A 225447-nucleotide genomic window follows, 5' to 3' on the forward strand; every position below is an offset into this window, starting at 1 on the left:
CTAATAATTTACGCCTTGATCCAAATATGATAAATTCACATTTCTTAGGGTTCAGTAATAATTCATTACATTTCAACCAGTCTGAAATCCGTGCCAAATCTTCATTTAGACAGGAACATAAATCAGAAACATTATCTGAGGAATAGTATATACAGGTATCATCAGCGTACATTGAAATACTGCTAAACTTTACAACAGTAGAAATATCATTTATGAAAATTATAAACATCAATGGACCAATTATACTCCCTTGCGGAATTCCACAGGTAATTGTATTATAAGAAGAAAATGTATTATTGATAACTGTTACATGTTTTCTTAAAGTTAAATAGCTTTGGAACCATCGTAAGCTTGACTCATCGAACCCCAGAAGATCAAGTTTTGTTAACAGAATATCGTGGGAAACCATATCAAATGCTTTCCGAAGGTCAAGCGATACTAAGCCAACAGCGTGCCCAATATCCAATTCTTTACGAATATTTTCTGTAATTGTAAAGAGGGCTGTATTTGTTGAATAATTGGGGCGAAATCCAAACTGATTATTTGAAAGTATATCATTATCAGAAACATATTTATAAACTTGTTTAAAAACAACCTTTTCCATTATTTTTGACAGTACAGGCAATACGGAAATTGGCCTATAATTAGTAGGATCCTTTAAGTTACCACCTTTAAATAATGGCGTGAGCTTAGCCATTTTCCAGTCTAATGGAACTATTCCCTGTTTAAGAGAAAGATTTATTATGTGTAACAATGGTACAATAATATGTGAAACTGAGTCTTTTAAGATACAGGTAGGTATACCATCTAATCCTGAAGACTTATTTTTTGGAATCTCATTAAAACACTTTACTATATCGTTCTGTGTAACTTCATTAAAAGAAAACACAGTCGAGCATTTGATTGTTGGTTCAAACGTTTTCTGAGTAAACTGGGCACCATCTTTAAGTTCTTTAGTTATATTAGCAAAATAATTATTCATATAATTTGCGATGTCTTCAGGATCAGACAATATACCACCACCAATATCAAGAGATTTCAAAGTTTGACTTTTACGTTTGTTTGGAAGGATTTTACCTAGCAGTTTCCATATCCCAGCACTATTGCCAGAGTTCTCAAGAATGTTCTTTGTTATATATTCCCTTTTGGATTTACGTCGCTTTGCCGTGACTTGATTGCGTAACAGTCTATATTCACGCCAGACATCTGGGTCACCAGATAAGCGAGCCCTTTCTTTACACTGATCACGAAGCTTCATCATCGTTAAAATCTGTTCATTGATCCATGGAACACTTTTCTTACGTATTCGTTTACGTTTCACAGGTGCAAACCTATTTAGGATATCATTATACATATTTAGAAAATTATCGTAGGCTGTGTTTACATCATTTTCAGAAAGGATCTGAGACCATGAACATTTATGCAGTTCCTTACAGAATGAGGAAAAATTCATTTTTTTCAAATCACGATAGGTGACATAATTGTGCTTAGAAAATGTCATTTTAGTTTTTCCTAAACGTGCAACAATCATGTAATGATCACTAATGGAAACTGTTACAACATCACAGAATTGAATTATGTCATCATTAGAAGAAAATAGTAAATCTATAGTTGAGGAAGACGTGTCAGTTACCCTGGTAGCTTTTGAAATATATTGTTTCATATTATAATCACTGGCAAGCGATAATAATTTTTTAGTATGAAAGTTTTGAGGTTTTTTTGATACATCACAATTCATATCACCAAGTATGATAAAATCAAGACACCAAGAATCCAGATATTGAAGTAACAAATTAAAATCTTTTAAATACATAACGACACCACCACCATGTCTATTTCGGTCCAGTCTGATAATATTATAGCCACATATGGAAACTTCAGAGTCAAATATATTGCTATCCAACTTTGTTTCACTGAGAGTTAAGATATCCAAATTGCTTTGTTCTAAAATATGATTAATTTCATCTACATTTTTTAACAAAGTACATACATTTAGATGTCCAATTTTCAATCCCTTGTTACAATTCAGTTTTTCAAAGACAAGTGGGATAGAGTCATAATGGTTGTCATTTGTAGTTGTATCAATTACACTTGGTCCTTCCGTCTCTCCATATTGATCAATTAGATGAAAAGGCAATTCTCTGTACAGGCATACATCGCAAATCCAATCAGTATCCGAATAGTCGATTTGACATTTTCCGAACCTAGAAATGTTCTTTCCGATGAAGTTTTTTTCTTGATTCGTGTTACTATGGGGTCCTAGAACAAATTCAGCTTGGTTGCCAAAAGTTGCCGTTTGGGCAATTTTGCTAATTAGCATAAATCCAAAATGGCCGCCAGATGCCATCTTGAAAACCTAACTTTTGAACCCCTGTCCACAAAATGATGAGTAATGACTCGTTTTAGGGGTTTAGAGATGTGTAGAACCGATTTCTGTAATCATTTTTGCAATGTAGGGTCATCTTCAGGTCAAATCCAAGATGGCCGCCATATGCCATCTTGAAAATTGACTTTTGTTCCCCTTGCTCCAGAATGACGAGTAATACCTCTATTTAGGGGTTTTGGGGTGTGCAGAATCCATTTCTGCTGTCTATTTTGCAATATAATCTCATCTTCAGGTCAAATCCAAGATGGCCGCCATATGACGCCATCTTGAAATATCAATTGTTGAACACTTTGCCCCAGAATTATGAATAATAACTCTATTCATGAGTCATTTGTTATGTTGATTCAATTCATGCAGTTATTTTGCACAAAGGATAATCTTCAGATCAAATCCAAGATGGCCGCCAACCGCCATCTTGAAAAATTACTGTCCGAGGCTTATACGTGTTAGAACTAATGTAAAGGGATTTCAGTAAGAATACTTATTTCTTTTATCAATTCTCAAGTTCAAAGTCAAGGTGAAGTTACATCTTAGATTTCAACATTAATTGCTCAACTTAGAATGAATCCTCTTCAGGTTTGGGCCATGATCCATTCCGAGTGTATTTTTATTTTTAAGGTCCATCCATACCTTTATACTGAAGAGGCTTTTAGGGTCTTATTTGAATTTGAAAGTGTTTTATCAATATTTTTTTCTAAATCAATGTGTCCAATGATTGGTAGGCATCAGTTCGCCTTAAAAGACGATGGTGTAGCGCTCGGCCTTACATTTTCGAGAGTGACTATAGAGCTCCACTCTAGAGTGGCAGTCTCTAGAGCAATTTTTTACAGATGAAGGAGGATGGCGCTGAGACACGTTTATATAGAGATGCTGCCCTAGCCTTCCTCCTAGGCCTTTGGCCTGCCAATTTAGCATTCCGATTATTTTCTGACATCTTGACCCCTGTACTTAGTAGCTCTCCATAGAATGGCGACTATCATCTACACCTTCATAAGTGTTAGTGTCTATTTTATGTCACGTTTGCAGGTGTCTTTATAACGGAGGTGTGATCTACCGATGGGGTGAGACCAATCACATAGCTCACCTTACCTTGGCGAATCCCTTCTTGGATTCGCCAAGGTTTCATGCGGCAAATATGCCCCAACCACCTGAGGTGCCTTTGACTAGCCTAGGTCACATAGCCCGGCCGGTGTCCGGCATCGGTGGAGCTCGGTGGATTTTTGAGGTTTCGCCGAGCTCCCCTCATCGGTGGCATAGCTCGGTGACGTGACCGGGCTCCGTCCGGAAATCTACAGGCGACCGACCAAACACCGGCCGATGACCGTCCGGAGTCTGTCTCAAAAGTGGAGATTTTTTTCGGCCGATGTGGCAGCAACTACCGGCCGATGTCCGGCCGATGGTCGGCCGGACATCGGGGGGTATACGGCCGGTACCCGAGCAGGTTAAAGGACACCGTGCGATCACCGGCCGGGTTGTTAACGGGCTTCGAACACTGCCCGGCCGATGTTCGGCCGGTGTACCTCGGACTTGGGGGGCCGATGGTCAGCTATTCCATACCTGTATATATATGTCCACCCTACCTGGAATGGTCAGTTCATCACTATGGCTGCACCGAGAAGACTACGAATGGCGTTGTTAGAACACGAGCTAGCTCAGGCGAGGTTCCAGTACAACTTGGTCCTGGCAGCACTGCTCGAAGAAGCCGAGAGGGAGCGACAGAGGGCCGGCAGAAGAATAAGACGTTGGTGGGTGCGCGAGTGGATCCTACGCAGACCTCGTTTCGGCCAGTATGAGACGCTCATGAGGGAACTCGAGGCCGAGCACGCTGCCGACTTCAAATCCTACCTCCGCATGGTGCCACAGATGTTCTATGAGTTGCTTGACCGAGTTGGCCCCCGCATTGCCAAGACCACAACGTAAGTTTACACTTTATGAACCTACTGTCAAATTGTGCTGAAATGTCTTCCATCCATATTTATTCTAGTTTGATTTTATTCATATTTCACCCTCTTCTGTTGCAGGCATCGAACCCCCTTGGATCCTGGGCTGAAGCTGGCGATCACCTTGAGGTTCTTGGCGACCGGAAGCAGCTATCATGATCTGGCGTTCGCGTTTCGTGTCCCACACAACACCATCTCTCTGTTCGTCCCCGAGGTCTGTCAGGCCATCTACGACGAATACGAGGACGAGATGTGGGCCACTCCCCAGACAGAAGATGAGTGGCGCCCGGTAGCCGAGGGATTCGGAGACAGATGGAACTTTCCCCACTGTTGTGGCGCGATCGATGGGAAACATGTCGCCATCAAGAAGCCCCCCAAGAGCGGCTCACTTTACTACAACTACAAAGGCTTCTTTTCCATCGTCATGCTTGCAGTGGTAAACTCTGACTACAAGTTCATCTGGGCGGATGTGGGGTCACCAGGGTCGTATTCCGACGCCGGCATCTTTAACCGGTCGCGACTGGAGCCAGGTCTGCGTGAGGGAACGATCGGACTACCCCAGCCGGATCCCCTACCAAATGACGACCAGGACACACCCTACTACATGGTCGGAGACGACGCCTTCCCCCTACGGCCATACATGATGAAGCCTTACCCTCATCGGCACCTGAAACGGGACGAGCGGATCTACAACTACCGGTGTTCCAGGGCACGCCGTGTGGTTGAAAACGCGTTTGGTATATTCGCCAATCGCTTCAGATGTCTGCTAACAACCCTGGGATTGAGACCGTCGAAAGTTACCAAGATCGTCAAGGCCTGCATGACCCTTCACAACCTCATGAGGACTCGTTACCCCAACCTTCAGAATGCTGACCTCGACCGGGAAGATGAGCAGGGTCAGATCATCGCGGGTGCATGGCGAGACCAAGCCGTGCTCGAAGATGTGCAAGCAGCAGGGCACGGGCCAAGATTGACCCGACCAGGCAAAGAACTGCGCGCATACCTCAAGAATTACTTTTGCAGTCCTGCCGGGAGTGTGCCATGGCAAGATGTGGCAATAAACCAGCAGTAACTTGTGTCTAATATTGTTACAGTATACCGGATGCAGCCACAGACATTCCATTATTCTTCTCAGGACTTAACGCATTTTTGATGTGTTATACTTTCCATTATTCAGTATGTTGTTTGCAAATAAATCTGTTATTGGGTAATCTTAAAACATTGCCTTTGCTCTTTTTAATTTGAACACTAGTAATAAATGCCAAAAGAAATCAAACCTGTTTGAAAGAATAAATCAATATTAAAATACACCAGTATGAATAAGATGAGATGTGTGTAAATAATACAACAGCAACACATTCATTGTGATTGAATTATTTTTAATCAAAGAATAATCGTCATTGTATCTTTTCTTTCACCTTTAAAAACTAACCTTTCATAAAGAAAAACACTTGTATCAACCAATATGATTAGCTTTGTAATTTTGTAATAGGCTTCAAATGATTGCCCATTAATATGTTTTCACCTTTTAAAAAGTATGTGTTTTTTCATAATGAGGAAGGATCTCCATTGTTTACATATCAGATAAAGTCTTACGAAATATTAATTTTTACTTGAGTACTGTTTAACTTTTGATCTATGCAACTTTGTTAAAATTAACCAATTTTTATGGTGTGTTCTATAAAACCTTCTAAATGACATTTTCTTTCCTTCTAAATTAACTTTGTTTTACCTTTTGAGTTCTCAGTTTATTGCTCTAAGATGTTAAAAAGATAAAAACAATAAAGACAACGACAGAACTTTAGTTTTCATACCTTGGATGTTACCACATACACAATAAATATGGCAATAAACATAAACTGGCACGGGACACCGGCCGATACTCGGTCGTACACCGGCCGATGCGTATTCCGATGTGGTAAGGATGGGGCTGCGATGAGGGAGCTCGGTGAGAGCCCGTCGAATTTTTAACTCCGAAGTTAAATTTCACCGAGCTGCCACCGATGCGGTTTTTAGCCCCAAACGCCGGCCGGTGACCACGGGAGTCCGGCCGGTGTCCGGCTAAAATCGCATCGCTGGCTCATCGGAACCTCATCGGCCGGGCTATGTGACCTAGGCATAAGGAGCGAGAATAAGCTTTTGATGCCAGCACGTACGCTAAAGGGCCTCTGCATTTTTCACTTTGTCCTGCCATTTGACGTGCATGATACGTCCGAGGCAGCTGACATGGAAGGTTTTTCGCCACTTTTCTTGGTCTGCGTACGTTTTCCAGGACTTATTTCCGTGCAGGAGCTTGGCCATGACTGACAGATTTTACAATCCCTATGCTTGTCCTGTGAAAGGGGGCAAGAGACATATAGTCGGTCCAAGGTAGGTGAGGGGTCCACCACAACCAGACGAGTGTGTATTTGGAGGACAGTCGGTGTCTTGAGTCTATCAGGATTTCTGACTGTCTCAAAGGCTGATGGATGATCCAAACCCTTAACATGCACAGGACAGGCAGCTGTTATGTATGACTAGGTCTTGTACTCCCACTTCTTGAGAGGCAGGGCGACATCGTTTCCGTAAAACATTTCACGAATGAGAACAATCCTGACCGTGGAACAGTTTTGGGGAGCCTATCTTCTGCAGGAGGCTAAAGAGTGCACTCCTGCTGACCAAGTCAATGGCTCTTGTCAGGAGGAAAAGTCCAATAATAATTATAAAGGAAGTTAATAAGTTAACTATTTTTTTTAAATATTACCGAGAAATCACTTTTTATTCAAATAATACTTTAAAGTCATTTCACTGGAAAAGTATGATTGCACAGAAATAAAAAAGGATCAAAACTCCCGAAATCATAGCCCAAACCTTGAATGGTTTCATTCTAAAGTAAGCGGTTAATGACGAAATCTATCAACCATCTGACCATATTAGACATGACTTGACCTCGAACTAAAAATGGAGTGATTAAAAGAAATGAATCATTCTCACTGAAATCTCCTTACATGAGCTCCAATACATATAACAACAACCTTATTAGGGAGAGCACTTCTTCAATGTTCAATAATCTCAGAAGTAGTTTTTTTTTCTTAATATGGCGTTTAGTGGTCCTGTTGGATTATTTTGACCTGGAGATGATCCTATATTGCAAAATTATTAACAGAAATGGAATCAGCATACCAAATAACTCACGAAAAGAGGGATTATTCATCATTCTTTGACAAAAACTTAGTATTAATGAAAGAAATGAGTATTCTTACTGAAATTAGATCTAACACGTATAAGCCTCGGAAAGTAATTTTTCAAGATGGCGGTTGGCGGCCATCTTGGATTTGACCTGAAGATGACCTTATATTGCAAAAATGATTACAGAAATCGGTTCTACACATCTCTAAACCCCTAAAACGAGTCATTACTCATCATTTTGTGGACAGGGGTTCAAAAGTTAGGTTTTCAAGATGGCATCTGGCGGCCATTTTGGATTTATGCTAATTAGCAAAATTGCCCAAACGGCAACTTTTGGCAACCAAGCTGAATTTGTTCTAGGACCCCATAGGAACACGAATCAAGAAAAAAACTTCATCGGAAAGAACATTTCTAGGTTGGTGTATTGAGCCTATGAGACTGTCAAATCGACTAGAATGAAAAACTCAGAACTCAGAGATGAACTTTTAAGATGAATCCATCGAAGGCATTTTACACATAAGACAGCATTTTGATTATTAGTAACTGACTGTTTACATCTAATACATGGAAAGAGTTTGACCATAAGACAATTCAAGCTTTTATAGATATCGAGATAAATGATAAACTAACTGTCAAGATTTTCAAGATCGCGTTCACAAGTAATACGTACTTTCCTTCCATTGTTGGTGAAGGCAGTTATCTTGCCGTCTGATGTCCAAGTCTTCTTCACGTTGACACTGGTTCTTGCCTTGAAAAGAAGAGATGATCTGTAGCTTGTAAGATCCTCGTGAATGTAGACCTTGGAGCCCCGAAGTTTCATACGATTGCGGTAGATAGCGTCCCTTACATTGTATCTGCTGAATTTAGCGATGATAATTCTAGGCTTACTGCTTGACTCTGTGGATTCCGATCCTTCGTCGACACTTGATGCTGCTAGCCTAGATGAAGATAGTCTATGCGAGCGGTCGATGTCGGTCGGTGCTAGAGTGATACCCATCTTATCCTTCGCTAGATTGATGATTGCCTGATCCGTTGTTTCATTCGGTTTTTCTTTCACTCCATGAAACCTCAAACAGCTCCTTCTACTATACTGTTCTTGCTCTTCAACACTTGACTCTATCTTTGACAGACATTTTGAAACTTTATTCAGTTTTACTTCCAGTGACTGTAGTTCTCGCATTTTATTTTGAAGTTCTAGCTGGAGACCATCATGCAAATCACTAGCAATTTTCTCATAAATCTCGGAGTAGATTGCGTCAACAATGGCCCGAATCACCGGCGGCGATTGCAGTGCGAGCATTATCTGTTCCTTAATCGTGGCGGGAGAATTTGAATACAGATCCGCTTTGGTATGTGTATTTCGATCATCAACATCTTTTGAAAGAGATGACGAGATGACATGATCCCGGATCTCGTCCTGTACACATCTTTTAGAAGAGATGATGAGATGACAAGATCCCGGATCTCATCATGTCAACATCTTTTAGAAGAGATGATGAGATGACAAGATCCCGGATCTCATCATGTCAACATCTTTTAGATGAGATGATCTGACAAGATGCTTGCACCTGCACGCATTAACACCGGCACGAAGTTGGTTGGATATTGGATATTCGATATTCAAACTGTGAAGTTGGTTCGATATTCAGGTTCGATATTCAAACGCGTGGAATTTGGTTAATTTTCGATATTAAAAAATTAGGGGCTTTCAAAGTTAAATAGGGGGTTTAACAGGTGCAGCACATCTGGGGCAACCATAAATACACTGGCTTGCCCTATTACGAGGACATTTAGGGGACAAGGTCAGTGAATAAAGGGGCATGAATTTAAAAAAAAAAAATTCGAGGGACCCCTAGGGATATCCCAACGGCTTAACCAGGGTAACCACGTATCTTAACTTGTAGAACTTGACTCGGGCAACCAGATAAACACTAGCTTGACCCGGTGCATGCACATTTAAGGGGCTCAAATTAACAAAATTAAAGGGAATAAAGGGCTATTTAGAGCATTTTTAATGAAAAAATATTTATTTTCAAGGGGCCCCAAGGGATATCCCGACGGCATAGCCAGGGTAGCCACATATCCTAACTTGGAGAATTCGACTCGGGCAACCAGATAAACACTAGCTTGACCCGGTGCATGCACATTTAGGGGGCAACTCGGTAAAGCATCTCATGGGCAGATCTTATTCATCTATTATACTCAGTTCAAATTCCTCCACAAATAAAATATTCCGAAAGCTGAGTGATACATGTATTTGTCTTTCAATTGCCCAAAATGTGGTCAGTGGTTGCCCATTCTTTGTTTTTAGAATCAGTCTAATCATTACACATACTCTTGTTTGTAATCAGCCTACAAAATAAAAAAATGAGAATGGGTTGGGTCGAATGAATATATTTAACCTTCTGTTGTAGATCGTCATATCTTGGAGAAAAGATGTGGACGTATATCGATAGAAAACGTATTGTCAAAATATAAAATATGAGTATAAAGCTCCTCTAATCTTTGAATGATTGTCTTGAGACATTTTCTTTTGCATGTGTAGCTTTCAATTCAATTAATCAGCAAGGAGTTATACCCCTCCAATAAAACTTTCATGAACGAAAATATGTCTCTTTTAGACAATATCGCGTGACTAATTTCAAAGCTATTGATTGATTGATTGATCGACTAAATTTCCAAAGCGACTATCACATAATTATAATTTAATTTCAAAATCATTTTAAAAGGCCAAAATTTTGTGGCTCGCTTCGCTCGCTAGCGACTTTTTCAAATTATTCCACATTTGCTATGTTGTGGTGCTTTAACATATTTCGTTTATTATCCGCAACTGCGTTGAACTTAATTTAATTGTGGTGTATGTACCCGCGATTTGATAAAACAAAATTGGCCATCTGCAATATTAAAAATTATCACGAGGTTCCGGGGGCTCCGCCCCAGACCAGTGGGCGCCACCGAATGGGGAGGCCCCAGTGAGTTGCCCCCCCTCCCGAAATTTGAAGAAAAAAATGTGTTGTAAACGTCAAAATTCTCTAAAAATGTTTTTGTTCTTTAAATTTTAAAAATTTTATCATCCATTCACCGTTAACATTTAGCTCCCAACAATTTTGGTCACTATAAAATAAATCTTTTAGGCCATTTTATAATATTCAAAATGTTGCTCGCGCTACACGCTCGCAGTTATTTATGATTGAGATAAGTAAATTATCTGTTCACATGGGGCTTAAAAATCCTATGTTATTAGAGCTTTCATTATTCGTTTTAGCGAGATACATATCCTGCGTATTCATGATTTTCATAAATGAAATATTTTCAGCTAATTAGATAGCCATTCAGTTAATGATTAGTATTACAAAAAGTGCTTAGAACGTCCAGGTATCATCCCGGATATCAAAAATTTTCAGCTCGCGCTTCGCGCTCGCATTATTTATGTGGTGAGATATCATCTTCATGACCCAATTAATGCAAACAGCTAATCCTTAACAGGTCCCTTTTCAATTCAGTAGGGACTGCATTTTCGAGCTTCTCGCTCGATTTTTAAAAAATTGCGTGTCACCACCCCCGGCCCCAAAATGTTCTTTTTCCTCCTCCTAGGTTAAAAAACTTGGTGCCGTCATTGCCCCGGACCCGATCCGCATAGCACTACCCCCTCCCCCCCCAAAAAAAGTTCTACAACCGAAAACAAAAAAGAAATGATAAAAGAGAAGAAAGGAAAGGAAGAAATATGATGTCATTTTCTGCATACCATGTCAAAATCAAAGTTAAAGGTGATTTTTTTCTCGCTCACATCGCTCGCCTGAGATTTATTATTAAGCAAATTTTTGCTGCGTGCGCCATGGTGTGTTTGGTCTGTCCCCTCTTTTTTGTCCTTATCACGCACTGAGCTTCGCCCTAATGCTCGGGGCATGATTATAAAATATCCTGTTCATACAATGATACGACCCATCCGTTCTCCATTTTCTTTCTCTCCCTTTTCCCCTCCTTTTCTTTCCTATTTCCCCCTTTCGCTTCTTTCTCTTTTTTTTTGTTTTCTATCTTTCCTTGTTTTTTTTTACTGTACCCATTGGCGGCACCAAGGGATGGGGGAAAAAGTCAGGACTGTGGTTCCCCATGCTTGAAATAGCCCTATATTCCTTTAATTTTGTTAATTTGAGCCCCCAAAATTTACATGCGCCAGATGAAGCTAGTGCAAATCCGGTTGCCCGGGTCAAGTTCTACAAGTTAGGATGCCTGGTTGCCCCGGCTATAGGCCGTTGGGATATCTTTGGGGCAGCTAAAAAAATCACTTTATTAATATAAAAATTGCTTGATATAGCCCAATGTTCCTTTATCTTAGTTAATTTGAGCCCCCTAAATGTGCATGCACCGGGTCAAGCTAGTGTTTATCTGGTTGCCCGAGTCGAGTTCTACAAGTTAAGATACGTGGTTACCCTGGTTAAGCCGTTGGGATATCCCTAGGGGTCCCTCGAAAAAAATCAAAAATTAAAAATTTCATGCCCTTTTATTCACTGACCTTGTCCCCTAAATGTCCTCGTAATAGGGCAAGCCAGTGTATTATTTTATGGTTGCCCGAGATGTGCTGCACCTGTTAACCCCCCTATTTAGCTTTGAAAGTCCCTAATTTTGAATATCGAAAATTAACCGAATTCACACGCGTTAGAATATCGAACCTGAATATCGAACCAACATCACAGTTTGAATATCGAAAATCGAATATCCAATCAACTTCCTGCCGGTGTTAATACGTGCAGGTGCAAGCATCTTGTCAGATCATCTCATCTAAAAGATGTCGACATGATGAGATCCGAGATCTTGTCATCTAATCATCTCTTCTATAAGATGTCGACATGACGAGATCCGGGATCATGTCATCTCATCATCTCTTCTAAAAGATGTTGACATGAAGAGATCCGGGATCTTGTCATCTCATCATCTCTTCTAAAAGATGTCAACATGATGAGATCCGGATCTTGTCATCTCATCATCTCTTCTACAAGATGTCAACATGATGAGATCCGGGATCTTGTCATCTCATCATCTCTTCTACAAGATGTCAACATGATGAGATCCGGGATCTTGTCATCTTATCATCTCTTCTACAAGATGTTGACATGATGAGATCCGGGATCTTGTCATCTCATCATCTCTTCTAAAAGATGTTGACATGATGAGATCCGGGATCTTGTCATCTCGTCATCTCTTTCAAAAGATGTTGACATGATGAGTTCCGGGATCTTGTCATCTCATCATCTCTTCTAAAAGATGTTGACATGATGAGATCCGGGATCTTGTCATCTCATCATCTCTTCTGAAAAATGTTGACATGATGAGATCCGGGATCTTGTCATCTCATCATCTCTTCTAAAAGATGTTGACATGATGAGATCCGGGATCTTGTCATCTCATCATCTCTTCTGAAAAATGTTGACATGATGAGATCCGGGATCTTGTCATCTCATCATCTCTTCTAAAAGATGTTGACATGATGAGATCCGGGATCTTGTCATCTCATCATCTCTTCTAAAAGATGTTGACATGATGAGATTCGGGATCTTGTCATCTCATCATCTCTTCTAAAAGATGTCGACATGATGAGATCCGGGATCTCGTCATCTTATCTTTTGCTATCACGATGTCGACTTCCCGAGATAATTATCTCAACATCTCGGTGGCACTTTTAAGCTTCCATAGAAATCCGCTCCAAAGCTTCGCATATTTTTCGTTACGCCGCTCCGATCGCATTGAATGAGCCGCAATTTTGGTGAAAAGCGGCCGCAGAGCTCCCCCGGCGGAGGCCGCGCTAGCTGCATCATGCACACATGACCGTTCCATAGGGATGCATACGCACTCACACGCTGGCGATCCGTTCCAAGGACCCCCGTTTTCACAAACATCTGTCGTTCCGAAGCCCGTTCCGAGGACCCTCCTTTTTACAATAAGCCCGCTCCAAGGCCCCCGTTTTTTGTCTCGCCCGCGGCACACCCCCACCACTTTTTTGGTCGAGTGCCCCCCCCCCGGGCAGCAGGGACAGAAATCACCAGTTAATGTCTTTTTTTGTAATTTATCAAACGAATCGGAAATACTTGTCCCATTGTGTTCTTAAAAACGTGATCGCAAAATATTATGATGTGCTTCTAATACGTTCTTCGCACAGCCTTGTATGGAAATTTCTACACGTATGAGAAACTGAAATATTTATGATTTCATATTATGATAAAAAACGTTAGGACATGGCATAAGCATCAGCCCTCCCATAATACATTCATGACGACGTGTCTAAGTTGTTTTACGAAATGATGCACAAATTTAATAGTTAAGATTTAGTAGACTCTAACTGCTTTATTTCTATCCTATTTTGATGAAATTATATATCAACAGTTTTTTTTTCTTTTACTCTCTTTATTTGAATTACTTATTTTCAGCTTCGAGTACGACTTTAGGTATCGTTGTCGTTCACAAATCAAGTTGTTGTAATTATATTTTCATAACATATTTGGTTGTTAGTTCACAATTCATGTTGTTGTATATATTTATTCACAAATCATGTTGTCATAATTATATTTTTTATAACATATTTGTTTGTTAGTTAACAAATCATGTTGTGGTAATTACATCTTCATAACATGATTGTTATTCTTCTTCTCTTCATAATATACCAAGTAATGATGTCATGAAACCGCTTTTAGAAGAGCACTTAATTCTATTTGGTGCCAGCGTAAATAGGATTTACCATTTTAATGCTTTCAAAATATGTAATGTGCCTACACTACTATGATAATCCTTCCTGTCTGAATTTGTGTTATGAATATGATTAATTATACACTGAGCAGGAAACGGATGTTATCATGGCAAAGTATTGGTTATGATGATAACATCTCTTCTCCCAATATACATGGTATATATACCTGGAATACTGAAGCGATACTCGTCATCTTGTCATCATCATAATTGACAATATTTTGTCTTTTACGTTCTTCGTGTCACTCTCCTCTAAGTCACCACTCCCCCTCTCTCTCTCCCTCTCACTGTCTTCCTCTCTCTCTCCCTCACTCTCCCCCTCTCTCTCTCTCTTCCCTCGTGTTTATTTCTCTCTTCCACAATCTTCTATTCACGCTATTTACGAGATACAACTTTAAATTGGATTTAAGTTTTGACGGATAATGTTACGTTTTTATTCATTTGCTTTCTTATATTGTTCTTCATGAATCGTTCAGCGTGTGCTGCTGGTTAATTTTTTTATGTGCATAAAAATAAATAGATAGATAAATGAATAAACCAATAAATATACAAATAAATGAATAAATATACCAATAAATAATTAATAAATTGATAAATGAAATAAATCTATAAGAAAAGTCAGTGCACCCCATCACACAGGCACGACTGTGCACGCAGGATTCTCATCCTGTATTTTCTACCTTAATGATTTTTTTTGGCATGCATATACATACTTTTCAATACAAAAAATGACACGATAATAGGTGAGGATATACAGTCGTCCTCAAAATTATTCATACCCTTGTTGATATTTGTGATTTTTCATGTTTGTGATGAAATAAATGCATTTTATCAAGTTTCTCTATGATTTATGTGTGACCTACTAGTGAAAGAATAACAACAATGCACAATTCAAGAAATTTCTCTTTTCAGGGGTATTTTATTCATAGATATTCAAACAATGTCATGTTCAAAATTATTCATACCCTAGGTTTTCTGAGTCCAATGTCTTTCATTAATAGTCAATAGCATAGCCTTTGTTCTTTACGACTGCTTCTAGACGATTCCTGTAAGTGTCCACAAGCTTCCTGCACGTCTCCTGCGGGATGTTGGCCCATTCTTCCTTGGCGTAGGCCTCAAGCTGGGTCAGGTTGGTCGGGTTCCTAGCCATCACTCTGACTTTCAGGTCTCGTCACAAGTTCTCGATCGGATTCAGGTCAGGACTCTGACTTGGCCATTCTAGGACGTTGACATCATGGTCCTTGAACCATTTCTTCACCAGCTTGGCGGTATGCTTTGGGTCATTGTCTTGTTGGTACTTCCAGTTGGGGCCAAGCTGGAGTTTTCGGCAGATTCCTTCAAGTTCTCATCAAGGATCTGGATGTAATCCTCCTTTTTCATGATTCCTTTGACTCTAACGAGGTTCCCTTTGCCACTGGAAGAGAAACATCCCCATAGCATTATGTGCCCACCACCATGCTTGACGGTTGGCACAGTGTTCTTTGGATTGTATGCTTCCCCTTTCTTCCTCCAGACGTATTCAACATCCATATGGCCAAATAACTCCAACTTCGTCTCATCAGACCACAGGATGGTTGACCAAAAGCTTGGATTTTGCTTCAGATGACATCTAGCAAAGGCCAGTCGAGCCTTCAGGTGTTTCTTCCTGAGCAACGGTGTCTTCCGAGGCCTGCGTCCATGGAGACCTCCTTTGTGAAAGACTCGCTCGATGGTGGACCGGGACACCTTCGTCCCTGACCGGTCAAGCGTTTCAAGTAGGGCCTTGGTTGTGGTCCGGGGTTGTTGTTGACCTCTCTGCAGATTTTCCTGGCAAGTTTAGGGGACACCTTGCACTTCCTGCCACGCCCACTAAGGTTCTTCACAGTGCTGTACCTCTTGTGCTTCTTGATTACGCTCTGGACTGTTGCCACAGGGACGTCATACTGCTTTGAAATGGCCTTGTAACCTTTTCCCTCAATGTGGGCATTCACAAGACGTTGCCGTAGGTCCTCACTGAGCTCCTTCTAATTGGCCATGATTATCAGAGACTGAGAATAACCAGAATGCTTTCCTCTATTTATACCCTTTTAGAAAGATGCTATTTTCCATCATTGTTCAATGACTTGTTTAACAAAGAGGGTATTTAATTCATTGGACCATCTTGAAATAACTATAGAACAAAGAATAGCACATTCCCAGACAGTAAAAAATAATGCGCATTGTCATAAAAGGACATTTTTGTTGAGGTATTGGCAAGGGTATGAATAATTCTGAATAAGTGCAAAAAATAACTTTCGACCCTATCTTTTATTATGCTAATGAAGACTTGCCAGCTCATATGTCAAATCATGCATAGCAACAAGCAGACAAAAGATACAAAGAAAGTTACATCATAATAGCTTTTACAAGTAAAGAATCTACCGAAGAATGTTTTTCCACAAGGGGTATGAATAATTTTGAGGACAACTGTATGTGAGAGCGGTGTTGGCTCAGTCGGTAACGCGTCTGCCCGTCGAACCAAAGATCGTGGGTTTGAGTCCACCCCGGGCGGATGACTGAAGCCAGTGCGTTGTGTGTAAACGTCTCTCCCGTGTTTCATAGATGCAGGCTATGTTACAATGGAAAACACTCAGTCCCTCGGATAGGACGTTAAATGGAGGCCCCGTGTAGAGGAGAGTCACCACCTTTGCACGTTAAGAACCCACTGCACTATTCGTATAAGAGTAGGGGGAAACCCCGGTGTAGTGGTCCACCTGCATTCCTCAAATCAGTTATATCGGGAGGAGAGACTTGCGGGTCATAGTGATTCAGTTCGCTTTTCGCCTCCCAGGCACAGGTGACGCCAAACAAATAATAATAATAATAATAATGATAAACAATAATAACGCATAAAACGTCACATTATTTTGTTAAACGGATCATGCTTCAATTTAATCAAACCTCATCCTCAGTCCAAAAAAACGTATATATATACACATAGAGCTATTTGTATTGATGAATCATTTTTTTCAATAGGCTTTCATTTACATGGTATACTGTCACTCTCCATACACTCTTCAATTTACACAATTTATGGCATGTAAAAAGGCAGTTTTTATTGACTTTATGATTTATAATTTGAGATCTTTCATCACGTACATTTCATTAACGTATTACGAATATTTTTTTCTCATGGCGTACCTATACGATCGTATTTGAATGATTCGGAACGAAACGTCACAAATGACAAAGACAAAGAAAATTCATTTACCAAAAACCAACAATTCATGTAAATAAGACAATAGGGGGTTATCGCCACCTGTACATGTATAGACGCTTTCTGAAACGTTGTCAGAAAGACCTTCCTGACAAAGCAGCTTTTGTAGAAAATCGGTAAATCGAAACAGCAGTGTACTCCTGCAGATTCTAGATAAAAGACTTATTTGCAATTTTTCGTCGGCTCCAAACGTAAGGACGATCAGGCAGGGGCCCCCATAACACAAAGGTTATCAATTACTCGCCAAGATGAAAGAACAATTCTGATTGGTTCCTAGTCAGTCTACCGAGCAAAACGCTCATGCAACGATGATCTTGATTGGTCATTTCATTTTGCAATTTATCTCTAACCTTTGTGTTGCGGGACCCTGCTGTTCCCCGGTTCACAAATTTTCGACAATGACCTCTAACCTGTTTATTGTGATTTGACGAGTATTTTCAATAGATTATGGCGAGGGTTTGGATTTTAGCCTATATTCAAGTGTCGGATGTCAGTGATATATTATGATTAAGGTTGAAAATTGAAGAAAAGCTGACAAACAAACGAAGTCCTGACAATGGCCGTGACTGAGTGCTTATTTTTGGTAGTAAATGTTCCGAATTATAGTAACAGCGGAATCAAGATTTAATGTTTTACCATTCTTAGTTGATTTGACCACCAAAACTTCACACAAAAAATAGGCAATATTTTGTAAATTCGTCTGCTTAAAATTCCTGATTTGCGATTGTGAACGTTAATTACTTACCGAATTTGACTTTTTTATTTTTTCATTTCATTTTATTTCGTTTCTTTCCATCTCCAACATTTACAATTTGTTTCGTACGTTTTGATATTATGTATATACTTGTATGTATAGGCCCTACCAATATCGGTAAACTTGGAAATCATGATAGTTGTCAATTAAGATTTATCTATTAATCGGTATTATAAAATATGCAATAAATATTTAATGTCAAATCTGAATAAATCAAATCAAATAAAAATAATCAAATCAAATTTTATCATATCAAATCAAATCAAATCATATCAAATCAAATCAAAACAAATCATATCATATCATATCAAATCAAGTCAAGGAAAGTCTAATTAAATTAAATCATATCAAATTAAATCAGGTCAAATCAAATCAAAGTAAATCAAATCAAATCAATTCTAATCAAATCAAATCTAATCTAATCAAATCAAATCTGAACGTCACGACTCCCTCGATCCCTTCTAGGGGCCTAGGAATGATTTTTAAAGAGGGGGAGCTGGTGTGTTAAAAAATACAAAACTTTTTTCAGTAGGTGAAGGGGATTTTTGACAAATCTCTATAAGTGCCTAAATGCCAAGGGGTGTTGCATACGGTGTGTATCAGCACTCCCAGAAGAATCTTGAAGCAACCCATTGCAGAATCCCCGCTTCCTTACCAGGGCCATTACCCCTTCCTACACCATTTCCCGTAATTTAATGAGCCTTGGTAGAGTTATTGTCCTAGATTGTCATCAGAACTGAACAATGAAAAACTACCAAGGCTTCATGGATAGAGAGATAGAAATGCCTGGAATTCAATGGGCCTTTTCACGGACCACCGGACAATCTTACAATGTACGCACGCATACGACATGACAGTATAGGCCTATAACATAAAATAATAATAAAACAAAACTTACTGGATCAATGTCGTCTATAGTGTTGTCTTGTCATTCATTCATTGACGACAATGAACGATTTGATTTGCAATAAAGTCATACATGCTGGAACCTCGCGAGTAAGCTAGGTCGCTTATTTGATGGTTTCTTGCTTCTTAATGCACATGCACGTCTTCAAATGGCGCCGCTTTATTTTCACTCAGTTGGTGTTACCTGCGCCATTTTCATTGCTTTGACTATGTACGCTGTTTCAGGTAAGATTTCAATTTCTATTTTTCAGAATCTTGTTTTATCGGAGATTGTTTCTTCTGTAGTTTCGCATGATACCTCTTGAAATATTACTTTCTGATAACCTCGCACACAACCACCCATCCTTTCAACTGCACCCTCGCACACACACAATCACCCCCACACACTTTGTATATTTCAGACAGAGAAGAACTCGCGTGCACCTGGGATCCGTTTAATGACAATTGTCGGCATTTACATTTCGTCATTTTCTAACAGTTACCATGGTGACCGCTTGGACTTATTAGTGGTCCGTGGTAAAAGCCAGTCTCGTGTTTCTCGGCCACTGAGACCGCCCCATCCTGAAAAGATGCACTTGAAGTTAAGACTATGTTTATTTATTTACTCATTTATTTATTTATTATCTATATATTTATTCATTTACTTACTGAATTTTATTAGGGGGGGGGGGGATTGAGGAGGGGTGCGAAAAATCAAACCAACATTTCTCTGATGTATCCAACACTACATGATCAAGGCGACACACACCTGAAATAAAGCATGGCCCTGGGATAAGTATAGTATACTAACCTCGTACTAGTGTGAGTGGGCACCCCAAAGTTTCCTTGGGGTGCTGCGTGAACACTGTAAAAACACTGTTTAAAATTTTAAGCACGTTATCTAAGTCAATCACTCTGACAATAACATAGATAAAAAAATTAAACAGCAAAAAAGTTTAAACAACTTGTTGTTAGAGTGACAGTCTTAAACAATCTGCTATTTTTTACTGTGTATTTTTTCTCCATTGGCAGCACTCCAAGGTTTTCTGGAAGACGTGCAAACATTGAAAAAAAGATGTAACAAAAAAAACCTTGAGTTTATGGTGAAAGCCTTTTTTTTGGGGGGGGTTTGTCAAATTTACATCAGCACCCAGTGAAAAAAAATATGTTTACAGGACCCTGAATCGTCTCTTCTCTATCATTCTCACTTCTAACTACATGCAGTAAACGGGATCCCGCTTCTCAGCGATGGCGCCCTAACTGATGAAATTAACGTACAAAATCGCATTACTACTGCTATCGACAGCGTTCTAAGCCTTATCTCCAGAGTGGGGAATCATCCTCCGTTTCCATCCAACGGGTCATTCAATCGTCACATGGCGTGCCGGGGGTGCAAGCAGATTATTGCTGATGTTCGGTTTGCACTCCTTATAGAGCAGGGTTCGGTAAGTAGGACTTCACCCACGGGGGGGGGGGGTGTAGTATCCCCAGGGGCTGCGCTAATACGGATCGAGGGGGGAGTTCGGGGGCAAATCATCCCTGTTATATCCGAAGCACTGACATAAATCTACAAAATGGGAAGAAAGATGGGGAAAACCCATTGACAAGAAATGACTTGGTAGTATTTTTTCTACTTTATGTAATCCTAATTTAGGAAAGTATAGAAAATGGTTACCTTTGTATCGGCTTGCCCCCTTCTTATGTCATAATACCTTGGTGTCGTCCCGATGTAAATTATGTCTGGTGCTTGCATTCATAAATAAAATACAAGGTCAAACAGCAAAAGGTGACCCTTCCAGCACCAAAACGTGTACGCATGGGTAATTGGCGTGTCTTATGTCACGGCATGGAGGGGGGGGGGGGTGTACTGTTACGATACTGCAACAAATAACAATCAAAAAATTGATGCATAAAGTTTAATTTCCTTTTTTTTATTACAGGAAATAATTATACATAAATAAAACAAATAATGATCTTACATAAATCTCTTGAAGTGTCCGATGTACAATCCAGGGTTATAGTTCACTGTTATAGTCCAATATATATATTCCAGGTAGGCTGGGAAGATTCCTTATTGATGATGGCGATGATGAAACTGATGTTGAAGTCCGATGAATAATAAAAGTCACTGTAACGAGTTGAAATGTCCGTGAAGACGATGTTGATGATGATTAACAGTTAATTTCAGCAATCCATGGGTTGAAACGTGTTCATTGAACAGGTTGATGTTGTTGATGAGAACTGATAATTTCTCTCTCAAAATAACTGCAAATAGTTCATTGATGGTGGGCATAAACTGCTCTGATCTGATCTGGTGAAGTGATCTCATATGATGTGATGTGATCTCCTGCTCTCATATGATGTGATGATCATCTTGAAAAATCTGCAGCTTTTATACTAATTACAAGTGTTCTAGATCATTCTCAAATTTCGACTAATCTACAAGCTTCTAGAATTGTCTTCCAAAAGAACTTTCTCCTTTCAGGAGCAGTCAAAATCCAGAACACTCTTGAATGACCTCATTGAAATCAACAGTGTAAACAAAATACCTAAGCCTATTCATTTCCACTACCAATACAATTCTATTGTTTGGCTTTTCCTTATTCAACAATAAAACTCCTTGGCCTTTAAATAGGCAAGGCCTGCATAATAAAAAGACATCCTGGAATGTTCTTTACAATTCTTGGCTATCCTTAAAGGGAAATAACTAATAGATTAATGTAACTGCTTTCACAATTCTTCTTATATATAACACCTCCCCCACCGGGGAAAAGAAAGCTTTACCGTAGTAAAGGTTTCTTTAAGATTACTTTTTTTTCTTTAACTGCTCAAAGTCATCTTGATAAATCATTTACAGTTATCGTGTACAAAGATATAGTACTTAACGAACATGTTAAAATAAATGAACATCAAAGATGTTTTCTTCAAATGACACACTTGGTCAAAATCATGAATAATTTCACTTTTTATACTCTTGATAGAGCATCAGCAATTACATTATTCTTTCCCTTTATGTGTACAATTTTCAAAGGGAATGGTTGGAGCATTAGGCTCCATCTATACAGTCTTTGATTCTTTGTTTTAAATTTCTCCAAAAACACAAGAGGATTGTGATCTGTATAGACTGTAATCTCTCCATTGGTTAGATACACCTCAAACTGCTGAAGGGCTAGTACGAGACTCAGGGCCTCTTTTTCAATAGTTGAGTATTTCTTTTGAAACCGATTGAGTTTCTTAGAGAAGTAGCACACTGGTTTTTCGATGCCTTCTTCATCTTCTTGGAGCAATACTGCTCCTACTCCAACATCACATGCATCAATTGCTACTTTGAATGGCTTTGTGAAGTTTGGAGCTGCCAAAACAGGCTCATTCACCAAAATGGCCTTTAATTTCTCAAATGATCTTTGACATTCGTCAGACCAAACATACTTCACTTTTGCCTTCAGCAGGTTTGTCAGAGGACTAACCACTGTACTGAAATTTGGAACAAATTTCCTGTAGAAGCCACTCATACCTAAGAATCTGAGCAATTCTTTCTTAGTTGTGGGAATTGGGAAGTCTAAGATAGCTTGTATCTTGGCTTCTCTTGGTAGCACTTGCCCTTGACCAACCACATGACCAAGATATGTGACTTTTGCCTTGGCAAATTCACTCTTCATCAGATTCACTACTAGATTGGCTTTGTCCAGCCTGTCAAACAGTGCTCGCAAATGATTCAGATGATCATTCCAAGTATCACTGTATACTAGGATGTCGTCTATGTATACGACACAATTGTCAAGTCCGGCAATCACTTGATTTGTCAACCTTTGGAAGGTTGCTGGTGCATTTTTCATTCCAAAAGGCATGACTTTGCATTGAAATAAGCCTTCGGGTGTGACAAAGGCTGATATCTCTTTGGCTCGGTCAGTCAGTGGCACTTGCCAATATCCTTTAAGCAAGTCTATCTTTGTGATATAGGCAGAATTTCCAACCCTATCAATACAATCTTCTAACCTAGGAATTGGATACGAGTCAGTCTTAGTTACTGCATTTACCTTTCGGTAATCAATGCAAAATCTCTGAGAGCCGTCTGGCTTTGGAACCATTACAATGGGAGAACTCCAACTACTCTGACTCGGTTCGATTATGTCATTATCTAACATAAACTGTATTTCCTTATTCACCATTTCCAACTTGCTTGGATTGAGCCTATAAGGATTCTGTTTGATAGGTCTTACATCACCTACGTCTACATCATGTACAGTTAAAGGTGTACGACCTGGTTTGTCTTTACATACATTCTCATATTCTCTTAACAGGCCAGATATATCATTTCTCTGATCTTCAGGCAGGTGTTTTAATGCCTCATCCATGTTTCCTAACATCTCTGAGTTAGATAACTTTATACCACATGGTTCGTTCTTGGATACATCTGTATAAGACAATTCATTATCTGTCTTTCCATAACATTCTTCTTCATGTACATTTACATGTTTTTTCTTCTTCTTTGACCTGTGTTGTACCTATTGGCTGACTAGCCTCTCGCTCAAAGTATTCTTTCAACATGTTTACATGACAAACTCTTTGAGACTTTCTTCGATCAGGGGTACTGATCACATAGTTGACATCATTCAATTTCTTTTTGACTATGTAGGGACCACTAAACCTAGCTTTCAAGGGCTCACCTTGCAAAGGCAACAACACTAACACTTTGTCTCCAGGCTTGAAACTTCGCTCTTTTGCATTTTTGTCAGCTTGAGCTTTCATTTTTCCTGCGACTCTTTCAAGTGTTCCTTAGCCACATCACAAGCTTTTGAGAGCCTTTCTCTAAACTTTGACACATAGTCTAGAAGGTTTACATCATCATTCTGAACCATAAACCTCTCTTTGATAAGCTTTAGGGGACCCCTAACCTCATGACCATAGACCAATTCAAATGGACTGAAACCTGTGGACTCATTCGGGGAATCCCTGGTTGCAAACAGTAGGAATGAGATCCCTTTATCCCAGTCATCGGGATAGTCTTCACAATAAGCCCTAATCATGGTCTTCAAAGTCTGATGATAGCGTTCTAACGCTCCTTGGGACTGTGGGTGATAAGCAGAGGACTTGATCTGCTTTATTCCCAACTCCTTCATAACTTGCTGAAATATTCCTGACATGAAATTTGACCCTTGATCAGATTGAATTTCCTTCGGCAGACCGTACCTAGTGAAAAACTGCACTAACGCCTGCACCACTGTCTTTGCAGTGATACTCCTCAAAGGTATCGCCTCTGGAAACCGTGTAGACAAGTCCATAATCGTCAGGAGAAATCTGTGACCCGACCTCGTTCTGGGTAAGGGTCCGACACAATCAACAAGAACCCTAGTAAAAGGTTCATCAAATGCAGGAATGGGTATTAATGGAGCAGGCTTGATAGAAGGCTGTGCCTTACCAATAATCTGACATGTATGACATGTCTTACAGAAATGCACAACATCTTTGTGCATCTTAGGCCAATAGAAATGCCTCATAATTCTATCTTCTGTCTTCCGAATACCGACATGACCTGCCATAGGTAACTCATGAGCCATTTTCAGAATATCTGTGCGGTAACAAGGAGGAACTACAACCTGGTGAATTATACACCAATCTTCATCAGCTGGTCTCCGGGGAGGTCTCCATTTCCTCATCAAAATGTCATCTTTGACATAAAAGCACTCAGGAACCTTATCAGCCTCAGCCTCAGAACATGCTTTCTGTGACAAGCTTTTTAATTCTGGGTCTGCCTGTTGTGCCTGTACAAGGGAGGATTTACTAAACAAACTATCATTGTTAGCAACAGAGCCTTCAACACTATCCCCATTCAAATCCTTGAAAAAGGTTTCAGCTAACCAGACATCAGTACTCTCCTCTACATCAGCAGATTCCGCATCATCCTTTTCAGCTCTACGAGTCTGAGACCTAGTAACAACACAATCCGGGAAAATCCCTGGAAAATCTTCCTGCAACAATTCAGTTTCAGCTACCTCAACGGGCTTTTCCGAAACCACTGGAGATGCAACAACTTTATCTCCAGCCAAGTCGTTACCTAACAAGAAATCAACACCTTTCATGGGTAATTCTGGAACGACACCAACAGTCACAGGACCACTAACTAGGTCACACTTTAAGTCGACCTTATACAAAGGAACCGACATGAAATTTGGGCCAATACCTTGAACTAAGACGTTGGCATTCTCTGAACTCTCCGGAGGAAGAGCCGAATCACCTGGCACCATCAGGGACTGTGCAGCCCCTGTATCCCTAAGGATCACCACTGACCTACCAGCAGCACCAGTCGAACAAGGGGATACTTCACCATCATGCAAAAAACTTCTAAAAGTTTCATCAACCTGTTTGACTTTATCAGCAAATACCAGAGAAACACTCTCAACATCTTGATTGGGCTCTGATGGAACAAACTCCATCGAGGGAACACTTGTTTGCTTGACAAAACCCATGTCTTTCTTAGTTTTGGTTGGCATTCCAACCAATTTCCAACATGATTCTTTCAAATGTCCCGATTTATGACAATGAGTACAAATTTTGGAACTACGACTCTCAGACCTTTTGGTTGATTCTGTGCCCGCACTAGCCTGATTCTTGTTAGTGTCTTTATCCTTGCTTGCATATTTTCCCTCACTAGGTTTATTGTGGGATTCAAATGACCCTTTACCTTTCTTTTTCCAATAATTCTTGAAAGGAGGCCTATCTCCACTACCTTTATGTGTGACCTCAAATTCATCAGCTACTATGGCTGCTTTACTGACTTCAGTAACTCTATGGTCATCTAAGTGAGATTTAATGCCAAAAGGAAGACTCTTTTTGAATTCTTCTAGGAGGACAACTTCCCTAAGGTGAACAAAATCTTTGTCAACTTTCAGTGATCTGTACCACTTATCGAACATCATTTCTTGTTCCCTAGCAAATTCAACATACGTCTGGCCTGATTGTCTTTGCATGTTCCTAAATTTATGTCTGTACGCTTCTGGTACCAACTCATATGCATTGAGAATTGTTTCTTTTACTGTAGCATAGTCACATGATTGCGTTTCAGAGAGTGAAGAATAGACTTTTGCAGCCTTTCCAACGAAAACACTTTGGAGGAGAAGAGTCCAGTATTCCTCGGGCCAATTCAGTCTCTTGGCCACTTTTTCAAATGACACAAAATATGTATCAACTCCCTCTTCATCAAATTTTGGCACAAGGCGAATGTTTTTCGCCACATCAAAGCCTTGGGGAGATTTATCTTTAACAGAGTTAGTATTAGTATTTGCATGAGCTAACTCCATTTCTTTCAACTTTAACTGGTACTCCAATCTCATTTTCTCCATTTCAATGTTTTCTCTGATTCTTTCCTTCTCAAGGTTTTCTTTGATTTTCTCTTTCTCGACATTCTCTTTCATTTTCATTTCCATTTCAAACTTTGCAAGTTGAATCTGAGCATCATCTGAAACAGTAACAGAAATTTCAGACTCCTCTGTAAGCTTCATGTGACTAGCTAACAAGTCAATTATCTCTGCCTTCTTTAAACCTGGGGCTAGAGATACACCCAAATGATCACAAACTGTTATCAAATCATCTTTCTTCAGTGACTTCAAATGATCATATGACAATTCTGTCATTGCAAGAAATTCTTCAACATCAAATGTAGCCATAGTGAATATACACAAATACAAGCAAGTAATAACACAGTACAGTATATTCTAGAACTTTCCAAAAATTTCCGAAATGTTTCCAATTCAAATTGAGATTTGTTTCAAATTGACTTTCGTCTCAAATTTGTTTTCGTTTCCAGAAAAAACTGTTTTTAAATTTCAAATTGGCTTATACAAATTTGGTTTCCGTTTCCCGGACAAGCCCCCAAAAATTATTTGTTACGATACTGCAACAAATAACAATCAAAAAATTGATGCATAAAGTTTAATTTCCTTTTTTTTATTACAGGAAATAATTATACATAAATAAAACAAATATGATCTTACATAAATCTCTTGAAGTGTCCGATGTACAATCCAGGGTTATAGTTCACTGTTATAGTCCAATATATATATTCCAGGTAGGCTGGGAAGATTCCTTATTGATGATGGCGATGATGAAACTGATGTTGAAGTCCGATGAATAATAAAAAGTCACTGCAACGAGTTGAAATGTCCGTGAAGACGATGTTGATGATGATTAACAGTTAATTTCAGCAATCCATGGGTTGAAACGTGTTCATTGAACAGGTTGATGTTGTTGATGAGAACTGATAATTTCTCTCTCAAAATAACTGCAAATAGTTCATTGATGGTGGGCATAAACTGCTCTGATCTGATCTGGTGAAGTGATCTCATATGATGTGATGTGATCTCCTGCTCTCATATGATGTGATGATCATCTTGAAAAATCTGCAGCTTTTATACTAATTACAAGTGTTCTAGATCATTCTCAAATTTCGACTAATCTACAAGCTTCTAGAATTGTCTTCCAAAAGAACTTTCTCCTTTCAGGAGCAGTCAAAATCCAGAACACTCTTGAATGACCTCATTGAAATCAACAGTGTAAACAAAATACCTAAGCCTATTCATTTCCACTACCAATACAATTCTATTGTTTGGCTTTTCCTTATTCAACAATAAAACTCCTTGGCCTTTAAATAGGCAAGGCCTGCATAATAAAAAGACATCCTGGAATGTTCTTTACAATTCTTGGCTATCCTTAAAGGGAAATAACTAATAGATTAATGTAACTGCTTTCACAATTCTTCTTATATATAACAGTACGATGGAGAATGTGGGCTATTTATTGAGCACACGAAGCGAAGGCATATTCAATGGTTTCGGCTTCTGGCCTTCCATCAATTTTGAGATAGAATTTTTTTCAGGGCCCCCTGGAAAACAGTGCATGACTATTCGGGGCTACCCTGCCGTTATAATAATAAATAAATAAATACATAAATATAAAAATAGTTGTATCTTGACACTCTACCTGACTCCAATTCGATGCCAGCGTTTGAATAACGAGGGCATTTGATACACCCCCCCCCACAAAAGGCCATTTTAATTGAGGGGTATTTCATTAGGGTATGTGAGATCAAGATTTTGCCGACAAACTTTTCTCAACCTTTCTCTTCCCTTTCCTTCTTCTTTTTCTTTTTTTCTTCTTCATCTTATTTTTCTTCTTCTTTTCTTTTTTTCCCTTCTTCTTCTTCCCCCTTCTTCTCCTTCTCTTCTCTCTTTCTCTCTCTTCCTTTCTATATCAGTCTGTCACCAATACTTATTTCATTATCATTAATTATTCTTAATCCTAGATAGCATCGTATCTCACGGACCAATGCTTGTTATTATTCCCTAACAAGACACTGGACACCCATGACTGTACTCTTCTGATCGGGACTTATATCGGCGACATTTTTCAAATCGTCTACCAATCTCTGGTAAGTTTTTAAAAAGTTTTATGACCACTTATGATAAAGCATGATAAGGGTTTCGATGATCTATAACTATACAATGATTGCCAACAATCGGATGCGGATAAATTTTTATAAGAATATCGGTTACATTTGGTAATTCCGAAGGTTCGTTAGTCCGAAAACAAAATGAACAACGAACCTCATTTCGTTTTCGGATAAACGAACCTTCGGAACAACGAACCTTATTTTGTTTTCGGATTAACGAACCTTCGTAACAACGAACCTCATTTCGTTTTCGGATTGTCGAACCTTCGGAACAACGAACCTTATTTCGCTTTCGGATTGACGAACCTTCGGAATATCCGAACCTTCGGAATAACGAAGCTTCGGAATTACGAATGTATACGAGAATTTTAACCAGAAAGTTCAATTTTGTCATGATTTGTAAAGAATAGTGTGACAGGTGGGGGGGGGGTGCAGGGATGGGTGGAGGGCAGGTTTCGGCGAACGGTGAGGATGTCTTACGAAGAAGTATTCTTTTGCCATTGTTTATTTTTATATTATTTTGGTAAATGTGAAATATCTTGGATTTGTAATCATTTTTTTGTCATGTACATTATCTTTTGTTATATGAACAAAGCGGAATGGGCTTATCTAGCCATTTCATTATACCTTTGATTTTATTATGTACCTACCTTTACCTTGTATTGTTTTTTTTTCTTAATATAATGATATGGAAAATAAATACCAATACCAACACCCATTTAGTATACGCCACTGATCACACTTAAGCTCGGCACACACTACACGATCCGGACAGTCAAAAGACACGATTTTCGAACAAACCGCATATTCATTAAATATGAAAATTCCAAGAAGTAAAAATATTTCATTTAAAGTTCGGCATTATGTAACATCTCAGCCACATTTGCTCTACGGTGACCGTAAGGCGAGTCTAAAACAGCCGTTTATTTTTTTACCAGCTACATGGTGTGAATAAAAATTAATTAAAACGGATTTTCGATTCACCGTACGGCCGCCGTAGAGCAATGTGACTGAGGTATAAGGCATATTAAACTTGGGATTCTGCTTTGCTGTAAGCCTTGTAGTCGGAGTAAAGTCCAAATCGGTTTCAAAGCGCAGTCTCTATGACTTATTCCCACAATGAGGTTCGAAATAGACTAGAATTTCAATTTTTGTAAAAAAGAGTGTAATTCAAATTCAAATTTATTTATTTCACTTCCATCAAACAAAAACAAATTGTATACCATGATAAACATAAATATTTGTATCCGTTGCAAACAAATTAATGATACATATGTTGTGAAAAACACTTCGACAATTTGGGCAACATATTGTAGGTTTTAAATATGTATACTATTTTTTCAATAGAAATTAAATTAAGATGGAAATGGAGGGACCCACTAAAAAGCAATGCTTGTACAATGTGGGCCCCTCAAAATATAAATAACACAACAAATAACAAAATAACAAAGTATAAATACAGATAATCAAATGAGAAGCAAATAAATAAATGAGAGGGAAATACTCACAAAATAAACAAAGTTATCAAAAATATATAGTTTGATAAAGGACAAAACAACCCGTCCTAAAAATATCCACCCTTCCCCACCCCCAACAAAAAGAGAAGAAAAAAAGGGAGAATGCCCTGAAAAGATGGATGGGTGCTGCTGAACGTAGGTAGAACACATGCCGTCGTGAACTCAAGCAAACTGGTTTCAATGATGTGTATAAAAGGAGAAAATTTTGGAGAGTTCATATCATTACAATTTCTTTAAAATCCGGATAGTAACAATGCGCTTAATACATTCATTCACGGTTTTGAAAGAAGGGGGGGGGGGAGGCTGAGCATGCAAAAAATCACAATCCTATGGTAATTTTTACGTTTTTGTACACGGTTTTGGAAAAAAGTTGGGGGGGGGCTGAAGCTCCCCGCTTCCGCAGCCCCTCCCTGTATCGCACATAACATATGCACATCCTCCACTCCCTGTGGAGTGTAGGTATTTTCAGTCAGTGAGGCGCACACAATATACTAGCAAAGCTTCGATGACTTTCATATCCTATAAGGAACCCAATTAGCATCAGGATGGATAGTAGAAAAGTGTGACGTCATAATGCCAAAGGACGCTACAGAGTGCAGTGGGATTCGAACACACGACCCTCTGATTACAACCAAGTGCGATTCTGAATCACAACATCACACCCTTTTCCGTAGCTAAGCAACAGCCAAATAAACAATACAAAGATGTTGCTATGTTGCTATTTTCCTTATATATGATTTAATTTAAAGATAATTCGTTTTGTGATTTCAGGATCAGATTCGCATCTGTCAAAACTTCCTTCACTTGTGCCCTGCTAACGGAGAGGATAACTTTGATACAACAGAAAATGAAATACCGGGTAAGTTTCCAACCTGATATGTAATAATCTTGAATATATTTTTTGTACAGGGATATTTGAAATATGTTTTGTTATTTATATGTCAAAATGTACAAAACAAAACTGTCATTGTTGAAAATGGAAATAAACGAAATGAAATTAAATGAAAAGTACCGCAGCGTACGACACTATAGTTACCATGGTTACAGGGGACGGTAGCAAGTTAATGCGGATCCACGCTAGCAATCTCTGTATCCCGGCTCTGTACGCACCCATTTAGGAACATGCCATAATCTCCATGTTCATGTCTTTCATGAGATTAGTATTATAATACTTGCCTATATAACGTTTAAAACTTGCTTTTTTCCACAAGTCTCTATATGCGCTCCATAACATGACTAAAGCAGCATAATTACCCTGGCTTTTAGCAAAGCAGCTGCGGCGTTGAATTGAGAAAAGGGAACTGAACTGGAAGGCCATTCCACAGGCAATCATGTAACGAGGTAATGTCACGTGATGTGTGACGTCAATGGATCCACCTGAATGAATGATTGATGATGTTATCTAAAAAAATAATTAATAAAAAATATCACATCGCATATTTCTCAACGATAGCGAAGCGAAACAGAAACTGTCACAAAGTCATGAACGACGGCAATATTCGCTGTGTATTTTATCCACAGGAACATATACCGCTATGAATGTGAAAATTCTGGATTAGGAAAAAAAAAGATAAAGGTTTTTCAATTCAATTTTTCAAACAACAGCAATTTAATGGGAAATTACTACACCGTTAACGGCATAACATTGTTCTTACATAAAAATCTTGCAATCTCGGCTCGAAAGTCTTTTGAACGCGCCCAGAAAATGACGGGATTCGCAATTAGTTTGGCGTTTAAAGATAGAAAAGTGATCCTCTCAAGTACTGGGAGTCTTTGGTACGTGAAAAATCCAAGACAAAATCCCGGGATCCAGAAAGCAACAGATGTAATGAATATGGATACAAAGGTTATCAACAAGCGGCGATTCTCTTTCAAACGGCTGTCGTCCAGTTCCTTACCGCATCGCAACGGTCGTGACCGCGTCAGACCTCGGTAGATTAGCGCGTAGGAGAGCCCCGTCAGTGTAAAAACCACAAGAGCAGAGAGCATTACTAGCAGGGCACCTTTTTCCACCACGATGAAAATATGAGAGCAGAAGCCAGCCAACCAGGGCACTATACAGGCGAAGATACAGCGAGGTGTAGTCACAAGATTTCTGACTCCAAAGGGTCGATCTGAACGGTCACGAAGCGGTAGACTGCGACGAGCAGAATGTTGAGACACCCTGCAACTGTGCCTGCTGTCCAGGTCATGTAAATCTTACGAGGTATCTGTCATGAAAAGTACAAATTCGTGGAGATAAATCTACCAGTCCATTTTTTTTTTGGGGGGGGGGGAGGGAAGGGGTTCAATCTCTTATTACTCAATTGGAGAAACTTGTGTAGATTTACATATTTAGAATTGCAATAAGCTGATAAGTCTTTTAAAAGAATACTGTATGTCACAGCAATGTTGATGTTCTTTTCTAACGGAACTAGACATTATATTTGCCTGTATTCACGATATTTGTCTTTTGTCTTGATTCTTATTTTTGAGTCATACCAAGCCGAGACAAAGATTCCTGCCAATATGCAGACATATGACTGGTCAGTTACAAAAAGGAAGCATACTTTGGTAATGATCAGGCGCGGATCCAGGGGGGGGGGGGGCACAACGGGCATGTGCCCCCCTATGAGAAGCAAAATTAAAATTTGTAGTGTAAAAATGCCATTAAAACCGAGGTATGGCCCCTCTTTTGAAATTGAAGACCCGTTTTTTTTTTGGCTTGTCATTTATTTTCGGGTACGAGATATCCTTTATTTGTGGTTGAAATTTTTTTTTTCTTGTCATGTCAATTTTTTCGATACGAAATGTCCTTAAATTGTTGTTGAAAACCTTTTTTTTTTGGGGGGGGCTTGTCAAAATTTTGCTCCCCCTTTTGGAAAATCCTGGATCCGCCCCCGGTAATGACAATTACTTTTCGCTGCCTCTGGTCGGATAATAGGTGCAGACACATTGATCACTTTTACAACTGTGACACATCATAAATGATATGAATATTACAACCGATTTCAATTTTGCTATACTGATGTTGGAAGTTCGTGGTAATTTCTAAAATTTTTATTATTTTTTTTACCACATTTTGCAATCCATATTTTGTGATTAAATAAAAAAAAAGGGAAATATTCTCAAATATCTATTTTCAACACAAACACTTTTCAGTTTTCCAATGAAACTTGCGGCATCACATGTCGCCATAAAAAATTACAGAGCACCTCTGATTTTTCCAATACTTCTTTTTAGATAGGAAACTGCGTGAATTAATACAATACCGCTCGTTGTGACTCTATACACTGTAAAAACGTTTAAAATTTGAAGCATGTTGTTTAAGCCCGTCACTCTAACAACTTTTGTTTAAACTTTTTAAACAACTTGTTTAAAAAAGGTTTAAACAACTTGTTGTTAGATTGACAGGCTTAAACATCGTGCTATTTTATTTTCACTGTGTGCTTGGAAACTTCTTGGTCATGCCGGCATTCAATATCACTTTCATCCCAACCAATAAATATTCCACCCTTTTTTGAAAAACAACAACATGACAAATGCATCACGGTATTACTTACTACTACATCCTTCACGCCCGAAACAGACTCTACAGCGAGCACGAAAAAGGCAGTAAACATATCAATAATTGCCATATTGATTGTAAATATGTTATGCTGTTTTCTTAGTTTCGCTGAGCAGACAACGGCTAGAAGGATAGAGCTATTGAAAAACATCGAAATGGCGGCCAGTAACATATTGCATATAATGGTTGTATTAAGTTCCTTGGTAGAATCGTTCGACTGAGTGATATTAGCCATCATGATGATAAATGTAGTGAAAATGTAGTGAATGGAGTATCACAGATTCTTGCACGAATTCGGTTTGAATGCGATATAAAATCTTCTTTCTTTAACCATGAAGCCAGTGCTAGAATTTCGTTCCTTCTATTTTCAAATGCACACGGAGTCAGTCTTGCTTATAAAAGTTTCTGTCATGTATGTGTAATGCAGAAACAAGATTTCCAGACAGAATACGAAGTTTAACACAGCCGCCGCACAACCATCACAATAAAATGAATCCTTCATGCGGGAATTAAGTAATTATAATTATCTTACTTGGGAAGATTATACCTATACTATCCATCATGATTATAGATGAACAATAAAAGGGGAAAGGCACTGATAATGTATATAATAACGAGTTTAATAACTGCTTTAATTTACCCTGTCCATCATGTGTCCATTTCTCAATTTCGTTTTTGATATGATATAACACAAATTATTATGGCGTCAAATAAAAACATGATAATGATACGAAATTAGAAATGATATGATGTCAAATGAAAAATCAATTTGCTTTTGACATGTTAAAACAGTTGTTTACTCCCCCGTCTCGTGTCTTGCTTTATTGGACTAGCGACTTTTAATCAGAGCGTAGTGTTTGTCTTGGTGTTTAGTATTCCTTTTAATCGATGTCATTGATGACCTACACTGTTAAAAAAACTGATTTTACAGAAAAATAAGAGAAGATTTTGCAGAAAGCAATATCAGATTCATTCTGTAAATTAATAAAACATGAATTTTTCTGCAATTAACAGAACATGTCTGTTTAAAACGGGAAAAAGGTGTTTTATTTAGGGAAATGGTTCCATGCACCAAATACCAATTTCCTGCAAGATTACGAAATCTGGTAAGATTACAGGTGTTCTCGAGACTCTGCTGCAGGAACTTCTTTTATTTTAAGGATAAATTTTCTAAGTGTACCCGGCGTGCTAAAGTGGTCATGCTAAAATTAACCCCTCCCCCCAAAAAAGAAACATCGATGATTTATGTATACACTCTAAAAATGAAATGTTATATCAACATTTGAAAGGATGGAGGAGAAACAACCTTTTTATAAATGTTGCATTTACCACTTTACGTGGTTGGACCCAGCTCTTAAAATGTTGGATTCAGCTTCATGCGAAGTTGGAAATAACATTTTGAAAAGGTCGTTACTCCTTAATCTTTTAAAGATCAAAGTCCACCCAGCAAAAATGTTGATTTGAATAAATAACAGAAAAAGCAAACAAGCATAATGCTGCAAATTTCATCAAAATCGGATGTAAAATAAGAAAGTTATGACATTTTCAAGTTTTGCTTATTTTGCACAAAACAGTGATACGCACAACTTGATTGAGACAGTCGATGGTGTCCCTCACTATTTCTTTGTGTATTATTGTTTGAATTATACAATATTTCATATTTTTATAGATTTGACGATAATGACCAACTTAACTGAATCTTATGTTATTAAACTATGCCTTTTCCACATGTTCGGGAGGAATTATCGTTTTAGCTTGTCAATGAGGAGAAAAATAGAATATTCCGTAGTTCAATAAAATACAAAATAAATAGTGAATGGATGACGTCATCAGTCTTCTCATTTGCATACCAATCAGGATGTGTACATAACTGTTTTGGTAAATTAAGCAAAACTTTAAAATGTCATAAACTTTCTTATTTTACATTGGACATTGTGAAGAGTAAATAAAATAGATCATATGCTCTAATCACTTTGCATAATGTTTAGTTAATGTTAGGGCCCATGGACATATGGGTGGTATGAGGACGTTAGAACCCCCACTTTTTCATTAAGAGTAAATTGCTGAATACAATGTGCCGTCTTGTGCAAATATTGCTTTTAACATAAGTTTATTTCACTTACCCCCCAGTTCTTGTGAAATTTTTCTTTGCTACAGCCGTTCATTTTTTATCTAACTTTCTTTATACCTCGGTCACATTTTTCCACGGCGGCCGTACGGCGAGTCGAGAACAGCCGTCTTAACATTTCTTTGTACCAGCTAAATATTGGTGGTTTGAATAAAAATGAATAAAACGGCTGTTTTCGACTCGCCATACGGCCGCCGTACAGCAAATGTGACCGAGGTATTACATCTTACCATGACTTACATGCGAGAATGTATTCTTCATGCCATTTCATAAAGCTGTTCCTGCAGTTATAAACGACTTTACGCTCTACTGGATCAGTCATGCTCTCCGTTGCTAGGTCAGCTACATATAGGGATATAACAAAAGGTGCAGTCATGCGGAAAGTCATAATAACTAACACCTCAGTCATATTTCTTCTACATGTACACTCTAAAAAGTATTAGGTAAAATTGTCCATGAGGGTAAATATGTGTCCAACCCACATTGGGCATTTCTTTTGGGCATTTTTATTTATCCAGTGTGATAAAAATCTGGCCATTTTAAAGTAATTTCTGCTTATTTTTTAACCTTACTGGACAATATGCTTCCTGCATTAGGTACAATACTGCTCCAAATTAGTTGGACACATGATTAACCTCGTGCTGGTTAAAATTTTACCCAATATTTTACAGTGCAAAGGGCGGTCGTACGGCGAGTCGAAAACAGCCGTTATAACATTCTGTACCAGCTACAATGTATAAGTGGTTTGAATAAAAATGAATAAAAGGGCTGGATTCGACTCACCGTTCGGCCGCTGTAGGAGAAATGTGACTGAGGAATTACGAACCTACACCTGGTCATGTCACCACAAAGGATGTGACTGAGGTCAAAACATCCGGCGGAACTGGGTTGACCTTTTTATACAAGAGTTCGATATGTATCAATACTGTACATTTTATAGGCGAACTGGATTAAAATGGCGAGGTTTACCATTCTATTTGGTGTATCAACGGTTCTCTTGCTCTCTTTGGTGTTAGGTGAGATTTATAAAAGAGTCATATTAAAGCTGTTTATTATCCGCATTCATTTAATTCTATGAGATGGCTATGCCTATCAATGACACTGGTAGACTCCTTCATGCCGGGTTTTTTTCAATTTGTCTAATGTCAATTTCGTCCAATTGCCAACTCGTCTACTACGTATCATTTGGTCTATCATCAGTTCGTCCACTCACCACATGGTCTACTTTCATTTAGTCAATGATTCCATTCCGTCTAAAAATCAGTTGGTCCAATAGCCATTTGGTCCATATACCACTTGGTCTAATTATGCTAAAGTGTTAATTTTGCAAAATGAATGAAAAGAAAGTGAGTATTAGACCAACTGGTTATTAGACGAAATGGTAATAGACGAAATGGTGATTAGACAAAGTGATGATTAGACCAAATGGTTATTGGACTAAATGGTTGTTAGACGAAATGTCGATGGGCGGAATGGCATTAGACTAAATGAAGTTAGACCATGTGGTGAGTGGACGAGTTGGCAGTGGACGGATTGCTCCATTATACGAGAGTATGCTCAGTCACACTGGCTGATGACATCCTAACCGATAAAGGCGATTGTAGTTCAACCGATGCAATTACATTGCGATGCATCTGTGTATTGTAGTCTGCTTCTATTGGTGTTCCTGGGGCATTGACGTTGGTCGTAACTTTGCCATCAATGGAAGCAACTAATCAAGCTTTGCTTCTTAGTGGGATCCTCCATTTTCACAAATTATAAATCACTAATCCTTTACACATGATTATTTTGTATGTAACTTTCTTATAACATGTCTTTTTCAAGTTGATTTAATGACCTTGGTATATTATTTTATGATGTTGACTTGTTATGATTGTATTTATTTTAATTATATTTTGTTGAAAATGAAATAAATTATTTTTGTGTCCATGCGGTATAATTGTCAAAGATTGGAGAATTTATAGGCTACATTTACAACAGGACTATGGGAACATTTTTTTTTGTACTGGAGGTGCTGATGTAAGTTTGAAAACCAAAAAAAAAAGAGTTTTCACTACAAAATAATAATAATAAAATAGCCAGTTTTACATAGCGCTTTTCCCAGAACGGCTCAAAGCGTTTTACAGCATATTATTACCCCAGTCATTGGATTCATTTCACTCCCGCACGAAAAGTGCACAATTTCCACTCCCTGGGGAGCATTCCTTGCATTCATCGCAGCCTCATAATGGCGCTGGAAAATTCAAACATACCTATCGGGTACCCATTTAGCACCTGGGTCGAGAGTGGCAAAGTGTGGATAGAAGCCTTGCCAAAGGACGCGAGACCGCGGTGGAATTCGCACACACGACCCTCTGTTTTTACATGGCGAGAGTCAGAACCACTACACCACGGCTCTTCCACGGCTCATATCCAAAATGGATATGAAAATTTCCCCAAAAATATTTAAAGAAAAACAAAGGTTTTTAATACTAAATGGGGGTCGGATTGGTCCCGAAAAATTTGAAAGCAGAAAGGGGGGGGGGTGGTTCTACACAATATAGGTAATTTTGGTTACTTTTTTTAACTTCATTTTTACATATCTCCCAGAATAGTTAGGGGTGCTGCCTATGGAGAATGATACACGCATCACCCAAAGAAAGCACCTCGCTTCCCAGGGCCACGATGTACAATTTCGATATACATGGCCATTTCCTCACTTTTCGAGTTGTTGGCACGTTGGTTCATAATCTTAATCTGTAAAGTCAGTGGCATCGATCCATGTTTCGGATTGAGGGTTAGGGAATAACAGATTTGCCCCAACTCATCATCATCATCATCATCATCAACTTCATTATCAGTATTAGAATCAGGCGCGTACGCAAGGGGGGGGTTTCGGGGGTTCAAACCCCCCCCCCCTTTTCGTTTCCTTTTTTTTTTTTTTTTTTTTTTTTTTTTTTTTTTTTTTTTTTTTTTGCTTGTCTCCCTGGAGGTCGGTCTGGTCAAGGAGTTATCGGGTAAGAGCCTGATAACTCCTTGGTCTGGTTACGGACAGTTCCCCTACCCAATAATGTATATGACAGCAATAATGAACAGAATCTCATGTTTCCGACGAAAAACACAGAAAAAATTTCCGCTCGCTTCGCTCGCTCCATTTTATTATATCTTTTATTTCCGCACGTCGCCGACATGATCACGGTATCGCCATTAACAAGGCCATACATGATTATCATGATGTATATGAATACAAGTGAACCAAGACAAAGACATACGTTTTCTTACAAAATATGTTTTACCAATATGAAAACCAAAATGACGGAAAACGCTAAAATGTCGGTTAGCTCGCTCCGCTCGCTCGTAATAATTTATGAAATTCCATAAGTATCTAGTCTCCTGTTCAAGGCCGTATTATGAGTGTTACGAATAGAAGGACATGTAGCATCGACTAATACTTGATTTACTAACAAACTATTGACAAGAAATGTATGTTTTGACGGGAAAACGCGAAAATTTCGGCTCGCTCACTCCGCTCGCTCGTAATCATTTATGAAATTTCTTAAGTTTCTAGTCTCTTGATCAAGGCCATATCATGAGACTTACGAGCAGAAGGACATGTATCATCAACTAATATGTAATCATTACCAACAAGCTATTGAGAAGAATTGTATGTTTTGACGGAAAAACGCAAACATTTCGGCTCGCTTGCTCCGCTCGCTCGTAATTATTCATGACATTTCTCAAGTTTCTAGTGTTCTGATCAAGGCCATATCCAGGCGCGTAGCCAGGGGGGGGGCGGTCGCCCCCCAAAAAAAAAGTCCCCAAAAAGAAAAAAAAGAAGGGAAAAAAGGAGAGGAGAAAAGGAAAAGGGAAGGAAGGAAAGGGAAGAAAGGTAGCTTTGTGTTTTTTCTATTTATTCTTTATTTTTTTCTCAAAAGAGAAACTCCTTCACTCTTCTTGCTTTAAATTCATATATGAATTTTGCTTCCGCGCTGCGCGCGGTTAGATGACAATATTGAAGTTCTCCATTGTTCCCCCACCTTTTCTCTAACCCTGTTTTTCCACCTCAGCTATGTGCTTCTTGCCAGTTAAAGTTAAAATTGTATACATTAGGGCATGAATTTGAGTAAGGTTAGGCCGAAGTAAATGTATGAAGTTATCTTTTTTTTTTAATTGATCGCGCAACTTCTGGTCTGGTCGGCTCCGAGCGGGTAAAATCTTTATATCAGTTTCTGCCGTCACCTCCATAAAGTCAGCTTCTCCCGCTTTTCAGCTCATTACTATAAACAACCATAATTTGGGGGCAAACAGGTTCCTAATTTAAAAGAGGAAGGTATGGAATTCGTGTCGTATTAAATAAAAATTACAATATTTTTTTTTTATCAAATTGTATTAAACTTCATGTCATTTCCCTGTATACATTCATCTCCTGTCCTGTTTTGCGCCCTCAGTTTGAAATTTTGAATGACACTTAAGTTTCTTTATATTCAAAATGAAGCGCTTCAGGATAAGTCAAAAATATTAATCATCCTTTATTATATAGATAGATAATTTCAATAAATCACAGAAGTTTCAACTTTATGCGCACTATTTTCCTTGTAATGAAGTTCAATAATCTTAGAAAATCAATTGAATTAGAGACGATTGGGTATTAGAGATATCTACATTTGATGAAACGTCCGCCCTTTGAAATTTCAGAGTTTCATTGCTCATCGCGGGGAGGAATATCTTCCTCTACCAATCTTCTCCTTTGTTTTGCGAGTTAAAAATATGCACTGATGCTAAATTGTTTGTAATCAAATCTGATCTTTCCAAAGAAAGTTTCAATATATCTTTGAGAATACCCTTTTCTCGGGATCCTTTTTATGGCAAGAAAAATTGATAAATCACTTTAGCTTCCGCGCTTCGCGCGGAGTTATTATCATTTTAATTTCCTCCATTGTATACCTCTTTTGTGCGTTTACAATCACTTTTGAAAACAAGGTTCAAAATCGCAATATAGTCAACCGAATTGGAGGTACTAGAGACAAGAGAAACGGCTCCTTTTCATTTTAATTCATGAAACACTAAAAGCTTCGCGCTTCGCGCGGGAGGGGGAAACTCCCCCTCCCTGCACCCACCCCCTAGGGAGCGCGCTCTGTAAGTGTTGGCACGCTTCGCGTGCATTTACCGCCCCCTCCAAAATGAAATCCTGGCTACGCGGTTGGCCATATCATGAGTGCTACGATCCGAAGGACATGTAGCATCGACTATGATACCAACAAACTATTGACAAAAAGGTTATGTTTTCAACGAAAAAAACGAGAACATTTCTGCTCGCTCGCGGGTCAAGACCGCACTGTTACATACCCATCCCCACTTAAATGTTATTGTCTTATTTGCAGCGCTGAAAAAAAATGAAAATCATCACCTCCCCCCCCCCCGCTCATCACTTTTTAGAGACTGGGCGGGAGATTTTAAGAAAAATCAGCTCGAAACCCCCCCCCCCTTTCAAAAATCCTGCGTACGCGCCTGATTAGAATTATTGTATTATTTTCATTGTGATCATAATCATGATAATCGGTACATTGTATGTTCTTCTTTGAATTCAGTGGAGGGCTTTCCAGTTGGAGAAGATCGGAAATCAACCTTATTCGACGACACCATCAGTCGTATCTTCAATGAAACCAGGAACGAGGTAGGCCTATTCAATGGAATCATCGACTGGCAAGTAGCTTGTCGCGCATGTAAGCAGTTCATAATCGATGCCCGATTCGCAATGATCATCGAAAAAACTTCAGTAAGTAACTTCACTCTGCGTGTTAACAAAGACGGTGCCAGATTATTTTGATGGAGGGGGGGGGGTAACTAAATAAGTCGAACATCATACTTTTATCTATCGAATCTATGCTTAAATGAGAGTAACACGATATCCGTTTTATATACTATTTGTCCTTCTCTCCTGTTATCCCTCTGTTTATCTTTTCTCCTTTTTCAACTTCTTAAAATCATATTTGGAGCTCGCTCCCTGCCCCCCTGAGTTGCCAACCCTGATTGAAAAAAAAAATTGTCCGCATGTTGACTGACATAATGAAAATTTCGTTTGGTTATATGTGTTCAAGGGATGTAAGTTCAGCTCGATAATATCAGATTTCTCATGTTAAATATTCATGAAAGTTGGGTCCCTAATTAGGGTGCAGTCACCTTTCCACTACAGCGGCCATACGATGAGTCGAAAACAGCCGTTTTAACATTTTTTTGTACCAGCTACATATGTGGTTGAATAAAAATGAACAAAACGGCCGTTTCCGACTCGCCGTACGGCCGCCGTAGGAGAAATGTGACCGCATCATTATTATTGATACACCCCGGCCTGATTGATACAGAAATGATATATTTTCTATATCATTGGTTTTTTTCTCATAGATATCTACTTTTTTCACTGATAAGTGCAATGATGTGTTCTCTGACAAGACTGATATTCATGATTGCAACTTGGTGATTGAGCAAAAGGTGGATAAGATCTATTCGGACATCTTAGACAGGCTGGTAAGTCAATACCTTCACCTAATTCTATTTCTTTCCTTTTTTTCTCCCCTAAATACTTGGACTGACCCCTATCGGATTCGATTCAAAACAGGTTCTGCTATTACCAATTAGGTAAAGGGGTGTCACATCTGGAGGTACATTTAGAACGATGAGCAATAATAGTATTCACAATCGTCATTTTCATCTGACATTGGTATTTTTTAATTTCTCAAGAAAATACAAAAAAATAAAATAAATATTAAAATTACCCTCAAAAGAATTGTTATCTTTTTATTGTAATTTCGGGAAAAATATGTTAGTTTGCATTTTTCATTAAAACAAACGACGCCATTAATATCAAGATTGACGTGTACAAATTAAATCCACACTTTTAAATTCAAGAATGACGTACAAAAGGAAATCCAGGAATTAAATTCACACTTTCTTGCATGATTGTCCTTTCACCATGTTCACATTTGTATTTTTCATTTCCGTTTCCCTTCCCTTATCTCTTTTCGTGCAGAATGCCCAGAAGATATGCCGGGACACGATTCATTTGTGTCCTGCAATGGATGGAGATGATGATATAGTCAATGACATACCCAACGACATAATGGAATAGAATCGTTGATCAATTATAATTGCAAGTGACTTTGCCAACACATCCGGTTATGCAGGATGTATGCGTCTAATTTATGTACACACACTGTAAAAACTGTGGTGTTAAAACTGACACCAATTGGTGTTAATAGAGGACCACACCCTGAGGTGTTAAAATTACACCCTAGAGATTGAACATAACACCAAAGAGTGTAAATGTAACAACCATAGGTGTTGTAATAACACCTATAGGTGTAAAACTAACACCACCAATTTAACACCGGTGTAAAATAACTGGTGTGGTCCTCTATGTACACCGGTTAACACCACAGTTTTTGCTGTGAAGGGTCTGCTGCATTTTATATATTACAAAATAGTGACGTGGATAGCTAATCCAATGATTGGCCGAAGCTTATCACGTGACCAGTCAGATAACATTTACTAATGACTGATACTAATGACCAGGGTCCGGTAACACAAAGGTTTGCGATTAATCGTGCGCTTGATTTTTATGATTGATTGTACATTGTGGTCAATGGAATCAATCGTAGAAAATTGTTCTACGATCATTGCTAAGCTTTGTGTTACGGGCCCCAGATCTGGTTTCGGGAGATTATAATTTATCAATAAGAATCCGCATCACTATATAATCTTATAAATCATACAATCACATCATTTTTTTAGCCGGGATTAGAATAATTACAAACACTTTTTACCTTTTAAACAGGACAAAGGCGCTTTATAATTCTTTTAATAGTATCTCCTGCTGTTAGAAATTATTAGTTTTCTTCGATAAGGTATACCATTGATGACAAATTTAATAGCAATTGGTTCTACCATGGTAGTTTTTATTCATAATCATTCATTTATCAAGTATATGAAAGTTGCAATTGAAACTTAACCCTAACTAGACAGACGCCCTCCCTCAACATTTGAAATGCTTGGAATGGAATCCTCCTAGGTTTCAAAACATTATCTATGCAATTTTGTACATGCGCGCCAATTTTCAGGACGATCGCACGGTCAATGGCCAAGATCAGACACTCCTCGGCTTAATAAGCTATCGGAAAACCTCGGCCAACTTAGGATTAAAATTACAAGAAATGGTAAGTCTTGTGACTCCTTCCATTTTAGTTTTTGTTAGGGTCGTGTGTTTTTGTAAGTCACATTTTTCATACCTGGCGTTGCTGTCAGGCCTATATTCATATCAAACAAGTTCGATGGGGGGGGGGGGTGCGCCTAAAGTTGTGCCTAACAAAATATTTGTATCTATGTGATGATTATGATGATTGCATATCCCTTGCAGAATGAGTTATCAAAGTAACAACAAAAACCAAAATGCTGAGAAAAACAACGACCAAAAAAAAACCACGAAAAAGATCAGGTTTATTTACAATATTAGTATTTTTATTTTGTAAATAAACAATATACATGCATATAGGTAGAAATATATAAGTATACAGATTGAATCACAAGGAAAAGAAAAAATGCATGACGATCGATTAGCAAAGCATCCTCTGTTTTTTTTCTTATACATTCTCACCTTGTCTTTACATGAAAGAAGGTAGATCTTTTAAAAACAGTGCAAGTCTCCATACAGTATCATTTATCGTAAAAGTGAGAGGGAATGTCATTTTCGTTGCCATTTATCCAAAGCGGCACTAAAAACTCATGGGGTACATTACCATTATTTCTAAATCCTTGAATATATCTCTCAAAATCATGTTTTACAAAAGGAGTGGCTAAAATGATACGGGCATTTGGGAAATTGTGCCGTATAGTTTTTAGCCCAATTGTTTGAAGATTAGCTTTATCATAGCTTTATGATATATTTGTTTTATTCAAAAGAGTCCATCTGATTATTTAAGGAATATGGAATAGAATATAGTCATATAATAAGGTTCAGAATTTGGGTTAGAATAAACATGGGATTTAAATGAATAACTTGGCTTGTGATAGAATTAGACCTTTGGAAATCAGTATATCTAAATCATCCAAGTTTGAAATATGCAATTTCATCTGAAAGCCGATATTTCATCAAATACATGAAGGCATTTTCGTCTCCAATTTTTTTTTGCCTAATAATTTACTATTTTAATATGGCAATCACCAGTAAACATTACATTCCGTTAATCGTTTTATATCATGTTTATGTATTTTATTGAGTGTTCATATACAATTAAAATGGAAACAAAATACAGAAATTATTTTTTATTCTTGATTGTTTGCGTATGTCTGAGCAAAAGCGGAGAATATATATATTTTCAAGAACTGCACAGTATCACTTTGGGCAAATACTGAAAACAGAAAATACCAATAACAAATATTAAAAATACATATCACATGGGCCTACTGTTATCAACGTTACTGTTTGAGAAAAGAATATGTACGTTTATTCGACTATTTGTACTTCAGTTGTGTCGAAAGATGGCGATAGCCATTTAAAACTTTTAACCAAATTAAAGTTGAATTTAGATGGGTCAGACGATGGACGAAGATTTATTCAAACTGGACTGTTATGTAGGCATTTCTTGGGTTTATAGAATGAAATGATCGCCGTTGGGGATGCTTGCTGCCTTTCTCACAGTCTATGGAAGTTTCTCAGGCTTTTCGAGGCAGTAACCGAGACCCTGGCAGGCAACCGTCGGGTCTCCCAAGGTTGGATCGCTTCCATCTTGTCGCACAGGACGCAACTCTCTCTGGCACTGTAGGGGGGGGGGGGTAGAGAAAATGTGACATGTTAAACAAAATACCAACGTATTAAAAATTAGTAAAAGAAACGAAAACAAAAAGAAAGAAATTAAAGAAAGAACAAAGAAAAGAAAGAAAGAAAAAAAGAAAAAAGAGAAAGAAAGAAAGAAAGAAAGAAAAAAGAGAAAGAAAGAAAGAAAAAAAGAGAAAGAAAGAAAAAGCGAAAGAAAGGAAAGAAAGAAAAAGCGAAAGAAAGAAAGAACGAAAGAAAGAACGAAAGAAAGAACGAAAGAAAGAAAGAACGAAACAAAGAACGAAAGAAAGAAAGAAAGAAAGAAAGAAGAGAAAGAAGGAAGGTATGAAAGGGAAGGGAAATATGTAATTGGGGTGGAGTTTGATTAGAAAGTAAAATAATTCTTTAAAGCGAGATTGAGAAGATGTATATCAATCTTCTTGACCTATTCATCATTTCATAATCTGAATGTGACCGGGAGTGGCGATCTCTTTTTTTTTTTGGGGGGGGGGCTGGAACGTTTTCCCTAAAAAAATGGGTTTGTAAGCGATGGAGCGTATCGTCTGAGAGTAAAAAAAAATGTTTATTTTGAAGAATTATCATCATTTCCATCCCTAACACTGGTAGTTGCAGATAATTGGATATAAAACTGTGTTAGGGCCATTTAAAAAAGTCATATGATTATAGTACTTGCTAATTGGCAATTATCATGGAAACAAGGGGTTTTGATTGGCTTCCGAGCCATGTTACCATGGTAATTACCAATATGGCTTCCAAAGTTACCAAAACATTAAGTGTTCTATGACACCGTGCCATAAAACGGTGAAACCAGATTTAGGAGTTTGTCATGCCCTGGGACAATGATCCAGAATTATGGCATTGTTACTTTTCCCCTTAATTTTTTTTGGTTCAAAATGGATACCTACCATAGTTCGTAGATTGCCAGGGAGAAGACGACACATATGCTGGAGACCAGATGATTCATGGGACTGCAGGGAAAAAATCAAATATAACATTAAAAAAAATAGAACCTACGGCATTAAAAACCCGGGATTTTGTTCTGCAACCAGAGATAAACTAATATTTTACTTTCAACGATACCTGTTTTGGCAACACTGGTCATACATCATATTGTGCCATTGTGGAACCCAAGTTAGCTACTGTTAGCAGACCCATTATGAACCTTGAATTGTAATCATTTACATGTTTTTTGTCTCTTTCTTTAATGTACACTCTTTTCTTTATTGTACTCTCTATATGCCAACATTAATACACTGGCATTTCTTTTGTGTTAGTTTCATTTTATCGTCCTCCTACAAATTAAGACTTCATACTTTTTTGGATCCTGCAGACCTAACAAGCTTTGCTTTTTAATGCAGGTTCCCTCATATTTCACCATATTTTAATTGTCTCTGATTTTAAATTGCTGCATTATTTAATTTAGATGAATGCTGCCATGTCTTATTTTTTATACGATGTCATTTCTTCGAATGTTATATTGCTTTTGTATTGTGTTCATAATTATGTGAAATATGTAAAATATAGTTAATATCAAGTCAATATCAAAGATCTTAAGTCATTCTCAAATTAGAATACTTTGATATCAAAAAGTTAATCTTTAGAATAAAAAATAATCCAACATTAGGCTGGTCATTACTCACAACCTGTCTGGGTTTAATTTGATTCTTTGAAATTTAGAGAATACTCTTTATATAATAAAATGTTATAAATTAGATACATGAAAACAAAAAAAATATCTTACCATTTGGATATCAAGTATGTTAGACATAGCAGTCATGCCTCTCTTACATAACTGGCATTTCCACGTCACCTGATAGAGAAAGGAAATGTAGAATAATAAATGTTTAATCGCAATTACTTTAAGTCTCTTGACTTTTGGTAAACCGATGCTGTTATGATGCGGAGGTCAATAAAACGTGATGTAAGGTGTGCAAGAACTACGTTTTAAAAAAAAATATAAATAAATTATTTTCTCGGGTTGAACATTTCAGGGTATAATCTTGCTTGTAATATTCTGATAGGCACATACAGTACTTTTCAGATAACGATAGAGAAACAGTTATGGGAGTATGAATTTACAAAATATTTCTGCTAAATATACTACACATGTATTAAAAAGAAGAAAATGCACGTTTAAAGAAATCAAATTCAATTATTTAGGAAGATTGAGCCACTGGTAGTCATTTAAATTAATCTCTTATTCAAATCCCCAATCAAGGAAACTACCCATAATTCTACAATAAATAAATAAAGGAATAAAAAGGAATGAATAAACAAGAAACGATAAATAAAAAGATAAACAAATCAATAAAAAACAAATTGATGAAATATTCCTCTTACATTTGTCATAGCACTTCCGATGCACCTCGCCATGTCTTCACTCATAGGCTCTGGCTCAGCTAAAAATAAAATGAAATGATATCATTACGATAAATACCTATTTTTGGTAAATATTGGCAAATTCTTTACAATGTTTGGTCATCTCTCTTTTCACCATGCAAGAGGATAATGACATACGAAAAAATCTGTTCAGCAAGTATAGTTGTGTGTTTTTTAGATCCACATTATTAACAACATTACAGGAAATCACAACAAAATTAAAATTTTTGTGAATTTCAAAAGAGTTTCTCTATCTGAAATCTGCAATTTCTCTCTTGTAAATTGTCAAATCTTATTGATACCTGGTTTGTATTGTGTCTTAATATGCCCTGTGTTGTTTTGACAATATTATTTCTATGCCTTGTTGTTAAAGTTATGGGAAATGCACTTATGCTCTCGGCTTTATTGATTTTAGTTACCTATTTTACTTTCATTCTTACCTCTGTTTATAATTTTTTTTTTATTTGTATAATGCACTTTTTAAATGTAAGAATAAGTAAAATGCATATGATTGGATCGTACATAACTAAGTGATCTTTAAGCAATATTAGGCCTACTATTTTCCTCCAAGACCGAAGGTCGATGGGAAATACTTAAATAATCTCAAAATGATTTAGTGGTAACAGTTTTACTACTGCCCGCATGAAAGAGCAGTCAATATTTATTTTATACTCTCACTGGTCTTTGAGCAGGGCGATAGTGAAAATTATTGCTCTGCTAAAATCGTGCCGATCGGTATTTAATATTGAAGAATTAACAATGCTTACCTGTGAATTCCAGGGGTGTAGCTGCCCTCTTCTTACGGAGGAATCCGCCCATTCCTCCCATGCCGCCCATACCTCCCATTCCACCCATTCCGTTCATACCACTCATACCGTTCATACCTGAAATGAAATATATAATATCACCAAAATTAAATGACAAGGATGACATTGATGAGAAAGTCAAGTTACGATATTACATTATTACATCTCATTTTTTACCAATACAGTTAATGCCATGAAGAAACGAATTCAAGCCATTTTTTACGAGGCCGCCATAATTTTCAAGCTTAAATGCTTACGATGGCGGTCTCCTGCATTCTTTTAAATTATATTTTCTTTCAAATAATAATGCATTTTGTTGCTTTCATTGCTTAAAATTATTATGACTATTGTATTGTTGTTTTGTAAAATGTGTATTACCTTGTATAATTTATGTTCTGCTGCATATTCATCATGAATGCAGAAATAAAATATAAGAAAATAAAAATCAAATTACAGTGAATATTGAGTAGAAGAAATAACCAGTTGTCTCACGATGTATAACATAACGTACGACCGGTGTAGCGGAAGATCTGGTTCCATCGGCGGATACGGTATCAGCCGGCGGGTATCGTTCTTTACTCGGAACCATGTCTGCCCGGTTGCTGCGGTTTGATTTTCGTATTATACATTTTCCTATTAATATAGATGAATAAAAATGGTAGGTCCTGTCTAATTTCGAAGGAAATGGGTAACATGTGCATGCAGATAAAAAAAAAACGAGAGCAAGAACGAGATCTGCCGAAGAGAAATTAGTTCTGAATCCGCCGGATTTGGAACACGATTCGCCGGCAGATAGAGTTCCTCGAACCGTATCTGCCTATAGTACCGCATCCGCCGCTACACTGGGCCTTGGAAATAATTTTCAGAATACATCTTATTATAGCAGGACTTACCGGGGAATTGTGGTTGTGGCTTCTTTCCGGTCAAGAAAGTTTTGAGGCCAGGGATGTTGATTCCAAAACGCTCTGTAAAAGAACAAAAAAGGAAGAAATAAAATCTAAGCTGCAGAAATCTCTGTTATTTTAAAATGTTTCAATATATATTTTTGTAGACTGTTAAAAATGTTTCTCATGATATAAATCAAATTCATAATAGATTTGGTAGCTAAAAAATATGTTTAATTAAAAGGTCTGAAAGAAATGTCTCGAAAAAGATGGGGATCATTAGAAAGTTTGTAATCATGATAATAAAACTGTAACACTGAGTTGTAAATATAACTGTTTTGTGAAAAATAAGCAAAACTTTCAAATATAATTAACTTTCGTATTTTACATCCGATTTGATGATCTTTTTTAGCGTTATTCGAATTTGAATTTAGTCTATTAAATCAACCTTTTCTTGGATGGGCTTGACCTATAAAGTGAATTGAAAATAAACTTACTAAGGATGCTATCGAGCATGGCTGGTACGTTAAACCACGATGGTTTCTCTTGGGGTTGCTGGGGAAACGGCATGTATGGATTGAAATTATTCATCTGCCTCTTCCTCCTAAAATTCTCACCGCTGTCGAAGTCTAAACAAAACATTGACCGTTCATTGGTGTTAATAAAATTAATTCCAATTACGAATTTGTTAACTATTTTTTTCTTGTTATTCTCACACAAGGTTCCTTTATTGAAAGTCAACAGAATAACATGTCTACTTAGTAAATATTGAATGATCAACACAGTTTAAGTCATAAAATCTTTACATATACAGTAATCAATGAAATTGTCATTATTTATGAAGTAAACATAATTTCTTAGCGTAACATAATATCGTAACAATATAAATTACATTGATTCTTCTTCTTCTACTTCTTCAATCATGCCAATATCATCATCTCAACCACAATAACCATGCTCTATGAATTTTTATTATTTTTTTTTACAAATGGCTTGATTTATACTAGGCGAGGCCTCTAACGCTTGAAAGATTTCACCCTATGACTGAGTGAATTGATAAAGCTACTTCAAAGTGAATTCGGAGTATAATCGAGTGTTTTTCATTATTTCCACTGGGGTTGATTAGTCTAGTAATCAAGAAAAAATATTCTAATGTCAGCTGTTTTCAATTCCGTTTCTAAATCTTTTTTAAATTCAAATATTATCAATGTAACGCTCTTTGCATGTTAAACATTTTAAAGATTAAAAATGGCCCAAACCTTCAAGTTTCGGTAACATGAAAAAAGTTGATCCGTTATTAATGATAATAGATATAAAATTTCGTTCATTCGAAACGAATTTATATGAATATGGAAGACAAAATACATAAAAATTGATTTGATAAAAAAGTTATTACTCACCTCTTGTGTCTCTCTTCTTACGTCCGAATCCCTGCATGCCTCCCATATTACCTCTTTGCATGCCCATCATAGCTAAACAAGAAAGAAAATAATCAAAATAATTGCAAAAATACAGTGTGCATGTTACCTTCTACTGACTGTTAACATTTTCATTTCATTTATTTCCATATACACAGTTAGGATCCTTAAAATAAAAGAAGTTCCTGCAGCAGAGACTCGAGAACACCTGTAATCTTACCAGATTGCGTAATCTTACAGGAAAATGGTATTTGGTGTATGGAACCTTACAACTTTCCTTTAATAAAACACCCTTTTCCCTTTTTAAACAGGTCTGTTCTGTTAAATTGCTGAAAAATTCATGTTTGATGAATTTACAGAATGATTCTGTTAATGCTTTTTGCAAAATCTTCTTTCTTTTTTCTGTAAAATCAGGGTTTTTTAACAGTGTACAGCAAACATAATATATTTCAAGTAACAAAGTATGCACTGTAAAACAGTGCAAACATTAATTATTAATCAAACAATGAGTTAATAATGCTGAAGATTCCAGCGTTTCTCCTTCAAAAATATCATGGTATCTTGGAAGCTTCGTTTAGCAATCATGTAAAATCGTGGGTTAAATATCAAGTGACTTTGTATGTAATGCCAAACATGGGCGGGGCTCCAGGGGGAAGGAACAACGTCACCCACCCTTCGAACTTATGAATTTCATCTTGTGCCCCATAAAGGGCCGGAAATCTCACGAAATATCAGCTCACATGGGCCCAAGTAAATACATAACCTTATACGAACTCTTATTTTAGCATTTTCGGAACGCCGAAGTAATTTCAATGGCAAACGGGATCGATAACTAGTTCCCGAATCTATTTAGGCAAGTATTTCATTCAAACTGATGCATGGATCTGATAATGAACATTATCATTGATGGTGGTGATAGCATTTTTATAACAGAAATGAAGCTGTAAATTCAAGTTATTTGCAATTCATGTAGCTGTCTGGAAAAGGAATTTTAAGAATAAAATCGACAAAAGAGTCTGCGGTCCCTTGTCCCCGACATCTTCTGGGCTCAGTAACACAAATATTTGCGATGAATATTGCGAATATGAAAGAACAGCACTGATTGGTCCCTGGTCAGTATTTCAAACCAAATGCGTGTGTAACATTGATATTGATTGGTCAGTTCATTTAGCGATTGATCTCTAATTTTTGCTTTACAGAGCACTGGGCTCCGTATTACAAAGAGTTACGATTGATCCAATCAATCTCAACTGTATGGACATCCATCCATACCATATTTTTTTTACTGGAAATTTGCACAATCTCCTTAGTAAATGGAAAGAATCACACTGAATCTTCAAGAGAACGATGAATGTATGAATATACATCATATATCTGGAAAAATATTTCAAACATATTTGCATTTAAGATGTTGACGTTGCTGGCTGTCCATAGTTGTGATTGATTGGATCAATCGCAACTCTTTGTAAGATGAGGCCCTGGACTTCTTGTCCCTCTCCCTCATTAGATATACTACTACTTACCATATTTATACTGCAGCTGTCTCTTTCCCAACATATCCAAGCCGGGGATGCTGATACCGAAATTCCCTGTTGATAGTAAGTATGAAATAGGTAAATAAACAAATAAAACAAACAAATAGATATATAGATATGTAGATAGATAGATGGATGAACAGATAAATAAATAAAGGAATAAATAAGTGAATAAATAAATACATAAATGAATAAATAAATAAATGATGAGATGATAAAACGAATAAATGTGATTAGATGGGATGCTCCAAAAGTTCAACTGGACCATCATATTTCAGTATATAGTATTTGAATGTTATAGGAAGTTTAATTATGATGTCTTTGTAATGGAATAATAATAATAGCCAATTTTTATATAGCGCTTTTCCAAGAATGGCTCAAAGCGCTTTACAGCATATTATTACCCCGGTCATTGGATTCATTTCAATCCCGCACGAAAAGTGCACAATTTCCACTCCCTGGGGAGCATTCCTTGCATTCATCGCAGCCTCATAATGGCGCTGGCAAATTCAATCATACGATATCTTTGGAATGCGCAATGACACATCTATCAATCGCCTTGAATGCGTTTCATAAATTTCGAACATACTCCTAGTTTTAAGAAATATTTTCAAAATGTTTTGGGGATACAAGAAATCAAATTGTCCGAAAATAAAGTTACAAATTTCAAATCTGAATAAGAATGACAATTTTAAATTTTTAAATAACATAATTTGTGAAGAACAAGAACAACATTTCATGTCTAAAGTAATATTTTACTGACTATAGTTTAATTATACAACATCAGATGCATTAATAGTTCAAACAAATAGTTCGTGTGACGTGTAATAATTGACTATGGGTCTACTCTTACTAAAGGTATAAGAAATACTCCCCCGGCGTTAATTCTTTTTTGTCTGACCAATCTCCTATTTAGATTATTACTACGGCGGATATAATTACGACTGGATCATAATACTAATGTGGCTTGGTTCTAAACCAAGTCATATGACCAAAGATAGTTCCAACCAATTTCACAAAATTGGGAAAAATGTCACGAATCCCGACATCTGACGTCACAAACTATATATTAACGGCTTGATGGGCGTGGCTTAATAAGTCAATCGCATGAATATCTTCTAACAACAGTGCTGGTACAAGCACTGAGCAATCAACTTCATCAAATTTTATTGATTATTTCACACTTGAAGACCGGGATTCCTTATTATTATTACATTCAGTTACATTTCCTATCCGATGTCAGATATAAACTAGCTATGGCCTTCGAACGGAGGTTTGGTGAAACTATGGTCCCTCAGTGACGCGAATGCGACCATTTTCCTGAGGGGCGCAGAAGGCGTCACTTCAGATTCATAACTATGAATATGAAGTGAAGCCTTCTGCGCCCCTCAGAACTGCTCTTCTAACCACCTCCTCTAGGGTACTTACTGAGAAGTTTGTCCAACATGGGGATGAAGTCAAGTACAGTTCTTGGTCCCTGCATGCCTTGCATGCCCTGCATACCTTGCATCATTGGATTAAAGGGTGCCTGTCTGGTAAATCTTTCTCTATGTTCATCAACATGACCTGAGAAAAACAAAATTACAACAAAAAAGTTTCGTTAAAGTTGGATTCTCAGCGTGTGTGTTTGTTTGAGTCTTAACAGACGCGTATGAACCATATGTGATTATTTACGTTTGGACCGACGTTTAACGACACCATCCGAAAAACGTGACGAGGGCTCTAACCTCGAACCTCTCCATCAATTTGTAACTTCCTCAGTGTAGCTTGAATTACAGGTATGCGCGTGAGGGTTTGTATGTGGATGTTGCACGCCACATCAAAATGTTAAGTCTAGATTTCATTCCTAATATTTATAAGTTTTAATATAAATTCAATGGAACATGATTTATAACAATATTTTTCTATAAAAAGGATTAAGGAATGTTGTCTTTAATGATAAATCTCCTGCACGAATAAAAATTACTTTCATTTTTCTTCAAGAAATTGACATTTTTGAAATGTATAACACACGACATACTGGGAAGCTGCTCGTCTGTGACGTCACGAAATGAAAATTTAAACATTCATATCCTTTTAAAGATTATCATCAAACCCTCACCAATATCTTCTATATTTTTTTTCTTTTACTAAAGCTAACTTTTCGTCAGCGTGATGGACCTCGTAAACTAAGGTCGTCCCCACCCCATATTTTTTGTTATTATCGTATTATCAACATGAGTTTAGAATGCCATGATTGCAGAATGAGACCCAATCAACTTTTGAGTCTTACCCGAAGACCTTTCTGTTCCCCACTCCAACATTATTGCAAGAATAACTCAATTGTAGCATTACTATGACAGTACGTGAACTGAATGATGATCCTAAGCACTGTTTGAAGACATTGAAATTTGTAAGATATTTCCTATTTTTTAACAAGCGCCATGAGCGCCCAGCTGAGGCGGATACCGGCGCTATACAAGAACCCATCATCATCATCATCATGAAGAGTTCAGAAGACACATGGTAAGGACACAGTACAATTGGACTGCGATCTGATTTTTTGTCATAAAACAGTAAAATTTGATGTGCACATTGAGACATGAAACATCTTACTGTTTAAAGTTCTACAGCATCGTGCGAATACTTATTTCAGATTTGTGATTATGCTACAATCCTTATTAGAATAAAAGCGAATTGAATATCTAGTCGTAATGATGTCATAAAAATCTTACGATCTGTTACGATTTGAAACCAATTTGGGTTTACTCCGAAATAAATGCTTGCAATCATCCCAAAATGTCACCTTGGTATTCTCAAAGTTAATTTTAACCTCAAACAAAAAGAAACTTTTCATTCGCATTTTCAGAAAATAAGCAATGTGCGATTTATTCCAATATCGGATCGTGGACCAGTCGCAAGGTGTCTGGATGTCTTAAGATGTTTATGATCATGATGATCAACATCCGAACGAGGAGAATATATTCAAAGTTACTTACCTGAGTCTTCAGCGGCTCTCTTCTTCCGTCCGAAGCCCTGCATGCCGCCCATATTAGGGGGTTGCATTCCCTGGCCGCCGCCAAACATACCTCCCATTCCTTAAAAAAATGAATACCAACAAAACAACACTATGAAGTAAGGTGTGACGATTGAAACAAAAATGATTCAAGGCATTAGATATTCAAGAAATCGTTTTATCACTATAGTTGCCATGTGGAAATGGGTAAACACACTTGTCTGCCGGTGCAATTTCATCTGATTATAAATATTTAATGTTGATTTGTTTTTTCATCATTGTTTTTATATTGTACAAAGTGAGTTAACAGAATTTACTTGTATTTAACAATAACATTTCGGTAATATAAGTCAGGTATTACAAGTGTAATACTGAGTATTATGATTTGTAATTTCGACTTATAAAATCACTTATGCCTCTTCATTTTTTTGGGAAGCAACGTTTGTTGTTACTTTTACATTCTTCGGTGTAACGGTGTAATTCAAAGACGTTAAGTGATATTGGGGAGTTTTAACACCCTACCCTTTCGGTGTATAATTCTTACCTGCTTTCAGCATTTGCATCCTTCTGCCAAGCATATCAAGACCTGGGATCTGGATTCCAAAATTCGCTGTTGAGAGGAAAATAGTTGATTTCATATAAGAATAGTCCACAACCATGTTGTAGGTCCATGCTACAACCAATTTTATCCAACTGATAAAAGGTCGTTTGCGAAGCCCAGCTACTGACAATGTTGATTTCCAATATTGCTCGACGGATCAAAACACCAGTTTCATCCGTGACTCTGGACAAATTAACGACGTAAATTTTTCGTTAGCTCAGAAGTTTACGACGATCTGTTGTCCCGGTTCACCATCTTTCGACAAAGACCTCTCAGCCGTTCATTGTGATTCGACGGGTATTTGCAATAGATTTACTATGTTATGGAATCCGTCCACGTTGCAATAGCAAAAACTCCACAATCAAACAAGTGTCACTAGCCGAAAGACAGAACCAGGCATCAATTCTGTTACTAACTTCCCGCATCATGTCGATTAAGCTTGGATTTTAAGAGAAAGAAACAATACGCCAATGCTTCACCGCTCCCTAATCGATTTATAAAATATATAACTTTGATCAACGGGAATTATATTTCAAGAAAAGATTACAAAACTCACTGAGAAGTTGGTTCAGCATGGAGGCGAAATCCAAGAGGTTTATATTCGGTTGCATTCCTTGCTGCGGGAATTGAGGAAACTGTTGCTGCTGTTGAGGGTTCATTCCTCCTGGGGCCATACCGGGCACCTGTCTCTTGGTTCGTCCACCGTTATAGTTGAAAGGTACACTCTCCGCTTCGATGGTGACGTCTGGTTCTGGGTCGGTTGGCTCTGAGGGGTCCTGGGGTACCCTTGGGGGTAGGAAGGCGTCCAAGCCGAAGCCAGGGAAATCGAAACCACCTGCGCTACCAACACGGCTGTTCGTTCCACAGAGCTGGAAGGCTTCACATGTCTCCCTGGTGTTCTGAGGAAAATAACAGTTTTTTTCGTATTTAGGCTAGGAGCCCATTTATAAGAGAAGGCCCAGAAAACCCAATACAACCTTTTCGACCCAGGTGCAGAATTCCCACATTGCGTCCGAACCAAAGCATGCACAGAAGCTCTCTTGATAACAGACGAGGACAAGTTCAAAGATTATGCAAAGGGGCTAATAAGTCTTTTATGCTTTATGCCCAACATCGCATTTTTTGTATAGCACATACTTATTAAGAGCCAAAGTAGCATATGCTACAGATGTCAACAGATGGTTATGTTGATCCTGACATTACACGATTTAACCCTAAATCATTTTTGTTGTAGTCGGTGTATTTTCTGTTATTCTATTTTTCATGTGCGGCTTTTAAATCACATTCGACAGTAGGACCTACTTAGTTCTCAACTAAGTTTTTTTCTTGGCTCGTTTACTTTTATAAACAATGGAGGGAATTAGAAGATTATATATTTTTTTCATTTCAATTTCTCTATTGTCGCCAATTACGACATTCACTTTAGGCAGCCACCATTTTTAATTACACACCTAATCTCCTTCCTAATAGTTTTTTCTCTCCAAAAATAATCTATTTAAGGGTTACTTTGTTTTGTTTCGCCAATTTCACTTCCTTTTTCGTCAAGCAATCTAATATTATATAAGATAAAGAATCTCGAAGGATTTCAAATCGATTCCTTTGACATTTCGTACATGTGATCTTGATTTTTCAAAAGCTATACTGTGATTCATTAAAGTATAAATCCTGATTCATATAGCCCCACATACTTACAACCATGTTAGCTGCGAAGTCTCTGAGTGCGGCAGGGTAATGTTCGGCAACGACGTAGCATTCGGTTTTATCGATGCAAGGCATGACGTCACAAGACTCCTTCAGAAGGGTGCCAATTTGGAGCTAGGTGATTGAGGAAAAAAAGAATAAGGTGTGAATCATATAATCGATAATATTCACGAATTCAAAAACTGGCATATGGACCCAGTGAGATCAGTAAATTTATCGTAGTCGTCGGGGAAGGGTTTGTTTTCCCTGCAAGGGGGAGGGGACCATTATTTCTATCATAATTGGGTTCATATCTCAGACGGGTAAAGAAATAGAATTATATCACGTCGTTTTATTCTGAAGGCTGTACCACGGAATGAAAATAAAATTAGTTTTCTTATGCGTAAATAGATTTTGAGGATGCCAAAATTTAAACGACCACGCCCCCACCTCCGATACCTCCCCATTGACAATCTGCTTCTATCTTTGTTTCAATGAGTTTAGCAAGAGGAATAAAAGAAACGTACCAGTGTCCTGTCATTAAGTACATCTCCTCTCATCCTGTCCACCACATTCTCACAGCTTTGACAAATTGTGTTCTCCAAGTTGCTCATCAGTGAATCTGTAAAAGAAACAAAGGTTGTGTTCCTATAGTTGTTCTAAGGCAAGTACGATATACATATGATGTTGTTGCTCACTTTTCAATACGGTTCTGCCCCTAGAAAAATCTTTCTGCTATTCATATTTCAATCACCTTTGAATTCACTAAACTTGATAGGCCGGGGAATATTCTTTGCTGATGCTTCATACCCTAAATCACGTAAATAGTGGAACAATGGAATACCTATTCCAAGACAAGACATTGTCAAATGAATTAAAAATCCCAAACGTATAAACATGATAAAACAGGCAGTTGCTTAATCCGCAAGCATGCATCTTATGACGATGTCTTTGTACACATCATTACAAGACCAGCTAATCTGGATGAAATGGCGTCATTGTTGTGGGCGCGTCGTGGTCTAGGGGTTCTGACTCTCGCCTTTCAAACAGAGGGTCGTGGGGTTCGAATCCTTGCCGTAGCGTGTTTCTAATGATTATTACCCTTAAGACAATATCATACAGACTTACAATACTACAAGAACCCCTTTGGTTAAAGGACTTACCCATTTGCTTGACGAAGTGCGGGATGAGTTCTTGAAGGTTGATGGACCTCCTCCTTCGTCCGAACATACCTCCGAATCCTTGACCGAACCCTTGGTTAGGGGTCTGTGGTCTACCCTGGTTCATGTAGGGGTTGTATGGGTTCGGTTGAGGTCGTGGCTGGTTGTAGTTCATCCAAGGATTGGTGGGTGGCTGGGGTTGCTGGGGTTGGGGGCTGCAGAAGGTGAGTGCCTTGCAGATCTCCTGGGCGGGCTATTGATATCAACAAACCAAGCAACACTTTGGTCTAATTGCTATTTGGCCTTCGCTTCATTTGGTCTATCGCTCACCTATGCTAATACTAGGATATACAGTATATCCAATTTGTTTTCAAAATTAACATTCGAAATAACATCTTCATAACCAAGGCAATTATTTTTGTTCATTTTTTCAAGTTTCGTCAGTTTTGTATAGTATCAAGGATGATTACGTTCCCTTTCCAAATAGGTCTACCTTTCAAAAACTGAAGAAGACTTTTTACGAACGTATAGGGTACGTCCAAATTATAAAAAAAACATGATTGTTACTATAATAATATCTAATTTATTCTAGAAAATATTGACAATTATTTGAAGCTTGTTTCATCATTATACTTAAAAAAGCAAAACATTCAATCACTTCATAATAACTTACGGTAGTTTGGAGAAGCTGCATGGTTTGGTTGACAACAAATGACGTCAGCTGTTGACATTGGCCGTTTAACTGCCAGTTAGGCATTGGGAGACCGTTACATACTTGCTGCGACTGGTTAACTGCCTGTAAATCACAAAATATGATAAATTAAATGTGAGTGCCAGTGGCCAATGGTACCGATGAAGGGGGGGGGGGTGGAGGAAACATACTTCTGCGCGCTTCGAAATCAACCAAGTATGTACATTACGGCGCATACCTCTTGTTGATTTCAGGCTGGTGACTGGCCGGGTATACGCCTCATAAAAAAAACGTTTTCGTAGAGAAAAACGGAATAAAAGAACTTTATTTCTTTTTTTTGGACAGGTACGCAAAATGAAAATCAATACAAACCATAAATTATATATTACTCTTATATTTATTGGGGGCAGCGCCAGGTTATTTTAAAAGGGGGAAGAGAACATGCATGGAGACGACATCATTTTTTTTATATGAAAAAAAAAAGAAAAGTAGGCCTATTAGAGTTCTGTAGCCAAGCCATCTCTTTTCAAAACTCCTCTCTGTATTTTTGTTTGTTTTCTCATCTCTTCCCTTCCCCCATCTTGCTACATTTTATTTAGTCAATTATAAAATTATAAAATTATAGAGGGGCGGCCACCACCTGACCCCCCCCCCACTCGTGTTGCGGGCTCCGTCTATTCTTTCCCCTTTTCAGTATGCAGTGCACTTCGCACGACGTTCCACTCATATGACACATGTCATTTCATTTATTTTTTCATCTCCCAGTCACCATAATCATATTCCACATCATGTATTTGGATACAAATACAGGATGGGATGCACGCCACGAAAGTAACCACGATTTGTTATTAATCTCTTACACGTCCTTGTTCTGAGGACACCTCTTATGGAATGAATTACGTAACACCATCGAAGACGCATCAAACGTGTCAAAAGATGTGTATTATACATATATGTTCTCGGACATGTAAAATGGTGAAGACATCCATCCATCTTAATCACGCAACTAGTTTAACAACATAAACATCATGCCTGCATGCATAAGGACTACGCCACAACGACTACTCTAATTACTGACTTAATTCCTTAAATTCACGTATATGAGATGGGTGATAAGATTCTCTTTTGGATTAGAGGTAAGATATTATATTTGCTTACAATATTTTTCGCTTCCCATTCCTCTGGGCATATAGATGCTAATGTCAGCCCAGAATATGACATTCTTTTCAGAATTATCTTCTGTATTGTTTTTACAGGCAGAATAATGACAGTTGAGGATTTGTAAAATTTCGTTTCTTATCTATTCATTCATTTATTTATTATTTATTTATTTGTTTATGTTATTCTATAATCTATTTTGGGGCTGAATAGGTGGGGGATCATTGTTTTGACACGGAACTTACTGCAGACGTTTAAAATAAAAATCTTTTGCATGCTTAACTGCAATATTAATTAATAGCCCAAGGCCTATAGAACGAGGGTAGTGACGACATCACTCACGATTTTTTTTAAATATAACTGGCGACTCATCATCATTGCAAAATTAGACATTTCTTATTTCATATGTGATAAAATCATTCAAAAGTAGTGAACAGATCCATTAGAATCATCCGCTCTCCCATTAGCTTCACCTATGCTGTCCGTGATTATGGTAATTATAATTGTTTTCTGATACTTTGCGAAACTCTTATGTCATAACTTCCTTATATTACACCCAATGTTTCTTTTTTTCCATTTAATTCGAATTTGATGACCTTAGAAATTGATGAAATATGTTGTTGATATTAAAAACTAAATCATAATCATCATGATCGCAATAAGGATAAAGATATAAACCAGTAAACCATAATGCAATCACATAATGTAATGACATTATTTTACACAATTTGAGATTCAATTAAAAAAAATGTATATTTCGTTTGAATATATTGCCATCGGCACTCAACGAGTATACTATTAATACACTGTGAAAAAAAGAGTAAATTTACGTTGGTCATTTTTTTGTTGGGTAATATATACGTTGGTTATTGTTTTGTTGGGCATTATGTGCCCAATACTTAGGCAAATTTTTACTCTGCCGCTGCCAAAATACAGATGTCCAATTGTTGGGCTAGTAATTGCCCTGCTGAGTGGTAAATGTTGCGAAACTTTACGATCACGAGTTGCGCTTGCAGCATGCTACACACGGTCGATAAGATATGGAGGAGCTGGGGAGCCTCGCTGAATCTTTCATAGATGAGTTGCTTAAACGTTTTTTAATTTTTTTATTTTGGACTTTACGTTAAGCATAATTTGTAAGGAATTTGTCAGAATAGGCCTACATACATGACATATATCTGACGCTGTTTTGTTTTTGCTTCACTCACTTGAGATATGCACTTGCACTTGTATGCAGCGTTATTGTGCATGCAAAGCACTTTCGGATAAGGTCTCCGGATCGACACGGACCAGGTACACGAAGTGAGTGTAGGCCTTGCCCAGATGTTGGGTTAATAACTTTATTAAAAAGTTGGGCAAATTAATGTCCCCCAAAATGTAGTTCAAAATATTACCCAACAGTTGGGCACATTAATGCCCCAACAACGTTGGGTAAAATATTGCCCAGTAGTTGGTAGGGTTGACTATCGGCCCAACGTTGGGCAAAATATTGGGTAAAATATTGCCCAATTTTTTCACAGTGTAAGATGTGCATATGATTTCTTCATATTGAAGATGCTATATGCTCGAAACAGATTTACAACCAAAATTAATTGTTTTTCACACTGTCTTATGTGTATTTTCCCTAAATACAGCTGTTGTTTACACGTGGGGGGCGATCACCCCGCTGAAAATATTGGGGGCATATAGATTTGCTCCTCAAATAATTTGGACAACTTGAATATTTTATAATATGCAATGCAAATATTAAAAAGCATGGGAAAGCACCAAAAATCATCTTGTCATAAAAACACTTTTAATTATACAACGTTGTCTTACTATTTTTTCCTGCGGAGTGCGCCGAAAATTTCGAACATTTTTTTCACTTTTACCCCCTCCCATAAACCGAAAAATAACCATGTCAGGCCCCAAAAGGGGTTTTTGCTGTGCACCACACATTTTTTAGGCGGTCAATATAATCAAAGACCACAGATCGCGCTGTACAAAAACACTGAGGTGTTAAAACTGCCACAAGTTGGTGTCCTGAAGGCCACTCCTGAGGTGTTAAATTACACCCGAGAGATTGATCATAACACAAAGGAGTGCCAAAGTAACATCCGACGGAGTTGTAATAACACCCAAAGTGTGGAACTAACACCAAAAAAGAACATCGGAGTAAAATGATCGGTGTGGTTCTCTAGCACCGATGAACACCAAAGTTTTGCTATGTTTAGAAAGTGTTTTATGACTAGCTTACCGCGTTCTTGAGCTGGAGGATGGATTGTTGCGCACCGGTGAGGAATGAGACGCACAGGTTACACCCAACACCGAGGTTGAGACGCTTGAGGATGCTACCACCGGCTGAGGACATAAAGGAACCTAGCTGGTGCATCGGTGATTGTGGTGGACGGTTCTGCATAGGGTTCTGCATGGGGTTCTGCATAGGGTTCTGCATAGGGTTCATCCCGGGCATCTGCTGGCCCATCTGCTGGCCGCCCATGCCTGGTGGACGCATTCCTTGACCGCCCATGCCGCCCATACCGCCCATCCCACCATACTGGGCGTTGCCTGTAAGGAGTGGGGGGGGGGGTGTTGTGGACAGGAGGGAAGGAAGAGGGGGGGGGGGTAGAGGGTGAAGGCAGGGGAAAAGTGAGAGCGTGAAAGAAATAAGTGGAGAAAGCGTGTACATGTTTTAATGATATAGATTTCGTCGATTGTCAAATTTTTCATATTTTCAAAGCATGCTTCAACCACTCAATCAAGTTATCATAATCTTATTAAAATATTCATGCAAAACAAAATATTTCAATAAACTCGACCCAACCAAAAATGATTGCGTTGTGAGCAATATAAGCTTGAAAATTGATTAGGTTACTGGTGTGATCAATAAATAACGATCAGTTTGAAGTAACGTGCGACTTTTCAACAACCCACATACTTTATGAAGTACTGAATCGTTTTAACTTACACAATGATATTCAAAAGAGTGTATTTAAAATAATGACATTGTAAATGTATAGCCATCAACGACAGGAACAATTACACATTATTGTCAGTTATAGGTTTTTAAAAGCAAACTAGATAATTAGATATTGTTGGGAAACAAATTGGAAATGTTTGGAAACCCATAAACATGGAAACATGAACATGTTATTCAAGGCAAATAATAAAATTGTGTAGCACAATAGATATTTTTGTCACTAAATTTTATCCTGAATTAAACAAGATCAAAAAGACAAACATCAATGGGGTGTTTCAACTTGTCAGAAAAATAAAATAATAAAAATGAAATACCTAATTATTTCAATATCAAGCATATTTAACAACTTACTCGTAGCAAATAGGAGCAAGACGCTCAGAAACGCCCAAGTTAACCGCATATTGTCAGCCTGAAATCACCCTCTCCAAAATACTTAAAAATGAAGACAAGTTCTTGTTTAGAAATTCCCACAATTGAAACTCAACTCCTTCCAAGATCATGGAATGAAGTAATCACCTGAGGTGGGAAGAGGTTTTATACTTCTTTTTAGCTCAGGGTGGATGGGGATCTTGCCAGATCTTCAGCTTCAAGACCACGTTCATGGGCAAGAGTTTTTACCTACGTGTTAATTACTGGATGTTTATCAACGTCATAACGCAAGTCATATTGAAGTCTTTGCCAAAGAAATATCACCCCACATCATTCTCAGTCTGTGGGACTGTATCTATCGGTTCAATCGCATTAACCTGCTGTCAACGATTAGGGCAACAAAAACAAACAACCAATAAAAATAAAGTTGAATCCGGGAGTTGAATAAAGTAATATTTTGGGGGTTCGAGTATGAGAAAATATGGAGGTATTCGGTTACAAGTAATAAAATGTGTTACCACCATCCATCTTAAACATCCAGGCCCATATTCTGAAGTCGGGTTTAAGTTAAACTCGGGTTTAAAGTTGTTTAAGTATGGATGGCCAATTGTTACATAAATCACTAACAGTGTAGATACACTCTAAAAAATGAAGTGCTAATTCAGCTCTTAAAGAGCGTGTATAGTGACTGCACTTCGGAGTGCTGATTTTTCTCGTTCAAATTTGAACTAGACAAATCAGCACTCCGAAGTGCAGTCACTACACACGCTCTTTAAGAGCTGAATTAGCACTTCATTTTTTAGAGTGTATCATATTTCAGCTCATTTGGCTCTTAAATCATTCATAATTGTCTAGGAAGTATAAATAGATGACTGTCTTCACAATCGATGAATCAGGAAAGAGCACAGTAAACATAAGAAATATACAACTTAATAAAAATTTTGATACTTTGACCTCCCATACTTAAACCACAACTTTAAACCTAAGTTTAAGTTAAACCCGACTTCAGAATACGAGCCCCAGAGTTTTCGCATTTACTACGGGGAATCTCTCTACAACGCACGATTTTCTTTAAAAAAACTGATGAGGGGTTTTTGTCGAAAGTTAATGGACCGGGACAGCATCGGAATCTTCGGATGATCTGATCTCCCAGTCCAACTTTCGACAAAAGCCTCTCAACTCTCCATTGCAATTTTAATTGCATTTTTAAAGGATTCGATGCGTTGTAGAGAGTTTCCCCGTAGTAAATGCAAAAACTACCTATTATCGTTCGCATTGGGGAGGGAGGGGGTCAGGGATATACCCTCCAAAAAAAAATTAAAAAAAATTGTAAATGTATTTTTTTTTTTGAAAATTTTCAGCAAATTCGCCAAAAAATGTATATAAAATCTTTCAAATTTCACTAATAATGCAAAAGTGTCTTGATGACAGGGTCGGTTGCTTCACTCTCTCGCTTTTGAGCTTCTTAAAATAAAATAAAAACGCGTCTTGCACCCCGGAAAATATTTCTGCGTAAGGCCGTGATCTTAATAGAAATTTGTTCGCCCTTACTAGTCTCTTACTTAGTTGAATTGTGCTTGCATTCCTTCGAAATTTTTCTTTTACAATTCTTTGAAGCTTAAAACTTCTAAAAGGACTCTTCTTCAAAGATGTGTACTTCGCTTTAACCAATCTTACCTTTTTCGGAAAAGTCTTTTCCTATCACTTTTCCTTATTTAAAAGTCCTTTCAAAATTGTATTCATATATATGGCGCCTTTTGCACCCTTTTCACCATTTTCGTATCATTTCTCTACACAATCAATTATTGACAGTTGTGTTCATTTATATGATTACTGTATTATATTACCAAGTACTTATAAAAGAGCCTGTGTACACGGTTCTTTGTCTTTATAAAATCCCTTTATGTCCACACGTATGAAACCACCGACTTTCTTTGACTTTATAACATCGTCGTTCAAATTCTAGGGACCGGGGGGGGGGGGTGGAGTAGAGGGTGGGGTGGAGGGCTTTACAACATGGCTGCGTTTAATGTAAAAGAAAATGCAATTTTTTATTTAAAAAAATTAATGCTTCCCAAGCTAAGTGTGATAATTTGTAACTGGTTTTCACTGACTAATTTATTCTCATCCAATCGGATGCACGGATTTTCAGTAGCTTATAACATCTGTCGAAAAAAAAATCACCCATGACATGTTCCCTTCGTGTCACTGTCCTCTCCTTCATTTTATATTTCTCAAATTTCTCTTTTTTAAATTAAGAGTATTTTTTTAAATTCCACTGTAACACGTAACTAATCAATATCTTCAAAACATGTCATCTTTCAAGATTTGATTTAAATAGAAAGTTTGACGTCTGAAGCGCTGATATATACACGCCATTGCAATATCACTATGTCAACAAAATCGGACTCCTATATTTTCTTATTGACCAAAACTGGCGAAAGATAGGTTTGATGATCATAACATTTCATTTTCTCTCTTATTGCTCCCCTCCCCTCACTCCGTCTCCCCCCTCCTTTTCACACTCGCTACTATTCCCCCTCTCTCCACACTGTGGGCAGGTGAGTATGTAACGTGAGCGCGCGTCGTGGTATAGTGGTTCTGACTCTCTCGCCATTAAAATAGAGGGTCGTGGGTTCGAGTGTTAGCCATGGTGTGTTTTCCTTCAGCAAGAAATTTATCCAGGTGAGGTGAATGGGCACCCGGCAAGATTAATTCTTGAATGTGCGAGCGCTGAAAGGCAGCTTGAGCTAAAGCCGGGGTCACCATAATAACACTGCGCCTCGAAATAGATTGTTTCTAGGTAGATGGCGCTATACAAATGCCTATTATTATTATAATAAAACGCAAGGTTCTATATCAAGATTATTCTGTTGGAGGACTGAGAGCTCCAACGAATAATGTGGATTAAACGTTTGGCAGACGGAGGGAAAAGTTCGGGTTGGAAAGCAACCTTCGAATACTTCTAAGTTCTTTAGGTGGTCGAATCATATTTCTGTGTGATTATGATACGAGTAGAATGAATTTGAAAGGTATACCATTATTTTACATAGATATGCTGAAGGCATGGCACGAATTTGATAAATGTAGACATTTTAGAGGGATAAGTAATCCCATTATTTTTTTAAGAACAATCGTATATGCCTTCAATAATAAAACCTTTTTATATTGAATTATTTCAGAAAGGTATAGTTAAGGTCTCAGATATATAGTTGGCGGTCAATTAAGACCAGTTTCATACTGGTATAATTTGAAATTTTCACCTGAAAACTTGCTCAGAATTCAAAGGATATTTTCAGTATTAACAGAAGAGTGGATACAAGGTGATTTTATGGAAATGGATACAGACAACTTTGAAATTGAATTGATGATATTTTGGCGTGTTCAGAAACTATGTGTTATACAATCTTGACGAATATATGACCACTTCATTGAAAATTTTCATATTGATTATGTATTTCATGTTACAGATGGGCAATCCGAATATGATTTGGGAATGGGGGAAATCTATTTTTCACGGTACCTTGTACCATGACGTCCAATTGATTTTAATGTAAGAAGAAAATACATTCTGCCCATCCAAGCGAAAGTTTCAAAGATAATTATTAGGCTTAATCATATGATTTTTAACAGATAAGGAAAAAATCAAACATATCATTGAAAATTTGATCAAATTTGGACAAGGAATAACCAAGTTAATTCATTATTTCGGTCTGTATGAATATTCAATGAGCAAGTTAATGGTATCATATCCCAACCTGTTCTTTTTGGTTTTATTGTATGAAATTATGTTTATTCAAATTTTGTCCTTCAGGTCCTGGATTAACAACTTATTCAATCGATATTCTTTACTGCAACATGATACACACATTGTATGACAATATGAACTATTAATGATTCATGTAATAGCATAAGATAAATAGTGTGAATGTGAAATTAACAGCCCGCCTAATGAATATTCATGACGATGTGCATTTAGCTGTTTTACAATATATTTTTCAACTTTAAAATTCAATAGCTTCGGTACTTTTCAACATATTTTGATAAAAACTTTCTGCGTTTTACTCGATGAATTTTACTCTTTTTATTGAGATATAATTATTTCCGACCCGGATTACCCCTTTATGTTCCAAAACAGGTCTAAAGGACTTTGGAAATAAACCATAAATCGAATCGTTTCTACGATATAAGTATGATAGAAATGTAAATAAAATATTTTGATGTCTCGGCACTAATTCAACAGCCGAGCCTTTCAGTGACTAACCAAAGTGGAAGTATACGATTCGCTCTTTTTTAGTTTTCTGCACAAAGTCATCAATAAATTGAAAATAGTTTCACAAAAAAAGTACTCCACTCTATTATTTGTAATGCTAATTGCATGAATGCACGCACACCGTGAAGTTTGGAATGAATTTCTAGCTATAAAGACCTCTGATAATGTTTGATCTGACAAGTTGTTCAAAGCATGTGACCCCAGGATGCGACCGTATCATTCTGTGGAACTAAATACGGATATCATGTACGTATTTTTAATGATTTCGTTTTCATACATCATACAGTGCACAATTTCCCTGCCAGTGGTATACGCATGATACATGAAAACATGAATTTGCGAATGAGCTAAAATGGACCGCCAATTCCATTCAACTACAAAATTGCTGGTCGCTATAAAATACAAGGTCACGTAAGTAGAATTATATGTATTCATAAATTATGAAATATTTTTATTTGGATGTGTGATTATAAAATTGATTTAACCAGAAATCGTATCAACTGGCTACATGAGAGGATTCCATTTGACGATCGAAAGTTCTAATCGAGTTATCTGGGTAGGTGACCTGATATCCAATGTTACAAAAGACAAATCTCTAATCAGAATTTTGAATGATTTCTATTGACAACCACGATATGAAGGCAATTGAAAATTGTAATTCATGTTTCCATATAGGAGTGTTATTTTGATCAAGGTGTTATTGATATTTCCCTGGAGACGTTCGCAAAAAAGATTGCTCAGGAAGTGGGCAGTCGGTCATAATTTAGAGCAGCAATGTTTCACCATGTTAATTTCATATAGGAGATGCTGGTTCGGCAATACAAATATTTATTTCCGTGCATTGGCGGCGGAAGCCAAAAATTTTAGGAGGGGACAACCCACAAAAAAAATTTGACAAGCAAAAAAAAAAAAAAAAGGTTCTCAATCTAAAAATTTTAGGGGGGACGCGTAGGAAAATAAATTGATAAGCAAAAAAAAAAAAAAAAAAAAAAAGGTCATCAACTACAAATTTAGGGGGGACACGTCCCCCCCGCTTCCGCCGCCTATGTTTCCGTGTAATGAGTGAGAGAGGGTTAGGAATGTACCAACAGCAGCAATAGTAGAAAGTAGTAGTATAGTAGTAGTAGTAGTAGTAGTAGTAGTAGTAGTAGTAGTAGTAGTAGTAGTAGTAGTAGTAGTAGTAGTAGTAGTAATAGTAATAATAATAATAATAATATAGGATATTTATATTGCGCACATTTCCACCTTGTTAGGTGCTCAAGGCGCTCCTATATTACCCGGCTAAGCTAGGCGTTCATAGCGCACACAGCTTCTTAAGGAATTACTTCCTACCGGTACCCATTTACCTCACCTGGGTCGAGTGCAGCACATCGTGGATCAGTTTCTTGTAGTATTAATAGTAGTAGAGGTAGTAGTAATATTAGTAGTAGTAGTAGTAGTAGTAGTAGTAGTAGTAGTAGTAGTAGTAGTAGTAGTAGTAGTAGTAGTAGTAGTAGTAGTAGTAGTAGTAGTAGAAGTAGAAGTAGGAATGCCATTATTGTTATCATAATTAAGCCTAATGCTAAAGAAGACTTCATTCTTGTCTCACCTGCTTAGCAGAGTGAGACTATAGGCGCCGCTTTTCCGACGGCGGCGGCGGCGTCAACACCAAATTTTTTAAACTGAGGTTAAGTTTTTGAAATGACAGCATAACTTAAAAAGTATATGAACCTAGTTCATGAAACTTATACATAAGTTTAATAAAGTATCACTGAACATCCTGCATGAGTTTCAGGTCACATGATCAAGGTCAAATGTCATTTAGGGTCAATGAACTTTGGCCAAATTGGGGTATTTGTTGAATTACCATCATAACTTTGAAAGTGTGTTGGTCTAGTACATAAAACTTGGACATAAGAGTAATCAAGTATCACTGAACATCCTTTGCGCATTTTAGGTCACATGACCAAGGTCAAAGGTCAATGAACTTTGGCCACGTTGGGCGTATTTGTTGAAATACCATCATATCTCTGTAAGTGTATAGGTCTAGTTCATAAAAAGTGGACATAAGAGTAACCATGTATCACTGAACATCTTGTGCGAGTTATAGTAGTTTTCAAAATCAGCTCTGCTGCTGTATAGAATCGCGTGATGCAGGTAAGACCGCCAGAGGTATTCCACTTGTTTTTTTTTTTATCAGAGACACAATACAAAAAATATATATTTTCAGTACAAGAAGGAGTAGTAGATATTGCTGATCTTAAGATGTGATTATTTCCTTTTCGTTTTCCCATAAATGATCAAACACACTGTTCAAGAGTTTAAAAAAAGGAGAAAGGGGAATGCATGTCTATCTTTAAAACATTTCCCGTGATAGGAACTACAAATGCATTAAAGAAAAAAGTGTTATGACTCTCATTTTATGATCTATGGAACGTACTCAAGAAATTGGCCATGCTCTTATCAGGTGTAAATGAATGGTAGTTTTGGGTTGAATTCAAACTTTGTGGATACTACGCTTTTAAACTGAAGTTTTTTTTTACACGAACCGTCCAAGTGCAAGTCACGTAGTGCCTAATGACGTCAACTGCAAGACGTTTCCATAGTAACATAGGAATGAATTAATTTCATTGGAAATCGACTAACATTTTCTTTCCTATATATCGGATGCTAAATATGGATTTTTTTAGATACTAGTATATCAATTTATTTCATTCTAGTTTATTTATTTTATTTCATCATGGTAAAATAGGCCTTCATCAGCAAGTGCCTTTTTTGCAGTGATACCTTGCATAAGATGTGAAGACAATTGAAATTGTTTAGTTTTATATAATACTCCTGTCGGTAATAAATAATTATTTTCCAGAGGCCCCTGCAGAAGTAATGTCATTGTGATTTCACACCTGATTTTGATTACATTGATAGTGGTATTGTCTTTATAAGTCAAACCAACGTATTTTGGAGTAGGCTTGGCTGAAAATAAACTCGTACACTGTAAAACTGCGGTGTTAAAACTGACACCAATTGGTGTTAATAGAGGACCACACCCTGAGGTGTTAAAATTACGCCCTAGAGATTAGACATAACACCAAAGAGTGTATATGTAACAACAAAAGGTGTTGTAATAACACCTATATGTGTAAAACTATAACACCACCAATTTAACACCGGTGTAAAATAACTGGCGTGGTCCTCTCACACCGGTTAACACCACATTTTTTGCTGTGTATTCATGCATTTTATTATTTTTTTCCTTCCTTCTGGCTATCTGATAAATATGATCAATTTGCATGCTTTCTTGGAATTAAGGTTATGTGAAATGATAATTCTATGAAACTACAGAGTTGTGGAATTACCGTTTAACTCTACAGTTTCCACCATAAGTTATGTACTATTAGAGAGATTGCTTTTAAATAGATTGTATAAGGTGAAACTCGAACAAATTCATCTATGCTTTCTAAGATCATTATTTCCACTTTATTTCAAAACCTTCGTTTTGCGTTGCAAGAAAATATTTGTAATCGATTTCAAATTCAGTTGCAAATTAATTTTTTGTTTGTTGATGCAAGGATCACACAAGAAGTCATTATTGGAAATTTGCAATCCATGGAAAACGTTTGAGCCTTTACAAGGTTTTTCTTGCAGTGACCTTTTGGAATTACAAAATATAAATGGTTTCTAAATTTCATATTTTGTTGGCACTGTATTATTGCACCTTATTCAGCCAGGGCCCAGAGAACGATTTTTTTTATAATATTTATTTTCTTAAAGGGGTTGCTGATTAAATTTAAAGGAGAATGAAACCTTTGGAACAAGATAGCTTGTGTGAAAACAGAAAAATCAAAGAAACAGATCAATGAAAGTTTGAGAAAAATTGGACAAATAATGAGAAAGTTATGAGCATTAGAATATTGCAATCACTAAGGCTATGGAGATCCTCAAATTGGCAATGCAACAAAGATTTGTGATGTCAATTGTGAACAACTCACCCCATTATTTTAGTATATAATTCATTTAAATTGCCTCTTTTATCACATATATCATTGGATCATGTGGTCTTTCAATAATAGGGCATGTAATACAGATTTTTAAAGAATACATCATGGATATAGGGAAAGTTGTTCACATGTGACATCACACATCCTTGTTGCTTTGCCAATGGCAGGATCTCCATAGCATTAGTGATTGCAATATTCAACTGCTCATAACTTTCTCATTATTTGTCCGATTTTCTCAAACTTTCTTATTTCCTATTCTTTGATTTTTCTGTTTCGACACAAGCCTACTTGTTCCAAAGGTTTCATTCCCCTTTAACAAGCAAAAAAGGGGGAACGCTGAAAAAAATGAAGGAGGTTTTGTTCCAGAAAGAATTTGACAAACAGTTTTTATTAAAAATGTAGGTCATTTTTGTTACATTTCGGCCTTTTACCATGTAAAGAACATATTCACAGCACCCCCGCTCACCAGGACCATGAATTTAACGCCGAAGAAGTTATAGGCATATCGAATTGTTGTATGAAGTTGGCTCTCAGTTTCCTAATAACGACGATATGTTCATTATATTTCAACATGCTTAAAGTATGTTGTTTTAGAGATACATTTTTTCTAATCGACTTGTGAACCCTTATACCTCAGTCACATTTTCTCTTCGGCGGTCGTACGGCGAGTCGAAAACAGCCCATTTAACATTTTTTTTGTAATAGCTACATATAGGGGGTTTGAATAAAAATGAATAAACGGCTTCGACTCGCCGTACGGCCGTCCTAGAACAAATGTGACTGAGGTATGAATTATACTGAATTTCAACTCCCCCACCATTCTTCACTTCACCACGTCCCTATTTCAATGTAGCTTTCTCTCGACACCCTCCCTCCCCCTCTCTCTCTTGTTCTCCCCTTCATATCTATCCCTCTCCCTGCCCCTCCCCATCTCCGCCCCCTCCCTCCCTCTCCAGTTTTACCATTATATCTACATTTTCATCACATCTTTATCAATTGCCTTCTATGTGTTCTTGCATGTCTATGTGCAAAGTCTATTTTACTTTCATTATTTCAATATCCTATAGGTATTTCAGTAGATGATCAACGATTCGGAGTTGACTTCAAAGACCCACGACCGTTCAGATACGATCTCTGCAATTAGAAAGAAAAAAATGCCGATCATCCATTTTAATAATATCTGATTCTAAATCATCCGTCAAGCCTTCATAATTGTTCAAGTGTGAAAATATATCAAACTGAATCTAAAATGCCTTCATCCGAGAGAGAACCTTTATTTTCGAGCTCGTCGACCTCGATGGCACGTGGGTCAACGAGCATGAAGTACGATGCAGCATTGGAGCTCGCACCATCTCGGTCGCAATCCGTCGTCGACGAACCACCGCCCGAATCGATGAAGCAGCGAATGAGACGCTCGGTATGGTTCCCTATATCATTCGTCTTCGGGTTCGTGTTTTTCATTACCTTGGTCGAGCACGGTGTCCGCTTCAACGTCGTACTCTACACGGAGAAGGTGCTGGAATATACGAAAGGGCATTCCCCGATCCTCATCGCAGCCTTTGACGCCATCGCTCCATGCTTGCCGCTGCTTGGTGGATGGCTCGGAGATTCCTGGTTTACAAGGTCAAAGGTCACACTCACAGGAGCATTTGCAACACTTTTAGGTCAGTTCATGATTTAAAATAAAATCACAAAACATACTGTTTTCCTTTCTTGTATAATTTCTAATATATCCATTTTTATTGTTCATTATTATCATTTCATTTATAGAGTATCATGTGATTGAATTTCTTTGAATATTTGAATAGCTTTATTGGGTTCAAACTACTTTTTATGCATTGTAAATATAATGACGACGCCCTTGGTTCTATATTAAGTCTAACGAACTATGACTATTGAGTAAATATGGTGGGTAAATCACATTAAATTACATCTCATAACCGTAAAATTGTAATAGGATATTTTTAACTACTGTTTACCAGTCCCCATAACTCTAGAGAATTAGTGTGTGAATGGAATAAGTGTAGAATAGCATGGTTTCCCCCCACACCAACATAACTGTACACAAAGCCAGGCATAATTTACAATGTTACTTTTTACTGTTTCAAATGGACTCAACCTTTGGACCATGTGCTGTGTTTTGACAAGCACCCACCCCCCCCAAAAACATGAATAAATACATACATAAATAAAAAGCAAATAAATGAAATGTACGCGCTATGGTACTTTCTGTTTTAGCGCCTCTAAATATCCATTATTATTAATGAAATGAAATAACTAAAAATTTTGTCATTTCAAAATTGGTCACATATTCTCTCTTGGAAAAAGGATGAGGAGGGGGGGATCTCAAAGTAGAGTCTCAAAGAAGTACCCCCCCCCTTCTCCCTGGATCAGCACCAATTTAATTCAGTTGATAATTATGATAATTATAATTATGATTATTATTACTACGTTGTCTCGTCACATTCTGTCGCACATTCAGTGGATAGTTACGTGCCCCCTCGAATAAAATTGCACAAAAGGATATATTTATCGTAAATATGTTACTTTAGAATGTATTCCCTTTTTACATTCTGTTGGAAATGAAAAAAAGATAAAATAAACCTGAAACTGATTCGTAGACCACCCCCCTTTTATTTGACCACAAATGATCATTGGTTCAATACATAAGATAAAATTCATATTTTAGGGGATCGGTTGGGGGGGATTTTGAAAAAGAAAAAAATTGCTCACAACAAGGAATTTTACATTTTAATCCTTTTTTTTACTGTATATAAACCCCTGAAACAAGTTTGGAAATCTGTGTTTGGCCATTAATTTCTCCCAACTCCCAATTTTACACAATGCATATTTGATATTATTCAAAAGATCATTTAATTCTCTTTAAAATGATACCATGCTTGTTATGATCATGCCATTACGAAAGAACAGGATTCAAAAGTGTTGGATGAGGTCTGAATTGAAAAGCTGCAAAACGAGCAGAAATAGCATTGAAGGGTCAATACAGAACATGATTCTTTTGTCTGTGTCAATAGAGATGAAAATCCAATCAAATCAAGCCCCTGCTTCTGTAGTGATGGTTTTGTGAGTTTAATGGTATGAGCGATCGTGGTTTGAAATAATTATACCCATGCATGTTTGTTTGTTTGTTATGTGTTTGCTTGTGCAGAGGTGTGTTTGATTCCATGTTAATGGTGATGTTAAGGTGCATGAAAACAATTAAAAGAAACCTCTGAGAAACTCACTCATCACCACTTAAAAAAAGAACAGTGACTTTCAATATTGTGTCATTCTGCAGCTTTTGAATTTTGACCTCGCCCCACATTTCAAGGCACTGCACCTCCATGTGAACCATAATCATATCATGTAGGGCATCATTTTAAAGAGAATTAAATGTTCTATTCATTGATATTAATTACACATTGATATTTACTAAAACCGAGGAGGGATTATCGATCAAAGTCAGATTTCCAAACTTTTTGAGGAGCTTATATAAATACTGTTCTTTTGTGTAAAGTTGCCCCCACGCTATTCTTCACTCCACATTCCTATCTTTAATCAGGAATTCTGCTCTTGACCATAACCGTCGCACCATATTCTCCCGAGGCCGAGGAAAACTTCTCGATATCAGCTAAACGAGCCCTCTTCGTCTTAGGCTTTACATTGCTCTTCGTCGGGCTTGCTCTGTATGGCGCCAATGATTACGTCATCGCAGCGAGGGAGATCGAACGGGACAGAGGACTAAACAATAATGGAATCCGGAATATGTTTTGTGTGTACGTAAATTCAAACATCAATCATTTTCTTTCTTTAACCCCACCCCATTTCTTCTTTTTGTATTCTTTTCCGTCATCTATGTCCCACTCTCTCCTACTTTCCTCTCTCTCTCTCACCATGTGTCCATGCTCTCACATCGTCTCTTCGCTTGTCTTTAAATGGCGTGCAGATATCTGATTGGGGGAGATCCCCCTTCCCCCCAAAAAATAAAAAAGTAAGAAAAGATTCTAAAGGAAAGAGAAAAGGGTGAAATGTGATTTTATATTCTGTTTATTATGTCCAAATCTATCACACTTTTTTCTCGCTCGCTTCGCTCACTCGTATTTTTTGTTTCGAATTTGCCCTGTGCGCCATATCTGGTCTCCCCATTTTGTTTGCTCAATACGCCACTGTTTATTTTTCAGTTTTTTTCATACTCTCATCTATGCCTCTTATCGCCAGTCGCACCTGCGAAACCTACTCCGAACTTCCGATATCGGTGTTTTGCAGTGTGCATAATATCATTTTACTCCGACTAGTATCCCAAGTGTGAACGACGTACATGTCGAATCTGTCGATAAAGACTACCAGATCATTATAAGCCGATCGTGTTTCCTAATCACACCAATACAACAATGTATTTCTTTGGTAGGCTAAATTCATTTCAAGTTCTATCCAATCACAGTTACATTTGGAACATTTCAACAGTGTGAATTACATCGTCACCACGGGTCGTGTGGTCCAGTGGTTAGAGCATTAGACGCATAATCGAAAGGTTGTGAGTTCGAATCCCTGCTCTGCCATTGTCTCCTAGCTCTAGTAATACCTGTCGTATATAAGGTCAGCCGCAATGACTGATTAACTGGACTGAAAAACTTGTCATTTTTTAAATTCAATTAATTCATTTGTTTTCTTTTTAGTCTTTTCATATCTACAATGATAGTTCAATATACATATTTATAAAATTTAACATGTAAATGATTTTTTATAATACAGTAATACCATGAAATCGAAGGGTAAGGAAACCAACTAAATAGCAGAGCTTTATAGGGAGAAGGCCCCTTTTTGTAAGTACATTTACAGAAATATTAATTAAAAATAAGATAAAATAAAGAAATAAACAAACAAATAATGAATAAAAAAATAAATAAATAAAATAAATAAATAAATAATACTAAAAGTAACAGATTCAGTGTGCACTGTATACACAAATCATAAAACGATTAAACATATATAACGAAGAAAAATTAATAAACACGTTTATATATTAACTAAGCAAATAAGTATTCTAAAAATACCCTGCCCCTACCCATATGATTATGCATAGTGAATATATAATGAAAGAGAAGGGAGTCGTCACTGTTCCAGACGAAACCTGAACTATTCAGTAGTGCAAGTTGGCCTCACAGAGTGTGGAAATCAACGGTAACCATGACAACCATATTTCTATTGCTTCCTCTAACATACCCGGCTGTCACATTTCCGGAGACATATCAAGTTTTCATATGAAATTGAAACGAATGTATCTCCGGGTTGGCCTCATTTAAAAGGTCTTATCGGAATGCGGTGTTTGCGCAGGATATGGGTTAACGAACTATTGTGTCGCTTAACTTGGCATATTTACAGTTTCCTCATCACATCCAACATGTCATATTTCCCTCTTCACATACTAGAATGATCTTATCTATCATTCTTCAAGACATTGTAGACAAAATATGTTTGAGGAAATTGTCAATATTGTGTTGGTATGTGAAGGTCAATTTTTTTTGTCTCAATCTTAATTTCTTGTAGCAGGCGCGCCGGAACACTTTCAGTTTTTTTTTTTTTTTTTTTTTTTGGGGGGGGAAATCCCGAAGGGGGCACAATATTTTTGACAGCGTGAGATACCGAAGCGATCGAGCGGGAGAGGCTGTGGGACCCCCCCCCCGGTAAGGACTTTGTGTAAAAATGGAGTATAAAAGTTGCGTTTCTAAGAGCATTCAAAAATAAATTTCTTGAGAATTAAACAGTATTGGAGTTCTTTTTGCTCCTTCTGTTTCCTCCCTTCTGACCCAGACTGGTGTTTCTTCATGATCAGGGTCGCAGTTCCAGCAAATTACGAGCCTTATTGCAAACGAAATTGTTTCAAACCAATGTAATATAGGCCTTTTAAATACTTTAAGATGACAAACATGACCGTACGCAGCTGGGGGCCGCCGATCGAGAGGGCAAAATTCACAAAATTCACCAAAAGTGTGCACGAAATCCTTCAATTTTATTCTAGAAAATGCAAAAGCTCCCCCATCACAAACCCCCTCGCTCTTAAGTTTCTTCGTAGGTCTTGCAGCCCCACCCACTCCCGGATTGTTTTTTTTTTTTTTTGCAAACGTCCATGAATAACAAAAGCTGGGATGAACCAGAGAACATAGCTGCCATCTCGATCTCATTAGTAACAGGTAATGGGAAGAAGTTTTGGAATCTAAAATACATAAGTGCTATATCATACGAGCTGAAATAGTATCAGACAAAACGCCTTCCAATCATGCCAATGTAAAGGAATAGAGGAAAATACAGGGCTGTGAAAATATCTTAAGATTTTTTTTATAGTAGAGCATAACTGTAACGCTTATTTTTTTCTTTTATATTCTTTATTTACATTTTTATTCATATCTCGGATAATATGAGTCCGGTCAAGAAGACACTTTCACAGATGATTTTATTTTTTTCATGTCTAAACATTATCTCTAAGTTGCTTTCGAGTGGGATTCACCATTTTCACAAAATATTATTATCCTCTACACATGATTATTCTGTGTGTAATTTTCTGATAACATGTCTATATTGAGTTGAAATGACCTTGGTATTTTCTTTAGGGCACTGACTTGTTATCACTGTATTAACTCAATTTATATTTAGTTGAAAACGAAATAATTGAAACAAGTTTCTCGAGATGTTATGGTTTCTGGCCCAGTCATGCCCAGAAATTCTGGGCTTGACAGCTATGACATAGATTCCATAATATGTTGCTCGAGTAACTAGTGTTCACGCGCGTTAGTGATATCGGGTCCGGTCTGAGCGTTTCTGGGCGACCGCGCGTTTGTTAGACGACACAGCCAGCATCATAGAGTTATAAACCTAATCATTGGTGGACCACTATCAATTTGCCATTCGCTTTTAGTCTGAAATGTATTCATTAAAAGGTTAAACGTTATCACACTGTAATAAGATGGAAAAGGGGTTTATCAAAGGTATGTTTCACAGAGGAACTGTTCGTCAAAAGACGCGAGGCTTACTATGATAATGTATTTGCCTCGTCAGGGGCAATTTTTTTTCATTTTTGACCATGGAAATGACAATTTTCAGGCAAAAAAGTGCCTTCGTTTACTTTTGTCCTTAAATAATTTATAATTTTTCTACTTTCTGGGGGGCACATTGGGGGGGGGGGCAAAATCTCGTTTTGCCCCCCAAAAAAAAATTTATTTGCCCCCCAAAAAAAATTATTTTGGGGGAGGGGCAAGTGCCCCCCCTGCCCCCCCCCCCCGCTTCCGGCGCCCTTGTCTTGTAGAATTGAGTTATCCATCATAGAAATAAATGATCTGTCCGTTTTTCTTTTTTTTCACCCCATGCTTCATTGGACTCTCTCTCTCCCATTCCCTTCTCTCTTCCTTTTTCTTCCTTCCTTCCTGTTTTCATTCTTTCCCCTTTTCTTTCTTTCTTTCTTTTTTTCTTTCATTCTTTCTTTCTTTCTTTCTCTCTTTCATTCTTTCTTTCATTCTTTCTTTCATTCTTTCTTTCATTCTTTTTTTCATTCTTTCATTCCTTCCTTCCTTCCTTTCTTTCTTTCTTTCTTTCTTTCTTTCTTTCTTTCTTTCTTTCATTCTTTCTTTCTTTCTTTCTCTCTTTCATTCTTTCTTTCATTCTTTCTTTCATTCTTTCTTTCATTCTTTCTTTCTTTCATTCCTTCCTTCCTTCCTTCCTTCCTTCCTTTCTTTCTTTCTTTCTTTCATTTTTCTTTCTTTGTTACACACACATTCTCTCTCTCACACCCATCCCTTCTCTCTCTAGTTTTTATATAGTGTACTTTACTGCGATCTCCTGTTCAGAGCTTGTGTTCCGATTGGTCGACGCTACTTCGTTTTTCTTCGTCTACTTACTATTGGATGCTTCCGTAGTGCTTTCCATCACATCAATGGTGCTAGGCCAGAAGTTTTACGTCAAAGAGCAGCGAAAACGTAAGTGAAAACAAAACTTCAATGAAATCAATGACTAAGTAAAGAGAAAAATATATAAAACTAGATACAAAACAGGATGCGGTTTTAACGAGCATTAATATAAATAAAATTGCATTTGTATGAGATGGGTGAAATTGTGTGTTTTAATTGAATATTGGCATTTACATTGATATCAAGCATTGCATACAGTATCAAGTCTTAGCCTTTTAGTCAAGAGAGGGAGGGAGAGAGAGTGAAAGGAAGAGAGATAATGAGAAAGGAACATATAGACAGACTGACCGACGGACAAACAGACATAGACAGAGACCGTGGAAACAGGGCGAGTGAGAGGGCCCCGGGAGCATGGGGAGTGGGGTGTGAATTTGTCCTCTGCAAAAGTTATTCTCGCAATCTCGGGGATATACTTGGACGGTAACATTTTTTTTTTTTGGGGGGGGGAGGAGTGGTTATTTTCCTTAGATATGGCGTTCCTGTAGTATTTTGTATTGCTCGAGTACTGGAACGCAACATCCTTACGTGTAATTAAATGTATGTCGTATCACGATGTTAATACCCTCATCACTCTAAATATGTTAACTTTATTAACCCTTCACTGTAAAAACTGTGGTGTTAGAACTGACACCAATTGGTGTTCATAGAGGACCACACCCTGAGGTGTTAAAATAACACCCTAGAGATTGAACATAACACCAAAGAGTGTAAATGTAACAACCATAGGTGTTGTAATAACACCTATAGGTGTAAAACTAACACCACCAATTTAACACCGGTGTAAAATAACTGGTGTGGTCCTCTATGTACACCGGTTAACACCACAGTTTTTGCTGTGTTCAATGCTGTGATCAGCACTATAATTTTTGTCAATTTTCAAAAATGAGAAAAGCCTTCTATGGCTCGGTTGCATGGTTTGATTTTGATTAATTTTTTATTTTATTATTTTTTACATATGTTATTTCTATATTTTACCATGCACTAGGGTTTGTGTTGAGGAATCAGATTCGTATTATATGGGAGGGGATACGTCGGAGGAAGCACGCCCCCAACGTTCCAAAATGGATCCAGCGAGCCTCCACCCAATATGGCGGTTCTTTCAAACCGGAAGAAGTCTACGAAACGAGTCACCTTCTGAGGACTATTCCCATCTTCCACACCGTCACAATCTTCGTTATCGTCAATTACTTTGTGAGTATGTCGAGTACGAAAGCTTTAAGTGGCCATCGCCTTGACGAGATATTTTATCAAGCCATTTTGACGTGATACTATGATAGCCATTATGTCGACATGCTGAGATATGTTATCTTCCGCTGTCGATCTAAAAAGTACGTCATGTTGAGATAAGAACGGTATTGTCGATAAAGACATTTTAACCTTTTAAAATTTTAACTTGGCGTGATGATGTATGTCACCATATCGACATCATGATGTTTAGTCGACTTGGCGTGATAACGTATCTTAACATGTCGACATTAGTCGACACGACAAGATAAAAAATATATGGCTATCTCGCCGAGTAGTTGGCACTTTAAAAATTCCTCTTTCGTGGCTTAGATTTAGATTTATTTATTTCCGTTCAACATTTTTTTCAAAATACAATCAAAGTAACAATACATATTCAATATAATAGATATCAAGAAGCCCAACCAAATATATTACTAGCGATCTGAAAAAGGGCAATCATGTCATTTTTCGTGAATGATAGCACTGTAGTAAAACTCTGTAAAAAGTCAAACATCTCATCAGGATCCTGGGAACGATTTTTTTTTACTGAAAGTGCTGATGTAAATTTGAAAAAAAGGGTTTTCAATACACAATGGTCTAATTGGTCCCGGGAAAGTTGAAAAGCAAAAAAAAAAGGGCTTCACCACAAAAAGGAAGGCCGTTTTGGGTTACATTTTTCATTTTTTGCACATCATCTAGATACCTGGGGGTACTGCCTATTGAGAATAATACACGCAGCACCCCCGAGGACTTTTTTTTTTGGGGGGGGGGTGCTTCAGCACCCCTGCTTCCGAGGGCCATGCCTCTCATGATAAAAGGATTACATAACCTAATCTAATACTGCAGTCACATCAATAAAACCGATTCACGCCAACCGGTGATATGTCACTCGAAATAACGTAATATATATGATCGGACTGGGGTCGGGTTCGTTGGTGTGGCAGCCACGTGATCTCCCAGCATTTTCGTACATCAATGTAACTTTTAAGCTAACTTTCTGATTCCATTGTTATTACAGATTGACTTAACCTACCACGAGCAGACGCTTTTATTGAACCCTGTCTTTGATGACACCACGACATCGGAATTCATTTACAATCTTTATCAGCCAATCGTGTCAGTGCTAACAAATCTAACTACTTTGCTCATTCTCTATCCATGTACCAGCCGCTGGGGGCGCTGTGATTCTCCTTTTATTCGAATAGGTATGAGAAATCGGCGTGATCAGGCGCGAGTTTGCTGGATGGTGGAGGGGGGGGGGGGAGGTGTGAGGGAGGGTGTGCCGCCCGATTCAGAAATCACAAGTTTTCTATCGCACCGTTTTCTTGAGATCGTTTTTCGCTAAACATTTTTTTGGCCATCAGTACTTAATTCATATCGTCATTTCAAAGTTTATAACGTACAATATGAAATTATGTTTAAGTATTTACACAGTCATCACCTTTGAAATCACCTCCCCAACCAAAGTGTACATTATTTCTTTTTTTTATTAAGACAGTTCACCACAGTCTACATAACAGCTTTATTCGACTTTTATTACTATCATTCACCGTTGCATCCTCAATGAAATGGAACAGACTCCCTTTCACTATAAGACAATCCCCAACAATCAAGTCCTTTAAGAAGTCCCCTAAAACTCTCTTGTTCTAGGCAACTGCCTTCATGTCATTCTGATTTTTGTTTGTATAAAAAAACTTTAAATATGTTAACTGAAATTGTGAGCGCTTTGGGCCATTTGGGAAAAGCGCGTTATAAATATTGAGTATTATCATTATTATCATCATTATTAGTAGTAGTAATATTACTATTATCATACTCATTATCACTCTTATTATTCGCCGATGAAAACTGTTCTCGAACCATCTCTCTACCAGGTGTAGGAATACTATTTGGAATCCTCTCCGTCACCTTCGCTGCCATCGTAGAGACGAGACGAAAACAGATGACGGTAGGGGATGAGGAGGAGGAGGACATCATGGTAACCATGGTGACAAACATCACTTATAACGCCTCATCTTTAAGTGTCATGTCTCAAATACCGCAGTACACTTGTGCAGGGATCGCAGATGCGCTCGTTCTCACTGCTGGTAATACATATTTTGTCTTAATTTTTTTGTGTGTTTTGGGGGTGATTTTGCTGAAGAAAGAGGAAAGTCGAAGCTATAGATATGACTATTAAAAAAGTTAACTATTGTGTATGATGAAGAACATTTGTATAGCGCCATTTATCTATAAACATTCAAATGTGTCAGCCATGCACTGGCGAAAATCCTTGCGACACACCTATTGTTCGGGGGGGGGGGGGTGGTCTATTGCTCCAACCCCCTCCCTGAACAGTTGTGTCGGCTCTCCAATATGTCACACATTATGCATGGTTATCACTTTATTTAACATCTCATTTTTTTTCCAAATTGAATGGCAAGTCAATGGATACGATGGTGATTATTCATTGTTATCATACTGTTCATTATTTTCACTCCGTTAACCCTAAAAAGACTGGGCTATTTTGGAGGCTAGAAAAACTGGGGGGGGGGGGCCTTTTGGGCCCCCCCTAAGATCTCGGCCGTTGGTCATCCGATCGCAACCAAATTTGGCACACACATCCTTTGTCATGTCCTCTAAAAGAAAACATAGTCAAAATACTGATATTCATTGTATTTTTTAATATATGCATAATTAATTATGCGAATATGCAAATTTTTATCAAAAAATTGAATTTTTCATACTTTGGTACCTATTGCGGTCCATAAATTCCCGTTTCAAGGTTTTCAGCTGTAAGAAGAGGTTGTTTATCATGGAATTGTGTTATTTCGTGCTTGAATTATTAGATATACTTATGCAAATTAGTAATTACTAAATATGCAAATAAGTACTCTGCACGCGTTATGTAGAGAAATACAACATTTGGCATGTTTTATTGCATTACACTCTCTTGGAATGAGCCAAAGCAATCTTGGAAGATAAACAAGTGATGTGTTACATGTACACTAGCTGGTGAAAACAAAGCATAAGAGATATCACATAATTTATGCAAATTATATTCATAATTAATTATGTGAATATGCAAATTTTTATCAAAAAATTGAATTTTTCATATTTTGGTACTTATTGCGGTCCATAAATTCCTGTTTCAAGGTTTTCAGCTGTAAGAAGAGGTTGTTTATCATGGAATTGTGTTGTTTCATGCTTGAATTATTAGATATGCTTATGCAAATTAGTAATTACTAAATATAATTGTGCAAGCGATTCTGGTATTTTGCACTACTTTTCTTATGTTTTTCTTTGATTTTAATTTCTTATGTATTTCTTTATTTTGCATTTCTTATGTATTTCTTTATTTTTTTATGCAATGTTTTTCATTATTTTCATATCCTAGAACTGCTACTTGAATTCACAAATGACATAATATAGAAAGAAACAAATATAGAAAACAATGTGTATAACATTCATTCAAATACCATACACTTTAAACACAAACGAATACAAATTTCAATTTCTTACGTGACATGTGATACGAAAATGTTACGTAACTCCGCAACCGCGGCATGGGGGTATACAAATTTGGTATGAAAAGTTGCGCAAAACTCAAGAAAAAAAGTCATGAAATGGCGGCGCGAACGCTTCATGCGCAAAAAAGTTATCGCAATTTATGTACAGGGGGGGGGGGGCTAAAAGGCCCCCCCAGTCTTTTTAGCGTTAAAGGTCAAGTCCACCCCAGAAAATTGTTGATTTGAATCGACAGAGAAAAATCAAACAAACATAAGGCTGCAAATTTCATCGAAATCGGATGTAAAATAGTAAAGTTATGACATTTTTCAGTTTCGCTTATTTTTCACAAAACAGTGATATGCACAACTCAGCGATATGCAAATGAGAGAGTCGATGATGTCCATCACTCACTATTTCTTTTGTTTTTTATTGTTTGAATAATACAATATTTCAATTTTTACAAATTTGACAATAAGGACCAACTTAACTTAACCTTAAACTGTTAAAATAATGGTAATTCCACATGTTCAGGGAGAAATAAAACTTTGTTTCACTTGACAAGGAGGATAAAATTATAATATTTCATATTTCATATATTAAAATACAAAATGAATAGTGAGTGGGTAACGTCATCAGTCTGCCAATTTGCATACCGACCAGGATGTGCTTTGTGAAATTAAGCGAAACTTTAAAATGTCATAACTTTCTTATTTTACATCCGATTTTGATGAAATTTTCAGTGTTTTGCTTTTTGGATTTTTCTCCTTTTTTCAAATCAACTTTTTGTTGGGGTGGACTTGTCCATTAAAAATAACACAACCAATAACGAGATAGATTTTAAAAAGTGATAAATTTGGCCATCGAAGTCATCCTCCTTCCCATCACGACAACCACCGGTAAATAACTTTGCGATCCATACCCCCTCCTCCTCTCATCCAGGCGTGGAGGTATCGTATGTGGAGGCCCCATATTCCCTCAAGGGTGTTGCGGTAGGACTGTTTCTCCTAATGTCTGGTGTCGGTAGTTACATCCTAGCTCAGCTCATCATACTCATCGTCAATGGCATCTCAGGAGCAGGTAATAATAATAATGATAATAATAGGCATTTATATAGAGCCATCTATCTAAAAATATTCTATTCCGAGGGGCGTTATTATTATTATCATTACCCCGGCTTTAGCTCGAGCTGCCTTTCAGCGCTCATGCATTCAAGGAATTAATCCTGCCGGGTAACCAATCACCTCACCTGGGTCGAGTGCAGCACAATGTGGATAAATTTCTTGTTGAAGGAAATTATGCCATGGCTGGGATTCGAACCCACGACCCTTTGTTTTGAAATCAGAAAACTTATCCACTGGGCCATATAACGCTCCACATAGGTATTTATCGGATATGTAGTTATCAGGTAGTTATCGGATCTTATCATCGATTCAAGGAAGCTAGTAACCTAGGGCCTTTTCACACGTGAATCTTGAATCATCATTGTAATAATGATTGCGATTGTAATCGTGACTGTGATTAACGTTCGTGATTCGATCTAATCATGTTCTAGTTTGGTTTCTCACGTGCGAAATATTTGTCATTAACCTTATTTTTCACTGGAATCATCATTCAAATTACGATTTTTTGTTCACCTGAGTGAAAGGGCGGCTAGTAAAATCATTGATTCGAATTGCTGGAGGTAAGGTATTATTATAAGTCAGAAACGGTGAACGTGAGAGGCCGTTTGTACAATTTGATCAATGAAACCTATCATTATAGCCACAATTTTTTTTTCTTCATAAAAAAGGATGTTTATTTCTGATCAAAATAGAAGCGTGGCCTATAGCCCCATGTGCACCAAGACTACACCATTGTATTTAGTTGTTATGCTTATTTTTTTTCTCTTCTCCACTAAGTTTTATTACCTTTTTAATACCTCACAATGATTTCGCTGTATCTTGATATACATTTTGACAAACGTTTTTTTAATACATTTTAAAGACATTGCAAATATTGTTTGTATCCGTCATTACTACTTTATCATTGTGCATGGTTACGATTATATTTTATTCAAACAAAACATTCTAAAGAGAACTTTGGATCGGTCGTCACTTATTCCTCTTCTTTTCATCTATACATATTTCGTTATTCACTTCCAAATGATTGTTCAATCATGTTGGAATATCCATCAGACATTTCAGTCAGTGGGCAGGTTCTCCGCTCTATAGCTTCTTTATTCCAAAGTGATTGACTCGAAAGGTTTGTGCGGACCAAAACACCGCTTTTAATTCGCTCATTGCTGCTCTAAATATTGATCAGACTTCATTTTGTTGGTATCTTCGTCAAGAAGAATCATCATCTATTTTAGGTCATCTGTTTAACTTTTATAAATAGTGCGTGTAATATAGGTCAAACTTCTGCTCTAAATATTTTCCCCTGAAAATTTTCTTTGTTTTCACGCTTTATTTCTGTTTGGGCCAAAATGATTTTATATAAAGATAAAGCTGACGATCTGAGCTTTAGCATGATTATAGTATGATATGTTTTAAAAATAGATTTGGTCCGATCAGGTCGAATTCCCACTTTTCATCGGCCATATTTATCTGATTTCTCTTTCAGCTGGTGAGGAATGGTACACTGAAAACCTAAACACATCGAGTATGGAATATTTCTACTGCATCCTGGCGGCCATTTTGATTTTGGACATTCTGTACATTTATTTAGTCACGAGAAAATACGAACGCGCTGATTGGGAAAGTGTGAAGACGAAAGTGACGATGGATGATAAAAACGATGACGATGAAAATGTCGATACGATTTTTGATGACTTTGACGGAGAAAACAGGGAATGCCAAGAAGAACATACGCTTGAAATGTCAGATACGAGTAGCTTATCCGAAAGATGACGTCACGTCACTCACCATCAACCTTAAATGTACTAGCACCACGAAAAGGACAGGAATGGTTTAACTTATAGAATAGCTTTACTTATGATAGAAGAGTTTAGTTTGGTCCTGAGGATAATGGTAACCTCAATATTATAACATACTGTGTCTTGAATAACAAATTACGTTTGAAATAACAGGGGCCGTAATAATTCTCAGACTTGAGACTCGTTATGTTATTTTGAAAAAAATAAATAAATAAACAAACGCAACCACAGGACCGACGCATTCTTTACAGTAAATTTTACTGCAAATGTTATCAGCCCCTTAAAAGCTGTCATAAGGATTATTGCTGTATTCTTTTGTGATCAATGGGATTTTTAACCAAAAAATAAAATGAATCTAAAAAAATTAGTAGATATAAGTTAGGCCTACTTATCCTGGGTTCGAGTTCAATTTTTTTTTTCATTTCCATCCGAAGTGGATAAAAAGGACTATTTAGAATCCTTTCCCGCTTCTTTCCAAATATGGGACAAAAACCAAATTCTTAATTTCTAAGAGCGTAAGGCTCCTTACAATTGATAGCTTTATCCATCATAAATTCAGAATGCCCTAAGAATGTCTGAATGGCAAGCCTTTAATATCATGGCCTGGACAAACTATCTTTACTCTACCTTGCTTTCCTATGTTATGGAGGAGCCGTGGTGTAGTGGTTCTGACTCTCGCCTTGTAAACAGAGGGTCGTGTGTTCGAATCCCACCGCGGTCTGGCGTCCTTTGGCAAGGCGTTAATCCACACTTTGCCACTCTCGACCCAGGTGCTAAATGGGTACCCGGTAGGATGTGAAAGTCATTGTAGCTTGTCCAGTATTGTGTGCGCCTCACAGGCGACTGACTGGAATACTCCCCAGGGAGTGGAGGATGTGCACACATTGTGTGCGGGAATGACTGATTGAATCCGATGACCGGGGTAATAATATATCTGTAAAGCGCTTAGAAACGTCGTTCCGATGGATTAAGCGCTATATAAAAGCGGATTATTATTATTATTATTATGGCAACTCCTGATCGATAGCTCTATCAGTCACCAGTGGTGATCAGTATAACATGACACGTTTTGACAGAGAGAGACCAGTTTCCATTCGCGATGAAGGAGATTCCAGGAGCCCAGTGTCTTACAAAGAGTTACGACTGATCCAGTCAATCGTAATTATGGAAATCCATAAGTGTCATAATTTTTTTCTACAGGTAATTTACACAATGTCTTTAGTAAACAAATAGAAGCACAGTGAATTTCGAGAAAGCATTGAATGCCTGACTATACATTATAATTAGAAAACATTTTGAACAAACGTGCATAATTATAGATGTTGACGTTGCTGGCCGTCCATAGTTGTGATTGATGGGATCAATCGTAACTTTTGTAAGACGGGGCCCAAGAAGTGAGATCTATCATCACTGGTTTATCAGTCGTGGGTGGCGACAAACGTTTGAAAGGCGGGGGAAGGGAGGTATGGGTGTCACTGAATAGTCAGAACGTTCTTGACATTGTGTACCATGGGTCGGAAATCGCGGAAAAAAGAGAAAATAAAATGCAAGCGAAAGAATAGATCATTCGTAATATAACATACAACTTTGTTTATTCAACTTTTACTACAATTTTTCAATATCAAACTAATAAATCTAACCAAATCAACCAACCTGCACTGTCTCTATAAATCCATTTCATTGTTTTATTTGTTATCCTCTATATTGAGAACCCCTTTACACGCTCAAAAGTAACCTATTACAAAACAGACATCGAATAAATGTTAATAGGTAAATAGTAAATGCGAACTGCATGGTAAGCATATTTCCATTCCTATTATTTTCAAACAATCATTTCTGCAACATGTATAACTTTGTAGGTATAATCTAGGCCTAGGTGGTATACACTGATAATTTATTATAAGTTACACGTGTTTCTAACATTTCAAGGATATTCGCCATACAATTATATTTTTTTTCATTTCATTATTTTGTAGCCTAAACATCATCTGGAAGAATCTCTTCTTTATATGGAAGAATCTTTCCTTCATCATTGGTTTAAAGTGTAAAGACATAACAGAACCCTTCACATATACAATTTACAGAGTTGCTTGTCTGCTGGATATTAAATGGGGTCACCCTCCAATTGATCTGTCCTTTTTATTTCACTTAGGAGCAACAATGATTAAATTGATGATGTTATATCCCGACTTTTTTTGTATTTTAGTATACGAAATTATGTTGATTCAATATTATCCTATAACAAAAAAAAACAACGGATTCAATCATTATATTAATTGCTGAAACTTGTTTCATTATAAGGGAGACGTACCATACATGGAACTGGGGCCCGTTGCAGAAAGAGTTGCGTTTAAACGCAAGTCAAAAAAATCAATCGCAAGTCAAAAATGCGCGCTGTTGATTGGTTGAAAATCAAGTTGCGCATGATTTTTAGAGTTGCGTTTGATTGCAACTCTTTCTGCAACGGGCCCCTGATTGAAGTATGAAATAATATCATATCGTATATTAACGTAACAAAAGAGAGAGAGGGATATAACATAATCAGGGGCCCGTTGCAGAAAGAGTTGCAATCAAACGCAACTCTAAAAATCACGCGCAACTTGATTTTCAACCAATCAACAGCGCGCCTTTGGGACTTGCGATTGATTTTTTGACTTGCGTTTAAACGCGACTCTTTCTGCAACAGGCCCCCTCCACCTAATGAATATTCACGATTTACGTGCATATATCTGTTAACACTAAAATAGTGCTGAGCTTAAAAATTCAGTATCAACTTTGACATGTTTGTTATCAGATTTTGATGAATTTTCAGCATTTTGTTTGGTGAATTTGATTCTGTATAATTAGGATATGATTTTTTCAGCCCACAGTACCCCTTTATTTTCCATCTTTCGTTGAATTTTGTCATGGACTTCTGAAGTCCTCTAGTTTTGACCAGCGAATGGATAGTACTTCATGTTCTTCATCCTGCAATTAACAAAGTGTAAAAAGGAGATGAATTATTTTTCAGTAAAAATGAACTCTTAAAGAAATCTGGCCTCTAAGAATATTTTTCTTTATATTCATAAAAAAAGTTCGTGATCGTATGCAGAATTATGTTTTTCCTATAGGGCAATATAAGATCATGAAGACAGATGATATATGTTAGTGATCAAGCGAAGAAAGCAAGCTGTTAAAACTTTATCATGTTCATTGCATGTCAGCATGCTCATTGCTGAAATTCAAGGATACGATGCACAGTACTAACGTCTGATTTACTTTCTTCTTATCTAATTTTTTTTGTTCATATGAGAGACGTGCTGCACTGCAGGTATTGTGTAATTCGCTATAATATTTGAAGTATTATTGCTGTTATTATTATCAATACTTTCGATGAACTTTAGTGATCTGTGCAAATTGAATTATCAACGTAGGTTTTGAAGAACCTTTATGTACCAGCCACTGGCGGATTTTTAGAACGGAAATTTGCCTTCATAACTGAGGACAGTGTATTGCTTGTCAAAAAAATTATAGAACAAAATCACCTCCATTTTGCAATGATAACCTATTTTGGCTTGACAAATTATTCCTACAACAAAATACCCGCCCCCGTTCGGAAAATCCTGGATCTGTCCCTGCATGGTGTCAGCCACCAGTCCTATACTCAACGCAATATCCTTGAAATATCTTTCAAAGAAGCACATCAATATACCGAATATGATACAAACGAAAACAACACAACGAATAAGAAATCCAGATAATTTAATACATTTGATATCATGCAAATTTGTTGAAATGGTGAAGATCGAAGTCAAACTTTTTGTGACGATTATCGCATCGTGGAAAATTTATTTTTCAGCAACGTAGATTATTTGTGTGCATGGGTGCTTCACATCTCTTTCTAAACCATAAAATACTTTTAGAAGCGATGTTAAATAACAACTTACGGGATGAAATTCATGAGTCTGTAGTTCTTGTTCAGATTGGCCAGAACTTGGCAATCTTCCTCCGTCAGTTGGAAGCTTTGAGCCTATATTTGATAACATAATATTCAAATCCGGAATTATTTATTTTTAATTTATCTTAATATAGACTAATTTCAATTATTGTAACGCCCCCCATTCTTGTCACTATTCCCAAATGTGCATGCGTATGCCCTAAATATCTATGATGTTGAGGTAACAAAATACGGTTACACTTCGTAATTCCGAAGGTTCGTAACTCCGAAACACGTAAATTGCCTATACCTCGATGTTCGTTAATCCGAAAACGAAAAAGGGTTCGTTAATCCGAACATTTGTGGCGTAATTCCGAAGGTTCGTTAATCCGAAAAGGAAATGAGAGTCGTAATTCCGAAGGTTCGTTATAGTTCGAAAACGAAATGAACAACGAACCTCATTTTGTTTTCGGATAAACGAACCTTCGGAACAACGAACCTTATTTCGTTTTCGAATTAACGAACGTTCGGAACAACGAACCTCATTTCGTTTTCGGATTGTCGAACCTTCGGAACAACGAACCTTGTTTCGCTTTCGCATCAACGAACCTTCGGAATATCCGAATCTTCGAAATAACGAAGCTTCGGAATTACGAATGTATACGACAAAATACTTATGTTTCAATTGATAAACTATGCGATAATTAACTAAAAAATGGTTTTGATCGAGTGCCCAAACAACAATACTTGCATTTTTTTTTGGGGGGGAGGGGGTGATATGAAACCACCTTTTAAGAATGGAATTGGCTGAAAACTTCCCCTATAGCTTTTTGATATCATATTTATAGGATAAATGTTTTTAAATAAGATAAAAAGAGATAGGCGATTTATGGATTAAAGAAATTAAATTATGATTTTTCACAGAGAAAAAATGCAATTACACTTTTGTGTTATTGGCATGTGAGATAATACTCTAATATTATTGCTTCACATAATTGACAGGTAAGGTTTGATTTTGGGTATTATAATTAGATACGTTTAAAGGACTGACGTCGTATTTCAAATAAATAATCAGTTTGATTTGGAGAACTTACATCGAAATTCTGTTTGATTCTCGATGGCGTGACGCTCTTTGGGACGACGGCCACGCCCCTTTGAAGCTGATACCTAATTAGTACCTGAGCAGGAGACACGCCCCTTTTCTTCGCGATACCGCAGATGGTAGGGTCTTCCATTAAGACTGGATCCGTGGGAGCTCTTTGAAAAGTTAAATATACAAAATATTTATATCTATATACTCTATAAATACATGTAGTTCTACTTCGTGTTTTGTTAATTATTGATAAAGTGGTTTCACTTGTGAATCGATTGTGCAAGTAATTAATAGTAATAATGAAAAAAATACATTGATTTACAAAATTCAGAGTACACTACACTCATTGAATGAAATAGAGTAAAATGAGATAAAAAGAGAAAGAAAGAAGGTGAAGAAGAAAAAGGGAAAAAGAAGAAGGAGAAAGAAGAAGAAGAAAAGAAAAAGTAGATGAAGAAGAGATGGGAAATGGTTGGAGAAGAAAAGAAAAGAGTAACATGAGGTATTTTTTGAAAGTATCATAACTTTGAATATTATATGGCAACTACCATGGTAACAGGCTCAGCAGCCAATCAAAATCAAGGGTTTCATGGCAGTTACAAAGTTAGAATAGTTGTAAGTCTTTATGAAACACGCCTCTGGATTTCGGAAATCTGTATGACATAATAATAATAATACCAACATGCTTATATAGCGCATATCACTGCCAAATGCGTCCCTATACGCTTAATTGGATATTATTACCCTGGCTTTAGCCTCGCAGCCTTTTGCGATGGCATTTCTAGGAATAAATTCCTGCCAGGTACCCATTTACCTCACCTGGGTCGAGTGCAGCACAATGTGGATGAATTTCTTGCTGAAGAAAATTACGCCATTGCTGGGATTCCAACGACCCTCGACCCTCTGTTTCAAAGTCTGAAGACTAATCCACTGGGCCACAACGCTCCACATAAACATAAATAAGTGAAATAATAATTAGGTTTACCTTTCTTGAAATACCCTATTAGGTGAACCTAACGGACTGTAGGCGGTCACGGAGATACCATTCTTTCTACAGAACTCAATTAGCTCTACCTGAGCCAAGAAGGGATGACTTTCAATCTAGAAAACGAATAATATGGTATAAGATAAAGTGTTTTTGTAACATATTTGACCAAGGTGTTTCGAAATTTAATTGAGCTCATATAAATTCTTATGAATCACTAAACATGATAGAATGTAGATAGAAAGAAAAAAACTTCAGAGAAATTAGCCGAATAACTAATCTAAAAATTAGAACAATGTGGTACCTATCAAGGGGGGAAAACAAAACAAATAAATAAAAATATGAAGAAATAAGAAAGAAAGAAAGAAAGAAGGACATTAATAAATTGAAAGCAAATTGTTCTCTTAAATGACGCAAAATGCCATCTCCGCATCATCGAATATTATCATTAGCATGTTGTGTACTGGTTGGAAAGCTTAGTCTGAGATACAAAGGGTCATTATATAAGAATTTTATGATTATGATTATCATTGTTGGTAATAAATTTGTGTCATGACTTGTTATACCTGTAGGTTAGCGATCGGATGCTTCGGTGGAAGGTCGAGAACGCGCTGGATCTGAGACTGGGTGAAGTTTGACACCCCAATGTTTCGTACCAGCCCCTTATCAACGAGAGATTCCATAACCTGAGAAAGAGAAAGAGATAGAGAGAGAAAAAAATGAGATAACAGGACTTGAACTAGATATTTGGAAATGATGTGGATTAACGAAGAATCATTAAAACTTAAAAATAAGACAACTTTAGTTTATGGTTTTGTTAGGAAAATGGCGGCGATTATTATTAGAATGAAGTTCATTCACAATGAAAGATATATTTTGACTTTGAACAATGCGCATGCTCAAATAAAGTAAGATCTTTGTAATAACAAAAGGTTAAAACAGAACTGATTGTGTCTTACAAATATTTCGGTAAATCTTGTACTGATCGTTCAGTAAGCTGCATGGCTGACTCTCAAGTAAAAAACATTAGGATAGGTTGAATGAAAAGAAAGATGAAGCCATCGTCATATTGAAAATTCATCAAATTATTATGTAAAATATTATAATAACAATATTTCTTAACAAATATTAATATCTTGTTTTATCCATTTTATTTAATATTAACTATATGTAATGATGAACTAAACCTTTAAAGGGAAAGTCAACTTTGTGTGGTCTCTCATTGACTGTTTGTTATAAATACATAGTCTTAAAATATACGTTTTTTATAATACTACAAACAATAAATCGACCTATAATTGCATTTGTATAGAGAAACAGAAATGTTTTGAGAGGAAAAGTAATGGTTTTGCTACTTGGTAACATAATTATTGCGGTGTAAATGTATTAAGTATTTTAATTAGCATGTTATCATTCAAGTGGGTCTATATTACTAGACTACACATGCATTATGGGTCAGGAAACTGGCCATGTATGAGTAGTTGAGGACTCGAGATGGTGCTATTGGTTCGTATCTGCTTTAAAACTGATTTCCATACCCTCCAGGTATCGACATAATCGATAGTATCGTCTCCGATTAACAGTCCATTATCGTCCAGGGGAAGTGGTCCTTTGCCGCTCTGTACAGGAGAAATAATTTAATTAAAATTAAAACAGATCTTAAATTAATTGACTCGTCACACATAAATCATGTATCAGCTACTCTTCTACCCTACACACTGTAAAACTGTGGTCACCATTTTGACCCCAGTTGGTTTGTTCGTATAGAACCACACCATGAAGTGTTAAATTGCACCCTATATCTGTATATCATGTATTATTGAGACTGAACATAACACCAATGAGTGTAAAGTAACAGTTACACGTGAACGTGTTTTGATAACACCCGTGTGTGTAAAACTTACACCAGAAATTTAAGGGCATGGAGTAATAGGACAAATAACATGGTTTAGTGTTCATTAAAGGACAAGTCCACCCCAACAAAAACTTGGTTTGGATAAAAAGAGAAAAATTCAACAAGCATATCACTGAAAATTTCATCAAAATCGGATGTAAAATAAGAAAGTTATGGCATTTTAAAGTTTCACTTATTTTTAAAAAACAGTTTTATGCACATCTCGGTCGGTATGCAAATGAGGAATTGATGACATCACTCACTCATTTCTTTTGTATTTTATTATATGAAATATTTTTATTTTCTTGTCATTGTCATGTGAAATGAAGTTTCATTCCTCCCTGAACACGTGGAATTCCATCATTTTAACATTTGTGCTTCAGGCAAGGGGGTCCTAATCGTCAAATTCGTAAAAATTGAAATATTGTATAATTCAAACAATAAAAAACAAAAGAAATAGTGAGTGAGTGACATCATCGACTCTCTCATTTGGATGTAACTGGCTCGTTCATATAACTATTTTGTTAAAAATAAGCGAAACTTTGAAATGTCATAACTTTCTTATTTTACATCCGATTTTGATGAAATTTTCATCGTTGTGCTTGTCTGATTTTTCTCTACTGATTCAAATTAACATTTTTCTGAGGTGGACTTGACCTTTAATAAACATTACAGTTTTTTGCCGTGCATTACAGTTTTTTTAGCACTTTTCTGAGAACGTAAGAATGAGGGGCCACACAAGAATATTCATTATGATCTCTCTCGAGTCCATGTTTTTAATGTTTCAAACTTTTGGCTGCAGGTCTCTTTTTTGTAACTGGCTCGTTTAATCTATTGAAATTAAAAAGCAATACTTTAACCTACGCTGGTGTGTGGCAAATCCCCAAATCCTTTTAACATTTATGCATATTTTTTTCAAGAAACACAATTTTTTTATATCAATTAAGAAAATGGAATGAATCTTAAAAGGGCTTGTCATATTATGCCCGCGAGGCTAAAATCCCCTTATCTCGCTCAGCGCCAAATTGCTACTAAAGAGTTTTCACACCGGGATGCAGAACGCTTTTAAGAACATAGAAAATACATTGTCAATTATTGCCCTTCATGACAAAGACAAACCAAGAACTCTTTTCTCGAATATTAGTGAATCAAAACTGCAGTTTGTCCTGGACTCGATCGGGACAGATATATTTGTATTTTTTTGTCAGCTCCGAAACTTCGGACTAAACCGCTGTTACGGTTAACCAATTTTCGACAGAGACCTCATTCATTCTCTAATAAAATATAAGTAGACTATTATGGTAATTAATTTGATTATTCTTCTTTGAAAATGATTAAATTGTAAAGGAATGTGTAATACTGCTGTCCTAACTGTATTATCAGGGAGTTTTAGCAACCATTACTCAGACAGTTTCTGGAACGTTGAGAATTTAATAATGATAATGATAATTATATACATATCTATTGTAAGAAGCCCTTCAAATCGGTGAATAAAATAACAGAGACGTCCAGGGGAGCGTTTCATGAAGCGACTTTTCAGAAGTTTTATCCGACAGTCACCATAGTAACGGTGCTTCTCAGCCAATCAACATCAAGGAAAGTTGTCAGATATGACAACATGTCGGACAAAAATGTTGATGAAACACTCCCCTTGGCTGTCGACAAACATCATATTTGTAGCTTTTTGTCAGCTCAGGAACTTAGGACTAAACTACTATTCTGGTTCACCAGGTTTTGACAAAGACTTCCTAGCTATTTATTGTCATTTGACCGGCATTTTCAATACACGTCCAAGAACGATTGAACAGTATTTATAGACTTACCACAGCTGATGTCGGAAAGTGAAGGAGGAAGAGATCGAGATAATCAAGTCCTAGATCTTTCAGAGATTGAAGGCAGCTTTCTTCAATCTTACTAGGATGACTGCATGTGATCCATAACTACAGAGAGAAGAGAGGGAGAGAAGAGGAGGAAGGGAGAGGGGGGGGGGGTCGAAAGAAGAGAAAGTGTAATGGAGGGCGTGTGTGTGTGAGAGAGAGAGGGGCGGGAGAAAAAGTGTGTTTGTGTAATCGTTATTCCATAAAAGCCAATTAATGAAATGCTAGTGAATTCTTCATTGATATAAAATACAATGTAAATTGTAATGTTATCCTTCAAAGTTAATGTACCTCCACACTTTGGTAAAAAGAACTTTTTAATCAAAATGGGCGTATTGTGGAATGAAGATATGCAAGACACATTTTTCATATCTTGCATGGTAATGACAGATAGCAATAAATCAGGAACATGCTAATTTTGTACATTCCTTATTTTACAATGGACATATGAATGCAATTGAGGCGTATCAGCATGATCAGTATACTTTGAAGGTATCAAAATATACCATACGTCCCCCATATTTGAGTAAATTTACTAACTTATGCAATTTACCAAAATATGCATACCTTTGAGGTTACGAAGATGTCTTCTCTCTTAATGGTTCCGTCATCGATCTTCGCTTTGATAGCGTCACCGACACCCTTCTCGTTACCGTACAAGGAAGCTTCGTCAATATGACGATATCCGCAGTCGATCGCCGTTTCGACAACACTACGCACCTCCTCTGGTTTAATCTATAATTGGGTGAAAACACAGTCATTTAACAAAAAAAGAAAAAATACGATAAGTGTTATTTTCAACATCATAAATATTATGTATAATAATTTGTCATTAAAGAATATATATTATTAGATCTGTTTACATAAGAAGAGTTTTTTTTTTTAATCATAGATTGTACATGTATAGTATAGTCTTCAATCATTCTAACCCACATGTATTATGATCCAATCAAGATATAGTATCATTATTATTCAATCTATAAATTGAAATAATATTTTGCTGTCTCACCTATACATGATCACATGTGTTGTGTATGTATTGTTTAAAAAGTTCGTATATAGTGTTTTTTTTAGTTTACATGTTTCATCTCTGATTTTGATGGAATATTCGATGGTATGCCTGTTTGACTTTTCCTTACCCATTCAAATCAACTTTGCACGGACCTAATAAAACAACCCAACTGACCAAACGCCGTATCGTAATGGAAATAAAATGAATGAATGAATGAATAAATGAAAGAATTAGATTTGAGGGTGGGGGGTGGGGTGCGGGAATTCCCCCTTTTCGTCTTTTTCGTTTAATCCTGGGAGTCAAGCAATGGTATCCAGGGTATATGACCTTCTACACCAACACCAAAAAATAGGTCACCAAAATAAGTTTTGAGATTTTGCATGGATCTTGAAAAACACATGCTAACTTTTGAAAGTACGATAAAGAACTTGTCAACATTGATTAACAATTAGGCGTATCTAGTACTTGATTGAATGTAGAATGACTTCAGTGAGAGCTTAAAAGAACACGACGAGGGCTCGAAGTTATGGCTCAATGTGCTCAAGCATATAAGATGTGCAATTTGTGCAATCACAGCGAAACATTTAAGCAGTCCCGAAAAATGAGGTTAAAAAACCTCACATCTCTTCTTTTATGACACTTTAAAATTTTACTTTGTGAAGAAGAAGAATTAAGTTTCATATAAGCGCGTTTTCTAATTTGTACCTTTTTGATTTACCATGTTGTTTATTGACAGATAACCTTCACTGGCTACTTTTTTGTCGGTTTGGGGGTGCCTGGTCACACATAACTGACAGTATCTGCATGACTGAAATTCGGTGTTGAAATATATTATTTTTCAATGCACCTTTATTTTTCCCATGTTTACGGATACGCTCGTTCGATAAAACTGAATAGGTCATTATCAATATCAACCGACCGAGTCTTGTCCTTGTAAAGTCTTTGTAACTACCTATTGACTCCATCAGTTGTTCCATTGTTTCCCAACTTTGTGGTATTACGTTGACCGGTTTTCTTTTAGACAAACAACTTTGGAAAAGTTTTAAGTACTTTTCGAAGAGGTCCAGCGGGTAAGTCACTGGACAGTAAGTACGGGGTTCAAATCTGATATAAGTACTGCCCATTTGTAAAGACTAGTGTTTTAAGAGTTAAGTTTGGATATTAATGATAGAAATTATATATATTAACAATAATTTTCGTATTTTTTTCCTCAAAAGATTCAATTCAATTCAATATTTATTTGGCAAAATAGGATAAAAAATACAAAGGTAAAAGATACCTAGCGCTTAAACATAAATGAAAGAAAAAAAGTAAAAATGAAATAATACAAAGGACTATATACAAATAACAACATTGAAATTAGAATAAACAAGTTATATCTGTCGACTGAAGTTAACTGTGCAAGGAAAAACAAACGTCAAATGTAGGTCTTACTAACATATTTACATCTACAGTTTTACACTTTTGAGGCAGCCACATTACATCGCTTGTTAATTCAATGGTGCTCTTTCTTTTAGTTACTTTCAAAATTTAATTAATCTTTACACAAAAAGATTGTGAGCAAAATATGGACAGCTTTAAAATTGTAGATAATAATAATCATAGGATTTGTATAGCGCACGCATCCACCTTGCTAGGTGTTCAAGGCGCTCCTATACCACGGCTAAGCTAGTCTACCGATTCTGGTGCGCACAGCTTTTTTTGAGGAATACTTCCTGCCGGTACCCATTTACCTCACCTGGGTCGAGTGCAGCACAGTGCGGATGAATTTCTTGCTGAAGGAAAACACGACAGGGCTACACTGTTAGAAAAAATAAAAAAAGTTCCTGCAGCAGAGTCTCGAGAATACCTGTAATCTTACCGAATTGCGTAATAATCATTCTGTAAATTCATAAAACAAGTATTTTTCTGCAATTTAACAGAACAGGTCTGTTTAAAAAGGGGAAAAGGGTGTTTTATTCAAGGAAATTTGTAAGATTTCATACATCAAATACCAATTTCCTGTAAGATTACGCAATTCGGTAAGATTACAGGTGTTCTCGAGACTCTGCTGCAGGAACTTCTTTTATTTTTTCTAACAGTGTAGGACACTCTGTTTGAAAGGCGAGAGTCAGAACCACTAGACTAGATGCAATACCATACGACAAACAGTCAAAATGAGTTTTCAGAGACGGATGAGGATAAATTTGAAGTTGATTTGTCTTACCTGCCAAGTTCCTAATCCCAACAAAGGTAACTTTTTACCACCAGGTAGGAGAACGTGGATGTTCGATGAAGCCATGTCTTCCTCTCAAGTGTATTCTGGATGTTTACAGTAATGAACACCCCAAAATAGTCCTGTCCCTCTTACACCACAGTCCCTCTTTGAATACTAGAATAGATAGGAATGTATATCAGAGAGAGAGAAAGATGATATTAACAAAAATGATTGTCCTTTGTATTTACACAGTTCATTAGACCATGTATCTATTGCAATTTATTTACGACACCCTATTTTTCTCTCTTGCAACGCGTATGGATAGTGTCGACATTGTAATAGGTGTTCAGATAGTGGTACAGTGGTGGTAAAAGTTTGATAGTGATAGCCTATCACCATGGGCGTCGATACGGGGGGTAGGGGGAACTCTTTCAAGTTGAAGCGAAAATACGGGGAGGAATAATGAAAATAGAGAAAAGGAGGAGGATAAGGGAGAGAAAAAGAGAGGTCTGGAATTGAATACCCCCTGTCATCTTTCTCAATGGAAAAAGATGACGTCACTCACCTTTTCGTGCCCCCCCCCTCCCCACTCTATCAGAATACCCTGATATCCAGTTTATCACCATATCATTGAGTTATACACAATCACAGCTACCAATCTGTATTCAGCGCTCAATGTATAGGCCTATCATTTTCAAATATAGATTCAGCGTTTAATTCATAATGTACACTCTTAAAATGATTGGGCCAAAAAATCACCAACTTTAAATGAGCCCTGGGCAACATACTGTCCACACAACTATTGGTTAAAATCTGTCCAAATTGGATAATAAGACTAACAATTGGGTATGAAATTCGCTCATTTGGATAATAATTGCCCAGAATATATATGGATTGTTTTTACCAACATACATTACCCGACACAGTGGACAGAATGTTGCCCAACATTTCAAGTGTGAAATTTATGTATGCTAATTTGTACATCATAATGTCCTTCCAGCAATTTGCCATTGTTCATTCAGCGAGCTGCTGCTACTTAACATGCTTAATGAATTCCTACAAACATGCCTTAAAATGTCCCTATTCAGGTCTGAGTTTAAAAAATTTTCAGCTCGCGCTTCGCGCTGTATTTTAGTGAAATTCGTATGTTTATGATTGTGATTTAACAAATAATTCATAAATATTTACATGTTATTGAATTATGTTTTATTCTAACTTTTATATAATTATGCTTTGATTTATTTTTATCGATTAGCTAGCTTGCATGTTGATATTCATATCTTTCACCGTATATAAACCGATATTCGGTAGGTACAGAGAGGGAGCTTTTCTACTTAATAAATCAATCTATATTATTATTATTTCATCAATTTGTTTCCAACAGTCTTAAAAATAACGTTATTACGTAACTAAAATAAACTACCTTTGAAATTACAGGTAGGATAACGCTGAAGACTTGACAGGTAAAACAATTAAATCATAACAATGTTCATTTCACATCATAGGGTGGTCACCCCTGACCCATCTGACACTCCCTTTTTTTAATATTTAGTAAAAGTGTACAACATGTCGTAATTATCATTATTTCCATTTTTCTTCAATGATATTGGCCATATGGAACCTGTTGATCTACGGAGCGTATCAAGAAATGATCCTGTAAAGTTATATATTTATCCTGGAGCTTTTGCGAAACAGCGATACAGATCTCTTTGAGCATGTGACGTTATAACTGTCAAAAAATCTTTCCGCTTGAGTGGAACAACACTTACTTAAATATGAAAAGTTTATGAAAAATGATTTGCGCAGAACTTAGAAATAGTTATACTACTAAAAGCAAACGTTAATCATGAAGAACATATGGACTTGAGCTAAGCAGGTTGATTTAAATATATCCTTCACCTTTTTTACTTGTTTCCTTGCTCAAAACACTTCATAGAGCGCCATTGCGCCCCCACTCCTCCCCACGCACCGAGGCTACGTGGTGATATCTGCTTTAAGCGGAGCTGTGATTTACATAAATGGCTTAGGCTTGATATTTGTTGATGTTAATCATTGTCAAGTTTGGAGAAAATGGGAAGAAACGAATGTTAAATAAGATATGGAATGTGCTCCCACTTTAAATGATTAAAACTTAGTTAAAGTATGCTGGATATGTCTAAAGTAAACTTTTGATTATATTCAGTTATATCCTCGGATCCAGCTGGCACAAAAAGGCAAAAATTATGCTTGCCTAGGGTTAAAATGTTAATTTGGGTGGCGAAGTTGTTACAAAAAGTGTAACTTTATCTGTTTTATTTTACTTTGCCACAAATGCCAAAGAAGGTCAGTTTGTTCTCGCCTTTTTCCTTGACACATGAAAATGAGCATTTTTGCGAAAACCAGTTTCTACGAGCTTTACAAAATTTAACATTTCTTACTCAACTGCTCAAGCGTAACATTCTGTCAAAATTTTTACTTTGATTTAATAGAGGAGACCCAAACCCAAGAATATATGTGAAAAAATACCCCCTTGCTGTATTTTTCAATTCCCAGGACCTTTTCCAAGTGTAAACTTTTTATTGATACGCATTGTATACTTTGACTCCACTCCAATAAATTTGATTAAAGTTAATATGTATTGAGCATTAGAGTGTTTCTTAGGCGAGTTTTGAATGTTTGTAACAGATCGAAATGTATTTCCACTCCAGCGCATGATCAGTGGAAGGTCATTGGTACTAAAGTGACATGGTGGTTTAAAATTTAATGAGATAAGCACCAACTTTGATGTCTTGATTATTCATATATTCTTGTGCATTGTGTTTTTCATTTATATCCACAAAAAACCACAATGCGTCCACGAACGAATGGTATTTCACAGGTTGCCAAGTACACAGCATGTTATAAAATGCATTTGAAGTAGAAATGCAACAATACCTCCATAGAGTGTTCATTGGCGTGCTATTCTATTCACCTGGTCTATTCAGTTCATACTGCTATGTAAGGCATGTTTACGTAATATCTGGCTTTGAAATCTGCCTATCATAATGAAAGAAAAAGCCAAAGGCTGAATAAAAAACATGTGTACAATTTACAACAATAGATAGATACTTAAATACAAACATGCAATGACATAAAATTACTATAACTTCTTATTGTAATACAAGGAAATAAATTGTTGAAAGTAAATTAAATCATAATTGTATTGAACATAATAAATATTAAGTATGCAAATTATAACCACTATAATGAGGCACATTGTACATGCATGAATGAAAAGAATTAGAAAAGAGAAGATGGGGAAGGATAAAGACAGCATAGGGAGACAGACAGAAAAAGTGAGTAAGGGGAAAGGGTAATTAAACGGAGATATAGAAAGTACAGAGAGAGGATTAGGCCAGAAAGATGAAGATTAAACAAAAGGTATGCATGTATGACAAGAAATTATGTACAGAGTAGACTGAGTGGGGGCAAGGCGTAGAATGAGGATGACTATCATCCATGAAGTAACTACGAACTGATCTAATAAGGTTTTAAACATGATTAAAGGAGACTATCTAATATTATTTATTCATGGTATGCAGGCCTGGAGTCATTTCTTTTAAAAGAAGAAATTCAATACTGCTTTTACGCGATATTTTATGTTTTTGAGTACTTGACACAGTCAAAAGGCATAATTTTCATTATCGTCCAAAACCAAAAATTCCGAAGAAGTTGAAAAGATAACGGAACATATGATATCGGACTTTGAACATTATTTTTGTCAAGTCATTATTCTTTTATTTGTCGATCTTAGGGTTATCATGACATTAGCCCCGGTGTTGACCATGGTGTTGACTTTAGGTGTCCTTAAATACACCGTCCAATTCAAAGGTCGCAAGTCTATTGCTTTTAACATGTTTACTTAAAATAATTTATGAAATGAAATCGACACTACATCTTCAACTAGAAAAATCTTATAATCTGTAAAGCGCTTAGAGACGTCGATCCGGTGTATTAAGCGCTATAAAAGCGGGGTTTATCATCATTTGAAAACTAACTGCACTTAGAATTAGAAGAAACGTTTTGTGTGCCTGATCCCATACGGTGGTTCTCCAGTCTTTCTTTCCATATTTACATTTTGGCGAGCTGAGAAAATAATGGCTGCCTCAAATCTGTTCACAGCTTTACCCGGTGGGGCAAAGTTTCCTCTTCTTGGATTGGGGACATGGCAGGTACGTTCAATTTTATGTAATTATTCAATTATTCACCATTTATTGTAATCATTCAATTATATTTGTATTCAGTTATCTACTCTGGCCAGCTACCATTTACAAGCAAGTTTGTTCAGCTTTCTACCCGCCCTTTCACACGGTAAAAAAATCGTAATTTGAATGATGATTCCAGTGAAAAATAAGGCTAATGACGAATAGCTTTTGTGAAACCAATCTAGAACATGATAGAATCACGAACGCTAATCACAGTCACGATTACAATAGCAATCATCATTACAATGATGATTCAAGATTCACATGTCAAAAGGCCCTACATGTAATCCTTCTATCGTAATTTTAATCACCGTTTACTTTAATCTCATTATGTTACGTTTGTGTATTTGATTTTCCTTTATGCATGTAAGCACACTGTTTGTATTAATGGACGTACATATTTGATTTTTTTTCCTATTTGAAAAACAAAATGAATTCAATAAATCAGCAACTTGCTTCATGTGGTAAAAATTTTCACGAACATTTTTCGTGAACTTTTTTTGGTGATTTTTTTTCAATTTACAATTTGAAGTCTGTCTTACAATTACAGATTATGTTAAATATTCATCCGTTCATTTGTATCTGATTTATATTAATTTGTATATATATATTAGGTTTGAATGGAAATAAAATAACAAGTTTCAGTTGGCATGATGAAATAAAAAGACTGAATTTGTTATAGGTATATATATAAACTTTTTCAGATTTCACTCTATTAAGAATGCTTGCCTTTCTGTCTACGAAATATCTAATCATTGAATATATGCAAAAAAGAATTAACAAATATGTCATTGTACATTGATTTTGCAATAGGGAAAGCATAATAACCCATATAGACATTTCCTTATGAAATATAATTATTCTACTCCAGTGATAATTCCAGTCGGATTGATACTAAGAAATTGACGTCACTGTACTTTAAGTGAGATCTAAACCTGAAAAGGAACATTCTAACCACTTTTTATAATCATGGACACTATACATTTCTGTACAATTTGTTTGCATATTAACTTAAAACGGGATATTTCAAGTGTCATTCAATCCTCCTGAACAAAATATGAATCTCTGTCAACACACAATTCTATGTTATCAAAAACACGATGCACGTCTCTCTACACAGATAATACTACATTTACTAGCGCGAAGCGCAAACTAATACTTTCGATATACTTATGAAAAGGGTGCCCTTTAAGGAATATTAATGGCACTATAATAACATGTTGCGAGCGTGAAGCGCAGGCCCAAAATGTTAAAGAGAAGAGTTCACATACTGTACTTGATGGTTTGAATATGAATTTTAGCATGTTATTGTTATAAATTATTTTTACCCCGGTGAGGTTGCGTATACTCCCTTCCTCTCTTCCCGGGATCGTAATGACTGCGCCGTTATCATCGCCTTTCTGATTTCCAATCATATTTTTTTGTGGTAGTCGGAGAAGGGAAAGGTGCGAGCCGCTGTCGAGACGGCCATCGAGTGTGGATATCGTCACATCGATGCAGCGTACATCTACTCCAATGAGAGCGAGGTCGGCGAGGGAATCAAAACAAAGATGACCGACGGAACAATCAAGAGAGAAGACCTCTTCGTAACCACGAAGGTAATTATGAGTAAAGAACAACATCATTGTAATGGTCACTGGCTTGTACAGATAGGGGGCTTGTGGGTCATGTTACCCTAAAAATAACATCCCAAATACCAAGAAAAATTTAAAACAATTAAAAGAAAAGGGAAATTTGCAAGATATGATGTTAGTTTTCGAGAACAAAGACTAGATTTATATCTTGATCTGGATTAAGTAAGATTTAACAATCAATCTGAAGAAGCTTGCAGAAACGACAAGGCGAATTAAGTTCTCAGGGTGAAACCAACTTGATGGTGAAAATATATGAAAAAAGAAATGTTTAATTTGAATGCTACCAATCAGATGAATCTCATTATGGAATCTGATCCGATGTTTTATTTTATGCACAGTCACATTAATGGCAAAGACTTCAAATTGACCAATGGTATGGTTATGAGCTTAATGTAATAGCTTTGGTTTGTGTAGTATCGGTTCAATGGCAGGTGGAAAAGAAAGAAAATGGAAAGGGTCAATATTCTCTGCCACCTTTAAATGAATATCCGAACTGTTTTAAAGAAGTTTGAATATTTGATCATTTTTGTCATTTTTTGGGGGTTTCTTGTCGCAGTGTAACAAATTACTCTGATGTTGTTGTTGAGTTGAAATAAAGTAAATTTTGAAACTTGAATAAAAACTATATCTCGTTCTTTTTTTCTCTCTCTTTAGCTGTGGATCTCAGCTCATAAACCAGACAAGGTTGAACCCTGCTGCCGAGAATCAATGAAAAATCTTGGTCTCGATTATATTGATCTCTACTTGATACATTGGCCGATGTCCCTTGTGGTAATAAAGAAATCTGTTGATTTTTCTCTTGTTGAGGGGGTTATATACACACTATGAATTAAAGGTTCAAAATTGAACCCTGAAAGGTTGATGCAAAATCAGCACCCTATGGGTTCAAAAATTGAACCCTGCGGTTGGGGTTCATTTTCGCACCCTGCGGGTTCAAAACTGCACCCCTAGGGTTTCACTATAAAATTTAGGGTGCAAAAATGAACCCGCAGGGTGCAAAAATGAACCCCAACCGCAGGGTTCAATTTTTTAACCCTAAATCAGGGGTTCAATTTCTGAACCCATAGGGTGCTGATTTTGCATCAACCTTTCGGGGTTCAATTTTGAACCTTTATTTCTTAGTGTGTAGGGGCTTTATTTCATTGATAAAATTCCAAGTGGTCGACACCCGGTTTCTCTGTTTTCCGCTTGGTCCCATCCCTCATGGTCTAATCGTACACTGCAAAACTCCGGTGTTTGTTTAACACCAGCCCGGAATCTATATATGTCCACACCAGAGAAGTATTGAAACAACACCAGTTCGAAACCGATGCTGTTTTAATACTAATTGGCGTTGTATAAACACCTATCAGGTGTTAGACCAAAACCAAACTGGTGTTGTTTAACACTTCTCTGGTGTGGACATATATAGATTCCGGGCTGGTGTTAAATCAACACCGGAGTTTTTTGCAGTGCATGTAGTTCGTCTACCAACCATTTGGTATAATGGCCATTTTGCCCTTTCGCAACAATTTATTTTATTTTCCAGTTAGGTTATATCCATTTTGTCTAATAACTATATGGTCAATATGATCATGGTTAGATTAATTATTCATGGACGAAATTTTCATGTCACAGAGTGCAAAACAACAAGTAGACGAAGTGTAAAAAGAGAAGCGAGCTTATGGATTGGTGTGAGTGAGTGTAAGGTAGTGAATGTACGTAGGACAAGGATGCGACGATATTGTTTTGTGTATAGTTTGTTTAACACTATTTTTTAAAGGTCAAGCTACCGCATAAAAATGTTGATTTGAATAACAGAGAAAAATCAAACTAGCATATCGCTGAAAATTTCATCAAAATTGGATGTAAAATAAGAAAGTAATGACATTTTAAAGTTTCCCTTATTTTTCACAAAACAGTGATAGGCAAAACTCAGTGACATGCACTATTTCTTATTTTTCTATTGTTTGAATTATACATTTTTTTTTATACAGATTTGACAATAAGGACCAACTTGACTGAACCTTTTAGTATTAAACAATGCCAATTCGACATGTTCAGGGAGGAATTAATCTTTTTTCGCTTGTCAATGGGGAGAAAATTATAATATTTCATATTTGATATAATAGAATACAAAAGAAATAGTGAGTGGATGACGTCATTAGTCTACTCATTTGCATACCGACCAGGATGTCTGCTTTGTGAAATTAAGCGAAACATTAAAAGATCATAACTTTCTTATTTCACATCCGATTTTGAAAAAAAATTCAATGCTATGCTTGTTGGATTTTTCTCTTTTTATTGAAATCAACTTTATGTTGGGGTGGGCTTGTCCTTAAACTGGGCTATTTCAGACCAGAATATACTTGACCCCCCCCCAGATCTCGGCCGCTGATTGCGCGATAACCGCGAAAATGTGCTCGCGCCTGCAGCCTGATGTAACCTACAAGACTTTAACGTAACATTTTCCAAATGATAATTGTTTATAGTGTTTAATTAATCAATTATGCAAATAAGCGTATGAAATTTGCCGTAATTTTTTTGGTGTATGTTTTTGCCTTTAACTGACTTTATATAGCTAGTAGAATGCTAATTTTTGGTAAGAGTATCAATTTTTATATTTCTAACAAATATCGACAAAAAATTGCCACAATGTAATTAATTTCTCATGTATTTTATTGTTTATTTTTGTGTATTTCTTTGTGTTTTCAAACCTTTGATCCTTATTGTTTTTCCAAAGACCTTTGTCGGGGACCCTTTTGCAATCATAAATAGCATAAAACAAATCCTTTTTAAAACAACAACAATAAAATGCTAATATAGGTTTTCCCGTCCATCAGGGTTGCATTTAAATTAATGAAAGGACTTTCAAATTCGAAATATTTTGTCAACCCTCTGCACACATGGTTCATTTTCATTTATTCATCATTTAATTCCGTTCTATATCATTCCTTTGAATTTGGTAGAAATTCAATTTAGGGAGAAATTCGTTCAAATTAATGGCCCAAAGTCGTCATTTAATTTCGCAACGACGAACTGATCGTTTAATTTCACCCAAAATACCATTTTCAATTTCATTAATCGGCACACATATTTGCACTTTAAACGTCCAAATTCAGATAACATGTTTCTGTGTTCATTTTTCTTCCATAACGTTATACAATTTTTTTTCTCCAAACTTTACCCTACCTTTTTTTCTAATCTTTCAGTTAGAATAATTTTATTCCATTATGTTTGATAAAGACGTAATTCATGTAACACTTATATGATATAGGATATGGTTGTGAACGGTTATTCTTTTAGTGATTAATGAGTGGGTGCAGGGGCGGATCAAGGATTTCCAAAAAAGGGGGCATTTTCCCTAGGAATTTGACGAGCAAAACCGAAGGTTTTTAACCAAAGAATAAGGGACGGTCCACGATTTTTTTCAAATTGTGGCTCTCAAAGGGGGGGGGGGCACGGACACGAGCCGGGTGTGCCACCCCCCCCCCCATGGACCAAAGAATAAGGGACGGTCCACGATTTTTTTTAAATTGTGGCTCTCAAAGGGGGGGGGGGCACGGACACGAGCCGGGTGTGCCACTCCCCCCCCCTGGATCCGCCAGTGAGTGGGTGGATGACCTATGTCAATGGTAGGTATTTTTTTCATCATCTTGTTCTTTTTTTATTTCACATAATTGTAAATTATATCGTTGTGGGGAAGTGATGGTATTGACCACGTTCTATAGTTGAATGAAAGTGGAAAAACGAGTTGTTGTTCCGATGATGGTTTTTCAGATGGATGATACATTTCAGTATAATGGTAAACATCCAATTAAGAAGTAAAACCCATTTCCATAATCATTCAAATGAAGTAAAAAAATAAAATAAAAACGAAAACACTGTCCATATCCTATAAGTGATCGCATATTAATGATTTTGAATTCCTAAACCTTCGCAAGGAGGGTACCGTTGCGAATTTGAAAACATCTCTTCGGCTATTTGAATTTGCTTGATCTTTATACTTGTTTAAATGAAATAACCATGAAATCGCGTGCCAATATGATTAAATCAAATAAAGTATTTGGGTATTTAAATGTTTATCTCATAGGTCATTCGAATTAGTTGCAAATTGAACTATTACATCATTAAATCGGTTGAAATTTTGACGAAATTGGACGGGAAAACCTATACATTTTATAAATTTTGGTTGAAAAACACAATTTGCATTGACTTGTAAACGGAATCATGTTTTTGAATAATTTTGGGTGTGGCATGCGCTTACGAAATGTTGCGTAATTTTAGAACCACGTCCCCGGGGTTTGCAATTTTGGTCTCAAAAGATGCACAAGAAGGCGCGACGGCGTAGTGAAGAAATGTGTCGAATTGACCCCCCCCCCCATTAGATAAGGGTTAAGGAAGAGGGGGTGTGTGTGGCGTTGTGGTGTGCGCCTGTAATCCAAGGTACGTGGGGGAAGTTACAAATTGATGCAGAGGTTCGAGGTTCGAACCCTGGTCACGTCTTTCGGATGGTGACGTTAAAGGTCGGTACCAGACGTTAATAATCATATCTGATTGATACATGTCTGACAAAAACTCATATACACACACACACTGTGTGTGTGTGTGGATGTGCGTGAGGGGGTGGGTGTGTGTGTGTATGTATCCGGCTCTCTTTAAAAAAAATGTATGTGAATGAATGCATCAGGCGAGTCGAAAACAGCCGTTTCAATTTTTTTGTACCAACTGCATATAGGTGGTTTGAATTGAAATTAATAAAACTGCTGTTGTCGACTCGCCGTACGGCTGCCGTAGATCAAATGTGACCAAGGTATAAGACAATTGTTTTAATACATCCTTTACCGCTTTACTTCCAATTCTACAGGACGATAAAGGCGTCTTTCCTTTAGGCGAGGACGGGATGTTAATAGGGAATGATTCTATCGATTATGTTGATGTATGGAAGGTGAGAGATTTTCTTTTTCTTTGCAAAATTTCCTTTGAATTCTCAGGGGTGGCGCATCCGGTGGCACCATAATGGGCTAAACTGTCTCCATGCATGGTTTGTGAAGTGACGCCAGTAGATGTTTGGGACAGCGCCGAATAGCCAAACGCAGGTGCTCCAAGACTGCATGGCCGCACTCTAAAAAAAAAAAAAAACTGAGTAAAATTTTACCCAATGTTGGGTAAAATGGGAACATGCATAATGGTTGGGTAAAAAGATACTAAACAATTTTGTAAATTTTGGAAGGTTTTTTTTACAGTGTGATGAAGACACCTGCCTGCAACATTAAACATAATTCTATACAATAAAATACAAACGAACAAATGGGGCTGTGACATCATTTCATTCGCTCATTAAATATTCATGAATACATGCACAACTATTTGAGCGAAATAATGCAGATCGTTAAAGTGTCATAACTTTGTTATTTCTTGCCCGATTTTGTTCAAATTTTCAGTGTTTTGTTTGTCTATTTTCTCTAAATCTGTTCAAATCATATTATTTTCAACCTGGAATACCCTCTTAAATTTGGATCCTCTTTCGATCCCATGTGACACATTGTCTTCTTGTCACGTGCTAGACAGAAACAGACGCATTATGCAGTAACCATGGTAACCGCTAGAAGATCATCTGATTGCTGATTCAACATGTTGAAGTAGCTACCCTGAGGATAAATAATTATCATTTCTTTCTTTGGCATAGAGCATGGAATCTCTGGTTGATAAGGGATTAGTCCGAGCTATTGGAGTTTGCAACTTCAACCAATCTCAGATTCAACGCGTTCTTGATCTTCCGCCCCGGCACCCTATAGCCAATCTACAAGTAGGTATTCCCCTGGATATGGTTTGGTATCTTTCGCTCTAAGAAAATCGATTAGATAATTTACTCCTCGAAGGGAGTGAATTAAATTTGTCAGATTATAGAGATACTTTCACTTATTGTCGAGTTGATCTCACCCATTCAATAGGAGAAATTGTGTGAAGGCTTCGTTCTTGCAATTCTGTTCACTACAAATGTAAAATAACTATTTTTTTAGAGAGAGATATTCAGATATTCAAAATTTATTGTCATGCTCAAAATAAAAATTACATTGGCACAAATATCATATTCCGGCTGTTGGTATACAAAGAACAATATATAATATATAATAAATAATTACAAAAATTATGGCATTAAATAATATACACAAAGACCTAATACTAACCCAGAACAAAATCACACGCTGCAAGAGAGAGAGCAAATACACTGCAAAACTCCGGTGTTGATTTAACACCAGCCCGGAATCTACATATGTCCACACCAGAGCAGTGTTAAACAACACCAGTTTCGTTTTGGTCTAAAACCGGATAGGTGTTTATACAACATCAATTAAAATACATGTAGCATCGGTTTGATTCCAAACTGGTGTTGTTTCAATACTTCTCTGGTGTGGACATATATAGATTCTGGGCTGGTGTTAAATCAACACCGGAGTTTTTGCAGTGTACTTTGGTCGATCTTGTACAAAATTAAATTTGTACACGATCCAAATATCTCATTGGAAACTCCTTTTCGTATGCAACCTTTTCATTCTAAGAGGGGTGCACCTTCAGGGTTGTAGTAAATTACATTGTGCATCGTAAATGTACAAAGTTATACCCTTTAAATTGAACAAGTTTGCACCCATTTGAATGAAGAAAGATAAGTTGCACCCACAAATTTGCAAACACTCTAAATAAGGGTGCACATTTTCACCTTGTGCGTGGTTGTATCGGGCGCTACCGCTGCACAATACCCCCCCCCCGACCCCCCCCCCCCTTGCTGCTCTAATGGCATTTTCACAAAATGCGTTTTACTCAATGTTTACACACGAAAATTTTATAAAATGTGCCACGTGAGTAAATATGAGTTCATTTTTTAATGTAGGAGGGGGCATGTTTTGTTCTGAATATCCATTCAAACGATTTCCCTGTTAACATTGTTAATAATTCTATTTGACATTTAGTCGGTCGAAAATTATAAAATATGTCTTTTTTTAGTTAAGGCCAATTGTTTAATCCACGGTATTGGTCTTGGATGTTTATGAATTATCTTTCAAACTATTTTTTTTTTGTTTCATCAGGTTGAATGTCATCCACTGCTGGCACAAAATGAATTGATTGAATTATGCAAGAAGCATGGTATCACTGTGACAGCGTACAGTCCTCTTGGGTCACCAGAACGACCGGGGTAAGAGCCCGGTGGGCACTCAAATTATATTTTAATGGGGGTGTGTTACACTCACGAAACCCTGAAATGGAGGTCTAAGGAACTGACCACAAGGGTAAAATATGATGTCTTGGAAACTAAATATATACCGGGTGGTGTCAAAAACATAGGTTATGGAACTGAAGCTGTTGTACATGTATAAATTTACACATTTGTATTTCTTCTCCCATACGTGTACTGTATCGAAGCAATAGCTTTGATCCAGCTGAGGCATGGCGGCTTGTCATTGTTCTAAACCCACCTTCACCCGACAAAGGAAATTATAATTGGTATGGTGTCGAAAATCTGTCTATCTGACGGTCAATCGGATCTGGTTCGCCCTAGTCACTAACCAGTCTCTGTGGTCTAGTGGTTAAGGCACCGGCGTTCAAAGCTGGGGGCCCGCGTTCGATTCCCGGCAGAGACATTTTTTCGGCACCACCAATTTTTTTCCAAGGGGTGGATAGTTCTGGGGAACCTTGATTTAAGCTACGCCTATACTATTGTTCTCTTCATCCATTTCTTTACAATATATATATATGTATATATGTGTGTGTGTGTGTTACATGTTTCTTTATTACATTTCAATTGTTATAACTGTATTTATGACGGATTTTGTATACTGTTTTGTTGGAAATAAGAAAAAATAAAACTGAAAACTGAAGAGTGCGAGCGCGAAGAGCGAGCCAAATATTTGTTTTTGAAATTTCATGAAGTTTGTCCTTAAAACTGAACATTCTGTGTAATGTTTGTGAGCATGAGCAAGATGCGGATTATATAATGGATGACACTTTAGTTCGTGTGTTTGTGACCAATAACTTCAGTTCAGTACCTCACGATCAAAATCGAGTGTGGAGAGAGAGAAGTACATGAGGTGTACACAAAATTCAACAGAAATTAGATCAAATATGTGGAATGTGATTAGGTTAAACGGTAGTCAAAATTCGCTTGTTTGTTATGTTAAAACAGTAGTCTAGTACATTTTATTTAAGGCACTTGCCGGCTTAAAACGAAACTCGAATTTCAAGTTCATTTTATTTTCCCAGCGTGTTTGTCCCATTGAAGACACGGTTAGAAAAATATCGCTTCGAATTCCAAATCCCGAGTGATTTCGCACGCGCTCGCGACCCGACTGATTACTATAAGCCAAATAAAATCCACTTTTTGTGGCAAAAACTGAAAAAAAAATATAAAGATCAAATGGAAGTAATCTTTATTATCATCCTTTACGCAGTAAAAGGACTCCCACCGACCCCGTATTAATGGAAGACAAAGTAGTCCTCGATATTGCTAAGAAAAGGGGCGTGTCTACTGCTCAGGTGCTGATCAGATACCAGATCCAAAGGGGCGTGGTCGTCATTCCAAAGAGTGTGACGTCATCAAGAATCCAGCAGAATTTTGAGGTAGGTGCAAGGGGAATATTTTTTGTATCGAAGATTTAAAACTTACGATGCCAGACGAAGGCGATTCTGAATACTGGTTTAAGATGAAATGAAAACTAAATTTAGCATATACCCCTAGCTTGTAGACAAGGCCCTCAACCCACTCTTTCGAGAAAAGCTCCGGCCCTCTTTTCTCGAAAGGGTGTGGCCACCCTGCCCAATCTCCGCTACACGAACGCAAGCGATCGTCACAAACCTTGCGTCACCACAGACTGTCCAATGAATCAATGACACCGTTTATTTGATTTTATTTTGTCTTCGTAAAATTTGTCAAATCATCATGGAATAAAAGGTTTCATATGTTATAGGATTTTAAAGTTTATCTTGCGTTTGGTGTAAATCAAAGAATTAAAAAAAAACAGGTTGTTGTTCTGAAAGTGATCTTTTTGTATCCTAATCATTATTCCCTTATATCATTTTCTTTGATGCAGGCCCTCAATTTTGAGTTGAGTAAAGAAGAGATGCAAGCCCTCGTAGATCTGAATAGAGATTACAGGTTTCTCGACTTTCCTATGTAAGTTATTTTTTTATGATTTAATTACCAATAATGTATTTAAATGTGTCTATTAAAAACATGGTTCACTCAAAAATCTCATCAATAACATAAGCCTACACGTTGATGCGTTTAAAGTTCTTTCGACGACAATCGCAGTATGTCGCCCTCTACGTGAATTGGTAAACTAACCGTCTGAATGTCTAGGTGATATACATGTATACAGTAGGCCTATTATCGACTGAGTGATTATTATTTTTTTTTTATATCTATGAGTACTTTTCTTCAAAAATATGACAAAAACGTATCTAATTGTTGATCAAAATAATAGATATCAATATCTACTTCTTTTTTCAATATCGATTTTGGATTCGTCACATACCAGAATAAAAAAAATATTCATGTTCTCATCCCCCCCCCCTCTAAAACAGGTCAAAGTCGCTGAAATACTACCCATTTTAACAAAGTGATGATACAGTTACACCACCGTAACCGATAACGGGCAGGCTTGCATGATGTACCATCGATCGATGTAGAATATGTGTGACTGTGACATATGGTCCTACAGTCCCACCGACCCCAAGGCCCCGTCTTACAAAGAGTTACGATCGATCCAATCAATCTCAAGAATATGGAAATCCATCCATACCATAATTTTGTTTCCTACAGGAAATTGAAATCTCCTTAGTAAACAAAGAGAATCACATGGAATCTTCAAGACACTGATGAATGCATGAATATACATCATAATCATCTAGAAAATAGTTTCAACAAATATTCATTTTAGATGTTGACGTTGCTGGCTTCGCATAGTTGTGATTGATTGGATCAATCGCAACTCTTTGTAAGACCGGGCCCTGGACGACAGAAGAAATTTGTGAGTTTTTGCACCGTGACACAGAACGCTTACAAAAGCATAAAAAATGTATTGCCAAAAGCCCTTGATGACAAAGAGCAGCCAAAAAGTTAGTCTTTGTCGAAAATTTGTGAATCAAAGTAACAATATTGTCCTGGACTTCGGACAAACGAGATATTTGCAAATTTTCGTCAACCCTGGAAACTGCTGTTCCCCGGTCACCAAATTTCTATAAAGACCTCCCAGCTGCCCACTGCCATTTGACGGGCATTTTCAATAAATTTACTGTGTTCCGAATTTGTCCTGCGTCGAGGTGCTAAAACTACCTGATACCATGTGAAACGTTATCTGTCGGTTTGGAGTCGGTTTTGTTGGTATGACAACGGTGTGTACGGTGTACAAGGTCATCAACTGAGGAAGGGAATAACATGAAGAAACCTTGATGTGGCATGTGAACAGAGGAAAATGGACGAAAATATCGAACTGCATTGTATTCTGTCTTCTTCCGATCTGTACGTCATTGTAAGCATACTAAACACGTAATCCCACATTCAATGAATTATATGACGATATAGAATAATTTCAACGGATTCAGTAACATGGAAAATATTAAGAACTGGAAATGTTAAAGATATTTTAATGGTTTGTAGAAGTAACGAAATCGTAGGAAGCTCAGTATTATTTGTTTCTCTTTCGACGGGAGATAATTCTAGGCCGAGGCGATTTTACGTTTTTATGTGATGTAATTTAAAGGAAATCGGGTAAAAATATTTCAGATCAGGTCATTATTCAAAAAAAATGTACAAACAGCCTAAATGATTGTGTGATTTAAAACTTGTGTTAATCATGCCTTTCATATCAAAGAAAGAACATTTGTTTTAAATCTGCTAAACTATTTATCATTACGAACGAGCAATAACTGCGAATTTGCATCTTGGTATTTCCAGTTCTATTTTTAATTTACAGTATAAGCTTCAATAAAACAATTAACAAGACAGTATGAGTACTTTTATGAACGAATTCGCGAAGCGCGGTACACGGTTCCGAATATACATAACAGATAAAAAAAAGAATCTCAAAAATGTGATTTCATGTACAAATCCAATGCAAATACTACGAAGTCAAAATTAATGAATGTATCATTATTTTTATTTTTACTGATTAAAGCAATATATTTCACATTATTTAGTACGGAAATAGTGTTGCCGACTATTTTATTTACCGTGTGGAAGGGCGGTAAATCCATTACGTTATTTCGAATGGCTTTCAATCAAACGATTTAATTAATGTGATTGTACACAAGTTGTATAGGTAATTCAAAATTAAATTATCTACTCCAGGCCGAAAATGATATGATGCCATTTCCTCACTTCTTTTTTTATTTTTCTATTTATTCATTTTTTTCGTAAATAAGTGTAAAAAAATATATTTATTGATATTTTGCCCATAAAGAATGAAAAAAAAGCTGGGTTGACAACTAATAAGATGTTCATTGCTGAATCTTATTTTGTTACAAGGGTGATACTGTGTCTACATACATGTATAAATATATGAAATGATTTTTATTTCATGTAATAACTTAAGAAAGGGGAAGTGAGGACATGACATCATATGCCCACCTAACTGCCTAATGAATATTCATGATGGCGTGCATGTAAACGTTTTCACAAAATATTGATAGTTTTTAAAATATGATAACTGCCTGATATGTTATCAGATTTTGATGAAATTTTCAGTGTTTTGCTTGGTAAATTTTACTCTTTGTATTTATTTATTAATTATTATTTTCAGCCCTTTAAGCAACTAGAGAAAGATCAAACGATCACGACACTTAATTTCTCATGAAAAGCTGGCGTAAAATAAAAAGTTATATGGCAATTGTAAACTTTTGCCTAGTTTCACGGAGTAATGATAATTATTATCACAAATTCAGATTTATCAAAATATAAAGAATCCTATTCCAAAGGGAAGTCAAGGGATCTCAAAATCCCGCAGCGCTCTCGTAATAGCCGTTAAATAGGCCTTAAACCAAAGTCTGATGTTTCAACAGTTCGGACATATCTCCGCTTGGTGTTGAGGCCAGGATCTCAGTATAGGAATACACTGTATTGAAGAAATAAAGAATATAAACATATTATTGTCGCTAGTCCATGTAGTCAGAGTTAAAATAAAGTTATACATGATATATTCCACCCCAAAATCAAGAATAAGTAAGTTGTTCAGAATAAATTCTGATAATTTTCATAGATCTTGAAAGGAGACATCTTAAAGCCCGTCTTTAGCTTTCAAAAAGGGTCAGGAATGTGAGCTATACTCGCGTATCACTTAACTTTACAACATTACAAAAGCGTATTAGCATTGGCGGTGGAAGCCAAAAAATTTGGATGGACACAGGTAAAAAATTGGACAAGCCCCCCCCCCAAAGGTTATCAACAAAAATTTTAGGGGGGTCTACCCCCCCACCTCAAATTTAGGGGAGGACAGCCCCCCCCCCCCCCCGCTTCCGCTGTCTATGAGTATGTCGTTGAATGCATTTCTTTTAACCCATTAGAATTTTAAAATGACATTTCTGGCCGTTGGGACTTAAATTAAATCTTGCGCCCTCTTTCGGCAAAATTTTCATTTTATTTAAGATAGCTGATTGAGCACTTACCTTACATATTTTAGTAATTTGACATTATATAGAAAACTGCTGACAATGATTTTATCCTGAAATCTTCAAACCATTCAATGCTTGGGAATGTTTTTTTTTTCAATTATAAACAGACAAAAATAAGCAGATATTCCATTTTGACCGGGCCCCAAATCGCATTAAAATATGGTGTAAGATCCGTAAATTCATGCACTTAAGCACACGTTTATTCGCACCTTCGCACCAAGTGCCTTGCATGCGTTAGCGATCTGCGGCTGGCACATCGCTGACAACTCTTTTTTACGCGTACTCCTACATCCTCTGAGTGAGGGCGCTATGACATTAAGACGCCAATTGCGTGAGGTCTATATAATATAATTTGTCAAAACTAATTAAATACTTGATTTGATGTACAAGTTTTGAAGTTTTGGTTTCACTCAAGCATGAGATAGGCACAATATAATCTCAGGGGAACTTCCACGCAGTCCGGAAAGAATTTTCTTAAAGAAAACTCTTATACCTCGTATTTCATTAGGCAATTTCAAATTTGATAGTAAAAATTAGAAGAATTACCACTTTCAGATGAGCTAATAAGGTTTAGTAACCTTGATTCTTAGGATTAGGTATTAAAGTTATGAAGATTTCAATGTTGATTCCCCCAACATGGTCTCATTTCATTGACCCTAAATGACCTTTGGCCTTGATCATGTGACCTGAAACTCGGGCATGATGTTTTGTAATACTTGATTACCCTTATATCCAACTTTGTCAATATACTTCTTAAGTTATGATGACTTTTCAAAAACTTAACCTTGGTTAAGATTTCAATGTTGACGGCGCCGCTGCCGCGAGACAAAATGCTAAATATGGATTTAGCTCCTTTTGGAATATGATACTTCAATTGGTGAAAACGTCGCAACAATGAAATGTATCACCATTTTCGTGACTAATTAATAATTAGTCATAATGTTCCTTGATAGGAATTGCACATTTTTCTCCAAATGTTAAAATAGTATATTACCTCTCGCTGGTCGATGAAGTTTTGTGGAAGTGAGTGACACATCCCCATCAAGTGCTTGTCCCAGTCATCGCCATCCTGATAAAAGTTATTAAATATGATTAACGTGGTCTCCGCATAATATTACAAAATGCGATTTCATTAGCAAATTACAAGATATTTGAAAAAAAAAACATACGCAGGAGTAAAGAACAACTGAAAATCAGTTATAATCAACAACAAAAAATCAAGGCTGATAAAATCAAGAGACAATGAGCAACTATCCCCCTCCCTCTCTCTCTCTCTCTCTCTCTCATGAAGAATTAATTAGGTGATGACGTCATGAAACAGGATCTCTCTGTGATTCTTTCTATTGATACAAAAAAGAAGAGGACATGAAGCTTATTTGGTTAAAAAAAAAGAATTGAAAATAGGGGCTTGGGCCAAAGATTTGTCAAGCTATTTTTTATCAGTAGGAATAAGGGTGTCGTCATCTCAAGATTGTGCTGCTATAGTGGTTGTCTTAATAACAAGGAATGGGGATATATTCGCCATTTTTTTTAATAGCAAAACACTTTTTTGAGTAAAGAGTTTTTGTTGAAAATACAAAGAATCCTGACGAAAGTAATGAAATGAAAGTAAATGTTTTTTTGAAAGCACCTTTAACTCGCTGCGATAAATCTGACGGGGAAATAGACATTGGTCTAGCAGCGTATGCATGCAGATTAATAAAAAAAAGTTCACGTCCAACTGTCCAAAATACACCAGTTTCCAAAAGGACATCACAGCCAAGAATTATCTCTGAAATAGCTTATGACGAATACTGGGAAGGGGTGGTGTCACTTTTTAGTTCCATCGGACATTGCATTGACGCAGTTGCGCATCCAGGAGGGAGGGGGCATATCAGGCCCGTGCCCCAACAACCCCCCCCCTCCATGTATGAAGAGCTCACTTGCAAAAGGAGTTAGGTCCATTTTTTTTGTCTCAATGTATATATTTTCAGTAGCTCCATAAGATGATACCAAAGATAAGTTGAAATTCCCATTAAAAATTGAACTAAAATGACAAAAGAAAAATCTCTCTTTTTTCAAAAGGGGTTAGGTCCATTTCAGTTTGGTTGCAAAAGGGGTTAGATCCACACAGAAATTTTTGGAAAGGAATATTTAAAAAAAATGTGAAGACAGGTAGATCTCTTATATACCCAATTTTATGTTCACATGATAGGGAAGTACATCATGACAATTAAGTTCATCATAAAAAATATTGCAATAAGTGAGAATAAAAAAAAACCTTTTGCAACCAAACTCTTCATATATGTCATAATTATATACGTAGTGGAAAATGTTGGTCTTACACAAGTGTGAAGATCATTTTTTTTTTGCTTGTCAGATTTTTTCCTGAACAAAAATGTTCCCTTCGAAAATCCTGGTCCGCCCCTGCATTGGTGGATTATTTGTGACCAAATAGTTTGAAAAAAGGAGATCCTAAGCTTTAAATTATCTGTATAACTTGTCAATATTGATTGCCAATATAACCCACACAAGTAGTTGAAATTGTCAAGCAGTTTCCCACAAAACTCTTGTATCTTGTTTTCTATTCAACTTTACAACTTGAAATTTTGACAGTATGAAGATGAAGAAGAAGAAGAATTATTTTTTTTAAGATAAGCTATGCTTTTTGAATACCAAAATTTCTTTTTTGGCTATCATTATAAACAACCTTCCCTGACGACTAATTAGTCCTCGTTAGGCTGGTCATATTTGTCACCACCTGGTGATGTACATGAAACTAAGGCAGATAACGAAAGAAAAACACAACGACAGCAACAAAAAAAGGGAAAATGAATATTAATTCAAAATTTTCACTGTGGTTAGGATGGATTGCAAGGCATCACATAAAATGACCCAATATACTCACCACTATTTGGTCCGAAAAGTCGGGCGAATTTTTCAGTCGGCACAACTCACACATTACCTGTAAACAAAAGGGAATGGTTATGAAAAAAAGACAGACCTTATAGGCCTGTTGCATAAAACTTTTTACCTGAGAAAACTCAGGTTGTTTTTACCGGAGTTTTTGCCCTGTGTTAAAGTCAATGGCAGAAATCAAACTAACCTTTGTTTTCAGTTTTTACCAGAGTTTTCTCAAGTAAAAAGTTATATGCAACAGGCCCCTTGAATAAACCTTATGAATTGACTTCATTACGCCACCATCTTATCATGGAGGGTCCATGATCTTATATAGGCTGAAACCATTACCTTGCACACGCCCGTAAACATGGTAAAATGATTTTTTGCAGGGTTCTGAATTTAAAAAAAGAAGATAATTTTCTAGTTTATGAACATGCCCGTATCGTACGGAACTATGTGCAGATCAGTTACTTCCAGGGGCGGATCCAACTTTCCCCATAGGAAGGAGGCGGAAAACTGTAATCAAGGTAATGAAGATTATGAATAAAAAGAATTCTTACTTTTAAAATGGATGGTTTCCTGGCTGCAATTATTGGATCAGGAGTGTCATCGGTTGGATTGACGGTTGGATCCACCTTCTTCATCTCATCATTTTCCACCCCATAGATCTCTGTATCATTACAACAATATAGATTTAAAGTAACCAGTAACCAAGAGATTATATTCCTATATTCATAATTACAATCATAAGAGAATCCAATTATACGATCATGAAAGTTCATTTGTGTGGGTTGAAAATAACATTAAGTTGAAACTTTGACTTTTATGCGTAGTGCGTAAAAATTACGTCATGGAAAGATGCTCTAGATGCAAATATGCAAATCGAAAAGTGCCTAGTAGGCCTATAAGTTGTCGCTTTTTAACGAAGTAAATGAGCATTTAGATGCAGCCAATGGCTTGTCGGTAATACCGAAACGATGCTTCTTTATAAGAACATCCAACGCTATAAACGTCATAACATCATTTGCGGGTTCACAGCCTTAAAAAAAAATTCGGGGGGGGGGGAACAAGGCGCGTAAAAAAAATCAAAGACGCTCAAAAGCATGGAGCAAAGCGCCCTTGTTTGTAATGGGTGCCCTTTGGCCTGTTTTAAAATGAAATTAAAGGGTTTGTTCCAAACTTATTATTGTTAGAAAATTTTCGTAACAAAGGTGGTTCACGAACCACGATCCTCGCTTGATTTCGCGAACAATAAAATATGAAATATGATCTTTTGACCCCTAGATAACCTTTGACCTTATCATCCGCAAATGATCCAAGGATCATTTTGTACCAATGCATGCGGTCATAATTATGGTCAGGGGAACTTACCAGCCATGTTTCCTGAAGCAGAGAAAAGATCACGCTTCTTTCGGCCAGATATCAAGACTGATGCAGGTGAAGCAATGTTCGCCGTGGTAGCAGTTACCCATGAGATGAAAGATACCGCTAGGTGTGTGACTATTCTACCTATACCTTCCGCTGGAGAAAGAAAATAAATTATCAAATGAAGTTAGCGAAGCAATTAACATATCCTTTAATATATTTTTTTTAATTGCAGGTAAATACATGCTGGAAACCATTCGTACACGTACCCCTTTAGGGATTCTCGAGTCCTACTAAGTATATTGTATGATACGCATGTGCCGTGGTTGGTATACCCCCATGTTCAGCATAAATTTCCGTTCCAGAGCATCACTAAGTTAGTTAGTCATTGAAATTTTTATTTTTACCCGGTCCATATGCAGACACCCTCAGATTTGCGTTTCTCGTTCCAGTGCACTACCATAGCTGCTGCCATGGAATGCATGTTCGATATAATGAGTTCCGGAGACCATGGGCGGAAATCCCAGGGGGACTTGTCCCCCCTACTCAAAATAGAAGGGGGGACACAATATCAAATGTCCCCCCTACTATTTTTGGTCTTTGGTGATGCTAAGAAATGTGTGACTCAAAATGGGAATAAAACGTGCGTTTTCAGACGAGATGACCTTTTTTTTCTCGTCAAATATATTTTCGTCGAAATGACCTTAAATTTTAGGTAATAGCCTTACTTTTTTTGCCTGTCAAATTTTCCAGACCCTTGTCCCACCTACCTCTTGGGAGAAATTTCCGCCCCTGCCGGAGACCCCCATTTTTATGGTCTGTTCTAGAGAATTGCATCTTTACCGATCGCTGATCCCTGAGCCATTCCGGAGACCCCCATTTTAAGACCAAGATTTAGTTCCAGAGCCCCCTATTTTTCGAAATTGGTGTGGCACATAATTATCATGTTATAATTCAAGTAGCCCCACCGAGGATCGAGCCTTGTAGGCTACAGTCATACCAACGAAACCGACTACAAACCAATCGATGGTATGTCATTGGTAATAACGTAGCTCTTCCAGCTTTGGTCGGTCTGGAGTCAGTTTCAAGGGTGTGACTGCGTCAATAGCAAGTTTTTGCAACCCTTACACAGGAACGTTGAGACTCTATTGAAGATGCCCGTCAAATTACAATGAACAGATTAGAGCTATCAATCAGGTCACTGTCGAAAACTTGTGTAACGGGACAAGACATCGTCCTAAGATTCGGAGTTCACACAAGTTGCACTCGGGACAAATGTCGTTTGTCCACAACGACACTGTGACATTGTGATTCACCGATTTTCGACAATGGCTGCTTTGTGTTAAATAGGGCATCTAACAAAAGATTCTCAACGATCCATAATGCGTCTACGTAGTGGTTGCGATCACTCCCTATTATGACTTTGTGTAATGTTATCTTTCCCAGTCATTCGCTCGTGTGACAAGCTATATCCACCGTAATGCCTAGTTTCAAATTTGCTTTGACAATCGTACGGAAGATCTGACTGATTTTTTATAGGGGGAATTGCTGGTGGCATTAAAATGGGATATGAATTATGTAATAAACAACCATTATAATTTCTTTACGTATTAGTTGGGTATCACAAATCGCCAAAAAACCTTTCCAGAGGCCGCCTAGAGATCGATCGTATGACGCCCTGCGCTGATCGCACGATGCCTGTACGTTTCAACACTGATCGTATAATTTCTTTGCGATGATCGTACGATGCCTCTATGATGTGTTAAGGTCTACAGTACTACGATTTTCAGATAGATACAGATATCTATTATATTCTTATTTCTAATTTCAAATATTTATATTTTGGCGATTTTCCAGTCCCAACGACGCCTTTGAATAGGCAGTTACATGCTGGCGCTCTACATATTCGTTGATTGCATGGGATTGACTGTGGGTCAGAGAGATGAATTAAAATAAATTAAATGAAGGTAAGTATGGATACAGAGAGGGGGGGTTGTGTAGAGAGAGAATGGAGCGAAAGATAGAAGGAGGAGAGAGGGGGAGGGCGGGAAGAGCGGGAGAGGGGGAGGGATGAATAGAAGAGAGGCGGTGAGAGTGAGGGGAGATGAAGTGGGAGCCGGAGAGGGAGGGATAGAGGAGAGAGGGAGGGGGAAGAGAATAGAGAGATGGAGGGAGGGGAGGATGGGAAAGTGGAGTTTGAAAGATGAGGAAGGCCTTACCAACATTTACCGGCTCTGGATTAATGTCAGTCCTGGACGGGCCACACAGGTCTAATGCCTCACAGATATCCAGTGGTGTCTGTTAATAGTCGAGGATACACACAAAAAATACTTATTTATTCCATTGATAATAAATAAACAATTATCATCACAATTATTGTCAGAATTATTGTAATCATTATTATTATTACTATTATCATTATTATAATTATTATTATCATTATTGTTATTATTATAATTATGGTAATGATTATTATTGTTTTGTTGTTGATCATGAGGTGGTACCGAAGGAGTCGCCCCTCGCATAGCTTATTAGTGAATACCCATCTTCTTTATACAATTATAGGAGTCCCTGCAAACGGTTCTTGTTTAATGTCCCCTTTCAGGTCAGTATATCGAAAAAAATCGCATTAATTAGTTAGTTAGATAACATCTCAATCATGATATAAAAAGCGCTAAGAAAGGTCCAGGTCTAAATACATGGAATATAATATTTAGAATATAATTTTTATCATTGTTGTTATTATTTTTATTATTATGGCTCACCCTTTCGTTTAAAGTAATTATCTGTGTAGATGTAACCAGGGTCCAACAAATATCAGCATCTTCTCGGCTGACTACTTCGAAACAAGAAGTCTATGACAAAAATGATGAGATGATAATGGTCATAGTACAGTAGGTACAGTAGTTATATAGTACAGTATCAAAGGATGTAGGACCGATGATTGAGATCGACAAGGGCAAGTCTACCTGATAAATAAGTTGATTTGAATAAAAAGAGGAAAATCTAACAAGCATAACACCGAAAATTTCATCAAAATGGAAAGTTATAAATAAGAAAGTTGTGACATTCATTCATTCGTTAATAAATCATTCGTAGCAATTATATGCATATCGTGGTCGGTATGCGAATGAGGGAACTGATGACATCACCCACTCACTATTTCGTTGGTATTTGAAATACGGAATATTTTTATATTCTCCCCCACTGACATGTAAATCAAAGTTCTTACCTGAATATGTGGAATCGCAATTGCTTTAACATTTTGTGGTTCATTCAATAGGGTCTTTGTTGTCAAATGAAATATTGTTTAATTCAACCAATAAAAACAAAAGAAATAGTGAGTGAGTGGTATAATATAGGGGTTCTAAATATGGATTCAGTCTTTTGCAGTGACTTGTTAATATATATGCGTGTGATAAAATCAAAGGCATTTTGTTGATTGAAGCCATTTCTTTTCATTTTAATTTCTTTAAGATCTGTATTTTTATATATGATTTATTTTTTATTATCATTTTTCTTATTGTATGCCTAACATACTTTAATGGAACGATGGTACTTGTTCTTTTTTTTACAATTGGCTGTAAAATTTCTTATATTAATTAAAATACATTTGGATGCCCTTTAGTGATTCCCAAGCAAACGAAACAATTTATTGGGAGCTTTATTTTGAATTATCAAAACCCATTGCTTATGTTTTAACTAAATGATGTTTTTAAATGGTACAAATCGAATTCAACGTTAGTCTCATCTCTCATAAAACGAAATGGGGAAAATAACAGGAACTCACCCTAGTTATTTCTCCTGATTCTTGTAGAGCCTTGGCTGCATTCTTGCACGATTCACATTGATCTTTGGTAGAAACTGTTCAAGTTTACAAGGTTAATTACAGAAAAGTTGATTTTTGGTCTGTAGCTAGAGTTAGACAGAGCGGAAATTCGGACGATGTCTTCTTTCTTAAAGTCACTCTGTAGCAAGAGTTAGACAGGGCGGAAATTCGGACGATGTCCTTTTTTATAAAAAAGTGCTAATACAGAATTAAATGAATGATTATAAAAGGAGCTAAAAGGTTTGTATAATTTTGATCAAGTGAAATATGCGATTCAATGAGGGGAAATTTCCCAAAGAACGAAAGTAATCAACATGATCAACGTGAATTAAAGAGATTATTTGTTTCCATGGTTTTGTTGCAAATACGTTTCATCAGCGTCTCTTATGCAGACTTGTCTAGAAAACCTACAAGACGTCACGTCAACTAAAGGCTTGTCTCCGAACCGAGAAAACGTCTAATCTTACCAATATCTGCTATAGACAAACTGTGTTTTGTCCAGAGTATGTAAATGTTGTCAAGAATATATAAACTGTCGGATTAACTTCTCCTGGACTAGTATACTGTAGAGACCGTGATGGCAAAGACCCCTAGGACAGATACCTACATGCGTCGGGTTTTAGTATCTGGGAATCGAAATCAAGTCCCTCAGGTTGAAACACGGGAATCCTGACCACTAGACCCAGACGCCCCCATCAAGTCTTCGACATCCCAATAATTGCTGTTTCTGTATTAAAATTGAGAAGCTCTTCCATTGACGTCACCAGAACTTGTTTAAGACTCCTCAAATTCGTCTCACCATCGTGTCCATTACTTTTCTAGCAACCGATCATTCTCCCCCATTAACCCGTTGGTGTTAAATTGACTTGAAATTCAATTTTCTTAAATTTACTGTTATGTTGCTCTGTCTGACATATATCTCTTCAGCCTTCGAGAACAAAATTTGTTTAAAAAGTATTAAAACAAAATTAATAGGTATAAACCCATGGACCAGCAGGCATATAAAAATTACGTGATTTTAGAACCGTTTTAAAATCACGCAATTTTCACTTTTTGGGTTATCCCTAGTCACATATTTAGTGTTCACATACCTGACAAACGGCCCATTACCGATTACCATGACCAACGTACGCAGGATTATACTAATCATTAATGGTCTGGTTTGGGTAATTTTGTCTTGAATAAGATCACGGATACGCAAAATTTTGGCAAAGTGATATTTGAATTTTGTTTTGCATATAAAAATATGAAAAGGATATCAAATTTTCATTAACTTTTTTGTAAGTTAAAGTATTATTGTTCGGTCTCTTTGCATCCCACTATGCCTCGTTACACACCATTTTGTAGGTATAACATGCTAGGTAATAAAAGATGGGAACTGTCATCTTTCAATCGCTACGCTCTCTCGCATGCAAATGATTGAAGAGGTTTTCTATTGCAAGCCATGTACAGAAGCTATCATGGTGTGATTCCACCTGAAACCTTCCTCTCCTTATAATTTTGCCACTCTTTATCAGAACGTGTATAAATCGCAACGGAACTAATTTCTTCCATATCTGTTCAATAAGTGACTACCAAAATACTCTCAAAAAACATGAAACGAGACCAAGAGCTTCGGAAATTGGTTTAATTGAATAGAAATGAATTTCATATTCGTTCCATTCATCGTATAACATATAAAGTAGTATGCATGTATATAATTGATTTGAAATTGACGCTACCCAGATCTGTCTTTTTTTCAATACTGATTTACTGCTGCTGCTGCTGTTCGCTCTTGTGCATTAATATAATTTATTCGATATTTTCGAATTGCTACATCATGGTCACATAGATTAACATTCTGTCAAAAGCACGTACCAAAAACAATATAATTTGATAATGGTACAAATAAGATACGATAACAAAGCAAAAATCCTACCTGTTTCAAAAAGAGCTATAATTGAAAACACACCAAGGATTAAAAATGATTTATCCATGACTTCAAGCTGTTTTCACTGCTTTTTGAATTATACAGGCTCTAACTGGGACACTGGATCAAAACAGGAAAATAATTGTCTTTTATCCAGTTTACCTTTGGATATCCGTTTAAACTTTGAACAGGGGAGGGTTTCATGGAAACATTTGTCAGTGATTTTTACTGGCTAATTTTCTCTCCGCCAATCAGATGCAACTATTTGCAGTAGCGTCAGTGAAAACCGCTGCACTGGTTGTTTATTTTCATGACAGTTGATGGCAGTTTTGTAACCCTAGTGGAGAGTCGTTATCACACTCTTTATTTCTTTGAGACTCAGAATAATTATGTTGAACTCAGGGAAAGTAATACATACATTCTTAAATATAAACTTATTGTGGATCGTCAATGTTCATTCTGATTACACAGACAAAATTAATTGGGGTCAGAAAGACCAAAACGTTATGACCATGCAGATTATTATTTTATTTTTATTATTATTGTTATTATTATTATAATTATTATTATTATTATTTTTTTTTTTTTGGGGGGGGGGTCGAGTCACTCTTTTCATAGCCTACAATGTTTCTAACATACCTAACTAACTTGAGCTCTCACATGTGTGCATAGCTGCAGGATGTTGCCCCCGCCCTCCCCGAAGATAAATTGTAGGTAAGCTTAGGTAAGCAGATTTCAATTGTAGATCTATAAATGGTTATTGACACAGAAAAGTATGTCTTACAAATATATATTATGAAACTTGCTTATTCACTCAAGTGTATTTTGACACTAAGTAGTTAGCTGCTCCCATGGTTACATAAAACTTTTGCTGGATGGCGAAATAGAAACAAAAAACGCTTTATAAAAAAATGCTAGATGAAAAAAGAAACAAAGCGTGCAAGCAGAAAGTCACCTGTCCATCCTTCCACACACCGTACAACACCCTCACACCCCTTTACACACCCTCCGCACCCCTTCCCACATAACACATCACCTCTCTCACACACACCTTTCCTTACTTTATAACACACACACACATCTCCCATACACCCTCCCACACACACGCTTTCTAAACACTTCATAAACTACTTCATTTACATTTCCCCTTTATATCTCATTGGTTTTCGTATTTCGCTGATCAATTACAATGGACAGCAGTTTTATCGTTTTACCCAACTAAAAATAACTTGCCTGACTTGGAAGCTGTTTCGGTTACACTTCGTAATTCCGAAGATTCGTAATTCCAAAACACGCAAATTGCATATACCTCGATGTTCGTTAATCCGAAAACTTAAAAGGGTTCGTTAATCCGAACATTTGTGGCGTTATTCCGAAGTAGTCCAGTAGACGGTCTCATAGGCCATGTACAAGACCTGGAAAAGTTGTTAAGTACAAGGTTTTTTTGTTGATTCGTGTTCTAGATGGGCATTGAAGTAAATTCAGCTTGGTTGCCACCTTGGCAACCTTGAGCAATTTTTTTAATTAGCCTAATTAGCATAATCATCTAATTAGCATATGCACGATATGTAATATACTAGTTCTCTTAAACCAGAAAGACTAAAAACATAAGCAATATAATTTTTCTAAGAGGTCCTGTGACATTGAATCCATGCATAATAATATTTTTAATATCTAAGATATGCAATTTTCGCAATCAGCCTAATTAGCATAATTAGCTAATTAGCATAAGTGTAATACACTGTATATATGTATTTGTGGATGTCTATCCAGAAAATTTCCAATACGTAAATAATACAACCCTTTTATGGTTTTCTATAGCGAGGAATTCATTTATGACATTATTTTTCCATTTTAACCAATTTAATCGCTGCAATTAGCATAATTAGCATATTGCACTAATTAACATATATGTGTGTAATAAAATGCATATTTCTTTGTCATTTCATATCGAGAATGTCCAAAAAAATGAATAATACAGCTGCAGCTATCTTATGGTTTTTTATGGCGAGGAATTCATTTATGACATTATTTTTCCATTTCAACCAATGCAGTTGCTGTAATTAGCATAATCAACCTAATGCACTAATTAACATATACACATAGATTTATTTGTCAAAATACTACAACAGCCTGAAAGCATAAATAATACAGCTATCCTATGGTATTATTCTATGAGGAATTCTTTTGTGAAATTATTTTTCCGGTTTAAAAAATGTTATTTATAATTAGCGTAATTAGCGTAATTAGCATAATGCGTTAATTAACCTATGAGCAATATTTTACATATGAATATACATTCCTTTGTCATTTTTTATCAAGAATGCCAGAAAACAGGAATAGTACAGCTCTCCGATGATTTCCTATGACTAGGAATTCACTTATGACATTATTTTTACCTTTTACCAATGTAATTTGCGTAATTAGCATAATACACTAATTAACATATATATATTCCTTTTTCATTTTATATTGAGAAAGCCTGAAAACAAACAATTACAGCTATCCAATTGTTTTCTTTGATGAAGAATTCTTTTGTGACATTATTGTCCCCGTTTCACAAATGTTATTGTGTAATTAGTGCAATCAGTATACTGCGCTAATTAACATAATAAACAATATAATTACAATATATATATTTATATTCCTTTGTCATTTTATAATAAAAAAATGTCAAAAATATGAATAATACAGCTATTTCATAGTTTTCTATGACGAGGAATTCATTTATGATATCGTATTTCACTTTAAACAATGTTAATGGTGTAATTAGCTTTATTGGCATAATGAGCTAATCAAAGTGGAACGCCTCTGGCTTTCTCGCCTGCATTAAGCGATTTTATATAGCAGCAGTTTTGACTATGAAAACAGGTATTGCATAAAATATTCACGTAAGAACAATTCATATGACGCCCATTGATCCAAAATGGTCTTAGACCATCATCAAATTACCTAACATGTGTGCAAAACAATCCTTCATCCTTGATTACCCACATGTTTGTTTCATGAACTAGATCCATAAACTTTCTAAGATATGATGCCAAGTTAAAAAATACCCCTAACATGGCCAAAGTTCATTGACCTTACCTTTGATCTTGGTCTGACATGCGCACAGGATATACAGGGATAGGCCTACATGGTTGCATTTACATGTGTATGTCCAAGTTCTATTTACATGTGGATCCATTAACTTTTAAAGTTATGACAATTCCACAAATACCCCAACTTGGCCAAAGTTTATTGACGCAAAGTGACCTTTGACCTAGATCATGTGACCTGAAACTCAAACAGAATATTCAGGATTACTTGATTACCCTTATGTTTAAGTTTCGTGAACTAGGTCCATAAACTTTTTATGTTAAGACGACATTTCAAAAACTTATCCTTGGTTAAAATTTCGATATGTATTCCCCCAAGAGTTAATTGGCCGTAAATGGCCATTGACCTTAGTCATGCGACCTGAAACTAAGGCAAGATGTAAGTAATGCTTGATTACTTTATGTCCCAGTTTCATGAACTATCTTCATATTCTTTCTAAGTTATAATGACATTGACGTTGCTTGATGTATATGATATCAATGTTGACGACGCTGCCATCGCCGCCACTGTCGGAAAAGCGGCACCTATAGTTTCCCTCTGCTATGCAGGCGAGACAATAACTTCAGTGACAACGAAATATATGTATTGCACCTGTATTTTAATTACCACTAACCATAGGACAGCTGTATTTTTCATGTTTTCAGGCACACTTGATATAAACTAACATAGAAAAAAAATGAAAATCCATAATTTATTGTTCGAAATAGACATGAAATGAAAATTTGGTTTGCCCAATTGATCGTGGGCCCGGCAGCCGCTGAGCAGGGCCAGATCGACGAGGCTCTATCCCTTTAATCGTTGAACGTCAAACAGGGTAGCAGTAACTCCCATCTTTTAACGTCTTTGGTCTGACGCGGCCGGGGTTTGAACCCCTGACCTCCCGGTTGTGAGACGGACGCTCTACCAACTGAGCCAACACACTGGTCATAGGAATATATACTTGATATATTGCACATAGATATTAATTAGTGCATTGTGCCAGTAATTCTTAATGGTTAAAATGGAAAATTACTGTCATGAATGAATTCATCAACATAGAAAACATTAGAAGAGCTGTATTATATGTTTTCAGGCCGATGTAGACAGTACTTTGACACAAAAAATTATTTATTGTAAATATATATTAATTAGTGCATTATGTATATTAAGCTAATTATAATAACAATAACATTGTTTAAAGGAAAAGATAATGTCACAAAAGAATTCCTCATCGAAAACTATAGGATAGCTGTATTATTCATGTTATCGGGAATTCTCACTCAGTATAAAATGACAAAGGAATATATATATTGCACATTATGTTAATTAGCGCATTATACTAATTATACTAATTACGACAATTACATTGGTATAAATGGGAAAAAATAACGTCAGAAATTAATTCCTCGTCGTAGAAAACCATGTGATAGATGTATTATTCATGTATTCGGGCATTTTTTTTATATAAAATGACAAATGAATATATGTATTGCACATATATGTTAATTAGCGCATTATGCTAATTATACTAATTACGACAATTACATTGGCAAAAGGGGGAAAAAATAATGTCAGAAATTAATTCCTCATCATAGAAAACCATGGGATAGCTGTTTTATTTATGTATTTGGCTTTTTCGATAAAATGACAAAGGAATGTACATAGGCCTATTGCACATACACTGTATGTGGTAATTAGCGCATTGTGCTAATTATGCTAATTACGACAATTACATTGGTAAGAAGGGAAAAATAATGTCATGAATGAATTCCTCGCCATAGAAAACAAGCATAGGGTAGATTATTAATCATGTTTTCATACATTCTCGATATGAAATGACAAAGAAATATATATCTTTATATGTATTACACATATACATGTGTATGTGTTAATTAGTGCATTATGCTAATTAATTTAATTACAGCAATGACTTTGGTTAAAATTGAAAAATAATGTCATAAATGAATTCCTCGCTATAGAAAACCCCCAAAAAGATGCATTATCTACATATTGGGCATTTTTCGGATAGACATCCACAAATACGTATATATTACACTTATGCTAATTAGCTCATTATGCTAATTAAGCTGATTACGATAATTGCATGACTTAGATATTTAAATTATTGCTATAAATCGATTCCTCGTCACAGGACCTCTTAGTAAAACGACATTATTTATGTTTTTTAATCCTTCTGGTTTAAGAGAAGTAGCATATTACATATCGTAATATGCTAATTAGATGATTATGCTAATTAGGCTAATTAAATAAAATGCTCAAGGTTGCCAAGGTGGCAACCAAGCTGAATTTACTTCAATACCCATCTAGAATGCAAATCAACAAAAAAACCTTGTACTTAACAACTTTTCCAGGTATGAAAAATATCTACTGGACTAAAGGTTCGCTATTCCGAAGGTTCGATAATCCGAAAACGAAATAAGGTTCGATGTTCCGAAGGTTCGTTAATCCCAAAACGAAATAAGGTTCGATGTTCCGAAGGTTCGTTAATCCAAAAACGAAATAAGGTTCGTTGTTCCGAAGGTTCGTTAATCCGAAAACGAAATAAGGTTCGCTGTTCCGAAGGTTCGTTAGTCCGAAAACGAAATAAGGTTAGTTAATCATTTAGTTTTCGGACTAATGAACCTTCGGAATTACGAACCTCACTTCGTTTTCGGACTAACGAACCTTCGGAATTACGAACCTCATTTCGTTTTCGGACTAACGCCATGGCGTAATTTCCTTCAGCAAGAAACTGATCCACAATGTGCTGCACTCAACCCAGGTGAGGTAAATGGGTACCGGTAGGAAGTAATTCCTTAAGAAGCTGTGTGCGCTATGAACGCCTAGCTTAGCCGGGTAATATAGGAGCGCCTTGAGCACCTAACAAGGTGGATATGTGCGCAATATAAATATCCTATATTATTATAACGAACCTTCGAAATTACGAACCTTCGGAATAACGAAGTTTCGAAAATTACGAATGTATGCGGCTGTTTCTTATGTTGGACCATTCACAGGTGGGCGTGAGGTGAGTGGGTGGTGATGATTATGTGTGTGTGTGTGTGTGAAGAGATGTGTTTTGTGTGCGTAGATGGGGATGTGGGCAGGGTTGGGTGTGCACAAATACTTTTTTCACACTTTAATTCATTCTTGACCCAGCAAATTGGCGCAACTGAGATTTTACGATCTTCTGGAGATAGTCTCGTAGTCAGTCATGCATTTAAGAATCCATATGAAAATGATAATAAACAATGTGTAGGAAGGATAACTATACCACGACATATCAATAAACCAATTATTATTATAATGTTCAACTTCAGACAAGACAACTTCAAACTAATGGGACTTTTTCTGACTGACTCTATATTGCGGTCCTCTGTGACGAATTATGTGCTGGTGTCATAATTTGGATCATTGAATATTGAATACAAAGCCTATACTAGGGAAGGGGTCGTCTCGCACCCCCCCCCCCCTAGTCTGTAGCCACAGACCCTCATTGGAACAAGTGTGCCTCCACGCAAAGACTAGCACATACAAAATTGCTGTTCCAATACTTTGCGAGAGAGCCTTCAGTACAATGAGTAGGCTGCACTTTCAGACCCTTATTTCGAGTGAAGGGTTTGCCCAGCAGACTACCCGCCCCAGCAAAGACGAACGCTCTCAATCAATCGGTGCGCCTAATACCGGATTGTCAATTTTAGCTATGATATTCTGTTGGTATATTAAATAATTTTTAAACTTCAACCAACCTCCGTGATTATATGGGGCGAGCTATCTGATGAAAGATTTCGGTATTGTCGGTTGGTATATTCTGTACGATTATATGGGGGTCAAATTGAGATCCAGCTCTGTTGGTACACATTTTTTTGCCATACTAATACAAGCAAAGTGGAAAGTAAATATTTTAGTGTTTGTTCAGCTTCTACATAATTTTGTAAGTCATTTGATGATTGCATGACACAGATGATGAGAACAGTGGTTTCCAATTTATTTTAGACAGAAGTCCTCAATCTCGTTCACAATTATATGTCTTCAAGATTAACAAAGGAATCTAATATGATAGTTTACATAACATGCATAATGGAATAAATTATACTTAAATATATATTATCATAACGTGACTAAATCAAGTAATTTGGTAAACTGAATATGCGATGGCTGCAGCGAGAACAATAAAGAGATTGACATATCATATGTAGGCCCCATGCTTCAGGATATTGTGGAAATGAAGATCTCGATTCCATAACCCATGAAAAGGGTTATATCCACTTTCGACAAAAATTACTTTTTGAATATAAATGACGTGAAAATCAAAGGCTCAACATTACATCTTGAAACATTTGTAGGAAGGTTGGCAAAAATTGATTTAAATTTTAGTTTTATCCCAGGATGAGCTAAATCCAAAATAGTTTTATTCCAAAAGAAGTTTAATTCATTATGATTATTCACGTTTGGTTAATTTTATCGCTGACTAAAGTTATGCATAAAGTTATAGAACGGCCAATGGACAAATTCAAAGTCCTCCTTTCTTACGATGATCGTAATAACGTCTTGGGTTCTTCAGAGAGGGCTCTTATATCGTTCTTTAAAAACGATGATTTGTACGGCGCTCAGACGGACGACTCTTGATTTTTAATCAAAAGGGATTGTACAGTGCGTCCCACAAAAAGCAAAACCGAGATTTATCGAGGATTTATCATTACTTAATCACAAATACAATAGACAAGTGACCTACCATTGTAAGGCTTAGAATCTCCCCTTTAATCTGAAATTACTATGATTATTTCTCATTCAGGCATGAGTGAGCAAAAGCAATTTAAAGAGGGGATACCAAAAGTCATTTGGCGGGCTGTATAGTGGGTTTCAAAAAGAAAACCACAGAAAGTATAATATCTGCTCTTTAATTTGATGCCTCAATTACAGAAAATGGTCAAGAAATAACAAAGTTCTGGTTATTTGAACTAAGGCTTGAATTCCAATAATTTCATAAAATGAAGAGGTTTTACAGGCTTGCGTTCAAACTCACTCGACACTCCGTTTTGTTGACGATCAGCCATGCACTAAGTCTTAACCATGCGATAGCTTTTGTGGGAAACCGGTGAAAACACGTTTATTTAATGAAATTATGGAAATACAAGCATTGTTTCGAGGGAACATAACTTTTTTACATCTTGACCATTTTTTTTATTAAGGCATCAAATAAAAGAGCAGATATTGAACTTTTAGGCATGTGATTTTCTTTTTGAAATTCAGATACCCCCCGCCAAATTAGTTTTTGGTATCCTTTCTTTAAATTGTTTTGCTCACTCATGCGTGAATAAGGAATAATATAGGTAATATCAGATGAAAGAAGAGATTCTAAGCTTTACAATGGTAGGTCATTTGTCTATTGTATTTGTGATTAAGTTTTGATAAATCATCGCTTTAATATCTCGGTTACCTTTTTTCTGGGACGCACTTTATAAAAGTTTATAGGTACACATTATGTGCATCATTTCAGGGGTTATATACTTGGCCAAACGCGCGAAGTGCATTGCCCTGTCCATGGTATTCGACAAAGAAGCATCTCCTGAAATATGGGAGCAAGAGGGAAACCTATAATATTAAAGAAACCGGAGTGAAAAAAAGAAAGGAGTGAGATGAGAAGGAAGGAGCGAGAGGGAAAGAGCTACAGAAATTCATTAAGAGATGGTCCATTGGAAGTGGCACGACAGCGTCTCTTTTTTAACCTGACAAATTATTTTTTAAAAACATCGTTAAATCTTGAGAGTACCTTTAGTTGCACGTGCGACAACAGAAATCGTAAGATGGCCATAAATCTGACGAAAGAATTACTCAAGGCATTCTTACGATAAACGAACGATTTCTATGGCCATCGTGTAAGCTTAAACATCATTTCCTTTCTAGAAGGTTTTAAGTTGTTCCCAAACAGTTGTTCCTAAAAAGGCCGTAAGAATTGGTGCCCCATCTACAAGTCTCTACAAGCCGTAAGAATCTACGCCCCATCTACAAATCTCTCCGAAGTGTAGAATTCCTTCGAACAGGTTCGAACGAACCTTTCCGTCCGTATAGCGTAGGTTTCAGCTGATCTCCTTAAACCATAATGAAAAGGTCTCACGGCACATTCTTTTATTCTGCAAGTACCCTCAGTAACCATTTTCCCGTGATTGTTTGTCAAGAAGTTCAGTTATAACAGATGGTTGGTGAAAACCAAACAGTGCCATTTCTTTAACCACACCTTCATCCATCACCAATTGTCGTAGTAAATCAGGTGGAACACCAGAATAAAACTGGCGTAAGGTTGTGTCGTCAGAACTGTTAGTCTTCTTCTGCCTGTGTGGAAGTTTGACGTGGGAATCGTTGGTGAGTGTACTGATGAGATAACTCGAGTCTTCGTAAAGATGATCAAACATTCCTATGAAGTCATAGTTTACTTGGCATGGTAGACATAATTTATGAATTTCTCGCCAGTGTTCATTTTTAACTGACGACGAGAGGTAGAATCGAATAAAATGATTGAAAGTGAAATTCCTTGAAGATTCGTTGTAGAACTTCGCTTCATGTGGATATGCAACAGAGAGCCAGTTGAGGAGTAGTCTCCGCCATTTATTGCCGTTATCTAGAGTAATCTTATCCCGATACGCTGATAAGATCCTCGTAAATGGGTTCCGAACAAACATGAAAGATTTATACCCAGCTGTGATTTCCCGCGCATTTTCAACATCAAGGTCAGACAAAGATGGGAAGACTGATCTGGCCTTGTCATGCGAGGTCTGTGGATAATGCAGATACCCACTCATATTCAGGAGTAATGCTTTCCAACTTGTGCATCCTACCTTGGGCACAAAGCAGTAGACAACCTTGAGTTTGGGCACGACCATAAGACAACTTAATCCCCTCAGTTGATCAGCTGTGAGGGCGCTATTGTTGCTGGAGTGATACCCTAAGTTATTACAAGCTTTTTGTAGCCATTGCCGCCTTTCGAGTTGTATTTCCGTCATATGTGCTGTGTACCAGTCAACATTTTCTCTATGCTGTAAAAACAAATACAAAGAAAGAGATAAATATTTACTTTACATAATCTCTTATGCTTTTTTTTTTATCTATTACCTTTTTCTTTTATTCATTCATTTAGTCCCGAGTCAGTTTGCTTGTTCGTTCGTTAGTTATATAATTGTCATCTAATTATTCATTTGTTTATCTATTTAGTTATCTATATACCCATGTAGTTTTTTTTATACAATGTTACTTTATCAGTAGTTGAAGACACTGTATCAGGGGCAAGCCTTGCTTAACAAGTGATGTGAAGTCGAAATAAAGACAACATTTCAAACAAAACTACAAAAATCAAACATCATAAACAAAGAATAAATCATAATCTGCCCCGTTTTTAATAAATAGACGGGTTTTTTTTTCATCGACCCTTGAGCTGTAGATGAATATTCTTGAAATATGAAACGGCCCCCGGGGTCATCAGATGCTGGCATGCCCGCACACAATATACGCAATTTCTCCACTCCCTGGGGAGCATTCCAACAAGAGTTCCGACGAGACTCAATTGCATACTGCATAGACTTTCACATCCGGGTACCTATTTAGCACCTGGGTGGAGAGTGGCAAATTATGGATTGACGCCTTGCTAAAGGACGGCACGCCACGGTGGGATTCACACGCACGACCCTCTGATTACAATGCGAGAGTCAGAACCGTTAAACCACGTCACATTTGATCACGTCAGCCGTAAAGCGATTCGAAAACAGCTGTTTTAACATTGTTTTTAATAACTACACATACAGTATGTGGTTGGAATAAAAATGAATAAAACGGCTGTTTTCGACTCGCCGTATGGCCACCGTAGAGCAAATGTGACCGAGGTATTCATTAAATGTGTCCGTGGCTTTTGATATGGGGAAGATATTTGTCAAATTCAATATTGATTTTATAAGAATTAGTCCTTACATAGCGCTCAGTGATTCAAATCCTTTTGTGTCCCTTCCATGTTATTAGACATAAAACGATAGATTGTATATTAGGGCAGTCAACATACAGTGTATACTACATTGAATTCTAAATATAGTCAGTTCTCTGTATTCTCTTAACTAATATGCAATAGTGATTCGCACAACTTTATACCATGAACATATAGGTCCATGTTTATACTTACGGATAATTGCTTCGAAAAGCTACGCATGCGTTCTACAGATTGGACAACTATACAGGGAAATAAAAAGACATAATGTATACACGTAAATAACGTTAGATGTGACTTAGATTTGCACATATACAAAGACATTGACAAGCAAGCGTACCATCCTGATATTTGAAATTAAAAAATACTGAATTTGAGGTGACCAAAGCGACAAAATACCTAATACAACATTTCGCCTTCAAGGTTGAAGTAGTAGAAGTCCGTTTGGAATTCTACATAGAACAGGGTAGACCGAGATGCAAATTCGCAATAATTTCTTACATTGGAATCATTTATCTGGTAATACCTGTCAAAATAGGAACTCAATTAGAAGGGTTTTTTCCTAATACTGAAATTAAAAAGAAACCATAAAACTATAAAATAACATGGAGTGATACCATTAACAATAAATCGATATCTATTTTTTTTTAATAAGTGAATTTTTATTCTCTTTTCACTCCGCTTGGTAGTGCCATGATTATTCAATTTGTAGTAAATAGTAAAGAGAAATATATTTCACACGAATTTTAAGGGTGTAATTCACTCAATGAATAACGAAAGGCAGTCTTAATCTAATCGTTAAATTTCATTCACTCCCTAAAACGAATTAATTATAAACTCGATCTAGTTTTATAGAGTTAAGATATAAAACTTACGTTTTGAATGAATTTCAGAATTACTTGCGAAGAAGCAAAATGCGATACAGAGTGTGACGAGGATCAAGATCTTCAGCTTCATTATTGCGACTATACCTTCAATATAAATAGAGTAACTAGCCCAAAATAACGGCAGTCAAATATAGCTTTCCTAATTTAGATGAGAACACACTCGCCATGAATTCATAGATCGTGTTCTCCACTTGGTTCTCGTATTGATTCTCAAAATATTTGCATAAACATCTATTGCACAATTTCCCATGCTGAAATACGACCATATGGGTAAACATTTACAAATTATCTCGTTTTATTTTAATTCATTACACTGCAATATCGTCTATATACTGTAGGCTTGTCCTCGGAAGTGATGAATTAGATTTCAAGGTAATACTGGCATGACTGGGGCGGTTTTTGTTTTGAAATCATACCTTATGTTTGTACTGACTTAGTTCAATTTATTCAAAATCAGTTTCAGATAAGAAACAACTTATCTGTATAGTTGTACACGTACGTGCGCGGCAAAAAATTCTTATATACATGGCGAGCCATCGCCCCCTCCCGCCCCAAACGAAAAAAAATACTTAAATAAAAGAGAAAAATCAAACAAACCTTGCTGAAAAATTCATCAAAACCTGATGTAAAATAAAAAAAAGTTATGACATTTGAAATTTCACAAACAGTTGTGCACACCTTTGTTGGTATTCAATTAAGAGGACACTCATTATAACGTTTAAATCTTAATGCATGAAATATTGAATATTTCTATTTCATCTTCATTGTGATGTGTGACGACTTTATATTTTTGGCAGTACGCAAAAACGCCATAGACAGTCACATTCACACATATACTAAAAAATAATCACTTCTTGCAATTTATAGAATTAAACATTTATCCTCAATGCAAAAACTATTGCTACAGCAGAATGACGGAATAAACAGAAACACTATAATGATGTCGATTTTATACCATCAAATGTTTTCCTGACTTGAACTCCGCAAATAGTCAACCAAACCCCAAGTTTTATTGAAGAAGTTCCTGGATAGCCTTCGGGATATCATAACCGAAAAGTTTAGAATCGATCGTTAATCCTCCATAAACAGATATCCTTCGCAAAAGATCTCGAGGGATACTCGAATAGAAGTCTCTCAGACTGCCATAGCTTGAGCTATCAGTCACCCCTTTGGACTTTGAGAGACTCAGCGAAGAGTTCACCTGAAACAGGGTCTCGAGGATATACTTAGAATCTTCACGCATTGTCTCTAACTTCCCGATGAAGTCGTAATTAACGAGACACGGAAAGCAGAGTCGGTAGTACTCCTTCCAATGAGGATTGTTGTCGATCGGTGACAGGTAGAACATGATGAACTCCTCGAAAGTGAAGTTTCGCTTTCCAAGGAAGACATCAGCAGCAACTTGAGGATCGTTGGAGATAATCCATTCCAGCATTTCATCTCTCCACTTCGAATGTTCATCTTGGAGAATCTTATCCCGATAGGCAGATAGCAAACGACTGTACGGGTTCCGAACGAACATGAACGACTTGTAAGTTTTGAGCGTCTCTCGGGCTCGTTCAGGGTCGAGTTTCGATATTGGTTTGTAGGCATGATTCATTAAATCATGAACCGAAAAGGCACCACTGCTCTCCTTCATGTCTTCCAAGATGTCACCATAACCGCTTATATTCAGGATCCTCTGCTTCCAGTTGGTACAACCCGCTTTAGGAATAGCACAATAAAGAAGCTTAAACTTGGGTATGACATAGACGTGGCTTAACATCGAGAGTTGATTTTCGGTAAGGTTTCTTGATTCTACATCGTTTGGGTCTCCGCCGTACAAGACACAAGTATCCATGACAGATTTGTGTCTCTGCTCTTGTGTTTTTAAGATGTCATAAGGCGGCGATGGAGTAGTTGATATCTGTGAAATGAAACACGTATAGCGGTGGTAGGATTACCTGTACATGAGACGATTACTACAATGTAAAAATTAATATAATGTGAATGTTTGTGCCGGGGGGAAATGAGAGTTTTCGTAATCACGACGCGGCCGCCTTCTACAACGCACCAATTCCTTTGAAAATGATAGTCAAATCACTATTATGACAATAGAAAGATGAGAGTTTTGTCGAAAGTTTGTGGACCAGGACAGCAAATAATCCAAAGATATGGACCGGACGAAAAATTGCAAATATGTCGTCCAGAGTAAAGAGAAGACGCTGCTGTCCCGGTCAACCAACTTTCGACAAAACCCTCTCAGCTGTTTATTATGACTTGACTTGCATTTTCAAAGGAATTGGTGCGTTGCAGAGAGCGACTGCGTTGTACTTGCTAAAAATAATCTGTATTGAAAGTATGAGGCAAGAAATCCCTTTTTTGCCTATCAGACTGCATCAAAAACGTCAGAAAAAAAATTAAAGGATTTATCTTCCTGGTATTGCACTCAAAGTATGGCATATTATCCCATAGCATGGAACTCAAAGTTTGTCACTCTAATGCCAAGTATCCGACTGGTTGAGACGCACTGTTACTATGGTAACTGTCGGATAAACCGTCTGACAAGTCTGTTCAGAAAACGCTCTACTGGTCAACCTATCTATCTCTGCAAAGTCATCTTGGTAACGCTATTATAGCTCTTTGCTATTATGGTATGTATCTGTCTGCATATTGATCAACATCACTCTTTAGATGGCTCTAGCTACCGAACTGGCCTACTCAATCAGGCCTGATAAAGACAATGTTCGTCCTGGTCCGTCCAGGTAAAAGTCAAAGTAATCAAGTATTGATAGGTGTCGGTATACCCTGATTGACATTCCTCTCCAGAGGAATCCAGTCTCTGAATGTAGAACGGGCCCTTAATCTGCACCATCCCGAGTTTTCAAATAAGCCAAAACAAGATATCGTCGGGTCGGTGTTTTGGTTTTTTTTAAGCTGTTCTTAACTGGAAACATTTTTTAATCCTACCGCCGACTTAGCAGCTAATAGTAATATGTATGTTCCATCCAGTCCTGCTGAGAGTCGTCAGAACCTTTACGATCCTCTTTGTAGAAACAGAAACACCCACTAGGTTGGTCTTCTATTATGATCGGCGTAAGTCTACTATGGTCAACCCCTTCGGTCAGGTTATTTCAACATATCCCAACATATTCACGAAGTAAAGCGATCATTTTGATAAAGGTACATGTAGAATGATACCTTTCTGAGCCCAAAAGACATTTTTTAATGAGAAATTGTCGAATTGGATCGGAAGCACTGTTATTATGGTCAGATAAAACGTCCGACAGGTCAAAAGATTGGCTTGACCATCATCTCATGAAGCAATTACTCAGTGGTTTTTACTGATTAATTTGTTATGAGCCAATCAGATGCGAGGATTTCAGTAGCTTATAACATTTGTCTCATGAAATGTTCCATTTTACTGGTCGAATCAGAGATGTGGGAATGTTGAATATCTTACCTTACGTTTCTCATTGTGATTCTTTGTCAATGTGACGTCATTTGATGGACGTTCTTTCCGAGGAGATGGGTGGAGTTGTTTCTCATAGAAATCTACATAGATACAAATGAAACTTACGCAATCTCTGCTGCCTCAAACTTTTAAATCAATCGAACAATCAATTGCTCATTGTGAATAGCATCATAGAATCATTAGATACGGGACATCTTATGAGAAAATGATTCAAAATTGTATGGACGTGCTGTGATTGGGGATGGGCCAGGAAAATATTATGTTTTGAGGGGTGAGACGGGACAAGCAGAGTATGACGTAACTCATACTGTAATTGTTTATATAAAATTTTGTTATGCAATGTCCTATCATGCTTAACCATCCCATTGCATAATTTTTCCTTAACTTTAATATGTTTTGTTGAATGATATTTTATTACAGATTTTTCTAATTTAATGTATTCAATTATTTATGCAAAACGTAAGCTACTCTTTTTTATATATATCTATTGTTATTGTTCATTGTTCATTCTGAAAACATATGAACATGTTATCATGTATAAAGGCAATTGTAATGAATATATGAATAATTTTTGTAAACCATCCTTTGCTGTTGTTATTGTTCTACTTCTTGCTATTATTTCGTACGATTAAACTGCATTCTTTGTGACGTCACACTCACCTGGAATTGCCCTACCCTTCTGCTCGAGCCGTGATGAATATGGTACCCGCAAATCAAGATTTCTCAACACAGCAATCATGATGCCGACAACAAAGAGAATGGCTAACGACACTCGTTGGTTCCTCATAGTATCCTTCACTAAGAATCTCATGAAGAAAATAAACCTAGTTAAATAGAAAAGAAGAAAAATTTCTGAACGTGAATATTCAAAACCTGCACTTTATTTATAAGACAATGAGCAACTGTACAGCCGTCCGGCAAACTGCTTTTTAAAGCCATCTTGCATTACCATAAATAACGAACATAACTACTAAATCTATGCATTCATTGGCTCATTTCGATGAGAAAAGATAGGAAGAAAAAAACAACTTACCAATCATTATGACGTACAATTATCTATGAAATATATTCATCTCCATATTCTAGTCATGAAAGTAGTCTTCCATCGTCGTACGTTTAATTTATCGATTGATTTAAAAAAAATCAGTTGATGGCATCTCGAGGGAAAAGATAAACACTGACGAGTAACATCTGTTTTTTATTTCGAGCAGCATTGGTCAAACAGAACGAATCGGCCTACTTGGTATGTGTAGTAAAAATAATGATTCATTATTTTTTATTCAGATGGGCTGGCGGAACGGGTACATCCTCTTGTATTAAGGACTGCCATAAAAAAAATATGTTCATAAGGCCGCTTTTCGTGATTGGAAAAAGTTTCACTCTAATAATCTTTCTTCACAATGGTCGCTTCTCGAAATGCAAAAAACAGGGTCGCTATTCCTAAATGAAAAATAGGGTCAATAAGCATGATAAGATAACTGTATAGATATGACATAAATCATCAAGTTTGATTTCGAAAAAAAACTCCATGACTGCTATTTTTTTTCTCTCTCCCCATTTTTGATAAATGCTTGGAAGCGGTCTTCTCTTGGGTGAGAAATATTGAGATAAGAAAAATAGAGGAAAATAATTATCCTCGCAATATTACATCTTTGACTATAGGATCAGGTACATAGGCCGTTGATGAGCGTATTGGATTTAGTATATTGGCTTTGTGTTAGCCGTGATTATTGTTTTACTCTTCAGAATTACATGTAGTCATGAAAGCTGGAGTATGTCCAAATATATCTGGCGCCATTCTATTTGAACAATGAAAGATCGATTAGACAAATTATTGCACTCTCCAAGCGGAAGATTAAATATTAAGTAAAAGCTGGTCGCAGGTGAGAACGAACCTAATTGTCACTGACGTACAGGGGGGGGGGGACTAAAACACACACATGCAAACCAATCACAAACAAGAAAAATGAAAGAAAGAAAAAAGAAAATGAAAGGAAAGGAATGAAATATGATATAATTCAATGAATATTATGTCAAAACCTTAATTAGAAAATTACATTTTTGTATATTAAATGTATTTTTTTAGAAATTTGTCCCTTACGCTTTGTATAGCCCCCTCATTTTTTTTTACTCATTATGCTACTGCTAATTATGGAAATGCAAGGTTCACAACGAGATAGCAGATTGGGGTACATACGGTAAAATATGTACAGAATGTTGTCGTAAACTACGAAGGGTGTAGGGGCGTCGTGGTCTAGTGATCACCAATCTCAAAGAGAGGGGCGTGGGTTCGAATCTCAGCCACGGCGTGTTTTCCTTCAGCAAGAAATTTATCCACAATGTGCTGCACTCAACCCAGGTGAGGTGAATAGGTACCCGGCCTGATTAACATGATGAATTCCTTGATTAATTCATTAAATACCTTTAGCATCTGGAGCTACAGCCGGTATGCGCCATTGTAAAACTAAATAGGAAACTAGATAAATCGGCGCTTCACAAATACCATATATTATTATCAAGGGAACAAAAATTAGCCCGAGTGTTACAGATATTGTTTGCATTGTATGGCAGATTTTATTTCAACAATCAAAATAAAATTACAGTGATGACATTATGAATACAAGTATTAACATAATCATTAAGGAATAGAACTAAAAATGTTAAACTCTGGATCTGGATATACACACTGCTGGACCAGTTGGTATAGATGCAGCGGATGAGAGAGGGCACGATGATATCTAGTCATATCGGTTACACTACGTAATTCCGAAACACGTAAATTGCCTATAGCTCGATGTTAGTTAATCCGAAAACGTAAAAGGGTTCGTTAATCCGAACATTTGTGGCGTTATTCCGAAGGTTCGTTAATCCGATAAAGAAATAAGGTTTGTTGTTCCGAAGGTTCGTTATTCCGAAAACGAAATAAGGTTCGTTAATCATTTCGTTTTCGGACTAACAAACCTTCGGAATTACGAACCTCATTTCGTTTTCGGACTAACGAACCTTCGGAATTACTAACCTCATTTCGTTTTCGGATTAACGAACCTTCGGAATTGCGAACCTCATTTCGTTTTCGGTCTAAAGAACCTTCGGAATTACGAACCTTCGGAAATACGAACCTTCAGAATAACGAACTTTCGGAATTTCGAATGTATGCGGTCGTATCATAAATGGCTCTTTTGGATATTTGACTTGAATACCTCTAGTGATGTTGCTGTTCACTAACTCTGATGGGTGATGGTTCCAAGCCAAGGGGGTACTCACAAGAAATGATTGTTTTAATCGCTCAGTGTTTGTTGGGTAGGTAATGTAACCTTTATTGTGGTTCACTGCTTGTATAATGTTTTGGACTTGAAAGTTGAAGCTGAAGAAACAAAATTTTAAAGCCGAAAGCTAGCAAAAATTGAACAATGTTTCATGTCATTTGTTGGTTTCTGCAGCATTTTTCATAAACACATTAACACAGAAAATACAACAATAATACAGGTAATAAATTAACTGACAAGCAGAACATTGAACAAAATTGCATTTTCTATCACATACTCATTTTTAGAAGGGTGCAGGGGTTGCCACTATAAGCTAAGCTTGACTGGGTGACAGCCCAAGATGCTAATCGTTATTCGACTAATTTGCCTACTGGACCGAAAGTAAATTTTGCAATGATCTGCTGGATTCTGAAAGATGGCGTGCTTCACAAAAGTATATCGATCGCATTTTGACAAAACAAGTAATATACGAAAACGAATGGGGATATTCCAAAAATTCGCATCAAATCGTGACGTAATGGTTATTGCTTTTTTGCATAAGTAAAGTTAGTTATTTAAAGGGATTTTTGTTTATTCGAGATTAATATAATTCATGGGGACCCTAATGAATTTAATTTGCCCAAGCTGCTCGATGGAGGGCGGTACAGGACACATGCCAGTTAAAATCGGCTTAACAGTGTATCCCAGGGCAAAATTTTTGGAAGAATCAATCATGTCATGTCATGCCCATGGCAACATAAAAGCACGACATTAAATTCATTTTTTTTTTTCAGTTATGTGACTTGATGGGTGGATATCTCCAGGCTTGCGACTCCCTTTGCAACATGCTCAATAGGAGAATTCAATTTCAATGTGTTACCTTCACTTTTTTAAAATACTCATGGCTTCGTTCAAGGACAGCCCCCCCCCCCCCCCCCCCCGATATCAAGACCATGCAAGGTCAAGACTAAGTACTAAACGTCCGAAGCCGGGTACAAGACGCACATCCTCGAGACCGACCTCGAGAGCACATCAATGAGCCCCCTCTTGAAAATAATTATTGCCGATCAATGTCTATTATCACCCTAAGGACCGGAACACCGTTTCATTTGGTCATATTTTGTTGCAATAACTCCGTTACCATGATTGCACCAGAATAGCTGAAATTAATAAATAAAACAAATTTTACCTCATACCCGGCGGGAGTTGTCAAAGTTAGGGAATAATTTGCCTTTCACTATGGACTCCAACATTTGATGATTGTAAGTAACATGATCGACCGTCACGATTTATTTTTTTCTCAGAAGATATTTGAGCAATTTGGTTTTGTCTCGCTCCTTTTCCTCTGTAAATATTTTGCGAAGCATGACTAACTGCTTTGGTAACTGTTTTCGTCTGTATGACATGTCAATCAACAGCGCTCTCTAGCGGCGAAAACCCACGCATGAGTTCCTCGAACTTTATCAGAGACTGTAACATTAGATCCATCCTCATATTTATCATCCGTCTCATTCTTCTTTTTCTTCTTCTTCGGTAGAATGTCCCTCAAGCTATGCAGATTATCATCTCTTTTGGAACATAAAAATGATATGACTACTGAAAATAAGAGATTTCGTCACAATATTTTGCTGATTCGCTCTAGTTCCGGTAATGTGTAACGAGTTCAACAAACATAGGCCTATTAGATGATAGCGAGGACACTTGATTCCTTAAAGTAGCAGTGGAGAATAATTGACCCAATATTTTCCTTTAATAAATCTACCAGCATGACCAGATGCAGGGTTCAAGAAAGGAGGAACAGTCTATCTGGTACTTATCTGTTTTATTTACGAGATTGAATCCGACCAAACCAGACGGAGGAAAATTTTAAGATATCTGACAGACGATAGGAAATTGGCCATATAATGAATCCCCTCTTACTCCCTTTTAGTCCATAATGACAGACGGCTGTCTCGCCGCCCCATCCAACCCTTACCCCTGTCCGAGGAAATAAATTATGAATCTATATATGATTTTAGCAGAGCGTCTAAATATTTCATCTTTCATTATTTTTGCAGATGACACAAATCCATTTTTCTCTCACAGTGATCGGCCTACACTTGTTGAAATGATAAACTTTGAATTAACTAAAATTTTGAATTGGATCACAGCTAACAACTTATCAATTAACCTTTAAAACACTGAATATATTCTATTCAGTAAAGATTCGTTGCCTTTTGACGTGTGTATTGAAATTTTCAGTTGGAAAGTGTCTCGTCAATATTAGATTTTTGAGCATTCATGTAGATAGCAAGCTCACCTGAAAATGCCATATTGAAAAAATATTTGTAAAAAAATATCTCGTATTAAATATAGCCATCTTAAATATGTTAAGAACTTTTATTCCTGTTACTTCTCTGCTTACATTATATTCTTCTCTTAAATATATATCAACTATGGGATCCTTGTCTGGGGCAATACAACCACAATTTACTCAACAAATTATTATTATTACAAAAAAGCCCTTCGTATTGTTTCATTCTCACATCCCCGTTCTCACACTGATCCACTTTTCCTTGATTATAAAATTTAAAACATTCAAGACTTTACCGATTTCAGCTGGGACATTTTATGATTATGTACATATATAAGATCAATATGATTCTTTCTGGATTTCATGATATGTGTTTTCAAGAATAACAGATATCATAGGTATCCTACCAGAGTCACGCGCCGATAACTTTCATCTACCTATGCTAAGAACTCGTTTTGCTCAAAATACTTTTATTTCCACCGACCCAAAATTTTGGAGTTCCCTCCATAAAGATATTCGAAAGGCCCCCTCCATACACTCCTCTAAGAGATAACTAAAAATATTTTGTGTTGCTGTCATACCAAAATGAAAGTAATTAATTAATTTGTATATTTTTAGTATCGTCTAAGCACGCTATAGTCACATTCTCTTTGATCCACGTCTGCACCCTCTCCATGCTCTCCCCCCCTCTCTCCCTCTCTCTTTCTCACCCTTTCTCTCGACATATCAATCTGTGTGTGTGTGTGTCTCCCCCCCCACTCTCTACCTACTTATCTTTGCCCTAGTCTCTTCCTCTCTCGCCCCCTTCAGTACTTTATTCCTTCTCTCTCCCCTCTATTCTTCGTCATGTCTGTTTTCTTTCGTGCTTTCAGTATCGTCCCTTATTTCCGTCATCTCATTATTATTTCTCGTCATTACTCATCATCTTATTTCATTTCCTATTATTTTATTTTTGTATTCATAAAAGTGGTATTTCCAAGCATTTTGACAAAAAAAGTAATACTTAAAGGACAAGTCGACCCAACAAAAACTTGATTTGAATTAAAAGAGAAAAAATAAACAAGCATAGCACTAAAAATTTCATCAAAATCAGATGTAAAATAAGAAAGTTATGACATTTAAAGTTTCGCTTATTTTTTAACAAAACAGTTATATGAACAAGCCAGTTACATCCAAATGAGAGAGTCGATGATGTCACTCACTCACTATTTCTTTTGTTTTTTATTGTTTGAAATATGAAATATTTTGATTTTCTCGTCATTGTTATGTGAAATGAAGTTTCATTCCTCCCTGAACACATGGGGAATTCCGTTATTTTAACATTTTGTGCTTCAGGCAAGGAGGTCCTAATCATCAAATTCTTAAAAATTGAAATATTGTATAATTCAAACAATAAAAAACAAAAGAAACAGTGAGTGAGTGACATCATCGACTCTCTCATTTGGATGTAACTGGCTCGTTCATATAACTATTTTGTTAAAAATAAGCGAAACTCTGAAATGTCATAACTTTCTTATTTTACATCCGATTTTGATGAAATCTTCAGCATTGTGCTTGTCTGATTTTTCTCTATTGATTCAAATCAACATTTTTTTGAGGTGGACTTGACCTTTAAGTAATACTTATTGTATTTTCTATACACATGCGAATGAGTCCCCAATTCATTGTTTGGCATTCATGTTATCTTTCAGGGGATACACACTTTACAAGCAACGTTTTAGTGGATCCCCTCATTTCCATACAAGATTTGGTTAAAACTGTTTTACAAATGTTTTGGAATTTAAAGTTGATTTGTAATAATTGTAATCACAATTGTATTTGCTTATATATATCATGTATGTTCGATTGGTATTCGTTTATCTCCCATGCTCGGGGAGGCATAATTCTTTAAACAGTTTACTGTTGTCATTCTAAACTTTCAAAAATCATTACATTACCAAGATTTCTAGATTACCCTTTAAACCTCAAATAAATATGATTGTTTTGTTGAATAAATGGGTTTTATTGCTTCCTTTCCAAAAACATACACGCCATTTTTGAAGATTTATAAAACAAGGGGGACGACGAAGGACGAGGATAAATACCTCACCCAAAATACTTGCAAGTCGACTTGTTGAACCCAGGTCACCGAACTACATGACCAGTGCTCTTCCTAATGAGCAATAGCGCCATCTGGTGTATGTGTCACTCACACCATGAAAAGCGAATTCAAACCGATCTAAGGTGATATGTTGTATTGTATGTCACATTATCGATCGGTCTGGATGTTTTTCAGTTTGTGTAAAATGCAGCATTATTCAGCTATTAAAACAGATTGATATCTTCCGTTATGATTGTCTGCGGTTCCACAGAAATATTTTAAGTAAGAATGCAAAAATAGTAAATTATATTTTAGACGGTATCAATCAACAATAAGAATACCGTAGCTAATATTGGTTAGCCACTTTCTGTCTAGTTATGAATAACAAACCAGAAGTTTCTCATTAATCTAAAATGGTACCTCTGTCCATCCCAAGAGACTCACGAGAACTTATTCAACAAATTAGACTTTTTAAAGGACAAATTCACCTTTTATTCAATCAGGGCGACGGAAAGGGGGAGGGGTGCCAGGGTACTTGCCCCCTAAAAAAAATCCCCGTAGGAAAAATACCCCTTTTTCAAAATGAAATACCCATTTGAAGTAAAACATAATACATTTTAGGTTAGAAAATCTCAAAAATATTTTTGCTCGCGCTTTGCACTCACATCAATTATTATTTTTTAAGGTACTCATCCTGTCCATGGTTACAAAATGCTTATTAAGTGCAGTTTTGAGGATGGAATATTATACCACTTTGGCTCGCGTTTCGCGCTTGCATCAATTATTGAATATTAAGGTATTTTTGTTCCTTGTCGGGGGCCGGTTTTCAAAGGGAGGGGGCTTAGCCAAAAGTGTGTGGGAGGGCTGACCGTGCAAAAATTCACAATCATGGTAATTTTTACGTTTTTGTACATGGTTTTGGAAAAAAGTGGGGGGGGCTTCAGCCCCCCCCTCCGTTTCCGCGGCCCCTTATGTTACTAAAAAGAAATGCGAAGAATGTCCAGTTTTCAGGTTGGAGTATCACAAATTATCAGCTCGCGCTTCGCGCTCGCATTATTCGATTTGTGAGATATGTATCCTATTCATGAGTCACTAATGCAACAGTCTTTGATAGGTTCCTTTTCTGGTCAGTATATTAAAAGTTTCAGCTCACTCCTCGCGCTCGCGTTGATTCTTTGATTAGATATACATCTTTTTCATGATTACAAACACTGCTCGGAATGTTAAATTCATTTCTTATTACATGAACTGTCCAGAATTGATTCAGAACGTGGGTGGCTTGTCAGTGAGAACTTAAAGTGAATATTTACACTTTATTAAAGATGGGACATCTCATCAAGTATGTGAAATAACCATTTAGCAAAAGCTTCCTAATCAGAATTACGAAAAATTGACCATTTCAAATTTCATTAAAAGAAATATTATCATCGGCACTCTGTCTTCTTTCCACTCTCTTCTCCATTTTCTCAAATAATTACAGTTTTGAGAAATCAAGTAAATATCTATATGCCGTAATTCTTTAAAAATTTAAATCCGATTTTAGTGATTTTTCTTTAGATTGAAGCTTGCCTTTATCTGTTTTTGTTTATTCATACCAACGCGCTGTAGGGGCAGACTTGGCCTTTAACATTTAACTAATACGGAAGTACTTGACCTTTAAAGCGTCAATGTCAAACCGGGTAAAGACAGCTTAAATCAAGCGAGTAATTATATCCTTAGACGTGTTAAGAGAGGAATGGACAGATTTGTCTACAAATTATAGTCTTCTCTTCATTCACATTGTTTCTTCTTCCTCTATTTGTTTGTTTATATCATCCTCTTATTATTTTTCTTCTTCTTCTTCTTCTTTTCCTTCTCCTTCTTTTTCTCCTCTTTCTCTTCCTTCACCTTCTTCTTCTTCTTCTCCCTTTTCTTCTCCACCTTCTCCTCCTTCTCCTCTTACCCCTCCTCTTTTTTTCTTCTTCTTGCGTGTATATAGGGTTAAAGTTTCTTAGTCACTGGAGAGCAAGTCTTACACTCTAAAAAAGGATTGGTCAAAATGACCAATCTGTTGGTTAATATGTGTCCGACCGATAAAATTGGTCAAAAGCAAACCAAATTATTGGTTCAAATCGACCAAAATTTTGGTTGATATTGACCAATTTTATCGGTCGGACACATATTAACCAACAGATTGGTCATTTTGACCAATCCTTTTTAAGAGTGTATATAAAATGGAAATCTACTTTCTGGGATAATATTGTCATGATATTAAAATGTCATATTTCACCCTTTCCTTTTCTTTTAATTTCTTTTCTCCGCCATCCCGCCCTTGATCGTAGGATTTTTTTTTGCAGAGCGGTTCAAGTGCCCTAAGCCCCTCCCCCATATATGCCGATGGACCCTTATACTTTGATTATCATGTTAGTTGCTTGTATACATGCTCTTGATCAAACAAATCAGTCAAATTGACTAGACCAGAAGTCAGCTGGGTGCAACTGATATGGTAATCACTGATAGTCACATTTCTGACATATATTCAGAAATAACTCTGTTCTAGTAAAATGCGACTAGAAAGTAGTTAAATATGACTAGAATAACAGTTGCACCCAGCTGACCCTATTAACTAGTCATTTTTGACTGATTTGTTGTTAGAGTGAACAGTAAAAAAAAGGTACGTTGCATATTTCAAACAACAATTTGTTGATTTTTTTTCTTGAAATTCTGTTTAAACTCTTTTAAACAACTTATCTAAAACTTCAAGCAGTAGTTGTTGAGTGGTGGGCTTAAACAACATACTTTTGAATTTTAAATAGCGTTTTTACAGTTTACGAGATGAGGACCTTTAATTCCGTGCACAGGTTAATATCAGACACTCCAACATGATGGTTTTGTCATTTTAGGTTGCCCTTGCTGTTCTTCAATAGCCTACATAGCTTATAGTTGACAAACCTGGCTGGCCTTTCACTGACTTAAAGGGATGGTCCAGGCTGGAGATATTTATATCTAAAAAAATAGAGTAAAATTCACCAAGCAAAAGGCTGAAAATTTGATCAAAATCGGATCACAAATAACAAGTGTTATTGAATTTTAAAGATTTGCATTATTCCGGTGAAACACTTCTAGGCATGTCTTTATGAATATTCATGATAGGTGGGCTGATGATGTCATATCCCCACTTGTTCTTTAGCATTTTAATATATAAAATCATCATTTACACATGTATGACAAAATGAAATATTTATGATTTCATGTCATAACATAAGAATAGGGAACTCGGAGATGTGAGTCATGTGACCTCATCAGCCCACCTAATGAATATTCATGACGATGTGCATATCACTGTTTTCACAAAATATTGATAAACTTTAAAATTCAATAACTTCGTTATTTGTTATCCGATTTTGATGAAATTTTCAGCATTTTGCTTTGTAAATTTTACTCTTTTGATTTAGATACAAATATTTTCAGCTCGGACCATCCCATTAATTATTTTGTTTCCAGGTAGGTTCATATTTCATTTCATAGAGGATGGATGGCTACCAAGGGGAGATGATGATGAAACGAATGGGATTTATGGTCAGCGAAATTCAAGAGATTGGAGAAAAAAGTATGTATCATATCAAGGAGTAGTGTAACCCTATTATGGGAACAATAAATAAAGATCGATAACCACAAAGTATTTTTTAAAAAGAATGTGCCTCACTAATCTTCTGTAGATAATCCTAAATACAGGCCAAATATACAAAACTTGTGGCCTAAATGGCGCTCGGTGGCCCAAGTTTTTCCATCATCAAGATCAAGTACGGTTGAATTTACTGAGCAGAAACCCTAGATAGGTGTACTCCGCAGGTGGCACATGCATCATGTATAACTTTCAGCAGTTCCCATTCCAATAAATATATTTATTTCGTAAATACAACATAGCAGCATGGACTATTATAGCAGAGAACATTATCTGGTATGGCTGCAGGCAACGGGGGAGGGGCAGTTGCCCCCCTCCCATAAATTTTGAAACTTTCATCAAAAGTATCCACGAATCCTTCAATTTCACTTTACAATATGCAATAGCGTCCAAATAACAAGCTCGGCCGCTTCGCTCCCTCGCTTTCATTTTTTCATGAACAAAAATTAAGGCTCGGGCAACCACTGCACCCCCCCCGGAAAAAAATGTCTGTGTACGGCTATTCACATGTCGAATGGGCTTAGAGTTCACAAAGTATATAATTTGTACCTCTTATGGCGTCACGTCGATTGGACATCCCTGTTCCAAAAGGTTCCATGTGCTCATGATGCTGGAAGAAACTTTGTGGAACAGGTAGGATGGAAAGTGATCTCTTGTTTGATTTAAAAAAATATATTTTGGAGAGAGGATGGTGGAGGGGAGTGAGGGGGGAGTATAGACAAGAGGTCGTAAAGTTTATGTTTTCCCCACAAAAGATCGACCTTACACTACCATTGGGATAATGAGCGAAAGAAAACTGGAGATGAGAGAGAAAGGGGGGGGGGGCGGCGAAAACATTTTTTTTAGAGTGTGTGTGGAAAAGGAGCGGGAAGTGGAGGGCAAAACGAAATTGTGGGGGGATTATTCTGCACTTTTACATTATTTTCCAATATTTCGGGATGGGAGGCCAGGGAAGGGGGGCACAGGTTCCAACGGGGGGGGGGGGGGCAAAACCCCCTATGCCCCTCCCACCTGGTACCACCTCTGGGTGAATGAGAAGGAGAGAAGACCATGCTTGAGAGAAGATGTTCATGCAGTTGCCATCTGGACTACTCCTGCTGACTATGCGTGAATTATAACAGTTCACTTTTTGCCCTTCAAAAGTTTTTTTTCCTTTCGCACCCGCGAAACCCTCGCAAGCTCGCACTGCGAGCGAAACACGAGAACGGACGCTCACGCATCAATCCCATGCACACCCGTTCTCTGTACATCGCACAGTACTCCGTAGCGTACCATCGGGATGGCATCAGTGGTCGAACCGGTGCTACTCTAACACATCATATAAATACTTTGGGCTCAGGGAGCCATCATCACTACAACTGAAAACATTCGTCAGGTTGAAACTTGGAAAGTTATAACTTTGGACTACACCTGTTGGATTCTCATTTCTTTTAAATCGACGTTTTTCCATCCGTGGTTTATCAAGCGGAATATCACAGACACTGAACTTAAATATTTTTTTGTTGATGGTGCAATTTACTACAGCAAGTCAGTATGGGAATTATCGGGCAGAGTGCAAGGGTGGTCATTCTGTGTATGACCGTGGGAATCACATTAATGAGTGATAACTCAGTGGTGAGTATTGATCCTTCTAGAACCATTATTGTGTTAGGTCATTGGTATATTGACAAGCTGCAAACAAACAATGATGTTAGATTTTATTACATGCTTTTTTGTTGTTCGGCGAATGTAGATGAGGATTTATGTAATTCTAAACTGTCTGTATCACAACCATCAGTAGTAGTAGCAGGTCCATGATCAAAACATAGAGCTATTAATACAACAGATAGTTTCCTTTTCGCATCTCCCTGTAGTACTAGTAGAGCAAAAGTTTTAGCTTCATTCCATTTGTCATTTCTGAGTGCAAATATAGGATTTTGTCTGAATGTCGTGCTCATTTAAGCATGGACAAATATCCGTGCTAAAACCTTAATTTTCAAACTGCAATGATCTCAGTAGGTCTTCGAACAGGTCATGTCTTGATTGCTTACCACTTTCATGAGTTTACCATAGAGCTATAGCTAGCTCCATGATTTTACATATATGCTGCCAATTCAAGCTTGTTTCCATAGCATTCATAGGTCTCCTCCAAGTAGGCCCTAGATCATTCCCCGTATTCTAAACCCAACTTATGTTAACCATGTTAGCCAAGCTGAGTTCATCTGGGCTGGAAATATGGGATATTGGTGTGTCAGAAGATTTGCACTGTATTCTTATGTTGTGTTCACTGGGTGTCTTTCCTTTCCTATGCTTTAATAATTAAGAAAATTATTGTAATTGTAATTATCTATTCGAGACGGTTTACAATGATTTGAGTGTCAAATATGGCTATATTGGTCATCTACTTGCAAGGATTGGTGTCACATTATGTGGAAGCAAAATTATTATGCTTCGTTTGTTGTCAAGACCAGTACGAGGTTTCTTTTTATCTTTGTATTGGATTGGAATATAGTAGCTAGCTAAGACCTCCACGGCAATTGGTACATATTCTTTAAGAGGCAAGCGTGTTAAACCACCACTGGCCTAATCAACAACAGCAACAACAGCAACATAAACTATTAAGTTGAACAAGAGTTCAAATTATATGTCATTACATGACGAAAGGATCAGATTTTTTTCAAAATATACAACACCAGTTTAGAATCAAACCAATGTTGTTTTAACGCTGATTTTTGTTTAAGCGCCTGCCTAGTGTTAGCTCAAAACAAAACTGGTATTGTTTCAGCATTCTGTGGTGTTTTACTTTATATTGGACTAGTGTTGCATTTTAAAAGTAAACGCCTGTGATTATACAGTCTGTAAAGGAGATTTAAAAACCCGACAGGTCTAGGAAGCAGGACTGCTAGGAAGGCATGTATATACAAAATGCTATACTGTACACGTGTTAATGAAAGTAATCTTGATAATCATCCAAACATATGTTCGTCTGGTAGTATACAACTTATCTATTGTGACATTTGTGAAAAAATCCATATGATTTATTAGAAATACAAAAAGGAAATCAGAAATAGAAAATCTTCCGAAAACTAATCTTGACCTACTGATCGTGGGCCCCCGCTGTGCAGCGCCAGATCGACGAGGCTCTGTCCTTTTAATCGTTGCCAGGATTTGATTTTGAACTCCCGACCTACCGGTTGTGAGGCGGACCCTCTGCTACTAGTAACTGAGCCAACACAGAGGTGAATAATTGCGATAATTAATTAGGTTATCGCATTCTCTAATTAACAAAAAAGAGAGAAAGTCTAGTCCATAATCAATCAGGTGTTTCTTTGGATGAATCAAAGGAAATCCGATTATGTAACCAGTCTTGTCGGCTCCGAGGGGGTTTGATTTCCTCTTGATTATAGGTCGTCTAGATAAACCAAATCTTTTTTTAGTCTAGTCCAATTTTGTCTTATGCCGATTCGTAACAAATTTTTAGCTCTTCTCCCAGTGGGAACTGCACAACATAGTGAAATCCATTTTAATTTGTCGAGCGCCTGACAAATGGCAGAATGTCCCGTTTGTATTTTAAGTCTTTGGTGTGACTCGTCCGGGGATCGAACCCACGACCTCCCTTTCATGAGGCGGGCGGTCTACCACTGAGCCACCATGCCCGGGATAACAATGATATATGTTTTATTATTACTACTAGAACTATCTGAAGATTACCTATTCGGAATTAATGCGGTACCCTGTATGGCTGCTAGAAATATAATGCACAAGGACATTTTTTTCTCAAATGTTTGCCATGCCAAATGCATTGTTGTGTTGGATTGTTTCACTCTCTCAATTGCTACAAAGTTCGACATGTGGGCACTTCGAGGAAACACCTGAAAAATGGATGAAGGTTCTGCTTGGGAGAGGTGACTACCGGGGATCTTTATCACAAATGAGTTTACAATTTAGTCATGATCGTGACAATGATAATGATCCGTTACAATGACGGTCCCTACCGCAACGAGACCCTGATAGAAATCACCTGAATATATTATTAGCAAGGATCATTTTATTTTTAGTTGACACTCATGAACTGATTGATAGTTGGTCATGGACTTGGGGATTAGGTACAGGTGGAGAACTACTCATTCTTTTCGATCTCGAGTCATGTTGCTCGAGTCGATGTAAACAGAACTTGCCATGACTACCAGTGGATGTGGCGTATCTGGAAACCTTGTCAGAAGGGCAAAAATGAAAGCACACTCAAAGATATTTTTGAGCTGGCTTGTCTATTTTGAAACCTTTTAGGTTTTCAAAGAAGCAGAAAATGGTTCTATACAGTCCTTGAAAACAATTGATGAGAAACACTTCAAAGTTCTTTATACAATATTTGGGGCTATTGATAGTGTAAAAACACTTTTGTAAAGGGTCGTCCGACTGTCCGACAGGTTGTCAGATGTGACAACGTTCCATGGTAATGTTAGTTTTGTTTGGCCGAGAGGCACATGACTGAAAGTTACGATGGAAACTGTCGGATAAAACAAACATTGTCGGATAACATATCAAACAGGCCCCCTAAAAGATCGCCCCCCCAAAAAAAAAAGGAGAAGATTTTCTAAGAATTAAAGCAGGGCTTGCCTGTATGAGCATGGACCTACTGGTATGAGGCATGTAACCAAGTCCATGATATAATACTGGTCAGTGTTTCTGAGTGTGATGTCATACTTTGTGGGTCACTGTGTGAGCGGTATTCTCAAATGGGAATGAAAGTACCCTAACCCACGTATAAAATCTTTGTAAAATTGGTAACGATTTGGTAACCGGTCGCTTAGCAACGCATAAAGCGTCTCAATATCTGCGATCGGAAGTTTAGCCTAGATTTGAATTGGAACGATAAACTACATCATCACACTCATTTCCTTATTATGTTCTTCTAAGTCAAGTTTGTTATAGAGTCGATATTCGCCTGTTAGTAGTCAGTATTCGATTGTCGATACAGCGTACAGAAAGGAAAATGCATTAAAAAGATTTGCGGATTATTAATAGTACAATTAACTGTCTACATCTGCTGTTTTGGGTTGAATTTCATACGTATACTTTGTTTCGGGTTTTGTTAGGAGAAAGACATTACTTTACTGTTGTTTATGATGCAGTAAGTAGCAGTAATATCAACGATACTGACTCCAAATGTACCAAAATCAACCAATAATATGCTATTCCAAATAAACTGCTTTATCATGTTTATTGGTAAGTATCGGTTTAGTTGGGACTGTAGCGTTTGTTAGTCTCTTTCTGTTACAAAATTGATCATGAATGATAATTATTTTCACCTAACAACTGCAACCAACAAACACTTCTTTTAAGATTCGATAAGATGAAGGAATAGCCACTCCCAACCAACAAACGGTATAGTGTAAAATGACATAATGGGGGTGGAGGATTAAAATTGGGGGCTTCGTTTCCTAGCAACGACCCTAACATTACCACCTTTTATGAAGGTGAAAATATCGGAAGTCTAGTCTGAAAACAATGAAATAAACTAAAATTGGGATGTGTTGTAGGCAGCGAGGGACACAGGTTGTTGATTATTTCCTGTTATTATAAATTGATAGATTTTTAGGCGATGAAACGAAAACATAAAATCATATTAAAAAGTTCAATTCTTGATTTATTGCCAATGTCTTGCAACCAGACACACAAGCTAATTTCGGCTAAATTTTGCAAGTCAGGGAAACGTTAATTTTAAAAAAGGAAAGAATGCACTCAGTTTACACGGAGGAACAATGATTTAATCACCAAATCTAATTTGATGGGAATCTGATGTTAGTATTGACTCAATGTTACGTATTATGTAATTCATTTCCTAACATCAAAAGATGCCTAAGTTGTCAACGACATGAGAACTCAATCTTCACACACAATCGATGACAAAGTCGACAGACATAACAGCGGTATTTTATCTTGTTGCTCTGACTGAAAAGCATTTGTATTGCTCTATTTGTGTCTGGGGGCGTCGTGGTCTAGTGGCTGCGAGACTCTCGTCTTTCAATCTGAAGGACGTGGGTTCGATTCCCAGCCATCCAGGTGAGGTGAACTGGTATCCGATATATATAGGAAGAAATTCCATGACACAGTCTGGGCATTACAGTATAGTAGATACTAATGTACCATTATTGACAATTGTATATTTCGTTATGTTCAATAACCGTGTTAATGCTTATTGGAACTTAAAGTGATTGGTTAACATTGGTTTGACTTTTAAAAAATCTGAGCTAGAAGGTCACACTTGTCACCTGTGTCTGTGATATGTTCCAAAAATGAAGCCCAGAAAAAATTGCGTTCGAAAATGATTATTTAGTGCTTCAAAAATTGAAATATAAAGTGACCGGAAACACCATCTTAATTTCATCCCATACACTTATGTGTATTATTTAGGTGTCTATAAGACGCCTGTTTACAAAATCGAGGTTTGCCTTGTAGTTTTGGCTTTTCATTCTCAATAATGGTTGTTTTCAGGGTTTATTAGTTCTAATACATGCACTTGTACACATGTTTCATCTTGGTTTGAAATTTTTTTAAATCAGCTGCTCACAAAGTTAAACAATACCTTTAACATGCTTAATGAAGAACTATAGAATATTAATACTGATGTTATTTATTGGAAAAAATACCTTTTAAATGTATCAATATTATTTCAGAATGTATCCCGAATTCATAATCATCTTAATTATGATGTAAAGAATCCACCGGAAACCCGACCTGTCAGATGTTCTAAAAAAGGGAATTTTTCAAATTTGATTGGTTTATACATTGTTTATTTCATTTCAAATGTATTAAAATGACAAAATAAAGAAATGGGTATAGAATAAAGTATACAAAATGAAAACATCAAAATTGCTTCACGATGAGATAGAGAGCATGCATTGTCATGAATTTGCTGAATATTTGAACTATGTAAGTTGATTGTTACATCTAAATGTAATTCACATATAATCATCCGTTTTTCCGATAAAATGAAATTATATAAAAGTGTATATCATATACCTATTTTCGATAGTTCAGTTATTACAATGACTATAAGGAGCGCACAGGCTTTCTTCCATGACCTGTATCATAATTATAATCTGTATTTCATCGGAAAAGTGCACTTTGGATTGATCCCCGGCACTCATCGAATGTTTCCGGAAATTCCGTTTTACTTCGGAAATGATCGTGTCCCTCTGCACGAGTTCATCCGAAGGTTGATTTGATAGTGAATCTCTTCAGTGTACCTGATCATGATCATCAGTGGCATATCCAGAGCGGGGGGGGGGGGGTCATGGGGCTGCACCCCCCCCCCCCCTTAATAAGCTGCCAATGTAATGTTATAAGGAAAATTAGTGATTAGTGAAAATTATCTTTTGTGTGTGGGGTGTGTGATTTTGTTTCTTTATTAAAAGGACTGATCAACTCCTCCCCACCCTTTACAATGAATGTTTGGCTCCCTTCCTGACTGTATAGCCTATATCACTCGTCAGTTACACTGTATATCACTATATGTGCCGCCAAGTTTTGCGTATGATGTCTGCAAACATACGTGAATGTAGACATATACGATATTTATATTGATTGAAAATGAAAGTTATACAATTGAGGGTTGTTCTGGCAGTAAGTTGAGATAACTCGACAAGTGAAAATGATTTCCGATTAAAAAATACAAACATGTAGTAACATAACATTACAAATCAAATTATCATGAATATATATTATTTACAAAGCCTGTCAATCGTGATATAATCATAAAGGTTACATTATTAAACGATACTACCTCTTCTGCCCTTGTCAGAATAAACAGGAAAGAAGCAAAAGCGACAGGTAAGCATATTTTGATAAGATTAAAGAATACCAGTATAGCTGTTATACTATTACCGCAATGACAAAAACATTTAGCCTACTAAAGAGATGATGAGTAACTATGTGGGCCAACTTGATCGTAGGTCGAAAATTAGAAATTGTAACCGAGGACAGTCACACGAAAAACACCATACAAGACCTATCACTGCTAAATACGTTACTTTGAATTATCAATTTAGAACCGCTGTCATAAGTGTGACTGCATCCAGGGGTTCTCTATCAGGGGGCTTGTCACCTCGTGTTACTCCAAACGTTCGTCCAATGCCCATTGCATCTGGTCGACTAATAACAAGGGCGGTATGTGGGTATTTTGATCGGGGGGGGGAGAAACACCTATAATAGATGAACCATTTGAATCGTATTTTATTTTCGCATTACGGGCATTATACAGTTCGGATGGCCGATCCATTTCATTTATCTGTATATCAAGATTACGAAACTAAATGTGAACTTTGGAAAAGGAAATAAACCAAAATAATGGCATAAAAATCACCCCCACTGTCTTACTCCTGTTTAATACCCTTTATAAGCAGGGTGTTCCCCTGTCCAAATGCTACCATTTTGGTAAATAATCAGAAGGGGACTGACGTCCCCCTCCCCACCCGATATCCCCGCCCCTTTCTGCTATCAGGGGGTAGGAAACCAGAGGTGACTTGGTCGGGGGTGATATAGGTCATTGTTATAAGCTACAGTTACACAGGTAAGACCGACTCCAGACCGATCAAAGCTAGATGGGTTATATCAAATGACATGCGATCGGTCTGACTGGGGTTTGTACGGTTGGTGTGATGGTAGTGTAAGCATTAGGGGATAATTATGCTCGTTTGATGAATAAAATTTGAAGAAATTAATTTTCTTGTGCTAGATCATGGAGATGTCAAGAGTAAATTGTGCCGTGTTGTGGCATGTGGTATTATTTAGGCCTACTACAAAGAGGTTAGGGTGAAGTAGGTCACCCTAGGGTGACACGACATCTGATCCGGCGACAATTGCTCTGGGCTTTATTTCGTATACATGATGGTATAAGATAAAGGGTTGAGATTAGAATAGGGTTTCATCATGTTGGGTGTAGGTTTAAAATATAGGGTATAGTGTTAAATCCATGGTTGAAGTTGGTCATTCCATTAATGTGTGGAATTTACAGGGGAGCAATTGTCGCCTGAGAAAATGTCATGGAACCCATCGTAGCACTATATTCTACATGTACTAGATAAATTGGACATTTTCAGCGCCTAGTCTTGTTAAAATCGAACTGTATTGGTTATGTATTTTTGTTCCTCGAGACTTATTCATGACATTAGGTATTTTAAGAATCATTTTACCAAACAAACAAATGAATGAATGAGTGAATGAATGAATGAGTGAATATATGAATGAATTGATGGATTAAATGATTAATGGGTGGATGAGGAAACGACAGGGTGAATGCATAATTAATTTATGAAGGATGGTTGAATAAATGAATGAATGAATGGTAGTAGGATCCAAAAGTTATTCATAAATATCACACATTGTTATAAACAAACTTTGACATTGAAAAAAATGAAAGCATAGCCATTATCATTGTATAAGAGAATGAAATGATCTGTTTTACAAGTTTGAGTGAAATAATGTGAAATAGTCAGGCGACTCAGACCTGAATGCATGTCATCATTTCACATATAAATTCACTTGCACATATATTTGCGTACTATAAAGACATTAATTTGGCATCAACCAGCACCAGTATGACCAGTAGGCTAGCATTCAGAGCGCATCAACATGATCAAGCTACAGAACGCAACTGTCAATGGCTGTCACTTCTAGCATATGTTGTGATCTATACATGTCTTTATGATAGAGGTTGTCTGAAGTAGATGACATGCGGGAGAGATGTGTCAATTCTGATTAGGTTCATATTGGGATAAGGGTGGTTTACATCATGAGCGAAATTCAGCTCTGTAAAACTTGAGGTGTTAAAATTGACACCAGGACCCCGTAACACTACTTATCAACATCAGTGTTAAATGAATGATGTGATCAATTATGTACACCGGTGTTAATACCACAGTGTTTACTGAAAACAATTTCTCCCGGTTCTAATTATAAATGTGCTGGCCGGTTTCTGCACAAGAACAGAACAGAGAGACGACAAGATAAAACAAAAGGTATGGATGCATTTTCATGATAACCTGTGCCAGATTGAAATATTTTGTTAAGAATCAAAAGACTAAAGGAAGAGTATTTAAATAAATTTGAACCTGACTCGAATTGCAGAATAAGTTTTTTTTAGATGAAGGTAGCTTTGACAGATAATAAATACCATGGTAACGGGGCAAAACAGCCATTTAAAAGCACGGTTTCCAATATCTACCATCATTTTTTGTGAGTGAATAAAAGTAGACCCATATGTGAACCAGACTTTATTTCATGTATAGAAAGAGGATGAAGCTGTGAATCTAAAGTTCCAATGAGCTGCGTGCCCTCAGTCGTGAGTTAGTCTGCATTGCAAACCCTTCACTCGAGTTAAGAGTCTGAATATGCAGCCTATAATGCCTTGTGTGCTGAATGCCCTCTCGCTCAGGAATTGAATTGAAACAGCAAGTTTTGTATGTGCTAGTCTGTGCCTGCAGCCTTTTTTTTTGGGGGGGGGGTGGAATTTAAGTTTTGTGGGACGTAAAGACGGGTTGTGTGTCTACATTTCAATCTGGTAACTTGCAGAAGATGAACATTATATCATTGTTAATAACCCTTGGTGAGATCTTTTTTCCATCCACCCTCCCAATAAATTAACCCCTGATTGGTCCGACATTGACTTCTGCCCACACGCATGAACTGTGAAAGGCATTTATTTATATAACATATGAAATGACGAATGGCGACATCTAAACGAAAAACATTTATAGGGCTCTATAAACTATAAGCCTACCCCGCTTCTAGACATAGGGCTACACCAACACGGTCACCCCCCCCAAGCAGGTTTGGCACAGCTAGGGGGTGTATAGGCAGGTCACTCAACCCTGACCGACCGACCAGTGGCATGTATTTCTCTCTGTACAAGAGTGTGTCAAATGCAACACATTAGTGCTGATTGCTGTTAACAAAAATATTTTGTCTTGACATATTTATAACTTTTCTTGTAAAAGTGCATGAGATGTACAGGTATAACACTACATTACATATCTACCACACCTTAGCCATTCCCCTTCTTGAGCACCTCTCCACCAAGATCCACAGGGCTTTGTTATAAATCCTGTAAGAAGAGGCGCAATGACTGGCTTTGGGAGACTTTACCCCCATTGTTCACCCATCTGCACCTGCCCATCCCCTCTCCTCCTCACCCACCCTAGATTCGCTAGGATTACCAATCCAGTAGGGTGCAATTACCGGTTGACTTTTCCTCCAGCGTGGACACATATGTACCTGTCCCATCTCCTGACCCCTCACACCCCTCCACCGATATTCATCTCGGTCTTATGGGTCTTATGAATCTAATAAGGTTGCAATGAGTGGTAGCACATCTGTACCTGCCCGACCCCTTCACCTCCTCACCCCTCCACCAAGATCCAATGGGCTTGTAGGGGTGCAGTGACTGGTAGACTTCACCCCCATTGTGGACACATCTGTACCTACCCCATCCTACCTCCTCACCCCTCACCAAGATCCAATGGGCTTGAAGGGGTGTAGTGACTGGTAGACTTCACCCCCATTGTGGACACATCTGTACCTACCCCATCCTACCTCCTCACCCCTCACCAAGATCCAATGGGCTTGTAGGGGTGCAATGCCTGGTAGACTTAACCCCCATACATGCCATAGTAGATATATCTGTACGTATAATCATTTTACCTCCAGTCCTCAACCCTCCACCAAGATCCATTGGGTTTCTAAATTTCATCGGGGTGCAGTGACTGGTAAACTTTACCCCCCCCCCATCGTGGATCCGTATCAGCCCCATCTCTTTACCTCCTCCCCTCCACCAAAATCCAATTATCTCGTAGGGGTGCAATGACTGGTAGACTTTACCTCCAAAGTGGATCCATCTGTACCTACCCCATCCCTTTACCTCCTCACCCCTCCACCAAGATCCATTGGGTTTCTAATTTCTAAATCTTATCGGAGTTCTGTGACTGGCAAACTTTACCCCCCCCCCTTCGTGGATCCATCAGTACCTGCCCCATCTCTTTATCTCCTGACCCCTCCCGTCCCTCCACCGAGGTATAACAGGGGTGCAATGACTGGTAGACTTTACCCCCATCGTCCACACATCTGTACCTGTCGTTTGGCATTTATAGAATTAACACCTAGATCAGAGTCAAGGTGAGATCCTCTCCCTGGCATGACCCCTAAATTTGAACTGCTGATATTCTTATATATTCGTCTCAAAGACAACTCATCGAAAGTACGTATGTCTGTCATGAAATTATAGGTCCATGGGTATTCTATAGGGAATTGATAGGCCTGTATGCATGCTGTACCGGTATATGATAAGGACACGTTGTTTGGATTGGAGATGTGGTCTTTTTAATTAACAGACAAATTTCAAGTTCATCTGAAATTATGATTTATTTCAAATGAAACGGTTTGCCCTCATTTGAAACCTACATAAAATTGATAAGATGCGGTGCAATTTGAGTAATTCTAACATTATCTGAGAAGAAGTAAACGAAAATTTAAAGAAAATATGATGGAGAATAATGAAAGTATGAAAACAATTTTTAAAAGTGTTAAAAGCATGAAATGAATTGTTGCATTTAGAACATAAGAAAGAAATAATTAAGTAGCCGACCCAAGCTTACCATGCATAGAAAATTGAAATATTTACATCCATTCCTTTTATGTAAGAACATGTTTAATATTTATTTGTTTTCCTGAATGGATTATTCATATTTCATGTGCAGTAAGTGTGCACTAAATATCAGTCTATGGAATAGCCTTTGTAACGTATTCTGATAAGTGTATCTATATACAATTTTGATTGCTTGAACCATGCTTGAACAAGTACTTTCAAATAACGATCGAGGCAGGATGGTGACTCAAAACTATTTTAACAAATTTACTAACTTGGCTTTGACGGTTTATACTCATGTCGTGTAGCGGACAATTTCGTTATTTCCTAGAAAATTGTGTTATGTTTTTACATTGATTAAATTTTATAAAATGACGCGTAATTTTGGTTAACCGTTAGAACGTGTATTTTTTTAACGGATAAAACGTATAGCTTGGTGAACACCAAATCTATCGATAGAATTTATGTTGTATTGTAAGTAGAGATATCGTTTTCAGATCATGCAGATGCTTGATAGATCATTTCCGAGTGTAAGAATACCTATTTTGTCAAGAAAATTACGTTTTATGAATTGTCTTACAGACACTTTTACTTCGCACGCTAAGGCAATGGTATAATGTATAACAAAAATAAGGTACCATTATCATTCGATTTGATTTGATTTATTTAAATTTCCACATTTCAAAACAAAAACAAAGTATATACAAGTATAATATTTTTTTTAATATTACATAATAGGCAAATATTTTTTTCAAACATAATGAATAATGTACATAAATCATTATAAAATATCAACTGTACTGTGAAAATTATATCTATACATAATTAGTGAACATAATATATATATATATAGAGAAATGTGGGAGACCTCCATCTTAAGCTTGGAGCTTAAAAGTGATGGAGGCCTCGAAAGGAAAGGGGATAGAAAACCAGACTGTATATAGTGCAATAATCATGGAAATCGAAATTCCGTATTTCATGTATTGAAGAGACAATAGTCCATGAATTGTATTTGTTTCTGATGTTGTAACTTTTTGAAAAGGTATGACCAAAGACTGATGGGAATTAATTTAATATGAGATTGTTATCGTGATTCATTTTGTGATACACTCTGGTTTGTTACATCACTTGGACGCCCGGATAAGAGGTTTATTTACTCAGTTGGATACCTGGATGGAATATCCGGTTTGTTGCCTCAGTCCGATATATCCGACTGAGGCAACAAATATCGGTCTTAATCACTTTCTTGATATTCCATCCGGGTATACCCGATGGAATATCAAGAAAGTGATTAAGACGGGTTTCCTCTGTTGTTGGATAATACGAAACCTAAATGACATCATTTTGATTAAGTTAATAAAGGAATTTTCTTTTGGGGCAGGTGTTAAGGTACTTTGAGTGAGAAAATAGGAAATGTTGGTTATGTTGTGTAATACACCAGGTGGGGAGTCAATTAGATTCATTTTCTGCAATTTCTTGTCCGGATCGAATGTTCTACGACTTATTCATTATGATATTCCGGTTTCCTATGCCGCAGTTTTATATACCCCTTGGTTAAAGATACCCGGGTTGAAATCAGGAAATATTAAATAATGATTTTCTTTCTAATCTAATGTAAAAATCGAATCATTAAAAAACCGCATTGCCTTTTAGGGCAAGCACTTCTTTGAATGGGGATGACGGACGTTATTTTGTATTACAATGTTGTTGTTTTTTCTTAACAATGAAACAGGTGCTTAGATTTTAGTTTCATACATTTCATCTGAGTCTTATATCTTATTTAATTCATTTCTTAAGCGGTATACCAGTTTTCCAGATTATTGTGACAGCCGGAATAACATCAAATAAAAATGTATTCAAGAAAGAGGTGTCGATATCTACAATATGTTAAATATTTTATTAAAATCACATTTTTTTTTAAATTTCAAATAATCAATTCCCAAGTGCGTAGAAGATATAGGCCTATTTCATGGTATTATACACTCTAAAAATGGATTGGTCAAAATGACCAATCTGTTGGTTAATATGTGTCCGACCGATAAAATTGGTCAAAAGCAACCAAATTATTGGTTCAAATCGACCAAAATTTTGGTTGATATTGACCAATTTTATCGGTCGGACACATGTTAACCAACAGATTGGTCATTTTGACCAATCCTTTTTGAGAGTGTACAGAGGCAGGTGAGGAGTCAATTCAAAACCCTTTGTTGGATTTCAGTTTCCTTATAACATGTTTATATGTTTCATGTGATATGTGTTAATATCTCAACCATGTCAACGATTCAACTCATCAAAGTATGTCATTAGGCTAACCCTGATAAACAGTTAAAAATGGGCTTCCTTTTTAGCAGATACATGTATTATGTAAATTTAAATTACATTTGAACTGAATTGAGTCGCAATGTCATTGGATGATATGGATTTGGCATCAATCGCAAACATAAAGAAATATGATTCTGACATTTCCATGAAATTGAAATTAAAGAAACTAAAATGTTTACACGAGACAGATAGACAGTCGATACGTTATCTGATATTCCAATTTCTTGCGATGGACCAATAAATGATATTCCAGTTTTTTTTATAATCTGTTTCCTCTAAAAAAGGTAAAATTAACAAAAAAGGGAAAAGAAAGTGATTTACAATCTTTGAATAATATTGTTCTTCCTACGTGACATCTTCTTGACTTTTTAAAGGCAATATTTCTGAGTAAGCCTATCATTTGATTTTATTATTCTGCGTCTTTCCGATTTTATCTATGAAACAAGATGGACATTGAAAACTTGGTAAACAACAATTGTATTTGTATAAAAGTTCGTGTTCAAACTTTTGTGTTGATTATGTTGATGTCACTGATTTTTTTTGTACTTGTCTTAGGTTTAACATGTTTCCCCACAGCCACATACCTTTGCTAATTTCGGGAAGACCCCTTTATATATTTTCAATGATATGTTTTTATTCTTTAGTGATTGAATAATAATAATGATGCGTTAACAGTTTGAATGTTCGTTGTAATAGCTTGCCGGTGTCTTTAAAAGTGAATTTATCTTTAAATTGACCGCTAATGCGCTTTACGTGAGACTTTATCCACTGACAAATTCAATGTATCCATGACCTCATTTCTATATATATATATGTGAGAACATTAGTTGAGGTGGATTTTATTTTTCATTGGTACTGTCTCTATTAAGCTTCAAGGAAAGGAAAGTACAAGCACATTTTCAAAGGAATCCTTTCATGAATTCAGATAATCAGATTTAAAGTTAGAAAAATTAATATTGAGCACATTTACGAGAAATCTATTTCAAACTAAAGTGTAATAAGATTTTTTTGGGTCAAAGATACCAAGTACATTTAATTTATAATGAGCATGTTCGTGAGATACAACGCGCATAAAACATACTAAGAAGACAATAAAAATATGGAGAGATTATTTTTAAACCACTGACACCCATGATCCACCCCCTTTTCCACAAATTTAACATTCACTTTTTTTGTCGAAATTCTGTATGAGCAAATTTGCTGTGATTGAATAACAGTAATGATATAAAATGTTCTCCTCGGAAATGAATTATATCATTTCTGATTTGCGTTGGTATACGGGAGAAACCAACCGATCCGCACAGTCTGGTGCCAGTAAAACAATCCGGGTTTTAATTTCACCCGGCACCTGGAATGTTCGGTTAACCGCTTAGTTTACTTGTATGAGTACTAGCGGATTTTACTAACAAGGGTACCTCTTATTTCGGATAAACCGTCCAAGGGTTATATTTCTTGGTAAGACCGTATATCTGTTGACATGGTTGAGTCATCAATGGATGAAATTGTCATTTTCGGATAATTGTGGAATGACTCAGTTGTAGATGAGTATACAATGAATAGAATGGTCATTGTGCTCCAATCTCATCGATGACGTATGTGCAAACATGACAAAAATTAGATTTTAAAGAAGCGGTTTTATTTAGTCGTCGTGAAGACCACGAAATGTATGCTGGGATATCCGGGATAAAATTGGTTGGAATCGTCATCATTGTTGAAAATAAAAATGACGTTATCATATTTATTTGAAGTTTTACTTGAAGTCAGATAACTTTGCTTTCGTTTGCTAGATTTGATATCGTTCCAAGAAAGTGTCGGACTCTGAAATTGGAGAACCTTCTAAAACTTTTTTTTTTCTTTTAGTGTTTGTATTTCAAGAATATGAAGTATCTGTCTCATAAATTCTTGTTCAAGGGAATTATGAAAAATGAATATTTTTGGGGGGATTATGATGGTATCTTTAAAGATGATAAAACGTGATCCTGTTCAGAAAACAGCTGCCAAATTTGCTCAAAATTTAGTTTTCCTTTTTTGTCATTCATGACTAAATTCTCGATGGAATAATCCGGCCTTCGGATACATCCCTTCTTCCATCTGGTATAAGGATATTTACTAGAAGATGTTATGAATGATTAGGGGGCGGTTGAATGGTGTGGGATGCGATGGTGTTGTAGGGAAAATAAAGGGGAGTTGGAGCTGATAGGTATAGGGGGACCGCACCCATTCCCCTGTGATGCACGTGCTGGTGACGAGTATGGTGATGATGGTGAAGTTTGAGAGTGGTTGTGATGGAAGTGGTGGTGATAATGGGAGTGATGATGATGATGGCGATAATGATGGTGATGATTATGAGAGTGATCATGATGATGATCATGGTGATGATGATTATGATGGTGGTGGTGATGATGATGGTGATGATGATGATGGTGATGATGATGGTGATGATGATGATGATGATGGTGACGATGATGATCATGATCATAATGGTGAGGATGATGATGATGACGATTATAACGGTGAACCGTAATGATAATGACGATGATGAAGGTGATAATACTGGCTACTAATGATGTTTTCACTCGATTCGCCGATTCGCCTATCGAAAGGGGCTTAAAGCCGTCCCAAAATATACTTTTACTCTGAATATTTTTTACGGGGTTGTGGTCATGAATTTCAATTTCCGAGGTTTCTGCAGAGCAGTCATTTGTTGTGCGCCTTCTAACAAAAGTATAACACGAATATAGAGTAACACTTCCCTCTGCTTCCCCGATTCTGAAATGTGAGTGACACTCTTAGGTCTACTGAATCCATAGACAATAAACGAAATAGAATTATACTTACAATGACCTTTAATTTGACAACAATAATTATTAAGTAGTGGCCGGGTAATTAGTCGCCACTCGACCTGAAAATTAAATTCTACGGTGGAAATTTCAAGAAAAAATCTGATTAAACCACCAATGTTAAACCTTCGACGAAGATGCTTGTTTTACATTGATATGAAAGTCTAGGCACGGGCAGTGCTAGATTATTTGATGGGGGTGGGAGGGGAGACAACCGAAAGATAACGGGATTTCTTTTTTTCTCAATTATAGACTAATGGGCTTGTTATGTTTATAGTATCAAGAATGATGGACAAGATCCCTCCCATTTTATACTCTTTCTTCTTTTTTCCCTTCTCCCCAGTCTGTCTCTTTCATTTTCTACCCTTTAATCACAACTTAAAAGATCACGCGGGCATTTGCCCCCAGCACCCTGTGGTGCCGCCCTGGAAACAGGTGCCATTTTGATTCGCATCTCACACTTGACACATTAAATAGATGCATGCAGATGGACACTTAAATATAATGGATATGAGAACATTAATGTTATACCCATCATGCCCATTGAAACATTATTGTGGGGCCACAGTGTCTCCAAATGTACAAAAGCATACAAATTATCGGCTGACTAGTCTGAATGTCTATAATTCTGATCAAACCTCCCCCCTCCCCCATTTTCATAACCATTCCGCGGCCCTTGCATTTTATGCTCAATTATTAAAGGACAAGTCAACCCAACAAAAAGTTGATTCAAATAAAAAGAGAAAAATCTAACAAGCATAACATGAAAATTTCTTCAAAATCGGATGAAAAAAAAGAAAGTTATGACACTTTAAAGTTTCGCTTAATTTCACCAAACAGTTGTATTCACATCCTTGTCGGTATGCAAATGAGGAGACTGATGACATCACTCACTCACTATTTCTTTTGTATTTTATTATGTGAAATATGAAATAGTCCAATTTTCTCCCTGTCGGTTTTCGTGTGAAACGACGGTTAAATCCTCCCTGAACATATGCAAATAACATTGTTTAATACTTTATGGTTCAATCAAGTTGGTCCTTATATTGTCAAATCTGTAAAAAAAAAAAATAATTAGGTTTTTAATTCAAACAATAAAAAACAAAAGAAATTATGAGTGACGGATTATCATCGAGTGTCTCATTTGCAGTGTCACTGAGTTGTGCATATCACTGTTTTGTGAAAAATAAGCGAAACTTTAAATTGTCATAACTTTCTTATTTTACATCCGATTTTGATGAAATTTTCAGCATAATATTGGTTTCTCTATTTATTCAAATCAACAATTTTCTGGGGTGGACTTGACCTTTAATTATTCTGTGATAAAGGATTCTAGATTTGTTTGGAAAACCCTACATCAGTCATCTCTCTTTTCAACCTCTACTAATATAGAGAAGGTGAAAAGAGAGAGGACTGATGTATTGGTGTGTGAGTGTAGAGTTTTCAAAACAAATAACTATTAACGTCCAAATTTAGACTATTGATACCTACCCATGTATTGCGCTCCATTTTTTTTTTTTGAAAGTCGTTGCAGGAGAGACTTCCCTAGAGCAAAAGAAGATGAAAATAGCCGATGAAATCGGAAATTTTGGACCAAAATAATCCCAAGGTTTTGATTAGGAATATCCATTGTCTGTTCACTTTCGATGGCGTTGGTCATAGTTCAATATCCGATATTTGTTTTACAAGTTCCCCAGCTAATCCAAGGAAGCATGACTCACCCTATACAATAAATTGCTTCTAGTCCCTGATATTTAATATTTTGCTGGTGTTTGCATCATTTCATTCGAGGGTGACAACAATGGAAATCAATACCGATGTTCCGGTCTATTGGATCAGTGATGACTCCACAACAGAACTACACACCCTTGCCTATCTGGGCCCTGTCTTATAAAGAGTTGCGTTTGATCTGATCAACCACAACTATGGAAAGCCAACAACGCCCACATCTGAAATCCATGTTTGCTCAAAATGTTTTCTATGGAGTATATTAATAAATTTTTTGCTTTCATGACAATTCGGTCATGTGTGTGTCTTTGTCTGTTTGCCTTTGTTAACAAAGGACTTTTTGTGAATTTCTAGAAAAAAAATATTACGACACTGATGGATTTCCATAGAGTTACGATTGATTGTATCAATCGTAACTCTTTGTAAGACCGGGCCCTGATATGATTTTGTCCAAACCTTGACAGGCAACGCTGTAACGATATGACTGAAGCATGAATTCATCTTCTAAAATCAGGTGTAGCGCCACAGAGAGAGAGAGGGGAGGGGGTAGGACAGCGGTGTCCGCCCCTTGCGAGTTTTCAATTTGTGTGGGGGGGAGGCAAGATAAACGATATAGAGATAAAGAGATAGATCTGTGTGTGTTTTTTGAAATACCCTATTATTATCATGATTATTATAATATCGACAACACTTTTAGATCGTCGAGCCACACCCCATATCTTAATAAAATGACACCACCCATGCATTAGATATTTGTAGTCTTCTTCTCACCCCCCCATGTAGACCCTAGCTAGAAATTGATAATTTATCATTTCAATTATTGCTTGTCACCTTGATTACCACGCGTCATTTATTTCTCGTTTGGCCCTTTGAAATATGATTGAAATCGCATTTAATCGAAGTGATTTGAATCTATTCTGAGACTGAGCAGTGTTTGCTTTTCTTGAAATTAATTACTGTTGCGATTTCAGTATGAAGTTCGATTTTTCTTTCAAACTAGCTCTATAACAATTTTTATTCACAAAATGTTCCCTTTATTCATTCAGCATATATATTTGATTACTTTCAATGAAAAAGAAAAATATTTTTTTTTTTTATTTCTTCTCATTGCAGGTAGGCGTTGATATATTGATGCCCAATCTTCATCCAAAACACGGTAACTAATTCTTCGTTTTCTACATTAGGTTTACTTTATTTCAATGACTAAAATTATATATGATTAATGATTTCTTCTACTTCTACGCATTTTACAATCTGATTCTGGATATTGATAAAGTTTTGCAACGCTACCGGTAAGAAAGGAAAACTGCGACCCAAAATAATATATTATTTGATACTTATTAGGTGATCTGTCAATCAACAGATCAACTATTAATTTCGTAAGAATTTTCTTTTTTCTTTATTATTTCTTAACTTTTATTTTTCCACCCTTTTCTTGTTCTATTCTTAATTTTGTGCATTAAGGAGCAATTCAGAAGAAGTAAAATCCTTATTCAGTAGCTTGAAAACATGATGCTTTTAATTTCATTCAATGCAAATCAGACTACACTATCGTTTATGAATATACTGTACAAATTTTGTGACAATCGAATTGTTAAGTCGTTTGTGTTTCTTTATTTTTTTTCTTTCTCAACTGTACAGAACATTTATTCTCAAAACTCGATGATTATCACTTAGTCCGACCGTATCGGTCGACGCCGGAAGGAGATTTTATAAGTCATGATCTTTCAACTGAAGCCGAAGAAGACGAACTTGAATATAAACGAATAAAAAGAGAAGATGAACTTCGTCGGCGGCGACGAAGACGACGCGACGTCGACGGCGTGGACGAGGCCAACGTCAATGACGCTGGTATTGACGTCGATTCACAGTTTCATTTTGCAGTCGACGCTTTCGGTGCCCATATGATTTTGAACGTGACAAGGGATACACGGTTAGTTGCACCTCGCTTTAAAGTCGAACGATACTTGGACGATGGATCGATCGAATCGTTCACACCGAGGACCAACTGTTTCTACAAGGGCGCAGTTTCACAGTACCACGAATCTCGTGTTGCTATTAGCAACTGCCAGGGCTTGGTAAGTACTCTTCGTGCAGTTCACCTGAGTATAATATACTGTGCGTAATAACATTAAAGCATCATGACAGGTTCAAATCAAGTTCTTAATCTATAATCAAGTTTCAGGAAAATAACTAAAGTTCTTGTTATCACCATCGTCAACCCCTCTGGTAATCATGATAATAGTGAAGATACTTGGAAGGCGACTTTGCAAGACGGTCGGGGTCAAACTCCCTTGATCTGGATGATCGAGACGCTCTGGTTCTCTACTTAAAAAATTGGGATATGTTAGAAATATTCGAGCGATGTTCATCAGGGTAGTCAGATGACGATCAACCCCGATTACGTCGACGCGTTATGTCGACGTATCAACAACGGACTCGATCGACACCGATCAAAACTGTTACGTTATTTCCAGTGACCTATTGGTCAGTTTTGAGGCGGTATCGTTGATGTAATTGCAGTACTATGCTGTTCGATCAAGTCCGATCGAGAAATTGTCATCCGGGTAGGTCTCTACATCTCGGGCCGACCTTGCTTGACCGTAAACATTCTGGCTGCGTAGTCGAGAATTTTGAAGATTTCCACAATTTTCGAGTAGGATGCATGTCAGAGTGTAGTCTCCCCGATGAAAGTAGATTGATTCCGATTACCCTGCAGCACGACAATGACCTGGCCGAAATGAATTCTGTGGCATAAATAATGATTGATCAATTTAGTAGTGGAGCCACACTGTTAGAAAATGTATCCTTAAGATAAAAGAAGTTCCTGCAGCAGAGTCTCGAGAACACCTGTAATCCGTTACCAGATTGCGTAATCTTACAGGAAATTGGTATTTGATGTATGGAACCTTACAAATTTCCTTCAATAAAACACCCTTTTCCCCCTTTTTAAACAGACCTGTTCTGTTAAATTGCAGAAGATTAATGTTTTAAGAATTTACAGAATGATTCTGTTATTGCTTTCTGTAAAATCACGTTTTTTTAGAAGTGTAGGTCGGGTAGGGTAGGTGAGCCATAGACTCACACTGTAGAACTAACTGAGAATAAGATTGCGATTCGTTCATGAACAGTAATGTCATTTCTAAATAAGAAATGGTTCTGATACCTATAGGCTCGATGTGATGAAGGTATACGGATGTGTTAATCTCTAGAAGACTAAAATTAAACCTATTTTTACCATCAGTGTTTTGAAACGTCTTCCCGTCGGAAGCAATTACAGAGCAATGTGCGAAGTTGAATCGCTTCCTCTCCCTCGATGTGGAACATGTTGTACGGAAATGATGAAGGGCAGTGATCCTTGATTGGATTGAGACCTTTGATAATCCTCAAGGAAACCAACTGTCAAATTCTATTCGGTTTGATAGAGGTTGTAAGGGCCGATTATCAAACAAGTCGTATGCCGGCCTGGGAACGACCTTTCTACCATTGGAAATTAGTTAAAGTCCACAACCAAAATAGTGAATGGTTGGTTGTTGGTGTGCAGGCCAAGGATGACGATGGTGGCGATATTCTTGATTTTGATGATTATAATCATCATCATCATCATTATATTCATCATCATCATCATCTTTGTCAGGCACAGCGCTATGGGGGCATGGATTAACCGCGCCTCCTATTGTTGTTGTTTTTTTCAAGTAGTGAAACACTGGAGAAAAAGAAGAGAAAGATAAAAATGTAAGAAAGAAGGAAATGAGTATAAAAGAGTATAAAAGAGAATCTCCAGCAATTAAATCGATATACGAAATGACGCGACCTATAAGTCGTCTCGCTCCCTGTCAGATGTTAACAATCTTGGAAAAGTAATGTATTATATTTATCAATAAATAATGTTTCTATCTAGTATCCAGTGTATAACCGCTAAGACTCTTATGAAAGTAAAAGCAATTACATGAATTTATGACGGCAATTTGCTAAATTTGATTCCATAATAGTAATAAACTATAAACAGATGTTATTCCCCGTGTCAATCATTTAAAAAAAAAACAGTGATTTTAATCTGCTTTCGATCTCATTAAATGAAATGTAAGTTTCATTAATTTCCATGGCATAATGTCTTCCTAAATCTCAATTCTTGATACCAATTACTTTTTTAACATTGCAGCTAATCAATCATTCTTTGGGAGTCGTTTTCTTTTTTATTACTCATATAGGTTGTTTCTCAATAGATTGTTTATAAAATGTATGTTATGAAATCTAATCGTGATATCTCATCACATTTCATAATTTTAAGGTTTCAGTTTTTAGATGATTGGCATTAGGAATGAAACGGAATGGAAATTGGGCCCTCGATACTGATTTGTCTTCCAATTAGTGTTTTTTTTTATCAAACATACTCCCCAAACATCCTCAATTTTAGCCGACTATTGCCACAGTTACATCAACAATTCCGTCAGACCGATCAAAGCTAATAAGTTATTTCGAATGACATGGGCGTAAATCCCAGGAAGGACAGGGACGCGTCCCCCTACTCAAAACAGTAGGGGGGGGCACAATATCAAATGTCCCCTACTATTTTTGGTCTTTTATGATGGAAAGAAATACATCATTCAAAATGGCCTTTCCTTTTTGAAATGACCTTACATTTTTTTTTGTCAAATAAATTTCTTGCCCCTGGTCCCCCTACCTTTCGGGAAAGATTTCCGCCCTTGTCGAATGACATACCATCGGTCGGTTTGGAGTCGGTTTCGTTGATGTGAATGAAGCATCATGTCCTGATTGGGACATGGGTAATGCAGATGTAATTGAGAGTTTGAAGTTTAGATGTTTTGCTTCTGTCCATCTTGACAGTTTATGATTGTCAGAAAGAGGTTAACAAGACATAGATTTCCTATTCGGCTTATGTTCCACCAAACAACATGTCTGAAGTTCCGTTGGGTTATTACAGCTGATATTCCCAATCACGGCTAATGACAATTAAACAGTTAAAAAGAGAATTTATCTAAGTGCTTCTAGGATTTCAGCCCAATTCCTTCTAGAGATCATTCTGGATCATTTTGATTTTTGTCATTATCAAGATATTTGTAGAGAAATTATTTTTAAAATGATAATAAATGTTAATTTTTACAATGTTTTAGCGTTCTTACAAAATAACATTGTTTCATAGCGCTCAAAGTAATAATTTGGACCAGAAAGCGATAATGAGAACGATTTTAAAGGCGCCGGGGGAGGGGCTGACATGACATTTAAAAGACCGTGATAGTATTTCTTAGGTTTGTATACACATTGCCGATTGAAAAAAAAGTGGTAGCCCCCTCGCCTTTCCGCGGCCCCTTTTTTCATCCCCTTTCCTGATATTCACTTGAGTTCCGTTTTTCTTTCTTTGTCTTGGGACTTTTAATGGCCTCAAGCCCCCCCCCCCCATTACTAGAACTCATTCACATTATTTCCAAGGGCTCTGGCTTGGACTTGAATCCTTGTAAAATCTACGATAAACAATTTTTATACCATAATCGTCCCCCTGGCTAGATCACGATTCCGTGAGCATGTGGAGTGAGCTTGCCTCTTTATCATTCTCGTCATCTCGTCATTTTTCTGTTCACTTTTCCTCATCGTTTTCAATCTTAATGATTATATGATTTATAGTCATCGTAAAATATGATTAACCGAGAAGGTCAAAATGAAAGTGGTATCCTCCTTAGGGACGTCTATTAACATGATTGAGATTTATCAAAATATTCTAAATTTTTAAAAATAAATGCATAAAATGCACGGGACTCCGGTGTACTTGAGAACTTCATTGAGCGTGATTAGAATCGAGGACAGATCGGGTAATTATCTTTCGTTAGCAATTAAATGTTATATAACAAAATGTCAGTTGACATGGACTTTTAGACAAAAAATACATATGAGATGAAAAGTAAAACGCAGCCATTATGCGCCTTGTCGAGGCCGCCTTCACCAACAACTGTTGTGCTGCGGACATACCGGGGAAACTCGCCATACCGATCAATGCTGTTACGTTACTTCAAACAATGCATATCATCAATCGGTGGTGAGTTGGTAACAAGCCCGCTATAGATGAAAGCCATACCTTAGACAGGCGATTCAAATTGACTGATCTGGGGCCTGTTGCAGAAAGAGTTGCAATCAATTGCAACTCTAAAAATCATGCGCATCTTGATTTTCAACCAATCAAAAGCGCGCATTTGGGACTTGCGATTAATTTTTTTGACTTGCGTTTAAACGCAACTCTTTCTGCAACGGGCCCCTGGATTCGCGCCAGAATTACTGCAAGGATTTTATTCCTCTTCACGCCATCTGAATTAAAACGTCACCTCTGGAAAAAGGACAACATCCAGCAAAGATCCTAATCTAAATATTTACCCGTCCATCGCAAAACCAGGCCATTATTTCTGCTTTTCTAACCGCAAGTCGAACTATTGGAGATTTGCGCAAATCTCTCGGACGACATTTGGGATATCGATAGCTTGTTGGACGATGCAATCGGAAATCGTCGGATGGGAAGGGCGTCGTTCATATTGCTGTTGATATCCTAGGGGGTAAAATCTGTTTTAATCTAGGATTCACCAAGGAAAGGTTCATTCCTCCATCGCACTTGTTTTGGCAAGAGATAGTTTTATCTTGATTGGATTCTATAGGTCTATAAACTTGTAACATAATATAGTTGAGCATACAAAATAACTGCACAAAATTTATCTTATGTTATCAACTGGTAAAAGATGCATTTAAAATAGGCCTAGTACTTTTTCAATTGCTTTTTTATTTGCATTGATTCCATTTATTTGGAATTAAAAAAAACGATTGCCAATTCAACTTTTGAATTTCACTTTAGACCTTTTCGCCTAGGAACGCCACTGGCTATAGTTCGGATAACACCCAACATTTAACTTTTAACAATTTAAAAAAGGTCACACACGAATTCCCACCAGGGGTGAAATTTGCCTGGGACAACATTGATTCGAGCTGGAAAAGCACGATCAGCACTATCAACATGGAATGATTTAAAGGACAAGTCCACCACGACAAAAAGTTAACTTGAATAAAAAGAGAAAAATTCAACAAGCATAACATTGAAAAAAAAATCATCAATATTGGATGTAAAATAACGAAGTTATGACATTTTAAAATATCGCTTAATTTCTCAAAACAGTTAAATGCAGATCCTAGTTAGTATGCAAATGATGAGATTGATGAGGTCATCCACTCACTATTTCTTTTGTATATTATTATATGAAATATTCTAATTTTCTCCTAATTGTCAAATGAAACAATTAATTCCTCCCCGAACATGTGGAATTAGCATTGTTCAATTCTAAATGTTTCAGTCAAGTTGGTCCTTATTGCCAAATCTGTAAAAAATGAAAAAATGTATAAATCAAACAAAAAAACAACAAAAGAAATAGTGAGTGAGGGACATCATCGTCATTCAACTTCCTGGAGTGGACTTGACCTTATGCTTTCCCTATCGTCATTTGAATATCAAGTGTACAAAAACGTGAGTTCAATCAAAGTTTGGTTATGTTTTTCGATTAGAAGAAGATACAGTAATATCATATTTTGGTATATTAACCATCATAACTGGAATATGAAGAACGGTTTTATATTTCAAAATAATGTAACTACTCCTGGTCATTTTGTATCTATCCATGGAGGCCAATATCTAAACGAGGACTCTGTCGTTGGGTAATTCTGATGAGCTCTCGATGTTATTTCAGATCCACTTTGTCGAGATCACAGATGAGTACGATGACGATGGATGGAATTCCACGCACCCGGGTGACGTCATGATTTGATTGTTTAATGACGAAAGATGTAATTTACGATATAACGACCTGGTGGGGCGGACAATCTGGACATTACACATTTGTCAGAGCATTTGTGGTAGGGTCCATGGTCAGAGTGTGATTCTAGTTTGGAGACAGTAAAATCTCCAATATAATAATGTTTTGTGATCTATATATTTCAATAGCGATGTAATAATGAATGATTTATTCCCAGTGTAATAGTGTCATTTGTATATAGCGCCTGGTTTCTTCTCATTAATGGTGTCCAAATTTGGTGTCAAAGTAAAGCACCGAAAAAAATAACAGGTTCAAGAAATAAACTCGATGGTTAACATATTTCTTTGAGCAGAATGAAGGATTGAATTTTTTCTAGATGCCTATATGACCTATATTTATAACATCTTTATTATTATATCCATCAGCCAAACTGTATATTTTCCAATTAATTGGTAGGGGTGGAGAATTAAGATTCCTTGCTTTAATCTACAGTTGGGATTGTTTCCTTTCAAATTATGATACGTGATCGGAGGATCGAGGAAGGTCATCATGAATGGATTCGAATTTCAGTTTGTGAATATCTTAAAAGAATAAGGGCCTTTCCGTAACAATAAAGACATTTTGCAGATCCTTTCTCGGGGAAGTGATCGAAGGATGTCAAATATGGAAAACATGCAGGAAGGCCACTATTAATGGAATCGAATTGTTTGATAATGTAGTCTTCACAAACATAGTATTTTGTTTCCCCCGTCACTACCTTGAGTAGACTTCACACCATTCATCATTAATTGATTTGTTATGTCGATATTTACTCTGCAATTAATTATCTCTGCATTCCACGACTTGTCTATTTGCTCTTTATAAAACGAGGGACGTATTAGATGGCTATATCCCAATTTCATTGGATCATCGATAGATTTTACATCTGGTTTAGAGGTTGTGTGTCTAGTTACTGTGTCTGTTTGTTAAACGAACAACGTATCGAGACCAAAAAGTATTTAGTTTATGTTTCGGTTTTAATATGGTAACTCCCATAGGAGCTCAGCAGGACAGCGTTTTTTTTTTGGTAAACGCCAAGCTGGTATAATTATAACCAATTACCTATAGGAAACATTTTACGTCTAGGTTAATCAGTCATAGTGGCTGACGTTATACGACAGATATTACTCTTGGGTCTTTTTACCAAAGTGGAGACAATGGTCGAGTTGAGATTCGAACTCACAACCTTGCTCTAACCACTGGACCACACGACCCGTAATAGATTAATTATCTTTATATTTGAATTTCACTTCCTCGGTCGTTTGATTTGAATGATTTTTTTAACAAGATATTTAGTTTATTTAATTCGAAATTAATTTAAAAATATTTTATCCATTTTGTGATATCATAAACTCATTTTATGCCTTGTCCAGATTTAACCAAAACGAAATTTCAAATGATGATATTATTGTTACTGTTTTAGACTTATATACTTTTAATTACTTTATTTTTCAAATACTTTTTCGTATTCGTTATTTTATCATTTAATTTCTACTTTTTTATTCTATATTTTATTATATCTTTCGTTTATTTATTTGTGTTTATTTATCTTTCTGATTCTTTTTTTTTTGGGGGGGGGTCGTTGATCGTCCTATTTCAGTCAAAATATCTCGAGCTTGCTTAATTTCATTCTCTGATTCAATCATACTGAGATGGCCCAAGTGAAGGTTCTGCTCTGACTTCACCATGGCAACAACCACAAAATATAGTGACGGTCACTCTGGTCAAGCATCTGGGATTTTAAAAGGAGTAGAGGGGAAGGGGTAGGGGTGTAAGTAGGGTGTCTATGGGGAGATATCGGCCTAGATGAGGGGAGATTAGAGGAGAAAGAGGAGCCACAGACAGGATATCTACATGTCTTCCCCTATTAATCAACACCTTCGATAGATGCTGATAAAAATATATCTTTAAAGGTAGTCTTGAACTCGAGCTTCGATGAAGTAATTAGAATTAAAATGAGACGTTTAAAGATTTTGAATAAATCCAAAAATATAGGGAATGTATCTATACCGTAAACATGACCACATTTTGCGACTACTGCAAACGAGTGTAAAAAGCCACCTCTTTATCAGACAATAATAGGTCCATGATCTGACACGTTTAATTCAAGAAAAGGAAAACAATGTTGAAAGGGTACCTTTATCCCTGTCAATAATTGTTGTATTCTTTCGTATTAAGTCATAAGCTTAAGTAAATCCAGATATAGGTTAAATTAAAGAGGGAGTCAGCCCCTACAAAATTTGATTTGAATAAAAAGTTAGATTGCTTTATTTTAATTAAAATCATATTTGAAATAAAATTTGTTAAGGAAATCCCATAGTTTCGTGTATTTCCACAAAGAAATAATATTATACACAACAAAATGATATGCAAATCAGAGAGCCAATGATGTCACGACATCACTATTTTTTATATGAATTATGGAATATTCCATTTTTGTAAGAATGGAAAATAAGGATTTTATGTATAGAGGTTACATCAAAAGTATGTATATCAAAGACTGATGGCTTATATGATGTTTGAAAATAAACATGATAAATAAATTGATGAGAAATCCACTTTCCAAATTTAATTCCAAGCACTCAGAAACACGGGCTATACATCAATGTGCGGCCCAATTCTTCTTGACATCATGGTCATATTCAAACAGACTTTGAAGGGTGGGTTTTTTCAGGTTTTCACTATTTTTCCCCTCAAAAAAGGCAAAGTGCTATAGCATCACACAATGATCACATTGTAAGGTTTGGAAATATGAGAATCGATCAGAAATTAGGCCCGCTTTTCAAATTTCTTTCCAAGTCAACAGAAGCTGCAAATTGCAGGGCTATACGCTCCAACTCCCCTCGTCATATTCAAACAGATTTTATTTCTTTTTAAGACATTTGCAGAGTCGACCCTTCTTAGTTATTTTCCATTTAATTTATTCACAACGTTGCTATAACTAAATTTTACCTTTACATTTCGCTTAATTCGATCTGTTCGAACCCTTTGTGAACTTGAATCAGTGTTCCCATGGGCTAAGAAAAAGAGGTGGTTAATTTATCGTGGGTTCCTTTCAAATCCGATACTGAAATAGCCTTGATTTCCGATTTGAGACGTGGATTTATTTAAAAGTAACGGGGTGGCCTACATCGAATTGTCTATAGGGTCTAAAAAGCACACTGAAAGTAATATAAAAAAAAAGTTTTCAGAGAGCAAACCCCGAAAGTATATTCAAATTGGGATGAAATTTGATGAGATCTATCAGCTGTGATGTGGAGCAACGATGAGATATTCAACGTGAACTTGCATCGGACGATGCACTTCTGACATCGTTTAAGTATATCATGTTGTTTGCTGTAGGCCCTATATTTCAGGGGCGGTGGAACCGGGTGGCAGGGGGGCACTTGCCCCTCCCCCCATAAAAATAAAATAAATAAATGAAATAAAATGAATTATGAATTCCTCATAGGAAAAAATGCCCCTTTTGAAATAAAAATTGCCTTTTTCAAAATGAAAATGTACACTTTCTTCAAAATGAAATGCCCTTTTAGAAATACATGTAAAACATATTACATTTTAGGTTAGAAAAAACATAAAAAAATTGGCTCGCGCTTTACGCTCGCATCAGTTACTGTTTAGTGAGGTACTCATTCTGTCCTTGCCTACAACAATGCTTAGAATGTCCAGTTTTCAGGTTAGAATATCAAAAATTTTTGGCTCGTGTTTTGCATTTATGATTGTCTAGTAAGGTACTCATTCTGTTCTTGGTTACAAAAAGTGCTTAGAATGTTCAGTTTTCAGGTTGGAATATCACAAATATGGCGCTCGCGGAAAAATAAAGCATAAATATTTATTTTATCAATCAGAAATAGCTTCAAAAATTCTCCCCTCAACTTAATAAGTACAAACACATAACTGCTTCATGCAGGTGAAAATCTCATGGTGAAAGTATCCGTTCGCACCAATTTGCCTTGTCCCCTCCCCCAAACGAAAATAAGTTCCGCCGCCCCTGGTATATTTAAAGAAACTGTTGCTGGGCTAGCGCCATGAGCGTCTCCAGATGGTGTGTGCATTTAATAAAATATCACTGTTAGGTTTTCATTATTTTTTCAAAGTTATTATTATTATGCGGGTGTCTAATACTTTGTGTTGGAGCACTTTCAAATTTTCTGACAAGCGAAAAATCATTCTTCCAACATAAAGGAGTGCATTTGTTACAAAAATATATTCGGAAATCAGTAGAAATTTAGGAGGAACTGAGGGAAGAAATTTGGGGGGCTCAGTGGGCAATTACGCATTGTTTGTTAGGTTTGTTGTTGTTTTTTTGTCTTCTTCTGGCGTATATTGTCCTACTGTTGTCTTGTGGTAAGCAAAAAAGGGTATTTGAAATTAAGTTTAATCACCATGAGCGATGAGCGTTCCCAGTTTTTGATCATCTTTATTTGCGAAATTTCTAACTCATTCTGGCTTGTTTTTGTTTGTAACATAAAAATACTAAGCATATCTGCCTCTGTTTAAAATTATTGTTATTACATTCAATTCACCCACTTCTCATTCTTGTCATTACTTTGATTTTTCCATTCGAAGTCTAATATGCATCTTGGTGGTTTGATGCATCTTGGTGGTTTGATTGGGGAATTCGATACCTCGTAAACATCTCATGAGACTAAATTTGACAGTACTCGTTAAACTTGACGTCTCTTTCGATGAAATTCCACTTGGGACTCTTTATCAGTTTACGTACTGTTTAGGGCTCACTTAACAATGTAGTCAAAGTCAAAGACAAATCGCACTATTAGTATCCCTCACTCACACTCGCTGAGGTCACGAGGTCACATCGGGTCAGGTTAAGGTCATATTTCGACTTCAGTTCATGAAGAAATTAGTTTGCCATTGTTTTGTAATCATCTGGTAGTCTCGGGGGAGGGGGGGGGTAGAAATTCAGTTATTTACATCAGAGGAGAAAGATGGAAGAGAAGATTAAGAGGAGAAAAGAAAACTGGACCGATCGTGGTAGAACTAAGAACCAGTGGCATTTGATACAATCAAATGCAATACATACACTGTAAAAAATGAAGTGCTAATTTTTGTATAGTGACTGCACTACGAGTGCTAATTTTCTAGTTTAAATTTGCACTAGAAAATCAGCACTCGTGGTGCAGTCATTATACAAACAGTGAAAGTGCTAAATTAGCACTTCATTTTTACAGTGCAAATTGCAGTATTGATGCTAGATTTTATTTTTGTTTATGCGCACCCGTCGTGCATTTCACTTGAAATATTCTCTCTCTCATTCAATCTAGATTCAATTATATTTTCAAATTCCGCAGTATTTACCATCACGCTTCAATGTCGGTACCCCCGAACTCGTAAGAACATGATGGAACACAGCTTCGATGAAAAAGAGAAAAGTAAGAAATAGGAGAAAAGGAAAGAAAATGAAAGTGGAGAGGTGAAAAATAACATTATCTATGTCAAAATGTAGCAAGACTGAATAGTCAACAATTTCACTTGCTCGCGGACTATCTAGAAATTTTGCTCTGTACATATATTATGCTTCCCCCCCCCCCCTAATTTTTTCTCGCTCATTTGCGCCAGTGATAAAGAGCAAGGCATCTTATGAATTCCGATTTTTTTTTTTACGCAATGATTGTCTTGTTATCATTATTTGCTCGAGATAGAATGATGTCATATTGCCAGCATGATCATAATAATGTAGATTGTGTTCCCCGTGGGAAAGCCAGGCTTACCGTGCACTTGTTAGCCAAGACTAGTTCGTGACCTGCCCCAGAGCAGCGGGATATATTTCATAAATCAGTGCTGTTGCCAAAATCCGATAGGTGAACAGTGATTAGAAACTAAAATGTTACTGTCTCTTATTTTGCGTGGATTCTATTCATATTTCACATCATTTTGCTAATTGGGGGTTGTTTTTCGTACCTCTCTTCAATTCAAAATCATATTTATATGATTGCAAAAATCAAACTTATATAAGTTGATTTTTGCAACAACGGAGTAGATAATTCAATGAATGTTCAGTTATATAAGAAATATAAAAATATAACAATGTAGTCTAGAAAGGCACAATTTTTTTTATGATATACCTAAAGTCCGTCGTGCAGATTCTGATGAAAAAAAAATAGCCAAATGTAATCGATTATGTTTTAATATTGGATATTGGCTGCGCATAGGTATGCTTATCATATACAGATTCATAGTTCAGTGTCTTGACGGAAGAGGGGAACGGGGTCAACACAACACAATTCAATTTCAATTCAATTCAATCCTCCAATCTCTGTCTTAAGGTAAGGGGTGCTAATGATCTTTAAACTTTGTATGTTGTTTTTGTTTATCGTTGGTCTCCTACTTGTCAATTATACCACATCTGTCTTAAGATTTGAAACTAAATATTGTTAAGACGAAAACCAGATTAATTATTGTTTTCAGTTGATAAAATAATTCACCTTCTGTCCCTTTGTTGTATTCGTATTCACTCTCCTATTACTTTGTTGACAAGGGGCACCCCCTCCTACCAGCATTGCATTGGCTTCGCCACCACCGAATGGTATGCAAGGCATGAATGATATATCTAGTTCATGACCCGCTGTCATGAATCCTTCGTGCTTTATAATATCACCGACAAAATGAAATGGATAGTATATGATTGTTTAGCTCGTATGCCAGAATAGTTTATAGGGCTATCATGAATTAGGATTTGATATGCTAGGCTGGTATCTGTCTGTACTATTGGTTATAGGCGGAGATCTAAAGAATATGTTTGCAAGATGACAATCTGTTACTTCTTTGCTCATATTCAAAGCATTTAATAGCTAAAGGAACAAGCATATGCATAATCAGGGGCTATAGACAGAGGACGACTGCCCCCAGTGTAAAAAAAAACGGAAGACAAAATAAGAAAAAGAGGAAGAAAATGCCCCAAATAAATCAATTGGGTATAACACTGAAAATTGTATGCAATTTGCAAGTAAAACCTAAAGAAACAAAGCTACAGCATTTTCAAGTTCAATTCATTTTATTAAATTATAAAGAAAATAATATACAAACCAAAATATATACAAATTGTATCAATAAACAACACAAAATATCCTCTAGTGACACAAACTCCATGATAGCCCAACATTCTGTTTTACATTGTACCGTCAACGTTTTACAGAGTGGATGAGATTCGCTATCAATTATGTTAGTCCAGGATAGGCCCCATAGAAACTTGACCAAACCTTGTTTTTTTATATATACAATATTATTTGATGGTTTCTTGTCAATTCGAGGGTGCTGATTACGAATCTGGATGATGCCACTCGTGTAACCTTGAGCATTTTCCGCAAATTGGCAAAATCCAATATGGCCGCCAAAATATGCAAATTACCCATAAAAATCCTAAAATTGTCCGCACATTGGCTATGAAATGCATGGAAGCGTGTGGCAGGAGTAAAATACACTCTGAAAAAATAATTTTTGACAAAATATTTATTTTCCTGATATTCAAAATGGCCGCCATAGTCCATTGTATACTCTATTATGTACAATATGAATAGGGAAAACTAATTTTTACAAAAATGAGCACTAAACCGCAAAAAATCGCGATATATGAACGAAGTAATATTATGCAAATCATCATTACTAACGAGATATATCATTTATTATGTCATAAATGGGAACATTTCTCCATTTTGATGTCTAAAATGGCCGCCACTGGCCCAAACAGTATTGCGTACAATGGCAATGGGGGCCAAAAAATTCACAAGAGTGATCACTAAAATGCATATTATTAAGATTAAACGAGTGGAATACTGACTAAAAACATAATTGTTAACGAAATATATTATTAATAAATTTAATATGCCATGTATGTGATGAATGTTGTATTTAGATATTCAAAATGTCTGCCAAAGGCCCTAAAAGCATTATCCACAATGAGAAAGTGGGGCAAAGAAATCACAAGAGTGATCACTAAAATGCATATTATATGTGATAAATTCATGGGATACTGTTTAAAAACGTATTTTCTAACGAAATACATCATTCAGGTTTAAAGTTTGTGTTAAATACTGTATTTTTACTTTCAAAATGGCCGCCAGAGACATTAACAGTCTTATGCACAATGCAAAGTGGGAAACCAATATTCACAAGAGTGAGCACCATAAATGCAGATATTAGTGATCTATGAGTAAAATATTGTCTGAAAGCATAATTTCTATTAAGAGATATCATTTATTATGCCAGATAGGTGATAGATACTGTTATTGGAAAGTCAAAATGGCCGCTACAGGCCCTACGATATTATACACAATGTGAATGGGAACAAATTATTTCATCAGAATTTGGCTTTGCTTGGCCAATTGGGGATGTATGAGTGAAATATCGTCTGAAAACATGATTTATAACAAAATATATGATATCTTATGTAATTTATGTGATGAATGCTGTATTTTTACATTCAAAATTGCCGCCATAATCCCTATATTTATCATGTACAATGCGAATGGAGAAACTAATTTTCACAAGAGTGAGAATCATGAAATGCATATGACTGTGATATACGAGTAAAAATATTGTCTTAAACATGATTTCTAACTAAATACATCACATATTGGTTGTGGAGGTTATGAATGCTGTACTTTGAAATCCAAAATGGCTTTGAGGTCCTAAAAGTATTATGTACATTGTAACATTAGACATATAATTTTGACAGAATTTGGCTTTGTTTGACTCTAAATATTGCCTATTATTGTGAATTCTGATGCAAGGGTGAAATATTGTCTAACACCATGGTTTCTAACGAGATATATCATAATGTTGTGTATTCAAGGTGATAAACACTGCATTTTTAAATTGAAAATGGCCAACATAAGCCCTTATCGTATAATATACAATTTTAGTGTAGACAAATAATGTTCACAAAAAGGGCATATGGCAGCCATTTTGTATGTTGAAATACATTATTTATCACATAAATTACATAAGAGATGATATATTTTGTCATAAATCATGTTTTCAGACGATATTTCACTCATACATCACCATTTGGCCAAGCAAAGCCAAATTCTGATGAAATAATTTGTTCCCATTCACATTGTGTATAATATCGTAGGGCCTGTAGCGGCCATTTTGACTTTCCAATAACAGTATCTATCACCTATCTGGCATAATAAATGATATCTCTTAATAGAAATTATGCTTTCAGACAATATTTTACTCATAGATCACTAATATCTGCATTTATGGTGCTCACTCTTGTGAATATTGGTTTCCCACTTTGCATTGTGCATAAGACTGTTAATGTCTCTGGCGGCCATTTTGAAAGTAAAAATACAGTATTTAACACAAACTTTAAACCTGAATGATGTATTTCGTTAGAAAATACGTTTTTAAACAGTATCCCATGAATTTATCACATATATATGCATTTTAGTGATCACTCTTGTGATTTCTTTGCCCCTCTTTCTCATTGTGCATAATGCTTTTAGGGCCTTTGGCAGCCATTTTGAATATCTAAATACAACATTCATCACATACATAAATATATTACGTTAACAATTATGTTTTTAGTCAGTATTCCACTCGTTTAATCTTAATAATATGCATTTTAGTGATCACTCTTGTGAATTTTTTGGCCCCCATTGCCATTGTACGCAATACTGTTTGGGCCAGTGGCGGCCATTTTAGATATCAAAATACAGAAATATTCCCATTTATGATATAATAAATGGTATATCTCTTTAGTAATAATGATTTGCATATATCACTTCGTTCATACATCGCGATTTCTTTGCGGTTTAGTGCTCACTTTTGTGAAAGCTAGTTTTCCATATTCATATCGTACATAATATAGTATACAATGGACTATGGCGGCCATTTTAAATATGAGGAAAATAAATATTTTGTCAAAAATTGTTTTTTCAGGGAGTATCTCACTCCTGCAAAACAATTTCATGCATTTCGTAGCTAATGTGCGGACAATTTTAGGATTTTTATGGGTAATTTGCATATTTTGGCGGCCATATTGGATTTTGCCAATTTGCGGAAAATGCTCAAGGTTACACGAGTGGCATCATTCAGATTCGTAATCAGCACCCTCGAATTGACAAGAAACCATCAAAAAATATTGTATATATAAAAAAACAAGGTTACGCCTCTTCTATCCTGGACTATGTCTACTACATGTAGTCTCATCATAATAACGAAGCATGTGGATCAGACCGGGTGTATTTTTGTCAGGACTTGCGCCACATAAACACAAGAGGGCGCACGTACCGGTAGCAGAACAGAGCTGTGTAAAAGAACATGACTTGGGGAAACGTCTTTTGCCTGGGGCTATTATTCTACCCAACTAATCTTTAAGAGGACCTTTAAGTCCTTTCATCTACATTAGCATCAATGGCAGTGATGCACGAACTGACCGTGACCTAGATCTTTCGAATCTCACCCTTGGCAGACGTTATTCGTGGAAGACTAGTTTATTAATGAAAGCACGTCCAACACACCTTATGCATGCCAAGTGAGGTCATCTGTGTACATGGATAATTGCATTCGATTCCACATGACTTTCTGTGTTGGATAAGTTCCAGGTGCTACAGGTCTCAATGAAAGGTGTATGTACCGAATCACGAGGAAAAGGAACGTGTTCATCATTCTGAAATTAATGATAAATTGCCATATATCAACAATCCCGGCCCATGTCAGTCCCAGCGGATAGGATGTAAAGCCATTAGTATATTGCATTTTACCCATTTTGGAACTTAAACAAAACAACAACGGATACGTAGAGATTTAACAGACAGAGACCTGGGGCCCGTCTTACAAAGAGTTGCGTTTGATCCGATCAATTCCAACTATGGAAAGCCAGCAACGTCAACAACGTTTATGCATATTTGTTCAACATATATTCTAGAAATGACATATATTCATACACCCTAATCATTTGATCTATACTGTACATTCAAGTATGATTTTGCATATATTTTGCTTTGTATATTGATTTCTTAAATGATTGAAAATCAATTGAATTGAATTGAATTAACTCTTTGACAATTCAGTATGCTTCTCTTTGTTTTCAAAGGACATTTAGCAAATTTCCAAAAGAAAAAGTTATGACACTGATTGATTTCCATAGAGTTGGGTCAATCGTAACTCTTTGTAGGACGGGGCCCAGGCATTCAGGTCGTAGTGTTCAATTACAACTTTACAAGCCGCCCCCCCCCCCCTCGATTCCTTTCCATAATGCTCTATACTGCTTTTCTTCAAAATGTGAATCCGTTAATTACTTAATTTGTACTATGTTTGAACTGGAAATGAAAGTGATTGATTGAATTAAATTGAATCACTGAATTTACTGTCTAAAATCAACCCTTTTTTCAAAACGCCAGTTTCCAAATGATATGCAACAGACATCATCAGCGGCAAAATGTATTTTTTTTCATTTGATGTTTCATCTGGTTATTTCCACCGGAAATCTTTCTGTTTATTTTCATGGATTCTCTCTTTTGGTCCCACGTGTAGCTTATTCTGTTATCTCAACCTTACCCTTGAACCTCGGGGTAAAACAACTTGATCTCGAAGCGAAATGATGAGATATGAGCAGCGATTCGTCAACTTGTAGACGATTTTTTTCCTTCTGGCTCGACTTTGAACAATCATGATGCCGCATCTGAAATATACATTGTGACGTCACAAATAACATATCCTTTCTTATTTTGATGGTATAGATGCTAATGTAATGTCGCATCCTACGTTGAGATAACCTTGAACCTAAGAACTTGAAAACAGTCCAACTGAGCTAGGAAGCATGTCACATAGGTTGGAGAAATGCAAGAGAAAGGAAGAGGCCGAGTTTTAATAAAAGAAAGAGAAAGTAAAAAGGGAGAAAGCAAATAACAATGAAAGAAAGAAAGAAAAACAGTGAAGGCAAAATAAATCGTTTAACGTGTCTTTGCTGATAATTATTTCTTACCCCCGCTCCCATCCTTGCTTCATTTCAACAAGAAGATGTATCTCCATGTTTTCATTAACCCGAGAATGCGGTGATGATTTTTTTTTGCAATGATCTTACTTTCAAAACGAGGCTCTTAATATGGCGGGTGGTCAGAGAAAAGAGAAATCGAAAATTTCCACATCTTTGTTCGCCTCATTTCCTCGCAGCTATACTCTAAATTCCAAGGATTTAAAAAAAAAATCCAGATCGGCTGCCAATAGTGACCAGCCGAATATTACATTTTTATTTAAACCTCGTTGATTTAAATACAAATGTAAAAGATTTGAAATTTAAATCTTTCGAGATTTAAAAGTTAATCCTTAAGATTTAGAATAAATTAAAATTTCGGCTGGTCATTATTCACAGCCGATCTGGATTTGTTTTAAATCTTTGCAATTAATTAATTAATCTGCGAAAAAGTCCAGACAGCCCCTCAACCCTGCCCCTTAAAAAACGATATAATTAAAAAGAAGACATACAGGACCTAGAACAAGTATATCTTTCTAAATAATCATGTAAAGCAATGAGACAACAATATTGATATCATATATATACCCCCAGAGAATATAAACATGATGGGTCAAGAATTACATGATCGAGATTTCATTTCATAGAAATCAGGATATTTGCAATATTTCTTTGCTGGAGGTCAAGAAACATTAATAAAACAAACAGAATATACTAAGATATTTTCCAGACACGGGCATTGATAATAGAGAATAAACATCTCCCGAGTAGATGTGATTTAAGAAGAAAAAAAAACAGTACGAGTTCAAGTCCCATTAAAGGATAAACTGGATTGGAGGTTAGACAGCGTTATCATCTGAATGGATTTATGAAATATATGCATTTGACAGAAAGTGAAAGATAACCGAAATCATTTTCCAAGAATTTGCATGCTTATTAAAAACAATTATTTTATCCGCCCCCTCCTCCTCCCTCTCTACTGAAACCCCACCCAATATTAGTTTAATCTCTGGCTGTGTCTTCTTGTCCGTTACGTAAATGTTGTTCACTTGTGCTTGTCGAATCCTGATGCGTGGTCATTCTTGACATTTTGGGCTAATTCTGTTATTTATTTGAGGAAAAACAATAAGACTATACATCACCTATATCATTCATATTGTAGGGACATATTAATAGGAAGTACAAGCCTTGCTTGTAATTTAGATTCTACCACTATTTTTAGCAGAAACCCCCCATTTGACTTATTGTACTTAGTCGTTGAATCCTTTGTTAATTTTGTAGACATTTTCACTTTTTCAACTTGATAAGTAATTCAATTATTCTTTGTTTGTCATTATAATATATATTGCATTTATCATGTTTATGAGGCACCCATTCAATGGAGCACTATATACATGATATAGACCATGAATGTAAGAGTGGAAAAAATGAAGTCATATAAAATAAAATTTAAAAAAGGCCCTCTTTATCTTTATTATATCCTCTTAGAGTGGGTGGATCCAAGCAGATGACGATGAATACATTATAGAGCCACTGGAAGCTGAGGACCAATCAGCGTACAACTTGACCGATGGACATCTCCACGTCATGTATAGGAGGCGGGACTTCAGGTCAGACACGGTCGGATTGGGTACTGCTAATGGAGGTAAAAATAAGCCCCTCCCATTTAGTCACATGAAATCGGGAGGAATAAATACTACATTTTTCGTTACCTGAAAGAGTAAGGTTTACATGGCTAAATGCTGGATGTGCAGTATCATATTAATGTTTAATTAGTAAGCTTCCATTAAAAATAAAAACGCGAATAATAGCGAAGACGAATGAATAAATATGTTGTAATTATAAACGGATTAATAGATTTATGAAGAAATGAAAGAATGAATGATTAAATGAAGAAAAATAAATAAATGCAGCATGCAAACATGGCATCGATGTATTATGCATGAATGACCGACGGACTGACTGACTGACCGACCGATTGATTGAATGAATAAATGAATGAACGAATGAATGAATGAATAAATGAATGAATGAACAAACGAACAGACAAATGAATGAATGAATGAATGAATGGTTGATTGATTTGAAGAATGAATGAATAATTGGATGATTAATAAGTGAATGAATATTATGAATGAATGAATGGATGATGCACTTAATAGGGAAGTAAATGATCTTCCATTTTCCTTCACAGCATCATTTAGTACCAATCTCGTCAACGACACCACCGCCGACCTCCCACTCTTCGACGAGGAAGACGATGTCGATCAAGACAACGACCCATCGGGTCATCGAGCGAAGCGACGAGCTGGTCGGTACGCGGCAGGGAGACAGAACTACGTCGAGACAATGATCACTGTGGACGCTGCTATGCATTCGTTTCATGGAGAGTCAGCAGTCAACATCTACGTCATTACCATGATTCATATCGTAAATTATCTTCTTGAATTAGGATTTTTTTTTATTTTTATCACTGTTTATTCCATTTATCATATTTTTTCTAGAGTAAATTCAGTTCAATTGTTCACAAGGTACAATCATGGCTGAACGCAGACATTTTGGGGGTTTCATGACATTTACTTCGACGACAACTGCTTTTATTTGCTGCAAATTCGACTTCAACCCTGGAATTAAAACTATACCCTATCCTAAACCAAACAAAAAAAAACCTACTGTAACCTTAACCCTAACCATATATCTTAGAAGAAATAAAGCCTAGAGCAAATGTCGTGTTACCATTTTTTTTTCCATGTGGAAGGCAAGGCACACATACAGCCATAGGGGCGGGCGCTCTTGCATTATTGGATGCACGCTTTTTGGTGAATATTGTGAAAATTTTCAGGAGAATAAAATGTAAGTTTCCATCATCTGGGGGGTGGGCGATAACTGCCCCTACCCCCACGCTGCACACGACTATGGTTGTCATTAAGATGGTGTTTCGTAGAATTGTTAGTAAGATCAGTGGTGTCATGAGTCGAACATTATGGGGGGGAGGGGTCAGATATGGCGGATGGAGAAAAATCAGCAGCCGTTTTCGACTATAGCCGTGAAATACTAAGCAGCAGCAAAGGAACAGGCATCAGTTAGAAGTTAGATTGGATTTTTATCTGTCCCACTCTTCAGCTCCCGAATTGCTCTCAGCGGTTTTTTTTTTTCCTTTTTTTTAAATTTGAATAGGATTCGTTTCCAATGGTTCTATACAATAGCTTTTACGGGTAACCGTTTTTATGTCAATGCTGGAGGATGCCGTGTCGTTTTCCGAAATATTCCGAAGTATATCGCACTTTCATTCGAAACTCACATCTCCACAACATCAGTCTTCTGGGTTCTTCCCCCCCCCCAAAAAAAAAAAAAAAACACGAGAGAGTATCCGAATCGCTCCGAGAGTTTTCAGATATGATTGCGTGGGTTTCGTTCGGGGGGGGATAACTCTGATATTTTAGGTAGGGGATGGCCTTTATATTATCATCCCCAGAAAATCACGGTAGGACGTGATAATAACAATGATTAACCATTGCAAGTATGATCATGATGATAAGGGAGGAGTAGTAGATGATGGTAGAGATGATTATCATAATACGCATGATGACCATCAACAATTTTGTCACATATTCTTCTTGAATGAAACCAATCCTTTTTGGAGACTGTTATAAAGAGATGGATGGAGAAAGAACAAACCAAAGAACAAAATGTTCACATTTATATTTTATACATGACATAATCTTTTCGAAATTCACTCCTCCCGGAAACACGAGGACGGGACATCCCAATTTGTTTTACCACCCTTTTGAATATCACCTCGTTTTGTTAGTATTTCTTATTCAAGTGATGTTATGTAATTAGAGAAGATACAAAGGGAATTAGAAACCGAATCTTTAATGAAGTATAAGAGGGAAAGAACTCTGAAAATCAGTGTCTTTGATTTGACAATTTTTCAGGTTTACATATATTTCGGCTCGCGCTTCGCGTTCGCATTATATGTTGTAAAAATGAAGCTAACCTGAAATACCCAACACCCCCCCCAAAAAAAAGAAGACACAAATAGCTGTGAGATCTTCAATCAGCCACAATGTTGTGTTAGTCACCCCCCCCCCCTCAACCAAGAATATAGAATACTAATCGACACCCATGAATAATTAGGTATTTGAATCCCTGAGTGTTGACGGGTGGTGCAATATCCTTTTTCTTCCCTTTTTTAGGGGGGCAGAAAAGGGTCATCAAAGTTGTCGGGGTGCTACCCCCCCCTTTCCCGGTACAGCGGAAGGGAAAGTTTATTCCCATACCATGAGAAACCCACTTTTGTCACTGTAGGTAGGTTTAGATAATTTACTTTTATTTGCACAGGACACCTGGGGACCGTTTCATCAATTTTTTTGTCTGACAAGTTTGTCAGATCTGACATCTTTCCTTGATTCTGATTGGCTTAGAGGCACTGTTACTAGTAACTGTCGGATAAAATGGGACTTGTCGGATAAAACGTCTGACAAGTCCTTTCATGAAACGCTCCCCTGGTATCTCCATATTAATTAATGAGCTTCTTTCACAATTTCGAACTAATATTGAAAAATAAGAATTTGGTTAAAAGAAGTGTTTGCGCAGAGCCCCACCCCGCTCTGCGCTGTGATGGACTACCATCGATTAAACGATTGTTCCATCTCCAAATATAATATTTCTTATAGTTAAACTGTGTCATCGCTTCTTTTTTATTCGAAAGCTTAAATTTTAGACGTTTTTTTTCTGAAATCATTTAATTATTTTCATTTTGAAAGCATTGACCAGACGAGGGTGTTTGTTACTTTGTTGGTAATTTCGTAATGAATTTATCTTTTACAATTTTATGATGTTGCACAAAAAAAAATCGAAAATGAAAATGTGGGTTTACGTTCTTTGTTGCATATTAAACCAAAGGTAATTTCAGTGCCGAATACTTGCATTTTTGTTTGTAACTAAGTATGTTCCTGACAACCATTGAAATATTTCAGTTTATTATGATTTCAATATTAAAATTCAAAGACAAGCAAGAGTAAATTAATAAGAAATATATACAAATACTTACCTCGACATTATATTAGAACCAGATGTTATGTTTTCACAATTTAAACAAAAAAGTAATTTGAGGTCGAGTCTGCAGTCATTTTTTAAAGATTAATTGTTATTCTATTTAAAATCGCTCGGTTGATTATCAGAGATCTGCAGGGACCTCCAATTTCATATTATGAGTTTCTTCATTATAAATCAAAGTTAAGTCTGTGATGATTTCAGAAACGATTTTTTGTTTTGTTTGATTATCTCAAGTTTGCAATTATTTATAGTTGTCACAATTATTTTTTGCTTTAATATATCCAAAAGTCTTGAAAAAAAAATTGAAAAAGAAAATCATTGAGAAATCGAAATATTAGCCTGGCAGGCAATTTAATTCTTGTATTTGAGGAAGATTAAACCTTATGACATAACATCTTTTTCTAATACAATGGCTTTCTACATCATACACTCCAGCAAGTCGACCACATCTTCGATGGTCGGTCGACTAGTGGGAGGGGTCTGCGTACACATGACACCAATGGAGTTAAGCTCAGCGATGTCAGTTTCATCTCCCATCAACTTCAGAAGTCGTCCAAGTTGGTATACATCGCTCATGGTGGATGTGGCCTCATCATCAAGGGCGCACTCAGGAGCGAGGTGGACGAAGTTTTCCTGTAGATTAATACAAGACAGGACAACAAAAAATCACATGCATTGTCTCAACCATGAGATGAGAGACTAAAGAAAGTTTCAAAATTACTAAATAATGTAGATATAACATAGGTGTAAGGATACGATGTCAAAGTCTCGTGCAAGATTTTCTAAACAAAGTAGAACCATACTTACATTTCTCCTGTACTTTTCTTTCCTGTCATCAGAAAGTAGATAGAAGAAAGGCTTCGTCCTTGGAGAGACGAGTCCAAAGTCGATGATCACTGCCTCCCACTGACCAGTCTGTGTCTTCCTTAGGAGGCAGTTGTCGTCCTTGAGGTCATTCATGAGGAACCCCATCTCATGCATCTGACCCAAGGAGGTGGAGATGTTGTGGGCGAGCTTAAGCCTGTAAAGAAAAGAAGGAATGTCAGTTTCCCATCGGATAATTAAAGAACTTTAATTGGCATCTTACAAAAGAATAATAATATACCACGCTGTTCTCAAGAACATTGTCATTATGGCAACTACATGGATGATAAGGCTAGGTTGCCAATCTAATCAAATATAGTTACCATTATATTCGTAAGATCAATACCGTTGGCCAGTTATATCACAATGTATAACTTTAGTGATATACCTACAGTTCATGCAGTATTTTTTAGGTGTGAGGTTAACTATTCGACATTGAAATAAAAATTTTTTTTCATATTATAATTTTCTAAACATGCTAATAGAAATTTCAATATAAAAGTTACTCACCATTGCTTTTTAGTCAGATCTAACTCGTCCATACCTCTATCCAATGTCCAAGACTCTCCATTGGTCACGTCACCGATGAACTCCATTGCTAGGCCTACGTAGCCTGGACTTGTCTGGAGACATCCCAGGTAGCTTGGGAAGCAGTCATTTCGACCCAAGGTCTCTAAGAGGTCAGCTTCCTCAAGGATGTAGGCCATCTATCAAGTTAAACAAAATAAGAGGATGTTATCAAGTTTCTTCTTCGTTGTAAGAGTTTTTTAAAGGCCCACTACAGACATAATATTATTTGGAATATTGAGTTCACTCGAAACGATCATATCCAATCAAGAGTAGTTCTTTAGTTACCCTGGGTAAACAAAAAATCGGCCATATTAGGATGAATGGCCTGGATGCATCTTTAAAGAGATTAAAGAGCTTATAGAAAATGAGCTTACCTGTCTGTTCATCCCATCAATGTCAGCAGGGAGTTTGAAGTTCTTGACAGCAATGGGTTCGTTGGTGATCTTATGCCTGTAGAGATGGACAGTACCGCTCATACCACTACCTAGGATGACATCATCACCTCCTGGATGGAAGGACTTAAGGTCGTCCATGCTCCATACTCGAGAGATGGCTTGGGCAGTGCTTTGGCTCACGGTGGCTACAACCCCACCCACTGATGGTGATCTGCAAAAGACAGACATTGACGGTGTAAAAAAATATGCATTCTATATCAATTTAAAGATATTCCCTGACAATTAAACTATCAACTAAAATTTCAAAGTGTATCTATCATGACATTACTTTGAAAGTCTTACCGTGGACTAGGAAGAGGTGATGAAACAATAGCCACTGAGCTCTGAACGGCAGGATTGGAAGAAGTATGGTCGCTGACTTCAAGCACCGAACCACTAGACAGCTCTGGACCTGGTGTTGGTAATCTATGATATAAAATAAAGTAAACTGGGAACATTTTCGACATATGAGGGGAATTACTAAAATAATGAATCTACACTTCATTATTTAGTAAACTTTGTAGATTTGTGTGCATTGTAAATTTTGAAATAATAATATATGTTCTGTTCTTGTTGTATGTATTCGGTTAGAAAAATTACTCATAGGTTTTTAGCATTTTGCTTTTCAATTGAATCTTCAAATAAGCACATATTATTTGAAAGTGACTTCTTCCAATGGTTATGCTCATTAGCTTACCCAGTAGGCACAGCTAAGGTGTCAATAGGTGCTATGTCGGGTGTAGTGGTGGGACATGGTGCTAAATCAGGTGTACTAGAGGGAATGGAGGGTGTAAAGGGAGATTCTGGTGTAGAAATGGAAGAGGTGTTGTTGTCAGATTCTCCGGTGTCAGAAAGTTCCGAGGAAGATGTTTCGGAGCTTGACTCGGAAGAGCTGAGGGATTTGATATGTATATTAACTGATCAGTATTCACGTTGAAAGGTTCTTTCTTTATTATTTCATTTTATTTATGTTTTGATTTAATCATTATTTTATATCAATCTAGAGGAAAAAAAATCAAAACATCTTTTTGAAAGGAATCATTTCTTACCAAGAGACACTCAGAGTCTGACTACCGACAGGAGAAGAAGCAGCGGCAGACTGAAGAGTCAAATCCTAAAAGTAGGGACAGTCGAACATAAGAATTAGATTAAAATCTTGTTGATCAAATATAAAGCTTTAATAAGGATTTGAATTTAAATCTTTTGAGATTGAATCTAAAGGTTATGAATAAATCCTCGGCTGATCCATATTCTCAGCCGATCTGGATTTATTTGAAATCCTTGAAATTTAGAGTGTTTGATAGCTTTGATGGTAAGGTAAATGTCTACCATGGAAGCCTTGGTTTTATTCGGCTGCCAAGTCGTTTTCTAGTGGTTATTTCATGAAACGGGCACTGGACTCAAATCACTGTATTTGTTAATTTTGTATCTTTACCTGGAGTTGTTGAACAGCGATGTTTCGCTGTTTCCTAGCCTCGGCTAGCTCCAGCTCCAAGATCTGGATCTTCATGGCTGAGTCGAGGTGTTTCTGCTCGATGGTCTGAGCCCTCTTCTCAGCAGCCAGTCTCTTCTCCTCCACCTCGTGAAAACCACGTCTGATGGTGTCGACGAGTTCATTGACGCCACCTCCACCATTCTCTACGTCAAACTCTGATGCCAAGTCCTATATGTAAATTATGACAGAAATATACATGTAGATTACATGTTTACGATAGCATTTTATTTTGTTACTTCTGCCCCCCCCCCCCTTCAATCAAGTCCAATCAAAGAAGACTTAGTCAGCTTTCAGATGTCTTCAAGTACAAGAGAAAACGAAACATTATCATCTGGCGGGTTTTTTTTTGGGGGGGAGGTTTTTTGGAGGGGGAGGTCGGGTTCTCCCCTAGAATTCGTAATAATCATTGTAAAGTTATGACCATAACGACTAAAAGTTAAATACAATGTCAGCAATATTGTTATGTCAAAGAATATACCAAACCCTAAACAATATACTTACAAGAAGCTGTTCCTTAATTTGAAGTATCTCGGAAGAGTTCTTTAGGCATTCTGTGAGGAGCTTGCCAGTTAGATGGTTGGCTGGTGGGGACGTCTGAGATGGAAGGGGGATGGTTGGGTCACCGTAAGACCAACACAGCTTCTGTTGTTATTTAATTGAAGAAGGTAATGTGATAAGGGGGAGATCATTGAGAATGTAGTATGATTTGATGATGACGAAATTAAGAGTCAGTAAATCACTGTCTAGATTCTAAGAGGTGCTAGTTTGGTTAGGAAAATTCAGCAATTCTTTCATTCATATTTTCATTCATTCATTATTTATGTAGTTATTTACATTTATTCATTCATATAATTGTTTGCTTTACTTATTAATCAATTAATATATTGATTCATTCATCTAGGCATTTTTCATTTATTTTTATTTATCATCTATTTATTCCTATTATTCCAACATTCTTTCATTCATTTATCGTTTCATTAATTCAAATTTCTATTTAATAAGATGATTTTGAAAAAAAAATAAAAGGGGACTTAGAATTAAGAAAAAGCAATGACCATTGGATATTTATATACCCAGTTGTTGTGTTAGGCAATATTATTGAGAACGAAATTGGAGAAGATTACTAACTATTGAACTCATATTTTTTGTGGATTTCCCAGATAAAAAAGAAGGCTTCAAAATTTAAAGTGTCCGGACACCCAACCCCTTTCATACTTTTATTATCTATTTTATATGTCTTATACCCTTAATATATTGTTAATATTGTTCTGTTGGTATGTGTTCTGATATTTTTTTCTTCATCATTTGCGATAAACAACAAACAGGGACATATCATGGCGTGGCTTTAATATGGCATAAAAGTGATAAGGATGACCATGCAAAGGATACATTGAAAATTAGAAATAGAGGTTAAAAGAGTTAAAATAGATATAAACAGCGGGTGGGAACGTAAAACTATGTCGGAGAAAATGCCTAGCATTTTTTCATTTGTGTGTTGGATGTGTTACAGGCCTAGATACCATCGAATTCACTGATTTACATGTAGTGATTAGATAATAGAATTTTTGCTTACATCCAGGGAGTTCTGAGGAGGACAAGCTGAGGACCCGATGCAGGGGAGTGGTCTTCCCAGGACCCAGGGGTGTGGGGAACGAATCCGCCCAACGCAATACATCGCCAAAACGTTGTTTCAAGTGATAGAATATAGAAACTATGATCTAAACAAAAGGGATACCGTATTGCGGATAATAAAAGAGATGTAGCATGAATATCTAGGGCCTAGATCTAATATATTATTACGGAAAATTTAACCATTGAAATAGGCACTTCCCCGAAATGCATTTTTACACGAGTTCACACGCGATTTCTATTCTAGGTCAGCATCACATTTCACAAGGAATACGTCACATTTTTAAAGTTAAATAATTTAAAAATTACTGCATCAATATTCTTAAAATTTGCTCAGTTCATTTACTGGTATATACTGATAATATACTAACCTGGCGAGATTGAATATAAGGCTTTAAGAGTTGAAAATAGTCGATAATTGCCAAAATAAAATTGACAAGAGTTCTCGAAACGCAAAATTTGCAAGAGAATGATGGTTTGTTGACATTAGTTACCAGGGCCAACAAAGTCGGGAAGTGCGTTAAATTATGCAAGCGTTGTTTAACAGTAATGCGCTAGTACGAGCGCAAATCCAGCCTAGGCATATAATTACTTGCGCTAATTAGGTTATGAAATACGCATGGCTACTCCCTTTATTACGCAATAAAGTACACTTAATGACGTCACTGAAATATGCAAAGTACTTTGGGCTGATAAAAAGCGACTCACTGAAATAGAAATTATATCACAAATGAAATGTCGACTTACCAAGTTGCAAAAACTCGACGTCTTTTCCTCTGTTTTCTTCTGCTCTGTTGAGTCTTTCGAATTTTGCCAACATAAGGTGATATTACCGATTGACTGGTTTACTATTAATATTGATCATTTTGTGCAATAAGTCATTGACAATAATGTTACAATCAGTTGCTAGGTTTTGTGATGGGTGCCCAGGCATTGTGTAATGAATGAGGTATGTCACCACCGGTAACAGGCGTACAAATTGGGGGGAGGCTTGGGGATAGGGCCCCAAAAATGTTTCTCAACCAAAAAAAAAAGGAGAAAAGGTACGTGATTTCAAGGGAAAACTCGGCTGAAATGTGATAGCTTTTTCCGGATATCAGTAAAAATCCATCCCAGAAGTATACCATTTTATATTTCGTAAAAGTTAAACTTTAACTTTGTAGATTTTATCCCCAATACGCCATGTCGGCCCCTTTTTTTGGGGGGGGGTTGGTTGGTTATTTGTGTTTTTTCTTTCTTTTTTCTTTTTTGCTCGTTACACTACTTCTTCCAGCAAGTTATTCCGGTAAGATCCGAGGACCACCTTGGAACGAAAGGGGGTTTTAGCGTCTTTACAGCAACAGCAGTGACATGGATGCTCTTCATTATTGAGGAGCAGGTGCCTTTGAAGGTTCCACATAGATTGTTTACCCCCAATGAACCCAATGGCGAATCACCAAGAAGCTCTTGACCGAAGACTCCCGCAGTGGGGCATCTAGTTGCCAGGCAATGCGATTAACATTGAGTAAAATATAGATACCAGTAAATGGATCCATAGCGGTAGGCTATATTTGCCCAGTCCAAGGTTGTCATGTTACATCTTCAGCAACTGCATCTGGGTACGGTCGTTAAAGGAGCAGTACGACATTCCGGTATGATCGTAGATCTTTAAAAGATCAGTATAGGCCGATGACATTTAGGATTTGTCGTTAAACGAAACTCACAAATATCCTAAGGGATAAATGATGTTTGAATGTTGTAAGTTGGTTTTAATGAAAGCAGAAGAGAAATAGAGCAATGTGGAGGAAGTTTCTAACGCATGATTACGAAAGCATATCGCTTTGTCTATGCAATCTGGAAGAAAAATACAGCAACAACAACTAAGCATTATGCTTAATATCTTTCATCACTACGGGAAATATAATTACACTCCTGCTGAAAGGAATGTTTGAAGGAATCACTTTCCTCTATTTGGTATCCAGGTTAGAAGTTAAAACCCGAAGTGCCAACTCCGCCAATTACCAGTACTATATAGCGTTCTTTTTTTCGAATGTGTGTGGCATTGATGGGACAGAGTAGGTGATCTATAGCCTACATTCCTATGGGTTCTTTGTGGGTGATAGCCTAATCAATCAACCCTCCATGGTGTAGCATCCAAGAGGAGGTAAGAGGGGCGTATGGCTGGAACAAAACAATAGAAAGATAATAAGGTGTCCGATATTAAAATGTTTCTATGTGAAATTCGAAGAAATTGAGGATTTGGGTTTCCTGCGCGAGGAATTACACTATAACATTTAATGCCTTTGAATGGTATCTTTCACAGATTAGCGCTCCACAAAATATGTCTGCATATTTTACTATCATTCTGTATGGAAATGTAGGATTATATTCCATCATTTTAAATACAATATATTCTGCATAAGTCGACTTTCCATTTGTCGAATGATCGACTATTCAATTCAAAGCATCTGGTTGGGTTACTGTTTCTATCGCCTTGCACCACTAGCGGTCTCGTCAGTTGGCAAAACAGCTATGGTCGCCCCCTTTGAATCTATCTTGAACATACCGTGAATGTTATAAGAGGAAGGTCATGGTGTATGCGATGAGAAGATAATTACTCTCAAGACGATTTAATTACCCCCTCTCTCTTACACGATGTCATTCGCGTGTGGTGGTTTGCATTCCCCGTTAAGGAACGTCTGGTTGACGACAGGAAGAGACGTTCAGAGATTGGTGGTATGGGTAGTCATGGCAGTGGGGGTAGTGGTGGTGAAGGGGTTCGGCACTGTGGCGTATCGACCACTTCCAACAAATGAAAATCAATTGCATCACGCAATAAGCATAGGTTATTCCTTCTAGGTGTTCACCAAACATGTTCAGGGAGTGAATAATAAGAAAAGCATAGGCTTAAACCACGGTCTTTTTTATGAAAAATTCAAAAGGCGTCAGTTGTGCCATTTCATTGGGCTGACCGTACATAAGGGGCCTGTTGCATAAAACTTTTTACCTGAGAAAACTCTGGTGAAAACTAAGGTTAGTCTGATTTCTGCCATTGACTTTAACACAGGGCAAAAACTCAGGTAAAAACAACCTGAGTTTTCTCAGGTAAAAAGTTTTATGCAACGGACCCAAGGTTTCCCTTTCTAGTGTTACCTTCTGAGTAATCATGTCTATTTTAACACTTGCCTTGATGGGGGGAGGACTTGGGCCATGGAACGCCAAAACTGCTCACGACTGGGGAAAAAAGAAGTAAAGAAAAAAAATGGGATGAAATGTGATATTATTGTTTCTGTTTCTGTTTGTGGTAACTCCCGTAGGAAAGCATTTTTTGCTGGTAAACGCCAAGCTGGCATATAACCAATTACCTATGAAACGTTTTACGTCTAGGTTAATCAGTCGTAGTGGCTGACGTTATAGACGACAGATATCACTCTCGGGCCTTTTTATCAAAGTGGAGACAAAGGCAGAGTTGGGATTCGAACTCACAACCTTGCGATTATGAGTCCAATGCTCTAACCACTGGACCACACGACCCACCTCAATGTGATGTCAAAATCTATCACAAGTTTTTATTTTGGTTATTGATTTAGAGGTCAAAATCTGTGCTCGCTTGCTCCATTCTCTCGCAGCTTTTGGGGGGTGGAGGTAGGGGCGAATTTGGCCCATACGCCATGTCTGGCCCCCACCATGTTGTCGGCTCATTATTATCCTATACTAGTATTGTGTTAATGTTTATACTGTATTATAATGAAAAGAATATAATAACATGAATTGAATTATAGTTTGACCTCAACGGTCATCCTTACATGACAATTCGAGAAATATTCCGATGTGTTTCCCCTTTTATTTCTATTATTGTATTTTTCAGGTAAACACAGCTTATGATCACCCTTCATTGGAAGCTAACATTCAATTTGTCGTTGTTAGGATTGTACTACTGAACAGACAGCAGGTGATTATCCCTTTCAAATACCAAGTGATTCTTCCATTTCTTTTTATGATTCATGTAAAGTAATTAAAAAATTATTAAACGCAATATCAATTTTTATATTGATATTTAAACGATTTATGCCCGTTCTTCAAATTCTTGTATTAAAACTTTGTGCATTTGGTAGATGCAAAGAATAATATTGTTATCACATAATGGTTTCTGTAAATAGACATATATAAGTATGGTGTTGTTGGGCTTCTAATTTTAATATCAGAATTGTATATTTACAGTACTTTTTATTGTATATAACACATTTTTTATTTAAACTTTAAAAGTATGTGCATGTTCATATTTCTCGTGTAATGTAATAGTAAGTAGTAATATTTTCCTTGAACATGCAGAAGATTAGGAATCATTAGTTGTTGCGTAGCGATTATTGATGGTCAATTGATGACAAGTGTTACTGTCTTGCCACCCAAGTTAAAGCAAGTGGTGGCAAGACAGTAACACTTGTCATCTCTACAGAAGCAGATCTTGCCCGTCTGACACAGTGACTCTTCAAATGCCTCATCTTGCTTTCCTAGTATAAATCATACCTTTAATTATTATACAGATTTCCACTGACAATCTTTGATTCCCTTTTCAATTCATCAAAAAATCAAAACATTTTTAATCTCTTACATGTAATTCTAGACTTGTAATTTAAGAGATTAATTGCATGACTGTTCCCCCAGATACTACAATGTATTCATATCGCTGTTGTTTTATTCTTTACACATGCTACCATTTCTGCATGCCATCACTATTTGTTACTAAAAGATTAAGGTTTGCTGACTCTGTTATTCAATATTTGCACTGCATTTTTACATCCCTTTTCTGTAGTTTTACTCTTAGATACATAATTATATTGTCACTGTTAGATGTACTTAGCATTCTGCTCTGTCAATACCTACTGTGAACGATGAGAGTTATGTATTACAGGAAGAGGCTGATAATGACTGTATATATGTAACACCAGAAGAATTTTCAAATGAAAACTCTGGTAAAACACATGGTTTTTCACTCCTCCATTTAAATTGCCGTAGCTTGCCAAAACACTATGATGATATAACGTCTCTACTGTCACATTTAAATAATTCTTTTGGTCTTATAGCATTTACTGAAACATGGTTGGACAATGGTAAAAAAGATGAATTTAATATCAATGGATATAAGACTGAGAGTAAATCACGAAATAATAGAAAAGGAGGAGGAGTTGCATTTGCCATTAGAAATGATGTAAGATACATCATGCGTAATGACATCTCAGTATTCAATTGTTATTGTGAAAGCCTTTTTATTGAAATTTTAAAACCAGGAAAGAACATTATTGTTGGTGTCTTCTATAGACCACCTGATAAATCACATGCACATTTTATGGATACTTTAGGTAATATTTTGTCTACAGTTCATAATGAGAAAAAAGAATGTATATTTCTTGGAGACTTTAATATTGATTTAATGAAATTAGATGTACAGAGTTCTTGTAATGAGTTGCTTGAATTATTTTACTCATATTGTTTTTTTCCTTGTATTACAAAACCAACAAGAATAACTAACACCACAGCTTCATTGATTGACAATTTATTTACAAATAGTATGTGCAATATTTCCACAGGAATACTAACCTGTGACATATCTGATCATTTGCCAATATTTGCCATGTTTGATTTTAAAGGTATATATGAAGATGAACCTGTTACATATAAACATCAAATTAATGATATCAATATTTACTGTTTTCTGAATGTATTATCTTCAACTGATTTTGATAATCTGCTTTGCAGATATCAGGAAGAGCCAAATTATATGTATAAACAATTTATGGAGTTTTTTTCTGAGACTTATAATAAATGTTTTCCTCTCAGAAGATTAAAAATAAAGAAAAATCATAAACCATGGTTTAACAAAAACCTTAAACAGATGTGTTCTAAAAAAAATAATTTATATAAAAGGTATATTAAAAATCCTACGTCTTACAGAAAAGAATGTTATACTAAATTTCGAAATTCTTATACAAAACAAATACGTGATGCAAAAAGAGATTACTACTTTTCTAAGTTTCATATGTTTAAAGGAAACATTAATAAAACATGGAAAACAATTAATGATCTGTTACAAAGAAAAAGACTCCATAAAAACACCTCTGTATTCCAATGTAACGGTTCACTTATTAGTGAATCTAAGAATATTGCTGAAGGTTTCAATGATTATTTTAAGAATATTGGTCATGAAATAGCTGGAATGAATAATAGTAATACTTGCAACAACTTTGAATCATTCTTGGGTAAAAGTTGTCCCTATACAGCTTATTTTTTACCTATTACAGAAAAAGAAATAGTTAATATTGTTTTATCTTTCAAAAATGGAAAAGCTCCTGGTTTTGACTCTATTTATTGCACTGTTGTCAAAAGAGTTATACATATTATTTCTAAACCACTTTGCAGTATTTTTAATTTATGTATTGAAAAGGGTATTGTACCTCAAGGTCTGAAAGTTGCTAAAGTTATTCCTATACATAAAAAAGGACCAAAAGATTTATTTAAAAATTATAGACCTATTTCCTTACTACCACTATTTTCGAAAATTTTTGAAAGATGCATCTATACACGACTTCAAAAATTTCTTGATAAAAACAAAATTCTTTTTAATAAACAGTTTGGTTTCAGAGCTGGACATTCCACTCATCATGCTATCTTAGATTTTTTAATGAGTGTGTCTAAAGCAATTGAAAACAAAGATATTATCATTGGACTGTTCTTAGACTTTAAAAAAGCATTTGACTCCATTAATCACAAAATACTATTAAAAAAACTTTCTCATTATGGAATCCGTGGTGTTACTTTAAATTTATTTCACAGTTATTTGAGTAACCGTAAACAATTTACAGTGTTCAATTCTATAAACTCTAATTATCAAACTGTATCTTGCGGTATTCCGCAAGGATCAATCCTCGGTCCCATACTTTTTTTGATTTACATTAATGATTTAAATTCAGTATCTCCACTATTAAATTGTTTGTTATTTGCAGACGACACCAATATATTTTATAAACATAGTGATGTGGAATGTCTTACTCAAAACTTTAACTCTGAACTTTCAAAGGTTAGCAAATGGGTTGAAGCAAATAAATTACAACTTAATTATGAAAAGACCCATGTAATGCTGTTCAATGCTCCAAAAAATAGTGCAAAAGAAGTAAATATATATATTAATGGCAACTTAATTCAACATGTAAATACTACACAATTTTTAGGAATTAGTATAGATAAGGATTTAAAATGGAAGACTCATGTTTATGAGGTCTTAAGGAAAGTTTCCAAAACAATAGGAATAATGAGTAAACTTAAAGACATTTTACCACAAAATATTCTTCTTACATTGTATAATTCATTGATTTTACCTTACATATCTTATTGCAATATCATGAATATTGTTTGGGGATCCTGCAAGCAATACTTACTGAACCGCATCTTTCTTCTACAAAAGAGAGCAGATCGTATAATATGCCATAAACCCTTTCTAAGTCATAGCAGACCTCTTTTCTTGAAATTAAATATACTCCCAATTTCTTTACTACATGATTTTCAATTATCTGTTTTTATGTATTCCTATTATAATAACCTTTTGCCTAATAATTTTGACAACATTTTTCAAACCAGTAAAGATATACATACATATAATACTAGAAACTCAGCTGATACTCGTGCAATATATGGCCATTATTCTTTCTCAAACAACATATTTTTATGTAGGGGACCCATTATTTGGAATAAGATCCCTCAAAATATCAAGCAGTGCAAAACCCTTCAAAGCTTTAAAAGACATTTAAAAATACATTTCATGCAGAAAGTCTAATAGTAATACTGATATAGATACAATTGTATACTTTTGTTATGTTTGTTGTTCTGTATTTCCTGATGCATTTTTTTTTATTGTGTTGTTTTGTGTTAATTTCAGGATCACTAACTTATAAGTTCCTTGTAACTTCTCAGTGATCCTTCCACTATTCTTGAATATACTCACTTTTGTTATAATGTATTTTATTGAAATATTTATTCTTCTTGATTTGTATGTTTTTTAAGATTGTGGTAAATAAAGTTTCAATTTCAATTTCAATTTCAATTGATCATCATCCTTTTCACTTTCTTTCTCCAGTCGAAATACATGGTAGTAGAGAACAATGCTCCGGCCAGTTTGACCAATGTCTGTCGATGGGCAGCTACCCAGACCACACGTGATGACTCGGCCCCGGAGCACCACGACCATGCCATCTTTATTACCAAAGAAAACTTCGGACCAGCCGGTAGGTATCTTCCACTTCTCCCTGCTTGAGAAATAAACACAGTATTCACAGTGTGTTCAAATTGTGTTCATAGTACGGAGTACAACGTGGTATCTCCACACTGTAGAAAAGCTAAATTTCAACATTGTGAATCACAATCATATACACATTGTCCGCTATGAACTTGTAACATATTCGGACTTTTCGCATTTACCACTGATACACTCTCTACAACGCACCAATTCCTTTGAAAATACAAGCATAATCACAATGGAGATCTGAGAGGCTTTTGTCGAAAGTTAGTGAACTGGAACAGCATCGGAATCCCTTGACCCTGGACAATGACATATTTGCAATTGTTCGTCCGGTGCAAGTCTTCGGATGATCTGCTGTCCCAGTCCACCAACCTTCGACAAAAGCCTCTCAGTTTTCCATTGTGCTTTTAATTGTACATGTATTTTTAAAGGAATCGATGCGTTGTAGAGAGTGTCTCCATAGTAAATGCGAAAACGTCCTGAGAGCACTCTCACGGTAACTGTGTTCCCAGTGTGAAAACATCTTTACATTGTTGAAGTTATGCGTTTAATCATTGTGGATCATATTATCTTCAGATAGTCCACGACTTGAACATTCTGTGAACACACTTTGAGACGCGGATAATTATTTCTCAGCAGGGCTGGGTCCTTTATGAATAATTGTAACATGCAAGCGTATCATTATAGGTTTGACTATGACTTTACAGAGATGTGACTGTTTAATAAATGCATATAGCTCAATAGCAGTTACTTTATCCCTTTTCACTGCCATGACCAATTAGATTCCTGACACAGAAACCACGATCCTATCTGTGGAGGGTTTCCAAAATGAAAACTGGCTAATTTGTGTTCTATAGTAACACCAATAAAACCGACTCCAATCAAATAGCTTTGACTTTCTTGAGTCGGTTTTTGCCAATGTTACTGTGGCATCAAGAAGAGATCAGGTTGAAACAAGTAACGAGTGTCGAATCAATGTTGGTTTGAGCTTTGAAGTTTGGCTCAATGACAGTCAGTTGGCTGTATGACAGTCTTTGTCAGTCAATCCGCAATATCGGTGGCAGCAGTGGGATGATAGGAGAACTGTAATAACTTAGCAAATCTCAAATATTATTTAGCGTTTTTGTTAATATTTCTTTGTTTTTACAAAACAAAAATGATGTGAAGATAATAAAGAGATGACTCTGACTCCTGATATAGGCATAAAAGGAATTTCTGACCCAAAGGGGACAATTTTACCGTTTATAATTCACACTTTCCCCAAACTTAAATGGATGTTTTCTACCGGAAGTGGGACAAAGCAATGAACAGAAGAGTAACACTGTTCCCATGAAAATATCATTTGGTCGAGGAAAACTGTAACATCAATACCTTGAATTGTCAAAGATCTAGTTTATCATCATGACTAAAAGACAGCTGCAATGCCTCGGAAATGAAATATGGCTATATGGGAATGTCTCTGGAATCTCCTTGATGTCGTTACAGAGTAGCAATTTAAATTTCATGACAGATTGGTAACCCCCTGCCAGCCCCATAATGGTCAGCTTGACTTTCACAAACAAATGAACTATTTCTCCTCATTAAACTTGTAAACATAGTCAAGATGGATCGGGGCTTCTGTAAACTATGTCATTCCATGGAAATGTTGATACAATGCAATAATTGTACTTTCAGATAAAAAATCATCTTTGAGTAATGAGGAAGGGTACGTGCCAAAAGACATGATAGATCTCCTTATATATTTCTTTCAGAGAAAGACAGCATCCATTTTAAATTAAAAAAAGATTTTTAAAAAATACATTAATGAAGGATCGGGGAACCGCTTAAAAATTACATAATATGAAAACAAGTACATTACACCACTCTTAATTCCTCAAAGATATATTTATGCAATATCTAAAATGTAAATATATATATATGTCAATACATTTTAAGTCAAGGAATAAGCATGTTTAATCGTTATATCAGAGTATAATAATAAAGCTTTGTTAATGGTTTCAATCTGAAACATTTTTCTCAATAATTATTGACTCGCCAAAAAATCACCTGCAAAACAAACCTATTAACTCTACATCTGAACTCGTTTTATACCACAAAAAGCGCATTGTAACCTTTGAAAAAGCACTATAATATCCAGTAATTACTGTCTGATTATTTGTTTTATTTTGAAATCGAAATTTCCATGACTTGTCTCCTGCAGGTTACGCTCCTGTTACTGGTATGTGCGCTATCACAAGAAGCTGCTCTCTAAACAAAGATGAAGGTCTCTTATCATCATTTGTGATCGCTCATGAGTCGGGTCACGTGTAAGCTTTCATCCTCATACTCCATCTATAATTCCTTAACATAATACTTATGAGTAAGATTGTCTTTTCAAGTTAACTTAAATTTTGAAGATTATGTCACACTTAAACGATTATAATGAATTGTTGTCCCTGTTACAGTGACAAAGTCAGTTCCTGTATATCGCATCTTTTATAATATTAATTTTCACCCTCAGTGCGATATTCCATACTTTCATAGTATAAATATCACAGTGCCAGTATCTAGTTTACAGAATGAATGGTTGTGTATTTTGTGTATATACTTTGACGGTAGATAAATGATGATGTGTGGTTACCTTATACTGTGTATAATATTTTGTTTTAGGAATCGTCAAAGATGTGTTTTTTACATTTCTTTTTTATTTTTAATTATTTTCCTGTAAAAGACAAGATTATATTTTGACTACCATTATATACTTGTTATACAATTGAAAGAAAAAAAAAAAACGTGTACCTAATGTGAAATCAGGGGAAAGAAAAGATGCATACATATCAGATTTCAAAACAGTCTCTTTCTTTGTAACTTTTGTTTAAATTATTTTTAAATTATCCATTTTTGTCTCACCTGCGAAGCAAAGTGAGACTATAGGCGCCGCTTTTCCGACGGCGACGGCGGCGGCGTCAACATCAAATCTTAACCTGAGGTTAAGTTTTTGAAATGACGTCATAACTTAGAAAGTATATGGACCTAGTTAATAAAACTTGGCCATAAGGTTAATCAAGTATTACTGAACATCCTATTAGAGTTTCATGTCACATGACCAAGGTCAAAGGTCATTTATGGTCAATGAACTTAGACCATGTTGGAGGATTCAACATCGAAATCTTAACCTGAGGTTAAGTTTTTGAAACGTCATCATAACTTAGAAAATATATGGACCTAGTTCATGAAACTTGGACATAAGGTTAATCAAGTATCACTGAACATCCTGCATGAGTTTCACGTCACATGACCAAGGTCAAAGGTCATTTAGGGTCAATGAACTTTGGCCGAATTGGGGATATCTGTTGAATTCCCATCATAACTTTGAAAGTTTATGGATCTGATTCATGAAACTTGTACATAAGAGTAATCAAGTATCACTGAACATCCTGTTCGAGTTTCAGGTCACATGATCAAGGTCAAAGGTCATTTAGGGTCAATGAACTTTGGCCGAATCGGGGGTATCTGTTGAATTACCATCATAACTTTGAAAGTTTATTGGTCTAGTTCATTAAACTTGGACATTAGAGTAATCAAGTATCACTGAACATCCTGTGCGCGTTTCAGGTCACATGACCAAGGTCAAAGGTCAATGAACTTTGGCCGAATTGGGTGTATCTGTTGAATTACCATCATAACTTTGAAAGTTTATGGATGTGATTCATGAAACTTGTACATAAGAGTAATCAAGTATCACTGAACATCCTGTTCGAGTTTCAGGTCACATGATCAAGGTCAAAGGTCATTTAGGGTCAATGAACTTTGGCCGAATCGGGGGTATCTGTTGAATTACCATCATAACTTTGAAAGTTTATTGGTCTAGTTCATTAAACTTGGACATTAGAGTAATCAAGTATCACTGAACATCCTGTGCGCGTTTCAGGTCACATGACCAAGGTCAAAGGTCAATGAACTTTGGCCGAATTGGGTGTATCTGTTGAATAACCATCATATCTCTGTTAGTTTATTGGTCTAGTTCATAAAAAGTGGACATAAGAGTAACCATGTATCACTGAACATCTTGTGCGAGTTAGAGTAGTATTCAAAGTCAGCACTGCTGCTATATTGAACTGCGTGATGCAGGTGAGACGGCCAGAGGCATTCCACTTGTTCAATTATACAGTCAAGCATAATTGGTGCTAACTTGGTAAATTTGTTTACAGGTTTTGTAACCTTCGAAAAGTAAACGATTGTGGTGTCTACATGAGTACTAGGCAATTTACGGTACAAGTGCAGTTCATTTTAGGCATTGTTTCTGTATAAGAAACGATCTAAATCTGAAGTTTAGATTCCATAATATGGAAACGATTATATGAAACTCCATCAAGACACGACGTCTTCTCTCAGTTTCAATCAAAGTCAAAATCCGGTCCCACAGCAAGTGGATTTGTAAATAGAGAAAATCAAACGAGCATATTATGCTGACAAGTCCTTCAGAGTCGTATGTGAAATAAGAATGTTTTGACCTTTTAAAGTCTGCAGATGAGTGAGCCGATGATGAACCACAAATTTACAATTTATTTTATTATTGTATGAAATATTATTGAATAAAAAAATACGAATTTATTATAATTATATTTCGCATAATGATATCATATGAAATATTTCAAACAATTTATTTTTTTGACAATAAGAACATTATTGATTGATTCATAATCCGTTACAACAGTGAAAAATTCACATGTCCACCGTCATGACAGTGGAATTAAAAATCATTTGGATTTTTGTGCATTTTTAAGAGGGAAAAATTAAATATTTCTTGTTATAAAGTGCAAGAAACACTGAGTTTATGACATTGGGATAAATCCGTGACGTCATACTGAGGGAAAGAAAATAGATCACCCCCCCCCCCCCCTTGAACAAAATGTTCACTGCTCGGATTTATGCCAATGGTGTGTGACATCGTCATTTCCCTTGTTATATAGCATATTTATTGTTTTTTTTAAGAGGCCAAACTTTTAAAAGTCACAACGTGCTTTATTTCACACCCGACGTTTGCCGGAACTTTCAGAATCATACCTATTCTACTTTTTCTCTCTATTTATTCAAATCCGCAAGTTGATAAAATGGGCGTGGCCTAAATGAATTTTCAGTTACCCAAAAGGGCTTCCACTGTGGAATAATATTAAGAAATTCCATAGAGCAAATTGCCCCAAGATTTAGAAATATTCTTTATTTTACTCATGTAAACACCACTTTTGTGACTTACCACAATTTTCTGCCCTCCTCCAATCTCATCAAAAGTTTTGGCATGGAGCACGACGGCCAAGGAAACACGTGTGAAGATGATGCGTCTCGAGGTTCCATCATGGCGCCCGTCGTCATATCGACTTACATTCACTACTTCTGGTCGAAGTGTAGTCGTATCGAGCTCAACCGATACCTATCGTGAGTATCCGATACCCTTTAACCCCCTTTCTCTCTTCCTTCCATTCCTCCCGTCCGTCTTCTTCTGCTTCTAATCCATAGTTTCGGGATGGAACACGACGGCGTCGGCAACACCTGTAAGCGCGACCAGTTACAGGGCTCTATCATGTCGCCGGTCGTCAAGGCCACTTACACCCGGTACTTCTGGTCGGTTTGCAGTCAGTACGAGCTTCACCGGTATCTCTAGTGAGTAGGTTCTGCTTTGTACATCCGGTTTGCCATGTGGATTCGGTTTTACTTTCTTTCGGTTTTCGTGTCATCCGACTCACCCTCGCATCCGACTTATCCGTTCATACGATAGTTTCTCTTTCAAACTTTCTTTTCGTTTTGGGTTTTTCGTTATTTCATTTTCATTTGTGAGTTTGAAGCATGGTGCTTGGTTTAATGGTGTTTTTTCTTTGAATGATCTAACTTGATTCCTATTAAATATGTTGATCTTTGATCGTTTGTTCCTGTTTGTAACCTTGTATATTCGTCTACTTGTATTCAGTGTTGTTTTTTATAATCCCTAGTTCTTTATCATATTCAGTTGAATTTATAAACCCATTTCATTAACTCTTCATTGTTCACGATGTATTGGTTAGAGGAACACTAGATCAATGGAAAGGTTTTCAGAAGAGGGAATGATTGGTCTGAACGAGGAACGCAATCTTTCGTAGGAGGGGAAACTGGCTGCAATGATGATGATGGTATATGAAATGTTCTGTGTGTAGATCATTTCGTATTCTTTCTTACTCCAATGTGTACCTTGCGCCATATGAAGCAGAAGGTTTTCATTAAACCACGTGGTGTATTAATCTGTGAATCATTTGTTTTCACACATAGTTTAAGTTTTCTCAACCATTTCATCTCGTGTTCAGTTGGGAAATCATGTAACAAAATATTCATCATAATATTCAATGCGTGTTCTGTCGATATTGGATCTTACCTGTGGATCAAATTCTATCATTGCTATCCTCGTGTAGACCCTCTGTTATCATGTGACTCGTTATTTGTGTTGTGTTGTCTTTGACCGATGTTTGTGTCTGGTTGTATTTGGTTTTGCTCGGGTTTGCTTTCTTCTGACTTTAACAATCTATGGGTGTGTGCATGTATTACAAATCAGTAGAACAGTATGTTTGACACGGTGGACCTACATTGAAGGCATCCCTACTGGAATGACGCACAGTGTGTACACATCATGCCCAAAGTGTATTCATGGTATATTTAGTGTGTTGACAGCGTGTCCACATTGTGTTCATAGTGTCTCCATTGTACATTCAGTGTGTCCATAGAATGTTCACTGTATATTCAGTGTGTTCACAGCTTTTCCACACTGTGTTCACTATATATTCAGTGTGTTCACAGTGTATTCAGTGTATATTCAGTATGTTCACATCTTGTCCACAGTGTGTTCACTCTATATTCAGTGTGTTCACAGTGTATTCATTTTATTAACGGTCTTTTGACACGGTGGGACACACAGTGTATTCACATTGCGTTTCCAATTTGTGTTGACAGTGTGTTCATAATGTGTTCAATATGTGCTCACAGTGTGTTCAAATTGTATTCATAGTAAGTCCAAATAGTGTTCACAGTGTTTTACGATGTGTTCACACTGTGTTTATGTTACAGACTCTCTATGTGATTCACATTACTAAATGCTCAAATTTTAGTGTAAGAATTTACACTTTGGACACATCTAGAGTGTGAGTGGCCACAGTGTGTTCATATACAGGACTCTATGAATATGAGATTTACAATATTTGATTTTAGCATTGTGAAAAAACAGTGTAAAAATGCATGGATCCGCATCATGTTCCACACTGTGATTACATTTTTTATACACTGTGACACTATGATTTTTTTTTAACATTTCGTCATTCATTTTACTTCGTTTCATGGAATATAACAAATATTAATGCATGTCAAACACTGGATAGAATGTAGTTTTGTTGTACGAACAACATGAGAAATGATTAACATTCACCAGGAACATAACATAGTTATATTTACACTGATTTCCCCCAAAATATACGCATGGTCTGATTGTCGAAAAGCAAGAACATGAATTACTGGAAAGAAAAATACTACTACTACTAATGATAACAATGATAATGATAATAAAAAACACGAAGCATATCATTAAATCCATGAAGATGTTTCATGTTGTTTCTTTTCACCAATTAACAACATTGATAACATTTACTTTTCTGATAATTTTAGAAGCACTTACAAGACTCTGAATATTGAAACGGTAATCCGTACTCACTTTAATTCTTTGTTCTAGTCGGTACTATTGCTTGTGGGATGATCCTTTCGATAGCGGATATCCAGAGGTCCGGCAGTATCCGGGACGGCGCTATACAATGGATGAACAATGTCGGTTTGATTTCGGTCACGGCTACCGCACGTGTACCGCGGTAAGTGACAGTTTTTGGAGGTGAAATCTTTTAAGCGGCAAGCTTTGATAATCGGGAATGTGATTTATTTAAAGCCTAACAAGCAGAACAATTTCCTTCAGAATTTGTATGACAATGTAATGTACATGCATAAGTTAAGAACATGGATTTCTTTAATCAAAATCTGAGCAAAATTTTTGTTGAGAGTTTATTTGACACGTCTAAAATAATGCGTTTGATCCCTTAGGATTTTTGTAAGGAGAAAAATTATTGATACCTATGCATACAACTAAAGTTCTTGAGAATATCAATTATGCAGTCGAAGGAATAAAGATTATGATATGTGAGTAATTTTATGGCAGTCGTTTTAACAATTTTTTAACGTTTCTCAATTTGAATGAAATTCAACAGTTTTATTACAATCCATGTCAAGAATTATGGTGCATGCATCCGACCAGTTACAACTGCCGTACACGTAACGGACCACCACTGGATGGGACCGCCTGTGGTCCGGGCATGGTAAGGTGTAGAATATGGTCACTATACTGAAAGATCCCCGTGGAATGGAACAAGGGTGTGCCTTCCGCTCACAAATATAGCTGTGAAAAAATGTGATTAATTTTCTGGCTCCAAAGATGATGCAGTAAGCTATGTAACTAGTCTTAGGTGAACATGGTAAAGAAAAGTCCGGGGGAAAAGTTGAGCTTAATATGCTGTGAGCGGAACGTCGAACCCTTATTTCATTTATGGGCTTTGTAATTACCATGTACTAACCAACTTCTCATCTTTCATTTTCGCTTTACCCGACCGGAAACAGTTCAATGATTACGACAAATGCGACCAACTGTGGTGTATGCACTACCGCAAAAGATATGTATGTCGGACTAAGAAAGGTCCGCCGTTAGACGGCACTGAATGTGGGCCGGGAATGGTAAGAAAAATGGTCGGATTTCCCGACTAGAGGGGGCGCCTGTCCGATGATGATGTGGAATTCCGTAAGTTCTTGATAGGATTATGGGTTTGCTTTCATATTAGACATTTAGAGGGATTTGAATTAGACCAACAATGTTCACAGAGCCTATAGGTCTTCTGAATACCGATGGTGCCATTTTTCTGAAGATTTTGTATGTAGTTGGGCTTGCAGTTGGATTTAATTGTTTCAACCTTTATTGAATATTTGAAAGAGAAAGCTGAAGATGTAAAATAATATGCTTAAGAAAGATGGGCAAAATTTAAAATGAGGACGCTATAATATACCATAGTATCTTTTGGTATACATAAATTCAACCAAGGGTGAAAAGTGCCAGGATGTCAAAAGGGAATGTCCCTCTTACATTAAGATGATTCCTTATTGGTCACGAAAATATAATTATCATTCCACCTTATAGAGAAAATAATCTTTATATTTATTATCTTTTATTTGGTTTCTTGCTCATTAAAGTGACATATTGTAGATTTCAGAACCTTATTTATTCATTTATTTTAAGAAAGAGAACCTTGCGGGTTAAAACAGTTCCTGAATTCCACATTGTCTCTGATTGGTCTGTTTTCTCTATTGAATTCTGCACGAGAGCACATTGCATTGATCCGTGTGGTTTTTGCACATTTATCGGAGTACTACATCAGGCAAACTGGAATGAAAATGCAAAATGTATATATGATTATGATATATTCATTAGATATATATATGTCTCCGATTTGTTTAGATGAAACAACGAAGAGACAGAAAAGCATGACTATCATTTTGATTATTTCAATTAAACTATGAATAGAGCTTGTAGTGAAACCGAAATTCACTTGGTATGTATGTGCATGAAGCTCGTGTCTCGTTTGATAAATTGTGCATGAGTTGCATCTCGATATTTCTTGATATCATATTGCATATAATTGCTCAAAGAGTCGGTCGTTTAATAAATCAGCATTGCGTCTTTATCCAACAATGAACACAAATTATGGCAGCGAATTCGTGTGAACAATGAAAGGTTTTGGCCTAGTTTATTTTTCCTAATTCGGTTTTCTGACGCGCAAACTGACGCTGATTGGCTTAAATTATTAACCAATAGCGTTTGTCATTTGACCGTGATCCTCACGCCGGTTTGGGAACTCGGTATTTGATGTGTTCGTAATATCTTTGTCAGAGTTGTTCTTGCGAATGAACTGTATACATTTCCATTCTTACTAACTTTGAAATAAGAAATATTTTGACGATGGACTATTTTGAATTGTACTGTTTTGAATCTTAAGTGGATTAACTTAAATATGACTATATTTTTAAACTTTGTTTTTGCTTCATATTAGTCTAGTTCGTTTTGTTTTCTATTAAAAAGTGGTAGACCTACATTATGTGTGCTTATTTTATTTAACCATTTTATTGTTCATTTTCTTTATGTTTGCATCTTTTCTTACTTTTCTACTTATGTAACTGTGTGTGATTATTTGAGGGTTTTTTGTTCTCATATTCGATTTATTCTATATATTTGTTTATTTTGTTTCAGGCAAAAATGAACAAATATAATAATGCTATGATAATAGTAAAAAAATGATTTTAATGATAATGATGATAATAATGATGATGATAAATATAATGATGATGATTATAATAATAATAACAATAATAGTAGTAATAATGAAAATGATAATAATATAATATGAATACAACCAGCCAGTGATCCGGAATAGCCAAAATGTTTGTTCATATTGAAACTTCCTCCCTTATTTGCCGTTGGTTTACAAACATAATAATAATGAAGAAATAAAACTTGAAATGGAACACATCGATTTGATAACATGAAGCAAATAATAGCTTGTAAATCAACAGAAAATAAAAACTAAACTTTGAAGATTCCTACCGGAAGGTTGAGAATATATTATTCCAAAAACAAAAATAATGATTCATTTAACAATTCGGTGCTTTATTTTCGAGGAAAAAGTTGAATTAGCCCGGATTCTGTAGGGTCATATAATTATTGTCTAGCAATAATTCATATTAGAAAAATATTCACACATCGTTCTGAATTCACAGGTACACTGTAAAAACTGGTGTTAAAACTGACACCAATTGGTGTTGTAATATACCTATAGGTGTAAAACTAACACCACCAATTTAACACCGGTGTAAAATAACTAGTGTGGTCCTCTATGTACACCGGTTAACACCACATTTTTTGCTGTGTAGTTAATCGGTATTTGCGATTTTAATTGTTAGGCTCTCCGATACTTTTCCTTCCCTGGATTTGAAAATGAATAATATGCTACTTAAAAAGAAACAAAATTATCACAAATTTATAGATCTGCTCTGTGTTGGCTTAAGGAAAGGTGAGATGAACGCCCCCTCCCCTTCTCAAAACATCAAAAGTTTTTGTTTCTTCGATCCTGCACCCGAACACTTTCTATGTCCTCTATTTTCCGCCCTTATTTTGAAAAAAAAAATGATGCCGCCACATGATCTGATAAAATTAAAGTATGTCAAACTGCACATTAGTGAAGCACATAAAATTTGCACTCATTTTAAAACAAAAAACTTCTTCTTTTAACTCCTGTCTAAACAGTGGTGTGTTCAAGGAACTTGTAGGTATTCACAGAATCAGATCGATGGTCATTGGAGCGCGTGGACTGGATGGTCAGAATGTTCTTATTCGTGTGGTACAGGTACTAAGTACAGGACAAGACAATGTGATAACCCAAGGTAAACATATTTGTTTATATATATATTTATTTATTGGTTGGTTGATTGAATGGCTTGGTTGATACATGTAGTTTGAATACTGACTGATTGATTGATGGATTGGTGGATGTATGGATGGATAAAAAGTGAATGGTTATATGACAGATTATCTATTTGTTATATTT

General features: G+C 36.6%; 11 protein-coding genes across 14 annotated transcripts in view; 5 read left to right on the forward strand and 6 right to left on the reverse strand.

Annotated features, from left to right (window-relative positions):
* The first annotated feature begins 3602 nt into the window (after nucleotides 1–3602).
* Nucleotides 3603–5581, forward strand: LOC121432079 (putative nuclease HARBI1). Its single transcript, XM_041629926.1, has 2 exons — nucleotides 3603–4302; nucleotides 4408–5581. The coding sequence occupies exons 1-2, from the start codon at nucleotides 3890–3892 to the stop codon at nucleotides 5396–5398; spliced, it is 1404 nt and encodes a 467-aa protein (XP_041485860.1). The 5' UTR covers nucleotides 3603–3889; the 3' UTR covers nucleotides 5399–5581.
* Nucleotides 5582–19030: 13449 nt separating this feature from the next.
* On the forward strand, nucleotides 19031–44373 carry LOC121431709. 2 transcript variants are annotated; one of them, XM_041629367.1, is made up of 7 exons: nucleotides 19031–19352; nucleotides 20331–20551; nucleotides 28453–28530; nucleotides 30840–30927; nucleotides 41311–41498; nucleotides 42125–42247; nucleotides 42750–44373. In XM_041629367.1, exons 1-7 carry the CDS (start codon nucleotides 19277–19279, stop codon nucleotides 42846–42848), a joined length of 873 nt encoding a protein of 290 aa, XP_041485301.1. In that variant the 5' UTR covers nucleotides 19031–19276; the 3' UTR covers nucleotides 42849–44373. The 2 variants fall into 2 exon arrangements, with proteins under 2 accessions (XP_041485301.1, XP_041485300.1); XM_041629366.1 differs by having other exon boundaries at nucleotides 19034–19352; nucleotides 28405–28530.
* A 997-nt stretch (nucleotides 44374–45370) lies between these two features.
* Nucleotides 45371–64347, reverse strand: LOC121431708. The gene is made up of 19 exons (XM_041629365.1): nucleotides 64169–64347; nucleotides 63095–63405; nucleotides 59683–59805; nucleotides 59013–59262; nucleotides 58377–58471; nucleotides 57862–57984; nucleotides 56726–57068; nucleotides 56113–56178; nucleotides 55552–55650; nucleotides 54002–54139; nucleotides 52562–52627; nucleotides 51021–51092; nucleotides 50118–50249; nucleotides 49630–49701; nucleotides 48698–48814; nucleotides 47892–47950; nucleotides 47293–47361; nucleotides 46457–46519; nucleotides 45371–45531 (listed from the first exon to the last, which is right to left on the reverse strand). The coding sequence occupies exons 1-19, from the start codon at nucleotides 64215–64217 to the stop codon at nucleotides 45415–45417; spliced, it is 2364 nt and encodes a 787-aa protein (XP_041485299.1). The 5' UTR covers nucleotides 64218–64347; the 3' UTR covers nucleotides 45371–45414.
* A 9165-nt stretch (nucleotides 64348–73512) lies between these two features.
* LOC121431985 (solute carrier family 15 member 4-like) lies at nucleotides 73513–88155 on the forward strand. Its single transcript, XM_041629788.1, has 8 exons — nucleotides 73513–74100; nucleotides 75999–76212; nucleotides 80237–80403; nucleotides 81380–81585; nucleotides 82640–82826; nucleotides 83496–83708; nucleotides 86050–86187; nucleotides 87712–88155. The coding sequence occupies exons 1-8, from the start codon at nucleotides 73686–73688 to the stop codon at nucleotides 87996–87998; spliced, it is 1827 nt and encodes a 608-aa protein (XP_041485722.1). The 5' UTR covers nucleotides 73513–73685; the 3' UTR covers nucleotides 87999–88155.
* A 2505-nt stretch (nucleotides 88156–90660) lies between these two features.
* On the reverse strand, nucleotides 90661–101257 carry LOC121431945 (1,5-anhydro-D-fructose reductase-like). The gene is made up of 9 exons (XM_041629739.1): nucleotides 101008–101257; nucleotides 98357–98524; nucleotides 97736–97852; nucleotides 95557–95637; nucleotides 94585–94704; nucleotides 94019–94134; nucleotides 93035–93197; nucleotides 91951–92033; nucleotides 90661–90991 (listed from the first exon to the last, which is right to left on the reverse strand). Exons 1-9 carry the CDS (start codon nucleotides 101080–101082, stop codon nucleotides 90949–90951), a joined length of 966 nt encoding a protein of 321 aa, XP_041485673.1. The 5' UTR covers nucleotides 101083–101257; the 3' UTR covers nucleotides 90661–90948.
* Nucleotides 101258–104873: 3616 nt separating this feature from the next.
* LOC121432121 (aldo-keto reductase family 1 member B1-like) lies at nucleotides 104874–116737 on the forward strand. Its single transcript, XM_041629977.1, has 9 exons — nucleotides 104874–105188; nucleotides 106652–106819; nucleotides 107510–107626; nucleotides 111702–111782; nucleotides 112524–112643; nucleotides 113923–114029; nucleotides 115282–115450; nucleotides 115921–116003; nucleotides 116414–116737. Exons 1-9 carry the CDS (start codon nucleotides 105114–105116, stop codon nucleotides 116442–116444), a joined length of 951 nt encoding a protein of 316 aa, XP_041485911.1. The 5' UTR covers nucleotides 104874–105113; the 3' UTR covers nucleotides 116445–116737.
* A 1818-nt stretch (nucleotides 116738–118555) lies between these two features.
* LOC121432009 lies at nucleotides 118556–129575 on the reverse strand. Its single transcript, XM_041629820.1, has 9 exons — nucleotides 129490–129575; nucleotides 127533–127606; nucleotides 126508–126597; nucleotides 125962–126040; nucleotides 123749–123898; nucleotides 122938–123047; nucleotides 122385–122441; nucleotides 120492–120566; nucleotides 118556–118941 (listed from the first exon to the last, which is right to left on the reverse strand). The coding sequence occupies exons 1-9, from the start codon at nucleotides 129545–129547 to the stop codon at nucleotides 118882–118884; spliced, it is 753 nt and encodes a 250-aa protein (XP_041485754.1). The 5' UTR covers nucleotides 129548–129575; the 3' UTR covers nucleotides 118556–118881.
* A 9111-nt stretch (nucleotides 129576–138686) lies between these two features.
* LOC121432138 (carbohydrate sulfotransferase 14-like) lies at nucleotides 138687–141484 on the reverse strand. The gene is made up of 3 exons (XM_041629994.1): nucleotides 141427–141484; nucleotides 140723–140769; nucleotides 138687–139592 (listed from the first exon to the last, which is right to left on the reverse strand). The coding sequence occupies exons 1-3, from the start codon at nucleotides 141482–141484 to the stop codon at nucleotides 138705–138707; spliced, it is 993 nt and encodes a 330-aa protein (XP_041485928.1). The 3' UTR covers nucleotides 138687–138704.
* A 778-nt stretch (nucleotides 141485–142262) lies between these two features.
* On the reverse strand, nucleotides 142263–145655 carry LOC121432139 (carbohydrate sulfotransferase 11-like). Its single transcript, XM_041629995.1, has 3 exons — nucleotides 145529–145655; nucleotides 144857–144948; nucleotides 142263–143320 (listed from the first exon to the last, which is right to left on the reverse strand). Exons 1-3 carry the CDS (start codon nucleotides 145653–145655, stop codon nucleotides 142424–142426), a joined length of 1116 nt encoding a protein of 371 aa, XP_041485929.1. The 3' UTR covers nucleotides 142263–142423.
* An 11742-nt stretch (nucleotides 145656–157397) lies between these two features.
* Nucleotides 157398–225447, forward strand: part of LOC121432030 (A disintegrin and metalloproteinase with thrombospondin motifs 3-like) — an 80558-nt gene continuing 12508 nt past the window's right edge. The window contains exons 1-12 of one of the 3 annotated variants that reach the window (XM_041629848.1): nucleotides 157398–157764; nucleotides 176773–176815; nucleotides 177301–177737; nucleotides 196930–197086; nucleotides 197636–197871; nucleotides 209342–209425; nucleotides 213602–213749; nucleotides 215964–216069; nucleotides 219035–219178; nucleotides 221487–221619; nucleotides 222416–222529; nucleotides 225147–225283. In XM_041629848.1, coding sequence (XP_041485782.1) covers nucleotides 157684–157764; nucleotides 176773–176815; nucleotides 177301–177737; nucleotides 196930–197086; nucleotides 197636–197871; nucleotides 209342–209425; nucleotides 213602–213749; nucleotides 215964–216069; nucleotides 219035–219178; nucleotides 221487–221619; nucleotides 222416–222529; nucleotides 225147–225283 — 1820 coding nt within the window. In that variant the 5' untranslated portion in view covers nucleotides 157398–157683. Of the gene's footprint in view, nucleotides 157765–176772; nucleotides 176816–177300; nucleotides 177738–196929; nucleotides 197087–197635; nucleotides 197872–209341; nucleotides 209426–213601; nucleotides 213750–215963; nucleotides 216070–219034; nucleotides 219179–219259; nucleotides 219404–221486; nucleotides 221620–222009; nucleotides 222118–222415; nucleotides 222530–225146; nucleotides 225284–225447 lie in introns of all 3 variants that reach the window. The other 2 variants (XM_041629850.1, XM_041629849.1) reach the window with 2 other exon arrangements.
* On the reverse strand, nucleotides 200902–202403 carry LOC121432032. The gene is made up of 3 exons (XM_041629851.1): nucleotides 201877–202403; nucleotides 201310–201523; nucleotides 200902–201135 (listed from the first exon to the last, which is right to left on the reverse strand). Exons 1-3 carry the CDS (start codon nucleotides 202071–202073, stop codon nucleotides 200920–200922), a joined length of 627 nt encoding a protein of 208 aa, XP_041485785.1. The 5' UTR covers nucleotides 202074–202403; the 3' UTR covers nucleotides 200902–200919.

This window comes from Lytechinus variegatus, chromosome 18 (genome assembly GCF_018143015.1).
Source record: "Lytechinus variegatus isolate NC3 chromosome 18, Lvar_3.0, whole genome shotgun sequence".
NCBI classification, from domain to species: domain Eukaryota; kingdom Metazoa; phylum Echinodermata; class Echinoidea; order Temnopleuroida; family Toxopneustidae; genus Lytechinus; species Lytechinus variegatus.

Bases quoted from the DNA above. Each gene is read 5' to 3' on its own strand.
- LOC121431708 (XM_041629365.1), bottom strand. From the start codon at position 64,217: ATGCGGTTAACTTGGGCGTTTCTGAGCGTCTTGCTCCTATTTGCTACG. The intron at 51,093-52,561 runs GTAAGTAGTAGT...TTTCTTGTTTAG, and splicing joins ACAGCTGCAGTATAAATATG to CTATGATGGGCATGCAAAGA. The intron at 49,702-50,117 runs GTAAGTTTATTT...GTTCTTTTACAG, and splicing joins CATGCTCGATAGCATCCTTA to AGCGTTTTGGAATCAACATC.
- LOC121432079 (XM_041629926.1), top strand. From the start codon at position 3,890: ATGTTCGGCCGGTGTACCTCGGACTTGGGGGGCCGATGGTCAGCTATT. The intron at 4,303-4,407 runs GTAAGTTTACAC...CTTCTGTTGCAG, and splicing joins CGCATTGCCAAGACCACAAC to GCATCGAACCCCCTTGGATC.
- LOC121432138 (XM_041629994.1), bottom strand. From the start codon at position 141,484: ATGAAGCTGAAGATCTTGATCCTCGTCACACTCTGTATCGCATTTTGC. The intron at 140,770-141,426 runs GTAATTCTGAAA...TTCCCTGTATAG, and splicing joins CGCATTTTGCTTCTTCGCAA to TTGTCCAATCTGTAGAACGC. The intron at 139,593-140,722 runs GTAAGTATAAAC...TTGTTTTTACAG, and splicing joins GCTTTTCGAAGCAATTATCC to CATAGAGAAAATGTTGACTG.
- LOC121431985 (XM_041629788.1), top strand. From the start codon at position 73,686: ATGCCTTCATCCGAGAGAGAACCTTTATTTTCGAGCTCGTCGACCTCG. The intron at 74,101-75,998 runs GTCAGTTCATGA...ATCTTTAATCAG, and splicing joins AGCATTTGCAACACTTTTAG to GAATTCTGCTCTTGACCATA. The intron at 76,213-80,236 runs GTACGTAAATTC...TTCTCTCTCTAG, and splicing joins ATCCGGAATATGTTTTGTGT to TTTTTATATAGTGTACTTTA.
- LOC121432139 (XM_041629995.1), bottom strand. From the start codon at position 145,655: ATGAGGAACCAACGAGTGTCGTTAGCCATTCTCTTTGTTGTCGGCATC. The intron at 144,949-145,528 runs GTGAGTGTGACG...GTATCTATGTAG, and splicing joins GAAGGGTAGGGCAATTCCAG to ATTTCTATGAGAAACAACTC. The intron at 143,321-144,856 runs GTAAGATATTCA...TTCATTTCACAG, and splicing joins ATCACAATGAGAAACGTAAG to ATATCAACTACTCCATCGCC.
- LOC121432009 (XM_041629820.1), bottom strand. From the start codon at position 129,547: ATGGATAAATCATTTTTAATCCTTGGTGTGTTTTCAATTATAGCTCTT. The intron at 126,041-126,507 runs GTGAGCCATAAT...GACTATTAACAG, and splicing joins TAATTACTTTAAACGAAAGG to ACACCACTGGATATCTGTGA. The intron at 123,899-125,961 runs GTAAGGCCTTCC...TTCTTTCTCCAG, and splicing joins TCCAGAGCCGGTAAATGTTG to CGGAAGGTATAGGTAGAATA.
- LOC121431709 (XM_041629366.1), top strand. From the start codon at position 19,277: ATGGCGCCGCTTTATTTTCACTCAGTTGGTGTTACCTGCGCCATTTTC. The intron at 20,552-28,404 runs GTAAGTAGGACT...TCTTAATCCTAG, and splicing joins TCCTTATAGAGCAGGGTTCG to ATAGCATCGTATCTCACGGA. The intron at 28,531-30,839 runs GTAAGTTTTTAA...TTGTGATTTCAG, and splicing joins AAATCGTCTACCAATCTCTG to GATCAGATTCGCATCTGTCA.
- LOC121432121 (XM_041629977.1), top strand. From the start codon at position 105,114: ATGGCTGCCTCAAATCTGTTCACAGCTTTACCCGGTGGGGCAAAGTTT. The intron at 105,189-106,651 runs GTACGTTCAATT...TTTTTGTGGTAG, and splicing joins TTGGATTGGGGACATGGCAG to TCGGAGAAGGGAAAGGTGCG. The intron at 106,820-107,509 runs GTAATTATGAGT...CTCTCTCTTTAG, and splicing joins ACCTCTTCGTAACCACGAAG to CTGTGGATCTCAGCTCATAA.
- LOC121432032 (XM_041629851.1), bottom strand. From the start codon at position 202,073: ATGGCCTACATCCTTGAGGAAGCTGACCTCTTAGAGACCTTGGGTCGA. The intron at 201,524-201,876 runs GTGAGTAACTTT...TTTTCTTTACAG, and splicing joins GATCTGACTAAAAAGCAATG to GCTTAAGCTCGCCCACAACA. The intron at 201,136-201,309 runs GTAAGTATGGTT...ATTAATCTACAG, and splicing joins AAGAAAAGTACAGGAGAAAT to GAAAACTTCGTCCACCTCGC.
- LOC121431945 (XM_041629739.1), bottom strand. From the start codon at position 101,082: ATGGCTTCATCGAACATCCACGTTCTCCTACCTGGTGGTAAAAAGTTA. The intron at 94,705-95,556 runs GTATGGAAATCA...TCTCTTTCTCAG, and splicing joins ATTATGTCGATACCTGGAGG to GTTATGGAATCTCTCGTTGA. The intron at 94,135-94,584 runs GTATAACAAGTC...TTCGTTTTCTAG, and splicing joins ATCCGATCGCTAACCTACAG to ATTGAAAGTCATCCCTTCTT.